Source organism: Dromaius novaehollandiae, chromosome 8 (assembly GCF_036370855.1).
Source record: "Dromaius novaehollandiae isolate bDroNov1 chromosome 8, bDroNov1.hap1, whole genome shotgun sequence".
In the NCBI taxonomy this organism is placed as follows: domain Eukaryota; kingdom Metazoa; phylum Chordata; class Aves; order Casuariiformes; family Dromaiidae; genus Dromaius; species Dromaius novaehollandiae.
The window spans coordinates 22603197-22891554 of record NC_088105.1 but is presented as its reverse complement, the minus strand read 5'-3'; the positions used below and the strand labels follow the sequence as shown (position 1 = coordinate 22891554).

Sequence of the window (288358 nt, the reverse complement as noted above, 5' to 3'; positions counted from 1 at the left end):
CTCCCGACCCGCTCCGCTCTGCCCCGCGGCGCAGCACAGTGCAGCGGGGTTTCCCGCCGCGCGGGAGCTCACCGCACCGGTGGTCCTCGCCCTGCCCTGCTGCTCCTTCCCAAAGGGCTCGTAAAGCTGTTCTGAGCCGCTTTTATAAGCTAAACCATCAATACCATTCGATTCTTTGCAATTATAAATTATTTGTAACCCTTTCTTTGCTTCTGCCATGAAAATCACACATAGACCTCAAAGATTTATTTTAACGTTGCTCCGTATGAATCTACATCAGAGATTGTGCTATTTTATTCCTTGTCTTTCATTTAAGAGACACCTTCATTTAAAAGAAACCAAGGCTGTTACTATGTAAACTGTACTTCATGTGGCTTTTCTGCTTTTTATATACAATTTAGTCTACTAAAAATAGATATAATTTGACTAAGTGCATAAAAATAAACACTTGGAGTTAAGCAAAGCATTTATTAACTCAGATGAAATGCACTGAAAACATATTTTTGGGATAAACTGCACATATTCACTGCTATTATGCTGAAGAGTGCTGTTGTTTTGCCTGCCCGAGTCCTCAGCATACACACACCCAGAACCCGCTTTCCAAACAGAGCATGAAAATGCCAAAACTATCCCGTCCTGAGAGTAGTTACAGCAGATAAAGCATTTTATTTTGACTTAACAGGCAATCAAACCTTTCCCGGATCTTTTGTATTACAGAGTGGCTGCACAAAAGGAGATTTAATCCACAAACTCACATTTCCAAACCAGGAAAGCAACTTGGGCCTGGGACTTGGGAGTATCCCTGCCGAAAAATGAGTCGTGGGTGAGGCGAGCTGAACAGCTCTTTGGAGACACAGAGGGTCTTTGTTGGACTCTCACACCTCCCAGAAGAGTTAACTGATAGCTGGGCAATGCAGTCCTTGTATTCAAAACAAGTGGTGTGATTTCTTTAAACACTTTTCAGATGACTACAGATATTTATTTTTCATTTTGTTTAGAGATGCACTTCAGGTATTAAACTTGTTTTCTTTTCATTTTAGGTCAACTTTGATGTGAGATCTTCAGAGTTTTCAAACATCTTGTCCTGTGACTGTCTCTATACACACAAACAAATAGACAAATTGCGGACATCCAAGCTGATCCCGTTTTACCTATGTTTTGTGTGAGCTTTCCATTCTCATCCTGCAGCTGTCCTCATAAAATCCCTTCACCTAATATTGTTTTAACCTGGACTTGTTTGCCCAACTGAAGATGTAGGTTTATGAACAGGTTTTTTTTTTTTTTTTCCAGTCAGACTCCAACCATAACTATTGTTTCCAAATGTATCGGAAATTGATAGTTACAATTTGTTTTAATTTAAAATCAGAGCAAAGTAGAGACCACACAACTTTTCAGTCCCTTTTTTTCCATCCCTCTTTCAGCCGTCATGTATGATTCAAAGCAGATTCTAAGCAGAAGAAAAATAAATTTTCAACTAGTGATTAATTCATACTAAATTTGCAGGTTCTGACTGAAAGCGTTTTTAAAGAAGAGTGGGGTTTACAGCCCTTTTCACCACAGGCTACATGCTGATAATTAAATCACACCAGTAAACTGATACCACATTATATCTTTACTAGTATGAAAGCACTGTCACAGACACCTTAAATCCTAGAACCTGCAGTAAATTAAAAAGTCCTGCGAGGCCATCGCCGTTTGCCCTCTCAGCCTGTCTGCTTGCTGCGTGCCAGGCAGGGCAGAGGAAAGGCAGTCCCCCTTTCAGCAGCCACCTCACGCTAACACAGCGTCCTGTTAATGCTTGCCCAAATTTCCTCCTATTCTTGGCAAGTAAGACTTTCAGATTTTTCCTACCTGAGAAATTTGAGACAGTTGGTAAAGATCCTGTGAAAGGCAAACTGCCAACAGAATGTGTGATTTGAGGGAGAATTAAACTATGGTGAACTGACTTCTGAATCAGATAATCCTCACACACATTTAGGGAGCTTTACTTTACGTGCGTTGGCTTCATAGGTTTAATTTGTCTCAGCCTTTCAGGATGTTTTCACCCAGGCAAGCCCTCTGAATGGGGCCTTTGCCACCCGGCTCCATGAATTCAGAGGGCCATCAGGTCTGCTCGGCAGTGCTGCTCGGCAAACTTCTGCTTTCCTGGCTCAAGAAGAGACGGCTGTCCACTGGGTGAACCTGGAGGCCAGCGTACGTCTCCTTCTTGGCCTCTTGGACTGCACACACCACCTGCGAGCGCGAGGGGTGCAGACAGCGGCAGCACAGGACCTCTAGGTATTTTTGTTACGAGAGGCCAGGAGGCTTATGCCAAGAGAAAGGTCCCAGCTAACTACTTTAGGAGAGCTCCTTGTCGTGTATTCAGTGCTCCAGTGTTGGCTTTTTCATAGATGTTGCATTTGGTAACTGGAATAGAGAAAAATAAAAGCCTTTTCTCTTGCATTTCCATTTTCTAAAGTTAATATTTTTATCACCTCTTCTTTTACCTTGGTCCTGTACTCTCTCCCCAATCTATAAACATTGTCAGATCCCTAACAGCATTAGCAACCCTAGACCCATTTTTTAAGAATGAAATAACTGTAATTATGTGTGTGTATACATATAGTTTGTGTATACACAACATATATATGTGTATATACACACACATATATGTATTATGTATATATCTATATCTTTATATACATAGAGACATAGCCATTTTTTGTGTGTGTATGCATGTGCGTGTGTACATATATATATATATAAAAATATGCATACAAATAACCTTTTTTAGCTGGAGCAGTTCACTGATCGGCCCAACCACATGGATACATGTGCATGGGTGCTGGCACAGGGGACAAGCAAAACAGCAGTCAGCAGCCCCTTAGCAGGGGGAAGCGCAACCTTAGATGGCAGCAGCTGCCGACTAGTTCAGCTGGGTTGCGAAATTGTACCCTCAGCTTCAGCTGCGAAGAGCAGCCGGCCTTGCAGCCCCTCGCTGGGGCTCGCAGGCCCCCCCCGCGGCCCAGCGCCTCCCTGCCTCCGTGGGGAGTAAGCTCAGGGGCTAGACAAGCAGAAGACTATTTACCTCTGCTGTGGGATCAGTTTATACCTTTCAGCGCTATGAAGCAGTTCACTGCAGGGGCAGAGGAGCACCCACGGGAGCCCCGGGGCGCGAGGAAGCGGGGCGGCCCCTCTGGGTGGCAGCTAGCCCCCCGCTCAGTTTAGCTGCCCTGTAAAATTCACACTGCCCCACCGGCTGCGAAAGCCTGGGCGAGGGGACAGTTCGGCAGCCTGCGCGCGCGTCCGTGCTCAGACAGCCTCAAACTGTACTGGTTTAACTACATTAATCTAGTTAAAAGGTAGCTCTTGTGCATTGAGAAGACCAATCTTTCTACTATTTTACTAATACATTGTATGAGGTCTAATAGCTGACTGAGGCACAGTCTGGCTTCCAATATGTTTTTGCAGCCTGATGATGTTGCAAGCAAAAGTACTGTTGCTTTGATTTTACGCTGATCTTTAACTAATGTTTTTAACTCATCAAAAGAGCACATATACTAAAATAATACAAAAAGAAAAAAGGCATGTCCTAGCAGCCTCAGATTTTAGGGAGTCAGGACTGTATAGGTGAGGATATCAGTGCTGGTGGGAAGGATGCCAAAACAGAAAATAAACACGTATGATGTAAAGAGAATTGATTTTGATCATGTTTCTGTATCATTTTTTAGCTAAGTGCAGAGGAGCTATGATGTGTTAAAGCAGAATCAGGGGTTTCAGGTTGAAATAACATGGTGCAAATGTGGAAAGATCAAAATACATGTAAAGCAATTACTATTACCTTTGGATTAGCCAAAACAACGATATTTAGATTGTACCTTTTACTTAAGCATATCAAAGTTAATAAATATAACAGTATCATTATTTTATAAGCAGTGGAAAAACAAAGCACAGAATTTATAACCTGAGTAGTGTCACTGTGGGAGCACTTAATTTTTTTCTGCACATTCCCCGTTGCACTGGCAGTCGCCCTAGGAAGCCTTACAGCCTTATCTCCAGCCCCTGCACCTGAATTTACAAGGCTGCAAACAGCTGTGTTAGCAGGATCCTGTAATTTGCACTCTTCAAATGTATTCTGTCTCCATCCTCATCAGATAAAGAGATGCCATTAAAAAAAAAAGGAAGAAAATATGAGGAGTGAGGGACTTTCCATCTGCGTGGGACTTGGCAGGTCTGCTGGAAGACGGTGAAAGGCCCCTGCTGCATTCCAGGTGGTGGGAGGGGAGGAGGAATGCCGCACTAATTCTCCCTCCGGCCAGACTGATGTCCAGAACAGATTTTTCACTGCAGATGAAATGGCAATATTTTGCCATGTTACTGTGTCCTGAGGGGACGTTAAACATTTTTTTACTTCAGTTTAGAGTTAAGAGGTAAGCCTGGCCTGTACTGCCACAAATGTTAACCATACAAGAGCTGGAAATTCTGCTCTAGCAGACGTTTGTACAGTACACAAAGAAGCACAGGCGCTGATAGACAAAACCTTGCCATAAAACTGTAGGATACCAAAGTCTTCAAGAAGTTATGATACAACCCATCATGAAGCACAATATTTGAGACTGCAGTTAGTTTTGCATATATGCAGAACAGAGCCAAAGTGAATGAATAAAATTGAAGTGCTAACTATGGATTGCTGCTGTGGCCACTCAAGCTTCAGCAACTGCGTCCAGACCTGTGCTTAAGAAGCAAGGGAAGAAATGCATCACACCAGTGCACGCCTGGATTCACAGGGAGTTTGGGAACAAGAACCTCTTTCTCATCCAGGCAGTTAACCAAAACTGCAGGTCTTGCTTGCTGTTTGTTTTCTGGGAGAAGTTTACGATACGGCCACAGCAACAGTATGTACCACATTAGACAGTGCAGAGAGAGCACCAAACCTCTCTTAAATTCCAGCTCTGAGGTATGACCTAATATTTTTATGCACGGGCCTCACAAGAAAGAGTAGGGGAGACAGATTACTCAGGACAGCTCTTGAAAACCTTTGCACAGTTCCCACCAGCTAGGATAGTAATAAGCTCTAGTTCTCTCACAGCTATTTTCTGGAGCTAAAATAATGCTGTATATGTTCAGAAGTCTTCAATATAGAAATACAGTGTTACTGGTAAGAACATGGTAACTCGCATATAAGCACCCTCAGCAAGGCCAAGCTTATCCAAGCACTTAGCTTTTTCTCCTTTGGACCTCACTCACTGTCTTTAGGTACAAAGAGAGCATTAGTATAATCAAGATGTGTGACAGATAATTGCTCTCCTACCCGTTAATTTTCTTCACTGACATACTTCTCACAAAAGCTCTTCCTTCTCCTTCTTTACAAAACATATTCAAAGATTTTGTAAATATAACATAGAAACACTATGCCTCACACATATTATTTCAGTCCTAGAATCTCTTAATCTCTTTAAATATATATATAAAATATATTATACTTATATGAACTGACAGATTGCTTCTTATTCAACCACTTCCAGGAAACAGAGGGATTTCAGCCATTGTGGGGTAGGGGTGAACTACAATTTAGAAAGAGTTAAGGTCTTATATTAGAATTATGTGAGCATTTAATAGCTTGTAAGTGTTTTGAATTGTAAACTATAGAGCACCTGAAGAGAAGGATCTACCTATTTACATATCAAAGACCATGCAGGCATAAAGAATCTCAGCTAAATTTTTACAAGTAATTTCTGAAAGGTTATATATCTGGAATAAAATTCTAGAGTGAATCAAGTATTAGGAAAACTTTAAGCTTCAGTTCTTTTAAAGCATTTTCTCAAGCATCTTAAGTATATAAAATGCTTTTACAAGGAAAAAAAAAGTGTTTCTCTGTGAAGGCCAATGACAGTGTGGCCAGCATCCAGTAATACTAATGTATATTATTCTGTAATGTTGATATAGGAGGATGCAAAATCTTGCCTATCTAAAAGATATTTTAAGATACCTATTTTGTTTTGTTTTCAGCACTATTTTTATATCTTTATTATAAAGTTATAATAATTACTGTTATTTCATGATAACAATTATTATTTGGTTGTTGAGCAATTATACTAATTTCTTCATATCTTATAACAGCACTCACCTATTTCTTATATTTTGAAATTGAAGATTGTTTTCTGAGTCCTACAATAACAATACAGCGTAAGTGCATTGTCTCACTAATTATTATGTTTATGTAAAAACAGATGTACTGTATTCAACTTGATTGAAGATAAGAAGATCTCAGGTGAGCTTCCTCGCTGTTCCTATGCTTAAACAATATTGAGAAAGTGGCCTGGGATCTAATTTTCCCTCCTTACTGAATTGTGGTCATGACAACCATCTGTACAAGGATAAGCTTTACAGTACTGTCTTGTTCAAGGTTATAATTTTGACATTATGTTGGGTGATACAATTAGGGAATGGAAAATAATACCCTACAGCAGTTGGTGCCCTCATCTACATAAACTGTTGACTTAAATATTTGGGTTTTGTGTGTTTTGAGTTGCTTGCTTTTAATATTTGAGGAAAGCGTAAAAACATAACACCAGCTTTAGAACAATATGATAACATTCGAGAGAAAGGCCATTGGCAAAGGGATATGCCACTATTTCTGACTCTTTATTTAAAGTTCATTTAAATTTATCCAGCTTTACTGAGTACAGAGAATTTACATTTTGAATATGAAATTTAAATTTTCTCTATTGTCCCAGTAAGGCAAGGTACAATTTCAAAAAGCGAAGACTTTGCTGTTACTTGTCTTTGTGGCAAAAACTTACCCAACAATATGAGGTAAAAATGTGTCAGGTCAGTATTCTTTAAATCCCTTTGGAAATGGAGCTATCTGTGAAAGGAGGTGGAATAAAGCTGTAAATATTTATTATTATGAAGAACCTGATAATCGAAGTCTTTTTTTTTTCTGAAGCGCCTACACATGAAAGCCCTTACTGACATTTGAGGAGAAGTAATTTAATTTGGCCTTGGCCACTCTGTGCCAAAAAGTATGTATGTAATACGTCTGGAATTGAAAACACAATAGCAGAGATTGCGTAAACTGTATGTGCAAATACTTTCAAATTATTATCAAGTCATTATCAAAAGGCAAAAAATAAAATAAAACAGGAAAGTCCATTCTAAAGCCATGACATATAGTCTTATTGGATGTTAACAGAAGTAACTAGCTATTTTACTACTAGTGCTGAATAGAAGGCAGATGAAGATTCTAGTTTGCTCAGAATCAGGTTAATGGTACATGTCTCACAGTAATTGGAATTGTACAGGGTGTCTAAACTAGGCTGGCTTTTACTTTTGCTGTTACTTTTTTGCCCCACATATGCCAGTGATAACTAGGATCCTTTCTGCTGCAATTACAGGTTTCAGCATTTGCTGACTTAAGCACTTTAATTTGAAAACCATTTATAAAAGAATCATTCGCCCATTTGTAGTAAGATTCCCAACCCTGTAATAACCTCATCAGGTTCGGCAAAAGAGCTATGAAAATGACTGCTCCAGTGCAGATTTCTCCTCTAAGAGTACAAGCAGCTGAATTTAGTTCCTATGTCTCGGTATTCCTCAAATGTTTGATTTACTTGGCCATGGACTAAATGGATCAGGTGAGTAAGACTCACATAGTGTTGGCTCTAGAAAGGAGCTTCCTGTATGATGGAGACTCAGTGACCTGCTAAACTGCTTAAAAACTAAAGTTACTAAACTATTGTGATGGAAGAAGGGGTGTCTGTGTGAAGTACATGGGTTGGCATTTTTCTAGCTATCAGTAATAGTTGGACTTAAAAGGAAATAGTGGTTAAAATGGCTTTATTTGGCATTTGGCTGTGAGCCCATATTGTGCTTCATAGAAATTCTGAGAGAAAAATATGATATGAAGTTTGTGGGATAATACTGATATGGTCTGCTGTTTGTAGTAACAAGCTTTGGGAGCAAAGTTCTGCACTAACTAGTGCAATCCCTCTAATAGGAAACTAATCAGTTTATCAAACTTTAATAATCCTTATTTACTGTGGGGATTCCTAGTTTCTTTGGTGGTGCCCTCAAATAAAGATAGTGTTATTCCAGTGTCAACTCCTAGCTCTGTGACAGGGGCTTCATCTATAGGAGGGGGCTATGCAGCTCTGCAACTCTATGCTGGTGTTATGTGAATGGTTCTGAGGAACAATATTCCAAGGAAAAGGAAGGTAGAGCTGGCATGTCTCACTGATCAGGAAGGGTTTTTTGTTTCTTTTATGGGGGTAGTGGTGGTCAACTACACAATTTACTTTGGGGGGGGGTTGTACTTTGAGAGGTTCTGATTTAAGTAATTTCAAAAATACAGCAGAAACAAGCTGGTAAGGCCCTCCAAGGGTGACTGTAAAAAGAATAAGTTGTGAGAGAGCCAATTATTGATGTTTAGTCACGTTCATCCTATTGCCGATAAAAAGTCTTGCTTTTTAACTGGTTTAACACTGGTTCTCACACTGCTGTTACCAGTGTCATTAAAAAATAAATACTTGCATGTGAGTTTTTCTCAGATTAAGTAAGTGCAACATTTTTTTCTTGCTTTTAGTACTAGTGGTACCTGACTGCTGTTAGCAGTATCTCCAAATATGTGAAGATTAGTCCATGGCCATTGTGTTGTGCAAGCCTGTTCTTTGCAGATTTAGAAGCCATCCCAATTACTGAGCAGTGGCTAGTTAATACATCCCAAGGAGAATCATTCCCTAAAACTTCTATTTTAAATGATTGTGAACAAGAAGAGATTTAGATCATATATAGTTTTACTTCGATGTACCTCAGAGTCAGCCAGACTAAGCTGTCGAAGTGAAAGCTGTTTCAGAGTCCTCTGCTCTACCCAAACCTCCCTCCCTTTGCCCCTGTCCAGGGTGACGAATTGGCTCCATGTCCTCCCGCCCTCAGGACCGTTTGCATGCAGGGGTTACCCTTCTGGGGATCACTGACCCGAGGAGAGAACCCAGGACCAGGGACCACTGACCCAGGGAGGCTGGCGAGCTACTCTACTGCTGCCCCCGGAGAAGACTGGCTAACAGATCCAGTGCCTTATTTCCAATAGCTGATCCTGCTTGGAAGAAGGCTTTAAAAGCTCAGCGGACACGCAAGGCACAAGCAGGCCAGGCAGGCTGTGAGTCAGAAATTCACGCTGTACTTGGCAGAGTTCAGCTGCTCCCTGTTTGTCTATTATGCGAGTCAGTCCGGTGAGATCCCACCTAGTAAATATTTGCACTCCGCTATCGCTTAGAGGTCTGAACCGCGTGAGTAACTGCCCTCACAGGACCGGAGCAAACTTTCTGTTGTGTGCCACTGCCCAGCGGCTCCATTTAATCATAGCTGCTACTGAGGCTGTACTAATACTACAGCCTAAGAAACTATTCATAAAAACAAGCTGCTCGTGATGATGAAAACTGAGAAGCGTACTGCACCCAGATAACATAGCTGCTGCTAGAAACAGAAACTAAAGTTCAGCACAGCTCCCAAAATGGCAGCATCTCGGCGACCGCCACTGCAGAGGACCTTCTCCTTCAGGCCGTCTCCCTCGCGCCCTCGGTAGGAAGAGGCTCCCCGCGGCAGCCCCTGCTACCTGCGCCGCCGCGCAGGGCACCGCGGGCGCCGGGCGGCCCTCCGGGTCGCGACGCCGGTCGCCCGCCCGGCAGCGCCCTTCCCGCCCTCCCTCGATCCTTCTAGACGTCGGGGCCGACCCCCGCCGCGGCGGGGCGGGGAGGGGCCGGGCCGGCCCCCGGCCCAGGTGGGCGGCCGGGCGCAGGTGGGCGGCGCGGGCGGGACAGGGCGGGCCGGGCCGGTCCCCGCGGGGCCGCACCGCCCCGGCGGCCCCGCGCCGCCTCGCCACAGGTGCGACCGGCGAACAATAGGCGGCAGCGCGCGGGGCGGCGCGCGCCGCACACCGCTGCCGCAACGAGTCCCGGCCGCGGGCAGGGATATTTCTCCTTCCTCGGCGAGCACGCCTAAAGTAGTCCCTCTTTGTTCACCAGCGGGCAAGGTTCGGCTTCACCTGTGTCCCTCCGCCGCAGCGCGGCGCCGCCCCGCCCCCCGGCCGGGGAGCTGCCTGTCGGCGCAGGCGGGGCCCGGCCGGGGCGGGGCCGCGGCTCTTTGTGCTCCCACAATGCACCAGCTTCTCCTCCGCGGGAAACAAAAATGGCGAGGGGCTGCGGTGGAGCCGGGCTGTCTGTGAGGCGGGTCTGACCCCTCCCCCGCCGCCTTCCCCCCGCCGCGCCGCGGGGTCCGTGCTCGGGGGGGTCCCGCCGCGCACCGAGGGCCCGGCCGCGCCGGGGCGCCGGGGGGAGGCTCCCGAGCTGGCTGATTTCCCTGTATGAGGCGGTTGGCACCACCGGAGAGACCGAATGAGGTGGGGTGCGGGGGGCGGGCCCCGGCGGGGGGAGGGCGCGGCGGGGGCGCCCCGCGGCCCCCGGGCCGTATTCCGCCGCCGCGGGGGTCGGACGGCCGGCGCCGAGGGGTGCGAGGGGCCCCGCCGCGGCGCGGGGCCCGGGGGAGGGGGCGCTCCCTGCGCGGCGGCCGGCCGGGCCCCTCCGCGACCAAAACAAAGGGAGCGGAGGCAGGAGAGCGGCTGACGGGGCTGCGGCCGGGTTTGCCCCAGCTGGGCTTTTTGTGCGCCCTGTTTAAGGACTGTGGCCGCAGAGGCTGCGTCTGCTCGCGTGCAAGAAGAGCAGCACAAAAGAGGCGGTGATAGCTGCTGGTAACTTTGCTTTTTCTCTGTGATGCCTCTGCTTTTGGTCTCTGTCAAACTAGAGCGGGTCGGATGTGCTGAAAAGTCACGGTTTTAGCCCACCAAAATGTGGGAACTGTTACTGGCCAAAAGGATGTGCAGTACCCTATTTTCTTTTCTTTGGTGCTCGAATTTTGTAGGAAAGCTGGGTTGGCACTTCTGTTAGTCACTGGGAACAATATGCTGCTGTGTGAGAGTCTGGACACTGGTCGTTGGTGTTGGGATATGAGAGATTGTCATCCACCTCACATGTATTTGGGTACTATTAAAAAGAAGGGGCCTGCCAGAAAGCAGTGTAACATTAGCTTGTTTGTTGAATTTCTGATGATTTGTCCCTGTTCAGGACTCTAAAAGGTAACTTTTGTTGTTTATAATCAGGTTAGTAAAAGCTAACAAGCTGATGTTTGTCCTTCTTTAGAGAGCTCAAATTACAGTTAACTTGAAAGCATTTGAGGTTGAAAGGAGAATAAGTGTCATAATATTAGAGTATAGGTTAATATGTTTATAGCGTCTTCATTTTCAGTGAAAAGAGAATAAGGGGAAAAAAAGACTATGAAAGAAGGGACATAATAAAGTAGTGAGGGTCAGAAGGATCTTTGTGAGGAGCTACAAGCGAGTGAGATGTGGCCCTATACTTAGAGTATAATGTAGTAATGTTTTCCACAGTTAACTCTGTTTTGCCGGATACAGATATGTGACTTCTCACCAAGTTGTCATCTCTACTCTGAAGAATGCTAAATTGGATATCATTGCATATGAAAAAGTTGGCTTAATATGGTTGTTCACCAATTGCTTAGATATGTAACTTTTAAAAAACAGCTGAAGCTTGCACTCCTAGTTAATCTCGAGATTAGCCTCAGCTACAGGTATGCTTGTCCTTCTCTGCATTAGGAGGTCAGGTAGAGTGTATGAGAACCACTGTAACAAATAAGTTGTGGTTCATTTGCTAGAAATGTGCTAGTAAATGGTGGCCTTCTGTATAACCTGAAGATAGATGTGAATGAAGACAGTACTAGAAGCACCTTAAGTTGCTGTAAAGCGTGTTTTATACTCCTAATGTTAGTAGTGACGGAGAAAGTTTGGAGGGAAGAAACACCTGTAACTGAAAGCCAATATGAATCTTTCTCTTCTTGTAGTGTGTGAATTGACAGTACTTCTTGCATGACTGACCTCTGAGCTTGCTGCAAAGTTGGCTTCACCTTCTTTACAGGCCTTCTTTGCAGGAAATGGAGGGGAAGTGTGTCTTTGAGTAAAACAAACCAGGAGAAGAATTGTAAAACCACAGGTATTGCTGATGGGTCACTGGGCAGGGTGATACCTGTAACTGAAAGTAGTGAAACTAGTTGAATTAACATGTGGAAGGATCCAGATTTCAAGTTGACAGTCTCTTCCTAGAAGGTGGGAACTCTGTTAAGGAGGGAAATTGAAAAGTGTGACTTTTTTTTCCTCTCTTCTCCCCTTAAGAGAAGGAGAATTCATGATGACAGCCTTCTTGTTGAGCCTGGGCATACTTCATTCACTAAATAATATCTCAGAGGATAATAACACTTCATTCTTTTATATATAAATTGATTTATTTTTAATTTCTTGCAGTGGAGTGTTTGTAAAGGTTGTTGTTCTTGTAGAATGGCCTTAAAGGAGGAAATATATCCTCATGGCTTTTGACTGCCCATGAAATTTTTACCCCTCTCTCCCCAGCGCCAGTCAGAATGTGCTGTGTGATCTCTTTTACTGCTTGGATGCATGCTCATGCTATAGTCCTTTAGGTATGTTGCTGGGCATGCTGTATTTGAATACTGTGGAAACCAAAAAGGCAGTAGCTGGGTTAAAGAGGATGCTAAGTATACATTTAAAGGAAGATCTGATAAAAACAAGGTGTGTTGCATTGTGATACCATACCCTTAGTCTCTCCTTGATACTACCTACTTCCTCTTCTTTGTGTATAAACACATGATCAATCCCAAGTCATTCTACAAATGGCTGTTACAGTACAGTACTACCCTGCCCTATTTTCCTACATACTACAATACATAGGGAAATACATTGTTCTGTAATGATCTGTTAAAGACTAACTCCTTAACTTTGCACATCAAATAGAATTAAAGCACTTTTGATTATTTTCTGAGGGAAATCATGAGCGAATATAGCCAAAATCCCAAATGATTGTATTATTATTATTAAGTTAGGGAGCCACCTGGAAAAGTGGCGTTCTTAGTGATGTGAATCAATCCTATTAAAGATGGTCATAGTTCATAGGATCAAAGGGTAGTTCAGGTTGGAAGGGATTTCATGAGGTCTCTAGTCCCACTCAGCTGGGAGACCAGATGAGGTCAGCCATGAGACCAGACCATGCTGCTCAGGGCTTTATCCAGGTGGCTCTCAAACGCCTCCAGACAGGCTGTGCTGTGCAGCCTCCATGTCTGGGTACCCCTTCCGCTGCTGGGCTGGCCTCATGGCAGGGGGGAAAAGCTTTGTCTTTACATCCATTGGAACATCTCTTATTTCAACTCATGTCTGTTGTCTTGTGTCTTCCTGACCTGCACCATTGTGAAGAGCCTAGTTCTGCCTTGGTAATCTCATAGGAGCTGGTTAGGTCTCCCTGAAGCCCTCTCCTCTGCAGTCAGAGTGAGGCCAGTTCCCTCAGCCTCTTCTTGTAGGGCAAGTGCTCCAGTCCCAGACCACCTTGGTGGCCTTCCACTGAACACACTCTGGTTCATTGATGTCTAGAATATTGTGTCCAGTTTGGGGCCTCCCAGCAGATGAAAGATGCAGTCTGAGTGCTGAGTAGAAGGGGATAACAGTTCCATCAGTCTTCTGGCTAAACTTCTTTCTAGTGTGGAACAGCTTGTAGGTGTAACTGCTAAGCAGCTGAATGGGCTGTGGCGACTCTTCTAGTTCTTAAACCATTTTAAAGCAGAACTTACTGTTTTTGTCAGGTAATGTGATAGATGCATCTTTGAGAGCCTAGAACTATTAAAAAAGAAATTGAAAAGATGATGCTCTGTGATTACTAGAGAGATCTTCCACATATCTAACCAGATGGAGGAAGAATTTGGAGCAAAAATGATTACCAAGATGTAAGGCTTTTTCAAAGCATTTTTAAAAGCCATGTTGGGATTATGTATTGCATGACAATCACTTCTGATCATGATGGGTAGTATTCAACCGGATGGTGTCGAAAAGTAAATGAGTTACAATTTATCATCTTGCTAACAAGGACCAGCCTGCATATAGAGTGGTTACCCTGAAATCATTGATAGGAGAAAGGGTGTTTTTTTGTTGTTTTTTCTGCTTTAAATGATATTTTAGACTTTATACATGATGGATTTGTTAAACACTACTTTCTTGAGTGGCAGGTGAATTGGCTTGTTGCACATGTTTAAATGTGAACTTGACCCATGTAAGCCTGTGAGACCTGGCAGGCTACCTCTGAGAGTGCCGAGATAACTATCCAATATCCTTGCAGGGCTGCTCTTTATTATCTTAGGTCGTGGAGAACAGGGGTGATCTGGGAAGACTGCAGAATGGCAAATACTGCACCCATCTTCAAAACAGGCCAAAAGGTCAACCCCTGGGAACTACAGGCTTGTTAGCTTCACTCTGGTCCCCAGGAAAGTCATGGAGAGAGTTCTCTTGGAAGACACTTCTGGACACATGGAGAAGATGGTGACCAGTAACAGTCAGCGTGGATTTACCAAGGGGGAATCATGCCTGACCAACCTGATCAAGGCTGCTGAGCAAGGCTGAAGGAAGGGGCTGACAGAAACCTCATGAAATTCAATAGGGGCAAATACAAAGTTCTGCAGTTGGGAGGAAGAACTCCTGGCTGAGACTAGCTGGGGGGCAGCTCTTCAGGAAAGGTGCCTAGGGAAGAAAACAAGCTGAACAAGAGCTAGAAGTGTGCCTTGGCAGCAGAGAAGGCCAGTAGTATCCTAGAGTACATTAACGAGAATAGAGCCAGTAGGCTGATGGAAGTGATTATCCTCTTCTACTCAGCATTCATCAGACTGCGTCTTTCATCTGCTGGGAGGCCCCAAACTGGACACAATATTCTAGACATCAATGAACCAGAGTGTGTTCAGTGGAAGGCCACCAAGGTGGTCTGGGACTGGAGCACTTGCCCTACAAGAAGAGGCTGAGGGAACTGGCCTCACTCTGACTGCAGAGGAGAGGGCTTCAGGGAGACCTAACCAGCTCCTATGAGATTACCAAGGCAGAACTAGGCTCTTCACAATGGTGCAGGTCAGGAAGACACAAGACAACAGACATGAGTTGAAATAAGAGATGTTCCAATGGATGTAAAGACAAAGCTTTTCCCCCCTGCCATGAGGCCAGCCCAGCAGCGGAAGGGGTACCCAGACATGGAGGCTGCACAGCACAGCCTGTCTGGAGGCGTTTGAGAGCCACCTGGATAAAGCCCTGAGCAGCATGGTCTGGTCTCATGGCTGACCTCATCCTGGTCTCCTAGCTGAGTGGGACTAGAGACCTCATGAAATCCCTTCCAACCTGAGCTACCTGTTGACTGTAAACAACTGTGGAAAGCTGAAAATAATTCTGAGTATATGTTTCGTCTCCCTCTGACCATTATTATTTTTTTCTAGATTGTAGGATGTCTAGGTTAGAGTCCTTTTATCCTTTCTTCTGTACAGTTGGTAATGTGGCCTAGGCTTTTACTGTACCAGCATATAAAATAGAGTAAAGGTAAGGAGCCAAAAGTGCATCTTATGGATGTTCTGTGACACAGCAGCTTGAAAGTCAAATATGCATTCAGCTATGTGAAGTAGCATAAAAAGACAGGCTATGTCCAGATGTGTGGTGGATCCTCTGGTTTAAAAAAGTAAGTTTCTATCTGCCAGATGCTAAAGCTTTATGGCAACTTACTAATATAATAGACTGCTCATGTATAAGCAGAACAGTGACTTTTATTTAAAAAAAAAAAAAAAGAAAAATTCTGTTATGAAAAGCAAAGTGAAATTTGGGGTTTTTTTGAATTGTACATATCTTTTCACACTAATCCTAATTTGAGGCTTTTCTTTTTTTTAAAAAAAAGATTGTAAAAGTTAGATTTATCCTGTTTAGTCTGTACTCCCTGTTGGCCTGTCTGAATCTTTCTGTTTGGGGGTGGTGAGGAGGAAGGGATGTTGTTGACACAGTGAGCAAATATGGTTCAGCATGAGATCTAATAAATGGCAGAGATGACACAAGGAAGGTGTGAAGGAAATGTCTGGGATCCAGCATCTCCCAAGCTTCTAGCAGCTATACTGGCATCATGGCACGGAGCTTGGTTCTGCAGCGCTGGGTGAAACAAGATTGCGGCTCCCAGAAAAGGTTCATTCCTCTTCTCTGCTGGCTTCTGCCTGAGCTCTTGCTGCTTACCTGGTGTTAGCTTGTGCAAGTCACAAGACCTTTCTGTGAGCTGCTTTAATTTATTTAAAATATCAGAAAACTAATCCATGGTAAGGAAAGGGAAACTGGATAGAGAAGCTCATGAAGCTTGCCTGTCATTCCAGAGCTGGTGGGAGGGGAGCGAGCTGCTCAGCTGACACGTGGAAGTGTACCTTCAGTTTTGTCTGTTTTGAGTCTTTCCTAGATTTGCCCCTCCTGCTTCATTCTCTATGAAATGTTAACTGTCCTGTCTCAAGGAGAGTGGACTAGATTGTTTGCATTTTACAATCCTTATTTGTTGTTCCAGGTTGGGTTTTAGCTTAGTGAAAGAGTAATTTCCTCTTATTTTAGACACAACAATTGAGATTGAAAGGGTGAAATTGCTTCTAATCAAAATTTAAATTGAATATATCTGGCTATCATAAGTTCTTTTACTAGATCTACTATCTTCCTCTATGTGATACCACATTTTCCAGTTTTGAGATAGCTTTAGGATATGTGCAAGTTGTCTTAGCAGAATGTAGTATACATAGTTTGTGATTTCTAGTCTGAATTTCCTTCTGCTAAACCTGCTGGGCTCTCCAAGCCCAGTTTCCCTTCAATGTGATCCCTATTTACTGAGAATAAATAAATTATCTGTAAATCCAACTTGTATGAGTTGTCTAAGCAGACTAAAATTCCCTTTTAATATGCTTTGGGCACTTTAAATGTTAACATTTACTATTTTTTAACTGGCTTCCAAATATTAATATATTATATGTGCTCATAGGGTAGCTATCATCTATTAGTGTTATCAATATTTGTGAATTGCACAGTCCTCTGCAAAGAAACTTAAAATTGCATGGATTATAAATGAAGCAGTCTGTAGTTCCATGGTGCACTTTGGCAGTGCCAGCTGAAGGAGTTCCTGTCCCAAGTTGCTTGTTTGCGTTTGCTCTATTGTGCTGACAAACCATTCTGTGTAACAGATCAGTGAATTGAGCTGGATGAAAGAAGAACTCTGCAGAGGGAGATTATTCCTCACCAAGAGCATCTCAGAGCAGTTGTTACAACTGGAGGAGTACAGGAGTATGGAAGGCCTAACCTGGCAGTGCTGCTGAGGAAAAAAGGCACTTGGAGATGAGGGAGATTGCTCAGTCTCCCATCCTCTAGCCTCTTCACACCACTTCTCTTCCTGGCTTTTGTTTCTTCCTTTTATAGATTGTTGTTGGAGAAATGGGAGTCAGAGGCACTACATCAACATTTAGCCTCTCTACCCTTCAACTGGAGTGGCAGATCAGCTTTTAACACAAAAAAATCTAACTTTCACAAATAAAATGCTATGAATGATAGCTTGTTATGGTTTACTAATTGCAGACTGATAGTTTGCTGCTGAGAACTTCACATAGCTTGTCTTCACAGAGAATTTACCTTTTCTGTCAATAAAGAATGATAGTAATCTGTTGATACTGCCACATGCTATTATGTATGGTTACGATCCAGACCTAGGGCTGAAAAAGTACTTGGTACTTTATGAAATCACCTTCTCATGGAGTGGTGAAATTGCACTCCCTGTTTTGAATCATACTTCACCGGGCACATGGATTTTAATCACTTCCCCAAAGAACTTTTGGAAGACCTCCTGCATGGTTAAGTACTTTCTTTGTGGTGTGTTTGTGGTGAGTGCTTGAATAAGAATACAGCCACAACATACAGTATTGAACAAAAAAAATGATCCCTGGTACATACAGCTGTGTACCCTCTATCACATGCAGTGTAGCTTAGTCCTGCAAGTTAAAGAGACAATGTAGAATTTCATATCAGCTGAGTCTGAAAAACAAATGAGATGTCTATTGGATGTTCTGCAGTGAAAATTTCTTGGGTGTTTTTAAGATTGTGGAGAAATAGTTACTTAAATGTTACTGGTTTTATTGGTAACTTTTTAAATTTGATGGTAGGAAGGTGCTATGGAGAGAGTATTAGGGAAGATTTGGAAGTAAAGTCATGGAAAACATGAAACACCTAGAATTTGGATCAGTTTCAAAATTGGTGAGCAAGGAATTAACCTCACTTTGCTTTTTCTCTTAACTTTCTACAGCAATTTTATTTTAAGGGTTGGTGCAATGTTTTGGTCCTCTGCTACATAGAGAACTGTGGCAAGAGAGACTGGAAAGTGATTAATGTACTAAGCATGCAGTTTTTATGCTGCTCAACACAATTTCTTGAGTAGTCTCTCCAGAAGGTACATGGAAAGCAACTCCTAAGCTAGCTACAACTGTCAGCCTATTATAATAAACTAACCCTAGTTTCAGCCTGTATGTTAGAAGTGAAAACTAGCGGGTGGGGAGACACTTCCTGAGCTGTTCAGTCATTGCTTCAGCAGTGATACCTTCTATCAAAAGCAGAAGGTGGACAACTGAGAAGTAATATGCTTTATTGGCTCAGATCTTTACTGTGTCTGAAGTATCTATTGTGAATTTAGGCTATTATGTAAGTCAATGTGTAGATGCCTCATTTAGATGTTTTATGACGGAAAATGATGCACCACGCACTTTGTTATAAAATAACTTGAATGGAGTTCTGGGACAAGCTTTTTCTACTCAAGAAAAAAAGAATTTTCAGAAACATCTGATGCTCGCTCTATGTGTAAAACTCATCCAAATACCTTGCTTGTTGATTTAAATGAAAATCCATACTAGCTGATGTATAATAAATGAATTGATTTTGTCTTTGTGCTTATCATGTCCGACATTTTTCATACCTTTCTCACATCCTGAAAAAGGAGGAGAGTAAAGCTTCCTACTTTTCAGCTGCATTTTTGGTTTGGAATTAGTTAATCTTTTAAATTGAACTGAATAAAAAAATGGAAAGAAAAATCTGTGAAGCTGTAGAAGAGAGTACTCCTGTAAAAACCTTCCTTAAGCTGTATCAAGGTCCATTAGACCTAGTGCCTTTGCTGGAGATGCATTAAGGTATACACTACAGTTTATTGACCTGTTTAGTACATTAACTCAAGATCATAGATGTAATTTGAAGCATCTACATTTTTTAAGGCATCTTAACGCTGAGTCCTTCCCCAGCAAAGAATTGTTACAGGAATGAAGGCATAGCTTAACAAATATTTTTAGACTGCTTTGAGCTAGTCCTGTTCCACTTGCTTGCTTTGTGCCGCCTTGGATATCTGCATAGTCAAAAAGGTTTGAGGAACTGATGAGGGTTCAAAGTTAACATTTTTTTTTTCTCCTCACTGACTTAGGCCCAGGAACAAATGTGTCTGAAAACTGTCTGGTGCTTGGATATGTAAATGGTTGCACAGATACAAAGGAGAAAGTAGAATGCAGTGGTAACAAATGTTAAGGGCTAGGGGTCCTGCTTCCAGGCTCTCTAAAATTTTTAAGCTACTATGCAAGATAAGGGGAAAATTCTTGCAATAATGTGCAAAGGTAGTAACTTTAAATGACAGATTTTTCTAGTGCTATGAGCTTATTCAGAATGATATGGAAGGTTGCTGGCTGAGCATTGTGGAAGAGGTTCAAGCTACTGAGTGGCTGAGTAATGAAATGGCAAATGAAATCTAGTGCAGACAGAAGTAATACACAGTGAGAAGAGAAACAACAGGCTATGAGCTGACTGCTAGCACTTACAGGGAGAATCCAGGGTTACCAATCATTCTTTGAAATTTTAAACACAATGCCTATAGGTGCCCAAGCTAAGCTATATGTGTTGTTAGTAGGAAAGGAGTAGAGAATGAAAAATGAGCTAGGGTTGCCATGATATTGACGTACCCTTGTAAGCTCGTATGTTGAATGCTGTGTGTAACCTGGCCCATTTATTGAGGATAAAGTAGAATTGGAGAAAAGTAGTAGCAATATTAATGAGCTTTCATGTGCAAAGCAGCAGAATTGGTAGGATTCTTTATCTTGGAAATGTGCCTGGGTGGGTCTGAAAACCATTACTGGGACATGAATGGGGAAGGTGGAGAATGACGCTTAGAAAGGAAACAAGGAAGTGCCAGCTGTGAGGCAAACAAAAAGAGGTGCTACTTTATCTTAGGTAGTTAAACTGTGCTACTTTACAGGTTCAACAAAAGGAGTAGTAAAGCTCACAGAAGAATATTCCATGAAAGACTCTTAAAAAAATAAGGACATTGCTTCTAGAGATGTGTGCCACAACCTGCTAGAAGCGTGGAGAGTTTGTTCCCCATGGCAGGCAGGCCAGCCTGAAACTGGTGGCCCTGTGTGAGTTAGCGGGCTAGGTGGGACACTGCTCTGGCCTAGTTTGGCTGCTCCTGCTGTCACGACTTTGTTTGGCCTTTTACTAGTTTAAAAGCTATTTGAAATAGCTGCCTAAGTTTCTTGTGTCTAGCTTGCTTTATTTAAACTCTGTAGTACAAAAAAATGTTGATTGGTCTCTAGAAGATAAATGTTTGCATTCTTGCTGGTTTTGGTGGTTTAAGCCATTATAATTCCTGCCTTGTTAGTGCTTTCTGATTAGTTCAAATGTTACTGGTGCTAACAATGTTACTAAGCTATCCTGGGTGAGGTGAAACTTTGATATTAGAAAAAGATTCTGTCCCACCTAGTTCCAGACTGTCCTTATGCTTGCATGGTACACACACATTTAGTTTCCAAAAAGAAAATGTATTTGGATATAGGAATGGTAACTCTGTTTCATAGTCTTAAATTCTATGTATCACGCGGGAAGATTCTTCCTTACACATTATGTGGTCCTATTTTATAATTTGCTGCATTTTTTCATTTTTGCATGGTATGTAATGTTAGCAGTAGGCTAATCTGTCATAAAAATTCCTTGATATTCAGAACGTGGGGGGAGTTCCTGTATGTTTTCTTTTTAATTCTCATGTGCACTTATATATGTTTATTTATAAAGAGGCTATCTATTGCAGTATCCTACAAGAAGATGCTGGTTATTGATCCAGGTCATTTATAATTTAGAGTTTCTTATGTGAGGAAAGGCTAAAAGACCTCTTGTTTTTCCTCCCGTAATGTTTTCCTCTGATTCCAAGGGAGAGGAAAACTCTGTTTTATATTATAAATTCAACATGTAGAAATTCCTTCTTTGCTGGGAATCTCTACAGCTATGTTTACGTGGTGTAACATGGTGCAGGAGGTACCTGAACTAGTTTAGAACTTGAGTTAGCACAGTGCTCAGCCTGGGCTCTTATCCCCCCCATCCCACGCCACCCCATGTCTTTTTGATTCTGAGTAGCTAACTATGCAATGAACCACAGTAATACTGCTCTCACTACCAAAGCAGTAGGGTCAGAAGTAGCTTAGACCCCTCTTAGTTTCCTTTCTTAATTTTAGAAATCTGTCAGTGCTCCCTTTTAACTCCAGTGACTAATATTTTGTATAGGTGATCCGGTGTTGGCTGTTCTTGATGCATTCTTTCCTGCTTCTGGTGACTTGATGAAGGGATTCTTAGCTGGAATGTTTGTCTCCTCCCTGCCCCCCATTTATATTTGTTGGTCTCATGGAAGATTTTTCTTTCACCTAAACCCATCTCTTTCAAATTTGTAGACTTTCACAGTTGCAGGGGCACTACTACTAAAGCGGCATAAAATCTGAAAACATGACCAGGTTGTTAGTTACCTAAAATTCTGGCATTAGCTAAGTGAGTTTTAGTTGTAAATCATATTAATATTGAATATATGTGGTTTCTTACTTTACCTTGATTTCATTTACGTTTTCTCTTGCTTCCCTTGTTTCAGAGACTCTACAGGGGTGGGTAATTCACTGGTCCATAAGCGGTCTCCTCTACGTCGAAGCCATAAGACCTCATCATCCTTGACCAAGCTGTCCTTACGTGATGGACAGAAAGCTAAAAAGCCACTGTGTAAATTTGAAGAAGGTCAGGATGTCCTAGCTAGATGGTCAGATGGCTTGTTTTATCTTGGAACTATCAAAAAGGTAAATATTTTTAACTTGACTGTAGTCTGACATTATCACATGTTGGTTAAATATGACAGTAGTATTGTCTCGCTTATTTAGTATTAAATGTATTCTTTTGTTGAGCCCTTTTACACATGGCTTCCACTGCATTTTTTTTTCCAGATAAACAAACTGAAACAGAACTGCTTCATTATATTTGAAGACAGTTCCAAATCCTGGGTTCTCTGGAAGGACATACAAACAGGCAAGAACTTCAGTGAAGTAGTCATTGTTTGGTATTTTATTTGTTTAGATTACTATATCTGTTAAATTGTTACGTTATATTCTTGAATATGAAAGAATAGTGTAATTTAATGTCACCTGGCATTGTCAACTAGGTAAATAAAAAAAATTCCTTTTCAAACAATTTTTTATCCTTGCTATTACCTTTTGTTTTCACATAACTATGTGCAGGGAAGAGAGAGTACTTTTAAAAATAATCACATTTGATTTTATTTGGACGAGGGCAGAGTATAATACTCCATCTTAGCAGAAAACTCCAGGCCTTCACTTACACTGAGGCTATCGTTTGTGTCCTCCTTTTTTCAGTTGAAACAGTATGACATGGAAAGCAAACAAAGACTGGAAAAATACCAGGTTTGAAGGGAATTTTCACATTTAAATGTAATACGATAGCTGTTGCATATAAGAAACCATTGCAGATTGTGGAGTATTTATGTGCTATAAAGAAATGTTCAATTATCAAGTGAGATGCTGTTGTGCATTAGCATTGATTTTCAAATATTTGGGGAGTAGAAAGTGTTTTGGTACTCTAATTCTAACAAAGCATAGATGACAATTGTAGTGACTGTATCTGAAAATCGGTTAGAATTTCTTTATCACATAAAAGCAATGAAAAGCTGGTCTGGCTCTTACTGCTTCTTTATGTTTAGGATAAACACTTTATCTGCTGACAGGATAAGCTTTGTGTTCATAATGACAAAAAAAAGTACTGCTTTATTTCCAATAAGTTTTTAAAATACTGCTATTTGTTTTGTTTCTGTATAGTATTAGTTTATGATCTTTGATTCGTTTATGGTAACAATTAAGCATTAGTGCATCAGTATAATACCTAGATCAAATAACTTGTATTTTAATCCAGATTTTTACACTGATTTGCAGCACAATTGGAGCAAGATTTTTTTTTCCAGCCTACAATTTAATATTGTCTCTTAGCTGTACTTTTATTGTGTTCTTTTGTACACTTACAGATAGGTATAAGAAGCAGTACTATGTTTCTTAGGAGTGTTAGAGTTTAATATTAAAAATTTAAAGTGCTTTGGGCAGATCTGTCTTAAAGATATGCACCAAATCAGGCATATAATATTTATATGAAAAGAATACAAATTGCTGTCAATAGTAAACAAATCTATCAGTTGTCCAGATAGGAAATTTTGATGCATATTTTTGAGTCTGCATTTACATTCTTTATTCACAGCTATTTATTTTTTGTTGTTCATATTAAGGAACCATTGACAGCATAGTGAATAGGCAGTATGTAGCCTGTAAATAGCCTATAACCTATGATAAGTGATGTAAAAACTTGTAAAAAATGTAGTCAGTACAAAATGTCTGAATTTATTTTTTGTTAGGAAGTTAAGCTCTGTAACAATCTGTTTCTACAATGCATGGATCTGTAACTCAAATTATAATAAAAAGCTGTACACTTGGTGACTGTTCCAACTGCAGATGTAGTCTGAAAAAAAAATTGCACTTTCATCTCTGTCTAGGAGCCACTGAGAGTGGGGAAATGGTCTGTACAATATGTCAGGAAGAGTATTCAGAAGCACCGAATGAAATGGTTATATGTGATAAATGTGGTCAAGGTAATGAGAATTTTTTTCTATTTACTGCACTTCAAAAGACATTTTGATTTGTTTTATGAAGGGGGATATTTGCCTGGCTATGACTGACTGCTCAACTGATCTTAAATTTTATAGTCCTTAGAGGCTGTTAACTGCTCAGTGAATAATGATAATCAATGTTAAAGTGACTAACACATGTTCTGTAAGCAAAGTTCTGTTTCTTCCACTAAGAAATTTTAAAAGACCATTTTGAATGTGTTACAGATCTTTTTGATGCTTAATGAAAGATAATGCCTTACAGTTCCATTAAAATTATTTGCATATGCTTCCATTGCCCTTATTATATAATAACACTTTGATTGGTTATTTTTAATACAGGTTATCATCAGCTGTGTCACACACCAAATATTGATTCCAGCGTGATTGATTCAGATGATAAATGGCTCTGTCGACAGTGCGTTTTTGCAACAACAACAAAGGTGCGTTTCTAGAAAAACACTTCTTAATAATGTCCCATGTTGCTTGCATATTTTTTTTGAAGTTGAAACTGAAAAATAAAAAACTAGCCTCTTTCAGAGATTTCTCCTTCTTTAACCTTGATCTATATGGTAAAGTTTTATATGTTGGGGATTAATATTTATTTTAGAAATAGACAAAATTTGGTTTTCAACTTATTTTTAAAGAAATAGGCTATTATATTAAAGCATAAATACAGGTGAAAGTGATTTATTTGATTATATACAAATTTTCATAATTTTCAAACTAAAATATTGGAAACATATTATTGTCTTTATAAATGTATGCATTTGTTTTGGCCTAGAGGGGTGGTGCGCTTAAGAAAGGACCAAATGCCAAAGCACTGCAAGTCATGAAACAGACATTACCATATAATGCAACAGACCTTGAATGGGATGCAGGTCATAAAACCAACGTCCAGCAGTGTTACTGCTATTGTGGAGGACCTGGAGAGTAAGTAAACAGATATTCTGTAAGAACTTTTCTCCATAAAGCAGTTGCAAACTTTGGCCCTGATTCTGTAGACTTTTACTTGTGAACTTAAATTTGTTTCTATCTCTACTGTGCGTAGGTATTAAACTTGATGAATAGTGGAATTTTGAAATTCATATTTTATTATTTTTTTAAGATATCTTATGGGAAGCACATTATTAATGGCTTAAATTCTTCCATCAAGTCTCTTTGTTTATTTCAGTTTTATTATGTGACTATCACATAACATCAAAGTCCCTTTTACAAAAAACTATAACATAATTTTGTTGCATTGCTACTGTTCTGTGCTTGAGGTTGGATAGAAGTGTTTGCTGACCTCATTGCAATTACAGGCAGTGGTGATAACTGCTCTGTGAATCAGTGGAGGGAGACCTTGGTTTTTTGATATTAGCACAGCTCTTTGTCATTAGTCTCTAGTATAAATGCTATCTAGAGATCAGTTTATTAAATTTTGTTAGACAACAGTATGTATTTTGAAGTTCTTCAGATATTTTGTGAAAGACAAGCTTATAAAACACTGCGAACAGTGACCCCCTGAAAAAGAAATGAGTGTTTTGTTGCTGTGTTATTCTAGATGTCGCCACTTCCTCATTAGAACTTTTCGATTAAAGTCAGTTTAGTAAGACTGCTTGCACAAATGCTACACTATCCTTGCTCCCATTAATAAAGTTATACTGGATTGCTTCCTTACATCAGTAATAAAACATGCAATTAATGTAATGTAGTATACTGTGGTATGAGATCCTGTCTAATTTTACCTTAACATCATGCCCTGTTTTTCCATTACTGTGGGAAAGAAGGCTTTCTTTCCTCTTACAAAGACATTACAGAGTCCTCTGTTTATTCATTCTTATGAGGATTGAGGACTTCTAAGCCAGTAGAGGTATATGCTCTGGTATTTGCATGGATGAGTGAATGTGGCTTGGACATTTTCCACCTTAGGTACACTTTGAGGCAGAACAGTTGTTTATTTTTTTATTAAAGTAGCGTTGAAGATCTCAAGGCGATATTGTCAAAGGCCCACAAGGAAGCAAATCTTTTGAATTTTTACTCATATACAGAGCTCTGGTTTGAGAATTTTACAGACTTGGACAAACATCACTTTCTGTTTTGTGTGGTTCCTTTTCTTCAGGGAGAAGCTGAAAAAAGGAGGCGGGGGCAGCCTAAACTATGAAGTTCAGTTTGATCGTTCAAATATTTGAAGCCTCAGGACAAATGTTTCTGACTTAATGCTGCTGTGCCTTGCTTTGGAAAATAGCAAGGAAAGCTAGTCCAGTGTGTGGAAGGTGGTCAAATGGAGTTCTTGAATTCTTATTGAAAATTAAAAAGTAGTTTTCAGAGAAAATTGAGTTTTTATTTATTTAACAACTTAATTCGTCCTTTTACTAGACTACCTTTTATTATTCAAGGCCTTTCCTAGTCAAGTTTTCTAGACATTTTTCATTATGGAACTAAACGTTACTGACATATCCCTACAGATGATAGTACTTGTTATGAACGATGAAAGTCGGTTTAGTGAGAAGGTTCCTTGCTATTTAATTTAAATGTACCATTTTTGGTAACTTGTTTTAACACATCTTGTTTTTCTTTCTGTTGTTGAAGCTGGTATCTAAAGATGTTGCAGTGCTGCAAATGTAAGCAGTGGTTTCATGAGGCTTGTGTGCAGTGCCTCCAAAAGCCAATGCTTTTTGGTGACAGGTAAGAAACTTGAACTATCCTTCATGGTGTCTTTATTTAAAATGCAGAGAGTATATTTAATATGTGAGCTTTTATTAAAGCATCCTTATTGTGACAGTTTTTCAAAACATTGGAATGTATTTTGTGTAGAAGATTATACAAAATGAAGCATGTGTTCAGGTGTCAGGAAAATGCACTTTGTCATCTCTGTAAAAAAATAAATAAAAGGGTGGGAGAAAGAGGTAAACGATGAATAACTGAATTCAAACTGTTATTGACTTCACTTTGCGCAGAAGTCCATTATACTCTAGGCACAGGCTACTGAGAGATTGGAAGCTTTAAAGCAGACCACTTCAGTGGGCCTGTAAGCTAGATATGGGCTTCAAGTTCCAACTGTGTAGGTGACTTGTGTCCCCCATGCAGCAGGCACCATGCTTTGAGGTAGGCTGTCAATGTGTGTGCCTGTGTGTGCAGTGGGGGATGTCTAGCAACAGTCTGGAACCCACTCGTAGAGGAGTAGGATAGAAAAGACGTTTTTCTGGCTTTATTTCCCTGCTTGTTCCATCTCCTGTAGGTCATCTGTATGCGTATCCCCATCTAGCTGTGCTGCGTCCCTCCGACTCTTTTCCTGCTCTCGTAGAACTGTTAGTACAGGGAACTGGAGAAGCTGAAGTGCTTAGGGTGCTGAGAGCTCTGTGCATCCTCTGTTCGTGTGGGGTGAGAGGAGAGTAAAGGAAATGAGCAAGGGCACTGGTGTGTGCTTTCATTTTAAGGGGAACTGGAGCAGTAGGAGCAGATGAGGGGGAAAACTAGAGAGAGGAATCAAGGAACATCTCATTCATTTATCTCTTCTACTTTCCTTGTTGTGCTAGAATGTTTGTGTGGAGGAATTGAGTTAGGACTTAGGAATGCCCCTTTAAATGCATGCTTGCACTTGTGCAGAGGTTTCTGCATTTGCAGGGATGGAGTGGGGACATTAGGGAGCATCTTCACCAATACTTTCACAGGTTGAGGGACTTTTTAGGGAGAGTGGAACAGTGGTACTAGGGAACATCCCATCTTGGGAAGATAAGAAGGAAGACTTGGAAGATGGAGTTTAGGAAGTAGAGATACTGAGTGGGCCAGATGCAGGTCAGCACACATTATGGAAATGGATGAAGGGAGATGGAGAACTAGGCATCTCTCTAACATCATATGGCTGGGTTTCTAGCCTACTTACTTAAATTTTTTCCCCAATCTGACCTTGAGAAAAAAATTGAAGAGTCCTGCCTGGAATGATGAGGTGGTGGCTCATAATATGTAGTGTGTTAAAGCATTAAATGTATGTGTGTGTGTACAGATACCCACCCACCCACATATACATACATATGTATATATTTTTAGGTTTTATACGTTCATTTGCTCAGTTTGCAGTTCTGGACCAGAATACCTCAAACGTTTACCCTTGAGATGGTAAGTACGAATTAAATATAAACGAGGAAAAGGGTGAGTTGAATACCTGTTCTTCTTTTCTTTTTTGGTATTTTGAGTCTCCTTCCAAATAAGGAAATCCACTTGCTCTCTTGATCTCCTGAGCTGTCCTTACTACTTTTATGAATAGGGACACTTTTCCATTCAGGGCTTATCTTTAAATGCACAGGTATATTGCAATTGCATACTCTTGGGATTTATCATGGGATTGTTCATTCAAGTTGCAAGCAACTACAGGCTTGTTGTGTGTACAAAAACTGAGATATCTAAACAAAGTCCTTTTTGCAGGTTTAGAGTGCTGCCATTAGATAAGCCAAATGTAGTGAGTACAAGAGTAAATATCTCAATGCATTCTATGATAGTTTTGTGGATGAGATTTAATGTTTAGTTGTAGCTGGAAATCCTTTAACTGTATCTCTTATTAGAGATAATATCCAATTTAATGGATATGTGTGCTAACAAATAAATGGTGGAAATTACCTCATTAAATGTTAATTTACCAAAGTACTTGTATGAATTCAGAATTGATACATTCATGTATGAATTCTGAATCACTTAAATACACTGCTGTTTAAAACAGTTTTGGAGCCTGAAAGAGCATCATGACAATGAGATGAGGCAGAGATAAAAATAAGTTTCAAAACAGGAGGAGTCACTTAAGGAAGACAAATGACAAAAGACTTCATAATGTTTCTTGGACTGAAAGTGTTTTAAGTTGTGCTCTGTATTCCTCTAGCCATATTGTGCTAATATCTTTTATACTAAGTTATTTCAAGGGAAAACAGTTGTGAAAAATTAAAGTTTTTTTCTGTGTTTTTGATTAAAATATTTTTGAATTCTAGGGTAGATATAGCACATCTATGCCTTTACAACCTAAGTGTTATTCATAAGAAGAAATACTTTGATTCAGAACTTGAACTCATGGCATACATTAATGAAAACTGGGATAGATTGCATCCTGGTGAGGTAAGTAATTGAAATACTCTTTCTTGTCCTGAAAATTAGTGGGGATTGTGGGACCTATGAACAATTTTATGCAGGAGGTTAAATCCTTTATTGCCTTAAAATCTGGTAAACCCAGATGAAGAAGAGAGCATCTTTAGTCTCCTGGTAGAAATAGAGTGCTTCGGAGTGGTATACATTTTTCTGAGCTGTAGAATTTCTGAAGTGATACAGGTAACTATTTATTGTTTGCATGGCAACTTTATTTATACTCAACCGTTTATTTATTCTGTTGCATATCTATATCTTCCTTTGTTTTCATTTTATAATTGTCACATAGTTCTTTGATATTTTCGTGTGCACAGACCAGAGAACCTGAATGTAGAATTGAATATAGAGTATAGAGAGTATGAAGACATTTTTGAAGTCTCTAGGTGTAATAGTTGACAAATCATTGTACACAGAGATTTCCTCTTTTCTCCCTCTTCCCAACAGGGGATACGATCTGTTTGTCTACTGGTCTAAAGATTGTTTTGATCCTTTTCCAGTCTGATTCTACTTCTTGTCAAGGCATCCTGGTCTTAGTTCACTGCTATGCTAGTTATTTTTCCAACTGTTTGATTTACTGGGCAGTTATTTTAGCATTACAGGAAATCCATTTCCCCAAGTAAAGTGACTTCATGTTTAACGAAGAGGAGGGGTGTAGGTACTTTTTTGTTTCTTTGTGTAGGGTTCAATTTAAAATTTATGGCTAAATTTGAATCGACATACTATTAATTGAGCTTTTTTTCTTGTATGAAAATTGTTTTAGGTTTTGAAGTTTTTTAACGTAGGTGACATTTAACTGTTTTGAAAGTTTCATGTCATGAGTACATCCTACTTCTATACTTCTTTTCAGTAAATTCATACGTCTGTAATCCATTTCTACTAGCAGCCACAATGTGAGAATCAATCAAATGTATGTTTTTCTGGTTTAGATTAGTAACACCTATTACTTCTATTCATGAATAATGGAAACTACTTCAAAATACATGTGTTCAGACAATATGAAAGTCAGAATTTTGCTTAAAAGAGAAACATTAATATTCAAGCTTTACTGCAAAATAATCATTAGTGTCATAAACGAGACATCTGGTTTACTTCTGTGAGATATCTGGCATCTCTTAGCTAAGTCTAATAATTTCTATCATGACAAGTCAGAAGCTTTAAAAGAAAAACCTGCACAAAATGTTATAATAGACAGTAGAATTAAATGATCTGTCTGACTTATTGTGTAGTTTGACAAATGCATATAGGGTATTTAATTTTGACTCCTGTTTCTTTTAGTATTAAGAGATATACAGAAGAAATGAATGTTTGTTTATTTCACATAATTTAACTTTCAGTAGATTCAACATAATTTTGTGTAAAAATGTCAGGTCAGAGCAGCCGCGGTGTGGATGAGGAGAGTGGGGCTACCCATCTGCCATTGACTTGGAGCACACATGGCATTTTGAAGAAGTTGAGGGGCTATGGCCCTTGTTTTGCTCTTCTTCCCACCCTTCCCATTGAATCCATCCCTGAAAAACACACAGCTCTGGGTCTGTAAGGGGAAGGGAGAAGAGGGGAGATCCAGAACAGGAAAAATCACCTGTTGTCTGTTAAGTGGTGCTTTCAATTTCTTAAGCAGTATTTCTCCTCCTTCAAAGGAAACTTGCTTCTTTTCATCCCAAAGGCTGCCTTTTTGAAGGCCTAGGTTTTGAATAAGTGCACAAAAGCTGGGTTGAAGAATTCTTCAAGACTAGTTATTCTTATACGATTTTCTCAACCTCTCTCACTAAGTTGGAAAAAAAATTTTATGTTAAAAATTTTCAGGCAAATTCATTTTACTGTTTTGATTAATTGTTTTTCTTTATTAAGCAGAGACTAATCATAGAAAGAATAAATTCTACAATACTAATGGTTTTAGTTTTTTTGTAATATTATTAAGTAGCTTGCCACTGTTAAAAATGACGCTTTGAGTTCTTTCTTTAGGTGGTTTTAATTGAATAAGAGGCAAAGTCTTTTAGCCATATGTAAGCTAGGAGTAAGGGGTGGAATTGTGGAGCTCCTCAGCCAGCATTTTTTAGCATGGCATTATTTAGGATGCAATAAAAATATTGTCATTTTCTGTAGCTAATAGCTACAGAGTTGCAAGACCTGTGAATAAGAATGCATTGTGCTGAATGCCATGTGGTAAAGATATCTGAAAAGCCGTTGTTATTTTCTTTGGTTAAAATAGTTTCAATCTCTCCCTGATCTTTGTTAGTCAGGCAGACTGATGGTGAATCTTGTCCAAAATTGTATTAAAAAAAAGTTACTTTCTGTGAGTGTATTTTTAACTGTTAGGAATGCTCAAAGTGTTAAATGATCTGCCCTGTGTGGTCGGAATTTTATTCTTTAGAAAGTATCCAAATTTTTTTCAAGCTGCCAATGTTATACAGTATGTTCTGTGGTATTCATATTAATAGTGAAATTTTATAAACTATTTGTTAACCATATAATTAAAGATAGAGTTACTACAGATCCAATTGGATGTAATTCTGGAACAATTTGGCATGACAACTTGAAATGTGGTGGCTTCATTGGAATTTAAGAATAACTGTCTAATTTAATATAAAAATTAATATATTTTTTAAAGTCTGTTACTTAAATGTTGTATCCAATTCTTTATAGTCACCATGATACCCGTAGTGCTTTAGGTCTCTGTATTTGTAATTTATAAATGCATTATTTAATTTTTCAGATAAAAGATTACAACTTTTGGTAACTTGGTAGGGACTACTTAAGGCTTTGGTGCAAGAAGGAGCATAGATTGGGTCTCAAAAAAAAAGGCATGAAAATTAATGCACGTTTTTTATTCTATCTTTTCAGGGCCTCTTCTATCTTTGTATCATGTTGAGTGATGTTGGCAAAAATGGGAATTAGGCCCTGTAGCAGGATTTTTGTTAAAATTATCAAGAATAAAATAATCAACAGTTCTTGTGTCAATATGATTATCTTCTGCTTGTGATCTCAGTTTGGGAGTACTTGATGTCATTCAGGAATTGCTGTTAGCAGACGTGGGAAGCCAAGCTAGTATGATGTTGAGTATACTAAAATTCTTTAAGAGATATTTTTCTTGCACTTCTTACAAGTGAAATGTAGATTCTTTGGCCTGGGTTGGATCCAGGAGTAAATTCTGTGGATATAAATCACAGAATATATGGGATAATGGCTAATACGCTTTGGGGTTAGGCAGTTTCCACAACAAATATTTTGTAAATGTATTTCACATCCAAATCTATAGTTTTAGTGACTCAAAGTAAACAGGATCTTTTTTATTACTGAAGAATTTGACAGGTTAAATCATTTCTTAATACTTCACAGCTGGCAGATACACCAAAATCTGAAAGATATGAGCATGTACTGGAGGCATTAAATGATTACAAGACCATGTAAGTTGTTGATATTTTTTTGCTGTAAATGTTATTTCCCTATTTTAATCTGATGTAGATTACAGTTTTCAGTCTCCTTCATTCAGTCTATCTGATAACCACTGTGGCTGAAGATGACACTGAAATTTTGAATACTGTTTCTGTTTCAGAATATCATCACGTAGCTATTGGAGTTAGAGTGGAACCCAGATCATGAGCAAAATTTTGTTTTGACTTTCGTCCTCTTCCCACTTTGCATTCTGTATTTGAGAGTGAGGATTGCATTAGGGGAAACGGAGGAATAAAATAGCATTAGAATGAATGTTTTAATTTGCATAGTTTTGTTTTGCATGTGCACTTTTAAAGGTTGCTTTCCTTGGGGTCTGAATTTTAACAATTAATTTAAAATTATCTAGGTTTATGTCTGGAAAAGAAATAAAGAAAAAGAAACATTTGTTTGGCTTGAGAATTCGTGTTCCTCCTGTGCCACCGAATGCTGCTTTAAAAGCTGAGAAAGAACCAGAAGGAACATCTCATGAGTTCAAAATTAAAGGCAGAAAATCGTCTAAACCCATTCCTGATGTGAGGTAAAATAATCCAGTGATTTTAGCAATGTTGTGGTAAACTGGAGTTAATTTGGGTATATTTTTGGTGCCTACAAAAAGGCCTTTTCATTATATAATGTACATGTGTACTTTGAAAATATTTTAAAAATGTAAACTTATTTAGTTTCACATTGTACTTTAAGGTGATTGTGAAAACAGGTTGTGTGAACTTACTTCATTAGTATTCTGTTGGGATCCTTCTGAAAAAGCATGAAATTTATCATTAAAAACAGTAAAAAATATCCCAACTTTGCTTCCAGTTAGGAAACAAAATTGCTTCCCATTCTGGGCCTGTTATGCAGTGATCTTAGCTAGGATTCTAAATAGTAAGTATGATATGGAGTTATAACTCATATTAGAGATATGCCATCTTTTTTATCAAGCGTGATCCTGTAAGTAAGCAACATTTAACACTTGTTCATTCCTCTTCAACATTGTGGAATCAGTAATGTCACTGGAAAGATCCTGTGTCTGTTTATTATATTATTCCAGAGACAAAAATCTGTAGTTTTGTAGATGAAATTTTTGATATACCAGAATAACCTCATTTGGTGCGATGTTTTAGCAATAGACATCTAAACATGTATTCATTGCCTAAGGAAAACGTGTATTCAATGACGAGTGTCTTTAATAATATAGCATAAAATATAAATTTTTTTCTAGGGAATTAAGTAATGGTATAGAAAGAAAGGGGAAAAAAAAATCAGTAGGTCGTCCACCTGGTCCCTATACAAGAAAAATGATTCACAAAACTCCAGAGTCGTCTCCTCTGGTAAGGTTTTGGATATGTTTTTTTCTTTTCCCTGTAACTGGATTATCATTTCTGAAGAAAAACATAACCGCTTAATCTAAATAGTGATATACCCCCTTTTCTCTCTCTCAGAAAAAGATATGACAATTTAAACTTAATCTAAAGTACTTTTTTTTCTTTCTTAGGATAATGAACCAGTTCCAGTGATAGAGAACTCAGCCTTGGAATTACCCTGCTCTGTTGGGTAAATTAAAAAAAAATCACTGTATAACTATTCTAATAGCCTCTCCCTTTTATTTGTTGCTTCTGAAATGTCAGCTCGGTTTTTAATGTAAGATTACTTTCATTACATGGCAACCCTGTTACCTTGCATATCAGGAAATCTGATGGAACTGCACATTCATCCAATACCTCAGATGTGGAATCCACAGGTGCTGCCAGTATGAAAGAAACTACCTCATCTAGCATTTCCAGACATTATAGGTAATTGTTCAATTACTCTGACTCTATAATGTTAAGATTTTTAATGATATATTCAGTTTTTATTTCTATTTTTTATTTTCTGGTGAGGGGAACAGGAAACAAGTGGTTCAGCAGCACTTCACCCTTAATAAACAGAGGTTACAGGAATCCTACAACAGATAGCTTGCCAAAGCATGACATCTGATGTTCTAAGCCTGGTTTCTTAAGACCTGATAAACTGAGATTTTCGTGGTTGTGTTGCTGATGTCACATGTTGGCCCCCTGAACTTCACAATCAGTTTTGAACCTCTTGGCTAACTTCAACCGTACCTGACACAGTAGTTTCAAAGAGATTGCAGTTTAACAAGCTTCATGAAGATTGATACATGGTTAAAGGAGAGACCCAAAATAGCATCCCATTTATACAAAGGCAGGCAGTATGCTAATCAGCAGTAGCTTAGTCACTGCCAGTGCTGGTTGGGGTTTTTTTGACTGAACTATAGGCAAAACTGAGGTGGAAGGTAAGGGAGGAGGCTGACTTAAGTTGTGATTTAGCCATGGTGGATGTGGAACAGAGGTAAGGGTATTACAGAAATGGTGGGAGAATAAATGGAGAATAGCTGAGGATATTGCAGTGGGGTAACACTGGGAATGTGGGAGTTCACTGGGCGTTGCACTAGTGAGCCATTGAGATGCTGAGCTGTAAGTTGGGTGGGGGAATCTAAAGAAATAGAACACAAATCTGCAGAAAGGCAGCCTTCATTAGTTCTGCTTACCACACATAGGTTTTTCTGTGATCACTAACTATTGCTTTTGATGAAAAGAATTAAACTCTATAAGCACTTTCTGAGCTTAATTTGCTAATAAAAGACACAAAAGAGCTGATGTGTACTCCAAAATAATTTTAACAGCTTTTGTTTTTCGGTAGTTTTGTGTATTCATGCTAAGGAATATTAAGTACTCGCAATTTTCTACAGTCAATAGAGCATGACAAATTTTTGGCACAGTCTTCCTAAATAAATTATTAACTACAGCCTGTTCTTCTGCAAATAAATTGTTACTTGAACTTTTTCCTACTCCCTCAAATTCAGTGAACATAAGTATGTTCATTTAACATACTCTTTTACTGAGATACATGGTCCTCAATCTACATATCTTGTCTCCTCTCTTTCTGGTTCGTGCTGTCAAATGCTGTCCTGAGTCATTTTTGTGTGTGTTAGTGCTACAAATAGTCTGTTTGCAAAAACTAATTTTTAACTTACAGATTTCTGAAATTGTTACCTGAGGATTAAATGAGCGTTTTACATTTCTGCACTTTATTCCATTCATTTTTTATGTTAAACAGATGCCCTTTTTTTTTCTCCATATACTACATAAGCATCTTGAAGATCAAAGTAAGCATGCCATTTAGTTTAGGACTTTATCAAACATATTTTAATATGTGCCGATTATAGATGTAGGTATTTACACAAGGATTTATATTTTGGACATTGTTAATATTTGGGTGCTGGTTTGTATTTGGGTAATGTCGTAAGCTCCATTTTCATTACTGGATATAAATCTGTGTCAATTTTGGATATACACATTTTTCTGGCCCCATGAAATATATCTTTGGAAAGTCAGAAGTACTATTGAAAGAGTGACGTAGAACAGATTTTAAAGTGCATCTTTCATATATCAGAGTTTTTATCACTAAAATAAATTCAGCTTGCAAAATAACTATATATAAATTCCTTTTTTATTTACAGTCTTCACTAACATCAGCTCTCCAAAACTTTTTACAGTGTAGCTTTTTGTAATTTGGGCTTACCTATGTAACGAAACTATTTTTAGTTTACAAATTTAAACACATTTGGTGCAGAGTCTTCTGGAGGCAGGTTTTTTTATTTTCTTAAGAACGGAATTAAGCTGTATTAAAATAGTGCTCCTAACATACTTCTAGGCATGAGTTAGTATCATTTAGCTAAACTTCTGACATTTTATTAAATAAGTACAATTTTTCTCATGTAAATAATCTTTACTTTTAAAGTGCTATGTTTGTCATCTATGTATAAGCACATAAATATTTCTATCAGTGAAAAATAAAACAGAAGGAAGTCATGATTGAGCTGTATGAAAATAACAGATGCTAAAGTGCACAGTTTGAGTAAGTGTCTTGAAGTTAATGCTGACATTTTTTTATTATTAGTTTATCTGACTCAAGAAAAAGGACTCGTACAGGAAGAACTTGGCCTGCTGCAATACCACATTTGAGAAGAAGAGGTCGCTTTCCACGAAAAGCACTCCAGACTCAGAATTCAGAAATTGTAAAAGATGATGAGAGCAAAGAAGATTATCAGTATGATGAACTCAATACAGAGATTCTTAACAATTTAGCAGATCAGGAATTACAGCTCAATCATCTAAAGAACTCAATTACTAGTTATTTTGGTGCAGCAGGTAGAATAGCTTGTGGTGAAAAATACCGTGTTTTGGCTCGTCGGGTGACACTTGATGGAAAGGTGCAGTATCTTGTGGAGTGGGAAGGAGCAACTGCATCCTGACTGTAGGACTGAACATTATGTTCACTGCACTGTCATCTGTAAGTACAGTTCATAACGCAGAGCCACGAGAGAAGCGTGTCTTTAATGTGTTTCTAAAAACAAAACAAAACCAATTTAGCCTTAACATGTAATTGTTATCATTACAGCTCTTGTGATAAAGACTTATCTTTTTAAAATCTGATCTGAAACTTAAATTTTTTAATCTGAACATTGTTAGATTGTTTTAGGTTGGGATATTTTGGGTTACAATTGCTTAAAAATGTGCATGGTGTTAAAAAAAAAAAAAAGACATTTTCTAGAGAACATTCCATGGATACAGTTATTGTGATTTAGAAAAAATATTATGTAGATAGCACAAATCTTTGAAAAATTTTGGTTTGTTTTCTTACCCAAATGTTTGCAGAAATGTATTTCTATTTCAATACTTTCTAGATTTCATAAGTGCAGTGTATATAATGCCTACTGAAGACTGTAAAATACTGAAGTTTTCTTTCAAGCAAAGTGTAAAAAAAAAAAAGAAAAAAAAATATATTGAGCCTGTAAATTGCTCTGTGACCAGACTTCATTGTCTTCTTAATATATTCTTTGTGTGTGTGCGTGTGCGCATATGTGTGTGTATATACATATGTATATATGCACACACATACTTGTGCGTGTGTATATATGTGTGATTGTGACCTATGCAATACAAATTATGGGATTGGGCAGCTTTTGAGTATACATCCCATAATTCTTTTATCAGGAATAGTTGCCAGTATTTACACAGCAGCATTTCTTCTCAGGCTTATTGGGTGCTGTTGCTTTCTGTGTACTAAGGAAAAGTGTCAAACCAGTGCAGTGTGTTCTGGCAATGGGTGCAGTCATTGATGTTCATATGCTCTAGGTAATATATTCCATTATTTTCCTTGCAAATTAACTGTTAAAAAATAATGCAGGATTTGAACATTTTGAACATTAACTCTACTAGAAATAACACTTTTAAAGTTATTGTGGCACATTGATTGTAAATTTTGTCTCCCAGTTATAAACTAAGTTGACAGGAGTCGCACACAAGATTCCTACATACCTATAGAAACAGTTAGTCATATTTTGATAAATGTAGTATGAACAAAGTGTATTATTGCACAGGGTCAACAAACAGTATGTTGCCGTTTGAAGTAACATTACTGGTTTTATTACAACATTACCTCTTTTGTTTTTATAAAATGTACCAAGTTTTAAATTGATAAGTTTATTTTACTTGTAAAAAAAAAAAGTCAAAAGTCTCTTGCCAGTATTAGATATTTTTTCTTTGTCTGCTACTTTTGAGGGGGTCTAGCCAAAGAGTAAACAGAAGAATATTTTTACTTTGGTGGTTATTTACTGTACTGTATAAAGTTAATTTTCTTATATGCTTACAGTTTACCACCAAAATAAAATTATATAACGTTTATAAATGATGAAGTGGTTTAAAGTGTACTGCCTGAGTTAGTACTTATTTATTCCATTACTTGATTATTTGACTCTTTTTCTGCTCGTCTCGAACGTCTTGAAAAGGTGTTTTTTTCTGTCACCTTATAGCCAAAGGAAGCAGAGAAAACTTTGTTATCCTGTGCTTGGTTTATGGCTGGCCAGGTAATAAAATTAGCTTTATAAAAACGCTAATTAAAAACTGCCACTTCTGTTTACCTTCACTAAAATGTTTTTTTTTCTCACACCCTCAGCTATTAATTTAATGTTGCCTTGCCTATAGCTGCAATATTTTGATAACACAGCAACTTCATGTTAATTTTTGAATGTTTATATCTTGGGGTAATGCAAAATGTAAAGCCTTTGTAACCTTACTCACACCATCTGTATCTGTCTTTATTATTTCACTTTATCCAAGTCCTTTAATTCTAACTGAACACCAGCAGTATTTTCAGTAAAGATTCAATTGAAGATAAATATTGGAATGTACTTGGGGACTTTAGAGGTGTGGGGGGGAGAAAATACTTGTCAAACTTGAGCTGTCCATAGACTTAACTATTGTGAATGTCATTGTTTCATTTTATTATGGTGGTTGACTTGACTCTGATGTTCAGTTTGTATTTTTGGAATTGTTTTTTTTTTCTTAGAATTAAAAGACCAACATTAAATGTGTGTATTTTTTGAGAGAGGAGAATGAGTTTTGATTCTGTATTGTGAAATACATACTTGGTGGCTTCCTCCCATCTGTTGTTCCTCTATCTATAGCTTTCCTGTGTGACCCTGGAGACACTTGCCCTGCATGTAGACACTAACTTGTGCTTCAGCTATGCTTGAGGGATACTTTGTTAAATGGTTATGTATTTGGAAATGCTGCAATGGTGCTGCTGAAGATACAGCTAGAGTAGTAATTAAAGCACACCTGCAAATGCCTTTCTCTTATTTATGTGAACTTTAATGTACGGGGTAATGGAATGTCTAAAGGACAAACACAAATTTTGCTGTACCTAATGATTTCTTATTAGTATGACTTGATTATTGTGTGTGTGCATTTGTGTAAATGGATGTAATCCAGCCTTGATACGGTCGCTGATTCAGAATCATTTCCATGTGTGTCAGATTTAATATTTTCCTATTATGTATTATTTGTATTACCCTCGTATTTAGATAGGCAAACTCTTTGTCTTGAGGTCATTCTAAAAATGTAGGCATCAGGTAGATGAACAAGACATCAAAGAAATAATGGCACGTTACTGGTCAGCATTGTAAAACAACGGTCATAGCAAACTACTTGTGAAGTCATTGTTCCCAACAGAACAACTTCAAGAGGAATTTTGAAAAATAACTACACTTTTATAGGCATAGGGGACATTTTGAGTACATGTTGAATTTGTTTGAATACAAAGGAATTTTGGAAAACAGTATCATTTGTGAAATGAAGGTTAATATTTTCATTTAGCATAAAGAAGTTGGAAATAATCCCAAAAAGGGCCTTGAAAGTGAAGAAAAGCAGTTTGTGGTTGGGGGGGGGGGTAAGTGGAGATAAAAAGAAAAATGGGCAAGTATTTGAAACATCCTACTAAAGTGATCTTCAGTGTTGTATTTTAGAAGGAAATTGGTGAATTGAGATGAAATATGTCAAGACTGGAGATGGAGCTGTAGTCAGAACACTGATCGACTGGACAAAAACATCAGTTCTGTGCACAGAAGAGAAAGGATGAATCTTGCAAATGCTATGCAGGTAAAGTTTTCAGGATTTAAACCATGCCACTTCTCCAGTTACTTCACATCTAGCTGAATTAGGTGGTATGATGGCAGAAAATGATATTCTCTAGAAATAGAGAAAAAGGCAAGGTGCAAAGTTTTAAGTTCTGTTTGGGCTATTCTAACTTAAGTTGATGCCTAAACCACCCATGTGGAAGTATCTGAAAGATGTATTGAGATCTTTGGTAAGAAGGCTGTAGTAAGGAATTTTTTTTTTTTTTAATCTGATTTGTCAACCTAAAGTTCATAGGCAAGTTGATTTTTGCAAGTAGGATCATCTGCCGGTGAGGTGTAAAGAAGAGGAGACAGAGGAAGGGGTGGAATCCTTTGGAGTCCCTGAAGAATGTTAAAAGGGATCATCTTTTGAAAAAGGTAATGCAGGAGAAATAAAGTAAAGCAAGAGAGTACAGGTAGAAGCGTGCAGACTGAGAATGAGCTTGGAATTTGTCACTTTTGCTATTCTTTCACTTGCATCCTTCAGCAACAGTGAAACTGGATTTTATAACACTTCACTCAAACTTTTTTGGATTTTATATGTCTTAACTGTGTCCAATACATCCTTCATATTCTGTTTTCAGTTACTGTTACCTACTTCCATTTAGGGTATCCCTTTGGGATCATTCTTGACATACATCAAAACTTTCACCTTTCTTCTGGACAGTGTAGTGGCATGGCTATGACATTCTTTACTTTCTGTTCTGTAATTCTGAATCCCTTAATATTCCTCCCAGCTAGCTTGTCTCTGCTGTTTTTTCTCTCATGAGATTTCTTCATACTTCTGCATGAAATCCATACACCATAAGACAAACAGTTGTTCTGATTTTTATTCATACCAGAATATTTTTTCTTCCTGATTTTATTCAAATACAGTTGTAGCTCATCCAGTTCCTTTAATGTCATTTTTACCTAATCTGTTCATTGATCCTAATGTGTATTTATTTTTCACTTGTTCTAGTTTGTTTCCAGCTTCTGAGTTTGACAGTATTCTGTTCTTTTCCCTATTAGGTGTTTTGTTTTCTGTATTATTTGCATTCCACGTGTTTTCTGTTTTCCTAGTCTTCTGTTTAAAAGCTCCATGTCCAGTGCAGTTCATTGTGATCCTAAAGGTGACATGATTGTTCTTGTTGCATCTCACAGTGTTAACCCCTATGGTTAATGTGTGCGTTACTGTTTTAGGATCATTGTTGTTTTGAAGCATGCACTCTTAGTCCAGCTAGATTCTTGGGATTTGATGCTGTACATTTTCAAACCCAGACAGAAGTTGCCCTGCAAAATGTTTAGAGACCTGTTTGAAATTGGCAGGGTTACTCTTATAAGCTCATTTATGTTCTGCATAGTTCTTCAAAACCTGTTTTATAGCAAGAAGCTAATCAATAGTTCTATCTTGTTCTAAATCAAGCCTCTTCTTCTGTAAGCACCATTTCTAAGAACTTCCTTGTGCTCTGCCATGTCCTATTGAATACTAGGAAAGTTGTTGCTACTATCGCTTTCACTCACGTCATAATGTAACTTGGTAGTTTTTGGTTTGCTAGGTACACTTTACTCTTGTTCATGAATGTTACTAAGAATGTTACGTGTTACTACTTTAAATGTTCTTCACCTGCTTGCTCTAGCTCTCTATTCATAACTTGACAAATTGCTTGCATGACAGCAGAGGTTGGAAAGCAGTAAGATAGTCAAATTCCAGAGATCTATAGGCAGCAGTCGGAAATTCAGGGAAGAGGAAGTAATGAATGAACAATTGCAAAGGTTTTCAGGCTATAGCATACAAAAATAGATTTGTAGTGGGAGCGGGAGGGAAGGGTGAGCCTGAGAAGAAGGATTGGAGGTAGGACTAAGAATCAATAAAGGTGACAATGCAGAGTTCCTTCCTTACAGAAAGTGAGGCTTTTAGTACAGAACCCCAGGTAGTCCAGGTGCTCACCTGCACAGCAGTCATTGGGAGGTAAGTGCTGAAGAATGGGAACTTCCATTGGTTGGATACTAGTGCCTGAGCCTGCTTCCTTCTTCCCAGGCTTGTGCTGTCATCCTGTGGAAGAGACAAGACTGGGAAGAATGCTTTTAGGAGAGGCAGCATGGGGCGGGGGGCACGTGGGAGGGTTCAGTTCTGCCCTTCTCCCATCTCTCCAGAGAATGTAGTCAGGAGTTTTCTCATTAACTGGCTGTAGCTTTTTTTGTGGACAGTTGTGGGCATCTTTGGTGACTTCAGCTGAGATTCGCCACTCCTTGAAATCTTCGTGCATAATAGAAAAATGACCATAATTAGAAAATACCTAACATCAGGTACCCTGAACATAACATTTGGTTTGAAATAAAGGTACAGACTGGAGTTGCTATGTACTGTTACAGCTGTTCTCTGGGCAACTGTCTGCTTGCCTTACACACTGGTATGCCAATTGGACAGGTAGCAGATGGCAAGTTATGAAGGATCTCCTGTTTCCAGAGACTTGGTACATCCTAACTTGGCTTGTGAGCTGTACTGGTTTCTGAGTCTTATTAACTCCTCAGCTATAGTAATTGATAGCATGAGAGAAGATAACATAATTCAGATGCTTCTAGTGAAAATTAAGCAGTATAGGGGTGTTTACTATTAAATTTTATTTATTTCTTCACCTGCTTTCAAAACCAACAGTTACCTTAACCAGAATGGCTGGTTTTGAGAACAAAATTGAGCAAAGAAATCCTACAATAAGGTGGATAGCTTTAGATGTGCTCTGCAATAATTTTATTTATATACTGCTTATGCACCTCTCTGTTAGCATTTCTCCTATATGAACAGTGGGTTTCTGTCATAGGGTACTACTGGGGAGAGAAAGAAGCATGAAGAAAAGGAAGGGCTTAAGGTAAGCCATTGCTCAGCAATAACAGAGTTGTATATCTCCTCTCCTATCATTATCTCCTGTCCGCACCACAGTGCAGAAGTTGGTAAGTTTTAAAGTTGAAGTCTCTAAAAAAAGTGAACTGTTCTTTCGAACTAGGCAAGACACAGAAACCCTTAGTTTTTAAAGAAGTTCTAGGCCCTCTTAGTTCATTATTGGGGATAATGAGTCTTGAAGACAGATTTACATGCAAATATTTGTTTTAAAAAATTCCCAAAGAAAGGTAAGGTAATTGCTGTGGCTGGTTAAATAATATTCATAATAAGGTAGTGTTACCCCTGCAGCACTGTGGCTCTGGGCTCTCTGGGGATAGTGCTGCAGACTGCCAGCTGAGCACCCGGGAAGCGCTGCGCGCTGGGCACGCGAGCGAGGTACAGCGGCCTCGTGCTAGTCCAGCGCTGGGGTCGTGCGTGTGGGGAGGTTAGGGCAGAAGGTGTCATTTCTCACAGAGGTGCTCTTCGAGAGGCCAGGAAAGGGAGAGGACACCATGGAACATATGCACACGTTTACGATGTCTTTCTCCAAAATGGCTTTTGATCATTTTCCCTGCCCATGTGCTGTTTCAAGTCAGAACACTGCTCCTTCGACCGGCAATTGTCCCATTCAGCAACATAACATCTACCTTAGTATTTTATTGTATCTGCTTCACCAGCTCAAAACACAGCAGAAAAAGGAAGTTCCTGTTTCATTATTTGAACAATGTGGTTACCAGGCTTCCGGGCAGATCTGAGTTTCACAAGTCTTACGAAATGGTAAACAAGCTCTGATTTGTCCTGCGTGTCATTCGATGGAGCTGGAGGAACTGCTGCAGAATTTTGAGCTTTCAGTCCCAGATTTGCATGCTATCTTACTGATAATGTGAAATCTTTAAATAGTCTCAACTAGCAGTAATTTATATTATGCGATTCTTAATTCCTACAGTGTGATGATCTGTTTTATTATTTTTCTGTTTTCCTTCAGTTTTTCCCTAGATGTTTATTTTTTAATATGTTGACTATACCTGATCAGGAATGCAAATACTTAGCTTTTGCAAGAGAAATTGTTTCTTTAGAGGAGGAAAATGAGAGAATTTCTGGAAGCACTTAGCGGATAATCAGATTGTGCTGTTTGCTGCTGAAAAATATATGTATTTTTATTTTATTCTTTTTATAATTGCATGTGACTTACTGCTTCTTAACTGCAGATGCACGAACATGCACGCAGGTTAGAACAACATATCAAGCCAAAGTTTATCTGTAAAATCCTTTCTAAAAAGTGTGAAGACAGATGGTCACTGGTTTTCAGCAGTAAAGTGATTTTTCAGTTCCAGTTTCAATTTGCTGCTGTCTTTTCTGTGATATCATGAGCTTACAAATTCCCATTAATCAGTTCCTCAGCGATAATTCCTCTCACTTTTTCTTAACATGAGAAACTTGGGACTTGAGTATTACTCATCAGTATCTAAACCAGCTAGACAAGTAGTTTCCCTAAGTCAGAGGTGCTGTTTTAATACCAAGCTATCTTGGCATAGGCTGGCGTGAGGCTTTTAGTGTCTCTTGCATCAAATGAGGAACTGCTTTAGTTTGCCAATGTCGGTGTGGTATGTGCAGTTTTGCTGGAACCAGGGATTTCCCCTTCTGCTCTAAAACAATTCAAACAGATGGTTTCCCAAGAGTTAATTTTGCTGGAGCCTCCACACTGGAGCATGTTGACCAGGCAGAGACTGGCATCTAGTGCTGCTTATGCTAATTTTGGTGTATTTCTAAAGAAGCATTTCACCAGATAAAATGCCACTATGGTGCTGGTTTTAACATGAGGCAAGTATCAATCTAATCCAGCTGAGTACAGTGTGAACATTTTTGCTCTGGAGGAATATGAGTTACTAGATAGTTGTGAAGAAAGTAGTACCAGATAGCATGGGAACTGTTCCCTGCTGGATTCAGACAGGCTGATTAGATTTGGGGACCTTAGTGCCACTTCTGATGGGCACTGACTCAGTCCAAGTCTGGCTATAAATTAGGCTCACTTAGTAGGATCTGTAGTCCTTTGGATAATACAGGACCCACCATTCAGAAGAGGCAGTGTGCTGGTTTGGGGAGCTGGACACTGTGTTTGCTATGCTGGAAGCTTGGTGCTCCGAGAACCTGAGAACTCAGTCTGGGTACAGAGTTACTTGGGTTAACAAGTTGCCAAATTTCTTACTGTACTTGTGTACTGACAGCAATAGTTATTAAAGCTCATTTGCTGCTTGTTCTCTTGAGTTCTCCAATCCTGCATTTGCTTTTTGTTTACAAAACACATGTGGTGGATTAATACAGTTTCTTCTTTGTTAAAGCAAAATGTGCTGTCTTACTGATAGCCTATTTAAGTAAAAATAATAAATAGAAAACTAATCAGTGAGGGGAATCTTCTGAGAGACAGCGCAATTTAATTGATGTACCTGCAGCAAGTGAAGAAGTACTGTAGGCTACTACTTTTATTTTCTGCAGCACTCTGAAAGGAGAGAAGAGAATGGCATGGCCCCAGCAGTGCTATATCTAGAAGGACCAGGCCTTTTTCTAAGTGTAAGCAAAGCAAGCAGTCTCCTGGGGCAGCAAAATAGCCAAGACCCAATTTGTAACACCACTTTCCAAGAAAGCCATGCTGATTTCTAATGCCAGGGAGGAGGTTAGGTTTGTGGGACAAAAGCTACTACAACTGAATAAATTAATTTCATTCTCTGGGCTCACGCTTGGATTTCAGCTTTGCTGGTGCAGGCCCACCTTTTCATGAAGAAGGGGCATACCGGACCTGGTCTGGACCTAAATTCTGCACTGTGGGGCAGCAAAAGCAGTTTTGCTTACACTGTTGGAAGCTTGAAGAGAGCTTTGGTGCAAGATGCTACTGCTCCATCCTCCCACTTGGTAATATGTAGAGGATATTAAAAAAATTTGGAAGCCAGATTAGAGGTAAGTGAGGCTGAGCTGTGAGGTTTTGTATGCATTAGTAACTCTAGTATTTCAGACCAGAAGAACAGACTTTAGCCATGCTCTTGCTGATTTGAACACTTGCAAAATCAGGACTGCGAACTGGTACAATTTTTAGATTCCCTTGATATGCCATGGTCATTTGGCACTGGTAATACTACCTAACAACAAACTAGCCTCCTTTTAAGTGCCTTCTACCAGCCATTTGCCCCAATTTTACCAGCTCATCAATTCTTAAAATTCACTTCACTCATTATTTAAAATGGATTATGTCAGTGGGATTTTTCTCAAAATGCAAATGCAAGGCTTTATCTTTAACTGGAAATCTGATTTTAGGTAAGAATATTTTTGTCATCTTTTTTGCAAGGTTGTTTACAAGAGTAATAATTTTGGTTTAACTATCACTGCATTAAAAACTGATAAAATTACTTCTTTTATAGTGATTAAATGGACAGTAAATTCTTGGTCTCTCCTAAACAAGCAGTTGCATAATTTTCTTAGTGGTAGCTGTTAATGGAAGTTGAAGATCTTATGAATTCATGTTATTAATTCCAGCAAGGTGGAACTCCTTTCCCTTTAGAATGGCCCCCAGTAATGGAAGGGTTAGTTTGTTCTACATACAGGTAAGTTACATGACAGTACATCTTCAATTCTACCTGGAAGGTTCAGATGAAGTTTTAAATAGGGAGAGCCCCTTAACTTTAGGAATAAGTTGTAACAGATGGAGAAAAGAGTTACTATCATGGAAGAGAGTAACAATGGCAAGAAGGGCTTTCCACAACAGATGGTGAATGCTATTTTGCCCCTTTCAGAAGGCTAAGAATGCCTCATTGCATGCAAATTTGTAACTAGTAATGTCACGGTATTCCTACATTCTTACATGGTAAAGGGCCGGGAGGGTGCATAACAAAAGTTCAGTGGTTATTTCTTTTGGCATGAATTAGTTTTCTATGATGTAATCAGGCCATTGACAAAGATATATTACTGCAATAACTAGTTGTTGCTTTGTACTCTGCACAAACACTGTATTAAGAGTAATTCTAATTACTGTAATTTAGAACTGTTTTATCTCTTACTAGTCTCAGTAGTATTACTGACCTCTGCTACAATTTTGCATAAGACAGTGCCTACTATCCTTCCCAGAATTGCTCCTAACCTCATTGCATGCATAACTGAAAGCCACTCAGCTTGGGAGAGATATACTACAGCTGTAATACAGAATACCATTATTCATGAAAGTGCAAATATTGAAAAACTGAAGGCTCGTTAGCTGACATACATCTGATGTCACTTCAGAACTAGATATCTGCACTTTCTCTTACAGACATTACAGAGGGTTGGTGTCAAATTCTGATCTGACAGCTGTGTAAATCTAAAGTCATTTGCATGAGAGAAGAAATTAAAAGCTGCATAATTCAAAGTTCTTGTTAGCCTAGCATGCTCAACCTTTTGCAGTTTTCACAGATAAAGCATTTTTCCTTTAGACTAAAATGAAGAACACAAACACAAGTTTAAGCTTCATTTATTGAAAATCTCAGGGTTTTGCATAATCTTATTCAATATCTGCAAGTCTTAAAACATTTAATTCTGAATAAAAAATCCATTAAGAAAAAGAAACTATTGTAGATTGATGTTCTCCTTTGTACATTTTATACAATCAAAACCAACCTGCTCTTCAAAATCCAGTTGAAATTTTATTTAACTGCAAGTTTAAATGCCAAATCTTTCACTTATGATACATGTTTTCCAGCTGCTAAAGTCAAAACACAGTTAACCTTTATAGTTTATTCCCTGTTTAAAATTTTCTATAACCAGCCAAACTTGGATGGGGAGAAATTCAGTAAGAGTTCTTAGTTAGAAAATAATCCTTTCATCCAGATAAACTCTGCTGATAATTGTTGCATTATTTTCCCTGTACCAGAGACTGCTGTCCCTAATCAAAGAAGCTGCTGCAGTTTAGTCTGGTGTCTTATCAGAAGCCTGCATTCATAAGCAACTTAAGCTAATATACCACACTGAACTAGGATAAGTGAAGCGCAAGCACATTCTGGCTTGTTTTGGCACTGGATATATAACCTCTGGCAGAGAGGCAGAACAGATTAGCTGTGGACCTAATCCCTTGAGAGGTGAATCTGAGCTGAAAGCTAGAATCTAGTAGCTTAAATATAAGAATATGAGAGGTAGATGTCTTAGTTTCACAGAGCTGTTACAGTATTTTGCAGATGGTTTGTAGCATCACACTTTTGGTGATGCAGGCAAAGATAGATCTCTTTCTTCCAGCAACAGGGACAAAGCCCTAAGAATCTTGATTTGCCTGTCCTGAAGGGACCTGATCCAAATCTTGAAAGTTGACTCCAGTGAGCTTTGGTTTATGTCCTGTTATAGATACATGATACTTTACTGCTGGGAGATGTGGCAGAAATGGCAGAAAAATATTTGCCACAGTGGGAGAAAGAGTTAACCTTTCCTAGGCTTTGTCCTGACCAAATGAATAAGCTTGCCAATTCCAAGCAGTTGAGAATAGAAAGCATCACATGGGAAAAGGAGGTATGCAGAACCCTGAAGGGAAACAGTCTTATTTTGGACACAACTTTGCAGAAGGGACAAGTAGCTTAACAGCCTTTGGCATCCTTTGTAATAAGTTCTATATGGAATAATACTTTAATTTATAAAAACTATCTAGAAATATTATTGCTAGGTCCCATTGTCTGAAGTTGAAGTGCAGTTCCTGTGTACTGTAGCCCTTGCTAGCATCTACTTAATTTGAATGAAGTTTCTTCATTCATATATCGAACCTGTCTTATCTCCTTAAAATAATTTTATCCCAGAAAGTCTCAAAGCGGCAATTCTGCTGTTAATACCCAGATAAACTAAGAACAAGCAGAACACTAATACACTCATTGTCTTTAAAACACTTTGTGATGAAATGATGTAGTTAGTTCATTTCTGTAGGGAATTTCAATGACGTGGCACATTGTAAAAATAACTAAGTTTGAACTATTAAAAAAAGTTCATTCATATAAGCTTAAGGTTTTTGGCAAGTTTTCCATACTCACAATGTACTATGAAAAGCCAGAGATTTGAGGATAACTTTGCCTTAGTTAAGTCATGTAACATATTCATTTAATCCTAAAATTTGAAGCCTGTGCTTATTGCTCCCTTTAATTCATGCCTCCTTACTCATACAAACAGCTAGATTTACAAACACTGCTCATATGAACAGAATGTACTTACACAGCTAAGAGACGTGTTAGCAAAAAGGAAAAATTCAGATGCGCAGCTGTGCTTTTTTGATGTACTATTAATTGCTGCTTTAGTCTTAGACATGTAGTAGACCAATACTAATAAAAAAATGGCAAATAAAAGGGAAAAAATATGAGAAATGACTTCTTGAAAATGTATCTATTACATGAAATTATAATAACTAAGAGTTCACAAACCATGCTCCAATTTGTGTGTGCATCCATCTGTACACCACATAGTCAGTTGTATCTTGGATCTCATGTAACAGCCAAAAAGGAAAATGGGATTGTAAAACAAGACAAAGATTTATGAAGAGGAATTGCACCTATTTTCTCCAATTCTTTTCAACGCTGACTCAATTTCACATTGACAGTGTTTAAAGTGCTGATGTTAGCCATCTGTATATAAAAAATAAAAAAGCTGTAATTTTGTTCTCACAATGAGAATTAACCCAGTGTTTCTACATGATGCTGTACAACAAAAGCTGAGGATTTTTAAAAAACACTTTGCTTTGACGATAAATGATGGTAATCACAGACTACTCTGTGAGCCCCAATCTTGTAAACATGTAGGCACAGATTTAAATTCACTCAATGTTTAACATCAAACAAACCAAATCTAAGTTACCATTTAAAGTTTTTTGCAAACATAAAAAGATGACAGTATTAACATTACTTTGCGTATGAACCCGCATCCTGTGTGCTATGCATAAGCTACTCATTAACAATGATTAACAAATGCTACAAGCGTGAAAAACAACTAAGTGTTTGTTAATAGCACTTGCAAAGATGGAAGAGCTTGGGGCAAGGCATTCTGTTCATGTTAAAAAGCCCCATGACTTAGAAACCTGATGTGTCTACTGCTGTTCAAGAGAATCTGAAAGGTCACGTTTTTCTTTGTTTCTTTTCTGTAGCAGTTTATTGCTTCCCCCCACCTATATATCTTTATGATCATAGTAAATATTAAGTTCTACTTTTCCTCTTATCTTCAAAGAGACTTTTCAACATGTAAACCTGAACAGCTGATACCACCACCATTACTCCCAAGTTGACCATGGACCAGAAATTCACTCTGTCAAAGTTGCTTTCTTGTATATTTCGGTCACGAGCTTCAAATGCTCTGAGTAGGGTCTGAATCTGGACGCTTTTGCTTAGTCTAGCTTTGACACTGTTGATGGATTCCTAGTAAGTAACAAAAGAATATTTTTAGAAGGATGAAAAGAAAGGACACTTCATATAAACAGATAGCTTGCAATACATATAAGCATTAAATAATAATGTAGTAACAGTATTAATTTCTTACCTAGTAGACAGTTAAATTCACTTATAAAACCTATACTTCATCACAGGCTTTTTTTTTAATACATCTAGCCCATTTATTATCTGTCACCTAACAAGGCTTAACTAACATGGCATTAAGGTCAAGTAGTAATACCTTGTTCCCCCCCCAGACATCATATACAGGAGGATAGGAAGTGTGACAGAAATCAAACCTAAAACCATTTTTTTATATTCCATTGTATCTTGGGGAACTGTGATTCCAGGTATTCAGGCAAGTAAAAAGCAATTATCTGTAAAAAAATAGACCCCAAACAAGTAATGTACTAGGGAACTGCAAAACAAAGGTAGTTGTTTTCTGATGGATAATCTGATTAAGGCACCTTTTAACCCAAACAGGTCTACAGCTGTAGGAAAAAAAGAAAAAAGAGGTATTGTAAGGTTACATTCCCATCCTCTTTCTTATGCTTTAATTGTAATGGCCATAAACTGCTGCTTCAATTTTGATACTAAAGCAGAATTTTGACTTAAAAAAAATCTTGTCAATAGGATGACTAGAGGTACTATAAAGGAGATGAATGATGCACAGTTTGTCTCAAGGAACCAAAGGAAGTACATAAACGTTCTGGCCCTAAGAACAGCTGCTCCAGATCCGCTCTGTATTTAGGGTTTATGGAGTAAACACTTGGTCCTATAAACTGTTATGTTTCATCCACAGCATAATGGATAGTCACAACCTAAAGGCAAATCTCATGAAGTGTCAATTTTCTAGGCCTTATGATCTTGCTTTCACCATGGGACCTGAGATAACTTTTAGTGGGAAGAGTAATGTGCGCAGTAACACTATAGTAAATAGATAGTATAAATTAAAACAACGACAACAACAACAAAAACTATCAGTAACTTTTTCTCCATGGACATTTTCCTTGCTCCATATTAAACATAAAACATTTCAAAAAATGCTATTTTTGGATGCCAGATAATTTTATGGTAATACTAAAGATCGTATGTCACCAACACCATAAAAGAGCTTTACAAATAATATATTTCCCCATTTTCCCCAGAAACTGTCTTGTTTATCTTTAAGAACTTTAGCAGTTAAGAACTTTAACTGCTAAGTATTTGTGCAAGTCTTCATAGAACTTCCAAAAAGTAATATAATAGCTTGACTAGGTAAACAATGGTATCAAATACTAGTGTTAACTTTACAAAAATTACCTGCTTTAAAGGTCTGCAAGGCCCTCAAATGAAGACAAGTTCTCCATCTGTTTTTCTTTCGGGAAAAATATCTTTATGTACACAATAGTAACTCTCAGATCCATTACAGTATTACTTGTGATTAGTGTAAGAGGAGTTTCCTTCGCCATCCCCCCTCTAGACTTTGTTTTCTCTAATTGGCTTTGTCACTGGTTTTAAAGAAGGGCTGTCTGACTTTCAGAGCCAGGGTTTGGCTTAAACTATGTAAAAATACATCATACATCATATACAACACATTTGGCATCTCAAACATTGTTTGTTTTGTCATTAGAAAATCTGGCTTTAGTTTATTCCAATAAATAGGACACAACAAACCATCATTCTCCATATTAGATTGTCTTCAGTAAGTATTCAAAATGAGTTTTTCTGGATGCCAATTTTCCTTTTTTAAAAAAGACATCTACTGTCTGTAACTACCAGCAAACAAACAACGGCTTTTACTGCATCCTGCTGAACACTAAGAACAGTGCTACATGCTACAGGAACACGAAGCAATCCTCTGCTTCTACAGTAATCTGAACATTTAGTGATCATGGAAGGAAATACAGCTTTGACTGGGAGGTAGTCTTCATCCTACATCCAACAGGACTAGTGTACGGTTTAAGCAAACATTACCATTCACAGTAACTGAAAATTGGAACTGTGGCTGCTATTACTGCAAACTGGAAGCAGTTTGACTCAAGTAAGCTTTAAGAATTAAAACTGAGAAGCAAAGCAGCTAAGGAGAGCAGGTCCCTCACAGTTTTTCTTGGGATCAGCTGACAACAGTTCCCGCCTGCAGTTGCTCAGTGCTTAAGGACATTATGTGCAGTATCTCTGCCAGATCAGTAACTTAGAGCACCTACTCCTCTCCACTTACTTTAGCAGTAATATCACCATGCTCAGCAGCCCTATTAGTGGTTCACCACTACTCTCTCAAATGTCCTCTGAATGCCTGCAAAGGTGAATGTGCAGTGTGGTATAGATTATTTCCTGATCTAGCTAAATTGTTTATGAGCTGGAAAAGATGGAAATAAAATTGATTACAAAAATCTAATAAAGTAATTAGGAAATTGTCTAAGATAGAAATAATAACTCATATGCTGGCTGGGGCACCTGTGCAAAGATGAGAACGAGAGACTTGCCAAATACTGTATTTTCAAACATGATAAAATCTATGCAGTGATTCCAACTCCATTATTGAGATTAAGCAATATTTTAATGTTATAAATATTCATTTTGTTGCTACTAGGAAAAATATCCCATTTTAGCAGTAAGGAGAAAGGAAGCTTGAATGGAAAGTACAACAACTTCTAAATCTATACAGTTTCTTCTAGCTGACTAAAATTTTATTCCAAAAAACTGTTCTCAAGCTTCTGTGTGGAAGCAAGAAATCCATGGTGCTGCGCTTCATGTATCAGTAGAAGAACTTCAGGCAAGTGGAATAGCTTCCAGGATGATGCATCAGACCAAGACTGAATGGCTGAATGACAGCAAGTTTTTCTAAATATTCTTATATTCAGAAGAATTTAGGATTGGATACTTACCAGAATGTCTTCCAGTTTCATATCCAGGAGATCTGTGCCTGCAACGTACTTCTTCCAGTCCTCTCGGTCTTGTCCTCCTTCTTCTCCCATGTTGTCCAGGATCAGTTCAAAGAAAATAACCTTCTCAGAAATGGTACTGAATGTGTTGTCAAAGCAGAACATGTAATCACCATCTTCTGTTTCCACACTGTATATATAAGCAAAATATTGCTAAGTTAACTACATTTTTAGCACTGGTCCTCAAAGGGTGAGTTTTATAAGCAAGTTTTCCTCTTTAAGAGGGACAAGCATGCATTTAAAAATAACTCAATTAGCTTTTTATATAAAAATAAGAAATGTAAAGACACTTTACAGATTGCACAGTCACAGTAAAACCAGCCCTGCCTACTCTTAAGTCTTACTATGATGAAGATAGCAGCAGCTTACTTTTACTTTTTCCTTTATTTGGCTTTTGAAACATTGTGAATGACTAAGAAAAATCTATAATATGAGTGGGATTCTTATACTCTATTGTAATGCCTTGATAAAAAGAGAAATAGGGAGCTTTTCCCCTTATTTTTATGGCTGGTTTTATGTTTTTAATATTAGATTGTGGATACCTTTTTCAACTCCACAAAAATTACTTTTGTTCACTATTAACAGCTATCATGAAAGCAAAAATATCCTTCAACTCGTGGTAAGATCCATGTAAAAAGCATTAAGTGTTTATAAAAAGGTAAAACTTACGTATGAACTCCATCTGATTTTCTTTGATCAAAAACTAGAGTTTCACCTTTTGGAGACAGTAGATGAAAATCAACATCTAATCCTGCTCCATCTAAAACCTGTGAAACAAAAACAACAACAAAAAAAACAGTGGAGTTCATGTTTGCATCGCTGAAAATAAGTTTCTAAGGGAACTGTCACAGGAAGAATTTAAAAGGTGAATCTGTCTATGAGAGTTCAAACTAAGTTTCATAGTAATTGTATACAACATAACAAAACCATGCTGTTTTAACAGTACTAACATGGCTACAGTTGTATCACTACATAGGTTGCATTGTAGAAATTCTCAGCAGGAAAGGTAGTAACCGGGCAGGGGGGCAGAGAGGGATCACATCTACAATGACATTACTTAGGTCCACGTCAGGGTGTGTGCGGGTGTATTCCAGTGGGTTGAGTACAGAAGTCTTCTGCTGCTGAAATCAAGGGCAAAGTTTGCACTGGCTGAAAGTAAGACTGGAGATGTACCAAAGGGGAAAATGAACAGCTAACAGTTGATCAACCTGAAGACATACACAGTGATATATCTTTATGGTTATGATACAATCTGAACATACTGGATCAAAATTTTATATCAGCATAGCATTTACGGCATTATGCCATTGGAGAATGACCTGCATCTCCACTCTGAATATTCTGGTGCTTTAGCCACTAACAACTGAAGACAGCTGAGTATTTAAAAACAAACAAACAAAAAACCCCAAAAAACTATTTCCAGAAACATATGAATAGTGTTCCTTTTCTTCATGTTCACCTGGAAAGATGAATCAATACTATTACCAGTAGTGCAGAGAAATTTATCCTTGAGTAAGTTCCCTGTTAAAGACATTTGTTGTTTTTGTAATAAATCTGAAAGGGCCATTATAATTACTTTCCACTGACTTTCTAAAATAGGATTTTTGTTAGTTTTGCTTAGACAGGACTGTGAACGGAGCTTGATCACCTCCACCTTTGATTCCTGTTCAGTTTTGCATGTAACTAAAAGCAATTAGGAAATAATCAGGATTAGCAACTCAGATTTTCATTCTCTTTGCATTCTCAGTTGGGAGGCAGGGGGAAAAAAAAAAAAAAGACAGATCCAGGCTAATCCTGAGGTGCAGTAGCAGGGTGAGAAACACTCACTGCAGCTTCTCACACACTGCTTATTCTCCCTGAAAAAGTTTTTCGTTAAGAAAAGGTGAGATCTTTGCACAGATACCTGGAGAGCTCAGCTCTTCGGAAAAAGCGCTTTGAGATGTTAATGTCGATCTAGCTAAACAAGACTTTTTGAAAAACTCTGATGTCTAAGATAAGACAGAGATAGGCAAGTGAGTGGTTTGTACATCAGCAGCGGTTCTGTTTGTGCTTTGGGGCTGTATCACACGAGGTCACAGAAGTCAGCGTTCTACTTTCACCGATTTAAAGGATGGCAAGTTGAGAACTTACCAAGGAAAAAAAAGACGACAGCTAGTAGAATGAAAAAAAGAAAAGATTTAGCCATCGGAATGACCTTTGAGGCAGCCCGCCAGGTTTCCTGTATTTAAAGTTTTCACCTACCCTTAAGAAACGGTCTCCTGCCAACAACGCAGCAGCAGCAGCCCCCCGCGGACAGCCGCAGCCGCCAGGGCGCCTCCGCAGCCGCCGCAGCCCTCACCTTCACCGGGCGGCGGACGAGGGCCCGCGGCGGAGAGGCGGCCCCAGGCCCGGCCGGCGGGAGCGTCCTGCCGGCTCCCTGCTCGCTCGCCGCCTGCAGCCGCGCCGCTGCCCCCGCAAGCGCCGCCCGCCCCGCGCCGCGCCCCGGGAAAGCCCCAAGCCCCGCGGGCTGCTCCGTCCGGCCCCGCTCCGGCCCGCCGCCCCTTCCCCGCCCGCCGCGGCGGCCGCCGCCCTCCCGGACCTGGTACTCGAGCTCCAGCGAGGCCTCCTTGCGCATGGGCTGGTAGAAGCACTCCCGGCGGCCGGCGGGCAGCGTGAAGGTGAAGTCGCTGTCGAGGGAAGAGCTGAACTCGGCGGCGGCGGCGGGCGGCGGCGGCAGCAGCAGCAGCAGCAGCGCCAGGCAGCCGAGGAGCGGCAGCGCGCCGCGGCCCGGCCTCATCCCCCCGCCGCTACCGGCGCCGTCCGGGAGCCGGCGCCCCGCCCCGCCCCGCCAGCGGCCGCCGCCGCGCGCCCCGCCCCCTGCCCACAGTGCACCGCGGCGCAGCGCGGCGATAGGCTGCCCGCGGGGCGGCTCGCCGGGCGCCGCGGCCCTGGGCACGGCCGGGACGTTGCGCATGCGCCGTGAGGCAGTGGCGGAGGAGGTAGGCCGGGGCGCCAACGGCCCGCGCGGTTCAAAGCGGGGTGAGGACGGAGCCGGGGGGTGTTGGGGTGGGAGGGGAGCTGCTGTTGGTGTAGCTCTCCCTGGAGGCGGCTGGGAGCCGCTGCCCTGCTCCGCCCCGCCCGGAGGCTGTGGGCTGTTGGTGGGGGAGCGCTGAGGCGGGCGTTCGGCAGCCCTAGGCCGGCCCGGGCCCACGGTGAGGGGCCTCGGGACGCTTCCTTCCGCCGCCGGGTCCTCGTGGGGCAGCGGCTGCTGTCGCTAAGCAGCGGACAGCGCTGGGCCTCCCCTCCCCGGAGCGGCCTTTCTGACCGTTTCCCATCAAAACACCTCGCCGAGCCCTGCTCGCGGGCCGCTTTCGCCCCCCGGTCTGATCCGAGCCGGGCTGCTCGTTGGCGGGCGGCACTAGCTGTACGTCGAAGAGTCGTTGCCGTCCCCTCGGGTGCTGTGTCCCAGCCTTACAGAGGGGAATGGGGGTTATGTTTGAGTAGTCTGATAACCAGGGAACTGGAGAGTGCAGGATACTACATACGTGCCCTGGCTGTTCAGTTAGTGATGTGCTGAGTGTGTGTGACTTACTCTGCGCAAACTTATTAGCGGTCAAACCTGTGCTCTCCCAGCTGCAGTGCAGCAGTAACCCTTGTGCAGGTAGGTCCCCAGCAGTTCTGTAAATGAGAGTCTGTTTTCCAGCTCCTAGAGATCCCCAGGCCTGACTTGTGCATGTTCAAGGTGTATTGTAACAGCAGGAAATGTAGCCTTTAGCATTAGCTTGCACCTTTGGTTCAGAAAGATCCTATATGTCCTTATTTCAGTATTTTTGAAAGTATAGCTTTGCAAATAGTGTCAAAGTACATTTATAAGTGTTCTAATATTAAATGTTATTTTAGCTATACGTATAGTGCCAAAGGAGTACAGAATGTGGACTCACTCTAAAAGTGATGATGATGAAGAACTGCTTGCAAATGTAGAGTTGTTAAGGAATCAGCTGAGGAGAACTGAAAGGGATCTACAAACTGTAGGGGAAGAACTTTCCAGGTATGACTGTGTTTGGGAATGAGAGCAGAAGACTCTTGTGTAGTTTAAATCCATCTTGTTCAGTGTTAAGGATTATTGCAAGTAGCTCATTTTGTGTTTTGCTTTTGAATACCTTATGGAAGAAAGGAAAAGTAATAAAGAAAAACGGAGTAATGACTTTTTACCTCCCTCCTAGCACTAGTGCAAGTGAACATTCTGACCACCTTGAAGAGGCTGCAGACCTCACTCTGGAGGATCTTGTTCAACCTAATTGCAACTATCAAGGCTCTTCTAATTGTAAGAAAAATGCTGGTAAAACATCTTGCCAGGAAAGAGATTTTCAAAGAAAATGCAAAGTAAATATTGCTCTTTATTACTTATTTTTACTGTATTTTGTTTGTTATATATTCTTTCATATGTTTATGAATACTTTTTGCTTTTATGTCTTTGAGTTGGTACGCTTTAACATTGAACTGTGCAGTACTGCTGCTATGTCACTGATTGTTTCTTAAACATAATGTAGTGGTTCTTTGGTGTATATATTGCTTATATGTGTGTGTATATACGTGTGTATAAATATATATATATATTTTTAATGTCTAGTCCTACTCAGTGTCCACAACTTCTGATAAAACTGCGGAACAAGAAAATAATCATCTTAAGGAGAAGCTGAATGCACTTCATGAACAGAATGCATCTTTAACTTCTCAGAACCACTACCTAAAAAATAAAGTTGAAACAATCAACTTTGAATTGATGCAGTCAAAAACAAGAGTATGTATCTTTAATGTATTTGTTTTCCAAATAAATATCACTAGTGACTGTGATTTTTAGTTCATAATGGCAGGCAGAACGTGCTATTTTTCTGTCTTGGCTTATTCTGTTTAAGTGTTCTTTTTATAGTTATAGTGTTGTTTGTCATTAATTTTAGGACAGAATAGTTTGGAATCTATTTCTCCATGAGCAAAACAACTGTATTAATTATAAATTCTGTCTATTCATATTCTGAAATGTTATTTTAAAGCTAGTAAGTTGTAGAATGAGAATAAGTCATAGAATGAGAACTTGTTGTGGTAGGTGCTATATTAAAGGGGGGAAAAAAAACCTGTTCCTGCCCCTCACATCATAAAATGTAGTTAGGTAATGAAGAGATGGAAGAACAAATTATGTGAGGAAAATAGTTCAATGCTGTAATTAGTATTGCACATTTGTGTGGCTAGGTATATATTTCTGAGCCATGTTAATGTGAGTAATAACAACACAGTAGTTATACCATGTCTGGGAAGTGAAAAATGCTGACGTTTTGAATTAGAATAGCATTGCTATTCAGAAAAAGTGAAGATAAATTGTAGACAATGAATCATTACTACTTAGCATATATTTTTTCTATACAACAATTATATTCTTGTATTTGGTGTAAATGTAATAATAAAATGTAGCTATGCTTAACACTTCTTGTTTGAGAAGTGTTTTCTTTGAGTGCAAATAAGTAGATAAACAAAATACTTGATTTTCTGGCATGGGAAGGACAAATAGAGGAACAGGAGCTTGTGGGGGGAGAAAGATCAGCATGTAAAGAAACCACTCTGCTAGAGAGTGTATCATACTGGAATGGTGCTAGGGAACTGTGAAGGTATTAAATGAGCAGAAAGTTGGAGGTCAGTTTGTGTATATGAACAAGCGTCTTCTACTGCAAAGTTAAGGGCACTGTGCCCTTTGACAAACAGATACTTCTTGTGCATCTTATCTGAAGGTATATATGGAAGTGTTAATGAAACCCCAAATATGTTTATATTTCAGATTTCTTATCTTGAATCAGCTTTAGGTGCACGTTCAGCCAGCATTCCTAAATTAGAAGAACAGATTGTAAATTTGGAAGCAGAAGTTTCAGCTCAAGATAAAATTCTGAGGTGGTAAATGTACTCTTTAATGAACATTTTATTTTGGACTGCTTGTCAAGCACAACTTTTCTTTTTTTTTTTTCTTCAAGATCACATAGCCATGGTTCCATAAGAGTCATGAGTTCTGGATTTTGAAATTTTCATTTCAAAGCCATGTTTGAGAGGGGATGTTTTTTGTTTTGTATTGATATCATATGTATGGAGAATGTACTTTAAGAAATGGAGGAAAATAGAAAAGGCTGGTAAAAAGGACAAGTTTATAATCTACACTAAACATGAGTGTGCTCTTATAACTGAGTCAAGTGTTTGTACACTATATGTTTGCTTACTATAAAAGTTACGTGGTCATGTATTTTCAAATGTGATTTTGCAGCAGATAACACAACAGATTCTTTCTTCTTAAGTATGTCCATCAAGATAAATGGCCAAATAAAGCAAATGTAAGCAAAATATCCACAGGTTGTCAGGAAAATACAGTTGGCTATCAGTTTCTTAATACCTGAAGCTATGTAATATTAAAATAATACCTCAACAAGCCTGTTTTTACAAAGCAAGTAAAATATTTATCTTTAAATATTGTTCGGTGGGTTATTAGTGTTGTTTGCCATCTGTATGTGCTGAGTGTTGTATGTGCTGTGCATGCGCATAGGTATGACTATACCTGTTCCCAGAAAAATAGTGATTTCTGTGTTCAGATCTTTCTTGTGACAGTCTGTCATCTCAGTCTGTGGCATCAGTGACACTTGAAGCCTGTTGACATTTGGATACCCCTCCAGACCAGAGACGTACTCTTGGGGAGTTCTCTGGTCAGTCTGGAAACTGGGGAGTTCCTTAGTTCTGAGATTTGCAGCATGATAGACTAGTTCTTCTGAAACATCATATGCAGAAGAGAAAAATAGTGTGTTTTTTTTTCTTTTCAGAAATGTTTCTGCCTTTTATTTATGCTTTCTGTTCGTTTGCTAGAGATGCAGAAGATAAACTAGAGCAAAGCCAGAAAATGGTAGTGGAAAGAGAACACATGTTACAAAGATATAAAGAGGACTATAAAAATCTGAAAATGGAGTTAATTGAACGAAGCAAGCAAGGAAAGAGGTATTATGTGATTTTAATAAACTGAATACAAAAGTTTGTACTAATGCATAAGTGTTTATTCCCACTGGCAGATGTTTACTTTGTGGAATCAAGTTATCCCTCTGATTTATAGATGTGTTATTTTTAAAAAATGGGAAAAATTTTCATCTTTTATAAAGGTGCCTTTAAAAATTGGCACTATTTTTTGATCTTGAAATTTGCTCATAGTTGCAGGCTCGTATTGTACACTAACATAGATTGGCTAGGCAGCTAAATTATATCACCTGTTTTTCTCCTCAGAATAGATGTAGTACAGTTGAGAGTTGAAATGTGTCCAGAATGTATTTTACCTGAATTATTTTTCACTTTGTCTTGCAAGCACTTACAGAAAAATAAGCATATGCTGTATTTCAAGCATATACTTGCAATCAACAGAACGATTCCCCAGTGTGGTATTACTAGGGGGAGAGGAGAAGCAATCAAAACACAACTTACATGAGAGAATGGTTTTGTTGTGCTTAACTTATCTACATGTGTTTTACGGTTGAAAAGGATGCCGTCACTTCCCCTCATCTTCACCATCCTTTCCTATTGCATCCTTTTCATTGAACCTAGTAGTTGTGTAGCTACTGAGAAGGATAGATCATTTCTTTGAACTGCTGGGAGATTACCAGCCACAGTCCTATCACCCCCAAAATGTAATTTTAAAGAAAGCAGAGGAATAAATTAATTGGGCAGGTAGGACTCTTTTCATTCAACTGCATTGCCTTGGGCAAAAGAATAACTGAATTCATGATTTAGGAAAGCATTTCTCATGTTTTTTGAGTATGAAGCCCTTGTTTGGCTTGTCTGTGTACACCCTGAATTAGCTGTAACCTTCCCATAGCTACACAAGAGGCAATAATGAGAGCCTGGCACTATTGCTGAAAAAATGTGTGTTGATTTGTGCTCACTGTTCAAGGCATGTGGTGCTAGAACTAGCTGTAGTTAGTTACTAGTTGCAGGTGTCAATGTTTGGGAACTGTTGAAAAACTGAGCTTCTGCCAGGTGTTGAAGGCAACATACAGTGTTCTGATTAGTGTAAACAGTTACAACTTGCTTTCAGTCAGTAATTACAGCCACTTCTTATTCACTCTGTGCTTCTGACTGGTGCTATATTGTTCATTATCTTGAAGCCCCTTTATCCCTTTCTTTCTGGATGCTTTTGCCATCTCCACATGGGTAGTGGTGCTCAGACGGAGAAACGCTGATCTAGGGGTAGGCTGTACTTAGGTGAGGCACTTGCCCTGTCCCCACAGCTCCCTCAGTGAGAGAGAAGAAATTCCTAGTGAGCAGCAGTAATTCTGTTGTGTTTGTGTTGGATATCCTGAACGGTTTGCATCCTTAAGCTGTCCCAAGGCTACTGGTCCAACTTCTTCCCAAGTGAGTAATGATGGAGGAAGGTAAGAGGGAGAAAGGTGGTCTGGATTTCTCCTTTGAATGGTTGCTCACTCTCATATCACCTCAGCATCTGTTTCCTTTACCATTATTGATGCCATCTCTTCAGTATCCTCAAATAACTCATCTTGTAATCCTGTCAGTCCCAGCATAATTCCAGTCACGCAGAGCTCCTTTCCGCATCAAAACCACTTCTAGTCCGCCTTAAGCCCTTTGAATTTCAAGGGGCACTCTTCTCTTCTTTTTTTTTATCATACATGCTATCTCAATCCCTAGAAGTGGCTTTTAGTGGTAGGGACAAAGGGGCTGCAGGATGACTGGAATCACGAACTTTTTGAGAAGCACCAGAAGTTTATCTTTACATTCTTATTATTTGGATATAGTTTATGTTAACATGCAAAAATGAAATTTGAAAAAAGAATATGCTGCATATGAAACAGCTTTTTTTATCTAAGAATTTTAAAGTTGGAAGGAGAAAGGAAGTTACCAAAGGCTGTTAATCTAGTTGTTGTGTTTTCTGGTTTTGGGTAACTGGAAGAGATGGTTATATAGTTACTGAAACTATGATTTTTAAAGTCGGTATACTTCTTTGCAGAGCAGAACAGCAGAGAAATGAAGCTCTGTTGAATGCTGAGGAGCTGACAAAAGTTTTCAAAAAGTATAAAGAGAAAATAACTGAAAAATTGGAAAAGGTATGTTTTTCTTTCCTTTTTTTTATGTACTTTGTTTCTTCCGGTGTGCTGGGCAGTAAACGGACTCATTAGTGGATCAGCGGTCTCTGTTGGCAAAGTCTTAAGGGAGATGAAGCAGGGTAAACAACTACTTTTTCTGATAACTTCAGCTATCCAGTGTTAAGCTGTCTTTGCACAGTCTAGCCAGTCTGCTGCTACCCTGAGGTAGCCTAACACTGCTGCCTTTTCTCTTTCTGTCTCTTGCTTGTCAGCCAGGAATTCTAAGTTTAAAAGTGTGTGAGCTCTTTTAAAGAACCCTTTTCACTCCACATAAGCTGTCCACTGTAACTTATACTAGAGAAAAGCTAAGATGAAAATGAAATAATCTCCCAAAGTTCCAGGGGTCAAAGCTGTTAATGTTACCTGCCTGGCAGGAGGAGAAATTATGCAGGCTTGAGAGAGTTACCTCTCAAGGAGAATTTTGATTTGATTAGACTTCTTTCTTTGTGGGAGGACATTGCCTAAATACATTATTTCTAAAAATACTAAACCAAAATAATACTACTTTTCCCCAAATGTCAGAAAAAAAGAAAAACTTTTTTTTGCTCTCCTGTTCCTCAAACTAGTGAGCTAATAGAATTATGTACTGCTTATAAGAAAAAAAGAAGCAGCATACTGTTTATAGTATTTTTTAAAAAGCCTGTTGGTCATGGAAGTTTAGATCATTAGTAATGAAAAGTTGCTTTTTAAGGTTCAAGCTGAAGAAGTAGTCTTGGAAAAATATTTAATTAATTGTGAAAAAGAAAAAGAGAAGTTGAATGAAAAGTGTATCAGCTACAGAAAGGATTTAGAAATCCTAGAAGAGCAACTAAGGTAAGGCAAAGATTTAAAAAAAAAAAACTTCTGTACAGTTATAGGGGAAGAAATTACATGTTACAACTGTCTCTGGGAAACTGGAGTAGTTTAAACCAAATCAGGACCAACATCAGTGAATATTTGAGATCAATTTCCCCTTCCCACCGCTTTTCTGGGAGTGTAGGTTCCCCTGCTTGCACACAGCTCCCGAGGGAGATGTGGGTGCTCTGGCTTTGTCTCTTCTGCTCCCTACAGTTTGCCAGTGCACATGCCAGTGAGAAACCACCCTACAAGTTTGCTTACACACACCCTGTGTGTCCCTACTTGTTGCACCACATACCACTAGCTGGAGTGCAGGCTGCTCTTGGTATCCGATGGGGAGGCTGCATTCAGGTCTGAACAGAGGTTATGATGCAGGCAGGGCAACTTCTGGCAGTGTCAAACCAAGTTTTGACTGTTGCTCTGTTCCGATTCCAAAGTCTTTCCCCACTGTCAAAAGTTGTCATGCTTTCTATATATTTATTTGCAAGTTGACTGCTCTTTTGTTTCAGAAGTTTATTTTGTAATTCCCTCACTACTGTTAAATCCAGCTGATGGTTGTCTTCCTCTAGCATTATCAGTTGTGGGCACACACCCTCTCAGACAGTTCTGGGTGTCCCATTCACACATGTCCACACTCACATTCTTGTCTTCACAGTTGTTGCTCTCTAGGCCATATTGCCAAAGGCGGGCAGTGCGAGCAACCCCACACTAACTTGAGCCTGTTTAACAGCTGTCTGCTGTTAACAGGGACCTCTCCTCTAGGCTGCCCTCTTTTCTCTGGTAATTTGCACCAGGTTTGGCCCTCATCAGGCCTTGCTGAGCCAATTCGACTTGCCAGGCAAACAGATGCATTAAAAGGTTAATAATTTCTGATGGGTTAAAAATATAATTGGCCTGCTGTACAATCAGATATGCGAGGAGAGGAGAAATAGGATCCCTCCCCCTCTTGTTGGTAACAGAATGCTAGATTAGCTCAGTCTTAATGCATTATCTTCATCTATTATTATTGTAAGTTATACAGTTATTTTATCCCCTTCTTGAATTGCCTTTTCTTCAGCACAGTTAAAGACACCTTGATGTATCTCCTACCAGTGGCACTCCTGATAGTGCTTAAAACTATAGTAACTTGCTAAGAGTGAGAAGGAGTTCATTCTCTGCCTCTGTTTGCCCATAGCAGTTTGAATCCTGGTCCTTAGGAAAAGTGAAAACTTAGTAAAGCCATAAAAAGTCCTCTGGCCTTTGTATGGAGCTAATCCTAGATTTTGAGAGGGAGGAAACTAGTGAAGAAGCAGTATATTTATGGGGCATTCTTCTCCTCGTACTTTTAATAATGAGAATCCTAGTCTACTTCTCTATGCTTACCTATGCCTTTTGAATATTTACTCTTTTAGGCAATCAAGGGAAGAGAATCATAGCACAAAAGAAGGAATTAAGAATCTAGAGGCAAAAAATGCTGAAACAGTATCACTGCTGACTCAATCTAACCAGAAGATCCTCAAGCTTGAGAGAGAACTTAGTGACAAAGAAATAGTACTTAAAGAGAAAAATGCTTTAATAAGTGAAAATGCAGAGCTGAAAGCACTTACGGCACAGCAACATGACCACCTGAAATTATATTGTCAAGAAATTGAGGATTCAAGGAAAGAGCTCAGCACACTAGAAACGATTTTTTCCCAGTTGTCTCTAAATACATCTGAAGAGGTAGAGTAGTAGCTTATACATCATTATAAATTGTATTGTGCATCTTGAATGATTCTAAATTGGTGTGGCATGGAAATTCTGTAAAGTTCCGGAGGGATAATCTGAGTACATTTTCTTTTGTTTTCAAGATGCTTGGGTGAAGTGTTTTGTTAAGTTTAAATATTTTACTTTGTTGTCTGATTCAAGAATGAGGAATAGGTGCTTTGGAGTTGATTAATGACCATGCATTTAAAATGGCACTTTCTGTTCCTCTGTATCGATTCTTCAGATTAAGGTATATTCTCCAAAACATGATATCCTGCTATATGATACTGAGGCTCTTCTCAGCTGAACAGTATGACAGTGTCACACAGCCACAATTGATGTGTCAACTTCAACAGCAGTAATAGAATTAGAACTGGAGAGATGTTTGTAGGAAACTTTTTTGCTTGGAAAGAGAAGGCACACTTTCTCTGAGTGCAAATTAACTTTTGTTTTAACATAATGAAGCCTGGCTTATCAGCCTACTGATTGTGGTTGGGGAAGCCAGGTAAAGAAACACAGAGTTGTGACTGGAGTTACTGGAGGAACTCCTTGGGAAGTCAAAGTAGACAGTAAGGCTAGGGAGAAACATTCAAGGTCAGGAGCACTAGAGCACATCTGATCTCTTTATTATTTTTAAAGTATAAATGTGAGTAGTAGTATTGAAAACAAAATCAAAAGTATTCTTATGATTTTAGAATTGTCAAAATGGCTTCTGCTACAGAGAGTAAAGTAATTTTATATGAAACATGATGTTTTGGTCTGTTATAACTGTAGAGTTTTATTTGGAGGGTCCTTAAAGACTCACTTTGTGGCTCTTTTTGGAAAGTAAATTATATTTACTATTTCTGGAAAAATAGGAATTATTTCAGTAATTTAATGGAGTATTCAGAAGCTCTCTCACTTGAGGTGGGAGGAAATGATATTAAATGCAGTCACTGAAATCTGAAAAGAGGTATGATGTGAGAATTCAAGAAGTGGAATTTCTTGTAATATCTCTAATCTTTCATGACAAAAACATTCACACTTCAGTGCCTGTACGTAGATATCTAAAGGAGAGGCCGCAGTCTCAGGGGGACTTGATGCCTATAATTCCCACTCACTCATTTAGGAGAAGAATTTTAAAGGTCAGGTTACCCAAACTTTTAACATCCTGGCATGTTTGTGTTAAAAATGATATGCTAGTAGAATACATGAATTATGCTGTGAAGCAATAAAAAGTCGATTTTGCATTGATTTTGGTTTTCCCTTAACTTTTAGTTTAAATGGCACCACTTGAAACATCAGCTGCCCAGTTCCTCCACAAAAGAAGCTCTCTCAGACTCTTGTTGTGAATCAAATAAATCTTTGATTGCAGACCTGAGGTATAACTTTCTGGTTACTGAATTATGGCAAGAATAGGCAGATAATTAGGAGGTATTAGAACTAGCACATAGAGAGAATGTTAAATATTTACCTTCTTTTTTTGTGATAGACTGAAACTGGCAGTGAAAGAAGCAGAAATTCAAAAGCTTCACACAAACTTAACTGTATGTAAGACAGCTGAGCATCTTTCTAATGATAATGAAGGACAGGAAAGTAGCAGATTATGTGTCAAAGAAACAGAGCCTGTCAAATTGACTGGAAATCAAGCAGGTAAACTTACTGAACTAGCTGTATGATTCCTTCTGATTAAACCACGGAATAGGAGTTCAAATTTTTGTGGGGTTTAAATCACTTTTCTAGTAATTTCTTCTGGAAATTGTGATGTTCTCCAGGCACTTTTTTTTTTTTTTTTCCCCACGAGTTAAGAGTTACTTGTTCAGCTTGTTACTTATTCTAGCTACAAACTGTTGAAATGGAAATATGTCTTTTTTCTTTATGTTGTTTATGCCAAGGTCTCCGTATTTTCTTTCTTTTGTTTGTATCCAGCTGTCACTGAATTTCTTTTCCTTCTGCAATTGCTGTTAGTACTGTACAACAAAATGACTTCAGGGCACTGCCTTCATTTTTTTTGATGTATTTGTTTTTTTTTTTTCTTGAGTCACAGTATGTAGTTACATTAAAGGGAAAAATTAAAAAGTTAGTCTTGTGGCTGAATACTGTATTTATTAGTTCCACATGCTGCAGTTGAATTTTATTTCTCTTTTTGATGGGATGTATGATTGTTAACTTGCTTGCTGGTTTGTATGCCCTTCTGTAAATGAATCTTAGATTTATATTTTTCTTACTTTGAGAGAGGAGAAAATGTCAACAGTTGGAACTTATCAGCAAACAATTTGAAAAGGAGAGGCAACGATTCAAGAAAGAGGTAGAAGAGTTATGCACTGAACTGACAAAAGTGAATCATGAGAACTCTTCTTTGAAGACCAGCATGGCTCAGAGAGCCAGTCAGTTTCAAATCATACAAGAAGAACTGTTGGAGAAGGCTTCAAAAACCAGTAACTTAGAGCGAGAAGTAAGTTGTTAGTGGCACTGGAAAAATGTGTCACTTTTTGTTCAGTAATCAAAGATGGCTAAGACAATTTTTATGGAAAACTAATTGCCCTATTAGTTTTTAAGTCCAGCTTATTTAAGAAAAATTGGAAATAACAAGCTTTTGAGCAAGCAGGAAAATTTAAATGTAGCAGTCTTAATTTTTCTATTGTCAGAAATCTCTAGTTTTAAAGCTGAAGTAGTTAGTGGGCTTTATCACTGCTATTTAGATTGTTATGTGGGAAGTACGCATGGTCTTGTGGCTTTAATATGCTTGAATTAAAATATACTTATCTTAAGGAATAGATTTTGAAAGAACAGTTCTAAATATTTTTCCTCATTAAATATTAATACAGTTGCCAGAGATCAGCATTGTTCCTGGAGAACTGCAGAAGAAATTAAGCTTTAACTAGCTGTTCTCGGGTTAAATAAGTTGAAATGCAATATTTACCTTCTGGTGCTAATGTGTTTTTAGAATTTCAGCATACTTTGACTTGCAATATTTCCTCATAGTAGCAATGAAATGTTATAAATCCTTAATAGCTAATTCACTTTTATGCCATTGATAGTTGTTATGGGTTGCGTGTTTGAGGTAAATTGTCCTGAGTTCTTCCATTTATTAATCATTATTACTTACAGGGTACAAAAATAAACAAAGCATTAAAATACTAAGAAATTATAGTAGCTAAAACAGAATTGATTATAAGAAGACATATACAAATAAAAATATTTGAATAAACCTGAAACAATTGTCTTCACACTGTTTTATGTCATATTTGTTTTCAGATAGCAAAGAAATCATCTCAACTTTCTGCACTTGAGAAACAGTTGGAAGAAAAGACTGTTGCTTATTCTTCAGCTGCAGCAAGAAATACTGAGTTGGAAAAGGAACTCATGGTAAAAAATTATCAGTGAGAAACTACATCTGTGTAAAATTTAATACATGGAGATTAAAGTTTAAGTTAAAATGGTGTTATTACACATACTCAAAATGGATAGACTTTCAGATCTGCTAGACAGTCCATTCAGCTTTTAGGCACTACAGTTTTAAAAGCCTGAATAATCTCACTTCAAATAAAACATCTTTTTTAACCTTTGAACACAAATGCTAAGTTGTTAATGGATATATTACTTTTTTTCCCCCTTTCGATTACGTGTAAAATGAAAACTTGGTCATATCAAAATCAAATTATGTTACTTTTCCATTAGAGCAAAGTTACTCCTAAAGTAACATATACATGATTGATTTGGGATATAGGACAAATAGAAAAGAGCATGGGAGAAGTTATAATGTATTGTGCTGGCACTGTTTTCTTTTTCTGAAGTTCTCAAGTAGTCTTCTGTATGAAATTATTAGGGTACGGGACAGCAGGGATGGATTCCAAATGTTAAATGTGACATTGGGCAAATCACTTCACTACTTTTTTTTTTTTCCTATTGGTGGTTTTAAGTGGCATATTTTTAAGAAATAGATATTGACCCTTGGATAAAAAATGTCTTAAGTGGAAAGCAGTGAGGAAGGTAGTCTAACATTTGGGTAACTCTAAATTCAGGTCCTGGTATTGTTATATAAAGTCTTGGCGGGGGGGGGTGTCAGGGTCTAAGACTGCTAGAAAAGGAAACAATGTCTGTGGCCCCTTTCAAATGGGAACTTGAATTTTAAAAATTCAATACATCTACGTGAACAAAGAAATTCTTTTTGTCTTTCTGTCAGTCAGAAGTTCCTTCCTCCAGTTGCTGTAATCTGTGCCAGTAGTTCACCGTGGCAGACATCCTACTTGTGTGTAGTGGCTGCATTTAGGGGCATTCTATACGTACATTGCAGGCTTGCTATTCTTTGAGATAAAACACGCTGTGTATAACTTTAGTATTCTCTGTGTTGTTCCTTTATGAAGTCTAGGAACTTGATTACAAAGTAATCCAGTATTTGGTATCAGAGTTAAATACTTTTATCAAGGTTTTTCTGTTGCCATTTCCCAGGAAAAGAACAGCCATATTCATAAGTTGGAAAGAACCATCAGTGAAGAACATGAGCAAATAGCTTCAGCTTTTGAAAAAGCAAAGTTAATTCACCTTGAGCAGCACAAAGAGATGGAGAAGCAGATTGAACTAGTAAGACCTTTTATGCTAGTATGAGTGATATACTTGGTAACTTTTCTCCTATGTTGAATGATTTCTTTGTTTGTTCAGCAATTTTGAGGCAGACACCCAATTAATACTCTGTGCATTTACTGTTTTCAGTTATTTGCTGTCTGACACTCAACAATGTCACAATACTTCTCTGAGACATGAATATCCTCTTTCCTGTTCAAAACAGAAGTTAGATATCCTCCACAGCAGCATCTTCCCTTAATCCCCTGAAATCCTTGGAAGTCATTCCCTGTAAGTCCCATCATCCACCCACTAAGGGAAAACTGAAGAGAAATACAGGCCTAGGAAGAGTACCGTTGCTCTTGGATCCAAAGAAAAACATCTGGAACAGAGAATGATAGCTTCTATCACTATTCATTTGTTTTCTGAACCTTTGCCAAGATGAGTCTTAGGAACATCTGTGTTCAGCAAGAACCCTTAGTAGGATTTTTCAGTCTTTATGTACGAATTCAGTTGTTTCATGTGATTAAAAGTTAAAGTAGCTTGTCACATTTTACTAAAGAAGAGGTATATGTCTGTCTTTTCTGGCTGATGACAATGTAAGCAGTAATTACAGTCTGCCTGCCCTGACTCTTTTGCTTCTCCTGCTACTTTTAAATATTAAGGATTTGGAGTTTCTTGATATTTATAATATTGTGCTATACTGCTGATAGCATGAACCTGTTCACTTTTCATTTTCAAGGTGGTGGGTGAATAGAATTGAATGACATAATTAGATGTATAGTTCTCTGGAAAAGCTTATTAAAATAATAAATGAATAATTCTTTATGGACAGCTTCAGACACAGCTGGATAAGAAACACCAACAATTCATTGAACAAGAAAAAACAATGTCTATTTTACAACAAGATGTTATATGTAAACAACATCACATTGAATCATTGGATGAGCTGTTGATAGAAAGCAGAGAGGTAAGGCTGGCTCTTGATTTCCTCAAAATGCAAATCAAATAAGTGACATTTAGGGATGAAAGCATATCCAAGGACATGTGAAAAATGGGAGAAGATGAAAGATACTTATGTCTTTTGCTGCTGCTTGATTCTTTTTGAGTCGGTGATGGAATCTAGATCAGTCCCAAAACTACGCTAAGCTGTACAAACTTTAATGACTCTCCACTGTTTGCTGTCTCAGCTTTCTGGTTATGCGTCTGGTTTGTACCTTGGGCTTCTTGCTGCAATCAAGGGAAAGAGGTCTAAATAAAGAGCTATGGCATCTACTCTGCACCAGGTGGAGAACTAAGACGACTGTACTATGGCAATCTACACTCCTTTTAGAATTCCTATTCACAGCTCAATATAAAGGGACACTTATTAGCAGCCAAAAGCACTTAGAAGTATGATGCACACAAGTACAATGTAAAAGTAATTGTGTTTTAAATACATTGATTTTTTTTCCTGATTCCTAATACGAGTTTTTAGCACATTAACTTTTATTACTGCAACTATGTTAATGTTTTGTTCCCTTGAAAAAATATGTGTACAAACAGGAAATGGAAAAACAAAATGTCAAGAAAGATGAAGGACTGAAGATACTGCAAAGTCAATTAACTGAAGAAACGATCAAAGTTAGTAAGTTCTTGTAATTTTCAATTAATAGTCTTTAAATTGCAATAATGATTTAGTTCATTCCTTTTATCCTTTATGAACAAGCTATATTAAAGGCTACTTTATAGAAATTTGTCTCATGTAAATATTTTGGAAATCATTGACCCAAAGCCTTCCAACTATCCTTTTCTTTCTTTTCTTTTTTTTAAAGAAACATAGTAGGTAGTATGGTATGATTTAGTAAATTGGTAGCATTGAAAGCATGCATTAGCCCATTCACAAAAGCTTATCAGCACAATTGATGTTGAAATGAGTTGATGAGAAATGTCCTCTTAGTGCTGAAACCAAACAGTGGGAAAAGTTTAATCACTGTGGCTTTAGATCTCTGGCGATTTGTTCTTAATAATTTTTATATCCGTCCAAGATTACAAAGTATTTGTTTGAGATTACTCAAATCCAAATTAACAATAAAAAAGCAGATAGTTTAGTATTGACATTACTACCATAACAAACTATGTTTAATGTTTTATATTAAAGCTGTTGCTTTCCTTTCTGGTGAAACTCAGGCACTGTCTCTCACAGCAGAAAACAAAAATATATGCTCTTTAGTAGCCTTTCGAGAGGTGATGTATTAAGATCTGAATCTCATTCTTGAAAAAGACTTGTCACAATTCACACATGATGACCATTCCAAACTTACAAACAAAATTCTATATGTAAAACTTAATCTGTAATAAAGCATGGTGTGTAAATGACTTGGTATTGTGCGTATGTTTGTTTTAAAATTCTAGCTATTGACACATACTGGAATATTTTGTCAGTATGGTAGTCTTACATGATTTAAACACAGTCTAAAATATTGAAATTTAATTTCATAAATAATTTTCATTTCTAAATGTTATTTCAATTCTTTGAAGTTTTTCATAATATTCCGTGTCTGTTTTAATGCTACTTAGATTAAAATGTAGCTTTTCAGACACTTTATGCACAGGTGGTTTTTAACATTTTTTTAGACGTCGAACTCGTTAATCAGAAATTTGCTAATTTCAGGTGGTCTGTTACATGTAACTAGGTGAGACAACTTCAGTCAGCGCTGGACATATGTAAGGAAGAACTTGCACTGTATTTGAGTCAGTCAGAAGAAAATAAGGAGATATTTGAAAATCAGCTTAAAAAGAAATTTGAAGAGGTAACAGCTTGTTTCTATATTACAGGGAAAGCTGCTATTATGAATGATGTAATCTAAAAGTTTGTCTTTGAAGGAAGAGACAAAACATTTGCCGCAGGAGTTGTGAAAAGGAAGGAAGCTGAGAAAAGACTGTTTCGTGAAGCTAAAAGAGTGAAAAGCATGACTAGAGAATGTTGAATAAGCTTAAGGTGAAGGAATGCCAGGAGAAAAAAAAAGTTCTGAAAGAAGTAAAATAACCAGGATTAAGTGAAGGAAAGCACTGTCTTGAAAAAAATTGAGATGTTTGAGATGGAGATAGCTATTGCTGTATAAACTTATGTGCATATGATTGATTTGTTTGTGTTGTGAGTGTCCTACTGGGGAAGAAATCCTGGGCACAAGAAAACTTTTCGAATTCCAACCATTGAATTTTATCACACTTTCCATTACTATATGAAAGCAAGAAAGACTGAAGTTAAATATTAGTGTGTTGGTGGGTTGTGTGGGTGGTTTTTTTTTTTTTTTTTTTTTTTTAGTAGTGTAGATGACTAACCATATGAACTAATTATAAAGGGAAACAGGAGACCATTCATGTGTAAGTCAGTTCTGCATTACCTGCTGAGTATCTGACGCACGTTAATCAAACTTATACAGGATTAACTGGGTAGAAATCTATGGTCTGTGCATAAACCTGTGATATCCACTGTTTCTTTCTAAGCTCTAAATTGCATTGTTCTTCATCATGCCACATATGGAAAGACTGGATGCTCTGTGAAACTCCAGGGTAGCAACTGAGGTTTCGCAATCAGGACTAGTATTTTCATAAGTAGCTAACAGAGTTGCTACTTCTATCTTGGAGTGAGCAGTTAGTCATTTCCACCCCCCAACCTGATTTTTCAGAAAATGCTTAGCATCCATCCTTGATAAAACAGACCACTCAACATGTGATAAAAGTTAGGCACTCAGAATCCCTGGTGCTTTTATCAATGACGGAGACAGGAAGAAAGAAAGGGGAGGACTAAGGGCAACATCTTGAGGGGGAAAAAGGGACTCTGAGAAATAAAGTAGGAAGAGTAGCAGAAAGAAAGGTCGTTCACCTCAGAGTTTTTTACAGAAATGATAACTTACAAATGAAAAATCTTGATTACATTTCTTTTTAAGATATGATCAGTTTACGTCTAATTAGAAAGCAAGAATTGAAAAGACTGGGGCTGATAAGTGGCTTCTTTCCATACTTAAAAAAACATAGCTGAATGATGAATTAGCACAAAAAGAAGTGTTTTGTTATAATGAAAAGTGAATGTATTTTCAGGTTTGTTGGTTACAAAAAGAAATTAAACTAAAAAGTCAAAATCTTCAGGACACCAGTGAACAAAATATTCTCCTACAACAAACTTTGCATCACCAGCAGCAAATGTTACAGCAAGAAACCATTAGAAATGGGGAGCTGGAAGATAATCAAATTAAACTTGAAAAACAGGTACAGTACAGTGAGACTAGTATATGTAAGGACAGATATTTAAATGTTTTTATGTGTTTGTAACATTTTAAAATATCATTTGATGACTTACTGAGTTGACGGTTGTTATTTCAGATCTGTCTAAGTATTTTAGTTGTAATTTTTTTGTTACCAGGTTCTGTGCTATCTAACTAGCATTAGAGCGGCTGAATACTTGGAAAATCAAACCCTAGACTTGAATTAGAGAGAGAGGTATTGAAATTGAGAAAGTTGAGCCTAGCTGTATGTACTAGAAACTATATGTCTTTCAAATGTGACTGCGTATTTCTAGTGTTAAATTAGGTGCAATTTTAGGCTCTCAGGAAACTGTTTGTCTTAAAATTTTCGGTGTCAAGTTGCAAGAGAAAGTGGTATATTTCTTTGAAATGTAATTTAAAAGTGCCAATGCTTTTTGAATACAATTTTAAATAGGTATCTAACTTGGAACAAGAGCTTCAGAAACAGAAAGCATATGCAGAAGATGAGTTGAGAAAGGCAGAGGAGAAACTTCGCCTAGCTTCTCAGGAAGCAGATTTAAAAAGGCAAAAGGTGGCTGAACTTACTAGCACAATCAGGTAGGTTTATAACTGAGTGGTATATTCTACAGATGTGCATATTGATTAGAAAGATTGCTCTTTAGTAAAATGTTGCTGAAATGGTATCAGCTATATAGTCATACAGTCTCTATATGAGCACAGCCTGGAAGTCAGAAGGAAGGTTTCTAACCAGTAGAGACATGAGGTTCTGGAAGAGTCTTCCAATGGAGTGAATGCATGTCCAGACAACTTAGTTAGTCTTAAGATAGCACTTGATATATTTATCAATTGAATTGTATTATGAAGTTGCTTGTAATATTAGCTGCTAAATTCTAGGAGAACTTGGTAGTCTCAAAGAATACACTTTTGATTGCAAGAAAGCTTACCTAACATGACTTTTTTTATTCCTGTCATTGTTTCAGTTATTTGTCTAACTGATGGGAGTAGTAACAATGACACTTACGTAGTATTGACTTTAGCTAAACAACTTTCTTTTAACGTCTTTAATTGAAGTTAACAGGATTCCCAGTAAATCTGTTGCAGCTCTGTGAACAGAATCCCAGTGGATTCTTCAGTATTATGCTATTCACAATATGTCTTCTCAGAACATATAAAGTTATACATATATTGCTTTTAATATTACAAGATTCATTACACTTTGCTTGCTTTTCTTAATCAGGGAGATTAAATTGGAGATGGATCAGTGCAAGGCTGAACTTACTGGTGTGGAAAAAGAAGTAGTGCAATTAAAACAAGATGGTGAAGACAAAACAATGCAGATAAATCAGTTGGATGTTATTTTGAAAGAAACACGATCAGAACTCAGTAAAAAGGCAAATGAGGGTAACTTAGCTACATTGTTTTTAAGGCTTCCATTCATTATGCGATTTCTCTTTATGTATTAGAATAGGTAGATCTTTCTATGTGATTTTATAATCAAGTATCAGAAGAGACCTAAAATATGACAATTTTGAGGGATTTTTTTTTTTAACTCCTAGCTTTTAATTTTGCTGGTAATTACATGGTAAAATACTATATATACCTCTTTAAAAAGTAAACTGTAAACTCTCACTTGTGTGGGATGTACCTTTACTGCAAATGAAAGGACTGAGCAGATTGTCCCTGTAAATCTGTAAAGTGGTTTCTTAGTGCGTTAATCAAACAAGACATAGATTTAACAGAGGTATATTCTATTCACAAAAATTCAGCTCTTAAAAAAAATCACAAGAGAATCTATGGAAACAAACTTACTTCCCAACCTTGTCCATCTGATTTTACTCTTCCTTTAAACCAGAGGCTTGCCAGCAATTCTGTTTACATTTTTACATAGCACTGCAGTTACTGTGGTTTCTCTGTATTTACCCCTTGGCCAAATGGTTTAGATGTGTCCTCATATTTTAAGTCTATTACAGATTCTGAGCTGAATAGAAAGAGTGAAGGCTTTGGTGCCATGAAAGGGTAGTTGTACAACCCCAGCAGTTACTGTTTTTTCTAGATTTTTGTCCTAAAAATAGCGATACTGGAAATTGGTTATGAGTACAAGTGCTAATAATAGGCAGTGGTATCGCATAAAGAACCTGACTTAACGATGATTAAACTTTTCTGTTTTTCTTTTTTTTTAATCATAATAGTGAATGAATTGGAAGATAAGCTGCTTCAAAGCGAGAATTGCCATAGGGAAGCCTTACAGAAAGTAGTAGAACTAGAATCTTCATTACAGAATGCCCATGGAGAATTAAAAATCACTTTAAGACAGCTTCAGGAATTGCGAGATGCATTACAGAAGGCACAGTCCTCTCTGGAGGAGAAGCATGTTGCTATCAAGGATCTAACAGCTGAGCTCAGGTAAGCCGGTATCTTTTCCATCTTGAAAAATTAGTTCCATTAGTTTTGCCTTTGAAATAGCAGAACAGTTGCCTGGTAGCTCAGATGGCTTTTTTTTTTTTTTTTTTTTTTTTTATATCTTCTAAGCAGCTCTCTAATTTTTGGCTGGTTTGTGGCTGTTGAATAACTTGTTACAGTAACACCTTGGCTCACTTTTAATTTCTAAAAGTGATGCTGAATTCTTGTTTTGGAATTCAGTTTTAAAATGTGTTAAAAATACTCTCTGAATCCCAAAGCTATGAAATAATAGTGAGAGGAATGACTTTCTTTTACAGTTAAGTTGTCCATTTTCTTCTATGATGATAAATTAATGACACTTTCTTCTATGCTGTTCTTCTTTTAGCAGTATGGGAATATATTTATTTAACAATATATTGTCCTAATAACCAATTAATTTGGGTTTGGTTTTTTTGCAGTCAGTTAGTTGATTTACATTTTAGAGTAATTTCACTTTGAATAAGGAATAAATCTAATGGTTTTCAAACTGGATACTTGAAGCTAAGCAACTGAATGTGCAGTTTAGCAAATAAATGTATGGGAATTTCAGGTACTGCAAGGGAGAAATGGAAGAAAAAAAGCAAGAACTCCTCGACATGGAGCAAGCACTGAAAGAAAGGAACTGGCAACTGAAACAAAGAGCAGCTCAGGTCAGATCATTTTAAGTGTGTTACTGACAATTGTTCCGGTTACGTAGTAGATAATTTATAAAATGACCACTAGATTTAATAGCCTTAACACATCATTCCAAACTGTATTGTTAATATAGCCAGGATGTCAACCTCAAAACCACCTGTGTGTTCCTGAAGCCTTGTGGTAACAGGACAGATCAGGTTATGCTCCTTTGAGAGCATACATTAGATCATGATTAAGTGGTCACAGACTACTGCTTGCTTTGACAGGACGGAAACCTTGTGTAAACCTGTCCCATGATTTCTTAGTAATAAAGTTACATGACAGATGGTGTCTCCTTGATGTTTGATAAAATGAAGGAAAGATCCGCATTGAAGTGCATTCTGAGATGACAGATTCCTTTCCATGTTGGTACTGGAGTATATTTGATTAGATATAAAGCAGCCTCTAAATACGCAGTAGTATCTCTGCTGTGAATAAATTTCTGTAGCTCACTTTTCTGTCTTTTGGTCTGACTTCAGGATCTAATACTCCTTGTAGAAGAACTGTTCTTCTGTCACTTCTAATTAACCTTCTAATAGCTACTTCCTGCAGGAGTTAGCAGCCTCTGTATCCAAGAATCTTTGACACAAAAAAAGAAAAAATTCTGTTGACTGAAAATAAGGAGGCCAGAGCTTTCATTATGTTCTTACCACACTGCCCTGTTAGCTGCTCCAGGAATTCATCAAAACAAAAGGATTTTTTTTTGCTTTAGTAAAGTTAGGCGTTTTCTAGCCTGAAGTATTAGTGTGATAAGATACTCAGTTACTTCAGTTTAAACTGAGAACTCAGTTTGCATTCTGTGTATCTGAGGACCAAATATATTCAGTTATGGATTTATTTAAAAATAGGGAACAAATACAAAGAGAGGAGGAGGAAAAAAACAAGTCCAGAGATGGATGAGTTGCATTTTCTTATTCACTGCCTGAGAGCATATTCTTGAGACTAAAAGGAATTATTTTCATTCCTTATGCTATCATATTTTGTAACATTATTTCATAAATTCTGCGTAGTAGACCAAATAAAATATTTCTTTTTTTTCCATTTTTACCTCTAGATTACACAGTTGGACATGACAGTTCGTGAACATAGGGGAGAAATGGAACAACAAATAATTCGATTAGAAGGCAATTTAGAGAAATCAGAGTTAGAAATTAAGGAATGCCATAAACAGGTAATTCTTGCTTAAAAACCCAGTTCTGCTAACATAGGGCGATTAATGATATAGGAATATCTGATCCTGGGACACAGTAGCTAGCCAGGCTTAATCCAGAAAAGCAAGACAGGTATCTTATTGTGAGGAGAAGGAAGGAGGGAGAACCTTAATATTGTGTCAGCAAAAATATTTTTTTTATTACTTAAACTATTACAGGAAAATGCCATTTTAAATAAACAAAGTGTAGTTTTTTACTTAATAAAATATAACTCTCAAACTGCTCTTTTAAAATAAGAAAATGTTGGCAAAATAAAATATAAAAATTGGCAAGGAAACCCAAAGTCAGAGGTAGTACTGACAGCACTTCTGAGTTTTTATTATTATTATTTTTATTGTCCTTATTTCAGTAAAATATCTGTTTTGATTTAACTGCATTTTGTGTTCAGATTGAGAGCTTAGATGGCAAACTCCAGCATTCTAAAGATGAGCTTCGTGAAAAAGAGTTTGAACTGCTCCAGAGAGATCAAGAAATAAATCAGCTGAGGAAAAAAATTGAAAGAAAAGAACAAAGGCTAGCAGCTTTTGAAAAGGTAAAATGTTACTTGGATACACAGGATATTTTATTCACAATTCACTGAACAGCTCTTTGTATGTAGTCCATGTGGCTGTTTAGTAAACAAGGTAAGAAAACAGCCTTCTCCCTAAACATGGTGCTTGCAAATATTGTGAATTTATCTACTGAAATTCTTGGTTGAAGTTCATTTTAAACAGATTGTCAGTTTTTACTGTTTACCATAACTGCCTAGAAAGAACTGTATAGCATCTCTTTAAAATGACAGTGTCATTACTTCTCCCCAAGTAATTGCGGTTGTATATCTTGGTATTTGATGAATCTTAATTAAAATTAAACCAGTTTAATGATATAAAAATAAACAAATTTAATGGTACGCTTTTGAAAGCTTTGTTTTGTGGAGAAATTTGAAAAAATACTGATTCTTATTCTTTTGTAACCTGATGCACTGCATATGGACGGGGTCTTCCCTGAAATGAAATAAAACAAGACGGTGTGATGAGAGCATCTTATGCCTTAACTGTCTAGCTTGTGGCAATAATTGCTTCAAAAGAGCACTGAGATTGAGGGTGCTTATGGGAACTAGAAAAGATAACCTTCATATAGCAAATGGGAGCATACAGATAGAATAGAGACGATAGCTAAATTTTGCTTTATGAATGATAAAAATCTTTGTTTTCAGGCCTGAATCAACAACTAATTAATATGGGTTAAAAATACAATATTTTTATGAATGTGTTATTATGTAAATGTTCACTATAAAGTGTTGTTGCATCTTCCTTTTATTCGTATTGGCCTGCTGTGAGAGATAGGACCCTGGACTTAGATGGACCATAGATCAGGTATGGTATAACATGTCTTGTCTTTGCAACCTTCAAGAGTCTATAAATATCAAAAGGAATGTTACATTTTTTTACTTCTGTGTGTCTGATGGGGTTTGTTTTTTTTCCCCCCCAAGGAGAGACGAATGCAAGCTGTTCCATGTATGTATTCTTTGAGATCTGATGTTATTTACCTATTACAGACAGTGAAAGATCAGGAGAATTGCATTGGAGACCAGTACAAGGAAGCACTGGATTTGGGTCAGCAATTGAGGCTGGAACGAGAACAGCTGCAGCATACTCGCTCAGAGCTGCTGGAGACTCGTCGAATGCTAGTTCAGGCTCAGAGAGAAGCAGACAGGCTCTCACATGAGTTGGAAGAAGTAAACCACCTGTCCCGAGAAAAGGTGACTCAACTTTCCAACTTTCAGAATACACTTTCAATAGTAGTAGAATTAGCTATTGAAAAATGTTTGTTTCTGGAAAGGGTGCATTTACTTTGCAGTTTAAAGTTTGTAACAGTGAAGCATGTTGTAGTTTGTTTTGGGCTGGGAGCTTCTAGGTTTTCTTTTTCTTTTGACTTTCACCATAAATGGCAGCTTTGTTTCGGTTCTGAAAGAGAAGATTTCAAAGGTCTTTTCTCGGTAACTATGGACAAAAGAAATGTCCAAATTCAGAAATGCTATTGCCGGCTATATTTACATAAATATTTTATAACTTACCAAAGTTTACCAAACTGCCCAGCAAAAGAGTGATATTTCCTTTGTTGCATGGAACAGAAATGGGAAATAGCTGAAATGTCTCCGTAACTAAATATATGCAAGGAACTGGACTGAGTCAGAACCTCACACAATAGCTGTCTGCCCACTGTCTTTCCTTTTTCCCCACACACAGGTCAGACCCAGCTGCAGTTCCTGTTCCCTCTTGAATATAGCTACTGCTTCCTTTTATGATACTGCGGGTTAGTAGCCAGTGCAGAGAAAATGGAAAGAAAGAATGTGTATTTCTCCGTGTTTTTCACTGAAGAACTGTGAGGTTCACTGAAGCATGATAACTACCTTTGTCTGATAGTTAAATGTGTATAAATGAGTAATTTTCATGGCTTTCTTGCAAAACAAGACATAGAGCAATCTTCTGTTTTTATTTACTTCCGCTGAAGATAATAGTTTTAAGTACAAGAGTGTCAGTTCTGTTCCTGGGTCTGGATGCAGGCTACCTGTTTTAACTTGAGTTAGTCTCTTCATTTCTCTCTCTTCTGCCTCTTTATCAAATAGATATAGTTGCTAATTGTGAAGACACATACATCAATAGAATGCAGATGTAGAATTGTAATACTGGTCATTAAAAAATATTTAGAAAGAAAGTGAGAGAACATTATAAGGTAGAAAGGAGCATTCATTTGCAAAAACATAGTTATTTTGTCTTCCTGATTTGCCAGTTATCAGTCTCTAGAAACTTCTAGTGGCACAGCTATACAGTCCTAACCAAGCTTTGGGAGAGTGTTCTCATGCTAAGAGCTTAAAAATAATAATATTATGTAAAAGCTGCTTCATAACCACCTGGCTGAGGTAATCATTTCCTGTTTGTGTATAATCTCTAGGAAGTATTCTAAATTCTAAGGTTTCTTGCTTGACTATGCAATGTACAACCACACTTACTGCAAGCAAACATCTAGTCAAAGGAGTGTGACTCTATACTGCTTTTATTCACTAGACTTAGTTCTAGGAGCTAAACAAGTAGTTTGCAGCTTGTTGACTGCCATGTCTTAGGCCTTGTTCAGCTGCTGATTCCATATGAACAAATAGGGAAATGGCTGACCTCTCCATGCTTCCTTGCATAAAACACAAACTCAGATTCACTTACCTCCCATGATAGTTCAGGTTTAAAGTAATAGTTTGCATTTACACTATTTTTCATTTGTAGGCATGATTCATAATATCACTAACTATCTTTCAGGAATCTCGTGCAAATCATTTGGCAGAAGAACTTGGTGCTGCCCAGGCTCGCGAAGCTCAACTAGAAGCACGAATGCAATCTGAGATAAAAAAGCTTTCTGCAGAACTAGATTTGTTAAAAGATGCTTGTCAGCTAGAGGTAAATACTACAACTGAAATGGTTCCTGCCATTCTGATTATGTTGGATTTGTCTGTTTTTTCTCTTCCTAGGGATAAGACATGTGAGAAGTTTTCCTTTCTGTGCAGTTACCAAAGGCATTTGATCTGTTTTCTGGAGTATTGGGGTTTAGTTTTGTCCCTGCTAAACATGAGGCAAAATTAAGTTATATCTGTCTTTTGACTTCTCTTAAAATGATTATTTAGGACAGTCATGAACCATCTACCTGCCACTACTTGCCACCCTTCATACATGTCATTAACACACATTATTTTCAACTCTTTCCAACACTCTGGGGGCGACTCTGAAAGAGAGTGTTTCCTACATAGCCGCAATACAACTACTGACTGGATGCTTCCTTCGCAGACAAAAAAGGAGTCTCAATTAAAAGAGTAAGCATACATGCTTTTTGAAGCAGCAGGTGATGTCTTGCAACAACTGTTTCCAATCAACTAATTTTATGTGGCTGCAGAAAGAGTTAACTGTTCCTTGAAGGCCATTTATGGCTTCTGGGTTTTTTGTGTATAAACTGAGATTTCAAAGGTAGTAAGTTGGTTCACCTAAGTCCTCAAGGAAGTCTTCAGCAGTTAGAGCTATCTTCTAAAAATCTAAGATCCGCATTTGTCCAAAAATAAACTCGTGTGTGGGGGTGGTCTTACATCATGAAGTGACTGAATCCTAAGAGAGAGAATTCAGCATATTACCAGACTCTTCCTCCTCTCATGGTGAGAATGATGTGAGTTCACTTAAGGATATTTTACTGTTGTACACCTTGTCTTTCTGATCAAATAAATACTCCTGGATAAAAATCTTAGCCAGGAAAAGGTTCCATAAATAAAAAGTCAAAGAAAAATTAAAATCCCAAGAGTTAGCTATATAAATGTACCATCTGATAAGTTCACAGCTCTAATCAGAATCTCTCTGCCATTTACCATTTACGATGGAAAACACTGAGGGAGGAGGGAAAACATTTTTACTCAGGTTCTCTGGGCAAGCTATATTTTTATAGCTCTCAAGGATTCACCCAACTAAGGGGATGTCTTACTCCAGTTTTAATTTATACTTCCAAATCGATCTTACTGAATTTAAAATCTCCTGTGTTTAAAAGGCTGCTGTAACTGAGACATGTATTCTTTTATTGTGGTAAATGCTACCCTGCTCTTCTACAGGTCCTTCACCAGATCTGCCTAGGCTTCTGGAGACAGTCTTTTTGGTGAATTTTAGGAAATGGAAAATAAAATCAGAGAATGTGTATTCTGATTTAGAATAGCCTGAAAAAAATCTAGACTTAAGACTTAGATGATTACCATTTTTTCAGGTCTTGGAATTTGACAGTGTATTATTAATACAAGCTTATTTAAATCAGTGTTTACTCACCCTTTCATGTCCAGTTTTGAAAAAGCAGTTTTCCAAATGAGGTTTGTTCCTAAAATCTGTCCATCAGACTGTAAGACCCTTATAGCTCATACTTTTGAACTGAAAACAGTAACATGCTTATGCATCTAATTAAAAGTAACCTTGGAGATCTCTGTTAATTTTTTTTCTTTTTTTCCAGTGTATTATGTAAAGGTAGGGTTTTGTTTCATACCTAGGGTCAACATAGCTTTTCATAGCATTCAGGAAATTGAGCTGTCATTTTTTCCAAGGAATACCGGGAAAAAGAGAGAGGTCCAAGAATGGTATAGGCAAGACTGCGAAAATATACCTGTTCCAGTCATCTGCCTTGAGAGACTTGGGATGAAGGAAGTGGAATTTAAAAATTATTTTCAGCATAGTTAAGTGGATAAAACACTAGATTTCAGAATCATTCTATACAGAAGTGGAATATATCACAGAGAGGATCTGACTCCATTTAGAATACTATATGGTTGCTTCTTTGTCTAAAAATTATATATATAAGCGTATTATAAGAAAAAACTTTCTCCATTAGTAACACAAATATTTATTGCAGACTGACCAATCTTCCACAGAAACTTTCTGTGCTAGTTCTAGATAGGGATTTCTAAACACTCAGTTGCTCACTATACGCCCTCAATGTATTGGCGGAAAGGATCTGTGTGTGCACATTTGTATGTGTGTGTGTGGTCTTGTCTCGTTCTTTTTTGCCTGAATACCTTTTTTTGCCTGCTTATTACAGCAGGCATGTTAGTGCAGGGTAGGAATTGCTATCTGTTTCTTCACAGGGGTTTATTTCTCCCCTGGGCTACTCTGCCATTTTGGGACTCAGAAAATAAGCAGATCCCAGATTTTTCAGCTGCATCACTCTTGCTTCGCTTTGATGTGTGATGAAGATCTTGTTACAAAACAGAACTCTACTACCCTTGGAAGTTTTAGGTATTCCAAATAAAGGAAGTGGAAAAATCTTGCTGAACATTCAGAATGGCTTTTTCTTTTTTTTCTTTTTTTTTTTGTGTGTGTGTGGGGGGGGGGGGGGGGGGAATTTGGAGTCCTTTCCTGATTTAAAAATTGATTTAAATAACAGTGGTAGAGGACTCTTTCTTATGGCAAATTAATCTTATGTGGCCACAGTTTCTTCCTGAAGCGAGAAATAAAATTATGTTAGTAATAGTAAGTTTGAAAATTGATATATCAAGTGAGATAGGGTAAGTACTTAGATTGACAAAGATTGATATAAAGTAAATCTTGTAATGTTTTTGTTATATTTCTTTAATTTGAGAAGATTGCTCATCAGAAAGACCAAGCAAAATGGCAGATATCAACAGAATACCAAAAATCTTGTTCTTACCATCTCAGTGGACAGTTGCAACAGGTGAAGAGAGAGTTAGAAGAGGCTCAAGATACTGTCAGTAATCTGCAGCAACAGCTCCAGGTCAGAGACAAAATGGTTCATGCTGCAAGTGAAGGACTGCTTGACAAAGTAAGTTGATTTAACTGTGCATCATACATAAAATATTTAAGGCAAGTTCTGTACACAGAAACCATCTTTTATATTCAGAGGATCTTTTACCAACAGCAATGAAGAAAGTGAGACTAATTACCCAGTTCTATTTTTATATTATTCTCTTTTACTTTGTGTTTTGTAATTACTGAGAAACAAGAAACAGCTAAAGAAATTCATAGAAATTTAGGCCTACAAGGCCTAAAATGTTAATCCTGTCTAACTTCCTGTATATTACAGGACACAAGTTTGGGGGATTTTTTTTTCTTCCATGCGAAAGAGTTAGACAGGAAGGACAATGGGAGGATTCTGTGTCATGTAAGAGTTGGGTATGTCACCACAGTTCAGTCCCGATTAATATACATATAGCCATGCATTTTAGTTCATTGTTTTAAAATATATATATATTTGCACAAATACATACCTTTTTGTTGTGTATTAGTATTTTAAAATCCAGAAAGCTGTGAGGAAGATGATGCATCTAATGGATATTATAAAAATAATTAGAAGTTAGTATAATAGCCTTTTATCCATCAGCCATAAGCTCATTATGTACTACCTATAGATGTCTGTATACTCTATAAATAGCATTCTCCTTAAAGGATAATCACCTAGCTAAGAGTGAACAGGTACAACATAACGGCTATTGTATGTGTAATTAACAGGAGCCATAGTATAAGGTGGTGTTACCAGATCCCTGTCTAAGCATTATGAACTAAATTGTTTTCTGATGAAAATAAACTAGAAGAGGTACTGTACAAGTGCAGTGGAGGAGTTCCAGCTACTAACGGTCAGTAAGGCTGCAGGCCCAGATAAGCCACTCTGAAGTAACACCCCTGAAAAGCACATAGGGTGGGCAACAGGTTCTCCTCACAAACTTGTTTCTCTTTTACTTCACGGAGTTGTTTCTGTTGTGCCATTGTACTGGCTAATGTCATCATAGCTGATATGGATCATATTTTAGAGACATCTTTTTGTTGATCTCCAAACACTCCTGTTATTTTGGGTTTTGTTTGTTTTTTTATTTGTAAAAGTGAACTGTCAAACAATTAAATCCAGAATGTAAGCTTGTTTTTTTTGTTTTTGTTTTTTTAAGCATGCCAAACCCGTAGAAATTAAAAATAAAAGGCAGTAATGTGCTTCGCTGCATTTTTCTTCATATTGTTGTAAAACCAGAATAATTAGATTAATATTAATGAGACTTTTACCAGTTTGTACTGGTATAAATAATAGAGGTTTTTCCCCCTCTCTCATGACAGAAATAATTTGATACTGTCGATGAGGTTTCTGTAAACATTTCCCGAATTGTTAGAAACTTAAATTGTTAGGAACATAAACACGATAATCCACTCAAATTTTATTGGAAGCTTCAGTCTTGTACAAAACAGTTAGTCCAAAAGACAATACTACTTTAAATTGTACAATTCTTTTTAGAGATTTGTATAATATTTCTTATCAAATTATTCTGCATAATGTTTTCCTACTTATGTGCTAGAGGTCAATTTATGTTGAAAAATTTCGAAGTGATCCTGATTTTTGAAAACAAATTAACTGCAATCATGAGGAGTAATTAAAATATGTTAATACTTGTAGCCTAGATAACAGAATTTGAGAAAGAAGCCATGGACTTGAGACCTTCTGCAGCTACTTCTCTTAATTTTGTAAGAGAAATCTTCATAATGAAAAGTAACATCTCGAAACAAATGTATTTAGATTTGTTAAGTTCAGTAAGGAAGTTTAAAGGAGGATTCTGATCACAGATATTTTGTTTCAGGGGCAAGAATTGTGAAGGAAGGAATGTTTCTCATTGGACACACAGTAGCCCGCAAAAGCTGTTGCTGGCAGTACAGCACTGCATTCAAAGAGGAAATTTTAATATAAAAGAGTTGTAAATAATGAATGTATTTGTACTGACACAAATGCCAACCTTTTTATTTTTCCAAATGTTTTTGAGATTATTGCCTTGATATAATCACTTATTTTTTGAGAAATAAACTATATATTTTTTTTAAGTATCTTGAGTTGTAGGAGTGAATTTCAGCTGTTGTCTTTTTACTAGGATTTTAATCCATGTATTTGTGTTCCCCATCTGATTTCTAATTAAGAGCACAATAATACTACCTTATTTACAGTTTTTGTTCTGGAATATTTTCTTTGTTTTTGTATACATTCAATGTGCAGAAACAATATCTTAAAATTGGCATGTTTGTAAGATGTTCTAGGATGCTGATTTGATCAAGACCGTAAATAGACACTGGCAAAACCTGCTTACTTCACTCCAAGTGGTTTCTTTCAGATATAAAAAGGTACAGGACAGGGACATAACGGTTGAAGTTGTTTTTCCAGAAGAGTCCATATAAAAGCTACTGTTAAATAAAGTGGCATCATAACTATGCATTCCAAAACATGTTTATTTCCAGCTTTCCAAATGTATTATGCATTCAGCTGTGACCCTCGTCCTTAACATTTATATTTACAAAAGAGTCAGAAACTGCCTAAATCTGAGTCCAATTAATGCAAACTTGGTTTGCATGCATTAAGCCATGCTATACATAATTCACAAAATCATATTAGCAAAGATATTTGACATAGAGCAAGAGAAACAAAAATGAATGTACTGCAATTTAAGGATTAAGCCCAAACTTTGTGTTTTGTGTATTAAGAGGGTATTTTGGGCAGCAAAACTAGCTGTTGTGTTTCAGTAACTGTGCAGGTGGAAGTGTGCTAAATTCCTCTGTAGCAGGTAGGTCACTTTTCACTAGATACGGAAACACACTCACAGGTGCAGCTGGTCGTCTTCGGGTGGTTATACAAAACCAGACACATTTTGCTACTTTTGGCAAGATCAAGATACGCACGTCTAAAGTATGTGTTTCTGCAATTTCATGTTATTTATTTTGCCATTATGAAAACTATGATATAGCAAAAAATAGTTTACTTATATGTATGTTTCAAGTCAAGCCATTTGTTTCTCTACATAATACTACATTAAAAGCTTTAGAATTAAGTTGGCCAATGTAATAATTGAAAAATATTAAACTGTTTTAAAGTATTTTCCACCCCACACACTCCCAAACACATCAGTTTGTCCTCAGGCTAGAAATCTATGCACCAAATTTCAGACTGATCTGTTAAAGCAAAGGAATATTTAATCCTCTCAAACTAGGATTTCATGTGGAAAATGAAACCCATGCTTAGTTACAGTTGCATCATAACACTAGCGGGATTCCACTAATGTTGTTGCATAAAGCCTCGCTTGCCCCTCCTGAGTGCACTAAATATAAATGTGCATGAGCAGCAGAAGCATTTTTGCCTAATAACTGAATCAGCTAAATAGTGTTTGTACTAAAATTGTTTTTCCGGATATTACTTTGTTGAGTAAAGCTGTTCATCAAACCGGATATATAGGTGGAATCATAATTACATTTTCTCATTAATTTTAGATGCTGTCTTGTTATTTTGTTGCTTGCCTGAGAAGTTAATGATTCCACTTGTTACACTGTTCAAGTGTATGTATTTGTTTGGAAAACAGGAATCTTTTTTCCTAATATTGTAACTTCAGTTAAATGTTTCTGTGGAGTCCTACTTTTCTTAAGTTACTAACCAATTCACCTTTACAGAAAACCTGGAACACTAAGTTCATTCTTCTGAACTCTATTGCATTAACATGGGGTTATTGAGTCTTGGAATGTATTTTTCTGTGTGTAACAGACTGCACTAGTTAGCAGAATGCTATTCAGAAGGCTAAATGCTTATTAAGATAATTCTTTTTCTGTTGCTTGAGATAGGTTATAAATTTCAAAAGAGACTGATTTTTCTTTCTGTGCTGTAGCATGTCTATGGCTGTTGTGTATTAAAGGTGAACTGCACTAAATTGCCGGTCTAGATGCCCCACTACTTAATTCAGAGTTTGTATCTGAAGCTCATGAGTATTTTCTGCAAAACTGAAACAGCCAGATAGAATGCTGGCTTGGGGTGTGTGTGTGTTGTTTGTTTTATTTTTACAGCCTGTCAGTTCGTGAATAGAAAGTGTTCAAAGGTTTCAGTGGTTGCGAGGATGTGCGAAGCTGGTCTGTTCGAGGTCTTCTGGGCTGTTCTCCACTGCTGATGTGCTTGCCTACTTTCACCTTTCTTGGATGGGAATAGGGCCAAAAACAAATGTAAGCAGTCTGTCTAAAGAGTTTGTCTCTTTCTAAATCCAATTTTAATTTACTTTTTCTATAAAGCCTATCAAGACTTCTGGGTGCAGGCGTTTCTATAATAGTCAGTAAGACAGAAGGGAATAAATCCCAGCACCGTTCTGTTGCACAGAAGAATGAAGAGGGTGCTATAAGCATAGGAAGCCCGAACGCATTGACCAGAGGGATCACGTTTTGGGTGCAGTTTACTTCCCCTTCGTAAGCCTGGAGGACTCAGCGCTGCAGACTGACTGTAATTGTGGCAAGGCTTTCCCTGCCAGTAGCATATAAACCAGTTATACCACTATTAGAAAATACCCATGTAGTTTGAATGTCTCGTTTTAAAGTTTAATACAAAACTTTATTAAATCTATTCCATATTGATAATGCAGATTATAAACTCATGCAGGAGCATCTGCTTCTGTTTTTACCTAGATGGAGATTATCCCTTTAATCATGCAGTGTCCAGGTGCGCATTTTTGGATTTGTTGACTCAGGAAAGCTGATGATAGCATTAAAAGCGGATGACATTGTGCTGCAGCTAAGTTTAGGCTGTTGCTCCTCAGAGCTGCTGCAAGAACTCTTGCTTGTTCTGCTCAGTGGAAAAGATGGCAAAAAGAAATGTCCTCATTACGGGTTGTTCCTCAGGAATTGGACTGGCCTTAGCTGTAAAAATGGCAAGAGATGAACAGAAAAGATTTAAAGGTAAAAATGTTTTTCTTATTTGTCTTTATGAAAAGCTATTCAAGGTATCCACTTCTTTCCCGTGATTTAACAAAAGTGATTGTATTCAGTCTAGTGACTCCTTTCTCGTTAGTTCCCCCTTTTCCCAAGAAGATAATATGCAATAAAAACACACTGCTTTCTGTAAGCACGTGTTATTTCTGTAACTATATTGAAGCTGAACACCTACTTGAAGTGAATCAATTACATAAAAAGGACAGTAGTATAAAAACAAATAATTGAAAATGTCTGCAGTGTGCTGCCTGGATATACATTGAGAGCTCTAGCTAGTTTTGCTTGATACTACTAAAACCTTTGTTGAACAAAATGTATGTGCTGCATAGGCAAATGAGGCTGAACAAAAGGGTTCGAACTTATTTAAATGTCTGCCCCAAAATGAGATATTTGCTATGACTGAAAATGGATGGCAAGGCAAATACAGTATGTGTGGAAATTCAGTTCTTCACGGTTATTGTCACTGTTTTACTGCCAAGAGTTTGGATGCAGCTTCATAGTTGTCAGGGTAATTAGGTCAGAATAATGATAAAGCTAACTTCTATTTTGATAAGTGCCTTACAAAAATAAACATTTTCACATCCGGAGGAAGCAGCTGTCCTCCACTTTTTCATAAAATTACAGTTGCTCTGATAAACATGTTGTGAAAAAAAATGCACATAGAATCTGAAATCTAATGTTTACTTACCAAAAATGACTCAGCAGCCTAACTTTGGCACCCATCATCAAAAGTTTTGGTAATAGTATTATCCCCATATGCTAAAAGTTCCATGTTGTACACAGTGGTTTCATTCTCCTGTATATTCCTTGGAGGTTTCTGAACCAGATTCTGGGAAATCAGTGACAGTATTTATATGTTGAAAATACATTCTTTCTACTTTAAGTTTTTACTTGGGTAGTATTGCTGGTATTTAGGATATAGGTGTGAAAGCAATATTCTTCAACGCTGCTCAGTGAGACGACCTGTTCTGTGGCGGTATTTCTGGTAACCGTTGCTCCCGCTGTGCCGCAGTGTATGCCACCATGCGGAACCTGGCCAAGAAAGCGGCGCTTGAGGAGGCTGTAGGTGGCAGGCTGGGCAAAACCCTGGAGATTAAACAACTGGATGTCTGCGATGAACAGTCCATTAAAACTTGTGTGAATAGTATCCCCGACAGAAGGATTGATGTCTTAGGCAAGTATTGGATACGTATGCTATGAACTAACCAGTTCTCTGTTTAAAATTCTCTCATATACTCTGGGGAAGTTTCATTAGTGTAATTTTTAAATGATCAAAGTAATAACATTTACATAGTGTATTCTATTCAAGATTCTTAAAGCTTGTGCAGACATGAGTGGATTAAATCTCACCATGCTCTTGTGAAGTAGGGAAGCGTGTTTTCCCTGTTTTACAAAGGAGAAACATGATCGCAGAAAAGTTTTTTGGGGTAAGATGATACAGTTTTTAGTAAGTCTAAATCCCCATGTTCACATACAAGACTGTTTCTGCCCTTTAGATGAAGCACAGCCCTATTTACCAAGAAAGCAATAGGAATAGTTCCCTATAGTAAGAAAGCAATAGCACTTGGGAATTAGCAAGTAAAAGAACAAATGCAAATAAAGGAAGGGTATTCTGATTTTGTATTAATGATTATAGTTGTATTTTACGTATCATTTAGCAAGAAGTGTGTTCATACCATTGTGGTAAAAATAGACGCTAATATCTCAGTAAGATGGAAGTTGCTCTACACCATCAATGATTAAATCTCATCTAAGAGAGAATCATGGATCTGCCTTAATTTTGATAAATCACTAAAGCAGTGATTAACGAGGTTCTTTGGTGAATTGGATTATACGCTAATCTGACACTCTACTTTCAGTGCAGAATGCCTGTTTTATCAATATGCCTTGCTTATAAATATCTAGGATGCAAATAAAAGCTTTTTGGTAGCAAAAGTGATTTAAGCTTTTTTTTTTTTCCCTCCTTCCTGGAAGATGAGAGTGTTTTTTTTTAAAAAAAAAAACAAAAAAAACAAAAAAAACCCAGAAAGCAGCCTAGAACATGGCCATGTAGAATCGAAGACTTCTGTTCATTCCTATGGGCATTGACTGTAGCTTCTTAGTACTGAATTGTAAACAAATGTAGATCATTCTTTGCCCATTTTCCTGTAATCCTTTTGTAATTTAAATAAAAGGACTAATCAGAAATAAATTAGGTTAAAAAGTAAAGTAGCAAATATTTTAAATTGTATTAACACCATAATTTAAAATAAAAAAATAATGGAAATGAAAAGTATATTCACAAAGCTTTACTAACAGAATAACCACTCTTTTTGTTCCAATCATTTATTTTCTCTCTCATTTTACTCTCAAATGCTTTCCAGTAAAAATCACAAGTTAATGTTCATGGAGGTTATTGCTCACTGTTGTGTCTTCCATTTTGTGCAGTTAGCAATGCTGGAATGGGACTCATTGGACCTATTGAATGTCAGACCATAGATGAAATGAAAACTGTGATGGATACCAACTTCTTTGGACTGGTTCGGCTCCTGAAGGAGATTTTACCTGACATGAAGAAGAGAAAGAGCGGCCATATAGTTATAATAAGCAGTGTTATGGGAATACAAGGCAAAGTTTTTCTGTTTTTTTTTTTTTTTTTTTTTTAAACTAACAGTTCAGTATTCAAAATCTAAAGCTTAATTCTTTTCACCTGAAAAAATGTAGGAGCTAGCATATCAAACTATCACACTCTGTAATGCTCAAGTTCCAACCATGAGAAGTACAGCACTTAGATCTGATTTTTTTTTTAAATGCATCTTAGTAGCATTTTACTATCCAACTACTCTCAAGACATTTTAACAACAAGACTTGCAGAGTGGGTTGTCTTTTTTCATGGGAGTAAGGCTATCAGTTTTTAATCCAAACACAATTATTAGAGATTCTCTGGAAAACAGGATTTAACAATATTACTATTCTCTTTCCTGTTGGAAATGATTATGGAGAAAAGGCAAACACATTTATTACACTTTGCACAAAGATAAGTGATGTAATCTGATCATGTCCTGGACAACTCTATCACCTTTTTTAAAGTTTCTTCTCTCATAAAGCTCTATAGTGTCAATTATTCATAGTTGCAAGGATCTTTGCTGGATTATTCTGGTGAGCAGGAGTTCTAGGTCAAATTGCAAGAGTTGTTATAGTTTGATACAGTACTTACCATCCATCCAAGTGGATTGATGTACTGCTTTTTCAAAGTCCTTCAGATGCAAGCTGGATCTCTCGCATAATCTTATTTCCAGCGTTGCACTCAGCTTCTGTGTTTCTCTACAGCCTGTTAAAGTCTTGCTGATGAAGAATGCAGATGGTATTGTATGTATAGACACTTTCATAGCTTAGACTACAAAATATTTAATATCATCTAAAGAGATGACAGCATCAGCTAGGAGTAGGAAAAGCCTTAGTCAAGCACCCATTTCTAGAATAAGTAATTTTGAGTTCAAGTGACAAAAATTAGCAATATTTATTACTGCCAGAACTGGCTCATTAGATTGACATAAAGAAGGGTTTTTTTATGTTTTCCCAGCAAGACTGTAGAAATTTGGGGAAAATACAAGAGGTTCTTAAACTAAAATATTAGTATAACTAGTAACTAAAATATTAGTATGTTGCATACAATCACATTCTCAGGATGTTTTGTTTGTACCATCAGGTATCTTATTTAATGATGTTTATGCTGCCTCTAAGTTTGCTGTGGAAGGATTCTGCGAAAGTTTAGCTATACAAGCACTGAAGTTTAAACTGCAGTAAGTATTGATCCCCAGATGTAAACTATATTTTACAGTTTTAAAATATATTCACAGCTAGCAAACAAATGTTTAAAGCTTGCTACTATCTAGGAGAAACAGAGGAACCCATGGAAACTTTACATCACAAAAGGCACAGAAATGTTCACATCCTTCACACAAAATAAACTGTTAAAGTTTAGATGCTGAAGAAGCATGTTGAATAGTTTAAGGCTGTTTAGCTTTGAACAAAATATCGGTCATGTACTTTTAAAAACACAGAATCTCGCATACAATACAATATGAATAAAACTATAATACTGACCTGTAATACTTTCCATTGTAAAGTATAATATATATGGTCTAATGATAGATAATGGTCTTTATTTTTTAGACAATTCAAAGATAAAAAGTTCAAGGGCATCATAACAGAGAGAATGCAGTGGAAATTCATCAGAATGGCACAGAGAGCAAGATGCCTACAGGGACCAAAAGTAGAAAGAAAGCAAGGAAAAATGCTGTGTTGCAGTCTACTATTTTCTTATTGCTTAAGACAGTATTTAAGAGGCCCCATGACCTATGGGATTTTGGTGTCTGATTTGTCACCTATACGTTGCCATAGGAGGAAACTCTGCCGCTACTTTTTGTGTGAAGTCCAACAATTGTTAAACATCCAGTGTATTTAGCCCTTGTGCCGTGGGAGAAGAGACAGCTGCTGTCACGTGATTCCAGCCACAAAGCTGCATCCAAACTGGCATTTTGCAGCCAGCTGTGAAAAGTCTGGAGGAATTAAAAATAAATACATTGTAGTAATATATATGCTATGGCAGAATTTATAAGAGGATTTCAAGACTATGAGATATAGTGGGAAAGGAGGTAAAAAAAGAATGAAAATGTAGTGCCCAGCAAGTAGAATGGAAAAAGTCCAATATCCAGTGAGAAGAGTGACTGCTTAAATGATATTATGTAAGAGAAAAGGCTTTAATTCCAGCAATGGCTGGAATTCTGCTGTCAAGGTCAATAGCTTCATTTAGTTCCAAAGAAGATCCTGAGCAGAAGTCACCTCTAGGAAGAGGTCCTGTTCAAAAGTGTTGTTTCATAAGCACTGTGGCTGGGGCTAAGTACTACCTGAGAGTAGAAATGGAAGAGTTGCTCAGTATGTATATGTATGTCAGTGATCTGCTATCACATTACTGAGCAAAATCTGATTTTCTGGATGTCTGGTAAAGCAGCAGCCAAAATCAGTCCATCCACAGCAAAAACTTCTATATTTTATCTATATAGTATTATAGAATGCTCTGGAATTATGTAACACTGAAGGCTTGACAAAGAAAATCCATGTTTGGACAATTCCCCCCACACCTTTTTATTTATTTTTTTTCCCTTATCTACTTTGAGTATTATGATGTGAAAGCTATGGCAAAGAAATCTATGTAGGATTTTGTCCAGAAAGTAATGAAATTTGTAATCATCCTTAAATTGTTTTTCTCAATCTTTGACATTCCACAGCTGTCAAAGAGCAGGTAACAACTGCATTTACTTCTGACAAAAATTAAGTTATAGTGCTTCCCAGAAATTAAATCTGTACTTTTTTTCCCACATCTTCATGTGGATGGGTAGGAGCTTTAGGCCAGTAACGTGGTATGGATCACCATTACAGAACGTACCATTTAATATTGCTTGCTAATGCGTACCCATACTGTAACTATTCAATATCCTTCTTTAAGGATAGCTAGGAATATTTCCCATGGAGAAGAATCAATAACCAGCGTATCTCTGCTGTTTGAACAGGTTAAGTCTGATTGAACCAGGCCCAGTGGTCACAGAGTTTGAAAGAAAAGTTTTTGATGATGGAATGAAAATGGATCTTTCAGCTGCAGACAAGGAAACAGCTGAAATGTTTACTAACATTTACCTTAAAAATTACAAACAAATTTTCCAGAGCCTGGGACAAAGTGCTGAGGATGTTGCAGAGGTAACACATCGACAATTGTCTGTCTCTCTCTTTTTTTAATTTTTTTATTTTTGATAATTAAAGAATTACCGGAAAGTTTAAAAGACAATTGTGAATTGTAATTTAAATACCATTGAGGGCACAGACGTGCTTACATGTTATCTGGGGAAGGCTGGTCATTCTGCACTGTTACCAGGTAGCTACACAGGGTTCCCACCATTATTTAAGGCCCCTCTCCTCTCTGTCTCACTAGTCATCCCTCCATCAGTGTGAAGTTCACCCAACTACCTCAGATTAGCAAGTCACAATAAAGGAGTTTCTGGTGTTTGGGGCTTTCTGCAGGAAGCAAAGTTCAGGCAAGCTGGGGAGAGAAGACAACGCTTTCAGGTGCTGGCTGCTAAGGATAGCTGGAGCTTCCCAGGTCTTGTTGCAAAGCACACCTTCTGATCCTTTTCCAGTAAACTGTAAAAGGAGGTATCTATTATGGGCAAGCAGGGATAATTTTGAAGGACTATTCAGAAGAGATAAGGAGTACTACTTTTGGCTTAAAAAGTATTCTAAGAAAAAATTCTAATGAGAGTCTAATGAAATTCCATACAGGACTTTACACAACTTGGGGGAAAAAAACCAAAACAAAACAGTTTCTTTACATTATTTTGATAAGGATTCTTTAATTTTTCATTAACAGCACACAGTGAAGATAATTCTGGCAGAAAACCCACCTTTTCGCCATCAGACCAACACCTTGTATACTCCGATGACAACTCTGAAGTACGCAGATCCAAACGGAGATCTACCCATTGATATATTCTACAAAATGGTTTTTCATCATGACAAAGTCTTCAGTGCAAGTCTTAACTTTATCAAACTGCTAAGGTGGAGAAGCAGAAAGAGCTTTGACCTGGGAAAATCCTCACAATAAATACCAGTTTATACTGTGTACATCTGAATCATTTGTTCTAGCTACTGATAACACAGTATGCTGTTATTAATGTCTTCGCTCTGCAATTGTTAAAAAGGCATTCAAGATGTTTGAGCTTAGCTAAGATATTCAGCTCAATTCATTTATCTTGAACTTTACAGTTACCAGAACTTTGAAAGTAAAATCCTCTAACTATAGGTTTAGTCAGTTTAGCTCTTGTCTTTTACAGAGATCTGTTTTCATGGAAATGTGAACATTAACTGGAACTTGTTTTTAATACTGCTCTGATCTCCTTCACTTACTAGTCTAAAACACAACCTGAGATGTGTACTGTATGTAAATTAGTTATAGATTCTCAAATCATAAAAAATATTTTATCATTTTGCTTAGTTGTATAGTAATCCCTCAATCACAGTAGCATCACCCTCTCATACAAAACATGTAAGAAAAGAACTCACCAATCCTTTAAAAAGGTGTAAATAGAATACTTAAATATATAGAATTCTTAAATATATAATACTATGAATGCTTGCTTTATAGGCAATGGTTACTTGCTGACTACAGTTAGTGTACAATAACAGTTTTTTAAAAAAGGATCTCTAAATAAAATTTCTTCTTACTGTGTTTTATTTCTTGCAAAAATAAAATGCTATCACTAAGAAAAGCAATGTAAATCCATTCCTTTCCTTGGGCAATTTCTACACTAAAAAGTCTGAACTGACTTTGCTTCCTTTTTTTAAAGGAAAACTGCCTGAAACTCACTGCAGCAGGAGATGCACTCCGTGGCTGAAGCCGGGAGGCAGGCTCTCCTCTAGCCAAGCCGCTCTAAGAAGCACCCGTTAGACCCCGATGTTAGCGGTGGGTGGAAGCCTTTTCCTTTCTCTTCTCCTGCAGGCCAGGCCAGGCCAGAAGCCCGGCGCTGCCGCCGCCGGCCGCGCGTGCCGTGCCGTGCCGTGCCTGCCCCTGGCCCGCGCGGGAGCAGTCCCGTTCCCCCCCCCCCCCCCCCACCGGCCCTCTCCCAGCGCTAAGGCCGCCAGACGCGCTCGCCCAGCGGCAGCTCCCGGCAGCCGCGTCCCGCCGCCGGCGCCCGGGCCGAGGCGGAAGACGTGCCCCCCCGGCCCGCGCGCGGGGCGCTGCTCGGAGGCGACGCCAGGCGGCGGCCCCTGCTCGCGCCGGTCTCCCGCCCTGGAACGCGCCGACAGCCTCCCGGGCGCGGGGCTGCCGCCGGCGGGGCCGCGGTCAGGCTGCAGCGGGCGCATTGCCGGCGTGAACGCTGCTGCGGGCACCGCGACGCGTCCCGGCCCGCCCTGCGGCGCCCCCGCGCCCTTCCGGCGTGGGTGGGGCGGGGCCAGGCCGCGGCGGCGGAAGCTTGACCCGGCTTCCGGCGGAAGCGCCGTCGCTGGCAGGTCGAGCCCGTGCTCAGCTCGTTTCCGCCTGGCGGCCGCCCGCACCACTGGGCCCGCGCCGCCACCGCCGCTGCCGGCCGGGGAAGCCGCCGCGCCGCCGATTTGGGCGCTCCGCTGCCCTCCGCGCGGGTCTTAAGGCGGCGGCGCCGGCGCCCTGAAGGATGTGGCGGAGGCGGCGGTGTCAGGCACCGCGGCCGAGGCAGCCCTGAGCGCGGGGCAGCGCTTCCCCGCTCCGCTCCGCTCCGCGGCCCCGCCCGCCCGCGCAGCGGCTGCGCCGCCCCTCCGCGGCCCGGGCCCCGCCCGCCGCGGCGCGCGCTGGAGCCCCGCGCGGCGGCCGAGGGGGAGCCCGTGAGCGCGGGAGCGCAGCGCCCCTGGGGCGGCGAGCGGCAGGCGGCATGGCCTCGTCCTCGGGCAACGACGACGACCTCACCATCCCCCGGGCCGCCATCAACAAGATGATCAAGGAGACGCTCCCCAACGTGCGCGTGGCCAACGACGCCCGGGAGCTGGTGGTGAACTGCTGCACCGAGTTCATCCACCTCATCTCCTCCGAGGCCAACGAGATCTGCAACAAGTCGGAGAAGAAGACCATCTCCCCCGAGCACGTCATTCAAGGCGAGTGCCCGCCCCGCGGCGCCGCTGCCCCGGGAGGCGGCGGCAGGGCCGGGCGGGCGCGGGCGGCGGGCGGCGCCGCGGGGGGCGGCCGGGCCGCGCCGCGCCGCCTTTGTGTGCGGCCGGGCCGCTCGCTCTGTGCCCCAGGGGTCTCCGGCGCTCGAGCGAGGCCCCGGCTCCTTTCGGTGCTTTTCGCGCCCGTGAGAAGCAGCCTGCTTTTTCGAGTGGCTGCGCAGATCGCTCCTGCGGAGTGCTTTAAGGTCCTGAACTTACTGAAGGTCTTTCTGACTGCAGGCTGACAAAAGGGGGATGTCTGACCGCGTCTGTGGGGCCCCGTCTTTAATCCAGCCTCTTTGTCCGAGTCACGTAAAGAGTTAAATACAGCTACGGGGCTGCCCTTGGAGCCCGATAGCTTCAAAATTAAGCATTCGTATCTGTTGTAGAAAATACTTAAAAATGGCATATGCTGCCGCATCCTTTTCTGCTGTTGACTTGCACTTCCCGTTGCCGAATAAAGAGAGAGTTCTCTCTCTGTCTCTCATTTGTTTTTCTTTGAATTCTGCCACAAACAGGGAGACTTTTTTAACCTTATACTTAAATCTCTAGTGTGTCTCTTCTCGTCTCTGGTTTCATTCACTTTGCTGCTTAAGCAAAGGTTGTTGATATCCATGTCTGCTGCAAACAAATTGATAGCAATAATACTGAAAGTGGCCAGGGTGTTTCGTTCTGCTGCCTGGTAGAGCTGTTACGAGTACCATTTGTAGTAGAGCTAGTTCCAGGGCTGAAAAGATATCAAGTTAATGGGGGAAAAATATATATATATATATTTTTGATGTGTGTTTTGTTTTTGTAACGTGCTACTAGATTCTCTAGTTCAACCAACCAACCAACAAAATCCGTTTCCTTTGTGTGATGCCAACTTGCTCACCAGAAGCATTTCAATACCTGACTGGATTATGAACAACAGAAGAAAATACACACTGTATATGACCTTTAATGTTAAACAAAGTATACATTTTAAAATTGGTAACAAGAAGTTCAGAAAAGTAGCTCCATTACAGAAGTTCAGGATTTAAAGGGTAAAACTTGTGCTTATGCATAGACGTATACTTTGGTATGATGCTTCTTAATACATAGAAAGTTTCTTCAACTGATCACTGGAAGGTTTGAGTTCAGTCCTTAACGTAAGAATAGAGATGGTCTTTAAGGTTGAGGATAACAGATAATTCACTTAAAGTATTTTTCTGCCCAGTAGAAGTGGTTCTTAGAAAACTTCTGCTTACTGCTATGCTAGACTTAGTCTGGATTTTTGAAAACAAAGGGCATTTTTTGATAAGATATCCAAAACTGTAAGAATAAGTGGAAACTGAAATGTTAGGACTGTGCCTTTGTCATCAGCAGGTGGTCCCCAAGCAAGTATTTTGTCTATGCCTTCTTCTGTGTCTTGGAGTAATCGAATTCCAGGATTAAAAAAAGGATAGTTTCAAATTAGATCTGTCCATTCTAGTCAGATTTTACCAAATACAACTTGGAGACATATTGTTTTTATAATGCTCCAGAGATGGAAGGAGTTGTTCCTGGATTTACTGCTGTTCTTATCTTTAAGGATGTGTAGGTGCTGTTCACTTCTTCCAGGCACTGGTTAGTTAGCAGATGACCTCTCTGCGGAGCATGAGGATTTAGATCAGTCATTTTGGAAGTGGTGAGTTTATGTGTATATAGAGGTAGCGTTCCAGCATTTTTGTAATTTGGTCTTCATACATCCTAGATGTTTACTAGTTTGAATACCTCTTGGCATGGTTTTGCCACAATGATGCTAACGAATTCAGTAATACAAAAATATGTTGTTGTCTTATGGTCCTCTAGATATCTTAGTCCTCTCAATTGCTTAAACTAGCTTATTTAGAAGTAAAATGAGGCTAAGGTACATCACATCACACGTAGTCCAGTCTAAATAGCAGCTGCTGCCAAAAGGGATCTGCTTGTTCTGTGCCCTCCCTGGAGCTGGATCTAGTGATCGCGTCGCCACAGGGGTGAGTTGGGGCAGCAGGACTTGGGAGGATGCATAGCTTTCTCTCAGGGGAGCTTGTCAGTCTGACTCTTGTAGACACGCAGTTCCTAGATCCGGTGCAAGGGGCAGGGAAGGCATTTCACTGGGAAGGAGGAAGGGGAAAGAAGGTAGAACTGCTCCTTTTGGTGACAGCCTGCAGCTGGACTCTGTTGGAGGTGGTGTGAAACTACAGTTGGTCACTGTAGGCAGCAGTGGTGTGTAAGATGCTTGTTCCTTTGCTGTGCTAGCAAAAATGATTGCGTGGCCACGTGCTGAACTAGACCCCGCTCCCTGCTGGGCTATGTTCGGGTAGTTGAATTCCCCACTCTGTCTCACTGTGTGGTAGCACAAACACTTGACCAGCACAGTGCCGTGAACCAGCACAGGGAAAGGACAGCGATGGCTGCTTGCATCCTGTGAGAGATCTGATTTGGTAGATGCTCTCAGACTGTGCCAGATGCTCGGTAATAGCAACAAAACACAAAGCAGCTTGCCTGGAGAATGCCCAAAGCACCGAGGCTGTGCAACAGTCTAAGTGGAGAGCGTCTCCATGTCTACTGTGGAGTTGCACGGTTGGGAATCCAATTGTGGGTTCAGGGCTCTAGTTAAAAAAACAAAACAAAACAAAACAAAAAAAAACCCTTCTGCCCTGGCATAGAAAATAGACCAATCTGATGGAGTTATGAGAGTTTCTTATGTGAAAAAGCAGTATTTTATGAGGAATTAGTCTTTCATTGACTTCTGAAAATGAGGAGATGTTGAATCACCATTTTTCTGAAGTTGATTACTTTGTCTACGTGCAGTAAGGTGGGCTGTGAATTGATGAGAAATCCTATAGCATCTCTTCATGAACTGTTAGGATATTGATACTGTTCACTTTAGCATTTAATGCAAAAAAAAGTTAAGGTTTTGAATCTCACTTTGGAAATTATTTTCATTTTAAAGGGAAATAAAAAGTAAAAATGTCAGAGATGTGCATGACCTGGCTGTATTAAAAACAAACAGAACTAATTGTGCTACACTGATTAATTAGAGGTCTGCCCCTTAAGTCCTTAAGAAGGGAAGAAGCTGGAGAAATGACAGTTGTGATGTTGGTGTTTGTAAATTATGGGAAGTTTCCTTTTTTCCCTTGAATATGCTCTTCTGGGATTCAGTTGTTTAAATGTGGTGCGATCATCCTGATCTCCGTAAGACACCAAACTTTAAGCTATCTTAATAGACATGTGGATTTAAGAATCTCTAAAAGAGGTAGAAAGATTCTGAATTTTGGCAGAAATAATACCTGTTTATCTGATGTTTTAGCACCATGCTTTTATAAAGGCATTTGTATTCTTTCCTATGTGAATTCTGTAAAGCCTTGATATGTTTCAGAAAGGTTTAAAAATCTATTGCCTATAATCTATTACGTTACTTAAAATTTCTATAAAAATATTTTGCTGTTCACTTCAGATTAGACAGTTCTTCCTACTCCGATGCAGCAGACTGCCAAGCCTGATCATCATGAATGTTCTTCTGTTGAACATCTATGTTTGTGCTGTGATGGTCTGTCTTAGTGAAGTTAGACTTGTAGGACTCTTAATTTCATATGCTTTAAAAATTACGAATTATGAGTTGGAATAATTTAATGTATATATTTAAGTTTTAAAATTCAGTGAACTCTTAAATATTTTGGGGGCATTTATAGGCCACTTAGGCAACCAGTTCTGCAGCATGAAACATAAATTTGCCTCATATCTGCTGAGGTCATGTTCAACAAGTTCTTGAAGGATTTTGGTGGTTCTATGGAAACTGCAGACTACTTTTTTTTTGTTGTTTTTGTTTCTGGTATCTGGGTGGGCTGAGGCTGAACTGGTATACTGTGTTTAAAGTCATTTAATTATCTCTAAATTAGCCTGTCTTTTAATTTTTAAGAAAAATAGGTATTGTGTAAATTCATTCTCCAAATAAATGATCTCTCTTAAAGGAGTGCTAGTCTTGCATGACTACACAGCTGCACTGTACTGTTGTATAGATGGCAATGCGCTAATTGTCTCCTGAGTACAGGTTGGAAGCTGAAAACTTGCAGAATGTCTCTGGGTTAATGTTTAGGTGTGTGATACAATGGCACACCTCCTTACTTATGGGTACTTATGGCTTACAAAATTAGTGTCAAAATGTGGTATGAATTAGTGTAAATAAGAGTTTGGTTATAACAAGTTATTGATGATGATTGTTGTGTAGTTTGTTCTAGTGCTATTTCTTGAATAGCTTGTAACATAAGGTTGAAGTAGAGAGCGCTATCATTCTGTAAGGAGAACTGTAATTTGTATAAACACTGGAGGTGTACTAGCTATTTTAATAAGCTGAGACTTGTTTCTAGTAAAATTGGTGTTTATGTAATATTTCTGGCATATTTTGTAATAGCTTCCACTTTGCAGGAGGTGTAGGCATATGGAGGTAAATAGGTGAATCAAGAAACAGTGTGCGTTTTGTCACTTGCTCTACTCTTTTTTTCTTTTTTTAACCTTTGCCTTTACTTTCCATTCTTGAAAAGACTGTTGTTGTAGGAGATAGCTGCTTTTTGGATTTTTTTTGTCTGGTGGAAGTATAGGAATTTATTTCCAAACACATTTGCACATGGGGCTAAATAAAAGGATTTCTCTCTAGAAATAAAACAATAAAGAAAAGATCATACATAGTTTATAGATTTTTAAAATATATATATTTATATAAAAATATGATGTTAACTTTTTGACACTTTTGAGTTTAGATATTAAGAAATAAATGCAAAAATTTGATAGTTCTAAGGTAATATCCATTATTTCTGTCTTAATGAAAGATCTGTGATCACTTTCCATGCATCATATTTCTGCTGTGTTATAATAGCTAGCTAATTTGTCTTCTATTGAAAACATGCAGCAAAACTGGAAAGACAGAATCCCTAAGAGATTAAAGGTGAACAATACAGACAGGAAGGACTTCTTGGTTGTATAGTTCCTGCTCGATTCTGATATGTAGAACATGGGAGAAAGATGTCTTCAAAGAATAATGCCTGCCTTTTTAGGGACGGTATGAAATGTATCTGAATCTCCTGAACTGTCTTCAAATGCAGGTTAGTTTGGTTGTACTGGACTACCTTTAATTTTTCTAGCCTGATAATATGAAGTCTTAAGTGGTGTAGGAGAAGAGACAGGGCAAATAGCTGTCAGATCATTATGAAAAGAGTGGTTCATCAGCTGATGAAGGAAAAATGCTCAAACTGACAATTTTTTTTTTTAGAAGAACTCTCTTGAATAGACAAGTTGGTATCTACTGTCAGAAGTCTTATAAAAGATGAACAATGTGTTTTCTTTCTTTCCAGCACTAGAAAGTTTGGGTTTTGGCTCCTATATCACTGAAGTAAAAGAAGTCTTACAAGAATGCAAAACAGTAGCACTAAAGAGAAGAAAGGCCAGTTCGCGCTTGGAAAATCTTGGCATTCCAGAAGAAGAGCTTCTAAGGCAGCAACAGGAATTATTTGCGAAAGTAAGTGAGACAGTACTGGCATTGATGAGGTTAAAATAATTAATGCTGTAGATCTAGTATTACAAAAACATGTGCAAGCCTCTAGAAGTAGCCTGTTCCTTGTAGATTGCTATGGCTTATAAGATGCTCTTGACCTTGGCCTGTTTGAATTAGGGAAGGTAGAGACAATAAGATGCTAGTTCGTGTTACTTCTGTAATTTGGTGCATAGGACTTTGATACAAGCAGTTAACTTATTTTCTAGGTTTAAAAAACTTTTTTTTTCCTCAGATACTAAGGCAGGTGTTTCCATCCTATTGTAGAGAATACATTAAGAATTGTTTGGCTGAGGAGATACAGGAATGACAGCTGGTATTTTAGGAAATTACCAATTTTGATACATTAAAAAATAGAAATATCTTTTCTGGACATCAATGCACAAATATTCTCGTAGTGTTTGAAAGAAATGTTTAATTGTTGAGAAATTCTAATTTTTCCCTTCTTTTCTTCCTTTATTCTTGGTAAGATTCTGATTGAGTGAATTAATTGATAAATTTTAAGGAAGCGATTCCCTGCAAGACACATGTGCATAGTCCTTCATGTCTGCCTTTTTTCCCCTCCACAGGCTTCCTAGATAGTTTGCAAACAACTCCAAGTTTAAATTTTTAAAAGCCAATTTTTTTTTATCTTCCTACACCATCTCTCCCTCTCTTTCTTTTGGGTTGAAAATAAGATCGTTCTCTAAGCTAAGTGATGTGAAAAGCATCTCCTTTGTTTTTCCTCTCTCACTCAAAGCATGAGCCTTATCTTCTCCATTTGCTTACTTTAATTTCTTCTCGTGAAAATGCGTTTTCAGTTGTGTTACCGTATCTGATTATTGCAACCTCCTCTCCCCTGGCTTTACTATTCTCATATCTTGCCAAAACGCTAATAACTGTTTTTCATGTTATGAGATGCCACCTATGTTAATCTGAAGTGAATAACGAATTTTAAGGCATTTGAAGTTTCAGCATACCACATGGCTCTTGTCAGCCTGCAGGGGTTTAGTTATGACAAATTCATGTGTGTATAACTTTTGTCTGCCTATGCTGGCATTAAAAAGACCAGTATGGCTTCTACTGAAATAAGGGTTGGATTTACAAGTAACAGTTTGATACCTGTTTTTTTCTTAATTTTTGTTCAAATAAGTTAACATAGTCTACAAAATAAAAAGCAGCAAAAAGGTGTGTTGAGGAAATACTAGTTCCTGGGTAAAATAAGGTGACGTTTGTTTGTTTGTTTGTTTGTTTTATGTAAGCCATGTTTTGTCTGAAGAATGTCCTGTTGAGGGTTTTGTGGGGTTTTTTTTGAATTTTGTAATACTGTGTGTTAATGTCTCTAAATTAGGGCAATGCATACAAGTTTGACAAGATCATATACATTTTTAAAAATTTTCTTTGCTAATATGCAAAATCTTTGTTTATATTCTAAGGTGGTAGTCTGATTTTCAAAAATATTAGTTGTGATATGCTGTTGGAAAAGGTCATTTAATTATTATTGAAAATACTTACTTGAGCACATATTTATTTGTGTGCTTCATCTTTTTAGTATTCCAGATCATGATGCTAATGCTGACTGCTTGAATGGTAAAAGTACCTGCACTAGTTTTAAAATATTTTCCTGTTAATAGTGTGAATGCTTGACACCTATAGCTTGGAGGATTGTAAATACCTGAAGTCAGTGGAATGGCACATCCCAGTGTTAATGCATATCCGTAGGTATCTGTATAACATAAAGGCCTTCACAGATGTGATTTTCTGGGGGGAGGGATCTGTCACTGTAGATTGCAGGTAAAGTTCATCTGTGAAATAGCCTGAGCAATTAAAGAATAAACTCACCAGATCCTGATAAAGGTTCTTAGCCAGTACAACCCAGTGGAATTTCTTTCTTTTTCCTATTTTCCAAATGGCTAAGAAAATGATGTGGTTATAAACATGTCAGTTAGGGGAAGCATGAACAGCATGATCTGTCCAGTGTGAAGTGCTGAGCCTCTGATTCTTGGTGCATGCATGTGCATCACCTTGTTGAGTGTGCAGTAAACTTACTTGTAGCAAGGTCAGTAGGGAGCCCTATTGTTATGTAGAGTGTGATAAATATTTATGCCCCTGCTATATGGGTACAGATGCTGTTGTCTTCCTGTATTTAAAACTTCACTCTCTTAAATTGTTTTCAAACCTTTGTGACGTTGCTGCCACTTGAAGTTGAAAATACTGAAGAGTCCTCACTGAGAAGAGATTTCTACCCCTGTAAAAGTTTGTTCTTTTTATTCTGGAACAGACCAAGGAATTGTGACACTTCTTATAATGTGGGAAGACTCTTTTTTTTTTTTTTCAGTTATACTAAGTAGATAAACTGGTCACTTTTTTTGATCACTTTCCAAAACATCATCCTTGGGCGTCTTGAAGTCTGGAAAACTGCCTAATTTGTGGATGCTTTGGAAAAAAAAATGACAAATTCAGTCAGCGAAATGGGGTTGGAAAGGAAATTATTGCAGTCTTAATGATGACCTGCAAAAGGAAAAAAGTAAAATGTCTGAAGAATTTTAATTTCAAGGAATTCTTTCTAATGCTTACACACAACAAAAATTGAAGCTGTAGCTGTTCCTGAGCACAAGTGACTAGAATACTGTTGAAATAATAGTATCTGCTGAAAAACAAGTGAAAACTCTCAATAAAAGGTGGGTGGGCATCTAGCTGAACTATTTGAAATGTTTTGCTAGCAACTTTCATACCTGTAATTAAAGGACTGTACCATTCTCAACAAAGAGAGCCTCAATTTGCACATCCTCATTTGAGAACTTAGCAAAACAAGACATGTCTTTTTTGATGTTTTTGTAATAGCATGTCTGTGGAGTACAATTGGAGGACAGCACACTTGTTAGCTTTAGTATTTGTATTGTAATCAACAAAGCAGGGTTCTCATATCTGAACTGATTGAATGTTATGGTCCCTTAAAGTTGGAGCTTAAACTTTCCATTGCTTTACCTCACTTAGTTTTTTCCATTAGGAAGTGGTGCTGCACTATCCTTGCAATGGAACTTAAGTACAGTAGCTCCTGCCTCTTGTGTTTGTAAGTGTAAGTGCTCCAAATGGTGGCCTCTTCAGAGTACAGTAGAAGAAACTTTGTCAACAGCAAGAATGAAAGGGCTGTATCAAAAAGGTGTTTATATTCTAGATTAGAGAAAAGATAGCTAAACATCTTTGTACAAATTGTGAAGGTATGTACAATTATTAAAAATTATACAAGACAGCCTATTGGAAACTGCAGGTGCAAATAAAATTGCTTTTAAAGCTAAGGTGCTCTAGAGATTCTTCACAAGTTATCGAAAGACTATAACAATTGAATTCGTGTCTTTAGGCTAGACAGCAGCAAGCAGAACTGGCACAGCAGGAATGGCTACAGATGCAACAAGCAGCTCAACAAGCACAGCTTGCTGCTGCCTCAGCCAGTGCATCCAATCAGGCAGGATCCTCTCAGGATGAAGATGATGAAGATGATATCTGAAATTCACCAGCTGAGTTTCTGTCTTCACTAAGAAATGTTTTTCCTGCACAATGAAAACAGTGAAATGAATGCTTACCTGTAATTTTGTACGCATCATGGACTGGCAATTGGTATTCTAGGGGTGTCTGCTGTTGTGTGCTGTACATGTATAAACTGTCTTTTTTTGAACTCTTGAAGATTTAAGGTTCAGTATCATATCAACTTTGGATTTTTAATGGTGTATATGGAAATTTTAGATAGCAGTGCGTCATTTATTTGATCAATAAACAGTGTTACAATAAACGAGTTTATAAAATATAGTGAGATTTATACAAAAAGCTCTAAATCCACATTTGCATTTCTTCCCTTTTAACTAAACTATAAAATCTTAGAATTTTTAATTGTTTTCTGGGGGAGTGGTACAGTAGACATAATCTGTTACTGGGAAAAAGGCGGAGTTCAGTATAGTAGAGTCTGAATTCTTAGTTCTTTTTAAAATGAGGATGTAAATGGCAATAAATATTATATATGCTCAAATACCACACTTGTTACAAATTTGAAAATGATACATTTTCACCAAGCTAGGAAAAGGTATGTTTAATAGGAGTTGTACAAATTCAGTCATTTTTTGTATAGGGGTGAAAAAGTAAACCCGTGGTTTTATTATGAACATCCATTGAAAGTCCTAACTAACTGAATATTTCATTTCAAAGACTGCCCGGTTTGGAGGACTAATTATTCTTATTATTTCACTCCAATTTAATGTTAACTGTTGTTGATGGTATTTCTTGCGTAGTCCAGATATATTCATATTGTTGAAATGTAAAGCTGGAACTTGATGAAACAGAATTGTTTTAGTTCCGCTGATGTTACTGGGAATGCTTAAGTGTTCAAGCCTACAAAGGCAAAAGCTGAAGCTAAGAGCATGCTTACAGTAAAAGAGGGATTTTATTTAACCTTGATTAGTCATTGTTGTCAGCATAATGCTAACATTTTCCAGACTAGGTTGCCACTGGATTACTAAGGTACCTTGTTGAAAGATAGCATTTTCTTCATTCAAATTGGTTTATAGGTAAGTCCAGGTTTTTGATAAACTATTCCCCAAGAGTGATCAGCAATACATGGAACGGAAATGATGTAGTAGTCCTTTTGATAGTTGATTTGAAAATTCTGTTGATTAATGGATGAGCAGCTGTTCTTTGTGTTGAAATAAAGCACAGTAGTGTCCATTACTGAGTTTTAATGTGTTACTTGAAGTAATATTGGCATATCTTCTGGTACACTAATCTGAGCAGAATAGAAAAGCCACTTGCATACTGCTGTAGATGATCCAATAGCTGTATATCAATGTGGGTTGTTTTTTTAACTTAGGTCCTCAGCAAGTTGCTCTAGTCGGAATACTTGAGGAGGGCTGCAGCAGTCTGTTTACATAATGATGCAAGCAGAAAGTGATGTGCCCATTTTTAGGTAAAGATCTGAACAAGGTACAATTGGCATATTTTCAGATCTCAGTCACATAGTGACTTTTGATTTAAATTTGAGATACATTAAGTTACATATTGAGTAAATGTGAACGCTTCCTTAAATGCATTCATGCAGTGAAAACTCAGAAGAAAGATTTGTTTAAGTGTTTAAGTTTAAAAAAAAATAATAATAATCATGGATACTACATGAAATATGTTAGGCAAGATTTGACTAAGGAAGTGGTTTTCTGTAAAGGTTTAAGTACCAAAGGTAGAAAATCTAGTCTAGTGATACAATGTTAATGTGCAGTGTTGGCTTTTCTAATTTGTACTGTAACACCTTCACACTTTCTATTTTAATTGAGTCTTTTCCTTTTAAATAAACAATATTAGATATACTTTCACGCCTTTTTTTTTTTCTGATGCAGAATTCAGGTTAACATTTTACTGCATCTGGTATGTATGGTGTAATATGTTTGGATCCTTGTGACCTTTCTTTTGGACATTCTTGTGCTTTTTTCATATGCTGTATTCTTCAAGCAATAAACTTCTGATGTGTTTTTATAAAATTGCTTTTATATTTAATGAATAGTCTGTCTTCTTCATTGCATTTATAATGTTATAAAGAAGAACTTTAAGACTATTTAAACACTGCTGTCATTTTGACCTGCTGAACACTTCTTGTGACCAAAGTCTTTGCAACGTGAGTGCTGTTGGATGGCTTTGCTGTTCACTAGGGTTTTTATATATTTGCAAACAATATTTCTGGGCTTGTCCTGCTCTCTTTCCTCTTGGGAAGTGCATTTTGCTTATGTGAATCTTTTTTATAAACTCAACTTTTTAACTTGATCTTGATGCTTGAAAAGTTGGACAAAAACCCCTGAGGTCAGATATAGCCTACTGTTAAAACTGAAAGTAATTTAAAGTGAAAGATCACAGGCAGAGCCTGGGGTAATAAGAATCTGTATCGGTCCCCCATTGAACTGATTTCACATTGAGTCAGTGTTTTTTGGGGTGGTGGTGGTGGTTTTTGTTTTGTTTTGTTTTTTAACTTATAATCGGGAAAACTTTAGACTACTTCACTTATTCAGCCATTCCAGCTGAAGTATGAAAAATAAACTCTATCAGTTTGGGGGAAAAATCAACTTCATTGGCCTCTCAACAAATTAAGCCTTCTGTAATGCTTTTTCTTCCCCCATGCTTCCGTGTACTGGCTATTCAGTGAAGATGCTATTTCTGGAGTTACGGTTCTTCTCATTTTTGGTACACTAGATACGTATACTATAAAGTTTGGTTAGTGAACTGTGTCAGTATTTCTGTCTCAGAAACATATATAAGAATGTCTCTGTTTCTTATATAGAGAGCTTATTAGAGTCTGTGGATTTTCCCTGATCAGTCTGACAGTCTATTTCAGAGTGCTTCTACTGTTAGGTGACTTTCTTGCAAAAGTCTTCTTTTCTATCGCTTTAATAAAGCACGTGTCTGCATGACACTGTGGATAACAATTTGTATTTACCACATTGAAGTACTTTTTAAGGAAGTGTCTTAAGGATTCGAAATACCAACTACCTAAAATGGTATTAGAATTTTACTTCTTAAACATGTTTAGTTTTAAGTTTAATGTTGAAACACTAAAAAGGAATTTCTGCAAGAATGGAAAAAGTCTCTGAAAGCCACAATTATGAATGGTGCTCTTATTTTTTTGTTAAAGTGTCCCCATTAAGAAAGACCTTGTGTGATAATACCTGTGTTGATCTCTTCATAATTTTGAAGCCTAGAGCCAGATTAGGAACATAAAGTTATTTGATGCTCATTGTGGACCAGCAAAACTCAATTACATCTAAACCAAAGCACATTTATGAATTCAGTAATCTTAAAAATGTACGTCTGCATTTAGTTATAAAAAGTTTCATAATGTTGGATTATGTTTCTGTAAAAACTATGCACAAAACATTGTGAAAGGACTGTAGTATGAACAGTACTGAAGAATGATGTGGCTGGCTGATTAAACTGGCTAATTAGCAATAGATTTACTTTCAGTGTTGTACTACAAATCTATCTAAAATGAAAAACTTTTTTTTTGCAGCCCACTCAGAGGGACACTTGCCAGTGTTGAGATGGATTTTGCCCACAGATAAATTACTGTCTAGTTCTTTGGTAGGACTTGCTATAAGTCCTTTTCAGTGTATGTGTTCTCTGTGGCTAGAGTAAAAATTGAGTATGGCTGGTATGACAAAAAGGAGTGTCGTTGGCCTTTTAAAATTTGCTGGCAGTCAGGAATGATAGGTTCATCTTCAAAAGATGCTTTTTGCACTTAGTTTAATTTTTTGATTAAAATGACTATTTCTCTTTTCAGTTCCAAGCCAAAATAGCTATGGAAATGATACAAATTTTGCTGAGAATGTAATGTTGGCATTGAGAGGAGTTATCCTGGGTCTTGGGCACTTGAGGCAACAAGTACACTAGAACTGTATGCTGCTGGAAAGAAACAAATCCAGGGAGTGCCTGCATCGGAGGCGTTTTTGTTCTGTGGCGCTTAGCCATAGCGCAACTGATCTGATACTCAGAGTGGAGGTTTCACAGCAAAAGGACAGTGAATCCAGCCGGATGTGCCAGCTCCTATACTTCAATCATTCATACATCCGATAGTGTATAGATTCTGCCATATGGATGAGCCGTGTAGAAACTTGAATAATCTGGGCTACAAACATGTAGCAGATGGTGGTTCTGCATGTTTTGGAGAAGGAGACATTTGATTATTTTAATTCTTCATGGGAGTGATTTATTGTAATGTCAATTACAGGAGTACAACACAAAGACTTCTGGCACACAGCCTGAACTGAAGGTGCAAGTAAGAATTGACACTACTTGTACAATTTGTTTCTTTATTCTGAGTTTTAAATATAAGGAACTATTATGCTTTACATTTTGGGGGTTAAGATTTGTTTTCAGAGGCATGTTAAGTTATGTAAAGATTACATGCCATTTTAAGGCTGAATGTTTGTGTGGTTGATTTTTTAATACTTATTTTTTCTTAGAAAAGGGTGAGTGTTAATTTAGAGTCACTGAACTCTATTTCCATTTGCTTCAAAGATAGAAGAATCTCCCCGTAGGTCTGGGCTTGGTTTCTCTCCGCCTCCCCTCCCCCTGCCAAGGGTAGTTCATGCTGCCAGAGCAGCAGTCCTCCACGGTGTGACTTGGAACAATTTCCACGCCCATTTCAGCAGGAATTATTTCACCAGTTTTGGTATTATTCAATACTGTTACTAGTCATTAATTGTAGAGCTATCTTCAAAGCATTTTACAAGCGTTATTTAGGTTTAGGCAATGTTACACTGCCTAGTATAATAAAGTTGGTATTTAAACAGCCTGTGCTGTGCTTTGAAGTTAACACTTTCACATGCTGCAGAACTAAAAGGTGGTGCACTGTGTAGAGGAACAAGATGTTATCTTCATGTCAGACTGTGGAATGGTGACTCATCTAGCGAGCAAGTAACTGGAAAAACAAACAGCTTGTATTATAAAAGTCATTATCTGAGATGAAAGCATTTATTTGCAATAGCAGAGTGCTCAGGATCCCGGATTATGGGCCAGGACTGTTTCATTAATGTCGTGTTCAAGTTTAACTGTGTTGCCTGTAGAGTGAAAACCCACAGCTGAATTAGAAATCAAATTAATATTCTTTATTGCATGAACAACTTCAGATTTTTCTCAATCTGGTAGAAGTGTAATCTGTGGAAGAGAACTAAATTCATCAGAGCAGTGTTAGTAACACAAGAAATCTGACAGTCTTTTACATCCCATCCTGCAGTAGAAGAGGTTCTCAGCTGAAGACAAACTTCCTTTCCAAAAATTTCATAAACTCTGATGAAGAAGGAATATGAGCAACAAAGGCGGTTTCTCTACTACAATGCAAACAGCTGTCTGATGCAAGTTTTCATGTATAGATGATTATTTTTCAGGCATGTAAAAATCAATACTTTTAAAAAAGGCAGTAGAATAGTGACTTCTTAAATGTGTATTTACATACATCTTCCATATTCTCTGACATTTTTAGATATTCTCTGTCTATGATAGCTTAATTGTCTGGGATTGTTGGGTAAGTCTTGCATGAAGCTAAACTCATTATCTTTAAATTATAAGTAACATTATTTTCTTGCTTTCAATATGTTCTAATTATATTGCAAAATTTGAAATTGTTGAAAACAATCCTGTTTTCATTTAATTTTTTTTCTGGCAGTTTTTTGAAATACTTCAAAACTGTTTTTAAAAACTTAGTTTTCAATAAAAAGTTTGTTTAAATGGAATTAAAGCTTTTTAAACAAATGAAAAATAGTTTATTTTAATATAGCAATGTTTGTATCATTAAAATGAAAGAGACAATTCATGACTAAATTTGAAAAAAGTATTTATTCTATCTGCAGTATGTGGAAACACAGGGCTACGTTGTCTGTCCCTGCCATTGGTGAGTTATCTTTTTCCAAAATGTAGAAAATGCTTGTGCTATGTTACCTATTTTAAGAGTGTTAGTTGATATTCTGGAATAAAAATAGCCTGTCAGACTTTTCTGTCAGGAAAATGAATAGTCTTTTCACTTCTGTACCCAAAAAGGCAATAAAAGGACTGGGCACAAGTAGAAATGGCCCACCTGGGCATGTAACAGAATACTTCAAGAACCTGCCTAGGTAAAAGTGTTTACTCCAAATCAGCTTCCCTTCAGAGATGAAAAGGGTCTGGGGCATGAATGAAACAGTCTTGAGGGAGGAACCATAGTAGCAGACAAGCCTGGAGAGAGAGAGGCCTTTTTCATTGATTGCTTTAGTTGTGCTTTTAATTAGTGAGAAAGTGACTGAGGATTGGACATTGCCCTAAAATGACATCTGTGGTATTGACTGTTACAAGAACATGCTTTAAAAGCACCTGCTTTAGAAACTCAGAATAAAACTTCTGAATGCGGGAATAATTCTCTCATATGCATCCATCTTTGGATGTATTTTTGTAAAGTGCCTCAATGGTGAATAAATCTGGAGGGACCAACTGAGTCCTCAAATTCAGCCAACTTTTGGATTGGTGCTGAAAGTGATGTGGGCTTTATTTTACTGTGAAAAACTGTGATAGGAAATGGTGACCAATAAATTCTTTTTGCAGACTGGTTGTTAAAGACACAAAAGAAGTAGCTTTCTGAGTTACATATAGGCAGTCCAATATGTAATAAGGTAAAGTGAATGGGAAGTTCTGTAAGCTTCACTTGGTGCTTGCATATTTTTAGACACTAGAGAATCCACAAGTGAAACGTAGGAAATGAGAATTACTTAGACCTCATAAAACAAGTTATTGCAAGATGAACTCCAAGTATTTCTGGTACCTTGATTTTTTTCAAAGCTGATCATACAGTGATTGCAATAGAGATCAGTGGAAAGTTAGCTTTAGTAGACTTCAGTCCTGCAATTTTGATGGTTTAGAATTTAAAAGGAAAAATATTAAGGATCACCCGAGGTTGGCTGGAAATGGAGCTTAGAGTTTGCCAGTGACAGCACTAGAGGTTCCTGCCTGACCTCTTCCCTGCCCACCTCCCTGCTGGGGAGCTCATCTCAGAGACTTGAACCCTTTGCAGCACATCTGCTGGGTTATTGGCAGCATCTCTGCTGGCCTCAGGCTCTGCTCTAGAGGTTGAATCATGGCTCAGTCAGTTGCTGAAATGTTTACTCCCAATCTGGCAGGAATATGCAGGACCACATATATGATCTAGTTAGCAGATAAGAAAGCCAAATTTACATGGATAACCTGATGAAGCCAGACAGGACCTGAAATTAAAATCTATTCCTATTTCTTCCCTGATCTTAGGATTTGATTTTTAGACTGACTCCATCACCTTTACTTTCCTAGTATCTTCCTATGGAAGAAAAACAGTGGTACTGCACAGTGTGGGCAAAAAAAGCAAGTAATGGAATTGAATCCTTTGTACCTCATTTTCAAAAATCTGTCAGCCGAGGAGAGCTGGACCTAAGAAGAGTGCCCAAGGTAGCAATAAATCTAAGGAGAGCCCCCAAGGTAGCAGTAGATCTAAGGGAAAAGCTTATCTCACTCTACTGAGATGCAAAGGGAATATATAAGAGATCAAAGGAGAAAGACTTAATAGGATTCAGTTGGCCGCCTTTTAGATTTAATGTGCATCTTATGTCCAAAGAGTAGGAGTTGCTATTTAACCAGTTTTAAAGAGAGCCTCAAAAATGTAATGTTTATGAAGTAATTTTATTTTGGGGTGAAGTAATTTGTATTTATTTTTATTTTTTCTTTGGAATTCTTTTAAAATTTCTGCTAATGAAATAGTCTCTGGTCAGAATCTCACATGGGACAAATAAGAACGATAGCGCTGTAGGTATCTTTGTTAACATGAGAGAAAATGACAGAGGGGAGTAATGGATGTGCATACTGGGATATTCTATGCACAGCACATTCTGTTCACATTTCAAGTGTTGATTTATTTACTGATTCCTGATGCTCTTTTAAAGTGATTAATAGAGAGAGAGAGGGAATTTTCTTGGATATGTGAATGACTCTGAGTTTCCTTCCAGACTGTGATCCTTTGCCAGTCCTTTCATGCCAGAATGTAAATGTGGTATTATGCAACATGGACATCAACTTTCTCATGAGAAGAGGAGGTACCGTCACAGATTTACAGCAGCAACGGAGGAAGGACACTTGAAAGTAAACCGCTGACCACTGCAATGAGTTCCTTTCAAGGCTCTGGAAAACGAGAGAAGTCACAAGATCTGCAGGGGTACGGAAGGTAGGATGTTCAAGTGATCATTGACCCTTTCAGCTTCAAGTTAATGCAACTCACACCTGATTTGCATTCACTGAAATAGGATCCGATGAATTACACCAGAAACGGGTTTATCTTGCACTTGGCATTATGTCACACTACCGGTTCCATGATTTACCAGCAGGTGGCTGTCAAGTTCGGTGTCTGGGTTTCAGTTAGACCTATCTGCAGGAACTGCTGCAGACCTGCTAGCTGAGCCTTACGGTCTAAGGTGGTAATTAATGTTATGGTTCTAGATTAAAATTCCCCTGAACGGGTTTATCTGTGGGAGAGGATACTCATTATGTTCAAATGGACAGATTTTGCACAGTTATAAATATATTGGTATTCCTGATTACAGTGCACAGTCAGATGATAGTAAAAGATTCTAGCAAATCTGAAAATGGGTGTTGCTGATCCTTAGCTCCATGTTCCTCAGCTACTCATTTTTCTACAACCTGAGTCAGTGCCATGACAGACCATGTTTCAATATTGATGCAGTATGTCAATCCGTGTACTCTGCTTGAAAGTTGCTAGCTGATCAATGTAGATAGTTACTATTCAAGTCTTTGGTTGTTACCTTGAAACTAATCATCTTTATGCCAGCCGATAATACAGTAATAAAAATTTCTGACTATTTGAATCCACCATAATTATTTAACTCCACACATTAGATACAGCTCGATGTTCTTTTAATACAAGAAAATGTGCATGGGGCTGGTGGAGAAGTGGAGAAGACCTGGGTTAGGTGAACTGGAGGTTTCAGAAGTAAAGGTAACAAAGCCATGGTGTTTGTGGTTATATTATGATAGAATTCTGAAACTATATGCCATGAAAACAAATGGATTTATAGTATTCAAGCAGATAATGCAAGCACTAAAGAGCTGAAAATCACATTTTAAGATCATAATGATTTTTGGGAATTCCCTGATATTTCTATAATAATTGTCCAGCCTTTAGCTTGGGATACTGCTCTGTTAGCAAAAGGAAATGCTAAATTATCACGTAATAGTCTCATTTCACTGCAAAAAAAAGCAACTTCCTGTGAAATAAGCTGTTTATAGTTAGAAATATAATACTGTTTGTTAATGCTGATTGACACCATATGTTCCCTGCTGTGTATGGCATGGGAAGACATGCTCTTGGCTACCACGTGGGCAAGAAGAGCAAACACAGGTTCATTGGTAAAAGTGGGTGAAAGTTCTCATTTTTCTCCTACTTTCAACTGATGTAAGTAGTGTCCTTTCACTTTTGTTCTCTGACAACTGGTGATGCCTTTGTTTTGTTTGCTGGGGGAAAATAGAACAAATACACCTTTCTTCTGCCCTAGAAAATGCATCCAAGCATAGACAGAAAAATAATGGAGGGTACAGTGCCTCCCACAAAATCTCAGAGGTGGGGGAAAAACTAGAACTAGCTAAACTAAGGAGAGGCTGAGCTCGGGAATGCAATTTTCCTACTGCCTTGAAGCATGAAGGTATTTTTCCTTTCAGAAAAGGGTATCTTGGGTGGAGGGGAAGAGAGAGTGGTCTAGTGAAGTTTCCTGCTAATTTTCTGCTTCAATTAAAACAGCACTCATAGTAAAAATTGTGAGCCCAAGTTTGAATATTTTGCCTAACAGTTGAAATAGGAACAGTTGAAATAGTAAGCCTCTAGTCAAATGCACAGCTACAAACTCTTTGGATACTGCTGCTTAGGGTTAAATTACCAACCTGGGAGACAGAAAATCTGTGGGGAACTTTACAAAAATTCTCCAGTGTCAAATAACTTATTCTTTTGTCTCACAGTATTTCCTTAACTGTAAAATAATGATTATCCTCTCGCCATGCAGAGGTGTTAAATATTAATATGTTTAAAAGGAGAGTACTTAGAGTCCTCATCATAGGAGGCAGTACATGTAAAAAAAGGGAGAAAAGCGAAATTCTTTTGGTTTTGAAACTGTAATAGAACACAGTGCTTTAAAAATGCTTACGATTTTTGCAACGCTTCCTCATTTTCTTTGTGGAGGAAAAATCCAATTTTAATATGACAAAGAGACTGCTGGCTACCAGAGAAAAGGATTATTGGCACCTCACACCGAGGAAGAGGTATTTGGTAATAATTTGTTTGATCCTGCTGATTTTTGTGGCTATTGAAAGCTAAGCTGCTTCTCTCTCTAGAAAGTGTGCCCACAGAGAGTGCCAGAAAGACTTTTTTCTGACATTCCAAATTAATCATGCAAACTGTCGTTCTGCCAAGATAATATCCTTAGATACACTTGTAAACCCAAGTAGATTCTGGTGAAAAGTGAACAAAATTAACAAGATACTACAACTGTTACAATAACTGGAATGATGTGGATTCAGCCTAAAAATAAAATCAGGCAGTTTTATTTTAAAGCCTGCATTAATTAGCCAGTGATGGAGAAAACAGCTAAATATAGCAGTAAATGTTCTAAGATAAATATAAGCTGCCATTATCTTCCGGAAAGAGAAATGATAATGGTTTACAAGGATACTAGAACAATGCAATTTATCGTGAAGCCTTTCTTGGGTGTATAAATTACTTAAATATGTCTTCAGTGTATTCCTCTTGAGTGTCTTGGGTGAGACTCTTCTTTTTCTTTATCTTTGTTTTTCAGAAGACTTGTCTTTAATGTTTTTAGAGATGTGACTGAGAGAATAAAAATATGTAGGGTAATTTTTGTTAAATTACTTCTAGGACTAGAGCCAACTGGAGGCTTTTTGCAATCCCTGATAAAGGAAACAGTGTCAAAATTCTAAATGATTAATTATAACATTTCTAGCAATATCTTTCATAGATGCAATGTACTGTTTTCCTCATGTTACAGATAGATTATTTCTGATCCTGAACTGCTGAATTAGAGAAGAGCATAGCTCAGTATATGGATGGAAATCTCCAAAGACAAGACTATACTTGAGCAGGAAAAGGGCCTGATGTTAATTGATGTCAGACTTCTCTCTGAATTAGTGGATACTGAGATAAGTGTTATGCTGCTAATATTCCTATTTTATTTTCAATAAGTTAAAAATCAGATTTTATTATGTGGTCTTAATTAGTACTTTGTGTATGAATTCCAGGTACTGTGATAACTGTTATCTAAGTGCTCTTTGTCACTTAAATTACTTACAACCAATTTATTTTTGTAGTTTATTATTGTAATGAGCTATGTTCTTTTCTTTACTGATGAAGAGGAGGTGGTTCCCAGTTTGAAGAAGGGTGAAATGTACATCTGTGCATATTTACCTTAGATACATATATGAACTTCTGTTTTTGGAAGAAGTGTAGATTGATTAAAAGCAAGCTAAAAGTCTGAAACCAATCTTGAAAACAGTTATGCCTGTATTTCAAATCAAATACTAATAAAGCCATTGAAATGTATTAGCAAGAAACAGGCTTTGAATGTGAATTTTAGAGTTCTATAATATGGAGAGCTGTATAAAAGGCATTATATGAAGGCTTTGAACCTATATAGTAGAGACTTTAAACCTTCAGTTGATTTTGTTTTTAAATAATATTATACCCAAATTTGATTAAAAAGTACTTGTCTTTCCAGAAATTTTGGAAGCATTAAAAATTTCCTCAATTTCTGTAGAGTACATATATCGTCCAACTCTCCCCAAAATGTTTTGTTTGGTTTACCTGAAGAACTAATAGCTATTAACAGTATCTCATGTAATTGCGAGCTGTACCTTTGAGTCAGGTTTTGTGCTTCTTCTGTAGGGATATTTCCAGACTGCATAAGGAAGGTCCAAGAGCTGAGCTAGTTCTGAATGAACTGATACAGCTAAATGGCTCATCACATTGCCATGCAGGGACACTAGGCTGGGTCCCAGAAACAGTGTGTCAGTGTCTGCAGCTTCTGGCCTGATCAGCCTTAATTCTCATTTCTGGTAGTTAACCTCTCAGCATGACTAATTAGCCAGATTGCAGTAGCTATACCGTTTCCTACACCAGTGCTAGCTTGTTCAAAGCCTGCTCAGTATTATTGGTTGATCGCTGCTTTTTACAGTGTACATATACTCTTACAGGACCTGTGGTCCAGAGGTTGCTGTGATAACGCCTGTCACGTTTTACCATGTTTCAGAGCAGCCTCTTGGCTTGCTCCAGTGGTTGTGAGGTTACCCAGAATCACCGCAGCGCCGTCCAGCTCCTGACACTTGCTCTGCCTGTGGCTTGTAAGGGTGTCTTTTGAGGAGAGCTGCAGAGAAAGACTGATCCCTGTTGCCCTGGAGAAATCTCTCATCAGCTGGAATTAGGCTTTTCATGCATCATTGAGAAGCTAAATATTGTGTTTATGTATCTGTGATACAAGCTGCATTTGCTTTCTCTTAAAATTGCTAGAGATCACCATAAAATGATCAATTTATTATATTGCTCTGAATTGAAAACAAATCCAGACATGCTTGAGATGTTATCCTTGCACATTTGGCAGACATAGGAATAATTAGTTAACTTAAAAATTAGGGCTAAGTGAAAGAACCTGGAGGTTCAGTTATCTACAAACCAGAAGTATCATAAATACTTTAAAGCTCTCTTGATACATGCTTCATGTGTGTGAAAGGCCATTCTTTTTCAAATTTGCATGCCTAAATGTTTTATCTTGAAATAAGAACCTGACTTTCAAAACTCCTGGCAATTCTGAGAATTTAGGATTTTTTTTTCCCACTAGTCTAATTCTATATACTCTATTGGGGCTTCTAAGGTTGAAATTTTTAACTCAAAGATTTTTCAGGGCTTAATTTTTAGATGTCTAAGCTGAAACCATTGGAAAAATGGCAATTTTCCAGAAATGATCAGAAAATGAAAAAATCCTGGCTATACTGAAGCCAGCAGCAAGTTTTTATTTCACTTCCACAGTCAGGATTTCACTTCATTTTTAGAGGTTCAGTGCATATTTCTCAAAATTATGCAGTTTAAAAAATGTGCTAAATTGGGCATCCAAAAATAAAGCTGCCCAAATCTTTGGTTGGGTTTACAAACCTTGGTTGAGACACATTAGTATATGGATTCTGCTTAATGCATGACATCAGATTTTGTTTGAAATCACTATTTCTAGAATTATTACATATGCAGTAACTTATGGCATAGGTATTAATTTAGAAGAGAGATAGTTAAAAGTTTATCAAATGGGCACATTCTTTTAGTTTTTACCTAATCATGTTTTGAGCCAGGTTATTGCATTATGTTATCTGATTTTATTTTCTGAAAAATCATATAAAGCTTCGTGTTGTGAATTGGTATCAAAGCAAAAAGTTGATTCAAGTTGACTGTTTAACATACTTTTTCCCAGCACTGTCTGACTACCAAAATCTTCAAAGCGTATTAAGCTTGGTGAGTATTTTCAGTAATGTTTGCCATTTACAAACTCTCTGAATTAACATGTCAGAGTTCAAATGCAGTTTGCCCACATCTGGAATTTAATCTTTATAGTCTAAAACATTGGCGTTATATGACCACTGGCTTGCTGAGACGTACTGTAAGCCACCACAAAATGTGGCACAATTATTCAGTTTGTGTATTCCCACAGACCAGATGTATTTCTATGTGTAATGTGGTTAGCTTAAACATTTCACTCCAGAAATTATTGACCTGTGATCTCAAAATCATCCACTTTATTTTGATAAATCCTAATATTAATATCCAAAGTAATAAAAAAGAATTTCATATAGAAGAACTCATTTTTCCTTTTGTAAGATTAAACTTAAATTAAATATGATGCAAAAGAATGCTACCTGAAAGGTGACTTGGAAATGAAAAATATAATTGGATTTGAGTCATTTTTGCTTGATAGACTTAAAAGCAGTATTATCAGCGTTATTACAGCCTATAAATATGGTCTTACTTAAAAATGAGAGGAAAATCAAGAAATTGATGCCTTCAGTGAGAGGGGAATTTAACTTTTATTCAGATTACTTTCAAAGTCTTTGCTTTCTGTTAATAATTACATAACATGGACATTTTGGTGGAAAAAGAAATCTCTGAGCAGGATTTAACACACCTCCTTTTTCAGTTGCTGAGGAAACCCCCCGTCCTAATATATGAATCACTCAAGTCACTCCATTAAAAACAGGAAATGCAAGACGGGCATCAGATGAAAAATAACCTGCCTTGTTAATTCGGGATTTACTCACAAGCCAGATTCCCTTCCTGTCCAGCGCTCCTTATCGGCGGAGCGGTTGCGGCGGGGCGCAAACCCCGCGGCGGGGCGTGCCGGCGGCCGTGGCCACTCCCGGGGCAGCGCCTTGCGCAACGCGCCCGCGGCCGCCGCCGCACAAAGGCCGCGGCAGGACAGTGCGCGGGGCATTCGCTGCCTCGGGGATCCCGTTGCAGATACTCATGAAACGTTCCCGTTCGCCCCGCTCAGCCCTCGGGTGTTATTTTTGCTTAACGCGTCGCGACGGGCGGCCGGGCGGCGCCTGGGGCCCGGCCCCTTCCCGCCCGCCCCGCTCCGTGCCGGCTCGCAGCCTTCGCGCCGCTCCCGCACACGCGCCGCTCCCGCACCCCCCCCCCGCGTTCGTTAACGGTTAACGCCCCGCGCGCCCCCTCCCCACAACGTTCGTTAACGGTTAACGACCCGCGCGGGGGCTCCCGGGGGCCCCGCAGGGGCCTGGCCGCGCGCCGACTCCGCCGCCGCCGCTGAGCCTCCCCCGGGAGTGGCGATCGCTCCCCGCGCCGCCCCCCGCCGCCGCCCCGGCCGGGCCCGCCCCTCTCCCAGTCTCCTCCGCGGCTCCCCCTCCCTGCGCCAGGCGGAGCCGGAGCCCCAGCCGCCGCTGCTCCTGCTGCCGCCGTTTCTCGCCTCTCCCCGGTGACCGAGGGCACCGGCGCTGCTCAGCGGGAGCCTCCCCGGCCCGCCGCCGCCCGACCCCAGTGCCCGCCGCCGCCTCTGCTGGGGCCGGCGCTGCCCGCGGAGCCGCCATGAGCTGGGGCACGGAGCTGTGGGTGAGTCCCCGCTCGCCTCTCATTGTGTCTGGGATTCGCCGCCCTCCCTTGTCTGCCGCGGCGGCTTCCCGGGAGGCTCGGCGCCGCCGGAGCTGGGGCCGCGGCCGAGGCGCTTTGTTCGGCGCCGAGGGGGGCGCCGGGGGGAGACGGGCCGCGGCGGGCAGGGGGTATGCCGGGGGGGGGGGCGGCCACGGCGGCAGGGCGACGCTGGAGGGGGCGCCCAGGGGTGGGTGGGCGGGCGGTGGCGGTGGCGTAATCGCTCGGGGAGGGGGAGCCGGGGAGGGGCGGAGGGGGCGGGGCAGGGAGCGCCCTGCCCGGGCGCGCGGGGGCGTGCGCGGCGGCTCGCGAGGCCATGGCGCTCGGGGGGGGGGGGGGGGCGCACGCGCCGCGGCCCCGTCAGCGGCCCCCCAACGGTCAGAGCGGGCGGGGCGGCCCCGCGCGCCCCCTCCCGCCTTTCTCTGAGGCGAAGGGAGCGGGGGGCCCGGCGGCGCGCAGCCAGCCGTCCGCCCGCCCGCGGCCGTGCCGGGCTGCCCTTCTTCCCCAAAACACCGAACTGCTCCGACGAGTAAATCAGTTTGAGCTGTCTCCCCTAATTGAAAGCAGCTTATTACTCAGCTTTGTCTCAAAACGTAGCACAGAACACTGGTTAATGCCGTATTGTATTTTCTTTTCTTTTTTCTTCTTCTTTTTTTTTTTAATACGAAGCATTTGCAGCAGGGAGACAGTGTCTGTGCTGCATTACACCTCTACTTTTCTTAAATCTTAAACTGTTCCTCCGACGCTTTTGGCTTTGCCGAGGGCAATATAGAAGGGGGGGCTTCTCTGCTGGGGAATCTTCCGGAGTGAAGCGCTGATGTCTGCCCACGGACTGGGGGGGGTATGGGATGTCTTATTTTTTTCTACTACCTTTCCTACTGCTGCTACTACAAGTGAAGCTGAATTGGTGACTCTGGTTGTGGGAGAACTTAAGGAAAACATGATAGTATCTAGAATGGTTTAACATCCCCATTTTAAATGCAGTCTGTCTGTCATTTATTTGTGAAGACTAAAGATTGTGAAGCATGCACTCTTGTGCTCTCAGAAAAAAAAACCCAGAGAAAGCTAAATGTTGTAGCTTGAAGTCTGTTCAGGAACTCTTAGTTTGGCGCTAGCATTGTACCTTTCTGTTTTCTGAGGTGGATCCAATCCTTTATGGGGGAAGCCTGATCTCCTGTAATGTTGTATGGCGGGAGATGGGCTTGTAGCATAGGGCTGCAGAGATCTGCTCAAGACCAGGACTTGTGGTTCCCTGCACCAGGGATCAAAGGTGGGCTGCAGCTTTGCTGTCAGGGTACGTGCATGAGGTACAGGAGTCACGGGCCAGCAAAGCTCCTGAAGTCAGCCAAGTAAATTGCGGCTCGTATATGAAATGGAGATGTTACAGCTTTGCATCGAGTCTACTATATGGAGAAGCCTGCATGAAAGATATTTAGGATTACTTTTGTGTTAGTGTTTTGTGCAGTGCCCAGTACTTAACTAGGAATGAGAGGCACTGTGAGAATCCAGATGAAATCGGCTTGTGAAGTACTGACAGCACTACTAACAAAACCAAAATTAAAAAAAAAGCTGTTATAATTTTAATAGTAGTAAATAAAATGCATGATTTGTATTGGCAGCATAAGTATGTCTTTGTAGATCATGCTTGTGAATACTTCACATGAGAGATTATAGGTCAGTGTTTTGGAAGAGTGGGGGTTTGTATTTTAGGAGAAGACTGATATATGCTCTTGAACAAGCATGTATCACTTCAGAGAAGAGAGTTTTAGCTTACTCATCTCTGTTCATTTTGGCAACTAGTTAGTTTTATTTTCTTCCTTCAGCTTGTTAAGTTGTTGTATTCTGTCTTGTGTTCAGTTTTGTAAGAAAGTGTTTATCTTCCTTCTGTGTTAAGATCACCTTTTTGTATATATTTCCTTTGACTACATGCTTTCTTTGAATGACAGGCATTTTATTCATGGTGTCAGGCAAAGAGTTGAACTTTATCCAGACATACTGGAATTTTTTACCTAAGTCACCGATTCTAACTTGTGTTAATTTGAAGAAATCATGTCAGAATATTTAAGTTAAAAGTTTTAATGTGACACTTTAATTTCTCTGCAAAATCAATGTAGTTTGTGCTAGATTCAGTGGAGATACCAACAGCTCTGTTAATGTAATTTTATGCATAAAATAGTCCGTCTGTAACTATACAACCAGCTTCTGATAATACAAGGTTTTATATTAGTATGTCCCTTTTAAATGGGTTACTTTTTTCTTTTGAATCTGTTTTTTTCTTAAATGTTATCCGTTACTGAGTGTTATAAAGCAAACCATTTCTTTTTTCATAGCAGAAAAAATGTTCAGTGTTCCTCTTGCTGATTGAAAAGCATGTAAAATCTTAAATTATTTTGATACCTTTTGATGGGAAAATGTTTTGACATCAGGCATAAAACTTATTTATGAAAAAAATGAGCATCAATCTAGGTTAAAAACACAGGAAAAAACTATTATTAGTGGAGCTTCAAAGACAGGTTGTGAACAATGTGTGGATATAAGGTTGGATGTGTTTGCATTATGCTCTGCCTTTTCCCTTAATCTTTCACTGTCGCTAATCATCGCAGCTTCGGAAGGCAACCGAAGCCATGCTGGGGATGCTAATTGCAGCAGGACACTTGCAGCTCGTGGTGTTACACACTCTGGCTGCAGAGAGCTGTTCTGCACAGGTTTACTGGAGACCTTGAGCCTGAAGCTCTCCCTTCATTAGCATTTACACCTATGGTAATACAGTGGGATTTTTCAGAATCTAGATGACAGTATTTCTGAATGTTGTTTAATAAACATTTTGCATGTATGCATGAGATTTCTCTGATACACTGAGGCAAATTTGATGATTTTGTATATGGTGTTTTAAAATCTTCTTAACCCAGCCTCCTCTAATTGTATTTCTTCATGCTAATTATTGATACTTTATGCTGACAGGCAGTGCTGAATTATTTTGTTATGTTTATGTTTTCCTGGAGTCTTTTTGTTACTTTGGATAAAGAAAGATATAAGCATGGATAAATTTAGAGAGAGATAAGGATCCAGGAGAAATTTAGGGGACTGGGAAATCAACTCTTGTCAAATATTTATGTAGCACTTACTAAATGTAGCTCTTCTGATCCTAAAATACTGCATATACTACTTTTATTTAAAAAATCTTCCAAGGTTGTATCAGGGACCTGACAGTGGAAAGCTTTTCTTTGATAAGTCAATATTTTCTAATTATTGAAACACTCTAGCTGCTCTTTCTGTTTGGAGTTTCTGGGGCTTTTTGTTTTTCAATCAACCATTTTACAAGTATACCACCACTCTCCAAAGTGTGTGTGTGTTGGCCAATGTATATACATCTTGTGTGGGCCGAAGTGGTTAGATGCACTTTGTGCCTTTCAGTATGTATATTGGCTAAACTGCATGCTCCCTGTCGTGTTACTGCTTCCAGTTGTGAATACATTTCCTTTGACACCATTGTATAAAACAATGTGAACTAATAATAGTAAAATAAATGTTGATTTGTTTAAGCTATTTACAACTTTTTCCACGCTATGTGAAACGTGTTTCCCTTTTATGTTTTTTTTTTCACAACCAGAATTTTTTCATCAATTGTGAAAGTTTATTCCACAAATAGTTTTATTCTTATTAGTGCCTTTGTTTCTGTGGTCGCTCTGCAGCATATTCTTTATGATATGTCTGGACAAAAGGGAAAATATTTTAGGGAAATGCCTTGCATGATAATCTTTTCTTAATGGTTAGAACAGAGTAGTGAGGACTGGGAAGTCTGGATCCCAGTCTTCTGTAATCCAGTTGAAACTGTGTTTTCTGTGAACTGGACTGCTCTGTTCTTTATTTTACTGTATGTAATATTTAACTTTTTCGTATGTAATACTTGTAAAGCCACAGTCATCTGATGAAAGATGACGTGATAGCAAAGTACCACTGCTTTGCTTCATTGGTATAGGGAAATTGCTGCTGTTTACTGAAATATGCTTTTTGGAGATTTAACTTTTTAACATGCTTTTTTTTCATATGCAGTATGCTTATGTTCACAAGTGGTAAGAGGATTTTTCACAGTGTAGACCTCAACAGACTTGCATACTTGCTTAATAAGATGGCCCAGTCTAATCTCTCTCAAGCTGTACTGAGACATCCAAGGCAAGAATAGATAAGTCGTAGTAAAATTGGTTTGTAGCAACCTGAAATATTTGGAAATAAAAACGTTGGGTTCTGATTTGTTAAAGAATCATGAATCAGCATGAGCCTCTCTTTAGTATATATGTCTGTACTTTTGGAGTTCTTTTTGCAATGGATATAAAGCATACAAATAACAATAACTTAACATTGCTTTGACATTAAAGGCTCACTGAGCTTTGGAGACTGGATGATGGTAGTGAAATTTGTGGCTTAATGGATGGAGGCAAGCGAAACTCATCACGATTGGCAGTTTTGCTATTAAAGTAGCTTCCTTAAATATTAGAGGTTAGTACTGTCTCTTAAAAAATCACTTGAAGCATTACCAGAAGAAAGACATTGTTTGAAGGGATGATTTTCAACTTTTTTGATGCATGTTCTCTTTTTTGGAACCTCTGTAAACCTCTTAGTGGTAGTGGGTGGGAAAAGAGGTTAAACTACTATGTCACAATATTTTCAGTTTGTAAAACCAGTCTAGCCATCTGTTTCTCACCTCTTGATAAATATTTAAATCAAAAGTTATGCTGAAGGCTTTTGTGCTAGGATTTTATGCTTAAAAAAAAAAGCCATAGAAGATTTAATGATACTATTGTCTTGAGCTCCTTGGGGCCAGAAGCACACCCTTTCTTATAATTAAAAAACCACTGGCACTGTACAATACTATTTTAGAACTAAGTTACAGTTGACCAAAGCAAGATCAAAGTATGCTTTGTGATGCGCTCTTTTTAATCTTCCCTTAAACAAAATTCATTCCATGCCTAAAACCAACTTTTATTTAAAAAAAGACTAAATCATCTTCAATTGTATTAGTAGTTTTCAAAAGCTCTTGAAAATTTTCACATGGTAGTGTTGCCTGTCTGTCACATTAGGTTTGCTCCTTGTCTTAAAATGGCATGTTCTGTTTGCATGGAAGAGGATAAATTGTGTGTAGTGATGTTGTCTATTACTAAAAATCACCAAGTTTAGTTATATGGAAAATATCCATGGAATGTAAATATGAAAAAAAAGCTGACTTTAAAAGCTAACTATTATGTAGCATGTTTCTGTTGTAATATTGTTTCTTATTTTTATGTTCCGTAAATGGTATTTTAGATCAAAAATCAGTTTTTCTAAAGGGTTTCAAAGCAATTTGATACTGAGAAACCTTTCTGTACAATTAACGCAAGGTGATGTGGTTATGTAGTCACAGAATTGTTAAAATTTTCGAACATTTTAAAAAACATTGAAAATAATTCTATAGATCATATCACATGCAGAAATTCTTCTGTGGTTTTGAATCTTAATGTTTTGTAAACTCATTTTTCATTATGCTTGCATATACTGTGTTAAAGGCAATATTTTATTTAATATGTAGGTGCTTATGAGATGAAATCTTGATTTTTTTTTTCGCAGATTTCTCCTTTGACTTTAGTGGCAACCCCTGTTAATTTAAAGAGTACAAGCAGTACTCTGTATGGATTCTCTTTTCATTCAGTGACCCTGTTGTGGTCTGCATGTGTGTTCAAGGAATATGTCTTGTGGCTAAAGTATGTGTTGCATAGATTTCCAGATGCATGAAATGGTTTCTGACATATCCTCAGTCTTGGGTAAGGTGTTGGATGAGATGCTTAACCTCTGTTAGCTTACAGTCTGTTTCACCCAAGTATTGTGCCGCTTATCTCATTCTTGTGAAGACCTCTGAGATTTCCAAATAGAAAGTTATGTAAGGATCGAGTAGTTGATTATTATATGTGTAGTTACTTCTGGCTCAGGAATGAAAACAATTATATCAAGTCTTAGTTAGAAATAATATTTATCTGTATTTTTCCAGCAATTGTCTAGTTCACAAACATCTGACCTTTTTACTGTTTTTTTCCAGGAAGGAGTGAGTCATTGTCTTGAGACTTTTTTTTATCAGTTCGTTTTTAATGTTGAACATAATTTAATTTAAGGATGCATACAAGTTTGTTCCTTTGAGTATCTCTTTAGGAAGTATTTTTTCAGTTTTGAAAACTATCACTTGATGACTATTAAAATGGCATCCTTTTTTTTATTTATGACCTCATTTGCATATGTGTTTGCAAATGTAAATGCTTTTTCAAGGAAGTTTGCATAAACATACATAGGATTTTTCTAATCTTGCTGAACACTGGAAAAGTGGCTCTGTCTTCCTTGTTGGTTATTTATTTATTTACCTAGAATATTATTCATAATAAAAAATCTGAGAGTTCACTGTATCAAAAATCTGCATGCTACAGTTTGTAGTTTGATTTTTCTGAGTAAGAATAGCAGGAGGTTGCTTGAGATTACACAATCCCAACCAAGCAGAGAACTTCTTTGAAGTGCATACCCATCAAAATAATGTCTAGAACATGATCCTTTGGAATTGCAAATTTTACCATCAGAACTGTAGAATGGAAAAAGCATGGGTAGAGAAAAGTCTATTATCAATGTGTTTACGTTTCAGTTCTTGGTGAAGTGTCCACATATGTATGATACAGGCTTTTGGCAGTTTGCAGATAATGCTTGAAAACAGGAGATTTGTGTATTACTGTTTATGTAGAGTTGTCATTGATGCTATAGATACAATGAAAAAAGTAGTAGTGCCATGGGAAAATGTCTAAAGGTTCATTTGTATATTTAAATTAATTCTTATACTGGATTAATTTGGGTGAGACTTTCTTTTAATACAGTAGTTAAATCCCTCATTCCTTGTATTTGCAGAACAGCCTTCTAGCATGCTTGGTGAAGGCAGCAATTGAGTAAAGCAGTTATTTTTTTATGGAGAGGAAGTTCTTTAACACATTGCTGTTTAGATTTTTATTGTTAACAACACATGCACATACTTTTTCAGTAACTTGAATTTTTTGTTGGTAGAAAAAGAATCCCCCAAAGTCCAGATATGTTCAGCTTTTTCCTTGTGTTGGTGAACAAATTGTTCAGTGAAAGCTGAAATTCCAATCAGCTTGCTTCATTTTGCCCCTAGAGAGTTTACGTACCCCCAGTCCCAGTGCTCTCTTGGCAGAAAGTTTATAAATTCAGGCTCTGATACATGACAGTGTTTCAGCTGGATGGGAAGAGGAAAAAAAAAGAGTATTATTATAATGAAACCCAGAAGGTTTTCATTAAAATGCTGACCCTCTACACTGACTTTATGCGTATGGAATTATCTGCAATAAAATTCTTAATTTTTTTTTTCTTCACTACAAGTTCTGTTCTAAGAGGAGAGTGGTAACAATATTGCACTTCATGCTGAGTGACAAGAACAAGAAAAGGCTTAATTTCAAGTGTGCTTATTTTTCTGTTTATATCTTAAAAGTATTGAAATTTGAAACTTATATGTGAGAATCATCAATTCCTTTTCCTTTTTTTTTTCCTGTAGTTAGAACTGTGTTTTGTGACTTAAAGCCAGAAGGGCATTTGACTGCTGAAACTGCCTGCTGGCATTGTAGTTTGTGCATTTATGCATGGTTCTGTTCCTTTTTACATCTTTCAGAGAAGTGTAGTCTTGTAGTGGGATTAAAAGCTAATATTGTGAGGCCTGAATTTTTCTTGTTTTTTGCTGTGCATCTGTTGTGTCATCTTGGTTAAGTGAACTTACTTTTTTGTCTCTGTTAATTGGCTTGTCAAAGTGGAATAAAGTTTATTTGCATCAAATTAAAGAATCTTAAGGTATTCTGCAATGGAAGGTATCATTACAATATTAATGTGCAAGTGCAAAGCAATATAGTGTTTTAAAACATTATACACTAAACCAACAAGCAGCAAATTCTAACAACTTCCACCTAATTCTCTGATCAGATTGTCTACTGGAAAGAACCATTTAAAACTTTTCATTGTAAAGCATAGCACCCATTTTGCTATCTGGATGACTTTTGTACAGAAAACTTTCATCATATAAATATATTTAAATAGTAGTTTTGAAGCTATCTTGAGAGAAATTTGTTTACAATATTTTGTCAAATATCACTTGAACAGGTAAAATCTACTAGAGAATTCACTGTTTTATCATAGTATTTGTTCATGTAATGCTTATACTTATCAAGTATTTGTTTAGGAGGCAGGTACTGTGCAAATCACTTGTCATAGACTGGTACACAAAAAATACTTCAGCGTACTTTTTTTTTGTAGTTCTGTATTAAGTAAACAATATTTCTTCAGTGTTGTGCAATGACATGACATCTACTTCTTGATCTGAGTTTGGAGTGTTAGATAAGTACTGAAGAACTTTTGAAATACAACAGCAGTTGCCTTGGAGAGTCCAGAGGCAGTCTTGCTTTTGGCATATTTGGGGAAACCAGCTATGAATGAAGATGATGAAGATGGGTGTTCTTTATGCATCTTTACCTGCTTTATAAATCCTTTGGAAGTGAGTACTTGAGTGCAGGTTTCTTTCTCATATTGGGTGCCCGACTTACATGGATGTGAAAACCTCACTTTGCAAACTCTGATTGACAGATTAATTGAGGTTTTCTTTGAATGTGGGGTATACTACCTGTTTTTCAACTGCTTGGTTGCTTTCAAAGAAGCTAAAAATGTGTTACTTTTCTAACAGTGTTTTCAAAAAAGCATTTGTGATAGGAGGCATAGGGATTTTGTGTGGCAGTGAGTAGGAAAATAATGGATACACATGAAACCAAGACAGTATCTGTGCTATAATACTGTTCAATTTCTCTGCAGTAGAGAAATACTCTGGCAGAGGAGGATTTAATGTTTTATGTCCAACATTCATTTTTTGCTGCAATAAATGGATAGATTGTTCCTGTTTCAGCTATCTGCTATGACTTCTAGTTGGTTTGCAATTTTTTTCCTGTTTGTATGAAGTAGGTCACAATTTTAGGAGTATTTAAGATGTTTGATGTCTGTAATTGCTATTTGGAATGCATTTTATTGTTGTTTGCATTTATTTAGTACTTAGAACCATTAATCACGTAGTAGGATCCCATTGTGCCATGCTTCTGCAGAGTAAAATGACCATCTCTAATTCAGTTAACTTTCAGCTCCAGCAGAAGATGGGTCAGTGATTGGCACCAGAGTTGTGCAAAAGCAAATATCATTCAGCACAATGGTTAGTGATGTCAATTCATCATTTTAACTGTTTCTTTTGGTAAGCCTTGTGATCAAAGGATGGCAATGAGGGGGGACCTTCTGTAGTTTTGCAGGGAATTAGCTCATAAACAGTGTAAGAGAATGCAGAAAGTACTTGTTGAATTGTTCAAGGGAGTGTTGAGTCTCATGAAAAGCAAGTGTTGCTGCTTTAGTATAATGAGGTAATAGAGTTGGAATCAGCCAGAAAGGCCCTTGAAAATGAGGTCAAGAAGCTAATGTTTGATATGATAAAAAAGGATGCAGAGGCAAGTAGAGAGAACACTCAAGAAGCATGTGTGGGTGAAATTGTATTTGTCAATACGAGAGAAAAGGATGTTGCAGTAATTGAAAAATCAGATGGGTGGAGAACGGACAAAGATTGCATCTATTGGAATAGTTAGAGCTTTATTTTCAAGAAGCTGTGCAGAAATTGTTACAAGTCTTAGGATAGAACATGAATTTGAGATTCAGGGAAGAGATCAAATGCTCAAGTGAAATAAAATTTTAAGATTAGGACCCCAATTTATATAAGATATGAAACAATAAAATGCAGTGGCTGAAGGAAAGATGTTGCACATTATCTAGATTTTAATGAAGCATTGTTTCCCTCAGTTTTTCACTAAAAATTAAATCAAATTAGTGATTATTAAACTGAAAACTATGAAGGCCCATGAATGAGGACTGATAAAAAAGATTTAGTTATGAAGAGTCAAGTACTTCTAGGAGTTCTCTTCCCCTCCTTAGGTCTATTTTTTATTTAGGCTCTAATGATGTAAATACTTGATTACATATTTAATTATACCAACTATGAACAAAAGTTTTGCAGAATGATTGGAACTTATTAACATGCTTGAGGTTAAGTGTTATGCACGAGGAACTTTCCAGAGCCAATTTTCTAAGAGAGGGGGTAAATGGAAAGTTAATGAAATCTGAAGATACTCTGGTGATATTGCAGTAATAATGCATTCTTCTAGATAATCACATGGAAAGATCTAAAAACATTTTTATTTCTCCCCTGCCCATCCCCCAGAATGTGCTTCTGTGACAGAATCCCAAGTTACAACTTTGCATCTAAGCCTCTTGGCTCTACCTTTAGATTGTAGTTGCTGTATTTTGTTATCTAAATCTGCAAAAATTACTGATGATTTGTTATTTTAGTTAATTATTATGGGTCAGAAAATCCTATTTCAGGCTTCTGAGCTTTGACTGCTGGAAGCTGAGTTTTAGTAGAACATGGTTACAGGTTGGAAATTGGATTTATGAATGGTGAAAATTTTACTTTCAAAGGAGTCAGAATTAACCTTATTAATAAAAAGTGTAATTTATCTGAATAACTACGTTTTCTTACTATCTGGGGAATTCGTTAAACAATAGATGGTGATGCTTCTGAGATCCATACAATATGGTGCAGAAGATGTCACAAATTTGCTTGGAGGAGAGGAAGAAAATGGAGAACTTCCTGTTAACAGGTTCTTCAGCATGTTAAAATAAGACTGGAAAAAAGCAGCAGACTGGAATTCCTGCTTAGGTCATGTATCTAAAGAGAAGAGCATGTCTGAAAGAAGAAAAAAGGGTTTTTTGAAGAGAAACAGTAACTTATCAGGAAAATCTGAATGCCTGGGATTTTCATACTTCACAAATAATGTCAGGGGAATGTTGAGTATACAATTCCATGTCACAGTGAGAGGCAAGCCAAGTAATTTTGTGAAGTATCCTAATTCTTTGTGATGTGATATTCAAATATTTATTCCTGTAGCAAGAGGTGTGATGGTCTGATTCAGACTAAAGAATAGAGGTTGTGAGTTGTTTGTTTTCGTTTTGCTTGATTGCCTTTTTTTTTTTTTTTGGTTTTTTTTTTTGGTTTTTTTTTTTTGTTTAGAACCACCTTGAGGCTTTTTGTTTTCCAAGCCTGGTTCTCATTCCTGCTCAAGTATTACACTCGTATAACCTAGATCTTTTTTATTTAACTCCCAGGTTTTGATACCTGTTTAATATTAAAGTAGTCTGTGCCAGATTGAAGTGTTCTCTCTAATAACAAGAGTGTCTTCTTTCTAAAATGTATTTTTAAAAGTCATTTTTACTTTGGCACTGGTATTAGGGAGTTTAATGATCATCTCTCTCTTTCAGGAAAGATGTTGTAGTTCTTTATGGCATTAGCCTAGAACTTGGTAGATATAGGTATGATTCCCTGAGTTCTGTTTTATCTTCTGAATTCCTGAAAGGGAAGTAGTAAGATATGAGTAGTTCATCATGACTAAAAAGTTTTTACCAGAAATTACATCCATCAATCTGTGGATGGTAATTGGAGTCCAGTGAAACCAGGAATTGACTCTGTATGTTAAAACTTTAATAGCTCCAAACGAAAACAATGAAAGCTTGTGTATACTAGCTGTTCTTTCTGTTTTGACAGCCTAACACTCAATGACTACTTTGAATTACTTTGGGTTTGAGAGGCTATCATTTAGTTTCACTCAAATTTCAGTAGTTGAACTGAAGATATTTTCTCAGATGTTTAATGTAGCTTCTTAAAGATGAGATGTCAGTGGTATCTATGTATAGTGATTCTTAGATATTTTCCATGTTCTATTTGGTTATACTGCAAGGCTGTAATTGTGGGCTGTGTAACGAATCTATCTTGCTGTTGTACGGAATGCGTTCTGTTACAATTTTTGAGAAACTCTGTAATCATCTGAAGGTCATAGTGGTGAATGGCTAACGTGCTTTTTTTAATATGACGTATAATGAATTATCAGTGTTTCAAACACAAGTTTCAGTCTTTAGTTTTAACTCTGAAAGGAGAGCTGTTCTTTCTCTAAACTATATACAGACCAGCTGGGAGTACTGCCGTTAGTTTATCTTCATTGAACGCCAGGAAATTGAGAACAGTGAATTTCTAACAAAGACCTTATATAAAAGTGTTTCTTACAGTTCTGATAGACTATTTGTAGTACTGTGTACTTAGCATTTCAGACTTTTATCATGCAAACATAATCGGACCGTAAGTCAAACCTGAAGCCTGTGGCTTTCATGACTGTTTTTCTTCACTAGGCCATTGGAAAAGAGGGTTCATTTTTTGCTGACTTTTGTCATTTGTGGGAAGAGGATCATGTTCCTGTATCTCCAAGTAAATCTGACAGTTGTTTGGAAGTTTTCTGTAATACTTTCATGACTAGTACCAGTTATTCCATTAGGAGAACAGCATAGCTTTTCATAGTGTTGTTTCTTCCTAGTCCTTTATTAAATTATTGCATCCTCTTGTTCAACACAAAACAGCTTCAAATTTGTTAATAATTTTCAGTAGATTTATATGTGACTTTTCAGTAGTTAATTTCACCATATGTCTATCACAGAATATGTTATCTTCAGTTTTGGTTATATATTTTATTCATTAAATATTGAGGCAAGAATAATGCATATTTTTAAACCTTAGTTCTGTAAATTTGGTCATGATAAAGAAATGCAAAGGAAGAACAGAACACTTGCAGGATTCATCTCTCCTAAAGCAATCTTAGAGTGTCATGATAAATTTCACCTGCTGATGAGGGATCTTTGGTTAAGTATGCAAATCGTCCTGTCCTAAAGTACAGAGCAGAAAAGGCTTGTATCTCTCCAAATACATAATTTTTTAAACTTGTTCCATATTTAGTTGTTTAGACTTTTTATGTTCTTTTTATTCATAGTCTATTATTCCTTTAGAGTTTCCTATAGTTAGTTCCTGGCTGCTTCTGTAGCCACCAAGCTTTGGTATTTTTCTTCTTTTCTACACTTGAATCTAAAGACCCTCATTAATTTCTAGCCGTAATTAATAGATTTTTTTCACGTTTCTTGTCAACCTCAAAGCTATCTTCTTGTGCTTATGATTTGGTTATCAGTAAACCTCAAAAATGCTGTGTGCGATTTTAGCATTTGATGCCATTTTAGTTCCTAAGTTCCACTTCTCATAGAAAGAAATTTTTGTTAGTTTTAATTTGATTAAAGGAAGATGGAGTTATTTACAGATTTGTACAGAAAGCTGAGAATGGATTTTTCTTTATACATTTAAGCTATGAATATGCATCTCTTCCCATTGATTTTCACAACTGACTACAAAAAAGTCAGATTTTTGACTGCTATTTGAGAAAATCATTTAATTGCTTTAACAGCATGAGTTTCTATCTCCTGCTTAGTATTGATTTCTACTCGTATGCAGACTTGGAAATCAGAGATGACTCTGCAGAGATAGTGAAAAGTCTGTTGTGTAATCTTTCTACTTTTGTTGTTTGTTGAATTAAGGGGAACTTTTGCAGCCTGGCAGAAAGCAGATTTTCGTTTGTGATGTTGGGTTTGGAATCCTTGGTGCGAGGATTCGTCATACTCATGAGTAAAAAACTTTTGTGTTAATCGAAATGCTTTATGTAAGCTTAGTTAAAAGTATGATTATGTTAGATATTAATATATGGCAACTCATGACTTTAAAATACAAATAGAACAAATAAAGTTACTTATAGTGACAATGGAGAATCACAGCAGTTTAGAGAGAGTTAGTTAAATTATTTAGAAATTACCATGCATAGTTAGATGGTTTCAGTTTTGTAGTCAGCATGTTAAGAAAGCTCCAAAAGTTGTATTCAGTGTAAAAGAAACACTTTTGTGGTTTTGTCATTATTTCATGTTTTATTCAGTATTTGAGGCTATTTCTCAGAACTTACCGTTTCAAGACAGTATCTGGAATGTGGATTATTTACTGAGATTTTTTACTCACTGTTTAATATTTTGCTGTTTTAATTCACTGAGGGTTTAGTGAAATGAGTAGATATTAAAGATAAGAGTAGTACTTTATGTTGAAGAATGAAATTACTTTGTTTCCACAAATAGTTAGGTTTTCCATATAGGACATAAAGAATGTGTGATGTGGCAATGGTATAAAATACAAGAGATGATTCCACATCTTCAGATGAAAAAAAGAGTGTGCCACTTTCATTTACTTATAGATGGATATGTAGAGTGAGAGTTTTGTGTGATTCTTTGCCTAGAACTGAACTAAGGAGAACCTGCATTTTAAAGGGAAATACTAGGATTTGTAGTGAGGTATTGTGTAGACTTGCGATTAAATTCTGAACTATAGCTCCAATATATTGTTGAGCACTATCTTACTGTTTTGCCCTTTATTTTGTCGTCTTTGCCTGATTCAGTAATACTGAAAAATCATTAGGGAAGAGAGCTACTAGTTGTTTACTTCAGTAGCATTTTTTCTATGGTTGTCGGTAATGGAACAAGCTGGTTTGCATGCAGTATAGAACTAAAGTAGTGCTTAAAATGTTGCTGTTACTTTGACTTCCTAAAGTATTCCTTGAGAGGCAGAGAGGAATTTCTCAGTTTCTGCCCATTGAGTAAACAGTTAAATTATGTCACTAGGGTAAATTATGCAAAAGAGGCTTAAAGGAGGAGTTACAAGGGAAGTAGTAGGTGGATGGAACACTCAAAAATCAGGTTAGAATATGATGGGAAACTGATCCTGAGTGAGGTTGGGGAGCGGGGAAGAAATGGCAAAGACATTTCTGTTTCAGTCAGAGATACAGTATTTAGATTTGATGCTTGATGGATTTGATTTATGCCTTTCTGACCTCCACTGTAGTCCAGTATGAATATCTTTTTATTTCTGTTAGTTTAGACAGGAGTGAAATGACAGCAGAAAGTACACTGCTGTTGCAGTACGTTTGAATTTGTAGATTGGCTCTTGATCTTAGAAAAGAAATGGATGCAGACTGGTGTCCTTATTGCCAGATGTGACCCTGTCATTCTTCTGCCCTGAAAGTGAGTGTTATTTACCACGTGATTACTTCAGAAATATTTGCACCGATTATGCCATAGAATTGTGTGATTTCAGTATTAGGCTGTTACTGTGATGTGGAACACATTTGTAGTGCCCATTGCCTTTTTAATACTGGTGCAGCTACTGCTCTGGATTATGGAAATGATATGAAACTGAGCTGTTTGGAGTTTGGGCTTTGGAAAGAAAAATGAGTAATGTAGCTATGATAGTTTAGAAATGCATTTTTTTTGGTGCCCTGAAGTTTGTACTCAGCTTTTGTATATGCAACTTAAGTGTCTAAATAGGCTGTTACAATTTTTTTTCCTTTTTTGAAGGTGTAGCTTTTCTATTGGAACTGTGTATGCTTATAGTTAAATTACATCACTGATAATTTCCCTTAATTCTAGATTTTTGGGAAGGAAAAATACCTTGTTAACCTGGAAGGAGAACACTGTGAATATTTATTATTTGAGCTTGCAAAGAAAGTATTTTTCTATTAGATACAATTGTTTTATGAACACTTTTAATGTTTTTCTTGTAATACAGGTTATGATCTTGAAGTCTGTCATAATGAAGTATAAGAGGATTTTGCTGTGTATTTTCTAGGCTCGTATCTTAAAAACTCTGAGATAAATTCACACAGCAGAATCATGTTACATTTTAATGTTAATTATCTGAATCACAAAACTTTGAAAAATTCCATGGTTTTGAACATGCCAGTACTGACATCTGTTTTTAATTTAAATTCTTTATCCAGTTATGTTACGTGCTACTACAAATCTTACTTTAAAACAGTGAGTGTGGTGGATTTTGTTGCAAATATAGAATCTCTCTTTTTTTTTTTTTTTTCCAAGGTGTTATCTGAAATAGAAGGTTGGAAGGCCCTAATTTACTTCCACATTAACTTCTATTAAGTATATGGATCTGGTTTTAAAATCACATTTAAAAAATACTCACTCCTGTTTAGAAGATATTAACTAAGGAAAAAAGATGTGGCTTCTGTATACTTTTTTTTTTGAACAGTAAAATATTCACAGGAGATGCTGAAATGGAAATTTCCTCACCTTAGAATAGAACCCTTTACAGGAAGGTCCACTGGTCTATTGAGTTGACAAAAACAAAGCATATGGTAAATGACCTTCCCATTGTTAGCTGTTTACCTAACCAGTCCCCTGTGATCTCCGATGTTCTGAGGTGTTGAACAGTGTCTGCTCCCGTTTAATGGGAGGTGAGTGTGCTCAGAACTGAGTCGACAGATTAATTCTGTTAATGTTTTCAGCATGTCTTTCATAAACAGTAGAACAAATTATTCAGTCCAATAAAATTGAAGAGGTGATCAGAATACCTGTATATGGGTATCCTACCCCATCGAGTTATTTAGAAGTGTAAATATTTGTCGACAGACTTCATAGTACAATTGTACCTTTTGAATACCAGGAGCAACAAAGGTAAGGTATGTGCCTGTTCATCTTAAATCTATCTGATGGGAGCTAATAATAGCACTAAGAAATACCTTCTATTCCAGTCACGTTCAGTGTATTACAGTTGCCAATGTATTTACACTGTGGGAATAGTTGAAACAACTTGGGAGAGCTACGATTGATGAGGAGATTCTGTGTGCATCTCTGTGCCTGTGTTTAAAGAATTCGTGTTTATTTTAAGATCCAGTATTTATTATTTTGGTAGTAAATTCTGTAGGTTTACTGGCTATTTTAATTGCATTTGCTGTGGGAAATACTCTAAAATGCTTTACTGTACTATGTGTAGTCATATAATATGGTAAAGTTAACACCAGGATGTGTTTATTTTATTCCTATGCTATTGATTTTATTTTGGGTTTATTATTTACTCCACATCACTGTTTAGAAAGTGCCTTGAAAGATATTTTGTTTAAGGAATTACTGACTTGAGTTTAATACTCTTAAGAATCTGTAGCTTTAATAAAGATCAATGAGCAAAGTTAGGGTTATAAGGGATACACCTTGCTCTCTATACCTGTTGAAATTGTGTAGGCAGTTCCACTGCTGATAGTAGTAGGATTCTGTGTAGTTATTTTTATACTAGGTTTGTCCTAACTGTCAGAAAAATAGACAGTATGATACAACCCCTACCAAACAATTTCTGTCTACTTATCCACTGAGATTTGTGCACACTGCTGGTTAAACACTTTGTGTTTTTTACATCAGATAAAAACAGTAGCCCCAGGATTGTCCTTGACACTTACATAGCTGGCAAATAAATACAAGGAAGTGATATCTGGATGACGGGGAAGTTGATACTTTCTGCGCCCTGCCCTCCCTCCTTTGCTTCCCCGCCCCCCCCCCCCCCCCCCCGCTAGCTGAAAGTACTTGTTTTTAATTTGTATCACTTGTTAATGCTCTTAGTGATAAACATGAGTGTTAGGAAAATTCAAAAGATGAAAAATTATAACCTGATTTATTACCCTAAAAAGCATTGATGTAATGGTTGACATTGCAAAAAAGTCTTAACAATTTAACCTTAGAATTAGTCTGCATATTAATGATATAGAGTTTAAAACTGCAAATGTCTTAGATTTATTTTTAAAGAACTTTCTAAATTATTGAGTCTAGAGCATTGCGTGAAGATAGGCATTTCTACAGTAACATATAGGCTGTGAAGAAACTGGTCTGGATTCAATTGTGGGGTTGTTTTATGAAACGAACATTGAGTTAGTTTACAAAACTGGCATTCCATAAAAAGTATTTTTTAACTCTCAGTGTTAATTTTGGCTTTAATTGGCAAGTTCTATGAACTTCTTTATCTTTACTTTCTGGAAGCGAATGCCCCCTTAAGACTCACCTCCTTAAAAAGAGCACTGGGATAAGTCTGACTAATCAGGCTGATTAGTTGGTCTGTTTTAGCAAGCTTATGTTGCAGTATGTTGGTGCTAGGGCAGTGTGCAGATAGATGAAAGGAAATGCTCATCACTGTCTTCTAATTATAGGAGTCAAAATATCTAAATTCAGTTGCAGTGTTTGTTGCTCTCATAATTTTAAAGGATTTGTTTTAACTCATGCAAAAAGCTATTAATGACATGAATTACCTGAGTAGATACTTTCTACGTCAGTTATTTTTGTATAGTTGAATGAATCATGATGTTAAGCACAATAAAATTTGTGAAAATTGAATTTTAAATCCCCCTTTTGGCCATGTTTTCTCCTCTTTAGTGTTTGCTAAATACAACCCCGCCCCACTAACTTTCTGGATTTTGTTCAGAAGATGATTGAAGTGCCTCGGTAATAAACTTTACTTAATCTTTATGAAAATACTACATGGTACTTCAGTCAGTGTTCTCTCTAATTGTTTATCTTCTTTTCAACTCAAAAAGCAGTTTTGTTCTATCCTGAGAGGCTTATTTCTTTCAGTGATGTATTACTGTCTCTTATCTTTTTGAAGAGCCTTACTATGTTTCTTCTCATTGTTAACCTTCTAAATCCTTCTTGTCCTCAATTTTTTCTTTTCTCTTACTGAAATTAAGTTTTACATGACAGAGAGTGTTTTATTGTTCTGTGAAGTTTGAAATCATATTGGCTTTTGGGTGAGTACAGAACTATGACTCTATTTAAGTTATATGCAAACTAATAGTTATTTTACCTATGTCTCATTTCAACCCAGTAACATTTTCACTCAGTAGTGAGTGCAGTGTAAGCTGTGTTTCTTGGTAGTGCAATTGGACAAATTGTGATATAGCCTGTGCGAAGTTCTGTGTGTACATGTAAGGAATAGAGGCCAATAACTTGAAATGTAATGACTGTGTCCTGCAGAGCAGTGAATGCAGGTTCATAGCCACAGAATGTGCAGCAAAGCTGGTGGAGCTTGTTCTCTTCTGAATTTGTTATTTAGGGCACCTAGACATTCCACAATAATAATCCCTTTGCAGAACTTTTACCTTGTCCCTGTTGTCTCTTCCATACTTACCCCCTTATCATTTTACCTCCAAGGTAATTACTGTGTTCTTTTCTTAGAAAACCCTTTGCCTTTGTATCATCTGTACTACACCCTCCTTTTCTTGAGGACACTGTTTTAAGTTCACTCCTTTAATTAATGGAGAGGAGAAAAGCAGTACATACTCTGCTGGTTAGATACTGTGACAAACAGGCCACAGTAGGAACTTCTCAGTTAACCCTTCTCTGAAGAAGTTAGCAGTAAGATCTTTTTCCTGTTTCTACACATTTTAGAAAATGGATCCTTTAGACTGCAAAAATAGATTACAAATATGCAAGAACTGTAAAGTTTCAGGGTTGCTTGCTCATTCAGCCTCCTTGTATGGATGCATTTTTAATAACATTCTGGAAATATTTGTAATTTTTGTAGAGGAGCATTTCAAAATTTTTAGTTTTAAATTTTGAGTAGTTTTACCAACGGATTGCTTAGTTGCATGCAAAAATGTTCACCTTGTAAATTGAAAGTAAACCATGTAGTAATAATCTTTTCCAGCTGAAGGACAAAATTATGCTTTACAGATTTTTCAAAAATAAAAATCTTGCAGCAATATTTTCCAAGCCAGATATTTTTATTGCAGATTTTCTGCAGGATAGCTTTCATCATATAGTACTGTGCTGTTTTTCTACAGAACCTTTGCTTCACCTGAAACCTAGTCTGGATACTAATCATGTAGCGAATTCAGTATTCTCCTGCTTCATTGATGTGTAGCCCCAATGCTTTATACTCGGTGTTTTTCCAATCCTGCTGTAAAGAGAGGATTTTCTGAAGGCCATTCTCCCTTACAATGAGCAACGGCATCTCTAAGCATTGTACAAACAGTAATATATTTTTACTGAGATGCATCAAATCACTTAACTCATTTATGGTTAAAGTCCTCCTGGCTCCTTTTGCAAGTGACATAACTAGGATTAAAACTTGCTTATGCTTCTGTTCAGCAGGTCCCAGAAGACTCAAAAAATGCTTGTATTCAGACTTGATGACAGCATGATTCCTCGCTGTCTAGGGAAATGGACCTGATTATGTCCTCTGTATGTACAAGGCATGTATAGTGCTGTCTCTTTGCTTGTTAAAGCACTATTTTAGTTCAGTAATGGTTGAAAGCATATTTATTTGATTTGTGTACTGCTGTTTTCTTGGCCAGCACTGTTTGAAGATTATCTGATATCTGTTTATATGAGAATTAGCTCAAAGTAGAAGTATGTGGTGAACTACTGTTTCAAAATTAAGTTCTTTGGATCAAATGCAAACAAAACTGTAGTATTTTAAAGGTCTCTGCAAAGAGCATATGCAAAAAAAGCCCTGGTTAATTTTTTCATTTATCAGAAGTTAAGTTTTTTTAAAGTAAAAAAATTAGTTTGGTACAAAATAAAAACCTCAGATAGATGTTGCCTTTTTGTTATCCCTAAAAAAATTTTGATTAAAAAGAATCTGGTTTCACAAGGAATTCAAATGAGCAGACCTTGTCTGAAAGTTAATTAGTTCTCAGTCAGAAGATTCAGCATTAAAATCTTGACTTAAAATAACTGCACTGCCCCATCTTTATACTGGCTCTGAGTTGTATATTGAATTATCTCATCAGTCTTCTTTATAGTAGCTTGCACTTTAATGCTGTTTACCTGAATGTTGTGTCAATCTGCTTATACTGGATGATGATTTTTTTTTTTTTTTTTTTTTTTTTTTGCAGCATATAGTTTATACTGGTTGTGTGGTAAAACAGAGTGGATAAACTCGCTTCAGTGGTATATAGACAAAGTGGTTTGTGTGTTTATCCTTGACTACATCACAATCTTTTTCCTTCTCATGAAATCTCACTTTTTTTTTTTTTAATAGTTGCAATGGGAAAGTGAAACCTCTCAGTACTTGTGCTCACATAGACGTGCCTGTTTACTCTTGCTCCCATGATGTATTGAGTACTTTAGTAGTAAAGACATAAAGTAGAATGGAAGTCTTCAGTGTTCAACAATAAGGGCTGGAATAGAGGTCAAGCTGTGCCTCTGAATTTCTAGTGGTAGTGCTGTGGATGTTATAACCTGAACATGTATCAGTGAGGCAAGCTTCGGGGTGAGATACAAAGTATTTTGTTAGATCAGCTAATTTTTGGCAAAATAGACTTTTGAGCACACAACCCTTTTTTCAAGTCTGAAATAGAAGGTGATGTTCTTCAAAACTAAACAGAAGTTGGAAACAGTTGCTCCAGTTTTAACCTGCATTATTAATGGAACCACTTGGAATAAAAAGCAGCTGGTACCTGTGAAGAAGAAAAGGTGGCAACAGCAAGGAAAGAAATGCTCAAATACAACGTTCTGGGGAAAAAAGAGGGATGACTGATTGCACAGGAAACCTAGTGTGATTAGTTACCTCTTGACAGAGGAGCAATAAAACCAATGTCTTAATGGGATTCATTTTTAGTTTACCTTTTGAAGGAGCTTTTGTAGATCTCCCTTTAAAGAATAGAACTGAAACGCCAGAGATGGAGGGTTTTTTTCCCATGAATTATTTTGTTATTTTTGAATAGGTGTTTTTTGTCCTTTATAAGTTGTGTTACGGTGGGTAGTGGCTTGTAAGTTTTACCTCTGCAGTTTTATATGAGACTGCTTGATGCATTGAATAAAATATGTGATATTTTGTGAAGTGTGCGTGCAAGAGTCTGGGGTTTTGATGACCTCATCATGGGGAATGTTTGTTGTGGTAATAACAAAGTCATGAAGTTCTGAATTTGTTTTGCAGGCATATGTTTCCATTCGGTACTTATTGATCCACATGAGATTTTCTCCAGATTAAAAGATTAAGGATATGAGAGGCTATTTGGAAGCTAAATGGGTGGATTCTGGTCCAGTTTTCAAAGCAGGATTTCCTAGTATATATTTAATGTATGCTTTTAAATATTGCATAATCATTTTCTGTACAAGTTTTGTGCTAATGTGGTATGACAAGCAGGGATATACGATTAGTGATACCTGCTTTTATATATTTATATGTGTGTTTATATATTTCTCAAGTGGTGGTGGTAGGGAAGTCCATTCTGTTTGCTTAGGATAGAGTATTTTACCTCCTTTCTAACTTGTAGGTAAAGATGTTACATTCAAGCTGATAAAGATGTTACATTCAAGCTGATGTATACCCACTTTAGTTGTTGGTTAACAAAACATGAAGCAAGACGTGAAGAAGCCGTGATGGGTAGCAGTGAAGAGAAGTGCTATTTTCTTGCTCTTTTCTGGCTCCTAGGCGCTGTGTTAGTGAAGGAGGTTGTGCTGTAAGAACCTGAGCGGTCTCGCTGTAGAGCAAGGCAGGAGTGAGCTGCCACGGCCAGGAGAGCAGGGGACGCCGGAGACAAATGGGACACAGGCCCACAGCTTGAGCTTGGGAAGTGACAGAATTGAGTTGCCTTAACCTAGGTTTACAGCCCGGTATTTTGAGATAAATACATAATTTTAGTTCATATTGGCCCTGCCCATTAACTGAAGAGTTTTAGAACTGATTTATAAACTGGACAACCAGGAAATGTAGCGGCCCCTCTGTTGCACAGCATGTTCCTGTCCTCTCTTGACTGACACTGGTGTTCAGCTGTCTCTGCTGTGAACTGGTTCAATTGATTTGCTATGCTGGTAGAAAATTAATGCTACTGGAATACAGTGATATTTAGTGCAACTGATAAAGTCAGTGGCATTGATGAACTGCGCACAGCTGTAGTCTCTAATGTCAAATGGTGTCCTCAAGGTGGGATATTACAAGATGTCTGAGCTAATTCAACAGCTATCTGCTTTTGAACATGATATCTCACTCCCTGACCTCTGTTGGTTCGACCCTCCAGGGAGGTGCTTCAGTGACTCTTTGGGTCATCCTAGCTTATCTACTGTGAAATAGGTGTTAGTATTCCTACTTTCCAAATGTAAACAGCCTTTTGTAGCTTAGACATGCAGGAGATGTGATACTGTGTTTATTTCCCTGCTTGTTTTTTGGCTGCTCTGTTGATCTCCAAATACAGTGCTGGAGTTCTGTTTAGTTCAGGCTGCTCATTCCAAAAGCAACCACAATGTGAATTTTTCTACTCCTGTTCTCTCCATGGTATATTCTTCTCCCCTCCTGGAGTAAATGTGTCTGTCACACCTGTTCAGTTGCTGGCTGCCAAACAAGATAGCCCTTCCTGCTAGACCCAATTTTCCATAAAAAGTTTCCAGCACAGTTCCTTTTTTGCTGCTCTCAGGCCATCTTTAAAAGGGAAAGTACAGACATGGTACTTCTCTTCCTAAACTGTGGCTTCCAATTTTTAGCATCTCTTTAGAATCTTGCCTTGTTGTATACCTCATGTTATGGGGTAGCTTGGTTTCCAGCAGTTTATTACTGCTTTTAAGTTATTTGAGCACATTACCATGCAGACATTTTCATAATCATAAAATGTAGAAATTGGCTTTTAAAAATCAAGTTAACATTGGTATTGCTTTCTTAGAATATATCCAGAAGTTTAATGGGCAGGTGGATTTTGTGTGCTTTGTTCACAATGTGAACTATTTCCTTTTCTTATGCCTTAGAAGAAAGTAGTCTTTCATCCAGCTAAAAGTAAATTTTTCATGGCCATTGTTTTCCTTTTCATATTCAGCACTTCAAGTCTGCATTTATAACAGAGTTTCTCACTTAAGTATTTTGAAGCTGCAACATAAGGATTACTATTAATACAATTTCCTAGGTTTTGCAGGCAAAACAGCTCTGTGTCCTCGAAGTCAGCTGTCTGACAGTTTCTTTTTTAAGTTCTTTTTAGGAATTATCTTTCCTCTTTTGTATCCAAAAGACTTTTTTATTTTCTTCACTCCTGTATAGTCTATATTAAGCTAAACAGTACTTCATGTTTTAATTCTGTATTAAAATAAAAAGTTCATGCATATGCACATGTAACTTTCTGTTCACCTTACATCTCTGAGTGTCTCTTTTATCTGGTGTAGCTATGGCATTCGATACTGCTGTTCTGTTTCTTCTCATTGATGTTAATCTTGTCTATAAAAATGTTTCATCTCTAAATTTGTTCACAGCCACATATCTTCTATTCTTTTAACATTAATACGTAGTTTTCAGAGAGGAATGAGGTATAACTTGCAGGTTAATCTGTTTGGAAGCTACAATCCAGAACTCTTAGAAAGCAGAAAAGCCAGACACTCTCTCTGGTTTGTTCTCTGTACAGAAACAGCTCTTTGTTAGCTTTTACATTTAAAATTAACAGGATGTTTTAAAAAATAAACTACTGTTTAGCTGGAGGCAGCTCTTGTCTGCCTCTTAAGGAGTAGCAGACTGCAGTCACGAGAAAAAAGAAAGACCAGAAGACCAAATTAGTAATTATAAAAACAAGCAGGCAGGAAGAGAGAAAAGTGATAATCAGTTCAGACAGTTGAATAGAAGAACTATTATGTGGGGATAAAAAAGGAAGCAGGAATGCATATAGATAGAAATTAAGGAGAAGAAAAAAACACTTAGGCATGGAAGAAGTTTCAAAGATCAGAAAAACTGAAATGTGTTGTTAAAAGTAGATTAGTGTAAAATATTGTAATGAAATTACAATCCTATCTATTTTGTCCTGAGGACAAGTAGGGAAAGGTACTCTCTACTATATTGGTAACTTGTCATAAATGTATTTATGTCCAGTGATGGTTTCCATTTTAAAATCTGCCTGTTAAAGTAGCACAATAGCCCGTTCTTTGCACAAACACTGCAAATTATAAAAAATTGACCTTGAGTCATCTCATTTTACATAAAATGTGTTGAATTGTTTGACCTTAAGTGGCTTTGCCCATAATAAAGAAAAAATGGCTGCATAATGTTTCATACAAACCCTTCACATATTTCAGGAGAAGTTTAATAAAATCGTAAGCTAATATGTGCAGTAGTGGCTTTGTAATATCTTGTAACTTAGAATTTTTATTTAACTACTTGAGTATAGTTGGGACTTCGTGTCTTCTGTACTACTGCAGATGAAGGGAGGAGGGATATTAATTAACCTACAATTTAAATTTATGCATAATTCAGTTTCGTTTGAGAAACCCTCACAGGCTTGGATTGAGTAAACAAGACCTATCATAATCAATATTGAGTTACATAATCAGTCCTGTTTTCTCAGTTGGATTTCTGTAGACTTGTGTTTGCGTGGCTAAATAATTTGTTGCTTTGCTGAAGATGATGTAAAATACAGCATTTCTATCAGCAAATGCACTGGGCTTTTTTTGTGTGCCAAAATTTTTTTTTTTCCCCTGACAAACACCTGATTGAAGTTGCTTCATGCTCTGAAACACTCTCTTCCATGGGTGCTGTTGGAGCATGGTAGTGAATTTTTCCTTATGCTGAACTGTGTAGTGTTAGGAATTTGGAGAGCAAGACATGGAGTTCAGCTTTTAATCTTCCACTCACTGAACTGGAAGTTTAGACTGGGGAGCTAGACAGCCTGGAGAACAAAGAACTGGGGAAAAAACGAATTTCGTGCCAGTACTTCAAATGGCAAATAAGATCACTTGGGTAGCTGCAGACTAATTGTTCAGATAAAATTGTGGAAATATTGATGTACAGTTCAGTCAAAAGGGAATAGAATGATAGTAGCATAATTAGTGCCAGTTGTCATGATTTTGAATAAAATATTTTGTTAGATAATCTATTTTAAATGTTGCAGGTTTAACTGATAAAATAAAGGGTTGAGATAGGATGCTTATATATAAAATTTTTTTTATAGAATTTTTTATAGAAATTTTCAGTGTAAAATAAAGCGGGGATGTGGATGTGATTTAATGCTTTTTTTCTAATCAAGGGTATAATTAAGTTACTGGTAGCTTTTGTAGGCAATAATATTTACTGTACAAGTAAATAATAACAGCAGTAGGTGGGTCAGCCTCTGTAAGATTGATTCAGTCAAACAGGGCATGTTTTGGCAATGGGTGCAAGGCCCTACATCCAGGAATAAAGAATACAAGTCATTCTTTCAAGGGTAGAAGCAGTATTCTAGTTAGGGGAAAAAAAGGAGTCATTGTGAATAATAATTGAGTAAGACTTCCTGTAGTAAAGAAATGTCTGTATTAGTGAGGAGTTACTAAACTGGAACATGAAAAGGCTGGTTTTGGCTATAGGTGTCATGTTAGAGACCGGTTTTAGTATATTAAGCCCAAAATCAGAGAAATCGTTGTGTGAGGAATGGAAAAAATTTAGAAAAAGTCCAGAAAATATGGTTTTATGGGGAGAATTTTGAGGGAGAAGTTAGGTCTGTTTGGTTAATCAAGATATAACTTCAAGACTACTTTAAGAGGTGGCTTGAGTATCTTTTTGAAGAAAAATTTCTGTTTAAAGGTAGCTCAACAGTCTGAAAAAAAAGTAATGTAGTAGATTAGAAATGGAAGATAAATTAATGCAACTGAAGTAAGGAGGGGAAGTGAAATCAACTCTTGGAAAAAAACAGATGGAAAACAGTGTGGTGGGATGTGTAGCCCATGGAGCTTTTTAAGTAAAGCTTGCAGATAAGTTGATAGAGGCTTGATATATTAAAAAAAGGGGCAGGGGAGCAGCCAGCTTTGGTCATTCATAAGCCAGCCTTCAGAAGATGCTTTGGTACTTCCTGGAAGTATTATTTTTGTATGTTTCATATTGTATGCATCATTCTAAGATAGATAGATAGATATAATTGCTGACCAGGAAGGTCAGCGAAGTGAATAAACTGACTTTGTGAAACTGCCTGCATCTTCAGAAGAGTGAGAAATACTAGTACTACTCTCCCCCTCTGCGCCCCCCCCTTTTTTTAATTCCAGTAAGAATGGACTAGTGGCTCACTAAATTAGGATTTCCAGTCCTAATCTAGCAGATCATTAATGCACATGAGGAATTCCATAGACATCAGTAATGGCGGAGAAACTGTGCTGAGCTCCAGAAGGCCAGCTTTTTTCTGGTCTTTTCATAGATCACATGATGCGAGTGCTCAGGCACATAGCTTTCAACTCTTTCTTTACATCACCAGCTGTAAAATGGGGATCTAATGTAGAGAGCCACTGAGTGGTGAGGAGAACTAGATGGGTTTGGTTTGATTTTTGAGCTCTATCTTGCAGGAGCTTTTTGTTTTACTCTGTTCAGGTAATTCTGTCTGTATTCAGTGTGTGTTCTTCATATAGGGAGGGAACAATTTTTTTCTTTCCTTGAGGGGCTATGGGATAATCCTACAAAGTTGTCTTTGCTCGAAGCATACAGTTTCTAGAATCAGATGAAGGAAGAGGAATTGAGAAAAGGAAAGCTTTTAGGAGCTGGTCAGTGATGAAATACTTCTGGTAAAGGGCAAGGGGAGAGTAGCATGTCAGTTGTACCCACTTTTTTCCGTTCTAGCTTAATGTTGGTAGCAGAGAATTAATTTTGACCAGTAGACTCCTTTTTGTTTGTTTGTTTGAAAAAGAAGAATATTTGGAAAGCCATCCTCTCTGGTTACACATTCTGAAACATCAGTAATTTGGTGTTCCGTAGTGTTAGTGAAACCTTAGCAGCGAATCGGAGCACTGTTGACTAAGGAGCCTAAGTAGGACAGCAGAGGCTTTGTTCACTGAAGGAAGTCTTTCTTTTTTAGTGGCATTGGCTGTTGGCTCTATGCCAAAAGCACCTTTTTGAAACTTCTTTTGGATATCAGGCTAATGCTGTCAAAGAAATTACAAAACCAAGAGCAGAATAAAAAAAAGCAAGGCTTGTTGAGAATACTGTATTTTTATGCATATACGCAGCAGTGGTTCAATGCTAAAAGCAAGATGATAACCTCCCTCTTCCCACAGACAAACAACACCTACGCAACTCTTTTAAAAACAATGACAGGAATCTAACTTCATCTGACAAAAGGAATTTGGAGTGGAAATCTCCAGTTTGTATAAATTGGGTGTGTCAGAACAGTGTGCCATACAGTTTCCCAAACACACTAAAACCTTGTCACCGGGTCCTCTCCTGTCTCTCCCCTGTTTCTATGGTTCTGTGGTGAAACAGATCGAGGAAAGCAGTTCTTTTTTTGGTAAAGAGAGTGATGCAGAGGCAAGAGCAAGTGGCTAGTGGTGGGACAGGACAGGTGCTTTTGGTTGGTGGTACTTGGCTGCTGCTGGATTCAAGGCGCTAACAGCCAGGGTTAGTCCATCATACAGAATACTAAGAATGGCAGGCCAGACAAGATCTGAGAGAAACCTTAATTCTGATTTATTCTTTATATATGTTTTTTTTTAATTCGTGGCTTTTATTTATTTATTTTTATTCTCGTTGGTAGTATATATTTTTATCGTCTTCCCTGCGTTCTGTTTTACTGAATACATTTTTCTTGAGTCTTGAGCCCTGCAGCATTATGGTGTTCTTTGATTTATCTTCAGGTCATCCTATTTCATGTTGACATGGGAAAACTTGAGCTGTTAATACTAAAGGTTGACATAATATATTAGGTTCAGGTATGTTATTGAGTCTGCAAGACAGCTTCCCAAAACACCCCTCACCCCAAACTATTTTTTATGTAAATTAAATAAACTTTGACTTTAAACTGGCTCTGTAGGGTTTTTTTCCTTCATTGACTGTGAATTTTTAATTTTTTAGCTTGTATTTACTGTGACTTGTATTTGGACTCAGCTTACACAGGACATAAACTTTGTATTTGATGTTGCACTTGCTTGTATTTTTGGATTACTTTTAAGGAAAATTTACGGTAAATGCTGTTTTAAGCTGAAAATCCAGGATTTTTTCACTGTGGCAGATTTTTTAGCATAAAAATGCAAACACTTACTTGCTAGACTAAAAATTTTGCTAGATTGTATTGTGCTCATTTATTGTACTGTTACTCATTCCTGCCTAATTCCCTAACCCCCATATTACCACTCACTTTTGGAATTTTCAACTCTTCCTGGTTAGAGTATCCTCCACTTGTTGATCAGTACAGAATACAGTGAAGATTCAGTTTAGAAGATGTTTTAACTTATTAAAAATTCTACTACTTTTTTTTTTTGAAGGCTGTTTTATTTTTGATTTACCTTTGATTTGTTTTGTGTCTTTGTTTTGTCATGATGTCCTTAATGACTGAAGATAGGTTTGCTCTCTTTGGAATCTCTTTCTAGACCTGATCATGAACTGATTGTATACATAGATTTATTTTAATAAAGGCTTTTAAAATGCAGACTACACCCAACTTAGTCATGCAGTTATAATTTACAGTATTTTTCTTTCAGTGGATAGTCTTAAGAGTTGAAGTTTGCCTCCATTGAAGTTAGGTTTTGTGTTTTAAAACTGCCAAATGCATCTTTCGTGTTACAGTCTCTTAGTTATCTAGTACTAATCTCTGATTATATCTTTGTTATCTTGGAAAACATCTGTTTGTGAATGGAAGGATTTTTAGGGGAAAAAAGGCATAATATTTTCATTGTGAAAGTGATCAGACAAGGGCTACACACAACTTAAAATGCAAATGCTGAAAGCTGTTTTTAGAGAAAGACCTAGATCTGTGCCTGCACATACAATTTACTGTTCTGGTATGTAACTGGTATACATACGTAAGACTGACTTAACTTGTATCCAAGTAGCAAGCATTCCCTCAAAGCACAGCTCATAAGTAAACGATATGTTGTTTCTGGTGATGGTTTTACTCTTAGTTAATTCTGGGTATTTTTGTTTCATTTTATTTTAAAGGATCAGTTTGATAACCTAGACAAGCATACGCAGTGGGGCATTGACTTCTTGGAGAAATATGCAAAATTTGTAAAAGAAAGGATAGAGATCGAGCAAAACTATGCAAAACAACTGAGGTAAGTTTGTTTGTTTGTTTTCCGTTTAAAAGAATTGTAACAGTTATTTAAAATCACTGCATCATATTATGGACAAGTATGTAATTTCATGGTTAAAGATCATTTTTCATTTACAGACTGAATTAGTTCTTTTCATGACATACAAGTTTTGCTTTACAATTCCAAAGCAGAGAAAATTATCCTTGGGTATATGCTTGCTTGCTTATTTTCCCTTTCCTACTCCCCTCCCCCTCTTTCAAATCTTTGAACCAGAAAGATATGTTCAGTGGAATTTTAAGATTAAAAACTAAACAACAAAGCCCTACTAATGCTTTTCTGCTGACTATCAGCTTGTCTGTAGCAAACTTCTCACATTATCCAAATCTACTTTTGTGTGTGTGTGTTCCCCCAGTTTCAAGCCTCTGGTACTAATTAATTTCTCATGTTGAACTGGCAAGAGCTACGCTATATTGTGTTTGAAAAATCTGATTAAAATCATTGAGTAGAACTTCAGAAATCAGCAGATCTTCCTGTCCTTTAAAGTGCACTCTTTCCATAGCTGGTCTTGTCCATTTGGGTGAGACTCTGTAACCCAACCACCCTTTGTCTTATCTCCAGTTTACTTTCTGTTGCTGCCAAGTGAAATACGTTTTAGATCTAATAGGAGTTTCTCCTCAGCATCATATAAGAGAGCAGCAGCAATGAACTGGCACAAAAACACATTTTTCAGAATGAAATAGGATCGATTTTAACCAAAAGCCACACAGTGCTTGGAGAACATGATTTAAAATAAGCAAGTCCTAAGCAACTGGCATTTACGATCATCCTTGCTGTCTTGTGTTACCCTGGGGACGCGGTTGAAGCTGCTACCGAGCCTGTGTCAGACTTCAGCTGATAGCAGCTTCTCTCCTTTGGTGTCCTCCACCTTCTCATCGTTGGCAAACTAGATACAGAGCTGAGGAATCCTTTCTCATAAACACAGTAGTGAGGTTTATAGCTGAGGGGATGGATATTCTCTGTCTAGGCTGCTCTTTTACCTTTCCTGCTTGATTTCTTTATCAGCTGCTTTTAATCCAGTTGCTAAGATTATACTACACTACTTTACTGAAGGATTTTTTTTCTTAAAAGGAAGGAGATAAATACTTCCCACTTTTCCAAAGCTGGCATAGAAGAACTTCAGGAGGTAAAGGAAAGTTTGAGGCATGCACACCAGTTCACATCCCAGTGTTGCTTTGTTTTCAGTTTTCAGTTTAAAAATGGAAACTTGTTTTATTTGCTCAGATCTATCCAGATCTTTTCCTTAAATAGCATGAATAAGTGCCATTTTGCTTAATTATATTTGAAGGTTCATTTCCCACAGCTAGCAAGATGAGAGGCCACATTATTACTTTCAGATTTGATTAAAAATGGGAAATCTTTTCTGTGCAGCATTTTACATTTGGGTAAAACATTCAGTTTCTCAAAGTACCTTTGAAAAGCAAAAGTGTTATGTAGAGTACACCTTTTGTCAGATGACTGGACTTACTGTGTATGTGCAATAGGTATGCCAGTTTTGGGAAGCACTGATCTTGCTGCGCATGTGTTGTACAGTGCATGTGTGCACTTCTTGCTTGCTGCCAGCCAGGGTCTGGACAGCACACAAAAAAGAGAGTGACTGAGTTTCTGCCAGTAGACCACTTCATGTAGCCACTCTTGGATATTATTTCATAGGTATTCCTTGGCGGGGGGAGCTGGTAATAGTGAACTGTCTTATGGCAGCACCTTGATTTCAGCCATCATTTCTCTTGTGGATGCTCACTAATGTTAACTGTGTAAAAGTGAAGAGTCGTAAGGCCCCAGGGGAGACTGAAGTCGTGTGGAGCTTTCACATCTAGAGAAGTTAGCCATCCTGCAACTTGCTCCTCAGAGGCTCTGAGAGAGATGATCTTGGGATGGGCTGTGGTTCTGGTGAATTTGAATGCTGGCAGCATATGGCCTGTGAGCTGGATTTTGATATCACTGATAGCTATTTTTTGTTTGTCTTCATTTTTCCCTTTTGTAATCAAATATAACCTGAAAAATACTGTGTTGAGAATCTCTTCATAATGAGCTCTAGCACTGAAATTTGTTATGTCGTTATTTAGTAGAAATATAAACAATATGGTCTGCGGCAACCTCTTGGTAGTCCTAGCTCTGTATTAGTACTTAGATGGGAGACCAAGAAAAAACAATTTTAATAGAGAGAAAGCTAGTGAGGTATGTGGTGGTATTTTTCTTCTGCCTTGGTTTCAGTGTGGGCCTCCAACTTGCTGTTAAGATTGATAGATCTGAGTTTTGTAGACTTAAACCCAAGGATGACTACTTGAGTTAATTTTTTTATAACAATTTTCGCAAATTAGAGTCTGTGTCCTGGCAGAAATTCATACTCACTTTATGTGTATACCCTTGCATTTTGATAAAATATTTTTTCCATGGTGTTATAACTTAGTGATGAGACTTTCCTGGATACAGCAGCTGTTCTGAGCCTTCTGGGAGATGGAAAGCAAGTGATGCACATAAGCTTATAAAGACCTATTTGAATGCACTTGCTATATTATTATTGTAGGAAGTTGTTGAAATTGATAGTTTATGTTTGTTGAGTAATTCCAGAAATGCTAACGAGAATCCAGTCCCAATGCTATTTTTAGGTCACAAGTCATTCCTTGCTATTCTTTGATAGGTAGTTGTTGATACTGAAAAAAGTGCTTAAGTGACACTGTTCAAGAAACCGAGGATGTCTGTGGAGAGGAAAAATTATTTAGAAGCTTGTCTTGTCTTCATCTGCAATATACTTTGTTCTCACAAATGCAGCTATATTCTCATTTCAAACATACTTAAAGGAAAATTTTGAGTTTTATTTGGCTTAGGTCTCAAATAACATACTGCGGTATCCCAAAGAATTTGAAGGTTATTGGCCGTTACTACGTTACGGGGACCTGAATCAGGATAGATGTATTGCAGTGTACATTGTACACTAATAGAGTTCAGTTTCATTATATGACTATTTAATTTGTTCTTATAATTGGGAAGAAATTGGATTCTAGTACGTGTCAAATTACTGGGCTCTTGCAAAATTTTGTAATTGAATTCTCAGATGTTGTTTTTGATCAGGCAGTCATTGTTACTTAGGAGGGGAGAGGTGAAGCTCTGTTTTGTTTCCTTCCTGTTCATGACACACACAATAATTCTGGAGGTTGACTCCCTTCTTGTTCTGTCTGAAGCATTAAGACAATTTTGAAGAAGGAGTTCCGCTTTCTGGTATGTTAGGCAGTAGTACAAGTTACACGTGTAGTTACAGACTAAACCCCTATGGAAGGGAGATTTCTGAACTTGGTCGGTTTCTCTTTATTGTCAGTTAAAGGAAAGGGTAAGGATTGTTCTTGAACTAGTTGAGTGTTTGCCTTTTAAAATTGTGCATCATGATCTCTTCTGCACACTATTATGTATAACTGGATTATTTTCTAAATATGTTAAGGTATGCATGTATCACATCAAACTGAGACCTGCCTACCTAAGTTGTTGTATGCAGAAACTTGGAAAAGTTATTTAATATCTGTGTAAGCTCAAATGTGAGGTTGGGAACGCAAATTATCACCATATGTGTTTCTCAAATCTGTTTTCCTTTGATTGGAGCTGAGAATTTAGGCCGTTGATTATTATCCAAATGTGGATGTGGCAGATTTTTTTATAGTGATGTTTCTGCAAGCCAAAACATGTGAATTCTTCACTGTTCCAAGGATATTCAGTTTTGTAAACTCAAATTCCACATTATAATTTTTTAAAGATTCATCTCTTCAGTTAAAGGCCTTTTCTGATAACGTTACTAAATGCAGTTCATTGTCATTGTCTGTTTTCACCCAGTCTGTATGTTGATATGTAGTCAATGAAGCCATCAAAACCCTATTGAAAGTATTGCTTTCTGTATAAATTTGAAGTGCCTTACAGTTCTAATTGCATTATTTTATACTTTGTGAAGACAGACTTCAAAATTTTGCTTCCAGACTCTTTTGTAATACAGTGTGGAGCCTGTAGAAGTTCAGTATAAATAGATGCAACAATACTTGAACAGTTGCTTTCACGCAAATTCTACAATATTGTTGATATTACTCTCATTTCTGCATTCTGTACTGGGTGACTGAATAAAAATTAGTTTTGAGTTCATGAACCCAATTTGTGTACAAACGTCTATAAATTCTTATACAGATGTTAAATGTACATAGTTGCATAAGTCATTTTAATTGATTAAACAGGGTGCTTTTTGAAACTTCCTGAGGTTCTTGTTCTCTTAAAAATTAGTAATATAGTTCAGGTTGCGGTCTCACTAGTGTTCACCTGAGACTGACTTATACTGAGAAGAGAAGCTGATAGTATTACAGGAGCAGCACAAATTGGATGTGATTAGTCCTGTATGAAATCTGCTTACAGATAGCTATAAAACAGAATGTAGTATGTGATTCTAGAGAGGATTAAAGTTTCATCAATCTGTGCTTTTATAAGGAAGTATAGAGCAATTTGTCCTCTAAGTTTAGTTCAGTTCTGATTGTCTGCAATTAATTCTGTGGTTTTCTTCTAAACCCAGAGGCACTGTTGCTTAGATCTGTCACTTGCATTTTTGTGCTTTTATTTCCTTGGAATAAAAAGAAAATTGGAAGTGTAAGAAAGAATCTGCGTTTATTTTTAATTTAATTGCAGCATCCTCATGGTGCTGATTTGGCTCAGTATATTTGTGAGTTCGTTCATTTGTCCTTGGAGAAGGTCATAAAAAGTGGCCGTCCAAGATTGCTATACCATCTTCTTGAAGGACTTCTGCTCTGAGTGAACTCACGGTATTGTTTAAGAGACCTTTGTCATCTTCACCATGTCTACCAACATCACTAGCTGATGTTAAAAATAGTGCCCCTGTTGGTAGTGCAGGTGTTCATCTGCTAAGAAGTGGATGATAATTGAACTGACTGGCTCATGGTCATTTCTGATCACTGCTAACATCAGTGGGATTTATACTGATGACCAGAGAGCAAAATATTCAGATTCCATTGCCAGGCTTTTGTTTTCTCTCCTTTCAATTATAGTAGAAAGTTAAACTCTCACTAAAAGTACAAGAGGACTTAGCAGTGTGACAAGAGTAACTTGGTGAAGTAAGTGCTTAATTATTTTAGATTCTTATTTTTAAACTCTGCTTTAAATTCTCAAGCATATATATATATACACACACACACATATCCATACATACATATACATACATACCTGCATATATATCCATCCATACATACATAAAATCTCCAATATAAGGAGACCTGTACAGATCTGACTGGGGAGTGGGGTGGGGGGGCAGGTTGCTCATGCTTTCTCCTGCTCCAGCTAGGCATTGGCAAGGACTTCTGTTAAATTAACTGCAGTTGAAGCAGGGTCAGTCCAGATGTTCTGGTAAGCATGTGTTTACACAAGTGTTTTAGTCCAAGTCAGGAATGCTCTTTACAAATGAATCTGCTGATTTGTTCCCACTTAGGCTGTGGCTCACTTGTGGAGGAGTCTGAAAGTAAACAAACTGGATTTCTTTCCAGTGAAACTGAATTGTGGGAAGTGCACTTGTTAATGAGTGGTAATCCCGTGGAACCAAGCTAGTGCTACTCTGAAGTAAAACCTCCTGAAATTCTTACAGAGTGAACACTGAGTCCGTAGCATTATTATATAAAGATCTAAACCTATTGGACCACTCTAATTGCTGCTGTAGACATACCATGAGGTTGCGGTGTTCTAGGCAGACTAGTCCAGTTCCGCATTTGAATCCAGAGAATTAGAAACAAGTTTAGATAAAAATGGTGAACTGACTCCTCTTTGAAATGCTGCTGTACTCCTCATGTCTTCAGATCCACCCTCATCCTAACTTCTAGTCAACCTGCATTTTTTTTCAAGGATTTAAATTTAATTTCTCAGTTATGTTTGTTTTTTTGTATTGGTATTCACTGTTTTAAAAAGGCATTTATGCTTCATTTATTGTTCAAATGCATTCTTGCTTTCTCTTTGATATAAATTCTGCATTTGTTTGTCATTTTATATTTATTAACTTTGAAGATTGTGGCTTGTATTGTTTTTTGAGCCTTACAGCCTGATCACACAGTGCCTCAAAACTGTATGTTCCTGTGACCCTAAATGCAGACAAGATTGAGTAATGACTAATTAATGTAAATGGAATCATGATTAATGTAGCTCGACTTTTATTAGGAGGAAGGATTATATAATATTTTGTGTCTTCCTGGAAATAGTGAACAATCACATTAAAGAATGAAACTAGAACAGAAATCAGTACGCTAGTAAATGATCTGTACTCATCACCCTTCTCCCCTGTCACTCTAAACTGTATATTTTATATTAAGTGGCTTCTTTTCTCATTTGTAGCAGTCCAAAAGTCTTCCCTTGAAAAGACTCTTGCATGGTTGCTTAGTTACAGCATTGTACACTTGTTATGCATGTCACCTTTGGAATAATAATCAGGTGAATTTTAGGAGTTTTCTATTTGTTAATAACCACCTAGAAGCAATGCAAAAATGTAACGGAAAACGAATTGTGGGGAAATCACTTGGCTAAGAAGGTTATTCTTTTTTGAGTTGAGCTTATGCATTTTCGAATCAAGATGCCTGCTCTTAATCTCTATCAGGTAAAATTTTACAACAGGCAGTGGATTCTGGTGATACTGAAGAGCAATTCTTGTTTAGATTTCAGTGAGGAAGTTCTTTCTGGTTGTAGTCTGTGAACATACAGAGAGACAAGGTTAGACAAAAAGTCTAACCTTGCTACTTCCGCAGTGACTCCCTGCTCATGTTTCAGTGTATGCTTCGTGACTGAACATGGTCTCACTACTTATCTCTTGGAGATAATCTCTAACATCCAAATACATTAATTTGAGAAATTGTGCAAGGTTGTTACAGATGAAAGCGTGACCAGCACCCCTGTTGATAATGATGATAGGTCATTCTTCGTAGCAAATAAAATTCCATGCAGCCAGTGGGAATGTGATAAAAAGATGCATTTAAGATTTTGTCTCATGTAATCTCCTCTTCCTCTTCCTCCTCCCTCCCTCATCTCTGTAGCATTGTGGCTGCAGACTGCTTTTTCTAGTCCAGTTGTGTGCTGCTTAAGGGAAGGTATTTTGAGCTATATTAACAATTACTCTAGGAAATCAAAGGCTGATTGTCTCAATTATTGCTGCACAGACAGATGGAAGATTTAAGTCCTGAGGCCAGTCAAAAGATTACTGTTAAAGCAGCTCTGTTAGGTTTGCTGAAGCTGGTAACTCTTGGGCATGCAAAGCTCTTGCATTGTTCCGTACTTAATTTCTTATTTGGGTGGAAGTGTAAAATACTGTTCCTTTACAAAATACTGTCCCCTCACAAAATATAGGAGATTGAATGAAGTGTATTCCAGACCAATTAAAACCCAAACCCATTCTTTGCATAATCAGGATCCACGTCTCGAGAATGCACTTTGAGAATTATTCTCTGACAAGCTGGAGACAAACATGCTGTTTCTTGAACAGAATGTTTCAATTATGCACACTTGTTTTTTGTTTTTTCTTAAATGATAGGTATCGTTATTTAGAGATGTGTGGAAAGAATCCTAATTGCCAGCATTTTATTGCTTTTGTCTGCGCTTTGTAAAGCGAATAATTGACATGCCTCATCTTCTGCTAAGTATGTTAATTGACACTTAAAATATTACTTCGGTAGTTTAAATGATAGTTACCCATAGTGGGGAATCTGGTCACACAGTGTAAACCTTATTAGTGAGTTTTTGATAAAGTGGTTCTAATGTTTGAAAAATCAGGGAATTTTTGTGGGCATAAGGGCTTGTTCTTTAAATAACTGGTTTATTAATTTGAGTAGTAGAAGACCTCTTTTTAAATACTGCTTATGGTTTTAAAAAATATACTGCGACTGAGATGCATCACCTCTTTGATCCCAAGGAGCACAAAGGTTGAGGAGTGAGCCATGTGAGAAAAATCCTATGTCTTACCTGTTTTTCTTTCATAGGGAAAAGGATCCTTTATTTGTTATAAAACTATATATTCACTCAGGGAAAGGAGCGGAGCACTAGTAAAGCTTTAATTTCAATTTTTCTACTTCACAGAAGAAACTGACAATTTTGAAAATTGCTAGAATAACCCCTGCCCCTCGTCCCCCCCCCCCATACGTTTGAAGATATGATCTTCACTATACTAAAAATGATAGGAAAATTATGTTTTTGTTTTTTTTAAAGACTGATATGTGTCATCTTGGATATCAGGAATTTTAAAGGACTTCTTTATTACTGCCAGAAAAATAATAGTTGTTATAAGGGCAGAATGTTGTGCAGGAAGAGATGTGTACTCAGAAAAACTTCTGCAAGCAAGGGTTGGCTCACAGGAAGATTTGAATGTGAAAAACTACTATAAGTTATTTTCTCTCTCTCTCTTCTCCTGTCCTGTGTGTAAAACTATGTGACTTTATTTCATTTTCATTACAGCATCTTCACCATTTAATTACCAGTGTAATATAGAGTGGTATTTGTAGCAGTGTGTATATAGCTGCAAATATTTTGCAGTTGTTCTTGTAAGCAGTGTACACCTGTATTATCTGTACTCTAGGGTAAAGTAGGCCATATTGTTTATATGTTTCATAAGGTGTTGTTTCTGCATTGCATGATAAATTCCTATTTGTGTTCTCAGAAACAAATTTAGGCTCTGATACGCTGTAAAGTGCTGGAGATGGGCTCACGGCTCCTCTGGTGGTGATTTGCTTAGTTTCTCAAAACCTTATATTTGTAACACTGGTGGTAGTACAACATGTAACACTTTCCTTTTAAAGAGATACTGTCTCCTGTATTCTGGAAGCTTGCTTATTGAAGATTTGGATGTATTGTGGTTAAAACCATTGATGTGAATGTATACTCAAAGCTTAAACCAGGCATGGAGTTTTGTGCTTATGAGTACAGCATGGGTGCTATGTATATGTCACACACAGTGATCATACGTTTGCATTTTTCTTGACTGCTAGTTTATTTTGCATGCTTGAGAAGGAATTTAAATAAATGAGATGACTCATTACTTTATGTTTAGTCATTGTGCAGTAGAGACTTCAAAATATTTACAAATATATTGTTCTAGCTCCAAGTGACTTATAACTGTTGAAATGCCATAGGATTCTGCCTTCTGTTAACTTAGGGACCCTTGTAAGTTTAGAGAGTGAATAGATTTGTTCCTTGAAGTCATTAAAAATAAACTATTTGTTAATGCAGTTTTCTATGTGTATGTCTTCTCAGAGGAGACTCTAAAATAGCATCGTTTTTTCTTCTTCCCTAATAGAAATCTGGTTAAGAAGTACTGTCCTAAACGTTCACCCAAAGATGAGGAGCCCAGGTAAAAATGTGCATTTCAAGTTCTGTGTATAGGAAACAAGGACTAAAGTACTACAGTATACTTTTAACTGTGTTTTTTTGGAATTTTTTTTGTTTGCTTGTTTGTTTTTAGAAAATTTTAAGTGGATAAGACAACAAAAGCACGAAGTAAAGAATTCTGCTTGGCTTTTTATAGTTCTGTCATGCTTCTTAAGCATAAACAATCTGTTTACTTTTCTTTAATCGAGCTGTTGCAAATTAAACTTAAGTAGACAAAAGTTTGAATGTTTAGTATGCTGTGTATGTTCTAGTATGATTTTTTTTATAGAAAAGCAATGATTTGTGCTTAGGTTCTAGTTTTTACTTAGTGTATTAGGGTTTTTTCCAGTGTTTTTATATTGCAATATGAATGTAACTGTGCAGACCTGGAACTTGAGTGTATGCAAAATTGTCACGTTTTTGGCTAGAAGAACTTAGGCCTCTTGAACTTCTGACTCGCTTTGATTCCAGAGACAAAATGAGTTTGAACACCTACCTGTGAAGGAGCAATTTGCATTAAACAACTTCATGATTATTTATCAAAGAGAAGTGCTTATTTTGCTGTCCATGTCCATTGCCATTTTTTATTTATTTAGGAAAACACTTTTTTTTTTAGGCATAAATAAAATGCTTATGAATGAAAGCATGTGGGCTGGACCTCAGGTTGCCACCAGAGCACATGCTGTGCACAGGGTGCCTGGGAATCCACTCTAGGACTTCTGCTAGCTCTTTTGACTCTGTTCAAAGATCCTGGACCACAGGAAACAGGATTTCTAGTTTTAGGATGGCATTTGAATTCCAGAGAGCCAAGCCTATGGAGATGCCAGTATTCCACAGTTAAAGAGAGAAAGATGCATATTTTAATATGGTGCCTGTTTTTTTTTTTTTCTTTTTCTTTTTTTCTTTCTTCCCTTCCACACACACTTTCTACCCTTTGCCCCTCCTCTTCCCCCCTTTTTAGTGCCAGCCATAGTGGCACCTTACTTCCAGCCAAGAGGTGGGCAGGCAAACAGGCAGCTGTCTCCAGAGCTGATAGCAAACTTGTTCTGTAGATCATCCATCGGGATGCATATGAGTGGTATGATTGGCATGTTCCACCCTCAAGACCACCAAGCACATCATCTCTGCAACAAGTTCAGCCTCCGAGCCTAGGGACGTATGTATCCGTTCCCAAGCTCAGGCCTCTCAGTTGGCAGCTTAGGAGATACCACTATACTACAGGGCTCTCCAGGTAGTATTCTTCTTCTTTCTTTTCCATCCACAAAAATCCATATTCTTATAAAATGTATTTGAAGAGACATTGAACATGCTAGGCTCAATGTAGGCTTTCCCAACTTGCATTTCTACTGTAATTAGATCAGCACTGAGATAAGGTTTATTGTAAAATATATCTGATTTTACCATCATATGTATTCTTGATTTAATTTAAAAAGAAAGTCCATTTTAAAAAACTTCCTCACTTTTTGTATATGTGTGTTTGTGTGTGTGTGCTTTCTGTCAGGTTTACTTCGTGTATAGCCTTTTTTAACATCCTTAATGAGTTGAATGACTATGCAGGACAACGAGAAGTAGTTGCAGAAGAAATGGGACACAGAGTGTATGGAGAATTGATGAGATATTCTCATGATCTAAAAACTGAGAGAAAAATGGTAATTTCTATATTTTAATTTGATAAAAGGATATCAAAATGGATATATCTTTGAAAGAATTGATATTTTTGCCCAACTTCATGAATTTGGCAATAAGTAGGTTTTGTACGTGTATCAAATGCATATGTAAAGGAAGTCTGGTATTTTTATGTATTGGTTTACTACAGTTATTAAAATCTGAGAATTAAGATCTTGGTAGATAGTGCTTATGAGTGCTTGCTTGTTTTCCAGTGTAATTTTTCATCTGTAGTACATGCATGATTAGTAATTAGCTTTCAAATAAGAGTACTGATAACTTCCTGGTGCTATAGCACATCATAATGTATGTAGATTAGAGCAGAAGCTTGCTAAAGCTAACAGTATTAAAAATATATGTAAATTAATCTTTGTGATGTTTCCAGCATCTTCAGGAAGGGCGAAAAGCTCAACAATATCTGGACATGTGCTGGAAACAGATGGATAATGTGAGTTTTTTTTTTTTCTATCAAACTTAATAATATGCAGTCTGTAAACAGAACTATTGTCATCTTGGTTACCTAAACAATAATATTTAGATATGTTATTGAATGACCAAATCAGACTTGCTGATATCCAAAATACAGTCAAATATATTTGTAGTTCACTGCTTAAAAAAAAAACCTCACTGTAAACAGCTGTTCTGTGTGTGAGTGAAGCCCTGGCTTCTATCTAGTGTAGAGGAACCAGTTTTTAACATGGGTACAGACTTTTTTGGTTGCTTCTCAGTAGGCTATTTTTTGCTTAGAGAGTAGTTAATAGTCACTATTCATTTACAAGAAGATGAAATAAAAATGTAGTCACTGTATTAGACTTGACTTGGAGGGCTTGTTTCATGAGGTTTACTCAAGAATGTCACTATAGACTATTATCCTTCCAGGTGATGGAATTACATTTTTACAAAGAAATGCAGAAAGGAAGGTTTTCTAGAACTGATGATAAGCTGCTTTTCTTGGAAGCAATGCTTGTAAAGGTGTGGAAAATATAAAACTTGTCATGTGTGTTCAGATGCATTCTGATACTCTGTTGTTTCTCTGTCTTTCAAATTTATTGTGTCTTTGATCTAGATTATTGTGAAGCAGAATTGGAGAGATGAATTTCTGTTTTGTTGCTATAGACCCAGATAAGGAATGTTGCATCATGTCAGAGAGTTTAATTCACAGTCAGATGATCACAGTAGAAGCAGATGTGGTAGTTCAAGATGCTATCACCCCCTAGAAAGATAATTCCCAGAGTTCACCTCAGTCAGTTGTGTTTTGTGTATTGTATTTATTTGAGTGCAAAGTCAATCTTGTAAATTCACACAGCCTTTAAGGGACGCTTTAACCTAAATTACCTGACTCTGCACTGAAGCAGAAGAGCAGTCCTCACAGTCTCTGTTAACTGTTCGTCTGTGGAGATGCTGACTTGTTGAGCCACAACAGTCTTTCCTGCAGCGATTGTCTTGACAACAGCCAGATGCACTGAACATCAGAATACTGAATACTGTTCTCATCTGTGCTGCTCAGAGCTACTCCAGTTAATATGAATGCTGATGGTAATGGCTGGATCTGCTAAGATCTCAGGATGTAGATGAATCTTTCTGGCTATCTTAAAAATAATTTAGTTGAATTTGTTGAACTAAAATTGAGCATTGAAGAAGTTAACTTTCAAACTTTACTAATATGAGTCCAGATTTATATTTTCCTCCTCTTACCTTTCTTTTAGGTTATTGAAGTCAGGCTAAAAAGTGGACCTGTCTGTTTATAATTAACTGCTGTTGTTTATAATAGAATATTTTGTATTTTGATTAGTCGATATTTTATAGCCTAATGACAATTGTTTCCTTGCTGGTACTTTAAGGAAATAGATAGGTTTTAAATAAATACATTGAAAATTTTGGAGACCTAATTGCACACCACTGAAAGAGCAGTGTGTTACTTAAATAAAGATACTTAGTGAAGTGTATTTACTTAAATAAAAGTGTACTTAATGAATTTAAGATCTTTGTTTAAATGGAAGCTTTGATGTTTAGAATTCAAAGTTACTGTACGAAATCAAAGTAGGATAGTGGCTGCTGATGCAGTAAGTCTGTGTTTCTTGTAGAGCAAAAAAAAGTTTGAGAGAGAATGCAGAGAGGCAGAGAAGGCACAGCAAAGCTATGAAAGATTGGACAATGACACTAATGCGACAAAGGCTGATGTTGAGAAGGTAAGAGTGGTGCCATCTCTTTCTTTCCTTTCCCTTAGCTATAAAAATGTTTTATTTGCATGTTTTATCATCAGCAGTACTGGAACAGTATTCTTTGAGTGTATAAAATCATTTATTATATACATATGCTTGCTGCTTATGTGCAAAATCGAAGTTACTGTAAAATGTAAGGTAGTGCAGAAAGGGAGTATGCTGCTTCATTATTCGCAAGATGATACTGAGTGGGTTATCTTCCTTCAGCAGGCAGGCTTACTGGTATCTTGTATCTTGTGGTATATATTTAGTCTAGTTCAGTTGCTTGTGTATCTTTTTTTGGTTATGTATTTAAGCAACTTGTCTAGGGGAGCTAAAACATTCATTGCATTCTCTGTATACAGCACAGTAGGTCTATAGGCTGTCAGTATAAATTAAGGCTCACATTCTTTTTCAAATATAAGTGTCTCAGCTTCAGTGATTATTGTGAGTAGTGTTTTTACATAGTTGGTGGTAAAATAGATTAAACAAAGCTATGTATCTTTGAAAAGCACAAGACATGTTTGAACTGTTAATACTTTCCTACTAGGCTAAGCAACAGTTAAACCTGCGCACACACATGGCTGATGAAAACAAAAATGAATATGCTGCACAACTACAGAATTTTAACGGGGAACAACACAAACACTACTACATTGTCATTCCTCAAATTTATAAGGTAAAATAATACTTAGTCAACTGTGTCCGGTCTTCTTTTGAGGAGGGAATAGATTTTAAAGCTTCAAACTTTATTTTTAGAATTTTAGTAGATAATTTTCTTAGGAAATTAGCATAATCTGATGCAGTCTGCCATTTGTCAGATGAGTTTTACTGCTTGCAGTAATTATGCTTAGACTTGCACTGAAAACATTCTGTTGCACATTCTATGAAAATCTTATATTTTGTAGGCTGCTTAAATAATACTGAAGAAGTACAGTAAAATAAAAATTTGAGCAATCTGACTGAGCAGATGTTTAAAATAATTATTCTAATAAGTTTTGATCACTAACTCTTGATTTGTTTTCTTCAAAATGCATTGACTCTGGTAGAGATGAAGGAAAATATAGAGCTAGTGGAGACTGTGGTGTAGTGGATCCCCTGTACAGGTACATAATGGGTAGATCTGGAGGCAGAGGGCTCCTCCCCTTCCCCCAGTTGATTGGATGAGGCCATTTGTGTCTGTGTTGCTAGACAGCTAGAGCATCATCACATTACCAGCAGTCTGCAGAAATCTCTAAAATAATATAAAGGTAAAAAGTGAAAGTAAGTCAAGACTTTGCATCTGAAAAGGAAATTTCTCAAGGTGCTTTGCATATCTGCTAAGAAAAAATGCTTTCAAAAATGAGATTTTGCAAAACTAGTTTAAAGCAAAGTAATTGGGGAGCATTAGCAGAGGGAGCCTTCAGAAGTCTAGTGGTACGTATGTTCAGGCATTTGGGAGAACGCTGTGACTGTAGAATTTGATTCTGAGAATCAGAGTGAGGAAATAGAAGAAAAGTGAGTGTTGACTTTATTAAAAGTGTTTCAAGTAGGGAATGCTTGATATTTTCCAGAAACACAGGGGAGATCCTATTTTAAACAATTATTTATTTGATGGTCCAGGATTCACAGGAGGAAATTGTCCTGCCTTTTTAAAGAGGTTTTTAATATTTTAACTGGTAAGCAGTTCTCAGTAGATCTGCCATTACCAGACTAATGGAAGAATTGCACCCAACTCCCAGGAGAAACAGTTTGATCATCTTTGTAGTTTGGAGTAGAGATTTGTTTTATTGCCTTTATTTCTCTAGGTTTAAAATCTGTTATCGCTGTGAAATACTACTCATGTTTTCTGAAATCTTTAATAAGAGTAGAAAGGGCTTGTCCAACTTCTTCTTGAGGCTACTTTTTGTTATTTTCTTTCAAGTGTTTGGTAACATTATATGGGAAAACTGGGGTACAGGAGGTTAGTATGAATTGGCTATTACTTTGTCTCATGTAGATGAAATCAGATACTCTTTGAGACATCTGCTTCCCCTAGAGTAGGTATAGGAAAGATATAAATTCTTATGTCATTTTGATAATCAGTTGATAATATGTATTGGGGTTTTTTGTTTTCTTTTTTTCACCTTCAGTTAGATGGAAAGTCCAGGGCTTTATCTTAAGGGTGTTTCACTTTGATTTGTTCTTTTAGTTGTGTTCCAGTAGATTTTTGTTACAAATCTTGTGTAATAGTAATCTTTTCTTGCACACTTCTAAAGGAAATGGTTTGTATTTCAAATGAGACAGCATGTCTAACCAGCATATAATTTTAATATTTGTAACCTTTCCTGGTTTTGTTAATCACTGGTATTTATTGGAAAGCATAAAAATAAAAGCAAAGTAAAAGAATATGAGACTGCAGACTTATTACCAGAGAGAAATTATTTGGAAGTGAAAGGAAACAGTGAGGAGATGTAGAAATTAGCAGTATTTTTCTTCACTATAATTTTCATTTTTGCATGGAACAAATATTTGTAATGAAGTATGTGGCTGAAGACAGCATACTCATCCTTTAAAAAGGAGGGGGAAGAAAAAAGTCCAGTCTCCAACATTTTCAGTAATCAAAAAGTATCGACTCTTCATGATTACTGTTCTGTGCTTTTAAGTTTGTGTCTGAAATGACTTGATTTTTTAACATAATTAGCTTCTGTTTTATTAAGCAAATGGAAATTAAGCAAATGGGAAAGCACAGAGATTTTGTGCTATACTGTGATGACCACCATAACTGCATTCATCAGGATCAGGAAAAAAATCAGTAAATAAAAACTTTATTTTATTTCACTTTATGCTTGCAGCAACTTCAAGAAATGGATGAAAGAAGGACTATCAAACTTAGCGAATGTTACAAAGGTTTTGCTGACTCTGAGCGCAAGGTTATTCCTATCATCTCTAAATGTTTAGAAGGAATGATTCTTGCAGCAAAATCAGTTGATGAACACAGAGTAAGTAAAGTTGAGCTACTTTTTAAGTGTGTGTGAACAAGTTAAATGATACTGAAACTGGAATGGGGAGGAGGGGAGAGACTGATTTATTCTGTCTGTTTATCTTTTTGTAACTTAAAGGTGTTGTGACTGCAATATTTAGCCTAAATGGTCACTTCCATGTTGGTGTCAGTTCCCTTTCCATTTCATTGATTTCTCGTGATCTCAGGTTCACTGACACTTCCTCACTGTGTATGATTTTGGACACTTTGTTTTGGTTATCTTGAAACGTTCTAGATACCAGCATGGTTGTTACCTTCTCCAGGATAGAGCATGGAATCATTTAAGGGTGTTCAGTTAACAAAGTATCATTCTGTATCATTCTCTTTGATTGCAGCTTTTCCCTGGGGAGCACACTTCTTTCTCATTCCTTCTAATAAGGGTTCTTCCCTGTTACATCTTTTTAAATCTAGTTTCTTGGTGTTATTTTCAATTAATTTCAGTGCTGATCCTGAAGCATTGTAAGATAGAGTAATAGTTTGGCCCTAAAGGGTGTCCTGTTTTAAATCCATGATGAGCTGTGGAGAGTATTTGTTGGGTTCTGAATAGCATGATATGTTTTGATTTACACTCTTGGTAACACTGCTGAGATAAAACAGATGTTAGCTTAAATTGATGTATTTGAAAGTGTGCATTTCATGCTGTCTCATTTTCCCATCTGTGCATCTCAGCACTTAAAGGGAGAATTTAGTCTCCATTTCCCTCTTCATATCTGGATGTCTTTGCTTGTTTTTAAACTCCTTAATGTCCTATGTTTAGGACTCTCAACTAGTGATAGACTGCTTCAAATCTGGTTTTGAACCTCCTGGAGATTTCCCATTTGAAGATTATAGTCAGAATATTTACAGAACTATCTCTGATGGAACGATCAGTACACCAAAGCAGGAAGGAATGAGAATTGATTCAAAAACTACAGTGGGCAAGGCTAAAGGAAAGCTGTGGCTATTCGGAAAGAAGCCGAAGGTAACAATTATGAAATTACTATTCAGAAAATTAAAATGTGAAGATTTGGAGTTCATGAAAGTGGCAGTTATTTGTTTTAAAATAACTTTCCCCTTGCCCATCACTTTCTTTTCAAAGATGTACAAGGAGATCTGAAGGTTTGAGTGGAGTTGGGTATCTACAGGAAAAGTCAAGAATGGCTAATTTTGCTTTTATGGAAGTTCTCATTGGGGAAGTTTTGCAATTTTTCTTCTACTGATTTGTGTCCTGGAATTTTTCAGTACTTAGTTGATATTCTACATAGTTTTAAACAGAATAAATAAAAATAGCTTCCTATTTCTGTAACATTTCTAAGTTGCTGTGAAGACTTTCTGCCCTTCCATAGAAAAAGAATTAATCTGGAATGGAATGTAAGCAGAAAAGATTGGGGGGGATTACGCTTTAGAATCAAGCAGCCTTCAGATCTCTCATATATTAAGAAAAAGAAACTCTTTAAATGTCACCTTTTTTAGATGTTTATATATAGGAGTATTATGTAGACTATTATACTTGCACCTTTTGCAAGCTTGTGAAGTTTGTCTGAAAACATTAAGATTTTTATTATCTCATTGGTAAAATGAACTTTTGAAGCTTCATACAGGTAAATCTTCTAGACGAAATGTTACTATGAAGTAGATTTAAAAAAATTATACTCAAGAAAAAAATTAAAGCAGAGAAATTGCTTCTTTCTTGTATAATTATTTTAGTTTCAAGTGACACTCTCTGTGCAAGATGCCTTCATGGGTCAACAAAAAAATTTATTAATACAAACATTAGCTATATAAATGAATAATTAAATATATAATATATATATTTAAATTTTATGTTAGGCCTTTATTTAGTGTTAAAGCATATCAGTGAGTCATTTTAATGATGCCCACAAATTTCAGTGAGGCTTCTGCCTGGTGAAATTAAAATCATTTATTATAGCAAACTATTCCTAGGCCTTTTTAGTGGTAGGATTTATTTTCCCATTGATAGTATTCCAAGCAAGCAGATCTTCTCTACAGAAGGAGAGGACATATGTGATTCTTTATTCCCTCTTTGGTGTATTATGTAATTGTAGCTCTGTGTTAGCAATGAAAACTGATTATTTACTTTTCATCCAGTATCATTATTAACTATAGTTTCAGTGCAACATATTAGCATATTTTATTGCATTTGGCTGCAGAGATAGGTGAGATTCAGCCTGCTCTGAAATGAGAATATCATTACCAGTTTGAAAATAAGACGTCTTTGTGAGAATTTTGGTCTCCCTTCTGTGGACAGTGAAGCTATGAAAATCTACATCAGTTTACAATCTGGACCTTGGCACTTACTGTAATTACAAGAAATACCTTAGCATGATGACTGCTGAAGAGAACTGACAGGGTTTTCGCCCCTCCACTCTTTTTTCTCCCCGGTTTGTTCACGTTGCATGTTGCATTTGGATAGTCAGCCTTTACTGTTTTCTATATGGAATCACAGATATACGTATGTATGTACATACATACATGCATCTCTACCTTAAGTATTAGAGAAAATGGAAGATTATGTCCATTTTCTCACTTCTTTGGGAGAAATGAGGAAAAAACAAACCCTTTTACAAATCAGCAGCCAGGAGCCGAATACTTCTCATGATATATATCTGTTTTTAACTTCAAATATCATTTAAAAAACTTGATAGATAAGAAAGTGGATATTCTTATATTAGCTAACATAAAAATATGCTGGTTTGTTGTAGCTGGGGTGTTCATGGTGACCTTTGGGCCTTGATTTAGCTGAAACTCTGACTGGGCTTGACTTCAAGATGCACCATTTACCTATTTTTAATATGATCAAAGACAGAAAACTATTTTGGAGGGGGAATTAGTCATGCAGCAGAAAAATAGTAGAGAAGAAACATTCAAATGGAAAATCAGCAGGGGTATGAGAAAAAAAGAGGGAAGCGATATAAAACAAGCGGAGGAAGTTCTAGTGGCTATGATTATGAAAGCCATGCAGCCATTGTAACAGTCCAGTTTGACTATTGAAATTGAATCTACTTTTTATTTTAGTCATTCTCCATAGATGTACCTGATGTTTCTATTTGTAGCTTACATGTCCAGATGCATTGAAAAAAAGACAGATATGTAGGAAGAAAAAGCAAGTAGGAGTGCAGAGGCTTCCAGAATGACTGTAACTAAAGTTGGAAAAAGCAGAACTTCCTGCTTTAAGAAAAGAGACGGGCAGCTTTGATATTTTTAGGATTTTGCAGAAGTTGGGTCTAAAGCTTTCTTGGATATTCCTTCATTCTCTGCACCGACCTGTGACTCTCAAGATTAATTCATGACAGAAACCTGTTCAAACCAATACAGTTCTAGTGTAAATGTGTTTGTGGAACATGTTACAAACTGTTTCTGTGTTGGATGGAAATTTTGTTTCTGTAAGACAGAATTTTCATTTTAAAATCACTCTGAACATTTGGCTTATTTATTGCTTTCTTTATTTCCATATTAGCCACAGTCCCCACCCCTAACCCCTACTAGTTTATACACATCCAGTACTCCTAATGGGTCCCAGTATCCCATATTCTCCATTGAACCAGTGCATTATTGCATGAGTGACATAAAAACAGGGAAGCCCAGAATTCCTTCTTTCAGAAGCCTCAAAAGAGGGGTAAGTTTGATAACAAGTTGAAATGCATGATGGGCTATGAGCAGTGTGTTTGTGATGTGGCTTTTCTAATGCTCTTCACCCTCATTATAAGGCTTACTCTGTTAAAGCACTCTGCCATAAGGTCACTTTTAGGATACTTTGTTTCACATTATACAGATGTTTTGAACAGGTTAAAAAATAAAAAAAAAACTCTTTATAACGTTCCAAATACTTATGCCCAAAAGAAAGGTGTTATAAAGAGGGTGCTCAGCATATGTATGATACCTTTTTTCATTGTTGTTCACATTCACAAATGTTTTCCTACCATCATGTAACACATTTCTGCAGTAATTTATCATTGGGTATATAGTCATCACAAAAGATATCTGATCTGTCAGATTTTTTTGTGATGACTTTTAATTGAAATAATAGTAGTGGGTTTATGAGACATTGAACTAAGAAGGGAGAAATTCATTTTTCTTTTGTACATCAAATGCTGCAGTATATGGTGTTGGCAGATTTTGAAATACTATTTTAATTCATTTTATGATTAATAGTTAAATTGTTCTTGTTTGGTCAAGGTTCTTTTGGATAAAATCATTTATAAATTCTTACCAAATGCCATTTTCTGAGATTTATCGATTCATTTACTAATTTATAGTGGTATATTCTGCAAATAGAATTTGTTCAAAAGACAATAAAAATGAAATGTTAAGTGGTTTCCTAGCATTATATATATAGTACTAGTGATAAATATACTGGCAGTTTCCTGTTACATCAGTGAAACATAGGCTGTCCTGTTTATGTAAGTTTTATGATATATATTGATCCACCTAATGGGATAATTAAATGCATTTGATTATATATAATTCATGACTTTCTGATATTTGAAAACAGAATCTACTTGCTGTCTCAGTTGTGCATCAACAATGGCTGGCTACTGTTGATGAAATGGGGAGATCAAAGTACAACAATGTCATACTGCAGTAAAAGTAATGTTTTAGAGGCTCCCTCACTGTCATTCTGAGTTATAATTAGTTACATTTTAAATCTGTTTATCTTTTACTCACGTGGTGGCGTGTTATTTCAGGCCCCCAGATATTTTGGGACCTACCCTTTCTACCACCACCATTTTTTAGGAGATCTACTTAAGATGATCTTAAGTATTTATAGCAGACAGATTCTATTTTCTCCCTCTAAATCACTTCTGTCATAATTTGCGTTGGTGATGAAGATAATGTTTCTTCTTTAGTACTCAATGAGGATCTGGATGAGGTAGATGGTTGAAATAATACAGGTCTTGATTATGCCCCCTTTCTGTTGATCACTAAGTATATCAGCTCCTGGCTCATAAATCAAAGCCCAGTAGCATTACTAGTTCTAGAATTTCTTATTGAAGTAAAAGAATGTCTCCTGATAGCTACAGAATGCCATTGGAAAATGAAAAAAACATTTTCCTTTAATTTCGTATTTTTACAATTCATTGATCATATTGTTGAATGTAAGATAGAGTGGTATTCTGTAGTATTAACATGGATCATTAGTATCCTACAAATCTAGCTTAACTCAAAAATCCTACAATATCAAATACTTAATCTCTGTAAATCTTCAGGGTGAACATTTTGATTTTTTGAAATATTTTGAAGCACCTCGATAGCATTTTAACATATACTACATTATCACATACTAAGTGCCTTTTCAACTTCACTGTATACTGTAATTCTAATAGATTTTGTGTGTTGTTGATTAGTTTTATCTTTTCAATATATTTTGATTTGATGCTAGCTGCTGGTACATCATCCTGTGATTTTCACAGTTTTGTCCCTGCAAAACTTTGCCCAAGTGGTATTTATATGCAGAACTATCAAGTGGCGTTTTAACTTGCTTTGGTTTCTGCTGAGATTTACCCATGAGTTGGCATGAGATAAGGCACCCACTGGATGTTTTGTTTTACCTGTCCTGTACAAAATTTCGCTCAAGACAGTTAAGATCACCAAACCAAACTCCCCTTGTTCTGTGCTTCATGCATCAGATTTTCCCCCTTTGTCTGTACAGATAAAGCAGCAAACTATTAGTTCTAGTTACCAATGCATGCAAAAAAGTAATAGGTTATTTAAAAAAAAATCTGAAGTGTAGCTATGCCTTGCTTTTATTAGTAATACTATTACATTTTTTTATTATTATTTTCTGAATTCTAACATTTCCAGATAGTGTTAGTGCTTGTGAAAGGTCTTTGCTCAATGCCATTTGATACATAACCGGATATATCGTGAACAACATGTAAGATTCACCTGTATTTTCTTGGAAGACTCTCTCTAAAGGGAAAAAAATTGTTTATAGTCATTTTCTGTCCTTGGACTTTATTAAGGTTTCTACCAAGCTACCATTTGTGAAGGGGTTTCCTCTTTCATCATGTACTTGCCTTTCTATGGCTGGAAGTTCTGTGCGTGTGCCCCAGTCAACAGTCGTAACAGTTGCTATAGGTCATAAATGGTGTGATAGACACAAGTCATTGCTATGGTAGTGGAAGCTTCATTCCTAGTTGCTTGGTGTTTTGCTGGCAGGACTTATCCAAAGTCATTGAAAATCTGGAAGATCTCCAGAATCCTGTGACTTACTAAACCCAAGATATGACACCTGTCATCTCATGTGTTTTATTTGCTTTCTCTAAGAAGAAAGTTTTTACTCTTTGAACCCATTTATTTTTATCTAGACTAAAGTATTTTCAGGATAGCACCAATGACCAAAATATGCTGTTTTTAAAAAATAAAATTATAAACTTTTAAACTTGAAAGGGAAGGGTTTTTTTGTGCTTTGTTGTTCTTTTGAGATAAATGTAATAAATAGGTTTTAAAAATTATATTTGTAGCAGTGATGGTAGTGGATTGTTAGCTATAATTAATTCTTTGCATATGGCTGACCAGTCTTTCTTTCATTGTCATCAAATTCTGCTCTTTTGTGCAATGTTGGCTGTGTGTTTGTTTCTTCTCTTACAATAGAAGATCTTATGCATATTATTCAAAATATTTAAATTTGAAAGTAGTCTAATGAAACTGTTATAATTTCATAAGTTAAAATACCCATTATCATTTACTGTAATTTTTTAAATAATCAATAATTCTCAATGCAGAAATGCATTTCAGATTCTTGTATTTTGCTGTTCTTGTGCTTATAGTAAAATGTATTTTTTAAAAATTACAATTTTAATCTCTTAATATTTTAAAGATACATTCTTAGGCGTTAATCATTTTCTTAACTGGTGGTTGCATGTGAATAATTTCCCGTTTCTTTCTGTTTTCAAATGAACTGTGCAGTGGTCGGTGAAGATGGTAAGCCCATGTGCTGATCTGTCTGCTGTACTTCTGCTAAGATAGCATGAAAGTAATCTTTTGAAAGTGTTTCCATATCATAACTGCTTTAAATCAGGTGCTGAAATACATCTTCAGATTTTCCACCTCATGACAGTCATCTTTTTAATCGTCTGTGCTTAATGTGAGATAATTAGACTTGTGATCTGGCTTCAACTAAATCTGCGATTTTGGAATTTTAGTGTTGACCAGCTAGTCATGACAAAATAGTGATTTCTCTTTGTCAGGAAAATTGTTAAAGCAGTATAAAATAGGTGCATGAAAAGATTACAAAACTTGTGCAAAGAAGAAATACTGAATGCTGTAAAATTCAATCCTTTGAATTTAACCAAAAATTTGCAGGGGAGATGATCCTTCATGTTCAGGTATATTACAAAACTGTTGCATTAGATGAAAAATACACCTTGATCAATATTGTTGTTTTGCAGAGTAAATCAGTAAAATTCATAGTAAGAACTCTGTTCTTCTGATTTTTACTGTAGGATACTCTGTTTTTAACTGACCTGTAAGGAGGAATGATGAAACAGGATGTTACTGTCTTTTCTTGTTTCTTTGTAGTGTGTAAAAGTCAAGAAATGACACTCCCCCCCCCCCCCAAAAGAACCACTTCTGCTTTATATTGGAAACATCAGATCTTGATTTCCTTTTTTGAATGCTGTGACTAAAAAAGGTCATGAAATTATGATTTAATGAGTGCAAAAGGACCAAGTAGTTGAGGGGGAAGAAGATTTTTAAGAGGGGCTACTTAAAAACTTGGAAACTGTAAAAATTAAAACCATAGGCATGTGAGCCTGTGGTTGCTTCTGACAAAATCCTGACAGTCAAGTTTCTGTCAAGTTTCTTACTGACAGAAGAAATGCAGTCCAGTTCGGTTTACCTCTGTGGAGGGTTACTGTAATGGTAGGGGTGGGGTGGGTGGGTGTTCTTGTGCTTAAAACAACTTACTTAACTAGTAAGTATAATGTAACTTTCTGTTATTGAGATATATACCTTATTTCCTTCTTAAAAAGTACTGAGGGTGTCTGACACCTGAGGGGAGGAATTTTCACAGCAAACTCAAAAAGATATGTAAAAATCTCTTTCCATGCTTTACACACCCAAGTCCCTCTGTCCTGATTATTATGCTGACCCAAGTTTGCACTTGCGTCAACAACATGTCAACCTCTGCAGGTTTGGGGCTTGTAACAGTAGGTGGTCTTGAGCTTAAAAAAAAAGAAAAAAAAAGTATTTGAACAATGGCAATTTTTTTCCTCCCTGAAACATTCTTTATTACAATAAAAAAGGCTACTTGGAACTAAGTAAGTTTTGATTTAGAGTAACAAATTAGGTCAAAATTTTGATGCTATAAAGGCACTCTCTGTACTCTCTGAACTTTTTTTTTTCATTCTAGGTAAAATGTAAGAGAACTTTCTAAGTCTAATTCAGATCCTTTTAATATGTTTTATAGTAAGACTGATGAACAGCTGAAAGAGAACTATGATGATAATTTGGAATAAAGATCCAAATTATAGCATTTTTCTTTTGACAGTATCGAAATAGTCATAGGTAAAGAATCAATCATGTATTGCTTCTCAGATTTCTATTCTGACTGGAATTACTGTTCAGTAATTCTAAATCTAAATCTGTCCTTTCTAAATCTACTTTAAGTGCAGTGGATACAATAGGGAGGTTCATGGCTCAGTTTTTCAAACTAATTATTGTTTGGTCTACAAATTATTACTTAAAAACCTGAGCCAACTGTGACAGAAGAGAGTAAGAGTATCTTATTGGCTGAAGTTCTATTTATAAAGTAATTTAAAGCAAATAAAAATCCTGTTCCAGACTGGTAGGTAATTTTGCTCAAAACAGGGAATTTCAGTTGTGTATGGATTTTTCTGTTTACTGCTTTTTCAGAATATTGAGGTTTAGTAAGTGAATACTGTAGTCATATTAAAAAAAAATTAATTGATGTTTTGCTAAGAATGTTTCAGGGCTTTTTATCTTTCTGCGTTGCAAATAACCAGATCTGGCCTGACAGACTAAATTTGTATGGTCTATGCTGTGATTCCGTGAAACAAAAGAATTGAAGTCTTATCTCTTTTAGCTCAGTTGAAGTCATTCAAAATATATTCTGGCTAGTACGTAGACAAAATGACTTTATGCCATAGTGACTTGTAAATATTTTATTAATACTTTTTCTCTTGTGATTATTTTGATGTATATTCAGATGGATAGACAACCCTTCTTCAAATCTCCTCATCTAACTGTAGCCACAATTGTGGCCCCTACCCTGCCCCCCCAAAAAGTGAGAAGGGGTTGGAACGAATGACTACGATCTGACAGCAAAAACATATATTTATTCCTTTGTGGTCTTTTATAGATCTGTGTGTCAAGTAGAGTTGTTAAGAAGGCTCATCCTGCTTCCAGTGAACACTGTTTGTGTGTGGATATGTCAATTCAACTGTCTAGGTATACACATATCACTTGTTTAATTGCAGGGCCCTGCTTTAGAAGACTTCAGCCACCTGCCTCCAGAGCAAAGACGCAAGAAACTGCAGCAGAGAATTGATGAACTCAACAGAGAACTACAGAAGGAAACAGACCAAAAGTGAGTGTATTTTTTGGAGTTCTGTCGTGGTTCTCTTTATATCTATGTCTTTTACAGTCCTCTGCTTGAGCCAATAGTGCTCAAAAGTTAGGAGAGAATGTGCTACCTCAGGCTATTATGAAGCATTTTTTAATCTATGCTTTATTGTAGGTAGATTCGGGTTTCATTGCGTCCTTCTGCTTCATTACAATACACATTGTGATCATAATGTTGCATAGGATATACTGACTCTAAAAGTGAGTGTGCAGTAACTGAGTATCAGTGTGTATGTAGGTTTGTCAAGCAAGAGGGCTGCAACTTACTACATTAAAAAAGAGCATTACGTAGGAAATTGCGTGTAACAAACTGGGAAACAGTACTGAAGCTGGATAGAGAAGAATCAACGGCTGGATTCCTTGTGTGCTTGTGCAAGAGGCAAGAAAGGAAAGCAAAATGCTAAGGTGACAGAACGAAAAAGGATTTAGGAGTGGTGTGGAAGCTGTAGTTCCTCATGACTGTGCTTAGTATCTAGGACCTCGAACTATAGGTCAGGATCTCATACGTGTAAACATTTTTTTAGTTTTAATGAACCAGTAGAGGTGTATGCAATTTTTATAACTATCATGGGGTTTTGTATGTTGTTAGAGATGCCCTCATCAAAATGAAGGATGTTTATGAAAAAAATCCCCAGATGGGTGATCCTGGCAGTTTGCAACCAAAACTAGCTGAGACCATGAGCAACATGGACCGTCTTCGGATGGAAATACACAAGAATGAGGTTAAAATCTAAAACAATTTCTTGGAAAATGTGAATGAATGTTAATACAATAGTTTGCCTTATGAATTACAAATGTAGCAGCCAGAAAAATGCTTGACTTAAGAAATTGTTCAATTTTCCATGGGGTGCCCTATTTTCAGGTATGTTCCTCTAAAGATATGAACTTTTATTAGAATTTCTACGAACTCTTATTAGAATTTCTCATTAATCACTTACTCTGCAATTCACTTTATCTATTAAAGATGTGATTTTTTTTTTTTTCTGTTATATTCATAATTCTATTATGGAGTATAGGCTAGGGGACAGTTTCATGTTTCGTGTAAAATAAGTATGAAACTTCACATGTGAATGCAGTCTTTATATGGCTGTGTACTGAAAACTAAACTGTGTGCTATATTTGTAAAATGGTATTTGCTGTCTTAGAATTAAATTTTCTTTAACACCAATATTTGTCTTTTCTCTCCAAGGCTTGGCTGTCCGAAGTTGAAGGTAAAGTAGCAGCCAGAAGCGACAGGCGGCACAGCAGTGATATCAACCACCTCGTAACACAGGGCAGAGAGAGGTCACTATTCTGTCTCTACTGCTTTTATATCTTATGTTAGAATCAGTACTTCCCTTTGATTGTTAACAGTAGATGATGGTTGTTCCTTATCCTCTGAAAGTCTATGTCCTTCTAAAGGAAAATCTTAATGGTTCCAAATTCTAGGGTTTACCTCATGTTGTCATGGTAACATAAAAAATTGGGAGTCTAATTGAAACACCCACTCATAAAATAGCAGAGTGTTTTAAAGCTATCTTATTCCATTGCATAATGCTCACCAGTTTTGCAGGTTTTGTAGATACAGGTATGTCAAATTTATGTTTATTTTCTTAGGAGAATTCAGTCCCAAGCTGTCAGCTCAAAACTTTTTCAGAAAATCACCTCCAGCAGTAAATGTATACAGTACTAACAGGCAATCCCAGAGCAATATCCGTGATCTACCCATCCTGTGATGCACATGTGTTCAGAGTTGTGGAGCTAAGAACTCTTCCGAGTCCTCATGTTCCGATTGTTGCCTTACAGCCCTGAAGGGAGTTACACAGATGATGCAAATCAGGAAGTTAGAGGCCCGCCACAGCAGCATGCACATCCAAACGAGTTTGATGATGAGTTTGAAGATGATGATCCGTTACCAGCTATAGGACACTGCAAGGCAATATATCCTTTTGATGGTAAGGTTAACAACACACATTCTTCTTTGACTAAAAGGTAACTTGACTAAAAGGCATGGGGTTTTTGTTACATGGAAGACAGGTAAAATGATTTTGAGTACATTAACTTTATAAGCAGTTGCTTAGAAGATCAGTGGAAATATTTTATAAGTCAGTTAATTCATGGGCAGACTAATACTTTTATGCTGTTGTGAGATAAATATTAGAAAGCACAGCTATTGGCAAATGCTCAGATTTACAAATGGGACCAGGTTTTTGTCTGCAAGCCTGTTTAACCATATGTTTGCTTCCACAGATTTTGGATATTTCCTGTTTATATATAATCTGGAAACTATGTCCTGGGAAAAAGATTACTTGAAATTCTGTCGTAACGTTGAGACTTCTTCGCCTCTTGTTTTCCCAGGTCATAATGAAGGCACTCTAGCAATGAAAGAAGGGGAAATTTTGTACATTATTGAGGAGGACAAAGGAGACGGGTGGACAAGAGCTCGAAGACATAACGGAGAGGAAGGCTATGTGCCAACATCATATATAGATGTAACGCTAGAGAAAAACAGCAAAGGTGCAGTAACCTATATCTAACAGTAAACTGGCAGTTTTCAGCTGTGCGTTCCCCAGGGAGATAGTGGAAAAATAGTAAGTTGCACAGGTTCCTGGAAAGAATTAGAGTATCAGAAGGCAGCAGCGGGCTGTTGTTCGCCATGTGAGCTTGCCATATTTCTTTTTTGGAGATGTCAGCATCAAATTAAGTACTTTATGTTGGTCTGTAATTTTGGCCAGTGTCTTCTGCTTTATTTAACTGATCTAATGTTCCTGCTTTACGAAGTGCTAAATTTGATTCATCCGTTAAACTGAAAAAGATGAGGATTCTTGCTTGTTCTACATAGTAGTTGGTTTTACAAAGAACTGAAAAATACTTAAAAGACCTCTAAAACTTACTGTTCCCACTTTTTTGACTTAAACTATATGCTTAAAGCAGAGGCTTTTTTCTCTAATAACTAACTGAATTCAGTTACTGAAAATTATTAATTTCCTTCCTTTGCAAATACTTGGCAGCTTTCGCCTCTTAAAGAGGAAAATGTTTTCTGATTGTGAAAGCTCAACAAAAACACTCAGGAAGAAGCATTACAATCAAAAAGGACAAAAAGTCCACTGACCTGCCTCTCTCCTTCCCTTCCAGTGGTTGTAACCTAGAATATTGTGTATTTGACGCAACTTCACTGTTTTAACCGTAGATATCTTAAAAAAGACCACATGTAATGTTCATGTCTTATTAAATTTTAACCTCTCTCTGCTCCTGAAAAGGGACTGTTTTTAAATTCTTAATCTGTGCCTGTAAGCTGAGTATTTGAATTGCATTGTGTTTGGGTTGAAATCAAGATCTAAAATGTACAGTAACTCCCTCACTATTACATCACTAAGGTTTGGAAACTACATTGCACTACTTGATTACTAGGAAAAAAAAAAGCTAATCTAAAAGCTGTGTCTGGTATTCCTATTAAGAATGTTTGTGGAATAAAGTACAAGGCTAATGTGTAGCCACTGGGAATGGCCTGTTAGAACTGAGCACGCTTCTCTGTTTTCTGAAGGCCTTCAGTAACTTTGTTCTTTTCTTTTTCCTCTTGGACTGCAGGTTCCTGAAGCGGGTTTCTGAGAAAATGGGCGAGATCTTGAAGGAGGTTACATGCAGCTGCTTTGGGGGGGGGGAGGGGGAGGGAGGTTATTAGCCTGGGAGGCCCAGTGAGCAAGGGGAAAAGCTAGTTGCATGAATGCATGCAGACATACATTTAGTCACTAACATTCTTAGCATTTCCATACATAGTTAAGGATGTATTACAAATTCTTAAATTTCTGCAGCAAAATAGAGCTCCATTACCAGAGTAAAGAGGCAACTGCTACTAAAATTGCTTATTCTTATTGTCCTTAGTTTTCAAAGAGGCACAAACTATACTTTAGATTGTGCTACATTTTGGTTATCTCAGTTACGCTCTTTTCCAACTGTTCGTAATTGGCAATCATTTAGAACCATGTCAGTTGTCAGTCTGCCTGTGCCGCCTCCATGCTCGCCCTTAACCCCCTCCTGCATGCCTAGGACAGTCAGGCATGTCTGCATAACATTTTATTGTCATCATTGCTTCTCTTATTTTGTAACAAACCATTCTGTTTAAATATCTTCAGCACTAGAGTTTCATCCCAGTATCCATGTATGCTGCTGTAACTTTTCCACTGCAACCACCATTACATTCAATTTTTTTTTTTACATAATGGACATGCGATCATAATGTATTTATGTTGGTTTGGGGAAATAATACATCTCAGCTCTAGCCTACAATGCAGTCAGAGAAACTCCCAGAACTGTGGTCCATCTTCAGCACTTCAGTAACCTAATGTGAGCACTGAAAACCTGGAACACCACCAGAGAGATTCACCACTGCAAGCTAATGACTGTTTTCAAAGAAGTCAACCACTTGCCATTCAAATGCTGCCTTAAACTAGAGTGCCTAAATCTGTTGATTGCCAACACTACCACGTACAGTATCCCACAAAGGGCTTTGTGTCTCAGCTCTCTCCACAGTGCTGCAGCTGCTGAGGTAGCCATGGTAGGTGTTTTCTAGAGCTCTACTTTACAGGATACATGGTGCATCATGAATTTTATACATTGAGACATGTATCTCTTCATTTGACTTTAATATTTTTAGAAATATTTTTATGGAAACTTTGTCTCTTAGTTTTTGACTATGAAGTTCCAGTTTTAATTACTGCAGTGCTAGTTTGTTTCCAGGTGATGCTTCATTGTATGGACCCGTTGAAATTCGAGTGATACTTCGTAATGATCTATGTGCACTTTTACTTGTAAACAATTGAAATTTGGATATGTTTATACCTGTAAATATAGTTGTCTGCAGTGCCCCTATTGCTTATGTTGTCTTGCCTCCCATTTGTGGTTCTATTAATAAATACATCATATCTGATTTATTAGGGTAATAAGAATTAGACTAGAGAGGTTGGGGGGAGGGATACTTGTATCAATCAAAGCTTGTCAGCCCAGCCGCCTGCTGTGTGGGGAAAGAAATAAATAATAATCAAAACATCCTCTTTTTTTGGGGGGGGGGGGGGTTTGAAGCAATATTTGGATGCAGCAGTGCTGGATTCTTTTTAATTTCAGTGTTACTAGAAATTGTACTACCAGTAAAACTGAATTTGAGTGACTTGCGTAGAGGTTTATTCCTTTTCTTATGTATACCACTATTACACAGCTTGACCTAGTGTATTACAGTTGGGGGCTATTAAACTCTAAAGTTTAGATTTTTGGATATTGTATACAGGGTTATTTATAATAATAATGTGACATTACTCAATACTGACAAAACTACATGTGTAGTTTTTTGGGGTTGTTTTGTTTTTTAATCTAGTGCTTTTTTATTTTAAAGTTAGAGAAGAGGAGGAAATGTGATCTGTGTATTTTCTGCTAAAGGGCCTGTGGTTTGCCTGGCTAACAGCCTTGCAGGTTAGTAATAACTCTTCTGGTAAAGGACTAAATGTTCTTTTCACGCTACTGTTTGTTTTTCTGAAACCAGGATTTGCTTCCTTTGGAGGCAGGTTCCTTTCATGAGGGATAGTGCAACGTGTATGAGGGTTATTAAACATAGGAAAGAAACAATTTGTACTTGCACAGCTAGTTATAAATCACTTATTCTAAAATTCTGAACGTGAGTTGTCTTAAAGAATCTTCCATTTTTCCAGTAATTTTTAATCTTTTTTTGTGCACATGTTGATTTCTTAAATGTTAAATGCTTTGTTTAAAAATAGTGTTCTCTGTTGAGAATATTTTCATGGAATAAAGAAATCTTTTCATGGTCTAATTTAGCTTCCCCATTTGTGTTCTGTTAAGACTGGCAGGGAGACTTACACCTATGACTGTAGCTGGTGGAACAGATGCTACCATTTTGGTGTCGGTTGGTTTTGTTGTTAGCCTTGCCCTCCTGGAGAGCAAATTCAGCTCTAATCACAGTTGCTTAAATATTTACATGCTCATACACTCCTTCTGTATGCAACAAAGTGGAATTAGCCACTAAAAGTTTTCTTTCTATATAGGAAATCAGTGTGCATGATGTTTATGAAAAGTTCTAATTACTTATGTTTTGGCTTCGCCCAAGGAAAAAAAGTACGTAATGCTTATCAAAGTGATTCACCTCAGTAACTGAAGTGAGTTGAATATATACATATATCCACATTTACTCATATCTGGAAGTGTTTTAATCATCAGAATTTTTTGTTCTTGCCATGTTATCATTCATTCCTGGCAGCATAGCTGTCATGCAGGCTCCAGCAAAGACAAAGCTCTAGCCTACAGATGCTGTCCTAACAAAATCAGTTGTCCCAACATACATAAAATCAGTTTTTTACTGTCATAGGTCCAGTGAAATTTGAGCCTTCAGTTGTGGTCACAGATAAAGGATCATTTCTGCAACCACAGTCTGCAAATTGTTTTGCATAAAGATATATTTTAATTCACAATTCTATGTACAATGTTTTATATTCACTTAAGGAATATTATACAACTGCAGTATCACATACTTAATCTATACCTTTATTTACACTATTTGCTTCATTTTATGATCATTAAGATGCCCAATAACCCCCCCACACACACACACTCCTAGATATTATTAAAACATTACAAGTCTGGGGAAAATATGGAAAGCTGTAAGACTGTCTTACAGAAATAATCTTAATCATCATTCAAAGGATCATAAAATGACTTGGTGACACAGTAAATAAATAATTTGTTTAGTAATCAGTAGTTTTAAAACAAGTGTGCATTGTGCAGTTGAAGTTCTAAACATCTTCTGAAATGCTAGAGATTTGTGCAGTATCAAATTGCCAAAAGAAAAGCTATGGTTATTTCAAATTTAGCATTTAGTTTGCAGAGTCTTAGATATTTAATTGTTCCACCTGCTTCACTGGAGGAGGTTCCAGTTTTCGGGAAAGTGCAGTTAAAATCTGGCTGAATTTTTCATATCTTTCATTTTGATTAACTTGTGCTCCTTTGCTGCCCCAGAGTAATCGCATTTGAAATTCTGTCTTGAAGATCTCACTCATCTCTTCATCTGGCTGGAAACCTAATAAGCAAAAAAGAATCCCACAGTATCACCATTAAGCAGGATTTTTTACTTAGAAGAAAAGGCTTTTAAAATGTATTATTTCCAAACAACATTAGCTTTAATATGCTAAGTTCATTTTGCATAATGGTTTAAAAACCTAGAAAAACAGTGAAAACCCTTTCAATGTGTTGTGTTCTTAGCAGCACTTCGATGGCTCCAGGGACCTTAGGACAGGCTATCCTTTGCTCAATTCTAATTGTCTTGCATCCTCATTATAGCCTGACATTAAATATTGTCACTGATGTATACATGCAGCCTGCAGAAATACTTAATTTTTTCTTCACTGTCATCTTTTTCACTGCAAGTTTAAAATATAGTCAAGTACTTAACATGTTATTTGCTTTTTGACTACAAGTGATTAAGCTCTCAGTGTCGCATCTTGCCCTGCAGTAAAGGATCTTACTATGGTAAATAGAGTTTTATTTGCAAAGTCAGAGTAGGAAAGTTAAATTGTACAGAAGGCTGTAAGTTACCCCCAGTCCTTACTGTACTTTTAATTCAGTTGCTAAAAAGACAATTCAGGATGTTAAGTCAAGACTTAACAGGTGTGTCATACTGCTTACTGGAAAACTAACTGTGATGAATAATCTGCTCTCTCTTTTTAAACAATACTGCTGTTGCCTCCAGAGTGAGTTTCCTGCAGGACGTTTGCTGCTATTTCAGTTCTTATGAAAGAGGAGAACTTCTTGCAGTGACTTTTAGTGTCCCTTAAGTAGAGCCCTTTCCTCAAATGTAACCCACACATTCTGGTAATACACAGAAGTTTCTCCTGCTAGTGCTCCCTACCTTCCAGCATCTGTTCTGCAGTCACCCTGTTCATTTCCGCATTCTGTGCTATCTGCCGAGCAGTGGCCAAGTGCTTGAGCATTATTTCACAGCTTTGGTCAGTGCTTTCCCACAGGTCCATCCCTTCAAAAACGACAGCTTGTCGCTCCATCAAGGTAACGAGGGGCATCAGCAGTGGCACTGTGATGTTGTTCTGTGGAGCGCCGATGGTCTCTGGGATAGAGAGCAACAAACCAACCATTCCGTCAGAAATTCAAAACCCTGCTAATTTAAGAAGGTACTGTAACTGCAGCATTCTCTTTCCAAGTCAGAAACTAATATTTGTCTTCCGTGTTTCAAATTAGCACCTCACCTCAATCATACCAACCCTACCAGTTTCCAGTGAGTTTGGGGGTCACTGCAGTGGTGATGAGGCAGCCAAGATCATTTACAGTGTTGCAAACTGTATTTGCTACAGGAAAAGGCTCTGCTGAAATGCTAGATAGTGGCATAGAGATCAAAAGCGCTAACAGTGCGGTGAGCAAAGAATGTTATAATCTGCATGGGTGCATGATGTTTGGCTGGCAGATGTTTCCTTCTGTTCCCTCATGTGATACTGCATTACAGAAGTTCATGTAGTCACTTTTAACATATGATACACAGCTATCAACATAGCTGCCTCTTCTCCCTACACAGACTCCTTGAGAGTTATGAAGGAGAGTTGTAAGGATAGACAGAAACCAGTGTCACGCATGCCCACTAGTTCACTCACCTTGTCCTTCATGCAAAGCTTTGCTAAATGGCTTCAGCTGTTTTTCATACATAATGGCAGTCTGGGTGTAATGGTGTCTTAGAGAGGTCCAGGTTTGTTCTAACCTAGTGACCTGTTCAAACAAAATAGAGGAATATCCGTTTTGACTCCGCACCAATTCACATGGAAAACACAAAGTTTGAGTCAGTCTGAATTATTCAGTAGTATGCTGCCTTTAGATAAGATGTGACTACTACAGAGGTTTGAGTCCAACATTAGATGCAAAATTTATTAAATAATGCCACCTTTCTACCACTGGTATCTTACAACACAATGTTCTGTTTCCAAGATATGATCCCCTGCAGTATAGGACCGCTCCCAACTTAAGAAAAGAACTGGCTCACTCAAAACAAAAACATGCACAATTTCCTCCTGCCAGCTAACTAACTAGTGCAGCACTCAGTTTGCATTATGGAAAACTTTCTGTCAAGCCCTTCAGAGCAAACCTGAAAGCCTGGTTCCACCCCAATGAACATGCAAGAAAAGACCAACAAGTTAATTGGCAGGTCTCATCATTATCAATCTAGTAAAACAGATTCTCTCTGCATACGTAGGTGCTATAGAATAAAGAAAACCGAAATTCTAAGTATTTTTAGTCCAAAAGATTAAGTATACTCTGAGAGAGAATTTTCATTTCACTGGAGAATTTTGCTTAAATAGTTTTATTCAACTAATATCTAATAATAAAATCTATATGGATGAGTCAGAAATCATCCAGTTGGCCCTTCCTTGGGCAGGAGGAGGAATCATCCCTGTATCGAGCCTGATAGCTGTCGTCATTATCAAGCCAGTTGTATACTTTTTCTAAAGGTCTCCAGAGATGGAGACTTCCACAGCTGCCTAGATAATCCAATCAATTTATGCCAGGGCTTCACCACCTAAAGTTTTTCATGACACAAAACCTGAGTCTTCCTGCTTGCAATTTAAGCTTGCTAATTCTGATCCTACTCACTAGTGACATGCAGATCATTCACTGCTACTTTTGTAATTAGCATCTGTGTTCTTGAAGGCTACTTCCTCAAGCTTTCCATTTTTTTAAGTGAAATAATCTTATTTACTCAATCTCTTTTCATTTTTCTCCATTTCTAAATTCCTGATCACTTCGCGCTTGATTTCTTTCTTTGATTAGTCCACATTTGACCTGTATCCAAAACTGGGTGTTGTATTCAAATTGAGATCTCTTCATTGCTGGGTAGAGCAAAAGGATTCATGCAAATGTGTAAAGGCAAAACTCCTATTTAAATATCCACTGTTGGTACAGCAGGGTTGCTATTTTTATATTTCTGCTACCACGTATCATTTAGTAACTTCTTATTATCTCTGATCCAGATTTAAGCAGCTATACACATAACTTCTCCAATCTAGGTCATAATGAAAACATTAAACAGTCTTGGATGCAGAGAGCTCTAATTTGATACATTCTTCCATTTAGATAACTATGATAAGTGGTTAGCAAAATGCAAGTAAGTTAGTTATGTACCCCCAGAAAAGTAAGTTTCAGCCAGATCATTTTTTTTCCCCTTGTTTATGGAAACGCTGTATCTTGATTTCAGTCAGTTACTTTCTCAGATGACATCACTGTTTCCTTCAGAAGGCTAGTTGTAGAACTGAGTTAAAGCAGCTTGAAGGATTTGATCTCCATAAATACACAGTAGCTACTACACAGTTCCTTCTCTTCCAGGGCTTTACAGATAGTTCGGTACAGAACTTCTTTGGAAACTGAAGTTAGGCTGGCTGTTCTTGTCTGCCTCAGAGTCCCCTTCTAATAGTTTCCCATTTCCTTTCTCAAGTCCCTGTATCTATCTCATTTAATCTTGATGCACTCATAAAAGTAATTTGTAACAGTTGAAAGACTGTCAGCTCATTCTTAAATGCTGAAGTTTCCAGATGATTTGTGAAAACATCCACTTACTTTCTATTCTTTTCTGATTCTAAGCTGAGAATCCTTCATACCATGTTAGTCACCCACACAGTTGAACCTTTTAATGAAAATTGCTGTTAAAAAAAAAATATATCGCATCCAAACCTTTGATTTCCTCACTGGCATTTCCTGACAACTTTCTCTTAGCCAGCAAAGACAATGCTTTCCTAAGTCTTACTCAGTAGAGTACTTACAAGTTGATTTCTTACTAAATTGGTGCCTCATTAGCAGCATCTATTTTGTGCCATGAGCTTTAAAATATTAAATATATATAGGGATAAAATGTAACATTCCACCCCCCCCCCCCCAAAATCCTTAAGAATTTCATGTAGTTTCTATTTCCTGTACTCTTCCTACTTGTTTTTGAGGTCAGGGAAGAAAGAGCTCATGATTTAGCCATGTTTGGCTCTCACTACACTTTCTAGCCTTCCTCCAACTGAGAGAGCTTGCACTTAGGCCTTCACAGATTTTTCTCTGAGGAACTACCAAATCTTCTTGCTCTCTTATGATTGAGATTTTAAATGTGTCAGATTCAAATATTGAAGTCAGGCTTCTAGAAGTTCACTCTTTTTATTTTTGTTTTCTCCTGCTCCTATTATTTCAAGATAATTTCCATCTAGTTTGCCTCTTACCTGTTTGGAATTAAACCTAGAAGAGCCTTCCCTTCTTCTACTTTATTAAAAAAAAAAAAAAAAAAAAAAGTCATACTGTATTCTAAGAACTTGTCAGACTCTGCTCTCTGCTGTAATTTCCCTACATTCCCCCGCAGATGTCTACACAATTAACATTACCCATCCCCACCAACAGGTATGTGTGGAAGAATCTGCCAGTTTACAGTAGAGGGCATCGAAGTAGGAAGATCACTATAGAACTCATGGTCTTTTTTCCTTTTATTGCTACCTGTAGACTTTCAGCAGGTTTAACTTCCTCTACACTTTCAGTCTCAAAAGTCATGCATCCTTCCTGCACTTCTCCTTCCCACTAGAAATAACTATGCTCTTTCTTTTCAGTACTTTTTTTTTTTTCTGGATTGTTCAGCGTTATTCCTCCTCAACAAAATGGTAATTTTGAAAGATCATCTGAACACAATAGGGAAGTTCATAAACATTTCAGCAACGTGCAAAATAAGATGCATCAAGACAACACATTGTCTGCAACTGTAAATATAGTTGCTTCCTGATATGTTCATTTTTTTTTCTTACAGCATTAAGCCATTTCTTTTACATCATTAACTTGCATTTCATAGAATGAAGCCCTGTTTTAGAAAACAGCAATTTTCCAGTATATTTGGCATCAACAAGAATTAGCCTGCTACTATCGTTAGATGTCTTGCTAAGTTCACAATGACTAAAAATAATCCTGATTTTCCTGTCTGTGGGGAAGTGAACTTTCTGTTGTGACTCTCTCTTTAATCTTGAGATAGTTACGTAAGGACCAGAATTAGTTTAAATAAATCAAACCTATCAAACAACTCAGGTTTTGGAGCATAAAGAGAAAACAGTTTTTACCTGTGGCATTTCTAGTGCCTTCATAATGGCAGAAAATGCATACAAATCCCCCAGTGACTCCTTCAGTTCCACTGCTACTTGGATGATCCTGTTTAATGTTGCAGCTCTATCTTCTAGATTTCCTGTGCAACCCAGGATATCCACAGCTATTCCTATTGCCATGGTATTGTGCCTAGAAGGGAGATAATTTATACTATTGGTTATCAATTATCAAAATGATAATACACTATGCTGTACATGTATTCAGAGAAGATCAGTTTGAAGGTATATTTCAATATCATGATTGTGCTCAGCAAACTGGATCACTGTTAACAACATCTTTGTATCAAGAGCAGTAATGCCAATATATGGAGTATAGATTTGTTGGCTTTGAGTTTATGGGTTAATAAATTTTAATCAATATTATTAATAGATATTATCATGGCACATTCAGACCTTCTGTGACACTTCATCTAGGGGAAGTATTAGCTGGTCAATGCCCTGTAAGCACGGTAGAAGAGTAGGTGCCAAGTCCACTCAGCAGCAAGCGTATGGAGCATGACTGCCTCAACCAACCAAACCTGACAGTTAAGAGCTGCTTTTCTATTTACTCCATACTGGAAGAGATCAGGAGCACATTAGCTGTCAGTTGCTGTATGTCAGAGGGAGGTCTGTGATACCTTATGACCTGCTAGCTCACTGGCTTGAGCTGCTAAAGCTCTGAACCCAAATTATGGTCATGGCATGAATGAATGGACACTCCTATTGGAAAACAGCTCATAAAGGAGAGCTGATGGTGTTTGGCAGCTCTAGGACCCTGCTTTCAGTACCATTCTGCTTTCCCTATGTTTCCCTGTATTACATTCATGGAGTCTCCCTACAGTCTTCAGGAATTTCCCTATGCAAATAGAAATGATACTTTATATATCACTGAGTTATCTTCTGTACACACGAATTCAGAAAAGCATGCAGGAGAGCAGTCTTTGATGCTTTGATGTAGAACACAGGAGTGCTGTGATCTTCTGGCCATCTGCCCTAGAAATGCAGAGTAACAGGAACATTTACCTTTCAATTAGGTCAAGGCGCAGCTGATGTCCGTAAGGCAACGTAATCAGTTCAAGACCAGAGTTCACGCCCATGATCCTCCTCATCTCTTCAGAAACTTCTAGTATCCTAGCCACCTGTCAAGTGCAAACACTTGTGCATGAGTTTTGAAACTGACTTATTTCAAAGAAACCACTAGCCACACACAAGTACTCCAGGTTAGTGGAGAGCATATACATGCCCAGTGCATGACAGGATACTGTCATTTAGGAATAGCTTCATTAGCTTGTGCCCATTCAGTACCTTACACCAAAGGATCAATAAAATATTTTTTGCAGAATGATTTAGATCTCTGAAAACATGAAAGTCATAACCAAAATGCTATCTTACGTATGGACATGAGTCATTATAGGGGCTTTATCAAACTTATGTCCTGTATTTACAGAAGGAGATGCATATACACACTGCTGGAAATCTGAGTCGTCCCTCAGCCTGATTCTTGTCAAGGTAGCAATGCTCTTTGACCCTAAGCATGTACAGATTTGTTTCACCTTCATCATTTCTAAAAAGAGGACATTGCTCAAAATGTTTCAGATTATGCCACAGATTACTGATGAGGATTAATTAATAAAAGGGCTTCAAGGAGGACACGCAAATCTGAGTGTATAACGAAGTCAGTATGTAAAAACAGACACCCTCACCAATTTCTCCTTGCTTTTTATACATACAGTATTAGCTACTGGTTATACCAATCACAATTATCTGTGCTAATCACAAGCAAAACCACACTTATCTGATAGTGTGAGATTATCTGCTGGTTTAAAACCTGTATGTTGATACACTTACAAACCAATCTGCCTATCTCTGATACACCCGTCAGCAGGCATCCTTGGTTATGAAAAGATGAAAGGAATCTGAGCCAAACAACAAGACTAATGGTGCAAAACCTAGCACTGTAGAGAAACCTGTTTCACTTCCAGATAAGCAGGAGTGATGTGAAGCCCCTGGAGATGCACTGATCACTCCTCCTTCTTCACAAAGATCCCTCTCAGGCATACAAGTGGCAGACATTCGCTCCTTCATGTAATAATGGGTGTTTCACAAAAGAAAGTTTCTAGAGGACTAGAAACTTCATTATTTAAAAGGAAGACTGAGATACTGATGCAGTAAGAACAGCTAAGAACTTCAGCCTTATCGCAGATCTCAGTACAACACATTTACTCTGGCCCAGTTCACGTGCCAATCTGCCTGTATCCTGCAGTTCTTATCAGTGCAATAGTATGCAACAAGTTTCCAATGAATGACAGCTCTCAGCTCTTCTATATGAAGCTAAAATACAGATATTTCTCTGCTTGTCCCAGCTAGTTACAGTTCCTTCTCCAAAATCCAAAAACCTCGATCTTTAAAACACTCCAGTGCCTCTTAATTGTACCGGTCCCCGCATTTCCAGCATATCAGCTTCCTTGGCCCCATTCCAAAGCTTGCAGGACTTAAAATAGAGGTAGTCACTGGGACAGGGCTTCATATCCAGGGCTCCCCCTCCACAGGCGAGCCTTACAGAGCGCTGCCCTCACACCTTCAATTAATATACTTTTCCCCTTCACAAAATGGAAATGTCCACACGAGAAACTGAGTACCCCTTAGCCACAAAATTCTCAAAGCATGATGCTCAGAGCATCAAATCTTCAACTGAGGGTGCAGGTGAAGAGTATAGTACTCCACAATTCACAGCAGTTTCTGAAAAGGCTGAAGGAGAATCACGTTTTAAAAGGTCAAATTGAAAGCGCAGCCATAAGAACTAGCCACATTTTTTGCAACAATTCATGTAATACTCCCCCAAATATACAGATTATGCTTAATTTATTTTAACAAGATAATTAAACACTATCTAGCTATATAAACCCCAACTACTTCACTAAGGCATATGTAGCCTATGCCTCCACTCAACATACCCCTTAGCAATACATTAAAAGACATTCTGTTTACTGTTACTAGGTTGGAGGAGGAAAATGCGCATTTTTTCAAAATAAAATGCTAGCAAATGCTATTACTATTCTTTGAGTCATAGTAAAGAAGCCACAGTCTATCACTTCAGGAAAGAGCAAGCAGAAGTGGAGCTGCTGAGCAGTTGTTCTGAGTCACTATGTCTGCGCGAAGGCTCACTCTGCAGCAGCCAACGCTGCTCCCGAGGAGAGCAGCAGTGTTTGCTAACCTGCTATCAGCAGGAACCCAGCAGCCAGCGTTCACACACACGCTCATCCCACTTCAACAGTTCTGATGAACTGTTCCCCTCCCAGAGCTATAGTGTAAATCAGTGCAGCAGCATTAGGAAAATGCTGCAGTCCAGTTTCTGCTGGAGCACCACGACTCCCACTTTATCAGCTCTGCAATGCAGTTCCCCAGTGAGTAGCTGGATGTGTCACTTCCCAAGCTGCTCTTAAGAAACAAAACAAAACAAAACAAAACAAAAAAAACCCCACTAAACACACAACGTTTGGTCCCTGGGGCTGCTTTGTGGCAGGTACAGCACTCAGGCAACCTAGCACAGATTTAACTGCAGTTGCATGTTTCTTTTATTACACAAAATCAATACCTCCTAAGAGAGACTTTTCTCCTGCCTTTCCATATTTCTGTTCCAACAGCTGATCTCCAAGCTCTGCCAGTTGAACAAAGTCTACATTGCAAAAAATACTTCTTTGTGTTTTTACAGCTTTCTAAACAATTCTGCTGGCAATACAGTCCTCTTGTAGGATAACTGTAACTGATAACTCTTTTCCCACACTGCTTATCCCATTGTAAGACAAGATTAGAAGAGCTGTTAAGTTTTAGAAGCTTACACGTATTAAGCGCCATTCAAACTCTGATGTTATGCCCAAGGGTACGGCAACTAGGTGCTGTCTACTGTTTGCCTGTGCAACCTGACTAGCTATTTCCTGTCGCCAGTAGTTATTTCCACTAGGGGTTTCAACACAGATACCTCCTCCTCCTGTAGAGAAGAAAGGCTGAATCACAGATATACAGCAAGTGATGGGAGATGTAAAATAAATAAATAAATATATGGAACACAGAAATCTAAGTCTAAAGTCAAGGCTGGTGGGAGAGACCTTTAGTCCAAAATGTTTGTCAGCATTTTTCTTCTTCAAATGAAAAAACGATTAATCACACCCCTGCAAGCAAGTCAATATATTTATTACACTAGCTGCAAATCTAATCATTAATCTTTTCAAATCAGTTCTTAAAAAAGTCTAAACCCACGCAATGTAAAATAAGATGCAAAAAAAGTATTTCTTTTTACAATTACTTGCTTCTACAATTAATCTTACCTTGCAGTCCATTCTAAGAATATGTTGGGCAATAATCTTTGGATTGTTCTTGGTAAATAGCTCCTTAACCTTTTTTAACATTGATGTTTCCAATGGCTTGTTTTCTGGAGGAAGTAGTTTGGATTCAAAATCATTCGGTTTAAAACTAGACACTGTCTCAAAAACAGGTGCAAAAAATGGGCCGTCTTCTTCAGCCATCTCAGTTGAAGCTTCCAAATGATCTGCAGAGCTCATTATAGCATCATCGTCCAGGATCAAGTAGCTTGTTTCAGAGTTCCTGAATGAGTGTGTTCCCCTCTCCTTTAGTGTCAGATGTTCCACATAGCTGTTTTTCTGACATAAAGGTTGTTTTGTTACTGCAGGGCTTAGTTCCCAATAGTGTCCTTCTGAACTGTGTGAGGCTGAAGGTGACTCTGGGGGCTTCAGCAAGGGTGCTTTGCTGGGCTTAGGTGGAGGCTTTGGACAGAGCTGGCTGTCTGATCCTCTAAGAGCTTCCCCTGCATGGGATTCGGAGGTGACTTTCTGAACAACTGCGGGGCTCAGAGAAGGTTCACTACCTGTTCTAAATGCAGGAGAGCTTGGACAGGAGTTTGCATCTGCTTCAGGTAATTGAGAAGGATGTCTTGAACCTGTAGAGGAAAACAGAAAGAAAACAAAATCATTTTCACAATACGGTAATTCAGAAGGCAAAAACATACACAATTCTTGATGCCTAACTCAGGGTTCATTTTCTGAACAATATTCCCCAAGGGAAATATTATCAGATCATGTCAATTATTCACCATCAAAAATGTATTTGAAATAAGTATTTTCAGGAATGAGCTAGCCAGCAAATTCCATTCACTTACTGATCCTCCCAAAGTCCCAAATACACAGAACAGCTGCACTACAATGTTATTCTGTGGTAACACTGACAATAACTCTAGTCCCTGCTGCATACATAGTTGTAATGTCAGAGCTGGATAGTCTCCATGGCTTGCAATAGGAGGTTTCTTTGTAACCTGATCTACCCTACAAAAACAGAAACTTCCAGCTGCACCACATAAGAGATGAGTCATTTCTGAGAATGATAAGTTTGAGATGAAAGAGAAGCTTCCTAAAAGTCAAGCCTGAACACGTAGTGAGGTATGGAAAGAATGAATTTTAGGGATGCTAATCTCTTTTTGCTAAACAGCAGCTAATTCAAAGAGCCAGACAAACACATCTGCATACTTCTGTGTTAAGTATTTATGCCTCAGCCTGTACTTATTGTACATGCAAACCTATTGGCATCAAATACAGGACTGAACCGTATGTCAGACATTCCCAGATCAGAGTTCTCAGGGCGCCTGCTCGTATCTACAGCAAGGCGGCCAGTTGTGTCCCGTGGGCTTGGCTGCTTGTTTCCAGCTGGCTCTCAATTCGTGCAGCAGATCTGCAGATCACAGCCCGTCTCCAGTGATACAGCCTTATGACACCAGAACCTGTTCTGAGGACCCCATCACAAAACACACAGCAGTACTTTTCAGGTTAACTGTTACAGTAGCAAAAGAAATGCTTTTGCAGACATGGTTTTGAATAAGACAATTGATTCAATTACATATAGACAGAATTTGTTTTTATGAATGCCTCTGTCCATCCCACTGCTAAACATAGGAGAGCACCCTTTCAATCAAGATACAGCTTCATTATATAACTATCTAACATCTTTTTTTATCTCAAGAAGTCTTTCTACAATGGAGGTTATAAATTTTAGCAGCTGTAGTATCACTACAGGTTTCCTTGCAAAGTATTTTGGTACGGAAACAATGTGCCTCTGAGAAAGAAAAAGCCAAAGCCAACAGCTGAACAAGTGCTGGTACACCTTGTATCACTTGCATAAAAGGAATGACAGTGACAGCGGTGCTCTGGAAAACAACAGGAATGAGACGGTAACAAGGGTGTTGAAGGGAAAGAAGCAAGGGCAAAAACAAAAACGGGGGAAAAAAAGAGAGCAAAGGAGAAACAGAACAGAATATGAAGCCATGGCACTACTCTTCTCTTGGTGGTAACACCACAGTACCACACCTGTATACCTTACCATGAGAAAATACAGTTAGCAAGATTTCCATGAAGTTCATCTCTTCTACTTAATAGACTTTTGTTAGAATAACAGGAGTGAAACAAGTCAGTTCTTATAAGCCACAAGTGAGGAAAGGCAACACTGTCAGAAAAGATATTAATTCATGCCAATTGTGGATATCATTTCTGTGGTGTGGAAGCCTGCTGAGTTGTGTGCTAAGATCCCAAACTGGCTGCTGCACTGTAAATAAATAACCTGTTCCAATGATTACAGCTGAAGTGCAATGCTTATACTAACTCAGCTTACACTGGCTGTTGAACAGCAGCCGTATGCGCAGTACTCAGAACGCTCAACAGTCTAACTTTGGTCTGAAGCGTAACAGACAGCCCGGGCACACACAGCTTCTAAGTCTTAGGAGTTTAATTACAAAACATACCTATTGGCAGATAGCTCTCCGACTGGTGAGCCTTTAGGGGGAATCTTTTCTCCAGGACATGATTCAAACTAGCTGGCTGGCTACCACTTTTTTCTTTGTTTCTAGGGTAGACAAAAAAAAAATCACTCAAATCCAACAGCTCTTAACATACATACTTACTCACCAGAACATATCATAACCAGGGCAAAGATCATTAGCACTGCACTTTGGCAGCTCATAAGATTAAAAGCTACTTCATGCTGGTATGGCAGCAATGAAAGGGGATTTAACGTGTGTGAACCTCCAGCATTCATCAGGATGTTTCTTTGAATGATGAGACTTTTTAGTAGAACATTTGATCTGGGCATTGAAGAGAAATTAGGATCCATTATCTTTCTTAATCAAGGAGCCAGGTTTACTAGAATACCTTATTCTTTACCCAATACTTGGTGGTTTTATTGCAGAAGTGACATATGGGAAGAAAGACTTCTCAGGAGCAGCAGCAAGATTTCATTTCAATCCTTCAGTATATATTAGGATTGTAATAATTTGCTAAGCCAATGCAGAACAAAATGAAGAACAACCACAGCTGTACTTCCAGAGTCTAAAATTTGCTCTCACTCTGGATTTCAGCTGAATTATCCCTTCACTCTCCCTGGTTTCCATCAACCTGCAAATGGAGAATGAGAGCCAAAGGCAAAACCATCTTTAAGCAACTAGTCCCTATGAAACTGCATATGGGCATCTTGTTTTTCCAAAGATTTTTTCGGAATCTGATTATTTCACTCATTTACTAGACTGCTAGCATTTCATACTTTGCTAGGCTAATGGCATATCTAAATGGCATTCAGGAAGCACTATTTTGTCGCTATCGTAATGCGATAGCAGGGCTAAGCGCCTTCCTGTAAACTTGATGTTCTGGATCACATGATGAGTGAAGACTATGTGCAGCCTTGCCACTCCCATCATGGCTTCACCCATCCCATCTATTTTAACTACTGAATGTAGCTTAAATTTTCTAAAATCAAATCCAACAACCACAAAGTAGTTAGCATGTTCTCAACAACCTCAAGAAGTTTCAAAATTGGGCCCTAAGAAAATTCTTTGCTAAAAATTAGCACATCTGAAGCCTAATCCTTCCACATAAAATCAGCATGAAAACTCACATCACCTTCAACAGGAGCAGATAGGGTTACCCGATTTCCCTTTAGAAGGACAGCAAAAATAAGGTACCTCAAAAGATTTCCTCTGGGTAAGCTCTGCTCCTGGCATTGCATGCTGGATATACCAAGACTCAGCCTTTTCACAGTCTCTGTTTTTCCTTCAGGGATACTTGGTTCTTTTTGTCGGACTGGAGATACACCATACTTTTCTTCTAGACATCTGAGAGGCACAGTCCGGTTGATAGGCTGAAAAATAATTGCTCCACTCTGCTTTGATATTGGCGTGCGATTCCCAACATAGTATCTAACTAAGCCAGGGACGCTGTCGAAACTTTCAAGTTCAAACTGATACTGAACACGGCAGTAGGCTTCATTGAGTCTTAGAACTGTTCTGTTGATTTTAAAATGCTGAGAGATATTTTTCCACTGACAGGTAAGAACAAAGTTCCCAGGACTGGAGAGAGAATCCCTAATCAGAAAATCTCCATCTCTCTGAACCAGGCTTTCTGCCACCTTTGAGGGGAAAAAAAAAAAATACTTTCAGAGTCAGAAAGCAAGTAGTTCACCCCACAGCAATAAAATACTCTTAAACATAGGACTTTATTTGGCTGCTCTGGGAGCACAGGCAAAGCCAGAAAATAAAGAGTAAAGAATAGAGGTGGCAGAAGAATGATCTCTCCAGTTGTAAAACTGAGAGGTCACCCCACAGCAGAGATCTGAGGGGGTTCTTGGACAACGCCCAGCAGCCGGAAGCATGGCCCACTTTTGCGGTTACATTTCTTTTAATTCTTAACAGAAAATAAGGCATGAAGGGAAGCAACGACTCAGGGTTCTAGAGTTTAAAGCTTGTGAACATATATTTATACAAAAGTTCAGAAGCCATGGCTACAGGCAGCCAAAAATCAGCCTTTCATTATGACTTCAAGTGACGGAGGCTTTTTTTTTTTTATTCTTAGTGAATACTGCATATTACTAGGAATAGCCTGGAAACGTCTTTTTTTCTGTTTTGAGTTAGTCCTTTCCATAAGATAAACTACATATCCAACGGTAAGTGCTAACTGCAGTGCCTGTGGGTACTGGGCCGTCTCTGTGTTCACAACGGCAGCAGGCAGGGCCACAGCTACGGTGAGAGCTGGGCACAAACGTGCAGGAGCGAGGCCTGCAGGGGCAGCGCCAGATGCTTCAGCACAGAAGATTCAAAATAACGAGTTGTAAAAATATTTTTAACTATCATTGTAAGGATCAAAACAAAGTTATTACATAGGTTTTGTGGTTTTTTTCTCTCCCAAATTCAAGCTCCAGAAAATAAAGTAGCACATTTTAACTTCAGTTAAGTATACTGAATCAAATGAATGTCAGTGTTTCTGAATATATGGAGCTATTATTCTCATACGAAGTTTAAATTTCACTTGCATCTTTATTTGGTGCACAAAAATCGTTTAATATTTATATTTTCCACCAACATCTGCCCTGAATTTTTTCTCAGTCTTATTTTACACCTAGCTGTGATAAATAACAAACATGATTTTCACACTAGTGTTACGTTTCTATTAAATTAATGCAAAAATAAGAGCTCAACATGTAATATTTCAGTGCAATCCTATTCATCCATAAAAGCTCCAAACAGTGTTGGCAATGCAAAGACCAGGAAGCACGTACCTGCCGAGGAATACGTCCATGGTACCAGGCATGGCTACGCAAGTCTTCACTACTCAGCTGCAGTTCTTCTTCTAACTCCTTCTTCAGTTTTTCTGGGCTGTTGTCCATAAGTTGCCTCTCTTTAGAAAACTGCAATAAAAGATTAAAAGCTTCAACTGTGCCAAGTTTAGTGATTAACATTTTACCTGGGTTATAACTTCAATCACATGATCTGCACTAGCCACTGGAATGCAGGTGCTGCTTTTATCAGCCTGGCTTGGCCTCGATCTCTAGGCTGTATTTGCAAAATCCAACATTTAGTGAGATAAGGTGTTACTGTTACATGCTGCACAGAACACAGCAAAGTGTTATGTCTGTACATCAAGGTAATAAAGATGCACCTGCAGAATCACTTCTCTTACTCCCTTTTCCCAGTAAGAATTCTAACTGTAGCAAAAAAAGTGGAGCTGGATCCAAACACCCTGCTCCAATAGTCTTCCCACTCTTTAAATTGCCATTTTAGATTCATATTTCTTTTTTTCTTTTTGTTTTCCTTTGACCCAACCAAATAAAAACATTCAAATGCAGCAAGACAAGCCAAACTGGACATTTATACTTGTTCAGTATTTCTGTTGCACTGAAAAAAAAAAGTTTACTGAAGTAAATTTTCCCCCTTAAAGGGCTTGCTTCTAATGCACATTAAATCTGCATCTCCAACATCTTCCTATCTTAAGGGGAAAAGGGTCTTGTTGCCCCTTATTACACGAAGCATGAGATCTACTTGGAGATAACTCCATCACCACCATACATCTAATAAAAGATATTCTGCAAGATTTCCATCTTTCTCTCTTCTTGGAGAAGAGCTCCCACGCTAGAGCACTCCCATCAGGGCTCATTAGCCCTTCTTGCGCATGGGTGCAGTACCTTCTTTAGAGGGATGCCCCAGACTCGGGCACTCGGTGGAGGGAAGTTCCTTGGACTTCCTAATGTTCTCCCAAGGGCCTGGGACTCCAGCCTATATTTCATGCTATTGAAGGGCTTCAAAAGCCTAAGATACTCAGCAGAAGCAGGCTCATGTCAGGCAACATGTTTGTTGCTACACTGATCAAAAAAACAGAGTACACTCCCTCTTAAAAGGGAGGGGGAAAAAAAGAAAGAAAAACAGAGAAAGTAACACAGGTCACCAGTTGGGAAGTAGACTAAAATGCAACATTTCTCCCCATAGCATTATGTATCTTTTTCTTAGTTCTCTGGCTATGAGCCAAAGCTCCTGGGATCGCTTCACTGACACACTGATGCAAATATGCAATGCCTGCGGTATTTCAAAGAGAAGTGGGAGCGCTGCTGCCTGCCCACCAGTCCTACTCCTTCCGTGAACACTGCTCTCTAGAGTTTTCTTCTTCGTATTGAATACTCACAGCACCTAACTGCGAGGGCAGGTGGCACACGTTTAGCACTTCCTTCAACAATCCTCTCCGCAATTTTGAGTAGACCGAATTACAACAGATTACTAGGCAGCAGATTTTTGGTGGAATAACGCCAGAAGGGGCATCCTGCTGCCAAGACTACTTGCACATGCTGGGAGCCCAGACAAATTCTGAGATAAATTCTCTTCTTGTCTGCCTCTCTCAGAAAAAAATGTGGCTTCTTTTACATTATTAGGGTGGTGTTTATCCATACAAACATGGTTCAAAACAGACAATCATGTTCAACATGGAGTAAATCCTCTGTCCTCTTGTACAGTCAAAGACTTTCATCAACGCCTCTCAAACCTCTCGAGAAACATTTGTGTGGGTACAAACCATGCCACAAAAAAGACTTTCACTGCAAGTGCTCCTTTCATAATAACACGGACAACATGAAGAGATGAAGGTACTTAGTGCGGGAAGAGTCATGCAAGAGGCTGTGGTGAGGACTAAAAAGTCCAAAAGCATATCAAAGTATCAAAGCACAGTCAAGTCAAAAACCTCCCTGCACTGCAAGCCTCCGTGCCCTGTCAGGCTGGCGTAACAGACGAGCGGCACACGCCTGCCACCTTTGATTTCCCAGCTCAAATGGCTGGATATTCATTTACAGTTCACTGGCACTGACTCCAGAATAAAGTTAGCCATTTCACTGCCACACCTCACAGAATTACAACACGCGTGACAGCGGTTACGCAAGCTGAAGAGGTAAAGGCAGAGTGAAGAGCACATAAACCGAGAGCAGAATTTTCAAGAGTATCTGAGCCGCCACGTTGCCACTGAGCGACATGCAAGTGCTTAGACAACTTTTAAAGTCTCCTCTCCAATCTAAACAGCAGCACTCAGTTGTAACAGCATACAAATCTTTTGCATGCATAGCTGTGTCTTTTGACTTTCTGAAAGGAACTACTGCTTTTATGTGAACTGCACATTTACAAGAAAATTCACTGCACTATTACAAGAAAAAATTTTGAAAGACATTTTTGACTGCAATATTGAAGTACTAAAAAACTAAAACTTGTCCTGTAGTGAATTGTTACCATCACTCCAGGACCAGCTGTAGCCTAGGGGTAGGCAAAGCTATTGTATAATGGAATATCACTTGGTGAAATCTGTGGGATCAGTAAGACCAAAGCAAACAAATGCAGCGACTATGTGCTTAGGAGAACTTACATCCTCAGCCAACAGAGAAAGCTGTAGGTCTTTGCATATGAATGATTTTCATCCACTCTACTGATATAAACTATCTTAAAAACACAGGCTGGATAACATATTGGAGAGATTCTGATCAAGTTAGAGACACACAAGAAATGTCAAATACAGCAGAGAAAACTAGAATTACTTCTGGTGGTTAAACAGATTTTTCACTACTCTAGAGTGAACGTAATAAAACACACATTGCACTCAAAATACTTCTAGCAACATCACAAGGAAAACATTTAAGGAATCCAAACCAACTAAATTGTTAACATTCATGATTACTGGTTTGTTAAAAATCCATTCCACCATGGTTAACCACACTGACCAACACCCTGACTGCCAGAGGTCAGACATCTCTTGTGCCACAGCAAACACGCTGAAATAACCCTCCCGGGACTCGGAACTTAGTGGAAGAACTCCTGCAGCTGGTGCATATCCCAAAATAGGTAGGGAGGAAACTGCCTAGGTAAGTAGATGCTGCAAATCTGTCTTCCTGGACAGCTTTCTGTGGGCTGAGACTGTTTTCTTATATGTGCATTAAAGGAGAAGTGTGACCGATATACTGCTGTCCAGTACAGACCGATGTCTGTAATGATAAAGGTCCTTCTGTTCTAAACCCTGTCTCCAAGGCCTGTGATTCTTCAAGAATCTCTCCATGCACTGACCTTTACATCTTGCAAGTAAGGGCTCAAAATCAGTCCAGGCACAGATTACACAAGCATGTTAGTGTGCAAATGAGGAAGAGTGTAAGCTTAGGATGGCATAATTAGCTATGTCAATGGACTTGTGCTTTAAAAGGTGATTATTCCACTCAAGGTGATACAGATATTTCAGCCTCATTTCCCAAGAGGTTGCTGCAGCAATAAGTTAATGTACAGTAATGGAATGCTGTAAATTTGCACTGTCTAATTTCTTCGCAACAAGCCTTCATTTGGTAATATGTCTTCAGTTTATGTCCTCGTCTAAGGCACTTTGTTGGCTCTTACCAAATGATAGTAAGAAAACCAAATTTACATTTCCAGCTAGATAGTGAAATAGATAGCAAGAAGAAATTTAAGGATAACAAAAATCTAGGACAAAAAACGTATGTATATTCTGCAACAAAACATGCTAGAAGAAACTCTTAAAGATTTCCAGGTAATAACAACTCTGTTGGAGATCTCTTGAATATACAAGTAAATCAAGTCAACAGATCTCTTTTGAAACAGAGATGCTTGGACTCACTGACCTACTCAGAGCTCCCCAGATGTGCTTTCCAGAACTTTTGTTTCGCATTTTGTTCTAGCCTGGTGCTATTTTAAGATATTCCTGGTGCTATCTTAAGATATTCCTGGTATGCTGAGATTTTGTTAACAGGTCTTAAAAAAAAGTCCCCAACTATCTATCAATGCAATATGACCAGTCTCCAGCAAAAGCCCTCAGTCCTACTTAAATCCCCAATGGAAAGCCTAGAAAGCCAAGATTTTAGAGGGGAACAAATCCAGTTAGCACAATTATTTTACTGTTTTTAGTAAATGCCACACAAGTTTATATTTCACAAAACATTTCTGTTCCAGGGCCATTACATCAGTAAGCACAGCCTACTTTTAGTTTTAGCAAATTAGTCTTGATGTTACATATTATTTTATGTTTTTCAGGCAAATATTAACCAAGTGTACTGAACACTGGAAAATATTAAAGCTCAAGGAAGCCAAACGTCTAAACACATTCTTGTTTAGGGTAAATTTAAAAGAGAGCTTGGCCTACCACTACTTGCTGTACCTATGAAACTTCTGGACATATTTTAATGGAAACTTTCCACAATAATCTGTTGTTCATGCATCCAAAAGATTATTTTTATCTTCATTTGAGAGAATGTCACTCTCTAGAGGAAACTCACTATATCAAACTCTGGTGTTAACCATCATAGCTGAACTTACCATGTTAAATCAGAATAATTTTGAATTGTGTTGAGTAATCTACAGGATGAGTTTGGTGGTAAACAAAAGTCCCACAGTTATTTCTGTTGCCTACTGGCATTGGCTTCTCTCTCCATGTCTACAATAACTCCAGGGAAGTACCTGGAACTGCACCAAGGGAACATCAAAATAACTGAGGGGAGAATCACACAGGTTTCTACATGTATTCCCCCAAATTGTAGCTTATGTGTTCCAGCTTTGGTGGCTTCCCTCAATTCACTGGTAGACACAAGTACAATGTGATCAGAGGATAGCCTAGGCAGAAAAAAACTGTTTTAATTTCTCCCCGAAGAGATCAAGTATTATCTTTTTCTTAATGGTTTGAATCATGAAGGCAAGTACTTTCACTTCTTAGACATGCTTTGAAGTAGCCCAAAATCCCTTGCTTCACTTCTGGTTATCAGGGAATTCACATCATCTCTCTTTACATCCTCTTGGCAAAGTATTATTTATTTAGAGCACAGCTAAGGACTGCTACCGGTACCTGACTAATGGTGGCTTCACTTTCATCCAATCTCAATTATTTCCTGGTGCTTTGCACAGCTCTGCCAGCTGGTATTTAAATTACCCCAACAGGCAGCCTTGGAACCACCTGGTTTCTTGTTTCCTTGAAGGTTTCACACACACACACACACACACACACACACACACACACACCCCGCCCCGATAATTATTCAAAATAAGAACAGCTCTGTGAAAAGGGGACAGTGATCAATGAAATAAACCAAGCCAGCACCTTTTCCAGACTTTTAATAATCTTTATATATATATATATAAACATATACATAACACACACTATATACATACATACTATATATATATTAAAAAAACAACAAATTCATTACATCTATCTCCCAAATCCATCTTATCTCCAACACTTGGAGGCCTGCTACTTTTGCTTAAGTGCACCATGAAGTCTGAGCTACAACCTGACCTTGTAAAATCACTAGGTTTTTAAGAATCTTCAAATAAACAAGGAGAGATGGGAGATACACTGTTGTCTCTGATTCACCAAACACTTACAGTTTGTAAGATTTAAACAAAGCTTTTAGCCAAGTAGGTAATTTAAGATTTAAGACAAAGACCAACCAGCTGCACATGTGGAGGAGATACTTGGGGAAGGGTAGGAAATGCCAAGAAGGAAGAGAAAGGTGTGAAAGAAGGGAAAGGATTGAAGGGGGAAAAAAGAGAAAAAACTAAAAAACACCTGGAAAATGAATGAAATTCTTCTAGTTCCAAACCACTATAGAACAAGTCCTAATCGACTAGATCATATAGAAAGTGAACATCTTACTGTAAATATTCCAACTTGGGTTTGAGATATAATTCACTGGCTGCAGAGATCCCTTACCTCTAACCCCACAGTCTTGTTACCCTCATCAGTGTCAGAGTGCCTGTCTGGCACTGCAAGTACAAGCATTTTAAAATATACAGTTTCATACTTTTATAATATATTTTAATTTTATTTATAATGAACACAATGTATTTTATTTCATTTGTAATTCCTTGCCAACCAAGCCACGAAAGACAAGATTTGCACTAGACATTTGAAAGAATACCCATCTGGAACCAGACTCTCAGTTTTCTTTTTGAAAATATTTTTGCTGGTCCTTATTTTCGCCAGGCCAATGGTGCTACCTTTTTTGTACAAGAGCTTCCAAAATGACAAGAACACAAAAATACAGTTATTTCTCAAATTTTGTATGAGGAAGAACTAAGGTAAGAAAGGGAGCTTTCTAGATTTAGGAAACCATTTTCATACTAACTCACACATTTTGGAATACAACTGTGGCCACATTCTTCACAGGGTTAGTTTTCTCTCATCTCCCACAGCGCACAAGGTTCCTGCAGGACTAAAACGAGTGCTATGTTAAGTAATAGGAGATTTAAAATGGATTATAAAAGTGCCTTTTTATGCCTGACTTCTAGCTTTGGCAAGATTTTCTGTTTTCTAGTAGCTTAATTGGCTGTTTGAGACATGCAACAAACAACATAAAAACTTTTGCCACGCCCAGGACACATATGAGAGAAGTGTAGAACTAACCAGTGAAGTGAACTAATACAGGAGAGTGACAGTTTTGAAGCCACGAGATTTTTTCTGTGCCTGTTTAGATATCAGCTAACAATTTTTTCAGGTCACTGATGGAAGATAACAAGTCACTGCAAAAACTTCTATCATGACTATGCTGGTTCTTTAAAATCAAATAAACCCCATTGTGTGCATGTCCTCAGTCTGCCATTATGCACAATGCAGCCTGCCTGACAGTCACAGAAAAGTGGCCATATTTCATTAACTCATTAGTGAGATACTTGTTCAGGAGGGGGGAAAATAATAAAAAAAAATGTTTAGTACCAAATTCAGTCTAATGTCAACCAAAGACAATGGAGAAACTTTGATTCTAGTGGACTCTGGATCCACCTTGCACAACAACACTATAATGATAACAATTCCTTAATTTTCTAAGTGATCACATTCAGAGATAGAAAGACGCTGCCATTTCTAGTTTCTCTGATTTTAGAGTTCAGCGTTAGTCAAATTCCACTCTCCTCATTCAGTGGCACTGGCTATTTTGACTAGTAAATCTAAAGGATTTAGAATTGGTTACTTTTTTTTTTTAGCCTGAGAAACATCTAAATCTATCACCAAGAAGACAAATGCATAAATGTCTGCTGGAGAATGTTACCACGGTGTGGCAGAGGAATCCCTCATGGAGCAACAGCAGTCCCTGTGCTGCCTGACAGAGGGCATACTGCCGTCCAAATCTGATAAGCTATGTAAAGTTACCTGGGAAATGCAAAGATGATATAGCATAAGATTCACCAAAACCACAACCCAGAGGCCAGACAGCGGGGAACCAAAGCTCAGCAAGCTACGCAAAATTTCACATCATTCTCATAAGTCAGTCTTTCCCATCTGGGCCTCTCCAACAACAACAAATCTAACATCAAAAAGACAGACCCATAACACTGGCTGGTGATGACTTGTAAACTCATGTTATCAAGTCCAAGAGCCTCCACATACATGCTGAAACTGGATACATGAAGCCCAAGGATGCCAGTGAAACAGATTTAGATCATCACATCACATACTGAAGAAATATTAATTAAGATCTGCTATCTATAAAAAGCGTTTGTAACTCATCCAAGAGATGGCACTTGCAGTAAGTAGCTGCTTATAAAGCCCTCTTACCCATGTCACATTCATAACATTAGTACATTACCCAGTAATGAGCTAAGATCTACGTGCTGGAAGTTTTAAATCTTGGCAGTCCTGACAATTTGAGTGGCTTTCCCCTTTTGCACAGCTTCAGCTGAGCGTGAATCATGGCAGACAATTAAGAATGAAAATACTTAAACTTCAAGATCTTTGCATCCAGTCATGATGACCATATTAGCTAGAACAACAATCTGCCTTGCAGCTAGGGTAACTCATTCTTACAAAGAGGAGCTCCTCACCCTAAAGTGATTCTCCTTCGTTTTCCACAAATGTAGAAGCTGGCCTTCACTTTAAGCAGCTACTAAAATCAAATGGGAGTGTAATATTGATACTTCATGACTGAAGAATAATTGGATGCAAGCTCAGATCATCTGCACTGACCATTATATTTTCTATCAATGTATGGGAAAACAAACTAAACTTCTGCTGTTCAAATCCTAATTTCACATGCTAAAAGGTGGGACGTGACTGGTGGGACATAATGGGGCATCCCTGCGCTTGGTCACATATTGCTTTCTATTTAATTAGACAATGTAGTTAAAATGAATTTATCTCAGTGCAGCAAAAAATCTCAGTTTCTCACAGAGGTAGCTGCAGGTATCAATGGGCTTATTTATGGATTAATTTGTTATTTTATTACATGAGTATCCACTATTAAAACTACAAATTAATCTCATCAAATTACAGACACTGACTTTGCTTGAAGTGGTATATTTTTACAAATTAAGTAAGGGACAACTTAGGCTAAGTTGTTTTTGCTGTGATCCTAAGCACTTTGGCATTTCATGGGAAGCACATCATTTGGCACTTTGTGTGGACTTCATCCACTGGCAGATTTCACCACCAGCTGTTTCTATACCTATAGCCATTTTCTATTAAACAAATGCACCCCAGTTTTTTACCATCAGGACTTCTTAAAATAGCAGTTTGTTGAATTCAGCTAAAGCTAGATCTACACGCTGGAACGCATGTATTCAAAGCTATTTTAAAGGCTGCAAATCTCTTTAAATAGAACATTATTTTTGAAAGAGCCCAGCTGTAATTTGTTTCTACATAAAAGGTTTTATTTTTTCTCCACTCTACAGCAAACACTATTAATGTTTCATTTTCTCTAGAGACTATATGGATTAGACCAAATGGAAAATTGCCATGACAACACCACCGTTATTTTAAGTATTAGAAATTCATGCCAAGTTAAACAAAGGGCATGGTCAAGAACAGCGATTTTATAACTGTTCTGATAGCCAACAATAAAGCCCAACTTCATTTTTAAAGTTTTAGAACAACACAATTAGGCCTTATGTTAAAATCCTACTGAAAATAAAAAGTAATTATGGTAAGAGGACCGAGTCCTTTGTCCTCTATCCTGATGATAACTTCTGACATTTGCTCCAGTGAAAGAGGAGAGAGTCTGATCAGAGTCACTTTTTCAGCACACCCAAAAGTCTGAGCCCCACATCTCACTTTCAGAAACAGACAAGTCATTTCCGCAGCTAAATCATTGATTTTTTTTTTCAACTTTTAAGTGTTTCCATCAGAGCTTGAAAGCCTACAGGCCAGAAGCTATCAACCCTCACATCCTTCCTCATTGTGAGGAGCTTCACAAAAATTACACACATCAGCACAATCACTGACACAGCTGTGACTTTGTAATTCAAAGAACAGTTCAAGCATAAATGTTAAAAAAAAAGATTTAGAAGCTTAGGTGTAGCTCACAGATCCTCAGAAGCAATTAGATTCCCCATCTGATTATAATTCAGTTCCTAGGTCACTTTGACATCTCTGAAAGTATGGCTCTAAATGTTAAAAGACTACTTTTTCCCATATAGTGCTTAACATATTGTGTGTGTTTTATAATTAAAACAGCCTAAAAGTATGAAAAGAAAGCTCAAAATTGCCTGAAGTTTTGTTTTGTTTTGAACTGAGCTTCTCAGCACAATTGCCTGTTTTCAATAAGCAGGTGAAAAAGCTTCGGGAACCAAGTGATCTGATCAGTTAGATTCTGAAAGCTTGAAACCTAGCTTTGCTAAAGCACTGCTGAGCAAGTCCAATGCCAGAAGCATTTTCCACTTGGTGCCTGAACATTAAGACAGTCAGCTTCAGGCTTTGAAAACTGAAAGTTGTTTCAGCTCCTCCCTGAGACAACAGTGCATTCTGAAGATGTTCTTTAGAACAGAAATACACTATATCCAACTGTCATATAAAAACATTTCTGAATAGAAACTAATAGCACTACTGACTAGCACACTGCATATTTAGTGTTATTGAAAAAGGGCACCTACCTTGACTCTGATAATAGACTTACAATGATAAAAGCAGCAAAGAGCTGCAATCAGCATTTGAAAAACATTACAATCCTTTGGCATTTTCAGTCCTGCTGTTCGTGAGTCCTCAAGTCTGAAGACAAATGGTCAATACTAGCAGTTTTCAAAGGTTTTGCAAGCTCTTTAGTGTCCTCGCTGCCTGCCAGAGCTGCTACACTCCCGCTACTCACGGATCAGTCTGGGACCCTTTCCACAGCTGGAGCCGATACTATGAATTCAGTGGCCTCTGGCGTGCTAGCTCCCAGCCTGCCACAGAGAGCGTGCCAGAAGCCTCATGTGATCCATTCCACTCACCAGTGAAATACTAGCTCTTCTATCTTGGTACCCCTGGCTCAGAGTTGTATTTAAGCCGCAAGCTCAAGGCAAATCTTTCTTGACGAGCTACAGGACCTGACTGTCTCCCAGTGCTGATGAAGGCTTGATCAGTCACTTCAGCTCAATCGCGCAATGTCTCTATCTGCATCATCAATAACTCCGTCAAACACATCAGTGATAAAACCAAAGAGGAAGAGCAGCTGATTAGCTTTTGGTGACTGTTACACTTCATACGCAAATAAGATCTACATCCTTAGAGCTTAGGTAACCAAGGAAAAAGATAAACCTGTTTATTTTTCATTAGGAAGCTTCTGGCAATCAGTCTTTGTAAAAAAACAGCAAGAAAGCAACACTACCAGCATGGTCAATATTAGTGGTGTAACCAGTGCACCTTTACGTTTTTAAAGCCATCAGTGGGCAGCTTTAGCTTGGCGACGGTCCTGCAGGACTGTGCAAACTGCTAGAGAAGGCTTTCAGAACACCTTTGCTTTGGCAAAGGTTGTATTTATGTCTGTGATCCTATTTTCTTGGACAGCAGAGTCATGCACAGAGATCACTGGCAAGATGGTGACAATTAAGATATTATCTTTCATCTGTTTTTGTAAATCTGTTTGTGCTATGGGAAAGAGAACTAAAAACTGCTTAACAGCTTCTTCTGTATCATGCTTTTAATATTGCTGTCTTACCTACATATATGTTTCTGTTTCCTGGTCACAATCCTAATTTATGCATCACAGAAAGAAATGGTATCTTTCTCCAAGGATACAACTCTATCACAAACTGTCTACAGAATGAGACATGTACATCTCTACCATGTCTGTACATACAGCAGCACTCCTGGCATCTGCCTGTTCAACTGCCTCTCGGACGTCTTACCACTACGAGGTCACAGAGACTATCATTTAGCTCAAGTAAAATTTTGGGAGTTCTCCTTCAGCTGCATAAAGGCATTTAGTCCTTCTCTCTCCTTATAATTTAAAATATGGCCTGATAACTGAAGTCAACTGGTTTAAAATACTTTAAGTGTTCAAAAACATATGGTACATCTTTTCCAGTGCCACTCAGAGAGAACAAAAGCGGCATCTAGCATAAAAAGACTGATGCTGGTTCTGTGCTGTAAATGCTAACAGAAATGTTTTTCACTGAAGTGTATACAAAAAACTTGTGGAATTCATTGACACAGGATATTATTAGAGAAAATAGTTCAGCAAGCCAAAAACAAATCCTTTATTTGTAAGAACACCACTCTGCATTGCTTAATTTTAGTAATTTAAGTTTAGAAAGTTTTATTTCCAGTTTCAGTCAAAATTAACTAGTGATTCATTACAACTTGTCTCAGAGCTGCACAGTGCAGAGGGAGGCACCATGACCTCCATGCTGATTTTGTCAGCCAGGCTCAGTTATAAATGAAATAAGATTAAACAAAGAAAGAACCATAAGATCTAATGATTGCCCACGAACAAGAAGTCATGACCATAAAAGTTCTCTGTATAGCTTGACCACATATGCACAGGTTACTGGTCGGTACTTTCAAATTTACAAAGCAATCTTCTAAAAGGTGTGTTACCAAGATGTAGATCAAATACACTTTGAGGTTCTTAATTCTCTTTTATGAGTTAAAATTAATGAGGAAACATTTCAGTCTGTTGTCTGACAACATTTCTCTTGCAGATTCTGCTCTGAGAGTTAGTACATCAAATCTTGCACTCACCATCATTTGCTAGATTTAAAGAGCTACAACAAAACAAAGGCTGAAGTATTTGTGCACATGCAGATCAGTCACAGAAGCATTAGAGGTGATTGATCCCACACTTTTTGACAGACAACAGAAAACCCTACAAGTTGCTGAAGATGTTAACAAAGTCCTATCCTCCAGTAAGTTGCTCACCTGAGATCTCAACAAGTTGTGCTTTGCTGTGAAACATGAAAAAGTCAGGCCGCTCTTTTGTGCTTCTCAGGAGGAAGAGGAGGAGAGGAAAAATAGGCTTTGCAGCAGCAAACAGAAACTCAGAAGCTGAGAAATTCTCACTAAAGAGAATCTCCTGTTTTGGAAAAATGATGTATGATACTAGTATTTACCTTCATATGTCAGGAACAAACTCCAAGAGTCACAGGTTTGAAACACAGAGAATTACCACGTAGACCACAGTGACTTAGTCCCCACCCAGCTAGAGAGATCTCTGTTGCCCTTGACAGAGAAATGAAGTGAAATCAATGTTGCACTGATTTTCACAACTTTGCACTCATCCTCCCCCTTCTGCTTTAATAATGGCATTGAGCACGCTCACCCTGACGTGACTTCACTTGGGAAAGGGCCAAGGCTGTCTGGATATGTCTGCAGTCAGAGCAGCTTGCATTTTAATTCCAAAAGCAACTTTTGCCATGAGATGTGCAAAGTTCTCTTGATTTGGAGAGTGGCTTCTACCGGTAGCCCAGAGAAGGACAGCTACGAAAGGCTCCAAGAGCACGAACTCCCCAGGACAACGGGACAGGAAAGAGGTCATGTGGTAAGTGGAAAGCTTATTGAACAGTAAATGTGTGAACAGCAAAGTGTCTCTCCTACAGACCTCAATGCCCTCTCAGAAAAAAAGGCAAAACCACAAATAACTTGGCTAATTACAGTAAGACCGTACCTCCACAAGCAGCCTCATTAATAGACTTGGTGAAAGGAAACAAAATGCATTGGTCTGGGGAGCTCAAGAAAGGCTGTATTTTTGAAAGAAAAACTTTGAAGAGGTCAGTCATGAACATTTCAGACCTCAGATTAGGAATGAGTTAGTCCCACCGAGTGGGTGAAGGGAAGAGCTATTTGTCTCTTCCTCAGCAGAAAATGTACTCTATAATTAGCAGGCACAGGTATTAAGTGGTTATGGATGTCCTCAGATATTTCTTACAAGGCAATACTTCCCACCTAATAATAGACTACCTCCTACGCACATTGACTGAACAGTGCGAAACGTTCTCAAGACCTGCATTGAGCAACGGGACTTGGCACATAAATCAAGCAGCAGCACTGACCAAGACGACATAAAACATGTACTTCTTTCCGAGGCAAATGGGGTGAAGAGCCCATCCAAAAAAACGGAATACCAGCCCTGATAATAAGAAAAAAGAGTTGATGTCTGAAAGTTTTCTTACCTGTTTGACCACCAAAAGTTTGCAGATACCTAGCGCTGAGTTAACCAATAAAACCAGAATTGTTCATAAGGTTAGTCAGACTACCTGGATAAGTATAGGCGACGTTAACCTTTTGAGGTTAAGGTGTGAACCTTTTGAGGAAGGGCAAGCTCTGCAGAGATCAGAGTATTAAATGGACTGAAAAGTGATTACCCTGACATGTGAAAGGATGAAAGATTGGTCCAGGAAAAGAACTGGCCCAGCTGAGAATAATAACTTTGAAGAGGCAGTTTTAGTATAGCTGGGGAGAAAAAGCTCTCAAAGTAGTCTATGACAGGCTCAAACAATGAACAAGTAAATAAAATATTAAGAACGTGAAAGTGTCATCCTTTTCCCTCTACTTTACGCTGCAGCATGTTTAATTAGCTTTTAATTCTTTTCCACTTTGAGGAAATCCACAGCAGGTAGTCAGCAAAGAGAAAGTCAGAGGTACTCAGAAAACTCCAAATCCAAACACTTGAACTGTGATTTTTTTGTCTGGAGTTTTTTGGTGCTGTGGGAAAACAGTACTCTGAGAAGAATCAGAAATAAGTTCCAGAAAGCAGAGGAGCTCTTTTCTGGGGGGGTGGGGGACAGGAGTTATTATGACCTACCATTACATAAACCTACACCGGAATTTAGACAAAAGTTCTTAATCATCACAGACATAACAGAACACCCTTCCAAAGAGTTGAGGGCTGGACTGGCAGTTCTTATGGAGTCCAATATGGAGCATTTAATTAAAAAGAAAAAAAAAGGAACAAAACCCAACATCCAAACCCCCACAATCACATGATACGGTGCTCATGACAACAGAGAGGATGCAGTATCCTTTAGGTACTCGTGTGTTTCTACCTTATCAAGCTCTAGGCTGCAAACCAAACCAACTGTTATTATGGTCCATTAGCTAAAGCACACATACTTCCCCAGCCCTCAAACACTTTACATGTACATTCATGTCTTACAGAAAGACCTACGAGTTTTGCAACTTCCTGTAGGACTCATTCACCCAGGGATACTTACTGGTATAGTTCTATTGGTCTAGGTCTAATGATATAATTCCCAGTATAGTCTCTTCCCCAGAACCAACAAATAAAAACATAGAGGAAGTAAAGCATGAAGTTTCTGGCTATGAATCGTCTTCCCAAACCTTTTCAACAGCACCTAGATTCCCCCTCCAATTTTTTCCTACTGAGAGCAAAAGGATTTAATTGATATATTCATTCAACAGATTCCCTTGACCATAGGCACAATCTGTTCACTTCAATGGCAACAGCGCAGCTCAGTCTGGACGGTGAATTTGGCCTAATACCTATTCAGTGTGGCATGTATACTTTTTCTTTTGAAAGGCTTGGTATTAAGCAGCAGAGAAAAATGTTTAAGTATTTTATCCACAGCTCAAGATAAACAGCATGGCATAAATTATAAATTCTAATTGCCAGTTCATTACTTCCTGCCTGTAATAAACTAAGAAGAGAATCAAAAAAACTATGTATGGTGTAAGAATGCCAGAAATAATGAACCTTGCCCTTAAAAAGTAATACTGTACAATTTCATACAGAAGATGCTGACAGTTTTTATCAGCACTGTAACTAGCAGGAGAGAGGCTTTATTTAGATAATGAATGGAACATTCATAATTCTATTTTTTTTAACATAACTATTGGGATATTTGTATTTATTTAAAGCTTAACATAAGTTCTGAACATATAGTTCAATGAATAGATAACACTTTATTCAGAGTCAGAGTCAGAACCAGAACCTTTGGGTGGCACTGTGATACAGCAGTATGAAAGTTAAGACTACTGGAAGGAATCACAAATGGCACACCAGAGGCTCTGGGTGATAGCATGGTAGTTCCTGTTCTGCTGGATATCATGGAGCTGTTTTCAGCTAGCATGATTGAGAATAGTCTTCAGGCTGCTCCAGTTTACACTTCATACATAGCTGGTAAATATTGACTCTAATGAACAAAGGATGGTTAAGCCACATCTGCACTCTCCTGTTCTGCAACTTTTTGCTGGTTCCTTGGGTTCTTTGGCTCTGCACATGAGAAATAAAGCATATGTTTCGTGCACCTTAGAAACATCAAATGAAATCTTTCTGGCAATTCAATCTATTGATGTATTTCTAATGCTCTCCACTATTAAGAGAGCTTAATTTCTTTGTTTTCAAAGATTCTTGTCAAGAATCATAATGTATCTGATAATGCCTTCATCTGTTTCTAAGAATTGCTGTCTAGACTGCATTTGATAGCTATATTATTAAGAAACAATTTCATAATTTCACAGAATTTAAGGCCACAAGAGTTTAAGGACACTTGATCACATAAACCCACTGGATAACATTCTGCATTAAGCTTCTAATAGCCCATGAGGGAAAGCAGCTAAGGTGCTCTGCCAACCCCCACCTGTATTATTACAATGTCTCTGAAGTCATTCGAGGTGATTCATACTCCAGCCTAACTTACACTCACTCAGCACCGAGTATCAAGACTATGCTCCCGACACACCTAAACTGTCTCCAGCTCCGCTGGCAGCACAGCGCATCTGCAGGAGCCTCAGGCACTCACACCGGATAAGGAACCTGCTCCGCGGCAATCCTTTCAGGCTGCTTTATTCTTACAGGTCAAACAAAACAGAACATAGGAATAAAACCCTTTCTCCTGGGTTTTGGGGTTTCTCTTCCTTTCAGCATCCAAGGTTCTACAAAAAGAAAGATTTCCTTGACTTCAAGGTTGCAAATGGCTCAAGTAAGGCAACCAAACTCTGTAAAAATACAAACACTTGAAAACTCACAAGCAGTCTGAAGTCATCAAAATAATCTGCAAAAAGCTATTTTGAACCACATAGTGCTCTTGTTCATAGAAGTGCTTATATATTGTGCACAGAATTATGCAAGTCTGATTACATATTACAGAAGAACCATTTCAGACTAAACTAGATGAGGGAATTGGTGGCTTGCCACCTGTAGCTGGAACTACATCAGCAAACCAACTGAGCATTTAATCAGCCTAACAATACTCAGTGGAATATATGTGATATCCCTTTAGACTTCTCTCCATAAATCAAAATAGGTAATCCAAGCAAAAAGCCAAAAAAAAGAGATGGCATGGCACACCGTGCAGAGGTCAACAACCTGAATATGATTTTATATGACATGCAGCCCATGCAGAGCAGCCTGCTCACTGTCACAGGACTAATGACACCATATGGAGTACGGACACCACCTGATTATAAAGTATGTATACACAATCTAACTGTGGTTATGAGTGTCTACAGCTATAAAACGGCATCATCTGTAAGGCTGTAAGAAAATACAATGTGAATAAAATTTGAAAGAAAAAACCCAAATCAAAGCATCTAAACCTTACGATTATAACGTTCTTGATTTAATATTCTTTTCTCTGTAACTAATTATGTTTTTGTCATGTGAGAAAGTGTCAGGAAACAGGGGACATTTGATAAACAGCTGGTCTACACAAACAGCATTTCCACAAAGCCCCACTTTCTTCTGGGTCCTTAGGACTTGGCCCATCAGCTCTGACAAACTTCTGCAGGGGATGTCTCAAAATACTGGTACTGCCCAACTGTCCACAGCTGAACAGTTTTGTTGGGTTTTTTTGTTGTTTAAGTATAAAGTAGATGGAAGAAAGGGAAGGATCACAATGTAAGTAAGTAAGGGCATTCTAGAAACTGCTGCTTACTTTTATCCTTCCTTAACTCTACCACCTACAGCTGCACAATGTCCCACCACAGTGACCTGACTCTTTCTTGTTCTCCTCTCTAACCTCACTTCCTGCAGGCAGCTGTCGGTGCAGCTCCTGATCACAAGTCGATAGATGCAGTTGTGCTGGTAATTACACTTGTTTGCATTGCAGGGGTGCGGTATGGGAGAAGTCAACATAATTTCTTCCTCCTCTATCACAGTCCACAAGGCAAAGTCAGAAATATGCTACAGTTGTAGTACAGGAATAGCAAGGAAACAGAGCTTGCATCTATTTAATTTTCAATGCTGTTTGAACAAATCCCTTTGAAAATCTGACTCATCTAAAAACACAGATTGGCATCTACAAGAGCTGCTTAAAAGCTTCCCACTAGGTCCTCATTTGCACTTTAAGATATCCAAATTTGGATCCAGATTTGAAAAATCTGATCTTTTGTAACTAAAACATACCAACTTTATAGACATCATTTGAACTCTGGTTTGGTTTTCCTTCTAGCCACCTTCCTCTTAAGAAACTACCAGCATGTTTCATTGGTCCTACCAAAAACTGGTCTACATACTCTTGAGCTCCATCTACTGTCTCTGACAACCTGTGTACAAACATAAGGCAACTTTATAATGCCTCCCCCTTCTTTACTTCAATTTATTCCTTAGATTGGAGAAAAAAAAGAAAAACGTAAAAAGGCACTGATGTCCTTTTGTTCAGAATCAGCTCACGATTTCTGGCTCATATTTTCTTCTCTTTCCTCCTGACTTAGCTGTCATTAGTCTAACTCAAGCTTTCTGGACTCTGTACCAGAGTTCTCTTGTCTATAAAAAGGACCTATTAAGAAAATTGCTAACTGCAGATTCCTGTGTTTGAAAGCCTCCCCAGCCCTGCCAAAGTAAAGTGTTCTATTTGTCTGACATTACTCCAATTCCAACTGTTATTCAAGGTTGAAAAATTTTTGTTACTGCACCAGGATAAGTGGAGGCACCCCAAAATCAGCTGTTTATCAGCAACTCCTGAATACCCCCAAATACCTCCCAGTTATAGAGAGAGAGATGTTGGATGTGTAACACTTTTGAAAACAAAACCCACAAGTCATTTAGGGTCTGCAGGAGCTCAGTTTTTCAAAGTCTTTACCAGCACATATGAATTTGAAGAGGCCTGTCTCTTTTCCACCTTTTTGCACAATACACTTGATGAAACTGAACTAAAAGCAGCAAGCTTATCTCAGCTCATATACTGCTCTTTCAGTGGTTTACTACTACAAAGATTTTAGGGAAAGGAGGCAAAGGACCTCAGGGTATACTAGAGAGCCAGAATAAGAACACCCAAACATTATACTCCCTCGTTTGCTCAGGTGCCTAGTGCCTGTTAGTATCCAACATACGAAATCCTCAGACAGCAAATCCTGCTCCTTTGACAGCGTGCAGAGCAGATGGCTTCCCAACAGACCGGCATTTCTAACGGGGCTCCCTCTGCTGCCCTCTCCGTGGGCCAGCACACGTCCAAACAGCATGCCTCCCAAAACAGGCAAGATGCAGAGACACACACAGTGTGCCAGGTCTGATTCTGACTAGTAACTACAAGCACAGCCCTGGGAGATTAGGTGCTTTACCTCCATAAGCCTAGCTTAGCTACACTGTCTGAAATGCTTACTGTAATTTGCCTTCCACAAGCTATACCGTCACTCCTCCTTGTGGTTCACAATGTATTTACAGACATGACAAAATCAACTTCAGTCAGGTGTCATTATGGAGGAGTCAAGCATAAATATTTTCACGTCCTAGTCAGCTTTTGTTTTTAGTCCATCTTCCAGATTATGGAAAGGACCCAGACACATCAGCAAGTGTCACCTTAAAAGCATGACTGCTGTGGAACAAGACAGGTCTGAAAGCTTAAAATGAAAAGAAAAAAATAAGAGGTGCTCTGTACAACAGACACAGCTCAGCAACAATTAAGAAAGTATCAACACAAAACATGGTAGACTGCAGTCATGTCCCCACTCATTAATGGTTCAATCATCTCGCATGGAAAGGAATAAAATTCTGCGTGGAACTTGTATCTTTTATATACGTTCTTATATGTCTACAACAGCCTATCATAAGCTATGAAAATTCCAGGTGATGCCATCAGACGGACAGACAGAAAGATGCTTTTTTGCTCCCTGTGTCAATTGCATTAGTATTCATACAGAATTTGAAAATGTAAAGCAGGCACAGTTTTCTTTCCAAGCAGGTTATTTATTATTATTATTTTTTTTTTTGCATTGTACTGCTTATTCTCCACTCCAAAATCTTCAGTCCTTTTCATCATTCATGGTTTTGCTCTCACCAAGAAGAGATAGCATGTACACTGCAGATGAGGCGGGAGGAACTAGGCATAGCAGTATTAAAATTCAGCACTTTTTTTCTTTCCTGTCTGTACTGCTTTTGCGGGAAGTGGCATGCTCTTTTTCGGCAAGAGGTGATCCAGTACCTACTGCAATGCAGTGGATCAAGTCCAGGATCACATCTTGCTTCAATTCAATATGGGAAAGCATGTTTTGCCAGAAATGATCAGTCACTTCAACAATCACAGTATCTAACAGAAGTGTATAGTAACTATACGCAAGAAAAATGAATCATGTATCAAGGTGAACCAGACAACATCTTATAAGCAAAGTCCACACTTTCTCCCCCCTCCTTTGAAAAGTAAATACGTATCATCTACCACTGCTGCCTTCTTTCACTGACACCACCATTTTGACTTGAAGATATTACCAATAGCCACATATAACTGTCAGCATTTGAAATCCAGAGACATTCATATTTGGAGAAAAAGGTGTATCTCATTTAAATCCAAGTTTCACAAGATCTCTGGACACAAAATAAAAGTGATATTTTTAGTATGAAAACTGGACTTTTCTTTGTACCTCAAAACTTCTGGCCTGTGTTTATGATTCAGACCTTTCCAGTTTATCTGTATCTCCATCTGTGAATATGGGTTGATAATAGTTACTAATCTCACCAGGATACTGAAATTATCACCTAGGTAATTATTGGCACTAGTATTAATACTAGTACCACGGAAATTAAAGCAATGTATTTCTGTAGACAGATTTCAGCTCAAAATTCAGCCACTGCAATCTCAGTGAATGTAGCAGCTTTTGATGATTACAGATCAAACAGAATTTAAGAGTTAATGAGCAAAAATATATATGAACTAAAACACAGTCATTAACAGGGTCAAATTTATTACAAGAGGATAGACGTAAGATTAATCTGTAGCATACAAATAGAATAAATACATATGCTCAAAGAAGAATCATTTTAGATTTACCCCAAACATACCAAGCATTATGAAAGATGCTCCATACACAAAATGTCCTAAACCTATTTCAGCATCTGGGAAATGCAAGAGCCACTGCTAACACACTTCACAATAAAAGCCAGAATAATTAGAAAGCCACTATTCACTTGACTGAATTCATATGAGGATTATCATTCTCAAAGAAAAACATAAAAAGGCACAAATTTATTTTGTTCAGAATTATTCTCAGTATTAAAACAAAAGCAACAACAACAACAACACCCAAACAGATCTTACGGCTAGTCAGGTCATTCAGAAATTGGGGGCTGGGAAAGAACAAAAAATCCCCAAACAGGAACAGGCTAACTTGGGAATCTCTCTGCTAGGAAAACATGAATTAGGACAGCAGACTGAAAGTACATGGTCTTGCACAGCTGCAGAATCATGCTGCCTGCGTATTTACTGGAAACACCAGCTCAGATTTTGCTCATTCTGCACCTGAAAGATTACAGAACTGCCGACTCTGCCACCTTTTCAGAGACTAGCCTGTTGGCCAAACATAACTAAACATGGGAAAGATGTACTTGAAACTCGTGTGTAAAATTCTACCAGTAATTATGGATAACTGTAAGCCATCAAATAAAACAAGTTTTCATTAACTCTGAGTAGATGGGGCAAGATTCACAAAATGAGTTTAGGGGAATTAACGACTTAAGAGTTGCTGAATTCAATTAGATATGCAACTTCTTAAGTCATCTTTGAAAGTCTCCAGGTCTGCTGAAAGCTTTTAGGAGTAGCAATAGACTATCATACATACTTAAAGAAATAGTTGCCACTTCTGAATAGAAGAAGGGCACATGTTGTAAGAACCAAGACTGGTGTGAGGCTCAGGAAAAGAATTGAATACTACTCCAAACTTTAATACTACTAGAACAGGATTAAAACTACAGAACAGACAATTTGTCCAGTTTATTGCAACAGTCAAGACTTATCCCATTAGCAAATTCCATCAAGGAAACAAAGAGAAGACAGATGGCCAAAAACCAAATCACCTGAACTTGCAACAAAGATGCCATTACATATTAGGAAAACCTTTCCCACCAGTAACAGTGAAAGACTGTTAAGAAGCATGAGAAGTACAAGAGTTTATCTTGAGAGGCTACAGAATCTCTTCTACTGGAGGTTTTGAACAAATCAGAAAAGCATCTATTCTAACAGCCTCAGTGACATCCCAACAAAGAATTTCTCAAGTTTCCCCCAGGACCTACTTCTACATGCGTCCAGGGAAAAAACAACCAACTTCCAACAACCAGCTTCAATGATGAAATTATTATGAAAAATGTATTTTTTAACAGCCATGACTATTAAAAAAAATACAGTTATAGTGTCCTTCTCCAGATACACAGCAGAGGGCAGCGTGTGACCATCAGCTACCCTTCAAGCCTCAAAACTAAAGATTTTTTCATTGTGAGGACAGATAAATCAATGTATTTAACTTTAAATTAGATTATAATTAACAGGATATTTCCTTGTGAATTATACTGTTATATATACAAGAGGTGACTGCTGTTGAGTGATGCTTGTGAAACCGAAATTCCTACTAAGTAAACATGGAAAAATGTAAATATCTCAATATCTCTTAATGAAACATCATTGGTACGAGTAAGCATCTTCTAGTTGGATGCCAATTGCACAATGAAAAAAAAGAAACATAAAATGAAAGTCAGCTCTACAAGCATACTCCTTCTCTCCTTATCAAAATACTTTCCAGCTAACTAATGCTTCCTCGTTTCATGATGCTGTTGCCTCTGTTGCAGCTGCAAAAAGAAAAAAAACAAACCAAAAAGAAAGGAATCTCCGGATCATTTGATGCTTTGGTCTGTGAGGCCTTCCTCCAAGCTCAGATACTTAATGTATAACACGGTCAAACAAGGCAAAACCCTGACAAACTTTCTGCTCACAAGTTGTAACTCGCATCTCAGCAGGCAAGTCTCCACAGGAGAGTGATACGGAGCAGCTCATATATAGGCATACATCAAACTCGGCAAGTTTTCCAATGGAGTGGGGATTTATCTAATATACTTCCCTGTCTAAAAAGGGTCCTTTCAATGAAATTTCAATGTCTTTCAATATTCTTTCCCAAACTGTGGCTACTTGTCACACTAAGATTTTTTCCAAACTTCCCCAAACATCCATACGCAGACACTTCCCATCTGATAGGACTCTTCCCAAGCCCCGCTCTTGGCACACCCCTCAGAACGACGATGGTCAGCTACCCACACGTATAACCCAAGCAGCCCACTGTTAGCAAAGAATCACAATTCCTGCCAGAACCTGTGCAAGAAAAATGAAAAACTGAGATCTTGCTAATCTGTGAAAAAGGAATGTAAAATTCTGCCATCTGTAATATGATGAATTTATGCAATTAACTACACCAACTGTGCAGCAATAAGCTTCATCACATGATTAAAGTTTCCTGAAGCTGAGTTAAATCCACAAATACTGTACTACCTTGCAAAGCTACTGATAAGACCAACTCATCAGAATGTCATCAAAATTTTATTTTCAGTGGCAATCACAAAAGCCCTCATAAATGACAATAACATGGATGTTTGCTTTCTAACAACACTGGGAAGGAATAAAACCAGGGTAAGATGAACAGTACTGGGCTGAGACAAACAAATACCCTTCAGTAGAAGGGGGTACTCCTTCACAAAGGAATAACCTTTTTTTCGGCAGCTGTAACTTCCTCACACCAGTGACAGCTTTTTCAAATCCAAATCTAAATATAAATTTCCCTCATGACCATGCTCAGCAGACAAACAGTCATAAATTTTGCAATTCTTCCACTAACGGATTAAAACGCATCTCCAAAATCTCAGGACATAGTACTACTCACCAGCAGTGAGCTGATGAGTATCTCTGTAGCTATTAGCACACTTTCACAGGAAATACTTTGCAAGGTTTCCATGAAAGGAAGAGAGAAATGCATTTTTCTTTCCTTCCACCCTGGTATAGCCTTAATGATTACAGTACATACCTCTATTATTCCTAAAGTATTAACGTGGGTAGGAATGGGACGGAAAGCTGTATTTAGTTCACATGAATATGATCAAAACAACTCACTAAAGTTCTCTGACACACTCAAAGTTGTCAGCATTTGCTCCTTTCTCCCCTGCCGAGTTTGTTCTCTGGATTGCAGACTTGGGGCACAGGAGGAACCTGCTGAGACTACCAATGGATCTATTATTTGGCTCATAAAACTTGTAAAAATCTCACAGAATGTACAACGTGCTATTGTGTCTGTAAATCTCTTTCACGACTTAGCAGCCTGACTCAAAGCAGTCTGGCCTGTTTTCACTCCTACCATAAAAGGGTTTCTTGAAAGAGCCATTTAACTGTGACCATGGTTTCAGCAGCGCTGTGAAGACAAAGGAAGGGTTGAAGTCATACGGACACTTCAGTACTCAGACTCCAGCAAATCAGTACATTTTTTCCCTTAGAACTTGCTTTGCATAATTAGTTCTCTTTATGTGCTGAATGATCTAATACATCAATATTCAAGATGCACGAAACTGCCATTTGTGAGCTTTAATTTAGATTCATGTATCAGAAGCTATAGTACATCTATAGAGAGCATTCTCTAAAAGAATGTCTTCAGAGGATTAATTCCATAATCAGTGCTGTCTTGTATCTTGAATAGAATAAAACAGAAGGAAAATTGATTTATTTTGCCTTTGCTCTGGCCAGAGTATTTCGAAACACAAGGAATTATTTATTTCGCTTCTAATCAGCAGATTCTCGCAAAGAAAGGTTTGTATGAAAATAAAATGGATACAGACAGTCTTTAAGTTTACCATCAGTCTCTCTGCCCTCTATGACGATGCCTGCTTGCAGTTGCTGCTGCCATGATAATCACCATGATATTCCTTTCGCTGCGAAACACAGCACAATAAATCAAGAAACAACCATGTTGTTTTTCCTCATGCCTAACTGACTTCTCCCCATCCTGTTTGCAGTAGAATCCCGTTTTGAAGAGCCAGGGCTCCCTTCCCAGCAGGAGCACATTCTGAACAAACATTCAACTTCTTTCTTATGAGGCCCACAACAAACTCATGTAGCATGTCTGCATCACTGCAGAAGAAGTGCTCATTTGCATCTGGGTACTTGTAAGATCAACTCTGTGACCAGCTCCTTGTTTAAAACTACCTTTTAAAACCAGCTGCCTGTGTTGAAACTGAAGGAGACTAAGCATGCCTGTCCAGCCTGGTAACGTGGATCAGCTACGAGGACAGCACCTATTTGATTGCTTCTAACTGTGCATCTTTCGAAAAAGCCAGGTACTATTAGTACACTTCACTTGGGACTGCAACTCTTGGGTAGAATTACCAGCATGCTGACCGTCCCAATACAACTTAAATTTGTATCATGTGCTACTTTCAAGATAATGCAGTTTATGCAAGCTAAATTAAGCCCAAGTCTCTCTTCTCTTAGAAGAATAACAAGATGAGACAAACAAGAATCAATATCAAGACTTTGTGTGCAATTAGCTTGTTCTAGCGTTTCCTTTGATGTATAATTGATACATCGTAGATGCTTAATATTCCAGTTTATATTCATTAATATTCAAGTTTTTCAGTCAGTCACTCAAAAATTCTCTGCCTAGAGACAACACACCTATATTTTCCTGCGCATCGGACACATGAATCTGGCTCTCAAAATTTTGGTATACTGAATCAGCAAGATGGGATAACCGAAAGTGCTGTTGTTGCTTTCTCCCTCTTCTCTTACCATCTCTTCTCCATTTAAAGGCATTTCTTTTTTATTACCACTTGACAGACACCTATCAAAGCCTATCCAACAGGCACCAAAGCCACTTGTTCAGACTAAATACGCACACTTTATGTTTCTTTTCAGACTTGTGCAAAGGTCAATGTTGGTAAAAACTTAGTGAGATGCTACAGAAATCTATCCTTTAGACTGTGCAACTTGAGTAGCTTACTGCTTAGTAGTTTACCCCTGACTTCACACTGCCAGCATCATTTATTCAAGGAGCTGGAAATTTTACAAACATGAACATGATAGATATCATAACATAAGTTATAGAAGATAACGAGCACATACTTGATGAAACTTTAGGATCAAGTTAAAGGTTCCAAGATCCCTTTGTTATGAACTGAAGTATATGCTTTACAGTCAAAGCAAACTGATAAATCATTGATAGGAGTCCTCCTTTATTTGGCATTGCTGATAATTTTGATTAATAATGCACTTCTGGAACCAGTTTTGTTAGTAACCATAAATATCACAGCCAAAAGATGTTTGGGGGGTATATTTAGAAAGCAATTTCTGCATATTTTTTGAAGGTGTGATTTAGGAACCCAGCATTTCCTCTCCAGAATTCCTATTTTCAGGCCATTACACTGTGGATCAAACTAACTCACAGCTCACTAAAGCTAGGGATGTAGATGGAAAAAACTTTGAAAGAGGAAGGAGAAAAGAAGGTGAGGGCATCCCTTGCCTTTTCACTCATAACCCTCTTTTCCCCAGCCTTTCCTCCCTAACATCAAAGTTTTAATAAGTAAGCTTAGCACCACAACTATTGACAAGCGTCCAAGACATGCTTCTGCTAGAAAGCTGAAAAGATCAGAAACTACATTTATAACAGAAAACTTGCTGCAACAAGACAAGACATACATATTGATGAATTGGCAAATGAAAGCTCTGCCTTCTACTTGGCCGTATTATTAAAAATGTAACAACGTACTCTGTACAGAACAGTGCAAGACACACGGTAATTTAAATTTAGCAATTAACACATCCATCGCTTTTTTGCCTTTGGCATCCCCTCTTCTACAGCGCTCTTCCGGAGCCACTGAGCTTTCTCTGGCTCAGAAGGTTACCGTGCCATATGCCAACGCTTGGCTGGGACCGAGGCCAGGGCCCTCGCAGCACTGAGCCGGCCAACATTCGGAGCAGCATTCCAGCAGCAGTCGGCAGAGTCCTTCGGCAGCCCCTTTTCCACGCACCTCCCAGATCTGCTCTCCCCCTTCTCTTCTTCCAAATCCTAATTTTAACCTCTGCCCTAGCCCCAGGCTGACAGTCCAACAGAGGACCCCTCCAAACTTCCAGGCAAATTAATGCTTGTCATTTCCCTTTGGCAGTTCCCTCTCAACACTGCATTACTCTCCCTCCTAGTTTACTCCTTGTGTGAACCTTGAGCCCTAACCTCTCCGCTTGCCTGGACTCTGTACACCCACAAAGGAAATTCTAGCAGCAGTTCCCTGTTGACTTTGGCATTTCCTCTTCAACTTTCTGCTACTGTCTCTCCTCAGTCTCTTCCTCACCTGAACTCTAACCTAAAGCAAAAATTTAGACTGTCCACATGAATAGTTATAGCAATATCCTCCAGTAAAAGACAGTAATATAGCATGTGTTTATCAGGTACTTTTCATAAGACTAAAAAATCTCCCAGAAGGCAGGAAAAAAGCCCAACAACTAAAGAACCCCGTTGTAGAGAGACATGATTTATAAGCCAGATTCTTTCAAAGGATCTCAGAAATAATATTCACTTAACTTAACCATGATGAACAGTACTAATTCAGCGCAAATCACAGACACACCGCAGTGCAAGAGACTCTCAGGACAGAAACATGTCCCTAAGGTTTCTTCTGAAGTTTCTATATTGCCAATGCACGATTGATTTTTAAATAAAATTTATGAATGCTCCAGAGTATTTCTGATTTACTCTAAGAAGATTTTTTTTCCAGAACTCTCATCTTGTGCAAAATGAAAACAAATGAATATACAATTTTGCCAGGATTCCAGTTACGTTACATGTTCTCTAAAGAGCATTTAAAAGAACAGAGCAAGTCTTTTGAAGAACACCTAGAACTACTGCCCAATATGCTCAGATTTCTGAGTGAATTAGAACAGAGTTTCTGTGTGAATTAAGAGATGCATTATTAAGGTACAATATTTTGGATGAGAGATGAAATAATGGCAGTTTTGTAAGAATATTGCTGAAAATATAAACCTAAACCCGACATTTTTATGATCTTTTCGGATGGGCCGGTCCCTTTACTTCCCCAAAATACACAAACAAGAAAGAGGGATTCTTTTAATCTTAACAAAGACAAGATAATAGGTATTCACAATGTAATTGAAATATCAAAATACAATATACCTCCAAAAGACAATGCCTACAAGTATTACTGAAGCATGCAGAAAATGGTCTGACATATATAGTTAGCTTTTCCATAACAGAAGATAGACAGAAGCATTATTTGACTACAAAGGACCAGAAATGCTGTAGCAATGCTGGTTACATACCCAATAAAATATTTGGAAGGTAAGAACTGGTACCATACCTTAACATACTCCAACACAGGATCCAGGATATTCTGATCTCTGTAAGAAAATGGGGCAAAAGAGGGGAGGAGGATACAAAAAAAAATCAAACAGTGAGTCCAAATATTTCTTATACTGAAGAGATGCATTTATATGAGCATTAGGCTACTAGTTCATGTTAAAATCCAAGTTAAAAATAGTTTGTGTTTATAGCTACATGGCCTATGTTATCTAACTTTTGACAAATATATAAACCACTGATTTCCTCTAGAAGGTTGGTAGTGGAATCTCTAGCAATTCATTTGGGAAATAAAATTCACTATAGAGTTTTAAGCAACATGAAAACAATCAATCTTAAGGAAAATGACATTCACAACAGTTACATACCACCTAAAACATTTCAAATAAATTAAAAGGAGAGTTCTCCCAAGAGCTTCTAAATTTATTTCTTTGCTTGAATGACTTCCCATTTAAGCCACTTCTAAGGATAGCATCGAGATGGCACTGGTAACGCAAGAAAACAGAGAGTAAATATTCATTTTTCTTATAAATAAAGGAAAATTTTCATGGATTCGCAATAGGGTAATTTTACTTTTTGAAAAATAAATATGGTTCTTGCACTCTTCTACAAACTTCTCAAAATTATCATAATTTCAACGCTATGATTATTTGAAAACCAAGTAATCATGTCATTGTCCCATTTTAAAGATAACTGTCTTTGCAGGTCTTTTGTAAGTACCAATGACAAGTATTCCCAAAGGCACAGAAGCCTAAGAGAAGAGCTACGTGATCAACTACAACTGCTTCCATAAGAAAGAATAAACATGTATGTGCAAAGGGTTTTGTACATTTATTTTTGTTTGAAAACTAGGAGGTTAACAGAATTTGCAGTACAGGCTTGGATGTTTTCTACAGAATCTAAGAAGACATACACAGTGCTGCTTTAAATGCAAGCATGCAACTAACTGGCACACTGAAAACCTTGCAAACTTATAAAGAGATCATGGGTTTGATATGGCAATCAAGTTTGTCACGTGGCCAACATACATCCCATAAATCTAGAAACAGAATCCTGTTCGATGGAGGTTGTTATGACAATGTAACATAGGAAAATTAATAAATAGCTTCAAATATGTAGAAGTTGGGTTACACCAGAATCTGCCAACCCAGAACACAGTCTCCAAGTTCACTGTTGTTTTTTGAATGCTACTGTATATACGCTGAAACTAAAAACTAAGCTACCGTTTTATACTAGGTTTTAGTCTTGTGCCGTAACATCTTTTAATCTGGAAAAGAATAAAGGGGCAAAGCAGAGCCTTCCTGCATCTAAGCCTTGTCCCTAAAGATTCTCCTAACGCGATGGCGCTCAGCTCTCCAGGTTGTGTCTTAAGTTGCTGTTTCACATTATAGTGATAGTCATCATGGGTCAAATTCCATTTCCAGTTAAATTAAAAGGAATAATGCTGCCAAATCCAGTGAGAATGGAATTTGGTCCATCTGAGACTTTTTCCTACCCAACATACAAAAAAGGGGAAGGTTGGTAACCATATGCACATAAAATATGTACAAACATAACAGAGAAAACAGCGGTGAAATTACAGAGGGAAAAGGAAGTTGCTAAAAATAAAAATGTTTTCTTTCCTAACACCATGCAATTTGACTGGAAAAATTCCCATTCTTAACCAGTTCAGCAAATACATTAAACATGCCCAAACTCTGCTCACGTTCAAACGAACACAGGGAAGTCATGTCAATGCTGAGCAGTTCTGAAAAACTGCACAGCTAGTTTTTCACTTGTCTCTGGAATCTTTCAGGACACAGGGTGTAACAGCACTGCAAATGCAACATACTCAAAAAGAACGAACCTGAGCAATAAGCCTAACAGTTAGCTTACTTGCTCACTTGGCCAGTCAGCCCACTTCACCCGGGGCTGCGTTTACAAACGGCACTCCTGCAGACTAGCCTTGCTGCTGACTCCACTGTTCCCATTCTCGGAAATAAGGCAACTGATCTTTCGGCTAAATCAAGCCAAAATAAAATCAAGGAAGCAGAAAAGCTTTAAAAAAAACCAGTCTATTTACTACTATACATCAGGGAAACGAGGAGAGAGGGAAAAAAAAAAAGTGACCTACATTTTCTTCCCTGTATGCGCCATCCATGTGACAAAAGTCCTTTGAAAAATTTGGCTTTAGGAAATGAATGGTGTAACAAATCTCTCAGAAAGTACTATCACATTTTCAATTATTTTGTCTAATAAGCTGTTATACAACACCACATTGGAAACCCCACAATTCCTCACTAGCATGGGTTCTGCAAGAGGAAGCTCGTGCTGTAGCCCTCCTACCCTCAGACACCTTCTTCCTAGCAAGCTTCCCCTCCACTCCCCACCTTCCCTTCCTGTCCCAGTCCTCATCTTTGCACAAATTTCTGAGGTTATTTTCAAGATATGGTTACATTTAATGGTGAGCAGTAGCAAATAGTAAAGATTAATTACTGTATTTTCCTATAATTCAATTCTACCAGACTGCTACATTATACGCAGAGAAACAGATTAAGCAGTTAGCCCAAATAATTAGGAACTGACGGCAAAACTAATTCCTGAATCTCAGCTTTATGTTAGTAATCATGATTTGCTTCTTTATTTATGCCATATGCTCCCAGCAAAGGAAATCCATAATGTCAAGATCCTAAAGAGATATACATATATATATAAATTGCTTTCCTTTTCATTTTTCCTTCCAAGGCATCTTAATAAACAGGGTGAACCCAAAAATCTAACTTTTTGTATTAAATCATCTGCAGAAAAAATTAAATGTTTTCAGGTAAGTACTAGACCAGATGAAATGTACTGCAGGCTCTGCCATCACCCAAACCGATCCAACTGAAGGTTTGTTTCAATAATTTTAAGTTTTTTATCTTTCATCAGATATTATTACATTTCTAGTAATATTAGTGTTTAACTTCATAATGAGCTTGATTTTACTGCTTTCTTCAGCTGTAGCTCTTTACCTGCAATATATATGAATTAAAGCCTCTGCATAAGTCAAGCACCACTGTGTAAATTGTGAGTTCACAGATTATCTTATATTATACATTTTGACTTCCTAATGATCAGATAAGCCCTACTTCCATTCAGATAAAAGTATGTTTAATGAGAAGTAGCTCCTTATTTTGTCAGGATGTCATCCGGAATAGACTTTTCAGAACACCTCAAGGTAAGGTGTTGGTTAAGGGCTGCAGGAGGACACACAGTATTGACTTCACGCTCTTTTCATACTCTTTCTGCCACAGAAATGAACCCAAGGAAGGGATGCAAATAATCTAGTATTCACATTGGTGCCAATCTCTATCACTTCATCTCTAGAAGTAAGGATGACAGAAACAAAACAAGACCCTCCTTCCAGTATTTTTTGCAATAAGTCACAAAAAAATAAAATCCTGACTTGATAACATGTTATTAAACCATCCTCCTGAACAGTCAACATTCTCTATTGACTGTGTGGAAACTGTAGTAAAATAAATACGCCTCCAGTAACAGTACATCACTAAAAAAAAACAATTAGTTATCACAGTCTTGACCTCCACTACTCTGAGGCTGTTCTGACCTGATACACGTTCTTTCTTCAGCATCCCTAGTGACATCTGGAAATGCCTCTCTCTCTGTTGGTCAAGCTTGCAGATGTATAACCCTTTAATCTCTCCCTACTAGTCCTTGGAAATTATCTCAATTTCTTCTGCCCAGCTACAAGATTCTTATTAGCATTATGTCTTTTTGCATGTATAGGTTTCTTACTGATACTGCCAACAAAATACGCAGAGCTTGAAAAACAGGCATGGAGCTCCAGCAACCCTACAAAAGTAGGGAGGAAGGACAACAGAAAACACGGAGCTGCTCTTCTCCTCGCCCACCAACATAAACCTGCTGCAACCTGAAGAGTTTGGTGTCATACTGGTTGTGAATGACTGTTCACGAGCATTCAACTAACACTGCTGAATACCACAAGAACCAATATACCACTTCACATTGTATGTAGACCCCTCTGAGATACAAGCAAAGCTGACTCAGGTGAGAAAAGGGAACAGAATTCAGATGTTACGGCATAAGCTGCTCTTCCACTTCCCCACACAGCCAAATGTGGGGGAAGAATTTAAAAACTACCTTTTGAAATTGACAACATCAGTAATTATAGGTAAAAAGAAAAAACCATATAAGCAGCTGAAATCATACTTTCGGTAATGACAGACTAAATGTGTTTCTAAAACACAAATCATGCATTAATTTGAAGACAATGAGCAACAAAGCATGAAAGTCTAATAAAGAAAACATTAAAGTCCGAGTAACTAGTCACTTTTTTTAAATTCTTGATAAAGTTATGATGTACTTATAATCAGTACTACCACTGAAAAGAAGAATCCTAGTGTTCAACCCCAAAACAAGCTATTCAATTCAGTGGATGCAAGAGAACAGTCAAAATCTCAGTAACTCAGAAATTCTCTGCCTCTTTTTCTGCAGACTCCAAGGTTGGTCCCATCATTCTGTAGCACTGTTTCAATAAAGAAGCATTATGCAGATATTCTTTAATCTTTAGGTGATAATTCTAAGAAAGGCTCTCTCTTTCTTCCAATAGCTGTAGGTTACCTAGTCTCATCATTGCTGCCACGAAGAATCCCACAACATACAGACCTTAACTGACTAAGCCATATGAAGCATCTGCTTTCCCTTGGCCTTTTGCATCCTTGTGGACCTATCAGTCATGCTTACAAATTAACTGCAATAACTTAAAAAAAAATTAAGTGTAGACACACGAGCATTACCAGAGAGGCCCAGATCATCACCTTTCAGCTCCCATATATGTGCTTTTACCCTGATAGAAACTACTGAATGGCCTAGAAGTAGCTCAGAGCGCTATTCCACATCTTTATAAATACGTGTACGGGAGAAACATTAGGACACGTTGCCAGTTATCTTCTCTAGTCTGCTAACACTTTAATTATAAAAGCATATTTATTTATTTATTTTGAAGTGACCTTTGCTGGAGACTTTTTCAAAAGCACCTCCTTTCTACTACACTGAAAGAGCAGCCTTGAGCACAACAGTCTTCTTGACAGTGCCAAGGCTGATGCCTGAGAAATCAGAGTGAAGATAACACAGGCTCAAACAGCCTGAGAAACTGAAAATTGTACGAAGATGTTGCACAGCTGCTCAAACAGACAGAAGTGCTATAAAAAGACCAGCTAGGATTCAATGCTTCTTCAATTTGTGTCTTTGAAATCTCTCCACCTATGCAGATTTAAGAAATGCACAACTATTTAAGTATAAAGGTGCACGTTTGAACATGCTAGATAGGCAGTATTTATGTAATGCAGATTGATGTTACTTGTACTGTAAACTAGAGTAAAAAAAAACAAAAAAAACAAAAAAACCAGTGATTTTACCCTCCAGCAGCTTCTGCTTCACACACACTCCTACATTCCTAAGGCCATTCCACCCTTCATCCTACAGCTGCACATCACTACGGGCATGACTCATTCAACCACCAGTGGAAACAAGTGCAAACTGCTATGACTAACTGGGTAATGACCTGCAATTCACACCAGAACAGTAGGGACTTCGCAGTAATTAAAACTCAAGAAAAGATACAATACTATTTTCTCTGAAATTAAATGAAATCTGGACTTGTTCCTATTTGTTTGGAGTGCCCCTGCTGAGAAAAGGTTGTTACAGCCATTTGCTTTTACCACTTCAATCCTTTCACATCCCTCCACTTGCTCCATTTTATCTATCACAGCAGAAAATCTACCCCAATTTTTCTACCTCTTCCAAGTCAACTACTTCTGAACCACAAACAGTACTGCTCTCCACAGCCTTTTTCAAAAGCTCAGACTAGGCACCTCCATTCTTTTTCCTTTACTTTCCTTAACATTTAAGGGTTCTAGAGCCAAAACTGTTCTTCAAAGCTCTACGTTAAGTCTTCCTTTTACAGGATTGTTGCAATTCTGTAAAAGCAGTGGTTGGGGAGCAAGATGATAGCTTATTCAAAATGGCCACCGTTTCTACAAACGTTTCTGTATTTTTGTTGCTGCCTGTTCACTTACACCTTCAGCTGGCAATACTTTAGAGTCAGTGCTTTAAGTCTTGTAGTCATTCAGAATCCAACTCGGCAGCTTTTTATTTTAAGAATTTTAAACCATTTTACCTTGCAAAATGAGTACATGCATTCCTCAAAAAAATCAACCCATGCTCACTAGATTCACAGAATCTATCAACAATTCATTTGCAATTCATGGAAACTAGGTACAGTTTGTTCACTCACAAAGCATGGCTGTCACATGGCTGGTGTTTCTTTGAGGAATGTGTATTTCTACTGGAACACAGGAAAGTTAATCCTTTGTTTTAGGACTGAAGAACAAAGATCATGGGTAGAAAAACTGGGGTAAACTGCCTGTCAATTCCCTTACCACAGTTGAAGAATCTCCTTGCATCAAATACCTCTGTCATTTTCTTGACGTCGGATATTGTGAGTGCGCACTAGGAGTGTATTCCCCTAGGTGACATTTAACCCTACTGGGGATATTCCATTCACTTTCATTGATTTCCTCCCAACTAATGCATTAGAAATGTATAAGCCTGCATCATAACTGATCCCTTGTCTCCCCTCCCCACCCTTCATCGCCAAAACAGACTGTATTTTGACAAGCCGGCATCGGTGAGTTGCAATAAGCCAAGCACACAACTCCCACCTTAGCACTACACAATTCCACTACCCGACACCTGCACCAGGCGCATAGAAGTACTGCTCCCTTATTGGAGCTGGTTAGCAAATGCGAGCAACACCTGACTTTAATTTCACAGATGTCTGTATGTTCCTATGCCCCATATTCTCATCTTCATTAAAGGATAACTGGCTTCTGCAGTAGTAGCTGAAATTCTTTAAATGGAGAAGTATCGAATTATCTTATTGCCAGAACAGACATGAGAAATCCACTGGCTACACACTTTTACCAGCTGGAGGACAGAAAGACTGAAAGTACCTTTAAGGAGAACAAGTTGTGAAGCGTACCAAAACAACTGTAAGATATGAAGAAGTAATACAGTGGGGGGATGGAAGGAAAAGTGTTGTGAAAAACTAACAGTGGCTCCTATAATACTTTCAGAGGCTAGCAGATATCTCACAACCTATCATAAAAATACATACCAGACTGCCACACAGGGGAGACTGTAATGCCTCTTTACAATGCACAATTAATTACGGTTTGTCGTTCTCAGAAAAAAAGCAGCTGTTTCAGCTCTGGGGCAAAACTTGATGCCAGAAAGAGGTTGCCTTACTCTGCAAAATAGTAAGCTGCTTGGCTACCTTTAATGGAAAATTAATTTTGAAAACAAATTTAAGGATTTTTCTTTAAATGGCTGTTAAAAAGAAAAAGAAAGGATGTAAGAAATAGCACTACGGCATAATGAAAAGAAGCAAATGTCTTCCGATATATTTCTGTTTAATTTCTTCATGGATGATTAAAAAACAACATCCTGCTCCAGACTATGAAAAAATCTGTGCAGATTTCACCTGAGAAAATAGATCACTACTTTTTAAAGAAAAATCTAGACGATTCTTCTTTTCGATAAAGCATTTGTTTGTGCACATGAAAAGTCAAAGAAATATTTAACAGCCCTAAATTCACCACGATAGCCTTATTTCTATGAAAAACCACCTAAACCATTTTTCCTTCAAAAATTCTATGGTTTTATAAAAAGATCTCCCCAAATTACCCTACAATTCAAAAAAACCAAAGGTATTGATCTTTCTTCCGTTTATCTTGCAAGTATTTTCTAACCTGAAGAACTATACTGCATTCTGTAACTCCAAACAATATTATGTTTACTTATTTTGATCCATGCATAAAACATGTAAAATGCTGATTTTACTTGAGATATTCAAATCTTAATTTTATGAAATTTTATTAATATTTTAGTTCTCAAAGTGCATCTAATCATATGTTTTAAGTGCATACACAGTATAAAAAGAAAGTAACACATATTCAAGCAAATTACCTATCAAACACACTAGCAGTGTTATAAATTGCTAGTAACAACTCTACCCTATAAATACCTGACCCACCACATTGTCAAAACTTTAACGAAAACCCAAACAGAATTTGCAGCATCCCAAGAAGCAAAACTGGCTGTTTCTGCCAAGGTAGAGGCAAATCCCTGAATAATGTGCTCCTCACCAAGAGTACTGCCCCACTAGCTCTCTTTCCCTATGAATTAGGGAATTGTCAATTCAAATAGTTCAACAATTATCCTCTGTTGAGGTAATACTGCTGAGAGGAAAGGAAATGTTTCAGGAACCCAGAATACAGCCATCAATGGCTTCATAACTCAAGACAAACACCTTCCAAACGTATTACCTCCAAGGATACAGTCCTGCAGAGGACAGTGAATCTGCTTAACTTTACGCTCATAAAGTAGCCCTATTGATACCAGTGGTACTAGTCAGTTTAAAATTTAACATATTTTTATTTCTTCCTGGGCAACTATTTAAGATGTTATTGAGGATGCTAGAGAAGGAAGCAAGTCTCATCCAGCTAAATGTGCAGAGCAACGAAGATCAGAAATTAAAAAAGGTACAGAACATCCTAAATGACCAGACAAACTAATCTACTCCAGACTAACTCTCTGCTGTAGCAATAGAAAGTCCAATGCTAGATGATAGCACTTTATCTGAAATTATGGGAAAAACAGCTGACACAAAACACAACAAAAAAACTCTGCTGCCTAATACTCGAACTAAGAGGCTAAAGTCTGGCTAAATACAAAGTTGAATACACCAATTAAACTGTTCAGAACTACAAAAACTAAGTTTATTCTTAGCAGCTATAGGTAGATACTTAGTCTAAAAACTACATTTTAGTTTACAGTTTGTCACATTTTCCTTATTTGGAACAAGGTGCCGTCAGCACTGGAAGAGCCACAACTACTGGGCTGCTCACTGTCACGGGTAAAGAACCAAACCAAACCCCAACCCCTCCGCCTCCTCCCCCCCAATAATTTTTTTCTCTTTTGCCTAAAATATGTTAAAAAGAATGTTTGGTATGAATTGCACATATCTGAGATTTTGGCAGTTAAACAGTTACGCCTTATCTACCTACAAAAAAGGAAAACTCTGCAGCCAAGTCAAAAAAACCAGAAGTATCATATCTATAATGCAGTCTGGACTTTCCGTATAGTCAGGAATTTACATGGCTTGAAAATGCAGAATGAAGACAGCTGTTAAGAGGAAAAGGTGAAGATTATAGTTCTGTAGTTACAATTCAATACTTCTAAATATATATAAAAGTTAAATGAGAAGCTTTAAAAACAGGAAAAATATTCTAATCCTGAACAGCTGGTGTGTCAGAATCTCTCAGAAACTGTTATAACAAAACATCTAGGGCATTACTCATAATTTAGAGAAATGGGCAAAGTATTTTGAGTTCAAGCCAGTTCCAATAGCAGAGCCCCTTACTGTTTATCAGTGACTCTACTTTTGAAATGTCAGTATAGACAAAGAATGGAATTTCAACCAAAAACTCTCTGCAAGTGTGAGGAGATGAAATGGCTACTGAAAAGACAGCTAGTATAGCAAGACTTAAAATGGCATACATTCACAAACATCCTGTATAACTGGAAACAGCCAGTGTAAATTAATGTCAACTTTGTTTGAAGGTTTTAATTAGCATGACAACTTACAGTGATCGTTTCTGGCAGATGGTGTGTTTCAACACTTCCTGGGGGAGGCTCAGCAGAGGGAGGATAGTGCTTTAATGCAAATGTGCGACCACACAGTTTCTCCTAAAATACCCAAAGCTCTACTCTACAGATAGTTCCATACTACACACACATGCAGGGCTAGGACAAAACTAACTCATCTTTTTTTCCATCAAATGTTACATTTCTCATATACATACTTTTATCCATCAGCTATCTTTAGTAAAAACGTCTGAGTTTTAATCACATGAAGCACTAAGGGCATTAAACAGACATATTAATCTCCAAAGCACTCACATGAATTAATAACATTCTTCCTAGTAAGATATTTTGTCTAGTTTAGATTTACAAGTGTGCTAGATTATCAATCTTAAAATTTGCATTAAATTCCTTCAAAAACATCATTAAAAAAGTAAAAAAAAAAGTATTATGCAAACCTGGATGCTGGAATTTTACACCAGAGCTATAATGAAACTGAATTTCACTTGGTTTTGCTGCAAAGTCTGTTTGTTTCAACAGGTATATAGGCTAAGCTTTTCTCCTGTTTCGCTGCAGGTAACAGAGGAATTATCACTAGTGAAAAAGGAGTACCTTTTCTCTTTCCCTTATCATGCTTTAAACTGCTCACAGAGACCACAGCTTTTTTAGCCTGGTTCTCTACGCACAGAAGGTTGAAGCTATCATACCACTTACATTATCTCCCTCCCCACTAATTGCTTTGGAACGAGTGACCAATTTGATAGCGGAGTATCAAAAATATTTTTATGAATATGTGAGAAATAAATACAAGTGGCATGGCAGCAGAAAAAAATTACTTCCTCCATGACAACAAGCTAAGAGGAAGAGTATCACACGATCTGTTCAACCTGTGTAAGTCAGAGAACCCACGTTAAGAAGAAATGCTATGAATTAGCCTAATCATGGAAAAGGCCTCTGTAGATGTTTATTTTGTAATAGCTCCTGAAGAATACATGCAACAGAGGCCTTGACTAAGGAATGGATTTTTGTGTGTCTTGTCAGAGTATTAATTTCAACGCAAAACCTCAACGGACAAAAGACCTTCAGAATGTGTCTCATGCTCTTTTTTATTTTTCTTCCCCTCCCTGACACAGAGATTCCCCGATGACTAATTATGGATAATACATATGCAATCTTACTGAAGTTCAAATAAAACATGAGCCTTTCATGAAAAACATGTCTTTTGGAATGTCTTTGTTAGTTTTATTAAAGTGTCTGTTTTCAGAATTTTCATTAGGAAGTTCAGGAACACAGAGTAGTAGTATGGCTGGCATCACATGCCAGGTAAAATGCAATCACACCTTCTATCTCTTGCAGCAACTCTGCCTCATTAAAAACAGTGAGGACAGTATCAGCACTAGAGAGTGCACTTGCTTCAGAATCTTTGCAAAAGTTCTTATCCACTCCATCCTCTTGAACAACCTTCATAAATTCTGTGTACCTCTACAATAAGAGAACAATCATGAATTTTCATATCTTAGCCAGTACCAGACCCACAGAGACAACTACTACTTTAGTCTAAGGCTATGTGGGTATCATTGGCATCAAACGAACCCTCAGCAAATGGTGCAGAATGTCCAGATTTGGTCTATGACAGCTGCCTTCATCACTACCTTCAAACTTGCTGTGACAGTGCTAGATTGCTTTGCTTTTAGGTCTTGTGTATCTGAGGGATATTTGGCTGTAATAACGAAAATGATGAAAAGGTCACAAGTCTCAAACTGGAAAAAACATCACTCAGGGAGAACCACAATGATCCAAATGCACAGGTAGTTCAGAGTGATGCTGCTTCTTCCGTCAATGCAGCACAGTTCAAGCTTGTTATCTTAGCAGCATGAGGCTATGACTTATCTCTCAGATTTTTGCCCAAATGTAGGTATTTGACAAATCTTTCTAATCAGGACACAAGACTTTCCTCCTAAGTTTTGAAAATGTGTTTACGTCACAGAAAATTTGAAGTGCATTCGATGTTTCCAATATTCATTTATTTTAAATGGAATGCCTTTAAGATCCCCAGAGAGTCTCAGTTTATCCAAATACTTGAACTAGAGTTGTCTGTGAAAGCTAGGGAAGGATTGGAAAGAAAAAAGTCACCTCCTCAAAACACTAGAACGAAGTAACAAAAACTACTTTGTTTCCCTGGAAGACATACTCATGGTCTTGCACAGCTATCTCAGCTAGTATCAACATAGTGAAATACAGCATTTTTTATAAAAAGTACAGCCAATTATGCTTTGCCATGCTAAGCAGAGTAGGATAGAGGGCTGGGCTGATCCCCTTTCTTCATCAACACAAGTTTGAAACTTAACAAAACAAAAAGAGCTCAGGAACTCTGGGCTTTCTGACGGCAGCACAGGAAGCAAGCCAAAAAAGACTGCAAGTTCTAGCAACAGACATGTGTTTGGACAATTTCAGTTTTAAATAAAGACATCATAAGGTCAATGTAATTAAACAAAGATGACCTATGGACCAGGTGTCAAAGGGAAATTCTAATTGCGCTTTATTTAGGTTTAATTGCCAACATCAGATAATAAACAAATACAAACAGTTGCAGTTTTATGGCCTGAACCAGAATCCTCTCTTGAAAGTGAAGCACTTTCAAGGGCTCAGCTGCTGCTAATTTTGACTGTTCAGTTATTTCCAAGAGACTCTACAAAATCAGATCCAGGCTTTCTCGTGACTAGTTTAACAGATAACTCCCCCGCCCCACAACTAACCAGCACAGGCGTGCATTCCCAAAGCAAACAAAGAATAATCTTATTCTATTTAAAGTTGACAAAATAATTTCTCCAAGTCTGCAGAAGTGACCATCTTTGTCATTCACCTCTTCGTGTTTATTTAACTTGCTGCTGTTTGCATGCATTAGTTACTGCAACGTTAGAAGCATGCGTTTTCATGCCAGAATTATATTTTCCCACGTTAACCTACAAGATGTTAGAAATTCCATAAAGACATATTTTTTCTGGTCATACATATGTAAATATCTTGGTAGAATATAATCCGACAAATACGTTACTACATATACACGCCATGTTGGCTACAGAATAATGCAAACAGGTCGCTGTACAGAAGACAGGAGGGAAGTTTCTGGAAACCAGAAGAGTTCCATCAGGGAACGACACAGTTCATTACCTCTTTCCTATTCTCCTCACTTCAGCCTATCTTTTGTCCCCAGGCCCAAATTTATGTATTAAAGATCACATTATTCATTTTGAATCATTGAAAGAAAATGTTATCATAGTTATGTTTTTTTAAATTATAAGTTACCAAGTTTAAAACTATGACATTCCTGAGTTGCAGTTCGGTGTAACTGGATCCATCTGCGCAGGCCCACTGTAACCATAACGACTCTCGGCTCTGAACCCCTGTCAAGCACAGCACTGGAGCTGAACAGTGCATCACGAAAAGGTTTGGTTAAAATGTGTGTTCATGTTTTTAGGGTTTTTTTAAACAGCTTTAGAGCAATGAAAGGCTAATTTACTCTTGAACGGGAATATCCATACGAAGTTTTAACATCTCACAAGCAGTCCCTACACTGTAACCAAAATATCACAGGGCTGTTTTATCAAAACTCAGATAAGGTAAAATGCACTTCATTACACTGTTAGTCCCAACTGATTTCAATGTGAGTGTAAGCACTGGAATATATACCTTACCATTTACAGCAGAATGCTTACCACAGGCAAATCAGACTTGCTCTCTCCATTTTTTTAAGCATGTTTTGTCAGATGTACTAATAAAAGTTGCAGAGCCTCCTCAAGGAGACTCAAGAAGTGACATATTTGCTGACTGTCAAGTTTGTAGCGTCTTCCATTCTAGTGGAAGTGTCTACCACTGGGCTGCCAGGTCACGAAGCAGAACATGCAAAGATTCATTGAGAAAATTAACAGAAGCAGAAGTCAGAAGTTGTCACCATAGCATTGCCTGTGTGTTGCAGCAAAACAACTGGAAGATCAACCACAGAAACAGCACTTGCTACCGTGACTCAATAGGCTGCCCTAACAGCATTCTTTGTATCTCATATTATTTCAAAAGCGTCGTGTTTCCATTCTGGTTAAGCAGAACTTCTTGACCTTTCCCTCGCAAGCATCCTGTCCCTACTCTTATGTCTTGTGCATAAGATTTGGTCTCTCAAGAAGAGCAAACATGTCTTGCAAATCATGTTTAGTAATGGCTCTCGAGAAGACATAGGATAAAACCTCACTGTATACTGCCATATTCTTTTTATGGTAGCAGCCCTGGCTTCTTGTGTTCTCTAAAAGTATACAAATCGAAAGAAGCAAATTATGTTCAAAAGCTGGTTCACATAGCAGGAAGCAGGTACATCTCATAGGTCAGTGACACAGAGGAATATTAAATGCACTGGGGCCCTTTCTTCTTACACAAATTGGATGGGAAATAGAGAAGAAATATTTATTCTCAAATGAGAAGAAAGCTCGATTGCATATGCGACAAGCAAAAAACATCAACTCTATACACACAAGCCCTCATAATTAGATCTGTCCTTCCCTCACAAGGTTTGAAAACAAAACAAATCTTGTAATGAAGGACACAGTAAAACTATAAATCCTAATTCAGAAGTTCTCATTTGGTTATCTTTTCTCAACCTCTGTCACCCAGGTGGCCTAACACTCTCATCTTTGTGCCTTTAACTGATCCACTGTATCAAAATGATTTTTTCTTGTGTCAGCTGGAACAATTTTCTCATTTTATAGACCTAAGTATCAGAACAAACAAGGACATTTGCAAAGTTAATTTCTTTTCTGTCAGCAATGAAGTATCAGTGATGATAACAGATTCCCAAAAGAAAAGCTAGCTATGAGTGCAGAATTCTTTCTCAAGAGTCATGGATATTATAACCTGGAAGTCAAATGAGAATTACTAAAGGGATAATTTGCCATTAGCTCAGTTGACTTTGGATTCCACAGGATCTTCAAGAACCATAGTTCACATGTAGCTCTAGGATGGCAGCAGCTGAAACATCACCCTCTGCTCTCCTCTGTGCTCCCCCCATATAAACACCAAACACAAACCAAAAACAGATTTGAACAGATTTCCTGATAGCTTTGTTAGAACAATGCAAAGAGTCATTTCATGGCAATTCAGTCACTTCTGAATCTTTATTTAGAAAGTTTCCTCCCTGGGAGTACTATCTGAAACGCTATACATTCTAAACATTCAGAGGCAAGACCTAGCCCTTAAAAATTATTTTTAAAAACTACACAGATGTCAAAAGACCAAAAATCCAAATCCCTAGATCCCACAGAAGCAATTGTATAGAAAGGATATTTTAAACAGGCATTAGTACTTAACAGCCCACATACTGACTGATCTTGTTGCATAAGGAAAATGATTTTGAAGTCTGAACTATTCAGTAAGCTGAAAAAAGAAAAATAGAAAAAAGAAACATAGTTTCTGAAATCCATATATCAGGGTTTTTCCCCCCTTTTTTCCCCAACTATCACATTGGCTGTGTTTCACACCAGTTTGGGGGTTTGGCTTTTTCCACCAAGAACTAAACTGAGTACTAGAGAGAACAAAAACAAAATCATAAATCAACCTCCATTAGCAAACAAAATTATAATAAAGAGCTGGGCCTGTAACTGTACATTTACAGGTCTAGAAGAATGCATAACAATGCCTGTGCAAAAAGCATATCTAAATTAAGGTTTTACAAAGTACCTGACATGGAGTTTGTTGCTCTGCCCGTCTTGCAGAGGATACTCTTCTATGACATCCTGTACAAAAGACGGCTGCTGCCGGTGTGTCCTGGTGTGTGGCAGTGTTCCCATGTGGCTAAACACATCACAAGACCTAATGGGAATTGTTCCCTTCTTCTTCCTGGGGAGAGTGCCATGGATAGAGATGTCTTGAAAGGAATCTGCGCGATGCTCAGCCAGTGAGGGTTTGCTGGTCAAAAGGTCCATGGAAGAAGCTAATGAGAACTGATGGTTCACTGGGACATTTCTGTGAAGACTTGCAAATTTCCCTGCAGCTATCATTCTTGGTTCTGGGGGGAAAAAAAATTACCATAGCACATCAATCAATGTACCCATTTTAATGGAAATTAAATAGCATGACTAATGAAAGCACCTAGAATTGAACTTCCACTTCGCTTCTTTTAAGGCAGTCAGATACTTCAAGATGCAGCCTGTATTACAATCCAGTCACGTTGCTCTCAACTGCACATTTCATACATGCGTATACTAACTTTTATACGTATGAAGAGTCACAACAAAAAAGCTACTCATCTGAGCACATATGCAAATGTAGGCTTTGAGCCATTGTTCATTTTTATCTACAAAATTCCTCTTTTTTGCTCCTTCACAGTGGTAGTTTGAGGTGCTGATGTTCAACCCAATCATTAATAAAAAGCAAAGTTTTAAAAGCATTTTGACAAAAATAAGAGAGAGATTCTACAGCTCAATTTATAACAATACATTTCTAAACCCAGTAGCAGGTACTGTGATGGAAAAACTGTTTCTGAAGAATCCTGCTCAAGTAATAAATCCAGCAGAGAAATGGTTACATACTTCTGATAGGCTATAAACTAAAGGGCTCTAACCAAGAGATAAGGGCAGGAACAGATGACAGGAATTCTCTTCTGCAGCGTGCACAGCCCGCTGGGGCAAACCATTGCTGACGTCAGAGATTTGCATAGCCGTCCATCTCTTACACTATCAATTACAGCCTGCTGTACAGTACAGGGTTTTCTATTACCATGAGCAAAACTTTGCGAGGCAAACACTTTAGACACAGGTCTCAGTTCTGTTCCTCAAAAAAAGCTACCTTGTGCGCACTCCATAATGTTATATAAGGCAGGCCTGTCTTACCCTATCCAGTTATATTAGCCTGCTAAAGCTGCTTTATTAGCCAACAGACCTAGGGTCAACCAATCCTACAGTATTGGACCCAGGTGGTAGTCAACCAGGTGTCTCCTATGAAAACTGGAAAAGCCACAGGAGCAGCAAAGACTCGCATGAAATCAGAAAAGACTCTAGAAATAGCAGTTCTAGACAGAAAATCTGCTCTGACTTCAGTCAAGTTTCTTGTTGAAAAATAACAGTAGTACCCTGAAAGCCCATCTGCTTACCGCTGCACAAGAATCCCTCTGGTCTGGGGGAACGCAGGGGCGCTGCAGCGACAGCAGAGCTGGTCTACAGTCCTCCCCAGCCCTTCTCCAGCCTCAGCATCACAGGTAACATCAAAGTGTTGCTGCACTAAAAGCGTTCAACTCAACGGTTATGCTAAAAGGCTCAGTTTCAGAGGAACAGTAAAGCTCATCTCAAATGCATGGAAGAATTCTATTTTCTGTCAGCTGCCCTGCAGAGGAATCCACAGGCTGGATAAGGTTTTCCAGACTTCCACAACAAACACCTTCCTGCTTCTCCCTTATTCAAGGTCTTACAATAAATACTTGTTAAGTACAGATGATAATTAATATTTAGATTATGATTATTTTAATCTTAAATTTGCCGAGGCTCTGAGCACAGCTGCTCTATCCTATAGCAGAGAAGGTTCTGGAAACAGCACCTCCACTAGTCTTATCACAGGATATTATAGCAATCCAGTAGGTTTCTAATCCAAAACTCTGAGAATTTTCAGTAAATAAACAACAATCCTTCGAAGTACAGCATTTTCCTTTTAACCGCCCCTCCTAAGAAGCCCTTCTTAAAAAAATAAAACACCCCAAACCCTCAGTTATGTCTTAATCACTTCACCTTTTAAGTCACTCTCTCTCAACAACATTCCACAATCCATAAATTCAATACCCAATCTTCAAATTCGAACTTCAGTTTTGTTTTGAGGACTCAAAACAGAGTCCATACTTAATAAGATATATTCACAGATTAAGAATTTGCAAGATACTTAGCCACAATTATGGGTGTACAGAAGCTCTGACAATATTTCAAGCAGTTCTCCCCTCAGAACCCCTCCAGACAAGCCTGGTCTGCTAACTTCTACCGGTAAATTTACCTGCTTACCTATCTGCTACTCTCCCAAGAATTCCTGGTAAATGTAAACCAAGATCTAAAACAATGAGCTCGGTAACAAAAGTCTTGCTGAAATTTCCATACTTTTTTCTTGTATTGAATGTAAACACTGCAAGCAGTGAGCCTCTTCAGCTGAAGACTCTGGAATGTCTCAAATACTTCAGGTATGATTCAAGGAATGTTTGACTTTGCTACAGATAGAAACCCTGAAAGTTTTACTCCCAAGAGACAGTACTCTTTGAACCTCTGTTACTGTGCAATCGACAATAGGAATGGTAGAAACTATACCAGAAGAGTAGCAACAAAAAGAGATGAAATTCAGACACATTCCTATGTGCCAAAACGTAGCACCTTACAGAACAGAGAGCTCTGGAAGCCATACCAGTTTCCTCTAAATAGATGCAAACAAGAGCAATTCATGCCAATATACTGCTAAAAATGCTATATGATTCTGTATTTTCATATATAATGTCATTTTTCCTTCTTCAGCCTGTAACTGGAGAAAGTATAAGGGAAGGGAATTAGCAGGAGTCAGATTCTGAATTCAGAGAATTGGAGGGCATGAAGGGTTTGCAGATAGCTTTTGACATGTCCTGTCTGTTATGAATGCGGGTGAGCAAATACAAACCAAGTGGTCTTTAAAACCATCATGAGCTTCAGGAAATATATGAGATTGGACACAGATACGTATTTGTTGGGCTAGACCAAATATGTACCGGACTGTAATATAGGGTGGGAAGTGTCTCTTCACATCATTGCTTAAAGCTAGAAAGAACCATATGAACAATGAAATAAATGCCTTTTTCCTATCTCAAAACAACAGGCAAAAATTCTTTGATCTATGCCCTCTTGGTTTTGGGACACAAATACAAGCTTTCTGGCTCAGCTGGTCATCATGAGAACTTTCTGAAGCAGTTCACACAGCCTGAGAAAATGTTCTGAAGCTTTATTCAATCTGATACAAGAATAAGTGGCCCTTTCATAACACAACAAAACACAACTAGTGGTGATGGCTGCTATTTTGTTGTTTCAAAACATTGTAGGAGAGGAAGCGATGGAAAGGGATATCTCCAGGTTGGCCTCAGAGATTCACGAATGGCTAATAAACTGGCCAGGGCTGTATATGGTCATGCCAATAGAAGCCTTATAAAAGGAAGCAAAAAAGCAATCAGACTCTCAAGCTATCAGAAATATTTCTAAACCAGTTTTGGACATTAAATGATTCACACACCTCTCAAAGTCTTATTGATCTAACAGGAAAAAACCCCCTGACTTCAGATCAAGCTCTCTGAAGTCTATACCTGGTGTTATCATAACATCACCAACGGTATGACACTTCCAGTCTCACCAGATCTTTACCTATTCAACACATTATAATACATCCAACTCATGAAAAAGTGCCTTATGTTATCAGGTCTTTATGGGATGGAGTCAACTTCTGTAAAAAATATTATTATTTTCAATACGGCAAATCTCCTCGTCACCTCCCCCCTCTCCCAAAACAGTAAGAGTAAATTAGGAAAAGTGGGGAATACATTACTCTTTTCTCCCTGTTGATTTACTTGGCACATTTGCCTGCACTACGTGCATGCACGTTCAAAATAATGGAAGTGACTGACCATACTGGGCAAAACTTTGGCAAAGTCAACCTCAGGATACAAATCAGACTGATTTCCTGGGCCTTTTTTTTCCCCCCTCTTCTCTGCGTGATAAGTAACTTAAGGAAACAGAAAAAAAACCACAACTGAAAACCCACAAGAATTAACGTATTACGAAAAGAAATATGGTTAAAACTAAAGCCACTATAAATTCATCCAGTTAGATTTCATGTTAATTGCAACTCTAGAATTATGGTAGAGTCTTTTTCATTAGTAAAAGTGGATTCCTGTTCCCAAAATAGCTTAGGCGAAACATTCTGCAACCTGTATTCTCTGCTGGTTTGTTACTAAATAGATGGAGTGGCTGCTATAGCAAACAGGTCACAGGACTTTGAGCAGAATATTAAGGTTCAAGAATCTACAGCCTGCTGTGATAAGGGGAAATAGATTGAGAAAGCATATATGGGAGTTCAAAGGCTTTAAGCTTCTATCAGAAGAAACGGGAATCTGTCAAACATCAATAAAATCCCACAAGATTACAGACGGATCAGTGCTTTCAAAAGATCTTGAAGAGCTGTCAAACTGTTCTTGCGCCTTCTCCTTGTGTATGTGTGTATGTATATATATATACACATACACACATATATACACAAGACACACATGGACTCCATCCATGCATCCTTGCACTGTAATCTGACAGTTATTCTCAGGCAGCAGAAAGCACACAGGCCAGGATAACTTATCTTTGCAAATTTTCTTAGTTTTGAGATGAAAGAAACAGATAAACCCCATACTTCACTTCTTTTTTCCCTATAAAACTCCTTGAGATCCATAAAGAATGCCATGAAACAGTAATTGTTAAAGAGGATTCAGTAATAAACAAGTAGAGACCTCATTCGGCTTATACTATAAAACTATCTAAGAAACTTAAGTGCCCATCAGTTTAGCTCAGTAATCCTGAATGGCACAAAGCCTTGACTTGAAATAAGCATTCTCTCCCCTCTGTGCCAGCAGAAATAAACAGAGGACTTCACCAAGGCTAAAGTCAAATCTACACATTTTTCAGCTAACGATTCAAAATACAAGCTTTTGTTCTTTCATCGGCATAGGAAGTCATTTATTGTTTTGCCTGCTGCTCTGTTCCCACGATTTTACTTAAAAAAAAAAAAAGAAAAAACACCACCACCACCAAGAAAAAAAACACTGACTGAAAATGAACTCTTTCAAAGATCTTTCCAGCAGCAAGCATGCTATTTATTATTTGGAATTAACAATCTATTCATGCAAATTACAGATCTGGACAGAAGAAAGCAGTTCTGTATACGTTCCTCTTTCAGTGACAAAAATAAATTAACACAGCATTTTCTTTCTGCCCACTCAGTGAAACACCTCGATATCTAGAGTACACCAATGCTCTATGCTTAAAGAATATTGAAGAGATTTCAGTGGGATTCATTCCTATAAAATCTAAGCTCAAACACCGCAGTGGATCAAACGTCTAAGTAGTCAGAGCCCCGGGCAGGGCATTTCTAGAGTCCGCACGTTAAACGCTGCCAGGGTCGGGGCTCTGCCTGCTCCTCCGGCCCCTGCGCTCACCGCGGGGCGGGCACCCCCCAACCCCCCCAACCCCCCCCCTCTCCCCCGGGAAAGGGACAACGCCAACGCCGCCCCCCCAGGTACCGCTCCGATCACTGCCGCGTCTTGCCCGGCTCTTAGGGGATCAGGCCAAAGTTTAGTCTCGGCCAAGCGATCTCCCGGCAGCGAGTCCCGTCCAGTCCCCCCCGGGCTGCGCAGTCCCGCGGGCGGCGATGCCGGCTGACGCCGGCCAGCGGCAGCGAGCAGCCGGGGCGGGGGCAGGGCGGGGCGGGGCGGCCGGCGGCGGCGGCGAGAAACGGGGAGGCCGGCGGGAGCGGGACGGCCGGGGGGAACAGGCCCCGCAACAGCAGCAGTCCCGAGCGCTTACAGTCAACTACCTGGAGCCGTTTTCGGAGCCCCCGAGGCAGCGCCCTGCCGCAGGAGGACCGGCGCGCACACGAGCGCCCCTCTGCGCTGGGGACGAGCCCTTCGCGACGACCGAACTAGAACGACTCGAGCGGAGGCTCCTGAGCGCGCCTTACTGCGGGGCTCGCTCCCTCCGGCCGCGCAAACGCAAGCCGCGGCCGAAACCCTGGGCGCAGACCCGGTTCCGCGACTCTCCTGCCTCGGGCGCAGCACGCAGGACCGACGCCGGGCGCCACTCACCTGGCCGCAGCGGCGGCGGGCGGAGCCCCGGGCCGGGCGGGGGCGGCGGCCTCCGAAGCCCCCCGCGGCCGCGCGCTGGTGCGGGAGCCCAGGGAGCGCCGCACCCGCAGGCGCTCTGAGCCGCGCAGCCAGCGCCGAGCGGTGATTTACGGCTTTCTAACCCCACCCCTCCGCAGGCGATTCAGGCCGAGTCTCGCTGAAGCCCCGACGTACAAGCCGTTTACATACAGTGACCTCTTGTTGCCCTTTTTCATGGATTTAAGACCTTCCATAATTTCTCCGCTTAAATTAGCACTGAAGCGAAGATTAACTGTTTCCTAAATCCACCCTTTTAACGGACAATTCAGGGTTTACTATACTTTACACATGTCATTTACTGACATTAGTAGACTTCCCCCTCTTCCCACCGTGTTACATGAAGTCATCCATGCAAGAGGTTGGTGGTATAAAATGCGTTTTCTAAAACGAAGATTCAGACACCTGTAAAGGACTGGGAGCTATTACCACGGCAGCGGAAGGGAGCACACACACTAGCCTCTCCCGCGCAACGAGAAATGCTGGGTACTCATCACGCTATCTAGAACAGCACGGGCTGACGCTATAGCTAGGAATGTTCCCCCCCCCCCCCCTTGAGCAACTACACCTCTGAGACATATATTCAAACCATCCATCTCCTTTCTTAAGATAAGACCGTTTTACTGCTTGTTTCAACCCAGCCATGGCCTGTGCACATTTAGCGTGCTATTGTTCACCTCAGCCTTCCTTCTGACGAAGACAGTTCATATTCAGCCTCGGAGCCCAAATAAAGTGCCTGCTTGCAGAAACTAGCTGAGCACACAAAGTGCTTCGCCTTCCCACCTGGTTAATGTGAGCAACCAGACAGAACTACCCTTTGCTGCTAGATGCTGCAAAGACCTTTTGTTTAAGAAACTGTGTTCTTCAAAGCCAGAGGTCTATACCTGTTGGGAAACTGGCTGATTACAGTGATACAGAATAGCTTTCTTGAAACAAAGGTCTCATAAGAAGAAAACAGCATCAACAGTAGAACATATTTAGGCAGAACAGTCTTACCCACCTTACCACAGCATCCCTACCTTTAGGCATTTGGGTCTGAATATGTTGTCCTGTACTCTCACTCTCCTTGAAGTCCTCTACCTTTAGCAGTAATCAAGTAAAATTGTGCTGATTTCCATTTCCTAGTTTTTTGGTTTTGCAGGGTTACTTTTTAGGAGATGATCTGAATCCGCTGGATAGATTGGATCAAAGTTAATAGTCTTTTTGTGTTTTTTTCTGTTGTTACTCATACACCTATACTCAGTGTATCTGAAGACCTGGTACTCTTTCCAGTCCTCCTGGAGCCAGTTCTTGGTCAGTTAAGCCCTTGCGGCAAAGCATACCCTTTACAACAATCTGATCGTTACAGATAATTTCTTCAAAATTATTGTTCTATCTCAAGCACCTTCAGCTGTTCCACTGACCCAACCAAAACGCTTTGGCTTAAACAGAAATCAAGAGACACTCAGTTGAGTCTCAAAGAACTGTCTAGATCTGCTATTTTTCTCTTTAACATATTTTTCTTCTTCCTATTAGTTCAGTCTTTCAAGCTGCCAGGTCAACAGTTCTCTCTTGTTTTGCCACAGTTACTCAGCTGTCCAAAGCAATTTTGACAACTCTCTTTTTTCCCCTCTTGTCAGAATTCATAAGCCACCATTCTGTAAACCTTTTCACAGCTATCCTATTGACATTAGCTTTTCAGGGTCACATATTTATCTGTCAAACATTTAATTGATTTTGATATTAAATATTTGATCCCTACTCGTTGTACAGCTCCTCAGTTTTGGGACATCCTTTTCATGCACTATTTTCATTTCACTCTAATATCTATTACTTTCCTTGTAATAACTTTTCCTTTGACTCTCTTTTTCCATTCCTCCCAGGACTAGTTTTAATGAGACACTTGTGTCTAGTTCATAGGTTGCTGATGCTGTGGTCCTAAACTGTCCAAATGGTAAAGGTCATTAAGGAGCAGATTATTCATCTTCCAAGACCTCAGTGTATTATCAAACTAGTCATCAAAAATAAAATGAAACTGTGGTATTCTCACTCCAAACAAGTTAAACTACATGTGATGGTGACAACAGCAGGATTAAAATTCCAAACGGCAACCTAACGTAGGTGAAATCACTGGATATTGACCTAGGATACCTACCTCTTTGTAGTTTGTTTTTATGCATTTTATGCAGAATACTGAGTTTTGCAATCCGAGCTATCTAAAATTGGATTGAATGTTATACGTACATCATCTTACAGCAGAATGAAATTTTAAAAAATAAAATAAATTAATAATAAACCAATTTCAAAAAGAGCACTGGACCTTGCTTTGAAGTGTAGCTGCAGCTTAAGGAACCTTTAGCTCATCAAGATTCTTTAGCCAATACGTACGTTACAGAAGCAGTTACTGGGAGAGGAAAGTTCTTGAAAGACTCTCTTGAAAGAGTCTTGAGAGAGTTGTCACGGATATGAGCAGAATCCTTCCACAAGAAAGCTCAAGTAAGATGAAGTTTAGTAAAGTTAGGAGAGAAAATAACAAACATAGAGAGAGATCAAATATGCAGTAGGGAAAGAAGAGGAGAGAGAAGATGAGAAAATTAGTTTTATCCAAAGTAAAAGAAGCTCACACTTGGCATTTCTGAACAGTGCTTTTATTCTCCCCTCCCCATAGCAATCCCACTTTGGATTCCTAACATACAGGCACAAGCAGTAGGAAAACTTTATTGCTCTTGGTATTGCCACACACCTTTCCACTTTCCACACACCAACCACTTTCAAGCCAGGAAACGTTCAAGTAAATATAAAAGACAACAGTTTCCCAAAGGATTCACTGGTGGTAGGACATACCTTTCCACTTGTGGCACACTGACAGGCACAGACACCACATTTCAATAACTTCTTCCCCCAATTACAGAAAATTGTAACATCACACTGACCCTGAACAAAACCTAGTAGTTATGATCTTAATTCAAACCAATTTCACATAAAATGAGGCCTAAACCCATGACAGAAACTCACTCAATCATTTTCAGTTTCCCAGATGCAATGACATTTGAGCTACTGATGCACTAGGAAAGCAGGCAAATCTTGAATGGCTTGGTAGCACTCTGCAGTATCTTTTGTCATTGCCAGTCATGCAAAATCAGCTAAGTAGAGAGGACAGGGAATGAGAGGTAACGGAAATGTTTTGGGCACAGTCACAGACTCCGTAATTTCACTGTCACCAGGAACAGTCTATGGAGATCTCCCATCGGATGTTTCATGCACAATCTTTCTTCAAAATATACTTAAAGGGGTGGGGAAAAAGCACAGAGAGGAAAAAAGAACCAAACAAAACCAGACTGTGATCCTGCCCTAGGCACCACAATGTCTCAGTAATAAGTCCTGTGCAAGAAAAATAGAATTATGATGAGAATACAGTAACAGTAGTTGACATATCAGGATTATACTGACAGTTACGATACTCTGACTCACTTACTTCCTAGATGATGTATACTTAAATTTTTCTAATGTACATCACAATGGTAGAGATTTTCACAAAGAAGAATGTGCAAGTACTTCATCAGCTTATCAAGTGGAAGATGCTACAGAAGTGCACACTATTATTTTCCTCACTGTCTAAAGGAAAATATCTTGCTTCTCTATCTAAATAATATATACCACAGTTCAGCTAAAAACATCTAAAACCATGCTAAAAATGCAAATCAATTTTAGCACATAAGATGTTCTCTATTGACTGATTTAAAAAACTCAGGGAATTTTCAGGCAGTGTAATTACATAGGAAATAATGTCATGGTTCATTGTCATGTTTTTATGAATAAGAATTAGAAAAGGAGTAGTAATTTCCTTAGTTACATGACTGGGTGCTAAGTAATGGGACTGGTAGCTGGGCAGTCCTACATAAACTGTGATTACTCTTGAATGAGTCATTACATCCTTTCCCTAGTAGTTTTATTCTGTCTTCAGATGTAAATGAAACTTTGTCTTCTCTGTGACAATTTACACAACACATCCTTGTACCCACTTTATATGCAACATTTCTATTGGCAATCTGCCTGCAGTCTTTAAGAATGAGGAACTTACAGGACTGCCTGTACACTAGGTAAGTACATTAGTTGTGAGTTAGTTTGAATTAAATTAGATTAGATTCCTTGTTGCAAGATTTTTGGTGTTTCAATATTTTATTAAGTCTACTTTTGGAAATGGGTTTACTGAGATGTGGGATAAAGTCTGGAAGCATCTGTGCCTGAAACAACTGCAGTGCCTTTGCCAAGCCCTCCCACCAGTATCCCATGCTGACCCGCCGTCCACCTTAATCATCTTTTTATCTACACAGCATCACGCTATCTGTGTATCTCCTTGCCGTAAAAATGTTAACGGTGAAGTGCTGTCCTGTGTGACATCATGCTGGGGAAGCTAAAACCCCAAGAGTATGCTGACAGTCCCTGCCCACGTATCACGCACTGCTGCAGCCTTGTACGGTCATCCTCGACTTCCGCTGTCTGTAGGAGAGGAGAGTGTGTACAGGTGCATCTTTCCACCTACTGCAAAGACATCTCTACGAGCAGCTGTCTGAACAGATGAATGAGGAGGAACATAACCAGGACTCCAGCTAGTGCCAAGACTTTATATCTGCTTGTTGTAGCTTGTGTACATTAATCACATTAAGAACTGAATACTTGCCAATTCTTGGGAGAGCATTTTCAAAAGGGACCTGGCTTACAGCAACGAAAGAGATGATGGGATGAAACAAAAGGGTTCATGAGAATTTTTCAGTTTGACCTTAAACTTCAGAATTCCAGTCTTCCTAAAATAGCTGGGAGGAAATCCATCTACTTTAAAAGCACTGCTGTGCAGCTGCAATGATAAAATGCAGAAGTAACTACACCAAGATTATGACATGGTATGCATGGATTGCTCACACAGCAGTGGTTACAGATTTCCTAAAAAAAAAAAAAAAAAAAAAAAAAAAAAAAAAAAAAATCAAAGCAAGTTTTTACTGTAGACTTGTCTTAGAAGAGAAAAACAAACAAACAAACAAACAAACTGCTACATTCCCTTAACTCTCACAGATGCCCTGTGGACAAAATAATGCTCAGCATAAGCGCTGATTAGGAAATCAAATTTATTCACAGATAATTTTCAAGTTAATGGAAGACAAATCAGGCTAAATTAGAATGACAACCCCAAAACTGAAAAATGCTCCAGTACTTGGAATGTCACAATATTTCATTTGAAAACTATGAACAATGGCTACTGTCCTTTCTCAGAGTCCCCCTAGTTGCTAACTGAAACAGTCAAATTTAGCCGGTAGCTCTCTAGGTGTCCAGGATAAAGCAACCAATATCCAGTCTTGCTTTTTGGCCTGTTTTAGGCCTGCAGACCCAAAGTCTTTCAGAACCCTCAAACAACTATCTATTACGAGTCAGAGTCGAGAAGCCTTGTGATCCATAGCCTCAGAAGTTTTGCAGCTAGAAACGTCTCACAGCTGATGGTCCTGGAAATAACGCTGTAGTAAAGCAGGAGAGTCAGAGGAGTTATATAACCCTCAGCTCATTCGGTGAAAAACTGGAGCATGAACATGCTGTGACTTGCTGGAGTTTTTGGCTACAGCACATTTATTTCTTGTGGACCTAGCAGAGGGCAAACTCGGTTCATATCATACTAGATGTCTGATCTTCATTCACAACTGGCTAAAAGCTTCAGTTCTGATAAATCAGTATTTTCCAATAGGAACTGGTTTACGGTTAAACTCCTCTAATCTGCAGATCACAAAAATGTGAGTCTTAAGTCAGAAAGAAACTGGAAGCTTTGGAAGAAATTTTCACTGCAGTTATCGAAAGTTGGCAGAACTGCTTACTGCAGAGGTCCACACATTCTGAGTCACTCAGTACTGGCCACTGCTAGAACCAAAACACTGAATGAAAAACAGCCCTTGCCTGATACAGCGCAAGAAAACTGAACATCATCTTTAAGAACTCCCAATTAGTAAATCCACTTTACACTAGAAAAATTAATTATTGCACGTATTCTGTGACAAGGACATGCTGTCCCATCCCCGACCTTCAATTTGGTACTGAAAACCACATCAAACAATTTGTGCTGGCATAGATTAGACCAGTCCTGTTTCAAAAGTTTGATGAACATGGTTACAACTGCACTAAAACCAGTTTTCTTTTGTTGACTAGTTTTGGTAAATGACATCATAAACCAGAAGACAAGACCAGAAGGAAGCTGCACATGGTTTTATGGTTTCCTTTTCATCAGCACCTCTCTTTTCCTCTCTTTTCTAAGAGTGGAAGACCCATGTTAACTATGAAGCTAAGACGTTCTTGTAAACTTCATTTCTTTCATGTTTCTGTAAAAAGTCTCAAATACAAGAGAATTAACAGCCTCTCTTTGCACATGACAGACTTTGATGAGTTTTTCATTCAGAATATAACTGATGCAGAGAAAAGGATAAACAGAAGGCCAGAAAGTAAGAATAAATGAAGTTGGAAATTTCTATGGATGAAATGGTACAGTCAGATTTGTATGTTTACAGCTTTGTAACAATATCTACATTTCTGAGCTCCTCAAAAAGAAATGGCAAACACCTTCAAATCCTTATATCTCTCAGTGACAGCAACATAGACCACACAGGTAGCAAGCAATCTGTTACGCAGATGAGCGTTCAAAGCAGCCTCCTGTCCATCTATTGGCAAAGCTACCAGCATACTTCAGCACTAATCTGGAATCTGCCAGGTTGACACTACATACCACCACTCCATAGCATTCTGGTTGAGTCTGCAATGTTTTAAAGAGAAGCAAAAAAACACAGTATGAGCAAAAGGGCTATATCTGACAGTGACTAAGGCAAAATACCTGGACACGATGAGGCAATATCATTCATGCCTTTATGCTAATTCTTCTGGCCTTCTGACAATAACACATGAGAGAGCATCTCAGTTATTTCAGAACTTTTTGAAGATGGACTTTTCTCTGCCTCTCTATCTATTTTGTCCCAAGCACAAGCAGGGGTATCATTCACAAGTATCACTCACTCATCTTCTTTCTTAATAGCACACATCTTAGGTCTTCTGTATCATGAATGAGAGGGAGAAGACACACATGGCAGGAAAGAGAGAACACTTCACATTTAATTTTGCACTACTGCAGTAGGGAAAGAAATACATCATCTGCAAAAACAGTTATATAAGAATTTAAATATAAAACCTCTTTTCCCCACCAAAAGCACAAAGTTACAGAATATCAGTTTACATTTCGCCTAATTCAGGTTTTGCACGTTATTTTATATTCACCCACAGTAAATGGTGTCAATGTTTATACTTTATTTAAATCCGTTAAGCTGGCCTCCTCTGTATAAGACTAATGCAATTATAAAAGATCTGAATTTAAATCCTGTTAAAACAGCAGTCTCTCTCTCCAGGAAAACCAATACAGATATAAGCAAAAAAGACAAGATTTTTCATATTGTTAGCCTCTCAAAGGAAAAGACTTAACAGTATTGCATTTTATATATAAACATTCTAAGATGTTATTAAAATAATGTTAAGCCATAAAATGCTATTAATCAGACTTCAGATCAGTAAGAAAACGTAGTGGAAAAACATAGTTCCAGCTCTTAGAATGCCTCGTAAGAAAACTTCTTGTCACTTGACTATATATACCTTTCCACTCACAACTCAACCAACAATGCACACAAGAATGCATCACAAATACTTAGGAGTGTACACAAACATTTTAACCATCAAATGACACAAAACTTTCTAAAAATAATTCTATCCTGAAATTCATGAAGATAAAGGAATCAAAAAATATCTTCCAAATCTGGCAAAATCCAGGCTGGTTTTTGATTATATCAAAATAGACATTTACATTACTAGATTTACATTATCCTCTCTATAGTGACATTTCTACTGTGCTGAAGCAGCTGAAACATGGTGCCCTTCCTCAACATACCTGAAGTATGATTTATTCTTTTACTGTAATTCATAGGAAACCACAATTAAACCACACTTCTAAAGACTGTAGCACAATATTGTAATAGACTAAGTATCACTCTGTCCCAACCCCACATAGCGTCAAACCCTGCTTTAGTTATATCAGGGGATTCTGGAAAACGACCGTTCCTTTCCCGGAGCACTACTCTTAACTACAGGGCTATGGCTTCCAGTATGTCACTCTCCAAGTGCTCAGAGCCACAGGACAGAGTGCTCTGCCTCTTGGCCTGGAAAGGAAGAATTGTTTGTGTGATACAGGAGTCAGATTACCCCGAATTTGTTACCTATTTCTCTCATATTACAAGAAGCTACATCTGGAAGATATTTCCTGGCTTCTTTGCTATCCCAAACAAACATTTATAAGACAACAAAAAGGTGCTAGATAGCAGCTGATACCATTGCTGTAAGCACAAACAGAAGTCCAGTCCACACATACACACTGCGGCACTTGGGAGTGCTTTAGTACCCAAGGCTGTACGCATCCTGGCTCCTTCTTGGGACAAGCCCAGGCAAGCAGCAGGCCCCACCCTCTGTCTACAACCTCCCTGTAAAGGAAATCCAAAGGTACATCTCGAAGGAGTCACAGCATGCCATGAGTATATGAATAGCTGATCAGGACACCACGATCCAGAATGTGCTGCAGTGCACATAAAAAGTCAGTCAAGATATAGGCAAAAGGACTATGGAAAGAATATTTACAGCTCTCAACATGCATACCTTTTGTAACTTAATTTTTGTTAGATTAAATGCTTACAGATTGAGCAAGTATTCTGGGAAAGCATCACTAGGGGTTGGCACACCCATTTGTTTCATTTGACATTTACTTTGGCACTATCTGATACAGGATCTGGATTTAAATAACTTTCAGTTTCACTCAGTACCCAGCCATTTTTGTGGCTTTATGTTTATGAAATGGTGTTAGAAAGTGTGCACAGAACTGATACTCTTTGCATTTAGCAAGAAAGTTTTTAGAAATTGGAATAATATTTCCACCTGTGTATTTTGGTTCGCAAACAAATGATTTGAGATCATTTGGACTTAGAAAAGAGAAAGCAAACATTTTCTTGAAATTTGGAAGGCCGTACTCAAGAGATGAAATGTTCCAGTCCAACTGTGGACGATGTTTCAGGCTCAGATTCATTCCACCAGCTTCAAGCATTTACTGGGTGGTCTGCTACGAAGGCAGTCATCCTAGGGTCTCTCTACAATCAACAACAACAACAACAAAAAGACACCTGCATGAGGTGATTAAAATCCAAAGTGGACTAAATTACTTCCTGAATGTACCTGCCTCTTTCTAATGACTAGAAGCAGCACAGAGTGACTTGCCTCCCAATACAGCACCTTTGCCTGTGGTTTCACTTACGGCAGGAGGGCTGTTTCAGCCACCATGGCTCTGCCCTGCCCTCCCTTCCCTGACCATTCATACTTGTACAAATGTTTGTGCAGCTGAACAGTGAACTGGGAAGGGGACTTTATCTGCATAAACAACAGGGAAGAAAAGTTATTTTCCAGCCAGATAATTTTCCAAATCAGGTTCACCATGCAGCTGTAGAATAGTTGTGTTGACAACAAAGGAATGATACAGAGATGGGAAAAGCAGCTCAAGGAAAGCTGAAGAAGGCACAGATTGCCACAGAGGGCATTTTGGAAACCCAGCTTCAACTAAGGTCAAGAGTTCAGTAGAGCAGCCTTTAGGTTTTCTAATACCAACCAAAAATATCACAGCCCTGTTATTCAAAGCACTGATCCACTATAAAATTAATTCTGCTGGATTAAGTGGTTTAACAATTTTGAATATTTTTTTTTTTAATAACGATTAGCGATTGTTACTCATGTTAACTCAGTTACTATAAATATTTCCCTCCCATTGGCTGGCATAAAGATAGCATAAAAGCATAAAGCTACTGAACTTTGAATTGTACACTCTGCCTAATTCAACAGGTAAGTGATCATGTGCACATATTTGATCCAGGTCAAATGTGTTGCTGGGCAGTATGTCAATGCATAGATCTTGGTACTAATCACTGTGGAAGCACAGCCAGAGTACCTGGAGTTAGACGGGAAGAATCCAAATCTCAGCGTACTGAGACATGTCCTGTTAAATGCAGCTTGAGAACCAGGTAACGTTTTAGAATGCTTGTCTAAAATAACATTTTAGAAAACAGAAAATGCTGTAACAAGATTTTCCAAAACTTAACGTCACTGTACATAGAAATGCTTAGACCTATAAAACTAACTCTGTGAAAATGCGTACATATTAAAATGACTTACGACATCAAGCACTGTATAGAAAACATTGAACTAGCAACAAATACAATGGTATTGTTTAAAGCTCAAGTAAGCAGCAAACAGAATAATGTATCTTTTGCTCTGTACTGGTTTAACATTTAGTGAGACAATAACATTTATTTAACTTAATGGAAGATTTAAAACATTGGATGTTCTACTGTCTGACTTCAGTACAGTTCAGTGCTGAAAAACAAGCGCTTTCAGTGTAACTGATTAAGCACTTTGCTGCTAGACACAGCACTCTGCCAAAGACAGCCACAAAGCAAAAACATGTCATAATAGGCTGGAGACTAGATAACAGCCATTAGCCCCGCTGTGAAAACAAAGCAGTCTGCAGGCAGGCTGGGCTGGCGGGACTGAGCTGCTCTGCAGCCTTCCCAGAATCCGGAATACAGCAGGCAAAGCCACCTCGGGTGTAAATATCCTGGTGTAAACAGAACTAGTCAGAGATTATAATTTAGCTCTGTTTTCAAGCATATAATTCAATTATACACTTAATTGTTTCATTAGCCCAAACTGGAAAGTGAACGAAAATATTGCACACTAAGATATTTTTAAACATCCAGAAAAATATGAAGCACTGCTGCTTTTAATAAAACCTAGCTTAAACTCCAGCACTTAACTGCCAAAAAAGAAACACATGGCATCATGCTTACCTTGCAGGATATCTGTTTGGAACTCATAAAATATACACTCCAATTGAGAGAAAATGCTTCACTCAAATTCAAATTCACTGAAATCCCTGGCAGTACAGCAAGATTAGATTTAGCCTGACATATCTGACGCTGAACAATCTTAAACTGTAATTATATTAATAGAATTTGGAATGTTATATCCAGTTGATTGAACTGTTACATGAATATCTATAAGTCGATTCACTGTGTGAATGACTGGTCGAGGGGTCCCTTCATCTGACATGCTCCAGTGAGAACAGTAATCTATTCTTCACTCCAGAAGCTGGGAGGTTACAAAACCAAGTCCCCAAACCAAATGAAAACAAGACTCTAATTGAAACATGTTCTAGTTGCACTGCAGTAATCAACTTGAATAATGTCCTAATTTGTTCAAAGGAGCAGGTACAAAAATGTCATATTTACATTCATACTTCATGAAAGTTAAACCAAACAATTACAGGAAACATTACATAATTATTGAATCTATTTTGAACTTGCCAGAAAATATTGAAAAAAATATACCAATGTACTTGTACACAACTAGTTTTAGTTCACCGAATGTTAGTTTGTTCTAAAAAGTTAAACTAGCTAAACAAATTTTATGAATAATTTATTTCGACTCAGCCTCTAAAAGTCTTTTCATCTTGACGGAGAGAAGGGAAAGGCAGGAATCTCAGCTAAGTAAAACATTGCTTCCTATGAAATCTGTAAAACCCTTAGGCACTGATATTTTAGAATTATTGGGCAGGCTGCCTAACAATCATATCTTATTATCTTGTTCATAATTCTTGAAATATCCTGTACAATGAGTCATAGTTGACTAATACCTTACTACATCCTTCCCCTCAGAAAAGGAAGGCTTACGGAGCTAGCATGCTCATTCCAACCGTCACGAGCCTAGCCTGAGTTGCATCTTGATTCTTAACTGATAGAAGCATCATAAAAGCAACAAAAGATGTTCTGATCAAGTCTTAATTTATAGCTAAGTCCCAAATAGGAAAGGAGGGTAAGGATCGCCTGTGTAAGACACTCTCACTCTCTCCTCACGTGGGTGAGGTAGCACATGTACAACATTGGTTTTGGTCTTTCCAAACGAGGAAGACAGATTCTTGACACAGTCTTCCATCAGTTATGGCCTGTTACTATTACTTTATCTTGGTAAGCTGAAGACTGTGAGAGCAATAGAAAGTAAAATGAAAGTGGAGTCTTTTCTAATGACAAGTCCTAAAAAAAGTATGTGTTACATTATTTTTTAAAACACTGCTAACAGCATAATGTTTAGCTATTCTTACTGTGTACTGTACTGTGTATGGTAACCCTGTGATTCTTATTCAGAACAGTATATTTGACAGAGTAGGCTGAATCAGAGTATTATCTCATCTTTGTGACAGGAAAGCTCAGGCTGCCTTAACTCATTCTCTCAGCTTTTAGGAGACAATATGGAGATCTTACCTCTCTTTTTTTCTATTTCCTGAAGCAGCAGGATATTGGAAATGATGTGTGTTCGGTGCACTTGATTTTCAATTCCCATTTTCCTAAGATCAACCTCTGTAAGATGGAGTAGGTCCTGCAGCAAACGCCAGAGTAAGGAACATACTATACCTATCAGTCCAGGAGTAATTCAAATTTCTTTCAGACAAGTTTTCTGTTTCCGGTACTGTAAACTAAGTAACAGCAAGCACACGTTACATGAAATCCCTTTGTAGCAATCAGCTATGTCAATAAAGGGATGAAGCATTTTTCTTTAAAACACATTCATTGTCTCTAAATTTTTCCCAAAGCAAAGCTGGTCAAGATAGCTGGAGAGTTTCTAAAAACTAAGACTCCTTTGAATAAAAACCCAGAACCGCTAATATGCTAATTGCACTAAGCTCATGAAGGAAGATGCATCTCAGAGTGAACAATAACATTAGAAAGGAAGGTTTTGGATAATCAAGAGACTACTTAATGTAATTAATAGACAGCAGGGGTTATGACCCTGTTTCAAGTAACATGAGGTTCCAGTTAATGTACTTAGGTAATCAAAACTGAACTGTTCTCTCTTCTTCCCCTGTCTCTCTACTATATCTTTACTAGCTTATTCCCAAAATAAGCTGCTGAGTAATTCAAGACATTATTTATAAGTATGCACAGAATTTCTATTTGATGTTAACATCTTTCAGAGTAAAAAGAAAACACATTCAAAATAGAAAATTTAGGATCAAATATATTCTTCTCATTTTTACTTTTTAGTATTTTGTCTGTAAATCAGATAAAGAGAATTCTATAGAACATACTCCATTTTGTTACTGGAAAGTGGTATTCAGAAAAGTAGTCTTTTTATGGAGATTTGACAGCTTGGGCCTAGAACCATAAAGTACATATCACATTATTACAGTGTATAATAATGAAGATGACTGACACAGAATTCCTATTTAAGTTGAGCCCCTTTCAGAAATTGTCATTTTTAAATCTTGCTTTTAAACTAAAGCCAGTGCAAATGCATAACATGCTTGGTTTTAGACTGAGCAGTCCTCTAATTGCTGAAAGCCTCCATTTTCTATGTCACTACCTAAGGCTGTTTCAGACACTGTGAGGGAAGATCTAGCTCTATGTTTGAAAATGTAATATTGAATGTTTCCTAAATGATACATCGTATGTATCTCATGACATGAAAGAAGCAAGATGGATAGTTATCATTCTTATTTTATGCCTTTCTTTGTTAATTCCATTTAAAATTAATACTAATGATGAATTCGCAGTTCAGTAGAAAGGACTTTTAAACTCTGGCAACAGTGACGGAAGCCTCCTCCCCTTCCCTCAACTCCCACCCAAAATGGTCCAAACACACACAAACAAATAGAAATGTGATACGCCTGCTCTTCAAACTTAAGCAAAAACATTTTAAGGAGAAACACAAAAAGGGCTGGTGTTGAGTCCAGTACTGAACAGCACACGCTCAGGATAACATAGTGGGAGCTTTTATAGAAGCATTTCGAGTTTGTGTTTTGTCTTGTTTTTAATAGGAACTTTAAAGAAACTGCTACATTTTTGCAGCAGAGAACCAATAATATGCAAAAATTTTATTTGTCAGGGAGAACAGTCTCCTACCTTGAAGCTTTCTTGCTTCATTCAAGATCATAAACAACACTCTTTGGTCTTGAACTGGCTAGAGCAGCCACACTGTACTACATGCTTCTATTACCATGAATTTACTACTTACCTAACAATAATTTAATTCAAGAAACTGTGCATCACTTTCCTCAGCAAAATGGATATAATCATACCTTCTACTGTAGAGCTAAAAATCCCAATGTAAGCAGTTATTAGTAAACTTTTTTTTTTAAGGCAGAAGGCATCAAAGGCAACTACTTAGACTTCCAAGAACTTAGGAACTTAGTTCCACATGGTTCTTAAGCATGTGCCTAGTATTAAGCATATTAGTAAGTATGTGAAGTCTGGGTAAGTCAAGCATTTTCTTAAATTAAAGTTATGATTCAGGAAAGGATTCAATTTTGCTGAGGAACTGAGAAATGATATAACAACTGTCCATGGAACAAATTCTACAGAAATTGCAGGACTGAAAGACTGACTTGTGACCCTGAACTTAAAAAGAGTCCATTGTATGCAAAATCATGCACTAAGCCTATTTCTAAGTTTTGCGCTTCAGCAAAAACTTTTTTAAGACAGCTTTCAGGCACATTAAAGCTGTAAGCTATTTTTGCTGCAAGTTTTTTTCAGTTTGCTATCAACTCAGCTGTCCTAAAGATCTATATAACCATCTTCTGTGTTACAACGGTAGTGTGAATCACATAATAACATTTTTCAACATGCTCCTAAGTTTTATTGACTGAATCCATTTTGGAACACAGCAATGTCCTTTTCCTTGTTGTGACAAACTCTGCATTATATTTGAAATCCTTTTATCTTTATTTTGCTTGGATTATAAGATTACCTTAACAGTCATGTGCTGACACCAGCAGCACGTATGTGACACAGAAGCCAAGTTTAATTAAACTTTATTGCCACGTCATGAAACTTTGATTAGGGACAAAAAAATTGTTAAAAAAAAAAGTTTCTCATAAATGAATCCAAGGATATTTTGAGTTGATGAGAATACTTAGTTATATTTTCTATATTTGTTTTCTAAATTAGGAGTACTGAGAGGCAGAATTAAAACATGTCAAAAGCAGTACTTAACTGATGATATTCTATGTGTATGTCAGTAAGTTTATACATCTATAATAAGGACTGAAATTACAAAATGGACAATAAAGAAGAAAGTCTCATTTTGACCAAATAAAACCTGTGGGGAAAGGCCTTAAAAATTTCCGAATAAATTTCTACGGATCTTCAAGATTACTGATGTAATGTTCTATTGTAATGTGGTACTTGCTCAATAGTGAAGACTACTTTTAGCCACATAATATCCATCTACCTATAAAAACTTCATATAAGAATTAATGTGACATATAACAATTGTACATATAACAATTAACACATAACATTAAATTATCTATGTGTTCTTGCTCTGATAAACATACTCATTGGTTACCATCTGAGGCAGCCCTGACTGATATAAGACAAGCAGCATTAGAAAGAGTAAAAAGCTCATTTTATCTAGCTCACTGGCTAAGTGACTATTTTACCGAGTTTTAGCACACAGTTACAAAATGCATTGGTTTTATTTTCCCCTTTCCTCAGAGAAAAGAAAAATATCAGCCTTTATTTTTTTGCTCCAACATTAAGCCATTTTATAACAGACCGTGGTCTTGCTTGAGATTTTCTGAACAATTTTATTGAAAAAGCTGATTCTTACCTCTACACGATCATATTGTTCAAAGAGCGTGCAATATTCTGGGAGACCAAGCTGGGTCAGCCAGTTAGGAATGGGTAGATGCTTCATTATCTTTTCCCTCACCTCACAATGTCATTGACTGAAAGAAAACAAAAACAAACCCCACGAACCTCAGTTACAATATTATTGGTTATGAATATTAAATGATTCAACATCTCAGAAAGCACTTAATAGCATGTAAGTTCTGCCATTATACCCAAAGAAATTAAGACTTTCTTGGCCATTTTGTAACCGTAGTTAAAGATTACTCTATGATGTCTGAGGATCTTAATTCACCATAATCAAAATCGGTGGAAACACAACAACAATTTATGCCAGTTGAGAATCCATGTTCAGTTTACAATTAATTTGTAGAAACCGAGAATGTTCAAGATTGTGTTTTGTTTAGTTCTCATGACTAAATTAATCTTTTAGAAAATGAATGGAGTCCCTCGGTGCTAAAAATATCAGTTAAAAATGTTCAGCCTTTGTATTCATGGAGAACGTTCCTCAATATGCTCATTCATTGGTAATACCATTCCTCCCAAATGTGTAAGGTATATGAGAAAGTGTACACAACAACGAGAAAGAGCAAAAGAAGCAGTGATATTCAGGGGAGTGTGAAGAAAGTGAATGAAACTGCATGTTCTGTGAAGTCCTCCACATGAAAAGGATTCTGTGGTGGGTATTTGTCCAAGATGTGACCACAGCTAAAATCAACCCATTATGGAGTACATCTACAATGCAAGCAACTGAGAGATTACTACATTTGGTCTCCATCATGATGTTGTCTGAGCTTGAGTTATCTGTAAATAAGCCTATTTTTGTCACTTGTTCTCCTCTTCTCCAACTGCTAAAATGAAATAAAAGGTAGACATTAAAAAATTAAATATTCTCCCAACATTAGTGCTCATATAAGCATCTACAATACTTACGGCTTTGAAAGAACTGCTCCGAGTTTGCGGAGAGCTTTCCACTGGCAAGTTTGAGCATGTCATAAATTCAAGGAGGCTCAATTCTAAATCTATGACTTGTGACCTGAAAAATTCATATCAGAGCACTGACACCAGAAGCAGGAATTGGTCATGTTCAAACACGTAGTATTTTCAGTCTTACATTTTTATACTTCTTTTACATTTGAAGATTTTCCTCTCATACATTGTTCAAGAACAGTACTGGCTCATTAGCTCTATAAACTACTGGAATTATGACTCTGCAGCAACAAACCACTTGTTCCAGCACGTCTATTGACTCTGAACATGTAATGAGAAGTTGCCCACAGGCTGAGGTGTTATGGTCAGCAAAGAGCCATTATTGCTTTCTGCCAGGCAGAATTAGTTAGCTGCTTAGCGTTGTTATAATTATTGGATACTAGAAAAATGCTGAAGCTGCTGCTGCTACTTCTTTTTTTCTTTTTTTCTTTTTAATACAAACTGCCAAAGAGATTGTTCCAGAAAAAAGGCAACCAATAAATGAAGTATCACCTGTGCTAATGTACAATACATTCCTAGAAATATTTAAAAAGCATTTACATTAGAAAAAGCATCTTTAGAAGCCACAGAACATTTTGGACCAAACAGTCAACCTTGGAAACTAGTCAAAAAGGTTACATTTCAAAGTCAGCAACATCATTATGTTGCGAAAGGCCTAACCCTGGAACTCACTTCATGGTCCATTAAAGAACAGACTTGTTAACTTTCAAATCACGTTGTGAAATCCTGCTATCCTCCACCTGCATAGACCATTGTATTTCACACAGCACTTGCTTCATTGCAGTTTTTTTATTCTTGTGAAAATATCGCAGGCCACGGCTGGCAGTTTAGTTATCCACCAAAAGAATGGTGGTATTACGGCAACAGCTGGAGAGCAGCTTGTGGAGTAACGTGGATCAGAAAGTCTCAGCGCTTACGGAGCACTCTGCGAGGAATTGCTCTGAAGAACGTTACGGCCACAGAGAACATCCTTACGCGAGGGGAAGACAAGCTCAGCCAGCTCCACTGAAATCTCCCCTTTACTGCTTGGCTTTAAATGGGTACTTTCAGACTGCAAGATGGTCAGCATGAAAGGCACAGGATTTTCAAGGAGGTAAAAGGAAAACAGAGCTAGTTGGTTAGGACACTGGTAGACCAGTGGACAAACAGCCCCCTTCTGGTTCATCCACTTCTGCTAACTGGGATACAGACTGAATTTTGCTCTCATAAAGGAATCTGTCTTCAAAACTGTTCAACAACTTAGAACATATTTTGTAAGACTATCAATTTTATATTTCATTTTGAATACTTAGCTTGCATGCTAATACATAGCAATTAAAAATATCTACAAGACCTGGTGAAGAGTCACTGCACTTTCCATTCCAGAACAAAGAGAAGTTTAGCACGAGGCATGAAAGGAATCCCAGAAGTTCAGCAGAACAAAACGCTCCTTAACAATATAGTGATAAACAATGGCTATCTAATCTCACTTGGCCAGCTGTGTTTGCTTTGTTATTAATTTATACAAAGAGGAGGAAAAAAAACAAAGGAAATTCATGTGCAAGCTGAAAATGACATGGTAACTTATGACAAGATACTAAAAGATGCTGTTTTCAATATACTGCATTTACATCTTTGAATGTGATTATTCTGTGGAGTACTTTTATATACTACTGAATCTTTGTGAAGCCTGTGTAGATTTTTCCCTACTCTTTAGATGAACATTTTTTTTTTCCCCTATGTTTGGGGGGGGGGGGGGGAGAAAACACCTCTCCCCTACAAGAAGATAACTAGTTGCCTTTCTGATCCTGCTGCTCAGGGTAGTTTTGATGAAGAAAAACAACGCAAGCAGCAACTCAAGCACCTCTAATTTACCAGTGCCTTGCTGACTGGGTCGAGGGTACAACCTAGTGGTCAGGACAGGACAGAGATTCAGTGTCCGACCAAGGTAAGAGTAAAACAGGACTACAAACTGTGAAAGAAAATGCCTGTGGAAAAGACCCTAAATGCATCATTATGAGAACTGGTTTTAGGCTGAGGGAGTTCACTATTATTCTTCGACTTTAAATGATTTATTTTTATTTCTGAAAATAAGATTAACTCTTGCTGAGAGCAAGTAATACCAGCATTTTTTACTATCTGAAATATGATTACAAACACGCTGGTAAGGTCATGTGGCAGATGTGGGACACACATTTTTCCCACTGAGAAATGCATGTCCAATAACCAGAGGACAGGAAGGAGACAAAAATATAAGACAACACGTGCTGCAGGGAGCTGTGGGATCTATGCTCTATTTCCCTATCCTGAAAACTGACTTTCTGCACATCTGAGGTTTCCTGTAATAAAGAGATGATGATAAGTTTACGTGGGTCACCCAGTGTTTATGAGATGAAGCCATGGTTGCTCCATGGCTTGCTTCTATTTATTCAGCCAGAGTTTCTCCTCTGTTCTGCAGCTGTACAAAAATATACTAGTTATTATTTAACAAGCTCATGAGTGAAATTTAGTAAAGTGATAATATTTTGAAATATACATGCACACACGTGGAAAGCCTTTCAGTATTGCCCACATTGTATATACAATTTCCGAATTTTACATCAAAAGAAAAAAATTCAAATTCCGTCTGGGTCTGCAGAGTGCTGTTTCTGAACACCGGCTGTGCAGAGGCCTGTAGGAAATGAAGGTGCCGTCAGAGTCACCCAGTGGGGAATCGCTGCCCGGGCAGCGAGAAGAACGGGGAGGTTCCTAGGATGGTGGTCTGCTCCACTGAACTGCACTTGGCTTTCCCTGTCTGCTTGTTTTTCTATACTATCTTTAAAATATTTGAACAGTTGTAGTCATACATATCGGACCATAATTGAAGTAAAAGCGGAGTGAAAGGTGCTTTATGTGCAACCTTCAAATGTAGCTTCTTATATTCTAATGCCAATAACACATTGTATGCTGACAATTTATTAGTTTTCTTTCCTCTACCACAATAATCCAGGACTATCAAAGGATGCTGCTGCGGATTTTGTCTCGCTGTACTCCAGGTACAAGGCACTCTGCTCACCTCGGGCCTCCCACTGAAGTAATAACAGTGACCAAAGGTTTGTTTTCTTTGCTGATCACCCTGTAACTATTTATGCTTAACTACACACTTTAGACAGGTATTTCTTGAATGTTCCATTGTAATTCATGTCCGAATGGCAGAAAGTTTTTGCAAACTGCGAAAACCTTGAAAAGGGAATTATACAGATTTTCTTCTTAGTGTACCTCACTGGAGTAATTTGTTATAGAGCACTGGGACCGAGAGCCTCAGAAAAGTTTGACAACAGTTAATTTTAAGCAGGGTGATTTTTACAGATTCTAAATGAGGATTGCCTTTATTCAATACACCATTAGTTTAGGTACAAACAGTTACTTACTGTGAGAAATCCACTCTCAGACTCTCATAATTAAAAGCTATGCCACTGGAGAGGAGGAAAAAAAATAGTCGTTCAGAAGTCAGGGTATGTGTGGTGACTCCGACCTTCAAGTTAAGGAAGAAACAGGTATGTGGGGTCCGGGGTTACAGTCAGTTTCACTTTGCAGAAAGAAACAAAGAATGAGGGCCTAAAAAATCCAATCTGTTAGCACCTCTTTCATTAAAATACACAGTTTGCCTTTAACAATTAAAAACATGTATGGCCCTCCCAGTTTGCAATTGCAGGTAAAGCAGCGTGAAGTATCCAAGTGATTCAAAAGAGCAATGTTCTACCATTCCTTGTCTACCAGGAGAAATGGAGTAAACAGCAATGAGAAACATCCTTAATGCCAGAGCGTAACATATCCAATTAGAAATTTTCTCTTGAATGCAGTGGAGTGAAAAAACTAGACTGGCTGGAAGTGATCCTCATCCTCATGATGCCTCCTCTAAGAGAATTTACCGTCTTAATACAAAAAAGCTGCCTTTTCTTTTGCAGCCAAGATCATATTTTCTATTTCTCCTCCCCCATCTTTACAAAATTTGCCAAGTGGAAAGCACGTTGTCAGTAGTACAGTTTAAGACAACAGTATGTCTTGGAAAAATCTCAGAGGCTGACTGTTTTTTAAAAGAACTATTAAATGCAGAGTGGCAAAGTCAGAAGACATCAGTCAACGACCCAAAGCGTGCTTCATGCCTATGGCAGTGATAACCCATTCAAGAGGAAGGTAACCTTCTTCTCTAGGATTTGTGAACATGTTAATGGTGAACTGCCAGTGTCCACCAGCCTCGTTCTATCATAACATTGCCTTAAATTAAAAATTGCAGAGATTTTCTAGTTAGGAATTGAGCACGGTTCAAGTCTAATAAAACTACACATTTGTAATGCACTTATCAGAAATGTATTATGAAGCCATCTCCATCTTTTCTGGTAGCAAAAAGGGAAGGGCATGTGCAAGACAGGGCAAGAGACAGAAGCTGCAGAAATACCTGAAAAGCAATCCATCAGCAGAAGCAAAATGTCAGACACTGATCAAATAAATATTGGCACGGTGCACTAGACAGTCCAGAGAAAGCACTTCTTGGGCCAAGGACTGTGGCTGAAAGGAGCGGGAAACTATGACTAATAAAACTGTTACTGCTATTGTATTAATCCTCTTGTACTCTCAGAACTGAAACTTGGCACACTGTATATAAACTTGATGATATCAAAGATACGCTATCACCAGTTTCTTCTTCAAACTGGCATAATATGCAAAACCTTGAAGTTTTGGTTAACCCTGAATGAAAAGGAGTAATAGGTGACAACTACTCATCATGTAAAAATTACTACATTCAGATTCCATCTTCAGACCTCCATCAATAAGCGTCTTACAAGGGAAGAACTACCAGCGTAGGAAAATGCTACAGCTAGGCATGTGCTCTGCACACAAACTGCATGCAGATGGCGTGCAGGGTGGGAAGGGAAAGAGAGGGCATAAGAACATCATGTGAAAAAATGTGATCAGTGATGGTGGTTTAACAAAAGTTGACAATGAACAATGAAAATAAAAACAATCACAGTAGTACCTCTGATAAATACCTGTTATAACATGTAGAGAATACACAAGAAGAGCAAAGATGTGGAAGGAGAAAAAAAAGGTGATCCTATTATTTCAGTTAGGACAGCATAAAGACATGCAACTTAAGTTCATGAAAATCTGTGGCCTAGTAAAATGAAATATATATTTAATTCTCTTGGAAACCAACTACATCCATACATTTAGAAAACAAACTTTGGACCTGCTAATGCCTTCTGCACTTCGTGAATCAGCTTTTGACATACAACTATTCTCAGCATCACATAAGCATGCAGAGAGGTTAAACAATAATTCTACAATAAAACAATGTTAAATAATAATAAAAGAGCCAAGCTGCTATCACAAGGTTGGTAAAGGAGAAAATATGGGGTCAGGCTATTTCCATAGGGAAGCATATGAAGGAAGTGGAAGAGAAAAATGAATAAATCTCAGAAAAAATCTGGAAGAATATAGATGGGACAAAAAAATCATTAGCCAATAAGCTTGTAACTCCGGTAAGCTTGACCACAGCAGGAACATAAGGAATCTAATTAGATGATCCCTTATTAGTGTTGTCTATATCATAGAAAGGAAAAAAAAAAAGTGCAGTCTTGTAATTAAAATATCTATAAAAATGAAGGCAGTTGGCAAAATAGCATAGGCAACAGTAATTAGCAATTTCTGAAATATCCGCTAAGCCACACATCTAATGTGCTTACTTTCTTCATTTTAGTAATCTCATACTGTGCTGGCAGTGATTAACTGAAGAGAATAAAAGGAAGAGAAATACAAGGACAAAATTTTTGAATGTGGGACTTCAGTTCTGGCAAATATTATATAGTGCTAGCAAGGTGATAGCTACAGTTAACTTGACTGTAATATCTAAGTTTCCTCATAAACAAAATCAGAGAGCTGAATTTTCATCAACATTCCATTTATACCTTCTCCACTTATTTATAGAATACAATTAAATAAATGTAGAGGTGATTTTTATTGAAACAAAAGAAAGTAATGAGAACTTTCCTTTTAGATATCTGATTTTAAAAAGATGCAAAGACTGCTAATGACATTCCTGCGCAACGAACCACATGGGCTATTTAAAATAAATGCATTTGCTTGTACAAGGAATGCAAACAAATACCTAAAGTTTTATGTAATTTTGGCTAAGCTAGTAAAGAGTAAAAGAGGCAGCAGTTATCCCAAGCATTATGTGCCTAATCAAATAAATTAGACCATTCCAAAGATTCTACTCATTTGCACAGTGCACACCACGCTGCTGGCAGCATGCAATAATTACTCATATAAACTGTGTTAAAATACTGTTAGGTTGTACAGCAAATTCTCAAAACTTTAGAAATAAATATGCACTTGCAATTTTGCTTTCTTCTATGCTGAAGAGGCAAATAACAGATTTTTCACTTTAGTAAATAAATCAAAATATTTGCATAAGAATTTCTTTTTTTTTTTTTTTTAATCAAAGCCAAAAAAAAAATCAAGGTCTTTGGCTATTTGATTTTTGTTATTTTTGTTTAATCTTTTTGTTTGTTTGTTTCTTCCTCTGCCCAGTCCTCATCAAAATTAATTCAACTGAGGCTCTGGAATGTAACAAAATATTCATGAACTAACATAAAAACTGGTATTTACTTGTTCTGTCCATATCTATTATGGTCATTTGTTGCCCACAAATGTGTTAATACCTTGTCTACATCAGATGTGCACTTACTATGTTGTAAGATACAATTTATTAAATTATTTTGGTGAATTTTTAAAAAAACTGCTATGGTTCAGTTCAAGCTACTGCTGTGCTAGCAAGTGCTAGAGCGCTCTACTGAGCATTTAGTGACTGTGCTTTCCAGACATGTGAATAAAAGCTGTAAGAACGAAGAGAGAACCGATGAGTAATGTATTTTGATTCCAAGGGAATGTCTAAATACTGCTTTGGTTTTCTGTGTCAAGTTTATCTGAACGCTCGTGCCAGCAGCTGCTTCCAGCGGTGGCTGCCGGCTTGGTGGCAGCGCTGCTGCAGCCAAGTCCGTGCCTAGCTGCCGGCTTCCCCCGCACTGACTGCTTTGCTGGGCCAGCACTAACATTTGCATGGCCACACAGTGCAGGGATTTGATCTGACAGAGAAAATAACCCAAAGGAAAGGGCTGTTCTTTGAAGTCAGATCAGGTCTCTGATCTCCTTCACGGCACAGCCACACAAAAGCTGGTGCTGGCAGAAGGCCTGCAGCGATGTGGAAGCGGCCACACAGTACAGGTGCGACTCTGAGATACTAGAGCTGAGCTACTGCTCCTCTCAGACTCGGCTGCGGCAGGTTACGGACTCCTCCTCCATTCTCATCACAGTCTGCATATAAACATTCACCCTTTTCATCCATCCTGGACCGTGAAATAGAGCAAACAAGGCACAGACTTCCGTATTTCTGCCAACCGCGCTGTGCAAACAGTACCGGCAGGAGAGGCGGAGAGAAGGCATCTGAAGGGTGCGAGCACTGTCAGTCACTGCAGCTGTTTGATTCAGTGCAAAACTCAAGCCCTTTTAGTCAGGGTAAAGTCAAGCCCTTTTAGTCAAGCTGCACAGAAAACTTCAGTTCAGGTCTGTGACATCTGACAGGCTTAAACATTTGTTTTCTTTGGTCTACAACAGTCCAAAAGTCTTTCAAACATGAGTTGAAACGTCTCAAGCAGTCTCTCTTAATGAAAGGTCAGATCTGTCTCCTTCTCCCACGGGAGTCTATGCAGAGGGCCTATTTCTGAAAAACTGTCAAAATACGTATTTTGCTATGATATATCATTATTTGATGAAAAGAGATGAGTACGGGAAAACGTTATGAGAAACAAAGTAAAACCGTATACCACGAAGTTTATCACAGTTCTGCAACGCCTGGGTGGCAAACAGACCAAAGGAAGCACTTAAATCTGAGCCACAACTACATTATATTGAATTTAAAATACGAATGACAGCATGTCTCATTACAACTTCTAAAAAACACATTTTTAAGTTATAACCAGTATTTACAACCTAAGCATTAAACAAAAACCAACTAAACAAAAAATCATAAGACTGCGTATATATGGGATTTAAATTCTTCCCCCTCTTGCCTCTTTCTTGTGCTTTCTAGACATGCTGGTATTTCATTTCAAGTTTTTCTCCTAACTATGACCATTAAAACAGACCTTAGAAGTCTCAAATTCTCAAGTAAACAATATTCTATGCAAAACATGAAATTCAAAATAAATTGTAATCTCTAGGAAACGCACTAAATTTTTGCCCTAAATGCAAATGGCAAACATCAGTTTGCCCATAAGATAACACACACTATAAATTTCCCTTCCTATTCATATTGATACAATTCAGCAAAAAGTTCCACAAGACAGTCAGATATAGGTGAATTTTACAGATATTTCACTCTGTAACTATAAGTAATTACATTTTGGATCAAATGAGCTACGTAACTCAAGCGCAACAAGTCTGACACTCTTCCAGGGTAAGCCTATGATGGCAACTGCTCCTAGTGGAAGCACATCTGATACGGTAAAATTCTTCTTAGAAAAGAATACAGATTTCCTAGGTAAAGACAAGGCTTTTGCTGGTGCTGGCCAGGTCTGCGTTTTTTCTACCCTCGTAACTGATTTAAACTAGACTAATATAACTTTTTGGTACTCTGGAAGTGCCGCAATGGGATTCTAAGGACAGCGAAAATCACTGCACTTTAAAGTGCCTTCTGCTGCTATGATGGCGTAGCATGGTTTATTTATACACATAAGCAAGAATCAGGCTTTAAATGAATTCAAAGTAATTGCTCACTGTAGAACCACGTCCCACCACCAGCCCTTAAAACTTTGGGCCAGACTGCTGTGAAGCAACTCACACGTGCTGTGAAGAGTGAAGCTCTGCTGGTACAGCCTTGCCGGGAAGCAGCCCTCTGCGGCTCCTTTTGGCTTCCTTTCCCGCTCATTGCCATACTAGCGGTGTTCCAGGAACCACTTCCGTGTGAGTGAATCCCCTGCACCTCTCTGAACAGACTACTCTGCTCAACCAATTCTGTCTCCAAGGGCTCAAACGACAGACATTAAATATGCTCTTCAGCCTGTACCTCGAGGAGTGTTTTTTGCAATAGCTCAGAGTAGACAGAGCTAATACAAGAGCTAGTTTACCAGTAACAATATGCAGTATCACGTAACCTACTGAGCAGACTATTAGTCTCATTCATTTAATTTAGCACCCCCCTGCCCCCATTTGCTCTGCGTTTCCTTGTCCAAATCATTGTTTTAAGCTTAGGAATCAAGATCACTTTGCAAAAAATTTGACCAACTGTTGTAAAGGACATAAGGATACTGAATTCTCGGGGCGGGGGGAAGCCTCGTGCAAACCGGGCACCCAAACCACTAACCTAAATCTTTAGCTCAGCATGACAATTAGCAAACCCATTACAGACTCTACAGAAAAAAAACACAAAACATTATATAAACACTGTCCAGAACAACATGGACAAGTTGAGTAAAGATAAAGAGTCTACAAAGCACCAACCAGGACTTAAATATATGCTGACTCAGCAACTACACAGCGGATGAAGATTATCATCTATAGTTAATTCAATTCCATTATCTGGAATATACCTATTTGACTTTCTTCTTGTGATACAGTTCTGTTCTCCAAACATTTCATGAACAGTACCACAAGCACTCCAAGTTACTTTAAACTTACGTCAGACTTCAGACCACGTATTTTCAACCAGTAGGCAGCCAGTTCCTATCATAATAGCATACAAGAAAAAAAATGTGCATAAGAGTATGGTTTATCATTTTTAATTTAATGCTTATGGAAGGCATAGACTAACTACCCTTCATTCACCTTCCTTATAGAACAGAAATGCAACTTGCTTTACTTCATCAACGTATTTCTAGTTATTAAACAAAAGCACTAGAACACAAGCACTTTTTTCGCACAACTCTCAATCCAGTTGGGGAACATACTGCCACAGATGTTCCAGGCAGCAAAAATATAAATAATTTTCTATTATTACAAATAAATCAAAATAAATTAAAATAAATCAAAAGACAATTTATGCAGGAAAAACAAAAAGAAAACCAAAAACTGTTTAACACAAAGATGCAGATACAACCACAACCTCAGAAAATCCTTAAGCCACGAATTACCAAAAGCTGTGGTGGCATCCTAGGGCAATAAGTAGCTCTACATATTTGCATTCTTACACCATTTTTATAAGCATGAACTTGTACTGTGAAGATACTGATATACATGCACTTTTGGCCTGATTCCATACAGATGTTCTTAAATTTAACCCGGAGTGCTAACCTGGCACAAACCTATCTGCCAGCGCACGTTTGTTCAAACAATGTTGAAAGTGTCACCGTGCTCTTGCAGGATTTGACAATACTTGATCTAGCGTATCTGCAGTGCCATAAGTTTAGGCCCACAGTAGTTATGGTCTGTCTTCCTACAACTGGCATAAGGTTAACGTGAATACTGTACTGTGTATGCTTGTTGATTAACAGAAACGGCAAATGTTCATGTTTGATATAGCTCAGATTTGCCCTGGCACATGATCTGACAGTAATCAGCTGATCTAGTATTAATGAACATAGCGTCTCACCAGAGCAGAGTAGTACAAATCTCCAGATCTGCTCTGTACATGCATCTTAGCAGACATCTTGAAGACTAAGTCTAATTATAACAGGATTTTGTGATGCAGATTCTATTTAGGAAAATAAATAGAACTGAGATCACAAATCACGTCACTAGGAGGTACTGATCACTGCAATCCAGCAAGTCTTCCCTCTTTCTGTATATCCACATGGTCTTTGCAGGCAGATGGGAATTCACCCAGCCTGCAGCTGAAGCCAACCAGAAGCAGCATGAACGTTAGTGCAATACTGAGCTCGAGTCAAGACGCGCTGTTGGAAAGACTGCACAGCTTGCTCTCGGCTTGAAGCACAGCCAGGGCCTATTATGCACCTAACAGTAACAGACTGTAAATGCCTATGCCGTACAGTCAGAAATCTGGTGAAAGCTGGCATGCTAAGCTCTCTGTGGGGAAAGAGGCTCAAGAGAAAAATTATAGCTGTGATTCCAAGTTACTGTTCTATTGTGCTCTGATCAAATTTAAGATGTCGCTGTGTTGCTCCTTTCAATTCCTCATCTCTGTCAGCCCAGAAGTTACTAATCTCCACTGTGCCAACTCTACTGCTTGTGTGGTCAAACTCTCAACTAGGTATGTGACATGGTCCTATCTTGGGGGAGGGGGAGGGAGAAGAGGGGGCAAACAACTCCCAAGTGTGCATTTTTTAAATGTGCAGCTCCAAGACCGCTTAAACAGTAGTGAAAGACTTTCTCAAGCTGCTCTTTAGTTACTACTGCAATAGGCTTCTGAGACACTTTCTTGCAGAACAGGTCCTGCTCCACGTCTCCTACCCTGCTGTACGGGGAGGAAAAAGTAGGCCTGCAGTATTGAGCTCCCCACGCTCTTCAATATTCTGGGCGTTTTCAGTAAGACAGCTCATAAGCAATATTTGATTTTACACACACAAGTCATGAATCAGGCCCCACAGTTTTTTATTTAACAACAATAAATATGTTCTTATTTGTCTTTGGTAAATTTAGGTCTTTCTTCCAAGTTGCTCTCTACAGATAATGTAACTTTTTTAAAAGGCTGAGATTTTCACATGATCAATTAACTCTAGGAACTGGGTGCTATGTAATCTATCCTGTTAGACTTGTGATAAAAATCAAACTGACAGCACCACAAGTAACAAAGGAAAGCATATGTGTGTGTTTGCTAAATTGTGGCTAATGGACCAGCACATGCTCTCTTTTCAAATGGTGGCTATAAGACATTATGTCCCTCTGTTGCAGTTTATTGCCCTGTAACAGAAGAAAGCAGGATTGTGCTGGCACTCCTCCCATGCTCCAGTGCTAAATCTACCATTCTAGCCTAAGTCGCTGATAAAGGTGGTTTGAGCAAACCCTGCTAATTTTGCATTGAAATGAGAACAAAAGTCTCAACTTCTTATCTGAGCTTGATTTCTGCTTTTCTACAAGAGTCTAACAGCCCTGGGCCTCTCCACTCCCTAAGCTGCCCTCGCTCTCGCGCACACACGTCCTTACTGTTCGGCTGCCCCCAGCCTCTGAGCTGCGTGGTTAGCAATCCGCATCATCCCTTCTTCCTCCCTTTTCTCCCCCCCTCTCCCTCCTCACCACTGGCCCAGTACCCCAAGCTTCAAAGCCATGCCAAGTCCGTGCCTCTAGCCTCCTGTGTACTCATTTGTGTTGACTTTTATTTTGCAATTTTAAGCACAACCCATAATGTAAACGATTTCTATTCATTTAAATAATGGATTAAGAGGAAAATACACCTGCTAAAACATTTCATATTGGTTATTCACACAGATTGTAACTGTTCCAGTTGTGCACTGAATCACACAAAACCAACAAACAGAATTTTAGTGACAAACTATACTTAACAATAAGATCAAAAAGAACATGAAAAATATATTCCTGCTAAGCCATGGTCCTTTCATTTTAATGATAGAGGCTTATTTTGTAACTTTTTATGATAAACTAAATTACTTTGAAATAACAATAATTTTTCCTTATAAAATACAGCAAAATGTAATGACATTTTGTTAGAAAAAAATCCTGATACTATTTCTAAAACAATGAATAGCAAAAATCTTTACTGCTTAAGATGGCTGGTTACCTAGCAAAGCACAGCAAAATGAATAGAACTGTTTAGGGGGTTAGAGCAGAATGTAATATGCCAGCTGCTACCTTCAGGTGTACTTCATAAAGCTGCATAAGTAGTGATAACAGAAATAATGAATTTTGTCTGAAGTGAAAAATAATTTAACTGCAAATTCTTTTTCTAAAATCACCTGATTTGTTTGGTTTTATCAACTTCTAATTACACGGGAAAGAAAAAAGAATGCATTCTCTGAAGGTGATCAATAAGCGATCTCATTAAAATAAATTATTGTATTCAGTAAGAATGATCTATAGAGCACTGGGTACAAAGCTGGAACAAACCTAACTTTAAACTAAATCTGATTTTAGATTGATGCTCTCTCACTCCTCTAAGCTGAACGTCCTTGCGTACATGCATTTAAAGCCATTGCTCACAAGAACAGATAACTGGCTTTGAGACAGCTAACAGTAACAGCAGTTTCTGAGTCATGTTACGACTGCAGCTAAAAACCGCGACAGTTCAGAAGCTGCTTTACCGGGAGCTCAGCCACACAGGGTGAGATGGATGGTAACTTCATCAACCACCTTAGCAAGTCAATCTGTAACAGGCAGTCAGCACTTTTACTTGCTAGACTCTAGCATTTGATTGTGTCTGCAAAAAGCAATTGCTTCTTTTTCTCTTACACTTCTGGATCAAATAGCTAGCTGAAATGTTTAGCTATTTGGGTTCTATTTGGAGAAAACGGTGGTGGTGAACTCAAGAGTTTCTTCAAATCAACTCAGTACTTCCAAAAATGCTACTAGGTCGTACTTTCATGAACACATGGCAAGTCTGATAAATCAAGAACTGTTTCCTTTCCCTTTGAAGACATGTTATGGGCAGTGCCAGGATTCCTAGAGCCACATAAAAAACACCACAGGTAAGTAACACAAAATGCTGAGCCAGACTAAACTTGCTGTGCCAGTTCAAATCTGTTCAAAGTATTTTTGATTCATTTTGTGGCAGCAAAATTCATGCTTTATCAGTCTGTCTGCACAAGAGTTTTACTGGTCATTCTGCAGATAGCCCAAGGGACTTTTTTCCAGTCCCTCCCCATCTCCCTCTTACTCCTTACTACTTACTGCATTCAACCACTTTTAAATGCAAGCTTGAGGTTTGATTCTATTGATTTCTCCCAGTCGCCACTGCTGGGCCTTCCTTACCTGCTGACCTCCGACCACGACACTCCTCACATCAAGTTCCCGTAGACCTGCCGAAAAACTTCCAGCCTTGCCTATCCATATTACACAGCGACTGCTGCAGTCACACAGCACCAGTGCAGAGGCAAGATGAGAGCCATACTACCATCAAGAACAACAGCTGAGCTAGTGTAAGCCAGGAGCACTTCAGTTCTCATGTGTAACTCACAGAAACTCTAATCTGATTCAGAGCAAAGTTTATTGCCCCACTCAAGCCCTAAGTCTGCAGCAATACTGAACACCTGCTGACTGGCACAAATGTGTAATTAGACTGCTTAAAATCCAATCTACTTCAGGTGAAACATTAGCCTTCTAGCTGCTACACTAATTTGCCTTTGATTGTATCATTTCTGTAATCTTGTAATTACTGGATATACCCATCACCACCGATTTTATGCTGTATCAAGAAAGAACCGAAGTGGTTTACTGCAGTGCTTCTGTACTTCTGTAACAGTGGAAAACTCATTAAACCTCTCCTCTGGCATCTGTCTGAAGATTTACAGATTCTCATTAGGAAGAGCAAAAGAGGACAGAAGCAGCTAATTTCTAACATTGTACTGTCGTAGCAGCAGCTCTCCTTTAGATGTATTTTCTTTCATTTACACTGCACCTACTTCACAGATATTCTAAGAATTTACAATAGGATAGCAAATATCCATGCAAAAGCAACACAAGCTTGTATCTCCGCAACAGCATTCCACAAAATGAAAGCAGAACCTAGCTCATCGCCCGTCCTGGGGCACTCGGTCAAACGGACGGGCGTCCCGGTGAGCCTAGATCGGAACGGCAGGGTCAACAAACTCCGGCTCCGCTGCAACGAGACGGTAGGCAAGCTGCAAGAATGACAGAACTGCATTGTAAAACCTGCGGTTTCTTAGCACGAGTATCTGTGTTAATCTGAAAAGTCACGATGACATTAACTGACACGTACAGAAAACTGAGGAGACAAGAACACCAGTCTGTAACATAGCAGTCATCGTACTAAAGTGCGCGAGTGGATTTCAAATGTCGCTCTGAGAGAAGGATATTAAAGTCTCACAAGTATATATAAGCTACAACACAGAGAAGTATTTCCCTGAGATAATTACAAGGAAATTTTCTGCTGTGCTGAAAAATTTGGCTGTGCGTGGGTCCACAAACGGAGCTTGCACGCAGGAGGACAGTGCGATACCAGGTAAGAACACCGTGCCCTGGAGGCCTTGTGCCTCCTCCCTGCGTGACAAGCCACTCCCAGAGCTCCTCTTCCCTTCCCTGAGGGCTTAGAGATTATTGATGGCTCCCAAACTCCATGACAGAGTAATGAGAGAAGCTTCCTAAACATTTTTGGCAATCCTGATCTTTTCCAATGTTACCGAAGTCTTTCTGAGAACAGGAATCTAGCACAGACCAAACAACAAACTGAAAGCCTCTAGTGAAGCATGATTAGGGAAAAAAAGGATACACAAGAATGGCTATGATTTTCCTTTTTTCCCCCACAATTACATTAGTAGTGGTGCAGCTTTGCTTGTGGAAAAGCTTTTGTAAATATGTTAATCGTTCTGGGAGTAGGGCAACATTTGGTTAGATAGCAGGTTTCCATTTTTAAATAAACATTTCTTCTCCCCATTGTTAAAAAAACACCCCATACTTGAATTACAGCCGCAGGTATACTGTCTTTTGACTGAATCCTTGTAAAGTGATGTCTTCTTCAAAGTGATTCATAGGCAGTTTTTTGATTGGCTTCATTTCATCAGGTCTTGATGGAAAGTTAAAAGCAACTTTTTTAATTGTTAATACTCTGAACAGTTCTGACATAGCATAAGAGAAAAACAGGAGTGTACAGTGCTAGAATACAACTTTCCGAGGTTCAGACAAGCAAATAGATCACAGATTTCAAAATAACAGATCAGTCTAAAATGCTTTAATCCACTGTTTGACAGTGAAATTTAGGAATAAAAATCTCCCCTTATTTAAGCTTCTAACTGCTCAGTGAATCATCCAAGTTTCTGCCACTTTTTCCAGGTTCTATTTTGTCCACTGTGTTACAAGACAACCCTGAGAAGCTCAGAAAGAATGTTTGAAGTAGGTAGATTTGGATAACTTCTATCTTAGGTAGAATTTGCTTAGCATAAGTAGCTAAATTTGCTGAAGCCTTAGGCCGCGCTCCTAGTTCGTTAAGAAAAGGCCTCAGAGCTGGTGCAGGCTGGAAAGATAAGGGAGTTACAAGCAGTCTGCATTCCTGTGCCCCACTCTCCAGAAGGGAGGATGCCAAGGCTGAGAAATAAGGCCTGTTTGGACGCCAGGACCTTGGGAAGTAAAAAGCTTCCTCTCACTGTTAAAACAGTGATGATTAAGGGGTCTGGATTATGTCTTCTTCCTCAGGGCCTTGGAAGATAACACCTACTGACCCAGCTGGGGCAGTGTTAATTAATTGATCAGGACCTTGAGAAGTAGGGGTGGGACCCAGGGAAATGTGAAGAAATCATTAACCAATCAGTGTGAAAGAGGAAGGAAGTCACAAATATGGCAATAAGAGGAAGGAAGTCACAAATATGGCAAATTTGATTGTATAAATGCTACCTGAAAAGTTGGGGGGGGGGGGGTGTGCTCGATTTGTGGGAGACCACCGAGCACCCAGGCTTGCGCAACTCTGAAATAAATAAATAAATGTCTCTCCTGAGTGTGTAATTATTGGCTCATTGCACACCGGGCAACGAATCCGCTTTTCGGACAACAGTTTTCTGGCGACCCAGATGGGACCTCGCTGTAAAGCCTTGCCCGGATCGTCTTGCCAGTTCCGGCGGGGAGACACTGCTCATCGGACTCCAGCGCGCACCGACCGTTTTGTTCGGGGACTCCGTGAGCACCCTCCCTGGTCGGAACAGGTAAGCGACTCAAAGGTGCAACGCAGTAATTATTAAGAGACATTGCATAAAGGGTATGATACAAGGGTAATTGGTTGTGGTAACCAAAGGTAAGCTTTGTACACGTTTGGACAGTGACGACTGGAGTGTACGAAAGCGTAATTGGTAAGAACGTTCTTTTAAGGGTGGTAATATGGGAACAGGACAATCTGTGGGGGTATCCTCCTGTTCTCCTTTAGGATGCATCCTGAAACATTGGAGAAAGTTTGGTGGGAATCCTTTAACAAGGAGAAAATTAAAGGAATACTGTACTCAGTGGTGGCCAATGTATAAACTGGAGGATGAGGAAAAATGGCCAGAAATGGGAACGCTAAACTATAATACAATCTTGCAACTTATGTTGTTTTGCAGAAGACAGAACAAATGGGATGAGGTCCCATATGTAGATTTGTTCTTCTCTCTGAGAAATGATCATGAAACTAGAAAAAAAATGTAAGCTGTTGATCTCTGATTCAAATGTGTTAATGATGATGGGAAACAAAGAGAAAATGTCTCGGTGTTGCTCTGCTTGTAGCATTGGGAAAAGATGTTTAAAAGCGGGTGATGAGGAAGAGGATGTACAATTATTGGTCTCTCCTGAAAGAGATCAAGATAGTGTTAATAGCAGAAATAAGGGAAGTGAGGCATGTAGCCCGATTGCAGGCAGAACTCGGGCTACTCGGGCTCAACAAAATCTCGTGATTCAGGCCCCGCTGCGTCAAGCAGTCGGACCAGACGGGATGCCTGTGTATGTGAAGGTCCCTTTTTCAACTACAGATTTAATGAATTGGAAGGAGTCTGCCGGGTCGTACCGAGAAAATCCAGAAAAGATGTATCAATCCTTTAAAATGATAATTGAAAATCATAATCCAGATTGGCAGGATTTACAGGTGCTTTTAAATACTTTGCTTTCACCTGAGGAGAAAAGAATGGTATTAGATAAAGCTCAAGAGGAAAATGAAAGGCAAAATGCCAAAGACGGACCAGACCGTTTTATGCCGACCCGGGAACCGGGTTGGGATCAAAACACAGGGGCAGGCAGGTTAATGACTAAACAGTACCAACAGTTAATACTATATGGGGTAAAGCATGGAGTGCCTAGGCCCAAAAATATTGCAAAACTATATCAAGTCGCACAGGGTAAGACTGAGGATCCCTCTGCATTTTACGAGCGGTTATGTGAAACTGCCCGAAAATGGACAGACTTGGATCCCGAGGACAAAGCAAATAAAATAACTTTTACTACATTATTTGTAGGACAATCAGCACCAGATATAAGGAGAAAGCTTCAGAAAGTAGATGGTATGTCGGGGATGTCGATATCGCAGTTAATAGAAATTGCAGATAAGGTGTACAATAATAGGGAAGAAGTGGAGAGAAAGGAAAAACAAAAGGAGAAACTGAAAGATAAGAGGCAAAATGCTGCAGTCTTGGCAGCTGCATTTGCCCAAGCACAAACTCCCTCTCAGGGAAGGAGTTTTCTGAAAGGACAAGGACGTAGAAGAGGGTATAGAGTAAGAGGGAATTTGGGAGATGGAATGCCGCTAAGGAGAGATCAGTGTGCAATTTGCAGGGGGAAGGGGCACTGGAAAAATGAGTGCCTGAAGAGACAAACAGATCATTGGAAGCCTCAGTCTGCATCTGTTCCAGAGGCAGATTTGCTCATGATTGGTACAGAGGATTCAGACTGATGGGGACCGGGGGTTGAGGAATTGGATTCCCCAGCCAAACCCCTGGTTTCAGTAAAGCTGGGGAACGAAACAGTTAAATTTTTAGTAGACACTGGAGCAGCATACTCAGTACTAAATAGCTGTAAGGGACCAATGAGTAAATTCTCTATGCCAGTAATTGGGGCCACGGGAAAGCGAGAGGTCAAACCTTTCTGTCAACCAATTAAATGTGAAATAGGAAATAAAGTGTGAACACATGAATTCTTATACATGCCAGAATGCCCATTACCCCTAATGGGGAGGGATTTACTGAATAAACTGGGGGCACAGATAACCTTTGATCAAAACAAAGTTAAGGTGCACATTCCACAAAGTAACGCCTGGAAGGCACAAGCATATATGTTGCAGAAAGCACTGGATTCCGAACAGGTGGAGGATGGACCAAGCGAAATTCCCTCTGAAGTAATGGACGCAGTAATCCCTTTTGTGTGGGCAACGGAGAAACCTGGAAGAGCCAGATGTGCAGAACCGGTAAAGGTGGAATTAAAACAAGGAGCTAAACCGGTAAGGTGAAAACAGTATCCCATGAAGTTAGAGGCCCATGTTGGACTGGAGCCTATGATTAATAATTTCTTAAAGTATGGACTGCTGCGAGAATGTCAATCCGAGTACAATACTCCAATCCTGCCTGTAAAAAAAAAAAAAAAAAAAAAAAAAAAAAAAAAAAAACTTTATGTACATGAGAGAGGGCACCAGGCTTTGGGAGTGCTTGTACAGACTTTAGGAAACTGGAAAAGACCTGTGGCTTATTTTTCAAGACAGCTGGATAAAGTGAGTGCAGGGTGGCCAGGATGCCTCAGAGCAGTTGCAGCTGCTGTGCTGTTAATACAAGAGGCACGAAAATTGACGTTGGGACAAAAAGTGACTGTTTATGTGCCACATGCTGTTGCAGCAGTTTTAGAACAAAAAGGGCATCACTGGTTATCCCCGAGTAGGATGGTGCAGTACCAGGCAGTGATACTTGAGCAAGAAGATGTAACCATGAAGGTGTATAATACCCTTAATCTGGCATCTTTATTACCATTTCATGAAGGGGGAGGTTGGCTCATGACTGTCTGCAAACTATTGAGCGAGTATATTCCAGCCGTCCAGATTTGAGAGATGTTCCATTGCAGAATCCAGACTGCGAATTATTTACCAATGGGAGCAGATTTATAATAAAGGGAGAAAGAAGGGCTGGATACGCTGTCGTCACTTTGGAAGGAGAAATCGAAGCAAGATCACTACCAGCAAATACATCAGCCCAGAAAGCAGAACTGATTGCTTTAGCCCGGGCTCTGGAATTATCAGAGGGAAAATGGACTAATGTGTTTCAGAAGAAGCCCCCCCCAGGGGAAGTAGAAAGGGGCTTTATGCCCAGGGATTACTGGCAAATTGATTTTTCTGAATTACCAAAATGTAATGGATATAAATATTTGTTGGTAATTGTTGACACCTTTTCAGGATGGCCTGAAGCTTTCCCATGTTGTACCAATAAGGCCAGGGAGGTAGTAAAAATGTTATTAAAAGAAATTATACCAAGATTTGGGGTACCAGAAGGGTTTTCTTCAGATAGAGGACCTCATTTTATAGCAGAAATAGTACAGCAAATCTCAAAAATACTACAAATTAAATGGGACTTACCTACCCCCTGGAGGCCACAATCCAGTGGAAAAGTGGAAAGAATGAATCAAACAATTAAGAGACAGGTAGGAAAATTGTGTCAGGAGACTCAGATGAAATGGACTGATGTTTTACCTCTGGCATTATTAAGAATCAGAATAACCCCAAGGGTTAGGGAGAAAGTTAGTCCATTTGAGATTCTGTATGGTAAACCTTACACTGTAAATTTAACTGGAAATGAAATTCAAATGCACGTTAAGGGCGATCAAATTTTAAGTGATTATCTCTTGTCTATGGCAAAGGTTCTTACTTCTCTCCGTAGGTACATCCAGTTAAGATCTCCTGTACTTTTAGATTCACCTGTACATTCATTCCAGCCGGGAGATCAAGTGTATCTTCGGACCTGGAAGGACGAGCCATTGGTAGAAAAGTGGAGGGGACCGTATCTTGTACTGCTAACAACAAATACTGCTGTGAAACTGCAGGGAATTGATTCCTGGATCCACTACACCCGAGTGAAAGCAGTACCTCGAGAGACGTGGAAAGCTGAACAAGTTCAACCTTTAAAGTTAAAAATATATAAAGATATATGAGTTGTATTGAAAGCAAATCGGTTTTAAATTTAGATTGTATTCAGGAAAGAATTGCTTTAATCTGTTTGTTAGGAATAGGGTTAATATTGTTGTTATGGTATCTATGGTATCTGTGTAAAAATGATGTTCTCCCAAATAACCAGGAGAGAAATGTGGTGGTTAGTTTTTCTAAGTTACCTGAGCCAAACAATTAAATTAATTAAATTTTTGCCACTCAGCATTTTCCAAACGGTGAGTCATTTCATCTTACGACTGCTCTAAGCAAATGACTTAAGATCCTTTGCCAAATGCAATAAAGCAGCAGCAAGTTCAGAACGGTCTGAATGCATAGCTAGATTTTAAGGTCTGTTACTTGTTTAAAGTAAAACAATCAGACCAGTTTTCCTAAAGAAGAAATTACAAAGGATATCAGCTCTCAAACACTGTATACTTAACACCTCTGAAGAAAGGTGTCAGTTGGAGATGCCAGCAGAAATCAGGATTCTGGAGTAGGGATGGATATTTCTAAAAATCATTTTGGTATTCAGTATCCAAATATTTCCAACATAGAAGTGCCAAGCTGTGGATGTCTCTCTCATACCTGAGAAAGCAGAGACTGTTACAGACATCAGCACTGAAGGACTCTCTGCTAGAATGGAATATTCAGTTTTCATTTTAGAGAACTGATGCAGTTATTCCATGAATGGTGTTACAGGCCGTTTAATAACAACAGCCCTCCTTAAAGAAGCACACCAGGCTTTCTGCATATTATTCTTTGCTAACCTCATTAATGCTCCTTACCTCTGTCCTCAGATGGGGACAATTACCTCAGCTGCTCATCTATCGTGTGTGTAAAGTGCAGAGGTGCCCCAGCCAGCTCATACATTCGGTAGGATCATAGTTATATTTTGGAACTTTGATCAAAAAAACTTTAAGATCTTAAAACTTTTTTATTGTAATAATAGTTTTTTCTTCTTTAAGGTTACTATGACAATTTACCCTATTAACATAAATTGTTAAAGTTACAGACACATAGATTTTTACCTTTACATTTCTTGAATAATTATTTCAAGAAGGAAAGTTGGTACAAAGCTTTATTTTATTCTCCCGAAACCTGTGTCTAAATCATGTCCATGTCACACTGCACCCTGTAAAAACAGGTTATATTATCTTCTTAGCAAGCCATCCAGACCTAACAGAAGGTTAATAAATACAAGGCAATTCTGTGATGTAATCCAGCTAAAGCTAATTGCACGAAAGACTATTCTTTGCTACAGAAAGGTCTTATGTGTTCCCATTAAAGAATATTTGAAATGGAGACTGCTCCTCACCCAATTAAATGTGCATCTGATTAACTTTTACCTTTATTTCAGCATCTGCAAAGTAAATCACACATACAAATCAGAGTACTTATAAAGTAACTTTTCAAAATTTGTCCTTTAAACCTCAAACAACCAGATTCAACCTATGTGTAATTTCAATGATATTACTGAAAATATCCCTGCAAAATCTCTCGGGTCCAATTTTTAATTAAAATAAATTATTTTAAAAAGAAAGACTTCTCATAATTATGTATAAATATGATAGATATAAACATGTGTCTCATCCTTTCAGGAATGAACAAAAAATGTGATCTATTCTTATACATCTTTGGAAATCAAAACATTTATATTAGAT

The 288358-nt window shown here is 38.1% G+C and overlaps 7 protein-coding genes and 1 long non-coding RNA gene across 20 annotated transcripts; 5 read left to right on the top strand and 3 right to left on the bottom strand.

The window, feature by feature from the left end:
* The first annotated feature begins 9475 nt into the window (after positions 1 to 9475).
* Positions 9476 to 38900, top strand: MTF2 (metal response element binding transcription factor 2). Of its 3 annotated transcripts, none has more exons than XM_064515910.1 (15): positions 9476 to 9558; positions 21849 to 22047; positions 22192 to 22273; positions 23799 to 23894; positions 24252 to 24352; positions 24694 to 24842; positions 26484 to 26579; positions 27942 to 28010; positions 28871 to 28994; positions 32358 to 32425; positions 32821 to 32991; positions 33673 to 33781; positions 33946 to 34004; positions 34139 to 34243; positions 36411 to 38900. In XM_064515910.1, exons 1-15 carry the CDS (start codon positions 9491 to 9493, stop codon positions 36763 to 36765), a joined length of 1851 nt encoding a protein of 616 aa, XP_064371980.1. In that variant the 5' UTR covers positions 9476 to 9490; the 3' UTR covers positions 36766 to 38900. The 3 variants fall into 3 exon arrangements, with proteins under 3 accessions (XP_064371980.1, XP_064371981.1, XP_025972305.1); XM_064515911.1 differs by lacking the exon at positions 9476 to 9558 and adding an exon at positions 10111 to 10375; XM_026116520.2 differs by lacking the exons at positions 9476 to 9558; positions 21849 to 22047 and having other exon boundaries at positions 22194 to 22304.
* An 8405-nt stretch (positions 38901 to 47305) lies between these two features.
* TMED5 (transmembrane p24 trafficking protein 5) lies at positions 47306 to 56127 on the bottom strand. The gene is made up of 4 exons (XM_064515907.1): positions 55738 to 56127; positions 53829 to 53926; positions 53103 to 53289; positions 47306 to 50223 (listed from the first exon to the last, which is right to left on the bottom strand). The coding sequence occupies exons 1-4, from the start codon at positions 56110 to 56112 to the stop codon at positions 50005 to 50007; spliced, it is 879 nt and encodes a 292-aa protein (XP_064371977.1). The 5' UTR covers positions 56113 to 56127; the 3' UTR covers positions 47306 to 50004.
* On the top strand, positions 56026 to 86341 carry CCDC18 (coiled-coil domain containing 18). Of its 5 annotated transcripts, none has more exons than XM_064515895.1 (28): positions 56026 to 56137; positions 57039 to 57186; positions 57362 to 57521; positions 57769 to 57939; positions 58966 to 59075; positions 60030 to 60158; positions 62170 to 62266; positions 62997 to 63118; positions 64534 to 64843; positions 66125 to 66228; positions 66339 to 66499; positions 67081 to 67301; positions 68105 to 68215; positions 69299 to 69430; positions 70245 to 70379; positions 70955 to 71032; positions 72085 to 72201; positions 73493 to 73660; positions 74111 to 74253; positions 74894 to 75057; positions 75846 to 76059; positions 76646 to 76745; positions 77825 to 77941; positions 78370 to 78513; positions 79519 to 79722; positions 81272 to 81409; positions 84108 to 84305; positions 86101 to 86341. In XM_064515895.1, the coding sequence occupies exons 2-28, from the start codon at positions 57068 to 57070 to the stop codon at positions 86113 to 86115; spliced, it is 3882 nt and encodes a 1293-aa protein (XP_064371965.1). In that variant the 5' UTR covers positions 56026 to 56137; positions 57039 to 57067; the 3' UTR covers positions 86116 to 86341. The 5 variants fall into 5 exon arrangements, 4 of the variants coding, with proteins under 4 accessions (XP_064371965.1, XP_064371964.1, XP_064371966.1 ...); XR_010390196.1 differs by lacking the exon at positions 86101 to 86341 and adding an exon at positions 80210 to 80276 and having other exon boundaries at positions 56111 to 56177; positions 84108 to 84244; XM_064515894.1 differs by having other exon boundaries at positions 56111 to 56177.
* Positions 86342 to 87461: 1120 nt separating this feature from the next.
* LOC112993136 (retinol dehydrogenase 8-like) lies at positions 87462 to 96503 on the top strand. Its single transcript, XM_026116502.2, has 7 exons — positions 87462 to 88486; positions 89071 to 89209; positions 90255 to 90416; positions 91670 to 91849; positions 92931 to 93024; positions 94795 to 94978; positions 95646 to 96503. The coding sequence occupies exons 1-7, from the start codon at positions 88463 to 88465 to the stop codon at positions 95877 to 95879; spliced, it is 1017 nt and encodes a 338-aa protein (XP_025972287.1). The 5' UTR covers positions 87462 to 88462; the 3' UTR covers positions 95880 to 96503.
* LOC135329040 (uncharacterized) lies at positions 91571 to 95790 on the bottom strand. Its single transcript, XR_010390197.1, has 3 exons — positions 95680 to 95790; positions 92439 to 93783; positions 91571 to 91786 (listed from the first exon to the last, which is right to left on the bottom strand). It is a non-coding gene; the product is annotated as an uncharacterized LOC135329040 (long non-coding RNA).
* A 733-nt stretch (positions 96504 to 97236) lies between the features above and the next one.
* DR1 (down-regulator of transcription 1) lies at positions 97237 to 108998 on the top strand. Of its 2 annotated transcripts, none has more exons than XM_064515909.1 (3): positions 97237 to 97900; positions 103288 to 103451; positions 105098 to 106810. In XM_064515909.1, exons 1-3 carry the CDS (start codon positions 97681 to 97683, stop codon positions 105140 to 105142), a joined length of 429 nt encoding a protein of 142 aa, XP_064371979.1. In that variant the 5' UTR covers positions 97237 to 97680; the 3' UTR covers positions 105143 to 106810. The 2 variants fall into 2 exon arrangements, with proteins under 2 accessions (XP_064371979.1, XP_064371978.1); XM_064515908.1 differs by lacking the exon at positions 105098 to 106810 and adding an exon at positions 106825 to 108998 and having other exon boundaries at positions 97240 to 97900.
* Positions 108999 to 121918: 12920 nt separating this feature from the next.
* FNBP1L (formin binding protein 1 like) lies at positions 121919 to 183643 on the top strand. Of its 2 annotated transcripts, XM_064515902.1 has the most exons (15): positions 121919 to 122160; positions 151874 to 151989; positions 161324 to 161377; positions 162896 to 163043; positions 163445 to 163507; positions 165144 to 165248; positions 165811 to 165939; positions 168074 to 168220; positions 169019 to 169222; positions 177702 to 177811; positions 178436 to 178568; positions 179036 to 179130; positions 179632 to 179780; positions 180184 to 180342; positions 181414 to 183643. In XM_064515902.1, exons 1-15 carry the CDS (start codon positions 122137 to 122139, stop codon positions 181419 to 181421), a joined length of 1644 nt encoding a protein of 547 aa, XP_064371972.1. In that variant the 5' UTR covers positions 121919 to 122136; the 3' UTR covers positions 181422 to 183643. The 2 variants fall into 2 exon arrangements, with proteins under 2 accessions (XP_064371972.1, XP_064371971.1); XM_064515901.1 differs by having other exon boundaries at positions 180184 to 183643.
* A 622-nt stretch (positions 183644 to 184265) lies between these two features.
* On the bottom strand, positions 184266 to 265989 carry BCAR3 (BCAR3 adaptor protein, NSP family member). Of its 5 annotated transcripts, XM_026116538.2 has the most exons (14): positions 265907 to 265989; positions 264954 to 265071; positions 261608 to 261722; positions 242984 to 243311; positions 227559 to 227598; positions 199575 to 199703; positions 197986 to 198428; positions 196774 to 196874; positions 194297 to 194925; positions 190995 to 191110; positions 189951 to 190122; positions 186483 to 186594; positions 185732 to 185944; positions 184266 to 184903 (listed from the first exon to the last, which is right to left on the bottom strand). In XM_026116538.2, the coding sequence occupies exons 2-14, from the start codon at positions 265038 to 265040 to the stop codon at positions 184716 to 184718; spliced, it is 2673 nt and encodes an 890-aa protein (XP_025972323.1). In that variant the 5' UTR covers positions 265041 to 265071; positions 265907 to 265989; the 3' UTR covers positions 184266 to 184715. The 5 variants fall into 5 exon arrangements, with proteins under 5 accessions (XP_025972323.1, XP_025972326.1, XP_025972327.1 ...); XM_026116541.2 differs by lacking the exons at positions 261608 to 261722; positions 264954 to 265071; positions 265907 to 265989 and adding an exon at positions 249135 to 249298; XM_026116542.2 differs by lacking the exons at positions 261608 to 261722; positions 264954 to 265071; positions 265907 to 265989 and adding an exon at positions 248867 to 249114.
* Positions 265990 to 288358: the final 22369 nt, after the last annotated feature.

Bases quoted from the DNA above. Each gene is read 5' to 3' on its own strand.
- CCDC18 (XM_064515894.1), top strand. From the start codon at position 56,111: ATGCGCCGTGAGGCAGTGGCGGAGGAGGTAGGCCGGGGCGCCAACGGC. The intron at 56,178-57,038 runs GTGAGGACGGAG...ATGTTATTTTAG, and splicing joins CCCGCGCGGTTCAAAGCGGG to CTATACGTATAGTGCCAAAG. The intron at 60,159-62,169 runs GTATTATGTGAT...ACTTCTTTGCAG, and splicing joins CGAAGCAAGCAAGGAAAGAG to AGCAGAACAGCAGAGAAATG.
- BCAR3 (XM_026116538.2), bottom strand. From the start codon at position 265,040: ATGAAGCATCTACCCATTCCTAACTGGCTGACCCAGCTTGGTCTCCCA. The intron at 199,704-227,558 runs GTATGGTACCAG...CTTTTATTGCAG, and splicing joins CTGTGTTGGAGTATGTTAAG to TTTTCTAAAGAGAGGCAACT. The intron at 184,904-185,731 runs GTAGGGAGCACT...TTTGCTTATTAG, and splicing joins TGCAGAACAGATGCTGGAAG to GTTTCCAGCCAGATGAAGAG.
- LOC112993136 (XM_026116502.2), top strand. From the start codon at position 88,463: ATGGGAATAGGGCCAAAAACAAAT. The intron at 88,487-89,070 runs GTAAGCAGTCTG...GTTGCTCCTCAG, and splicing joins GAATAGGGCCAAAAACAAAT to AGCTGCTGCAAGAACTCTTG. The intron at 89,210-90,254 runs GTAAAAATGTTT...GCTGTGCCGCAG, and splicing joins TGAACAGAAAAGATTTAAAG to TGTATGCCACCATGCGGAAC.
- FNBP1L (XM_064515901.1), top strand. From the start codon at position 122,137: ATGAGCTGGGGCACGGAGCTGTGG. The intron at 151,990-161,323 runs GTAAGTTTGTTT...CTTCCCTAATAG, and splicing joins AACTATGCAAAACAACTGAG to AAATCTGGTTAAGAAGTACT. The intron at 163,044-163,444 runs GTAATTTCTATA...TGATGTTTCCAG, and splicing joins TAAAAACTGAGAGAAAAATG to CATCTTCAGGAAGGGCGAAA.
- DR1 (XM_064515908.1), top strand. From the start codon at position 97,681: ATGGCCTCGTCCTCGGGCAACGACGACGACCTCACCATCCCCCGGGCC. The intron at 97,901-103,287 runs GCGAGTGCCCGC...CTTTCTTTCCAG, and splicing joins CCCCGAGCACGTCATTCAAG to CACTAGAAAGTTTGGGTTTT. The intron at 103,452-106,824 runs GTAAGTGAGACA...TCGTGTCTTTAG, and splicing joins AACAGGAATTATTTGCGAAA to GCTAGACAGCAGCAAGCAGA.
- MTF2 (XM_064515910.1), top strand. From the start codon at position 9,491: ATGGCAGCATCTCGGCGACCGCCACTGCAGAGGACCTTCTCCTTCAGG. The intron at 32,992-33,672 runs GTAAAATAATCC...ATTTTTTTCTAG, and splicing joins AAACCCATTCCTGATGTGAG to GGAATTAAGTAATGGTATAG. The intron at 33,782-33,945 runs GTAAGGTTTTGG...TTTCTTTCTTAG, and splicing joins CTCCAGAGTCGTCTCCTCTG to GATAATGAACCAGTTCCAGT.
- TMED5 (XM_064515907.1), bottom strand. From the start codon at position 56,112: ATGCGCAACGTCCCGGCCGTGCCCAGGGCCGCGGCGCCCGGCGAGCCG. The intron at 53,927-55,737 runs GTCCGGGAGGGC...TTTGTTTCACAG, and splicing joins CGCTGGAGCTCGAGTACCAG to GTTTTAGATGGAGCAGGATT. The intron at 50,224-53,102 runs GTAAGTATCCAA...GTTACTTACTAG, and splicing joins TGAAACTGGAAGACATTCTG to GAATCCATCAACAGTGTCAA.